This window comes from Notamacropus eugenii, chromosome 3 (genome assembly GCF_028372415.1).
Source record: "Notamacropus eugenii isolate mMacEug1 chromosome 3, mMacEug1.pri_v2, whole genome shotgun sequence".
Classification (NCBI taxonomy): Eukaryota; Metazoa; Chordata; class Mammalia; order Diprotodontia; family Macropodidae; genus Notamacropus; species Notamacropus eugenii.
The window spans coordinates 31,948,335-32,236,692 of NC_092874.1; the positions used below are offsets into that span (position 1 = coordinate 31,948,335).

General features: G+C 37.2%; 1 protein-coding gene and 1 pseudogene across 1 annotated transcript; both read left to right on the top strand.

The window, feature by feature from the left end:
- The first annotated feature begins 12,860 nt into the window (after positions 1-12,860).
- On the top strand, positions 12,861-222,147 carry LOC140531797 (uncharacterized). The gene is made up of 3 exons (XM_072650512.1): positions 12,861-12,917; positions 13,233-13,590; positions 221,816-222,147. The coding sequence occupies exons 1-3, from the start codon at positions 12,861-12,863 to the stop codon at positions 222,070-222,072; spliced, it is 672 nt and encodes a 223-aa protein (XP_072506613.1). The 3' UTR covers positions 222,073-222,147.
- Positions 158,900-179,165, top strand: LOC140497859 (leucine-rich repeat-containing G-protein coupled receptor 4-like; annotated as a pseudogene).
- Positions 222,148-288,358: the final 66,211 nt, after the last annotated feature.

Below are 288,358 nucleotides of genomic sequence, written 5' to 3' on the forward strand. Positions count from 1 at the left end.
CTTGGCTCTGTTCTTACTGCCTGTGTGATCTTGAATAAATCATCTCAGTGCCCTCACCTATAAAGTGGGAGGTCTAGACTTTGTTGTTATTGAATCCTTTTCAGTTGTGCCTGACTCTTCATGACCCCATTCAGAGTTTTCTTGGAAAAAATATTGGAGTGGTTTGTTATTTCCTTCTTCAGCTCATTTTACAGGTAAGGAAACTGAGATAAACAGTGTTCAGTGACTTGCCCAGGGTCACACAGTAAGTTTCTGAGGTCAGATTTGAGTCAGGAAGATGAGTGTTCCTGACTCTAGGCTTAGCATCTATCCACCAAGCCACTCAACTGCCGAAGTAGCTGTATTGGCTGGGACATCTGGACTAGATGCCTTCTGATTTTCCTTCTAGAGAAAGATCTCTGCTCCCACAACACCTTTACTTCTTGAAATAATGTTGGTTCTATATCCCCTTCTGGCACAGATTCTCTTTTCATCTCAGCTCATTGCCCTCTGCCACTCTCATCCTCAGATACAGGAAGGAATTACTCAGGGCTACTTGGGTTGGTATATTCTCTGGAAGCTGCACTATATGCTTTCATTGAGCACAAAAGGGACAGATCTGCAAGGAAGGTAGGTCTCACCTCTTTCACTGTTGAGAGAGGTAAAAAGTGTATGTGTATGGAGTGGGAGTAGTATTGGTGTTTCATATATTACTATTTATATAAGTGGATAGATACGCTTATGTGAAACTTTAAAGGTAAAATTTCTGAAGGGTTGGCTGATGGTAGAAAGATGCAAAGGGCAATTCCTCACATCCATGTGGAAAGAGAAACACATACAGCATATGTTTCCCATTTACTCCCACAGCTGGTTTAAGCTCTACAGGCTTCCTGAGTGCTCTTTAGAGAGCAGACCATTTTTTCTTCAAAGAAAGTCAAGAAACGGGTTCAATCAATGACCTTATAGAACTCATCAGCTCTCAGTAGTTCATTCCGTAGAGCTGACCCCAAGTTCAGGTCTCAGTCTTCCCGACTACTCCTCTTCCCAACTATGCCTCCACCCACTCAATCTAGTCTTTTGTCTCCTCCCTGGATCATTGGAGTAACTTTCTCATTGGTCTCCCATCAGCCTCTTCCCTCTCCACCTCATCAATGTCAAGCCGATATTCCAAAATCACTCATATGATGATGTCATGCAAGCACCTTTAAGAGTTCTCTATTTTAAAATGAAATATGAATTCTTCTTTAATTTAAAAATCCTTCACAATCTGGGTCCATCCCATTATTCTTATTAATCCATGTGATTTTTCTTCAGATACATAACAACAAAATAGCCCCTCATTAACCTAGAGTTCACTTGTCCACAAATACACACTTTCACTGGGAGAATAAACACTCATAGGGATCATACCTGAGACATATACACATGTAGAACACGTAACAAGAGTACCTTCTGGAATAGCATAAAGACAAGGAGATATGTCATCAGACCATCCACCTACATGGCTAACTCCTCCAAATGCTATAGAGCTAAGTGAGTGTAAACGTCAAACTGTGCTATGCACTGTTCCTGGTGCATGACACTTCATTTCCCACCTCTAGATCTTTGCTCGGGCATTACCCCTGCCCCATAACCATAATACACTCTCTCCTCAATAGATAACCCCGTTTATATACTCTGACTTCCTTCAGGACTCAACTCAAGTGTCACATCTTAAACAAGGTCTTTGTCAACTCCTCAAAGGTAAGTGCTTTCCCTTCCCCTAAACTATATCTACTTCTGTATGAGGAATGTGTCTTGGAAGTATTTGACACAGTTTTGTACTGTGGATAGAACCCAGAGAAGACAGTCTCAATTTAGTTGTCTAGGAATTCACTTGATTTGGGGAGCTGATGGGTGGATGGGGCAGCTTGGTGTAGTGATTAGAGCAGTGAACTCAGCATCAAGAAGACATTGGTTCAAATCCCTCTTCAGATAATTACTAGCTGGGTGATCCCAGGTAAGTCACTCAAGTCCTCTTAGTTTTCTCATTTATAAAATGGCAATAATAATAATACCTCCAATGTGAGATTATTATGAGAATCAAATTAGGTAACACGTGTAAGGCACAAGTAAGACAAAGAATTCTTTGAATGTGATTTTTTTTATTACACTGTTCATACTCTGCATTTCCTTACCTGCCCGTATTTTATCTGCATCATAGAATTAAGTTTCTTAAGAGCAAAGTCTGTTGTGTTCTTGTTAATTCTATCTCCAGCAGCCAGCATGAGGCAAGTCACATAGTAGGCCTGCAATATATACTTGATTAATCTAATTGAATTTGATTATATGTAGTTTTTCACAGCATTAGTGCCTAGCACAATGACCTAACCACATGTTGTGTTCAAATGGTGACCACCGAGGTGTGTTATAGAAGAATAGACTTCTTTCCCTTTTGCAATCGGAGAATACACATTCCTCAGAGGAGAGGGGACAAATAAGTAGATTACATCAACTTTGCCACCAATCTTTGGAGAAGGTCATTTCAATATTCGGGGCTCAGTTGGTTGATCTCTTTTGCTTTTTTAAGTGTGTTGGACTAAATGATCTTTAAGGTCCTGAAGTGCACTGACCATTCTATGATGCAGAGATATTTAATTTGTAGATGCTACGTAGGGTGGACACTCCCCCAAATTTTAAATCTCTGTGCTCTGCTTTTGCCTAAACTTCCTATACTCCCTATTCAATATATAATGAAATACATTTAAGGCTTTACTGTGCATATGCACATAAAATAGCGATCAATTCATTTCAATAGGATAATATAGTTATTTACCAAATATTCTCTGTACTCCCTTGACAAGCTTTTCATGCTTTCTGGGGGAGCTTGTACCCAAGCTTGTGATCTCTAGCACAAGAAGTGTAGCTAAGGTGGAGATTCATGGTGCTTTGGAATGTGATGACTAGTGTGACTGAAGGGTTGGATTCATGGCCTACCGACCTTTGCAGTGTTTTTATAATAAATGGTCTCTTCTGTTCTTGCAGTCTCCATTCACAGATTAACCTTTGCATTATAAATGATAACTCAATGTTGTATTCAATAAGAAACTCCTTATTTCTGATTGCTGTACATCAAAATGACTGGTCTGCTCTGGTTTTTCCCCGGCTGTTGTCTAGAATATTATCATAGATGTGTATCATGGAAATACTTCATTTATTAGTTTGGGGCTGTGGACGTAGAACACAGGAAAAACACCATCTGCACTTAGTAGACTAGGAATTAAATACATTTGTTGTGCTTGTTAAACTTAAATTGAAGAATTAGGCTTAAGACCATATTATCAATATAGACAAAATTATGGTTCAGGCATTGTAGGGCTGCTAAAAGCTAAATGAAAAGAGAAGTTTCTATGCATGGGAAAGGTTAACTAAGCACCCAGTCTCCCAACAGATTCTAGATATGGCTGAAAGAAATGAAGAGGAGAGGCTTACTAACCATAGTGATGGATGTCAGAGTATTAGAGAGTTCTGAAATTAGCCAGAAGACAAAAGACTATATAGATTAGAGAAGAGACATGTGGAGGAGAGTAGCAAAGAGCTAACAAGTAGGGAACAAGTCAAATAGGCAGAATATATAAAGTCATCTGAAGATATTACACTTGCGCAGCATTGCATGCCGGAATATTGATTATCAATATGTGCTTCCTGTTCACTAGTCCCCTGTCACAATGGTGACGCTGGTCAAACTATTGTCTGCTTTTATGCCCCATATGTGACCCCTAGGCATGTTTACTCTTCACACTGAACATAATGTATATCCAGGAAAGAATGAATTCCGGGTTAATGAGAGGATATTGTATAGTTATCTTTATAAGTATTAAATTCCATTGACTTTTTTTTGCTTTCATTTACATGTATTTTATTTTTGACTAATAAAAGTGGACATATCATGGGGCTTATAAAGTGTGATTGGGAGAGAGCATGCTGACCCACAAATTACCTAGAAGAACTTCTTAGGCAGGGATTACCTTTTGCCTCTTTGTATCCCCAGTGCTTGGCATACTGCCTGACACATAGTAGACACTTAGTAAACGTTTATTGACATTGATACTTCTGGAGGGCCCGGTGATGCGGGGAGCCCAAGCTGTTATATAAAATTACAATTTCAATTATTAAAAGGTAACAGTGAAGTCTTATGGAAATAACGAACAAGGCTATTCCATTTCACATTTTTCTTTCAAAAATAATTATAATCCTTCAATGTTTTAAAAATTATATTTACATGCTTTTAAATTACTAAATAACATTGCACACATGCACACAAATATGCGTACATATATATATGTACATACTTTACATACTCATATTTTGGAGACATATAAATCATTTTGAATTGATGCTCTTAAGTATAAGAATAAACTTCCCCATTCAAAATCTGGATATTTTTTCATTTAAGTAATGTACATTAATTTGCAGCAGATATTAATCCCTTATTGTATACAAAGTGCTATCAGGCACTGGGGAAGAAAAAAAGATATAAGCCCATCCTACCCTCACCCCCAGGAATGGGCAAGTTTACTATCTGGTTGAACATTATTGAAGTAGCCCCCAATTTTTTCCCTAAACAGCAAAAAGTGTCATTTGTTCAAGGATAATAGTAGCTCATGTTTTTTATAGCAGATTTCCTTTTAATAATAGCTGAAATTTATACCATGCTTTATACAGTGTTCTAAAGTGTTAGTATAGTTTTAAGCTATTAAAGCTATAAATCTTTTTTCACTTGATCCTCAGATAATCTTGTGAGCTAGTTGATATTGCTGCTCTCATTTTGTAAATGTGGAAAACTAAGGCTGAGGGACGTTAAGGTAAGTGACTGGTCCACAGTCACACAACTGGAAAGTGGTCTTACCAATTTCAGCACTATATCCACTCAACCAATTTAGCCTTCTTGTTTGTAAATCTCTGGTATACTTTCCATTACACCATATTTCCTTTCTTATAAATTCAGAGAGTACCAGCTAATGATACTGGAGAATAAAACTGGTTGCCGCTCTTGCTTAGCATTCAGGAGGCATTGTATCTATTCCATTTGTAGACACATAGATCCAAACAGAACGTAATATCATTGATCAAGAGCTGGAACAGACTTTAAATGCTTACCCATCCAACCACCTAATTTGCAGTTGAGAAAACTGAATCCCAGGGGCTTAAGAGACTTGTCCAAGGTCATGCAAAATCAGAATAAGTATCAGAGGTGAAATATGAACTCTCTTCCTATTATGCCACTCAGTGTTCTTTCCACTGTACCACACAGCTCCTTCTGTAGCTCCTTCTGAGCATCTCAGGTAGGAACTTTTGCATGAAGCCTTCCTGATCCCTGCAACTGCTAATGCCTTCCAGGCAGTCAGCCCATCAATACTTGTTAACACTTACTATCTGCCATGCGGTGTATGAGGCTCCTCCCTCTCATAGTCTCTTTCATTGAACCACTTTGTACACATGACCAGTTTGGATGTGACGTGTGTGTATTTATTAACTCCACATTCACACTGCATGTCGTTTTTCTCTTTTTAAATTTTTATTTATTTTTTTGTTTATGAAATAAAACAAGCATTTCCATTACTTAGTATGTAAAAAAAGATGATTGGACATTAAATTGCAAATCTATTATATACAACTTGCTATCCCTTTTAAATATATAAAAGAAAAAGAAATTTATATGATAATCTTAAATATATAATAAGATTATCATATAAATTTCTTTTTTCTTCCCTCCCCCACCCTAGAGATAGCTACCATTAGACACAAATATGTATATGTATATATACATATGTGTATGTGCATATATGTGTATAGAAATATGTATGTGTATGTATATAAATGTGTCTGTCTATATGTAAAATCATTCTATACATATTTCTATTTATTAGTTCTTTTTCTGATTGCAGATAACATCTTCCTTCATATGTCCTTTGTAGTTAATTTGGGTATTTATAATAGTCCAAATGACATATTCACTCAAGGTTGTTCTTAAAACAATATTGCTGTTATCATATACAGTGGTCTCTTGGCTCTGTTCATTTCTGGATGTACCTAAATACACAGATTTCTCTCTCTGTCTCTGTCTCTGTCTCTGTCTCTGTCTCTGTCTCTGTCTCTCTCTCTCTCTCTCTCTCTTTCTCTCTCTCTGTCTCTCTCTCTCTGTCTCTGTCTCTCTCTCTGTCTCTCTCTCACTTTCTCTCTCTCTGTCTCTCTCTCTCTCTGTCTGTCTCTGTCTCTGTCTCTGTCTCTCTCCTTCTCTCCTGTATGTATTTTTATAAGAACTCGTTTTCTCCCCCATAAGAAAGGGAGCTCATTGTGGGAAGGTACTGTTTCAGTCTCTTAATTCATAGCCCCAGTGTCTAGCATAGTATAGCCATAGCACCTAGTAGGTAATGGGCACTTAATGAATACTTTTTAATTCATTGATGAAATACTCTGCCTCCTCTCTCTCATTTCTGGGGATTCTGCCTCTACTATGTTCTCTATCCTTGCTATTAATTCTGAAGACCTTTTCCCTCCTTGTGCAATTGAGAAAAGTACATCCAGCAGCTTCCAGCTGGGGTAGATAACTTCAAGTTGTTTTCTGCTTTCTTCATGAGATCCCACTGTGAAAATCTCTAGTATAAAAAATGTCTCAGTTCTGCAGCAAGCAATTTGATCCCAAGGATTAAAAACAGATTACTTGATTTTTCCCCCTTTCCTCTTTTTTTTTTTAATTTTGAGGATTGGCACATGCCAACTTGTCGTTACTTCTTGGTAATTATCATGCATGTATTGAAATATGTGTAGGAGGAAACATAAGGGATGGCTTATGTTTCTTTAAAAATCTGGCAAGATAAAGATTGATAAATTCTTTTTTTTTAATTTAAGATATTAAATCTAAAAATAAAAGATTTTCCTTTCCATCAAAAGGTGATTAAATACCAAGTGTCGATACTATGATGAACATTTGTTGAAAAGGATTAGGTGAGGATGAAAATTTTCCCCTGCATTCTTTCACAAACGTCAGGTCTTTGATCCAATGATCAGGGAGTGAAACTTACCACCCCAGAGCAGCATGCCAAAAGAGTGACATTGAGGTGTCATCAAAATAATTCATTTGAACATCATTGCATTTTGGGATTCTAGAATAATGGGCTTGGCAAAATCTGTGATATTGAAAACATTGCTGAGCATAACTTAATTAGTTTGGGGGTGAATGGGGCTGTAGCAGGGCCCTAACATCCAGAGGACATACTTCCTCTCCATGGTACTTTACTGGAGCCATCATGTTACCCTAGTATCATGAATGTAAAATGACTTTTCTCTTCTTTTGTCTAGTTTTTTATTTCAGTTTTCCCCAACAGCTCCTTCCTCTTTACCAAGGTCCACCTTCCTCGATAGCTGTGACTATAACATGATGAGCTTTTCACCTTCTTCTTTTATCTGAACTATTGAATCTGCCCAATATACAGGAATTTCCAGTTTGCACCCTGCTAAAGAGACAATGACGTGAATGAGTTACTGTATACAGGTTCTATTGTGCCACAACTGAGAAAAATCTATGTAGAAAGACTTTCATTCGTTACAACTCCAGAGGTGTGGACTAGTGACATTTAATCAAGGATAAGGTTGGCAAGAAGGGAAGTGGTAGATTAAGTTGAAAACACTGTGCTTGGAAACAAGCAAGTATATAGGTGGGAAATTGATGAGAGTGGCTCACTGAGAAAGTAAGAAGGAAACATTTTGATTTATGGAATCACATGTAGACTATGAGAGTTAGCAGGGAATTCAGTGAATTTTAATTACCCTCCCTTGTCACTTTCAGACACCTAGACAATGCAGTGAACCTTGCCAGGTGGCTAGCTAAATTCTCTGCTTGAACACTTCCAGTGGTAGGAAGCTTACTACTTTTCAATGCATTCTTTTCTAATCATGAGAACTTTCTTCTTCATGTTGAACTGAAAACTTCCTTACCATAATTTACAACTAAGACATCAAATAAGTCTGATTATTCTCCCAAGTGAAAGTCCTCTGAATATTTAAGACAGTTTCCATATTGCCCCTAAGTCTTTTTTTCGTCCAGGTGACACTTTCCTAATTACTGAGAGGATGTTACCATCCTCTGTTTATAAAGCAATTTCAATTTATGTGACAACATTCTTTACTTACATCCTTTACCAAAGCAACAACAAAAAATTCATTCCCTTTGATTTAAAAGTGATCCTTCATTATCCATTAAAGGGGCAATAGCTAAATTCTTTTAGTCCAGAGGTTCTAAAACCTGTTGTTTTTTGTTTTTTTTTTTGTTTTTTTTGCATCCTGGCTTCCTTTTACCATTTGGTGAAACCTATGGACTATTAAGAAAATAAAAGATTTCAAATATTGGAAGTGAAATGCATCACATTGCAAAAGGAAAAATACATATTGAAATGTATTTATTAATACATTTAAAGAACAAGTTAAGGACAGGTTAAGTAACTCTCTCCTACTACGTATCACCCTAGTGATGTATTTTTGTAATCTCTTTGTTAATATTTTATTTAAAATTTTTTTGCGTCTATATTCATCAGGGAAATTGGCCAATCTTTTTTTTATTCTGTATTTGGACTCTTCCTAGTTTGTATAGCACCATATTTGTGTTGTGAAAGGAATTTGGTAAGACTCCCTCTTTGTTTATTTTTCCAAATACTTTATATAGTATTGGGATTAATTGTTCTTTAAATGTTTGGTAGAATTCAGTTGTGAATCTGATCCTAAGGATTTTTTTTAATGAAGTTCATTGATGGTTTGTTCAATTTCTTTTTCCAAGATTAAGTTATTTAAATATTTTATTTCTTCTGTTAATCTGGGTAATTTATATATTTTTTTTACAGATATACATCCATTTCACTTAGATTGTCAAATTTATTGGTGTATAATTAGGCAAAATAGTTCCTAACAATTGTCTTAATTTCCTCTTCATTGGAAGTGAATTCACCCCTTTCATTTTTGACGCTAGTAAAATTTGGTTTCTTTTTTTTTTGTTAAATCAAATTAATCAATGATTTATCTATTTTATTGTTTTTTGCATAAAACCAGCTTCCAGTTTTGTTTGTTAATTTAATGGCTTTCTTACTTTCAATTTTATTAATCTCTCCTTTGATTTTCAGGATTTCCAATTTTGGTGTTTAACTGGAGGTTTCATTTGTTATTTAGTTTTTTTTTTAGTTTCATGCCCAATTCATTAATCTGCCTTTTCTTCTATTTTACTGATGCAAGCAATCACTTTCAAAAGATTTAAAGAATTGACAGGCTGCATGACCTAGGATTATCTAGTGTACCAGGAGGCAGAAATTCTTAACTGTGCCATTGCCTTTCTGATTATAAGTAAGGTGCTTTGATGATCTGCCTAGATCAATATATGCATGCATGCATGTAAAATTTGCCACTGGATTCACAGTGCAAGAAAAAATCATAATCAAAAGTAACATGTAGGTGCCAGTTTGCAAGTGGTATAATAGTGCTTCAAATTGAAGAAAGCACAAATTAGTCTAGATTCTTGGAAATTTTTTTCTAAACACAGATAACTATCATTGATTAACTCCCGATATCTCTTGGATCCATTTCCTCTTTTGTCTTTCCATTGAAGCCATTGCTTTTTATTACCACCCACCTGAACTACAGTTATAGTTTTTAAAAAAGTTAAAGAGAGTTGATCTAACATTGAAAGGGACATCAGGGTCCATATATTCCAATGGTCTCATTTGATATGTGAAGAAACTGAGATCCAGGTATGTTAAGTGACTTGTCTGATGTCAACCATGTAGTAAGTTTGAGAGGCAGGATTTGAACTCAGATCCTATGATTCCAGAGCTTGTATTCACTATAATACCATGGCGAATATAGAACGCTATACCATATGCTGTATAGATGTATAATATTTATACTATGTAAATAATGTAAAAAAAGGTTTAACAAGTGTTAAATATAAGGGCAGCTAGGTGGTGCAGTGGGTAAAGTATGGGACCTAAAGTCAGAAACGTTCATCTTCCTGAATTCCAATCTGAACTCAGAGACTTACTAGTATGTGATTCTGGTGAGTCCCTTAACCCTGTTTACCTCAGTTTCCTCACCTATAAAATAAGCTGCCTGATGATCTGCCTAGATCAATATATGCATTCATGCATGTAAAACCACTCCATTGTCTTTGCCAAGAAAATCCCAAATAGGGTCACGGAAAATTAAACATAACTAAAATGGCTGAATGCAAATGTAAAGAAGTTTTCAGACTTTTTTTTTATTGGTTCTTAGGAGAGCTTAACGATGGCATGCTCCTATACCTGAGTAAATGACCTCATTATTTAATGTTGCAAAATTTTAATGGGGAAAATACAGTAACTGGCTGATGTGGAGGGAGTTTTTTTATTGTTAAAAGGTATCAAGTTTGATTTGTGGTCCAGTTTTTCATCTAGAAGCAAAATGGCAGCCAATATTATTTTCAAAGTGGGCCTAACTCTTATAATATTTCATGGGCTTCAATGCTATCAAAAGGAGAGAGAAAAATGTCTCAGTCTGCTATCTTAAAACAAAATAGATACACCCCCTAGAATACATTAGGAATTCATATTAGTTTATTGACATCCTCAATCAAGCTCTTTCTTGTATGAAGTCTTCTGAAGAAAGATATCCAGGTAAAACAGCTATGGGCTTATGCTTAGTTATAATATTCGGGTTTTTTTTTAATATTACAGTTGGAATAAAATTGCATAGGATTTTTTTAAACTAGGTATCTATTTCTTTTGGAGTTCAAGCTTTTCATGGATCATGCCCTTCACATTCCCTTTGCATTTCAAAACCCTGAAAGATTGCATGAAGCAGAAAGAATGGGAACTAAGAAACCCCTAACTACAGAAAAAGATGATTTGTGTGTCTATCTATCTGTTTGTTTAATTAATAGAAGCTTTAAGGCAGGGATCCTAAGGGATGAGGGTAAATAATGGATGGGTCTCAAAGAAAGGTAGAAGGATTCTTGTGTTTGCCATGGGGAAAGCCCATCAGTTCTGCTTACAGAGGCTTATTAGAGGAGACTGCAGAATATTTTGTAACTTGAAAGGAGTAGGATGGTTGTAGTTGCTGTTGCTTTGAGCAGCTGATCTAAGGAAGGGTTGGAAGGGTTTGCCTTTGAGATTGCAGTAGAATGTTGTCTTTGAAGACTCTGCCTTCATTCAATATAACTAATTTCTGTGAAGTAAACATCACATCTCTCTGACCTACCTTAGAGCAGGATTTGGACTGTCAGCTTCTCTACTAGCCTTTGTTAGGAGAAGGTATTCCAGTTCCTTATCTCATTTTTCATCCCTACCCTAATTTCTGGAATTTTCTACTGGGTGGCAAAGGTCTCTTCTCTATTTTAATAGGTAGATTAATGGCAGAGGTTTAAGATCACCTCTTAAGAAGACAGAGGAAGAGGTCATATCAGAAATATGGCAAAATTTGCCTGTGGTCTAACAGGTATTAATTGATAGCAATAACTAGATACAATCTATTCACATATTTCTTCATAAATGTTAGCGTCTTTCCATAAGATTATGTCAGGCAGTCAGTTAAAAAATATTAAGTACTTACAATGTGTTAGGCATTGTGCTAAGCCCTGGGGATAAAAAAAGGCAAGTCATTTCTTACCTTAAAGAAAATTAGATTCTAATGGGTAAGACAACCTGCAAACACCCTAAGATTACAGAACTCACACTGGAAGAGACTTCAAAAGCTATGTCATCCAACCCACTCATTTTTATAGCTGAAGAAATCAAAGCTGAGGAAAAATTAGAGATTGGCTGAGGAAATTAGAGATTGGCCTGATGTAACACAGCTTGCAAGCATGTAAGGTGGCATTTGAGCCCTGGTACTCTGGGGCCAGAGACCCAACATCTTTCCACTGCTTAGCCTCATTTTTTTCTTGACAAGGTTCTTCCAGGTAGCTAGTTCTATGTGTGAGTATTTCCATTTTATCGTTCATTAAAATGATGCCCAGAGTGGAGACATAGTTTTACTGAGGGTCTTCTCCCTAGACTGGGACAGTTTTGTCTAAAACTCTAGTCATTACTGCTGGTCTACTATTTCCAGGTTTTGCTGGTTGACATTCAGGTGGAGGCAGGAGGTGAATGGCATAGGGAAGCAAAACGATCTTGGTGGACTAGAAAAGCATAAAGGTAGATATATCTGTGTATTTCTTGTATGCTCCATGATGCCAGGGTCCCTTGTCTTAGCTAAACCCTCTATTTGCCTCAGTGTCTAACACAGTGTTCTGCAAACAGTGGGGGCTTAAATGTTGGGTGAATGAAGAGTTCTAATAGGATCATAAATTTTGAGGTGGAAGAGCTCTTGGAGGCCATTTATTCCCACCCTTCTTGATTTTATAAATGAGTAAACTGAGTCCGAGAAAGTTTTTAGTAATTTGATCAAGGTCATGAAGGTGCCAGAGGTGGGGTGTCTACAGATAGTTGTCTGACTTGAAAAGCAATGCTCATTTCATCATGCCAAGCTTCCTCCTCTGGTTCTATTATGTTCACTTGACCTTGGGCAAGTAGTTTTACCTCACTGAACCTCGGTTTCCATATCTGAAAAATGAAGGGGTAGGAGTGGGTGGGCAAGTTTGACTGAATGTTACAAAAAGTCCTTTTAGGCTTTGGGGCCCAGGGATGCTCTTCCCGAGTTTCAAGGTCTCTGGGCTAAGTTTTCGAAGGATAACAGAATACGGGTGTCTTAAGAAGGTGAGCATTGTGTGAGTGTGTGTGTGTGTGTGTGAGTGTGTGTGTGTGTGTGTGTGTGTGTGTGTGTGTTTGTCTTATGATGGCGTCCAAAGTCTACAGAAAAGGTACAACTAAATCAAAAGTAGGAAGATGAGGCACCGGAGGCAGTACACACTGGTGAGTGGTGTGAGGGCACGGGGCTCATCGGTAATACTTAGTCTTCTGACTGCTGGCACACATCATTTCTGCCCTTCCCCCACCTCACTTCCACCCCTGAGTCACTCCGTCTAAGGCGATTTCTTCGTGGGCTCTCTGCTTTTCATTTCTACCTTCCCCGTGCAGACTCCACTCCTTCTTCTGTTCCAGTGGCACTAAAGAGAGAGGTGCCAAGGGCAGGGATGCCCTGAATGCCACCTGGTCCCAGCCCCTGACTGGGGGCCAGCGGAGCTGAGCGCGGGAGGGAGCGCACCGCCCCTCCAGACCCGGGTCCGGGCAGGGAGGCAGCCCTAGGCTGAGTGACAGAAGCGCGGCTGCCGGCCGGAGAGGAGGCGGGACCGCCTGCTGGACCACCCTGCCCGAGAGCAGCCAGGGAGAGAGGGAGCGAGCCCGAGAAGGAAGGAGAGGGACCCAGGGAGAGAGCAGGCAAGCGAGCGGGCGCCTGCCCCACCGATCCCTTCCACTGCTGCCGCCGCCTCTGCCACCCCAGCTTGTGAGCCAGCCAGAGGGCGGGCGTGTGCTTGTGCCCCTGCACTGGGTAGCCGCCGCTCCCTCATGGCGGGGCCAGGGGGCAGGGGAGCAGCATCTCGGAGGATGAAGGGCTCGCTGGGCGGCAGGCGGGACAAGCTGCACGGGGCCCCCAAGCAGCCCCAGCCCCGGCACGGTAAGCTGAGGGTCGGGAAGGGTGGGGGAGTCTCGGAGTGGTGGACTGAGCGTGCCTCGGACCCCTTGCATGCTTTCTGGTATCACAGTAGTGGAGGGGGCGTGCAGGGCGCTAGTCTGTTGGAGTCCGCTCTTGTGCCGGGCACCACCCGGCGCTGCTGCCCCAAGAGGAAGAGAGGAGGACTAGAGCCTGGCGGGTGGCTCGAGTGGGCGCCCGAGAGGGCATGGGCGAAGCTGAAGCGGTGGCCCTGGCAGCTCCGCGAGGGCCAGCAGCGGAAGGTCGGATGCCCTCCCAGTTGGAGCGCTTTGCCAGGGCAGCAGCCTCAGTTGCAGTCCAGCTTTGACCAAATCACAGCCCCGTGCCCCTTGTCTCCCTTTGGAGCCCGAGAGCCCCATGAAGTTGCACTGAGTGCAGAACAATCCATTGACTCTCTCTCCCTCTCTCCCTCTCCTTCTCCCTCTCCTTCTCCCTCCCTTCCTCTCTCTCTCTCTCTCTCTCTCTCTCTCTCTCTCTCTCTCTCTCTCTCTCTCTCTCTCTCTCTCTCTCTCTCTCTCTCTCTCTCTCTCTCTCTCTCTTTCTCTCTCTCTCTCTCTCTCTGTCTTTCCCTCCTCTCTCCTTCTCTCTGTTTGTCTGTCTCTCCCTCCCTTTCTCCCCCCTCTCTCCCCCACTCCCTCTCTCTTCTCTCATCTCCACCTCCTCTCATGAAAAAAAAAAAAAGTCACTCGTTCTTCCTAGCTCTTTGGCATTTGGGGTAGAGGCAGCTAAAGGACCAGCAGGTGACTATTTGGGTCCAGTTAGGAATCAAACGGCAGCTTTCTCTCCACATGATTCTTAATTACTTTCAGCTAAACCCACCAGGTTGCGCTGCTGGCTTTATGACACCTTGTTTCTCAAGGAGTGATTTGAAAGTGGATTCTAACTGGCATTAGAGTCTCAAATATTTCCCCTTCTCTCCATAAGGAAATACAGCTTCACTTTTACCTTTAGGACAGACATCCAGCCCCATCAGTCTCACATGTGTGTCCTTGGAGCCAGAGCTTGGAAATGATTGCGTGTGTCTGGGTTAATGTTTCAGATTTCATTTGGTTAATTTTCTGGTTGTCTGGGATTTTGAACCTCTGATTCTAAGCAGCAAGCTTGATTTGGGATAGTTCATGTTCTCTTCATGAAGAGAAACCTTCAGGTGGAGTAATCAATTAATCCCTTATTGACCTCTGTATACTGCCCCCCTCCCCTCCAGTTCCTTTCCTAGGACATTATTCTGGGGGTATATTGAGTTCTGCTGAGGGCAACCTTGTTCACTTAGCTGTGTGATGCTGAGTCAACTGCCCATCTATCAAATTGCTACACATTTCTCTTTGTGTCTTCCCTTCCAATCCCAAGGGCAGATTTATCTCCCTTGAGTTTTCATGCCATCTTTTGTCCTGTGTTGTGTAGTTCAGTTGTTCTAACTCTGGTAACCTTAACTTGAATGTAAGATACCTTATGGAGCTGGGATTTCCTCAGCACAGGAAATTCAAATTCAAGCAAATCCCAAACCCTTTGTGTCTTGGTGCATAATTTCTAGAGTAGTGGTGGTTCTTAATCTTTTCTGTGGTGTGATACCCTTTGGCAGTTAGGTGAAACCTATAGAACCCTTCTCAGAATGTTCATAAATTCATAAAATAAAGCATATAGTATTACAAAAGAAATTAATTATAATGAGATAAAGATATAATTGTTTTCTCTCATTCAATTTCATGACCCTCCTAAAAAATCTGTCCACTGAATTCCTTGGGTGTCTGTGAACTCCAGGTTAAAAACTCCTGTTCTAGAGACTCATTGGAGGAAAGGGGAAAATTGCCCAGGAGTCTACAACTGGCACTAGCCAGAAACTTCATTTGAACTCCATCAGTCAATAAGCATTTAGTAAGTGCTAGGCCCAGTGCTAAATACAGAGACTACAAAGAAAGGCAAAAATAGTCCCTACCATAACCGAATGCAAGAGACATGAAATATATGTGTACAAACAAGCTATATATGGAATAAAGTGAATAATCAATGGAAAGAAGGCACTAGAATTAAAGGAGCTAGGGAAGAACTTCCTGTAGAAGATGGAATTTTAGCTGGAGCTTGAAAGAAACCAGGAAATTAGGAGGCAGAGATGAGAAGGGAGAGGATTTCAGAACAACCCAGGTCTCTAGACTCCTTCAAGCCCGATAAGCGAGGCTGCATATAGCAGATATAGACTGTTTAAAATGGTACAGAGATTGTTTGGTTCAAGGTGTGGTTTAAAAACTACCCTGAACACTCCATTCAACAAATATTAATTAATCACCTACTATGTGCTGGGCACTGTCCTAGGTGCTGGAGAAACAAAGAAAAGAAATTCAATCATTGTCCTCAAGGAGCTTACTCTGAGAGTTTGATTTGGAGAGATGAGTATGAAGCTTGATTTGCTGTATATTATTGGGTATTTCTTTTTCAATCCAATATTTGGAATATATATGAATTTGTGGTATGGGTACTCCCTACAGGAGCTAAAGGTTTGTTGACTGACTGTTGCAATAAATATTGCAACCCCTTCACATTTTAATATATAGATTTGATGATCTGTTGAGGCTGAAGAAATCATTTGGTGACTTAATCTTCTGGTAATGATGGTCTTTGAATTTATGTAGACTGGTATTCTAGCTTAATCAGGCATCCCAGAATATGACCAGCTGACACAACTTTTAAGAACTACTAGCACCAGCAGTCATAGTAAATTCACAGCCTTCCAAGGTTGGTATAAGGAGCACACTACTGTGGGAATCTATCTATAGGGATTTCTTAATATTGAAAATGGTAGTAATTTTGGGAATCATCAAGATTGAATGAACAAAAATGTATGAGGCAATTTTAAAAAATTTATATTGTTCTGAATTTAGATTTCACTAGTGAAGAAATTCCCTCTATTGGTGCAGATCATCATCTGTTCTAAGTCATAGTTCTGTGGCACATTGAAAAGTTAAAGGCCTGGCCCCACAGTCAGCATGTGTCAACAGTAGGATTTTAAACTGTCATCCTGACTCAAAGATCTGCTCTTTCTATCTATTGCTCTGCGCTGGACCTCAAGAGCAAGCCATTAGAATATGCTCTAAGCACATTGTATTAGAAGGGGGAGACATGGATTTTAGTCCAGGCCTAGGCACTCACTAGCTGGTGGACTTGGAGTAACCACCTGAGCCTCAGTTTCTTTATGTGTAAGATGCAACTAAAACATTCTACCTCACAACCCCTTCTTAGTTTATCTGACCTTCTTTCAATATCATCTCAAATCCTGTCTTCTGCAGGAGGCCTTTCCCAGGTTTCTCAGCTGCTAGTGCCTTCTCCTCAGAGATTCCTTCCTATCTGCACATGTCTTGTATAGGTCTAGTATATTTACATGTTGTCTGCCCCATTAGAAAATGAGCTTTTTGAAAGCAGGAGCTATTTTTTGCCTTTCTTCCTATCCCTAGAATTTAGCACAGTACCTAGCACAGAGGTAACATATAGCAGATGATTTTTGATTGATTGATTATTTGACTGCTATCTTACATATTTCTCTTGAGGTTCAAACAAGATAATCTCTGTGCTACTAGGGATAGAGACTACTAATTATCTGCTTATTGTTCAGTCTTCCAGCTATATATGATGGCATGTACTTGTAGACTTTATGTCTACGAGTGGTTGTTCAGTTGGTTTTTCAGTCGGATCCAACTCTTCATGACCCCTTTTTGGGGTTTCCTTGGCAAAGATACTATAATGGTTTGCCATTATCTTCTCTGGCTCATTTTACAGCTGAGGAAACTAAGGCAAAGTGGATGAAAGGGAATTGACCAGGGTCACACAATAGTAAGTTTCTGAGACCAGATTTGAACTTAGGAAGAGGAGTCTTCTTGACTCCAAGCCAACACTTCATCCAGTGTGCAACATCGCTGCCTCCATACATCTCCTTAAAGTATAACAATTGTCACTAATGCTCAGGTCATATTATTTCACTGTGTGGTATTTTTCATGATGTACAACTTAGGATCTAAAAGTTGGTGCAACAGATTTGCATGCTGTTGTGGCCCTAACAGTCTGTGTGGATTTTGCCCACTTCAGCCAGGTTATAATTAATGCTCATTGCTTAGCGGGATTCAGGATTTCCATTAAGAGCTACTCTTAGTTTGGTTTCTTGCTTCCTTTTTTTTTATTTTCCACAGTATTTTCAAAACAATTACTCCCCCTGCTGTGATTTGCTATTTACAAGGTGAGTCCAAAGTTCAGTAATGAAGAATGTATGCTGTGCAAGGAGGAATAATGTTTGTTTTACAGTGACATCTCTGGCACGATGATTCAAGTCTAGTAGGAGGCTGTTTTCTACCTAAAATTTCATTAAGTTGCTGTACTTCTTAGCATATATATGCGTGCACACACACACCTATATACATACTAAGAACTTCCAACTACATACAAATATATATATATATATATGTATACATGGGGGCCATCTTTAGTCGTCTTGATCTACATCTTGCCACTGGACCCGGAAGGCTCTGGAGAAGAAAGTGAGACTGGTAACCTTACATAGCCCTGCCTCACTTAAATCCAATTTACTTGCTTATCATGGTATAGCATTTCTGATGTCATGGTCCTCTTTGAGAATGAAGGACAGGCAACATGTATACATACATATATACACAAACATATTATATTGCATGTAAGTAACTAAAAGTGGTACCTATGCTTATTGTGATCCCCAGTTTCCCAGTTATTGAGTAAAACTTCGGATTTTTGAGATGTTACATTTCTACAAGTTATAAATGTTACTAGTCTAAACATGGCTTAGATTTTTCTACATTAAGCATAAGAAAGGCAGCTAGAATATATTTTTCCTATCACTATATACAATCAAAATTATGATTGTTTTGGAAATAATAGCATTCTGATATTGTATGTGTCTGTCTATAAGTGGTATTTTCAAATGAAATTTGGGGAAGTCTGCTGGGAAAATAATGCTGTTCATATCACAGATGGCGGGGGAGGGAATATGGGGAGAAGCTTTTAGAAAAGGGACCTCATTGAGAAGTTAGATATTTTATCACTTGTCCTTTTATTTTCATAAGCAGCTCATTAGGGCCTTGACACACAACTGTATCTTAAAAATACCAATAGACTGAGAATTAATGTCTTTTGTTTTTTTTCCCTTTGGTGTGAGGGAGCAGGGGGCTCATTCTATTTCCTGTTTGAATTTACTCATTTAAAATCGAACATAATCTTCATCTCCTTACTTGGGATGGCTGAATTATTTTCCTTAAACATTTTTTCCCACTGGCAAAGATCCATTCCTAAACACATGGGCACTTATTAATGACCCACAACATCGTAATAGCAACCTGCCTAGAAGGTTTTGTTCTCAAAGTACATAATATGGTTGGAATAGCACTCTGTTTTGTAACAATGTAATGTGCTTGGCTGGCACACTCCATTTTATATCTATGCTGATGAATTACTCTCTCAATAGTCTGTTGGCTTCATGAGAAAAGGGACATTCTCTTATATCTTGCATGATACTTTACACATAATAGATAGCATTTTCATTTTCATATTCCTATAACCCAGCATAGTGACTAGCCCTTAGTAGGAACTTAATAAATGCTAGTTATTTGATTTAGTAACTTGAAACTGGTCAGACCACAAACTGCTGGTGATTAAGTTTTAAACACGGTTTACTGTCTCTAGGAAGACACAAATAGTCTCCTTTTCTTAATGGAACATCACCTGTTTTGCCTATTGCCTTACATGGGTTTAAATTTCAAATTAGATGAAATAGAATTACATAGGTGAAGCTCCATCTCATTTGGTCCTGCTTGATGGAATAAGAAAATTGAATCTTTGAAAGAGAATTTCAAATCTTGTCTATATCTTGGCCCATCTAAACATTGCAGTTTCAAATGAACTAGTATTGGGTAAGCATCTGTAATTTAAAATAACTCAAGAGCTTGGAAATCAAGATGGATGATTGTACTGAATTTTCCAACAAGAGCTCTCAGAATAAGGGTTTGAATAAATAAAAATTCATGGAAAAATCAAGCAAGCAGTTGTATATCCACTTCAGAAACTTTGAAAAGCAAATGTAGAATTCACAGGAAGAATGGATTGCTTTATTTTTATGGTCCATATTTATACTTTGGAGAACAAGTGTGGAGAATAATCTAAATTATCAAAATTACAATACCACCAAAAATTTACTTTTAAGGAGAAAATTGTCCTGTGTTATCATCAAAAAAATACAGGTCAAACCTTCTCATTGTTTGTTTTTCATATATATGTATATACATATTCACACATATACATGCTATATATGTACATACATACACACATATATACACGTATATATATCACATATCTACTTTTTTCACTTGTGGTACCTTTAAGGCAGATGACTGAACAAATTATATAACGTCTTTGGCTCATCATTTCCACATTTGTAAGATGAGGTGGCTAGGTATCATTTGCCTCTGGAAAAAAACTTCTTTTAGCTCTAGATGTGTGACCCATCAATTCTAAGCCTGACTGTGTTTATACATGTATCTCCCTATGTATGTCTATGTACATAATATGTGCTCTATGTATAGGACTGTGGAATCCAATCTGCATATTTTATAGATGTATCAATGTGCAAACTGAGATCTAGGATGGAAAAGTGAATTGCCCAAGAATAGGTAGGCAGTAAGTGCCAGAAGTGCCAGGAATTCAGAAACAGTGCTTTTCCTAGATAAGGATTAGAGCAACAGACTAGAGGTCATCTAGTCCACCATTCTCATTTTACACTTAAGGAAACTGAGACACATTGAGGTTTAAGTGTCCTCCTCAAGGTCATAGAGGTAGCATCAGAAGCAGGATTTGAACCAAGGTCTTCTTGACTTTAAGCTTTATGGCTCTGATATTTACACTTTGCTTGAACTGAAGATGATATTCATAATTTTGCAACTAGAAGGAAATTTAGCCATCATCTCATCCAACCTATTAATCTCATAGAGAGGAGCTGAGGCTCAGAGAGAAGAAGTGAGTTGCCAGTAGCAGAGGCTGAGAATAGAAGGAATGTTTTAATTTTGATTTTAAGCTGGGTGATTTTTTCCATTGTTCCATATTTGGAAATTATACAGTAAGAAATACTACATTAAAGCATGAAAAAAAGATAAGCAAGTGCTGGGAAACATCTCAGTTAACTGACAAGCTCAAGGAATGGGGTTTTTCAATTAAATGGCATTCCTGTTTAATGGGAGCTTTGAAATGTTTTTTTTTTTATTTCCAACCCTTGCTATTGAAAATCTTTCTGAAACTCTATTTGGGCCTTAATAACACAGTGAACACAATTGAACCTTTCCTTGATAATTGAGGGCCTCACCATTTCTCAAGGCCATTATCTTGGCTTTCAGTGCCCAGTAGAGAAGTAGATACTTAGAAGTTGGAGGCTGAATATATACTGTGTCCAAGATATCCTCGGGGACTTCCTAACAGAATGATTAATAGAAGATTGCTTTTTTGTCTTTAGCATCTTTTGGGACAGGAGAAATATCCGGGATGGGAAAGAACTCTGTTTAGATTTCTGGTTGCTTGGGGTTCTCATACTATGAAAGATACCTTGGCATATCATTTGGAAAATGCATTTTTAAAATATGGCTTTGGGGTTTCTCTGGTCTTGTCAGCTTGTTCTTTTGCTTGGTCAATATGTTGAGTTTGTAAATTCTTTATAAACCTACTGAGGTGACTTTCTAATTTTTTAAGAATTGTAAAGTAAGGCTGATGTTCAGTTTGTCCTCATCTATCCCTCCATAAATGCATATCAATGTTCCATCATAAATGGTGCTCCTGGGGAAATGGAAAGTGTTTTCAAAAGTTGACGAAAGATTTTTCCCCCTCTTAAAATTTCCTTTTCAGTTCCAAGCTAAGAACATGGTAAGGCAGTGGGGACCAATGGAGAGGGGACTGGGTTTGTACTCGAGAAGTGGGGTTTAAATGTCACTTCAGATGCTAGACAAGTCACCCAATCTTTCTGGACCTCAGTTTCTTCATCTGTATATTGAATGAACTGGACCTAATGACCTCTAACGTCTCTTCTACCTCTACTTTGATGATTCTATACATTCAGAAGGAACAGCAAGGGGGAGCCATTATGAAGACTTAAAAGGTGACCTTAGGAAAGATTCAGAACTCTAGTTGGAATGCTTTAGTCTGAAAAAGAAAAAGTAAAGCACAAAACTTGGATACAAATGTGCAGATATATTAAGATTTTGATCAGTAAAATCATTTGTGCATTAAATTGATTGATGGGGACAATTTATCTCTATTCAGAAGTAAAATAATGAAAACCAGCTTAATTTCTCAATACTTATTTTTCCAACCATGAGGTGTAAAATACGAGGTACAATGGTGTAGAGTATGAAAGAAAAAAAGAAGATGATGCTGATATGAGAGCACTGAGGATCTTGTTCCATTTTATGATCAACCTGTTGTGCCTTCATCACCATAGAGAGCTCCCTATGAGGAGGTGTCTTTTACCAGCATATATCTGTATCTGCTCTGCAATTTACAGACTTAAGAGAATTTCTTGGGGGCCCTGACAGGTTGAGTGATTTCCAGAATCACAGAACTTATATGTGCCAGAGGAAGAGTTCAGATGTTATCCTTTAGTTCTTTCTACACTTCTCATCTTCTTTCCAATCACCCCTCTTTGTTGAAGAGGGGAGATCTTGAGGATATATTTAATAAAACTGAAATTTGAAAATGACTTAGAAATATATTGCCTGGTAACCTAGTTATATGTGCCTGGTATGGTAGAAAGATAAATTGGCTAGTTTATAGGCTAGGGTTCTAATGTTAGCCCCACCTGTGATAACCTGGCAAATCCTTTAGCTTTGTAGAAATGCACTCTTCTCATTGGCAAGATGGAATCAAGGTCAGGGTTCTAAAGTTGTAAGGGACCTCAGCAGCCACTTAGTTCAAACTCCTTACTTTAGAGAGGAGGAAACTGAGGGCCAGGGAAATTAAGTGATTCATTGTTGGGGTCAGAGGATCATGTATTTAGAGGTGAAAGGGACCTCAGAGGTCAACTAGGTTATGGTTTTAATTTTAGATGTGTGGAAACTGTGGCCCAGGGAGATTAAGTGACTTGTCTAACATCTCATCATTAGAAAGCATCAGAAGAAGATTGGAAATCAACCCTTCTGACTCTAATGCAAGCCTCTTTTTAGTGTATCTCCCTTCCTTACTCAAGGAAGATCTATGAGAATGTGTAGATGATGAAGTTTTGGGCTGAGAGTCAGGGAGACTTGAGTTTAAAATTTACTTCATATGTTTACCAAGTGTATAGTCTCAGTCAAATCACCTAACCCATGTAAGCCTTACTTTCCTTATCTGAAAAATGATAATATTAGGAGCATCTGTCTCATAGCAGTTTTTGTTAAATGAGATAATATATGCAAATGCAAACCTTAAAACAATATAAGAATGCCATCCATAATGGTGATGATAATGGTACATTAACCAACCCACAAGAATTTATGAAGTGTCTACGTTGAGCCAGGTGCTGTGGGAGGCCTTCTATGTGAAAGCACTTCAAAAACTATAAAGCATTCTCCAAAGGCAACACCTTCATTATAGTTTAGCAAATATGTAGTATTTTTTTTAATCCTAATGTGTAGGTGGTCTTTCTAAATATTATTTTTTCTCTTACAAATAAATTCCATTGCTAGTTTTTGTTTTTACAATGCCTAAATTCTCTCTATATCCCCAATTAATTGCTATAGCTTGATATGATACCTGAGGAAAATTCTCATGGCTGCCACGTTATGAATTCTTTCCAGGTTTAGCATCCTAGATTGCCATGGGGTTCCTCATGTTTTCATCTAGATTAGATGAGGTCTGTCCTGTAAAATGTGATCCCCCTAAATTTTATTGCAGCATATTATGTTCTGAATTATGGGAAAACACTTGCTTTTTCTAGACAGTATGAGTTTCCAGTCTTTGTATTTCATTTGTTGTCTCAGCCATTGGCTTTCTGTTTTATCTTGCCATATTAGAACAGTGAATCATCTTGTCTGTTAACTATGCTGGAAAGTCTGTGTTTTTTGTTGACTGTCTTTCTTCCCATCCCTGTGATAATTGGAAACCTGGCAGCTTAACTACTTTCCCAAATATGTTTGAGATGGGTCTTTGACAAGCATTGTTTGAGCAGTAATGGGCCTACTTTATTTCTCCTCCCTCCTTGAAAATCAAATGGGATGTTTTCATGTCGTCTTTTATACCTTAGAATCAAAAAAGTTTTATTTTAGGATGATCATAGCAAGCAACTTTGGGAGAAAGGCTACAGCCAAACAATAGCAGAAAACTCTTAATTTACAGGCTATTAAAATAGAAATATGGTAGAAAACTGGTAGAGTGATTAACCTGATTCTCTAAAGCTCATGAGATTCACACTGATTCAGTTTTACTTCATGAACTACTTCACAGAAAAAGAAGAGACAAGGTATCAGAAGAAAGCTTCCTTTTGTTTAGAACAGTTAGCAGCATGGTTTGAGCAGAGGGACACACAGTGAGCCAACATATGCCAACACAACCTGCTTTACGACTTCCCTACTGGGAACAGACCACGGAATGACATCAGGTGTTCCCTTTAAAAAGAATTTTCAAGACTGTCTTCCATTGCTAAGTCACTGCGATAATAATAATAAAAAAAAGCATTGAATCTTGGCAGTCATCCCATATTGAGATGTCAATAAAAAGAGCACGCCAAAATATGATTATGATAAATTACTAGGAATTAGACTTTTAACACTTTTATAGGATACATTTTTGGTGCTGTGGGGAAATGGATCCTCTAAGAGACTGTGAGGCAACACCTTGAGTGATGTTTTTGGACTCGGAATTGTCACGTTGTTGTATCAAATAATGTAAAAGACTGCTTTCCTTTCATGTGTTTATATACAAATTCAAAAAGAAATAAATTTAAAAATTTCTGGAAATCAGAGATATGCAGGATGTATTGGCACACTTTCTTGGGATAATGACAAAGGTAGTTGGTTCTGACAGAATAAGTTTACTAGGGAAATCTCTTAATGGAAAAATCTGTTCTACAAATTATGTGGCATAAGCCAATGAGCCAGAGTGTATTTAGTTCCTGAAAAAAATCATAAGTTGTGAAAATCAGCTGAAAAGATTTTCAAAGATGCGTTACATCCTTGTCCACAAGGTGTAACTTTATGATCAGGTCATCTGTAATTAAGTACTTTACATAATGTCTGGTAACAGGTTAACCTTGTTTTACATAGGAGCTGTATGGATTATGAATCTTGATCTAGTAAATTATATTTTCCCTCTGGCTTCTACTATATTGGTAGAGAAATATTATCCCAGATAATTTTGTCCTTTGGACTTAGTTTTAAAAATTACTCTTCAGAATTCTAATACTCATTTCAGTGACAGTTGTTTTTTTCTTCATAAAGGTGAAAGAAGCATTGGCCCTAATGTTGAAAAGACATGGGTTCAAGTCCTACCTCAAAATCTCAGTTAATTTCTCAATAATTTCAGCGTTATCATCTATAAAGCAAGGAGCTTGTGCCAGCTGTCCTCTGAGTTCTCTGTCTATGATTCTAAGTCCTCTAATTTCTCTGGCTCCAGTTTCTTAATCTGTAAAATGAGCTGGTTGGATTATATGGCTTTAAAAGTGCTTTGAAAATGTACATCTGTGAACCTAAATCAGTCTTTCTGGGCTTCATCTGTTGATCTAGAAGGTTTCTGAGATCTCTTAAAATTCTCTCTCTGTATATAATCCCAAATCACCTAATTTCCTTATGCCCCCATTTTCTCATCTGTAAAATAAGAGAACCAGACAGAATACATGGTCTCTGAGGTCCTTTCAAGCTTTGCCTCTATGATTGTGAGTCCCCTCTATTGCCTCGGTTTCCTCATTTATAAAATTAGAGGTTGTATTATATGGCTTTTGAGGTCCTGAATAGTTTGGGCTATATGGTCTAATGAAACCATAATCATATAACTCTTTCAAGAAGCTAGTCAGTAGCTAAACAATCCACATGGTCTTTCACATTTATTTATATGGGTCACAGTTAATTTCCATTTCACTAAAATTTATCATTAACTTTGTAATATTTTATTATTTAGAATTTCCATCTGGCTCTTCTACCACCAGAGCAGGCAGCATGATATATTGTATATAATTGTTGTAGTTCAGTCATTTTTCAGTGGTGTCCAACTCTTTTTGACCCTATTTGGGGTTTTCTTGGCAAAGACACTAGAGTGATTTTGTCATTTTTTCCCCCAGTTCATTTTATAGATGAGAAAACTGAGGCAATCAGGGGTGAGTGGCTTGCCTGGAGTCACAAGGCTAGTAACTATCTGCACTGGATTTGAACTCATGTCTTTCTGATTCTAGGTCTAGCTCTCTATGCACTGCTCCACTGAGCTGCCCTGTACTGCACAGAAAGCTTGCCTGAAAATCAGGAACGAACTCTCGGTTCAAATCTGATTCTGTTACACACTGTCTGTTTAATCCCTCAGTGAGTCACTTAACCTCTTAGTGTCTTAGGCAACTCTAATAGCTAGCATTTATATAGAACTTAGTTTATAAAGTGCTTTACAGAAATTATTTTATTTTATCTTCATAACAACTTTGGCAGGTTATCTTCTAGATGAGGAAGTTGAGTCAGATGGAGTTTAAATAACTTTCTTAGGGTCACACATTGGATTTGACCTCAGTTCTTTCTGAATGAAGGTCCTGCTCTCTGTCCAAGGTACCATCTAGCTGCCTAATAGTATAAGTTGTAAGAAGATAGCTGTGTGTATTAATAAAGGTAGTTTCTTCACTCAAGAATTCTCTTAGTGCCCCTTAGAGCCTTCCAGGGATCCCTGGGTACCTTCTAAACCCTTTGAGGAGCTCAACAAGATCAAAACTATTTTCATAATAATACAAAGATGTTTTAATTTCTAATATAGTAAGTATTGGTAGATGTGACCTACATAAACAAAAGCTCTCTGATGAGACTTCTAAAATTTTTAAGAGTGTAAAGGGATTCTGAAAACAAAGAGATTGAGAATCACTGCTCTGCATCAGTGAAATATCAGTCCATTCTCTATCTCCTATACCCACTTCGAATTCAAAATCCTTAGAAAGAGAATAATTATCTTTAATTAGTTTACATAATTATTATTTTAAGCAGTTTAATTCAAAACTTTTTTTCCTGTTCTAGAGATTTCCCCCTATTTATGTCTCTCTTTTTCACAGACTAGAAATGTTATTGTTCAAGTAAGGGAGGGACAGAGGTGAAAATCAGCTTTATTGGGATTGTAATTCTTCAATAATTATTGAATATGTACAGAGAACGTAATGTTGAATTTGACTTCCTCTAACCACTACTGATGGGACCTAGCAGTCAAAAGAAAGGGAACACTTGTCTTTGAGTTCCTAATTGTTGGGTGGGTGGGGAGTCAAATTAAGTTTATCCCTTGATTAAGAAGGAGATACTAAGATCATAGACTTAGAACTGGAAAATGGCTTTGAGGTCATTTAATCTCACCCATTATACAGACAAGGAAACTGAGGTGTAGAGTGGTAAAATGGCTTGTCCAAGTCACTCATCTAACAAGTAACAGAGGCACAGTTCAAAATGAGGTCCTCTAATTCCAAAACTGGAGTTTTTGTTCACTACAACTTTTTGCTTCTAAGATTTATGGAAAATTATCATGTATAATGGTTAATAATAATAATACTAATAAAACTTTGGAATATTTACAAAACCCTTAAAATATCATTTAATTTGTCCCTTACAACAACTCTGAGAAGATATTATTATTATTTTAGGGTAGCTATGTGGCGCAGTGGGTAGAGTGCTGGGGTTAGAATCAGGAAGATTCATCTTCCTTAGTTCAGATCTAGCTTTAGACATTTACTAGCTGTGTGACCTTGGGCAAGTCACTTCACCCTGTTTACCTCAGTTTCCTCATCTGTAAAATTATCTGGAGAAGGAAATGACAAACCACTCCAGTATCTTTGCCAAGAAAACCCCAAATGAGGTCATGAAGAGTTGTACACAACTGAAAAATGACTGAAGAGAGGAAACTAAGGTAAACAATGACTGGTCCAGGGCTTCACAGCTAGTAAATATTTGAGGTCAGATTTGAACTCAGAATGTCCTGACTCTCCATTTAGCAGTCTCTTCATTATATTACCTGTCTGCCTCAAGAATATGTAATTTGTCTGGTTTGTCTTTGTGACCTTATTGCCTAGTATAGTACATTGCATATAGTATGGATTTGATGAATGTTTATTATCTTGAATTGCTTATATGACGGAATAACCCTAGATTTGGTTTTTAAGTGCCCTGGATTTCAATTTCTAGCTCTCATATTTGCTCTTACCTTTAATTAATTAATTACCTTAAACCATTCCCATTTTTGTGTGCCTCAATTTCCCTATCTGTGCAATAAGAGTGTTAGATATGATAATTTGTAAGGTCCCTTCCAGATCTCCCATTGTGATTGTAATTCACAATCAGCAGAATTTCTCTTGGGGATTTTTAGAAGTTCCTCTTTTATTTTCAGGCCACCTTACTTAATATGAACACAAGCACTCTCCAGCCATTCACATATCTTCATTACCATGGATTAAATTTGTTTGCTTTGAAATCTACTTCGCTTGGAGGTCTTTTCATAATTACAGTTCCCCATGCTATTCAACACTTAGATCCTGGTGGTTAATCACAGGTTTAGATTCTGGACAAGGAGTATATAAGCAGCATTCTTTTTACTCACTGTCAAAAAGAGGGTAACTGATTGCATTGATTAGGAACTGAACCAAGAATGGAAATAAGAGGTTTTGGAGTCTCATGTAATTGAACAATGGGATATGAGATTCCTATAGAAGTTGTATAATATTGGGGCAATTAATTAAACTTTAAAAGAGTTTCCCTAATGGAGGAAGTCTCACTTTTCTGTATCATGGACTCCTTGGTCAGCCCAGTACAATCTACGGAACCCTTCTCAAAATGATGGTTTTAAATGCCTAAAATAAAATGCAGAGGACTAAAAAGATAGCCAATCACATTCAAATAAGGATGTTCACAGACCCCTTGTGGACCCAAATTTAAGAATAACTTTTCTAATGCCCTAAATCACTATTAATTAGAGAAATACAAGTTAAAACAACTCTGAGGTGCCACCTCACACCTATCAGATTGGCCAATATGAGAGAAGAGAAGAAAATGACAAATATTGGAGGGGATGGGGGATAATTGGGACACTGATGCACTGTTGGTGGAACTGTGGACCAATCTTAATTCTGAAGAGCAATTTAGAACTGTTCCCAAAGGGCTATAAACTGCCCTTTGACCCAACTATACCACTAATAGGTCTGTATCCCAAAGAGATTTTATAAAAAGGAACAGGACCTGTACGTACAAAAATATTTATGGCAGTTCTTTTTGTGGTGGCAAAGAATTAGAAATTGGGGGGAATGCCCATCAGTTAGGGAATCACTGAACAAGTTGTGGTATATGATTATGATGGAATATTATTGTGCTATAAGAAATGACAAGAAGGGTTCTTTCAGAAAACCCTAGACTTACATGAACTGATGCAAAGTGAATTGAGAAGTAGGAGAACATTATACACAATAACAGCAATATTGTAAAATGATCAGCTGTGAATGACTTAGCTATTCTCAGCAATACAATGATCCAAGACAATTCTGAAGGACTTAGGATGGAAGATAACTGTTCATCTCCAGAGAAGGAACTGGTGGAGTCTGAATGCAGATCGAAAATACTTTTTTATTACTTTCTTTTGCTTTTTTTCATTTTTGGTCTGTGTTTTCTTTCACAACATGGCTAATTTGGAAATATATTTTGCATGACTGCATGTGTATGATCCAGATGAAATTGCTTGCCTTCTCAATGAGAAGGAGGGAGGGAAAGGATTTAGAACTCAATTTAAAAAAATGAATAGTAAAATCATTGTATGTAATTGAAAAAATATTTTAAAAGAATTATTTTGTTGGCTCCAATTTACAATTTCTTTTTTAAGTTATTTGTTTCTCAGATTGAAGCCTTTATCAGAGAAAGTTGCTTCACCCACCCTCTTTTTATCTTTTTTGTAACTTTCCTTCTAATATTGGCTGTATTGGTGTGTGTTTGTGTGTGTATGTGTGTGTGTTTGCAAAAAAACTTTTTTTTAATTTAATGTAGTAAAAATATGTGTTTTACATCCTGTAATCTACCTCTTTATCTCTGGTCATAAATTCTTCCCTCATCTCTAGATCTGACAAATATATATTCCATGCCCCCCTAGTTTACTTATGACATCACCTCTTATATCTATACATTTTGACCTTAACTTTATAGAACGTATGAAATATTGGTCTATTTTCTATCAAACTGCTTTCCAGTTTTCCAAGAAATGTTTGTCAAATAGTGATTTATTTTCCCCAAAGCTTAGATCTCTTTGTTTATTAAACATTAGATTACTATGGTCATTTATTACTGTGTATTGTGTATCTAATCTAGTTAACTGATATACTATTTCTAAGGCAATACCAGATTCCTTCACTTTTTTCATTAATCTCCTTGATATTCTTGATCTTTTGCTCTTCCAGATGTATTTTATTATTTTTTCTAGCTCCCTAAAATATTTCTGGTACTTTGGTATGCCACTTAGCAAATATATTAGCATATGTAGAATTGTTATTTTTATTATATTGGCTTGTCCTACCCATGAACAATTAATATTTCTCCAATTGTTTAGATCTGATTTTATTTGTGTGAAAAGTATCTTGTAATTGTGTTTATACTGTTCCTGGGTTTGTCTTGACAGGTAGATTGCCACGTATTTTATATTGTCTGTAGTTATTTTAAATGGAATTTCTCTTTCACCTCTTTTTGCTGGATTTGTTGGTAATATAGAAATGCTGATGATTTATGGGGGTTTACTTCATATCCTACAGCTTCGCCAAAGTGGTTGATTGCTTCAACTAGTTTTTTAGTTGATTTCCTAGTGTTCTCTAATTATACCATCATATCATCTGCAAAGGGTGATAGTTTTGTGTCTTCATTGCCTATTTTTATTCCTTTAGTTTCTTTTTCTTTCTTTCTTTCTTCTTTTCTTTCTTTCTTTCTTTCTTTCCTTCCTTCCTTCCTTCCTTCCTTCCTTCCTTCCTTCCTTCCTTCCTTCCTTCCTTCCTTCCTTCCTTCCTTCCTTCTTTCTTTCTTCCTTCCTTCCTTCCTTCCTTCCTTCCTTCCTTCCTTCCTTCCTTCCTTCCTTCTTCCTTCCTTCCTTCCTTCCTTCCTTCCTTCCTTCCTTCCTTCCTTCCTTCCTTCCTTCCTTCCTTCCTTCCTTCCTTCCTTCCTTCCTTTCTTTCTTTCTTTCTTTCTTTCTTTCTTTCTTTCTTTCTTTCTTTCTTTCTTTCTTCCTTCCTTCCTTCCTTCCTTCCTTCCTTCCTTCCTTCCTTCCTTCCTTTCTTTTTCTTTCTTTCTTTAACTTTTAATATTCATTTTCATAAAATTTTGGGTTCCAAATTTTCTCTCCTTTTGTCCCCTCCCCCCACCCCAAAACACCGAGAATTCTAATTGCCCCTATCACCAATCTGCTCTCTCTTCTATCATCCCTCTCTGCCCTTGTCTCCATCTTCTCTTTTGTCCTGTAGGGCCAAATAGCTTTCTATACCCCTTTACCTGTATTTCTTATTTCCTAGTGGCAAGAACAGTACTCGACAGTTGTTCCTAAAACTTTGAGTTCCAACTTCTTTTCCTCCCTCCCTCCCCACCCCTTCCCTTTGGAAGGCAAGCAATTCAATATAGGCCATATCTGTGTAGTTTTGCAAATGACTTCCATAATAGTTGTGTTGTATAAGACTAACTATATTTCCCTCCATCTTATCCTGTCCCCCATTACTTCTATTCTCTCTTTTGATCCTGTCCCTCCCCATGAGTATCGACCTCAAATTGCTCCCTCCTCCCCATGCCCTCCCTTCCATCATCCCCTCCACCCTGCTTATCCCCTTATCCCCCACTTTCCTGTATTGTGAGATAGGTTTTCATACCAAAATGAGTGTGCATTTTATTCCTTCCTTTAGTGGAATGTGATGAGAGTAAACTTCATGTTCTTCTCTCACCTCCCCTCTTTTTCCCTCCACTAATAAGTCTTTTGCTTGCCTCTTTTATGAGAGATAATTTGCCCCATTCCATTTCTGCCTTTCTCCTCCCAATATATTTCTCTCTCACTGCTTGATTTCATTTTTTTAAGATATGATCCCATCCTCTTCAATTCACTCTGTGCACTCTGTCTCTATGTGTGTGTGCATGTGCGTGTGCATGTGCGTGTGTGTGTGTGTGTGTGTGTGTGTGTGTGTGTAATCCCACCCAGTACCCAGATACTGAATAGTTTCAAGAGTTACAAATATTTTCTTTCCATGTAGGAATGTAAACAGTTCAACTTTAGTAAGTCCCTTATGACTTCTCTTTGCTGTTTACCTTTTCATGCTTCTCTTCATTCTTATGTTTGAAAGTCAAATTTTCTTTTCAGCTCTGGTCTTTTCATCAAGAATGCTTGAAAGTCCTCTATTTCATTGAAAGACCAATTTTTCCCCTGAAGTATTATACTCAATTTTGCTGGGTAGGTGATTCTTGGTTTTAGTCCTAGTTGCTTTGACTTCTGGAATATCCTATTCCATGCCCTTCGATCCCTTAATGTAGAAGCTGCTAGATCTTGTGTTATCCTGATTGTATTTCCACAATACTTGAATTGTTTCTTTCTAGTTGCTTGAAATATTTTCTCCTTGACCTGGGAACTCTGGAATTTGGCCACAATGTTCCTAGGAGTTTCTCTTTTTGGATCTTTTTCAGGCGGTGATCTGTGGATTCCTTGAATACTTATTTTGCCCTCTGGTTCTAGAATCTCAGGGCAGTTTTCCTTGATAATTTCATGAAAGATGATGTCTAGGCTCTTTTTTTGATTATGGCTTTGAGGTAGACCCATAATTTTTAAATTGTCTCTCCTGTATCTGTTTTCCAGGTCAGTTGTTTTTCCAATGCGATATTTCACATTATCTTCCGTTTTTTCATTCTTTTGGTTTCGTTTTGTGATTTCTTGGTTTCTCATAAAGTCATTGGCCTCCATCTGTTCCATTCTAATTTTGAAAGAACTCTTTTCTTAAGTGAGCTTTTGAACCTCCTTTTCCATTTGGCTCATTCTGCTTTTGAAAGCATTCTTCTCCTCATTGGCTTTTTGAACCTCTTTTGCCAATTAAGTTGGCCTATTTTTCAAGGTGTTATTTTCTTCAGCATTTTTTTGGGTCTCCTTTAGCAGGGTGGTTACTTGTTTTTCATGCTTTACTTGTATGTCTCTCATTTCTCTTCCCAGTTTTTCCTCCATCTCTCTAACTTGATTTTCAAAATCCTTTTTGAGCTCTTCCATGGCCTGAGCCCATTGGGTGGGCTGGGATACAGAAGCCTTGACTGCTATGTCTTTCTCTGATGGTAAGCATTGTTCTTCCCCATCAGAAAGGAAGGGAAGAAATACCTGTTCACCAAGAAAGTAACCTTCTGTAGTCTAATTTTTTTTCCCTTTTCTGGACATTTTCCAAGCCAGTGACTTGACTTCTGAATATTCTCTTCACACCCACTTTGCCTCCAGATGCACCCAGCCAGTGCTTGGGGTCTGAGATTCAAATGCTGCTTCCCAGCCTCAGGGCTTGGGGCAGGGGTGGGGCTGCTATTCAGTGTGAGATTAAGTTCAGCTGCTCAGGTGGCGGCAGGGCTGCCTCACAGGGGCTCAGTTCCCTCAGGGGGTTTATGCAGAGACCTTCAGCAATGGATCCGGGGTGCTGCCTGCTTGAGGAGCCCTGGTCTGCTCCCATCTCTGCTGCTGCCTCCCGAGGGTGCCTGAGTTATGGGGGCACCCCTCTCCCCTCTCCGCAAGCCGAGAAGACCCTCTCACCAATATTTGGGGCCCATGGGTGGAGGGACCTGCGCAGCTGCTGGAGATTCTGTCCCTGAAGCCTGCTCGGATCTGCTCCTCTTGGTGCCACGTGGCCAAGGCAGGGCTGGGCTTGGTTCCAGGTCTGCAGCATGATGGACCTTTTGTGAGAGGTTTTCAGGGCTCTCTGGAACAGAAATCTCATCTGCTCCATTGTTCTGTGGCTTCTGCTGGTTCCAGAATTTGTTGGGAGTTCTTTTTTACAGATATTTTATGGGCTGTGGCTTCAGAGCTAGCGTATGTGTGTCTTTCTACTCCGCCATCTTGGCTCTGCCCCCAGTTTCTTTTTCTTGTCATTGATTTAGTTAGCACTTCTAGTGAAATGTTGAATAATAGCAGTAATAATGGATGTTGTTGTTTTACCACACATCTTACAGGGAAGCTATCTATCTTATTGTCTTTACACAAAATGTGGTTTTAGATAGATAGTCCTTATCATTTTAAGGAAAGCTCCATTTATTCCTATGCTCTTTAGTGTTTTTAATAGGAATGAGTGTTGTATTTTGTCAAAAGCTTTTTCCTGCATGCATTGAGGTAATCATATGATTTTTGTTATTGATATGGTCAATTATGCTGGTAGTTTTCCTGAATACTGAAACAGGACTGCGTTCCTGGCATAAATCTCACCTGGATACAGCATATTATTTGTGATATGTTTCTGTAATTCCTTTGCTGGTGTTTTTTGCTTTAATTGCATCAGTATTTACTAGGGAAATTGTTCTATAGTTTTCCTTCTCTGTTTTTACTCTTCCTGGTTTAAATTTTAGAACCATATTTATGCCATAAAAGGAATTTGTAGGGCCTCTTTCTTTGAGTATTTTTCTAAACAGTTTATATAGTGTTGGAATGAATTCTTCTTTAAATCTTTTGGTAGAATTCACTTGTGAATGCATGTGTTAACTGGTATTTTTCCCTTAGGAATTTCATTTATTGTTTATTCAGTTTTTTCCTAAGGCAGAGTTATTTAAGTATTCCCTGTCCTGTTCTGTTAATCTGAGCAATTTATATTTTTTGTAACTATTAATCCATTTCATTCAGATTGCCAGATTCATTGGCATAAAATCAGGCAAAATAGCATGTAGTAATTGTCTTAATTTTCTCTTCCTTGGTGATGAATTCATCTTTTCACTTTTGATACTGGTAATTTGTTTTTTTCTTTTAAAAGAAAACAAATTAGCCAACCATTTATCTATTTTATTGTTTCCTCCAAGAAAAATCAGCCTTTAGTTTGATTTATTAGTTCAGTGGTTTTCTTACTTTCAGTTTTATTAATTGTTCTTTGATTTTCAGGGTATCCTTTCCACTTTGGTATTTAATTGTGGATTTAATTTTTTCTAATTTTTTTAAAGTACCATGCCAAATTAACTGAGCTGCTCTTTATTTTATTGATGTAAGTATTTAGAGATATAAATTTTCTCCTAAGTACTGCTTTGTGTGCATCCCATAAATTTGGGTGTGTTGTCTCATTGTTGTCATTCTCTTTAATGAAATTATTTGTTATTTCTGGGATTTGCTGTTTGACCCACTCTTTCTTTAGGAGTAAATTATTTAGTTTCCAAAAAAATTTAATCTGTGTTCATGACCCGTTGTTGAATATAATTTTCATTGCATCATGATCTGAAAATGATGCATTCAATATTTCTTCTTTTCTGCATTTAGTTGTGAGGTTTCAATTCCCTAATAATGATCAGTTTTCTCTCTCTGTGTGTGTGTGCATGTTTGTGTGTATGTGAGTGTGTGTATACATGTATGTATGTATATATGTGTGTAGATGCCATGGATAGCTGAGAAAAAGCTTCTTTCTATTCCCATTCAGTTTTCTCCAGAGATCTATCAGATCTAAGTTTTCTAAAATTATTTTCATTTTCTAACTTCTTTTTTTGTTTATTTTATTGTTTCATTTATCTAGTTTGGAGAGGTGAAAGTTGAAATCTTTCACTAGTATAGATTTCCTGTCTATTTCCTCCTATAGCTCATTTAATATTTCCTTTAAGAATTTAGATGCTATGACATTTCTCTCTCTCTCTCTCTCTCTCTCTCTCTCTCTCTCTCTCTCTCTCTCTCTCTCTCTCTCCCTTTTTTTTCTTTCCCTGTGCACCCTGAATCCCATACATTGCACAACAATAGGTCCCTGCCCAAACTCCACTAATGGTTCTTTTCAGAACCTTCTTGGCCTCAGAGTGATTATCAATAGTAATTGTCGCTCTTTCTCTCCCAACTTGATTTACTTATTTTTTTATTTTGCTCATTAAACCCATTGCATCCTGGGCCTTCTCCAGTCATCCTGATGCTGGATCCAGATGGCTCAGGAGGGGTAAGTGAGGCTGGTGACATTGCACAGCTCTTACTCACTCAAATCAAAGTCAAGTGCAAGTCATGTCATCATTTCTCTGATGTCATGGTCTTCTTGGAAAATGAAGAACAAACACAGACAGACATTTCCCCCCTGTTTATCCTCCTCTCTCCTTTTATCTCATCCCTCCCCAAAAGTCTGTTTTGCTTCTGACCACTACCTTTCTCAATTCACTTGCATTCAGCCTCCTTCCTCTTCTCTTATCCTTTTCCCTTCCTTCTTCCCTGTAGGTTAAGATATATTTCTATACTTAACTGAATAAGTATGCTATACTCTTTTTAAACAATCTTATTTAAAATTTTATTTTTTCCCAATTACATGTAAGAACATTTTTTAACATTCTTTTTTCTTCAAATTTTTAGTTCCAAATTCTCTGCTATACTCTCTCTAAGTCAATTCCAAATGAGAGTAAAATTTAATCATTCTCCACCCTCTACCTTCCACTCCACTGTAAAAACTTTTCCTTTTGCCTCTTTTTCATGAGATAATTTACCCTATTCTTCCTCTGCCTTTCCCCTTGTTCCCGTATGTCCATGTTTCTTATCCCTTAACTTTATTTTTTTAAATAACCTATCATAGTCCATTTACACCCCTGCTCTCTATGTGTATTTCTTCTAACTACCCAAATGATGGTAAATTTCTTCAGAGTAATAATTATCATCTTCCCATGTAAGAATGTAAATAGTTTATTCTTATGGATTCCCTTATGATTTCTCTTTCATATTTACTCATCTATGCTTCTCTTGAGCCTTAGCTTTCAAAGTCAAGTTTTATGTTCAGCTCTTGTTTCTTCAGGAGGAATGTTTGAAAATTCTCTATTTATTAAATGTCCAGTCTCCATTCCCCATTCCTAAAAGATTATACTTCATTTTTCTGGGTAAGTTTTTCTTAGTTGTGATCCTAATTCTTTTGCCTTTTGCAATATCACATTCTTAGCCCTCCATGCCCTTTATGTGGAAGCAATTAAGCTTTGTGTATTCCTGACTTTGACTGTGTAGTATTTGAATTGTTTCTTTTTGGCTTCTTGATACTTCTTCCTTGACTTGGGAGCTCAGGAATCTGGCTGCAATATTCCTGGGAGTTTTCATTTTGTAATCTCAGGAAGTGATTCATGGATTTTTAAAATTTTTATCTCAACTTCTGGTTCTAGGATGTCAGGAAAATTTTCCTTGATAATTTCTTGAACTGTGATGTCTAGGTTTTCTTTTTTAAAATCATATCTTACATGTAGTCCATTTTTTTCTTTAACACATCTATTTTACAGGTCAGTTGTTTTTCCAATGAAACATTTCATATTTTCTTCTATTTTTTCATTCTTTTGATTTTATTTCATTGTTTCTAAGTATCTTATGAAGTCAATAACTTCCACTAACCTAATTGTAATTTTTTATATATAACAGCTGAGGCATTTTTCTTTGAGCCAATTCTGATAAGATTAAGTAAGGATCAAGCATTCCCCTCCATCCCCATCCCCATTTTCCCCTCCACTGTAAAAGTTCTTCCTTTGGGGCCTCTTCTACATGAAGTAATTTCTCCCATTCTGCCCCTCTCTTTCCACTTCTCTCAGTCTCTTTTCTTTTCTCACTGCTTAATTTTATTTTTTTAGAAATCATTCCATCATAGTCAATTTGTTCCCATGCCCTCTGTCTATGTATGCCCTCCCTAACTTACCTAATAATGATAAAGTTCTTAGGAGTAACACATATTGTTTTATCGAATTCCTTATGATTTCTTTTTCCTGTTTACCTTTTTATCTTCTCTTCAGTCTTATGTTTGAATGTTAAATTTTCTATTCAACTCTGACACTTTAATCAGAAATTCTTGAAAGTCCTTTATCTCATTAAGTGTTCATCCCCTCTCCCCAACTAGGATTATATTCACTTTTGCTGGATAGGTTACTCTTCGTGATAATTGTAGCTCCCTTGCTTTTTGAAATATCACATCCTTAGCCCTATAATCATGTAATGTAAAAAGACACTAGATATTGTGTGATTTGGCTGTGGCTCCATGATATTTGAATTGTTTCTTTCTGACTGCTTGCAATATTTTTATTCTTGACCTGTGAGCTCTGTAATTTGGTTGCAACATTCCTTAGAGTTTTTATTTTGTGATCTCATTCAGGAGGTGATTGAAGAATTCTTTGGATTTCTATTTTACTCTCTGGTTCTAGGATATCAGGGCAGTTTTCTTTGACAATTTCTTGAAATATGATGTTGAGGTTCATTTTTTTTTTGCCTGTTCAAGTAGTCTAGTAATTCATACATTCTTTCTCTTCACTCTGTTTTCCATGTAAATTGTGTTTTCAGTGAGGTATTTCACATTTTCTTGTATTTTTTCATCCTTTTGATTTTGTTTTATTATTTCTTGATACTTCAAGGAGTAATTAATTACCTTTTACTTGCCAAGTTCTAATTTTTATGGAAGGATTTTCTTCTGTGAGCCATTGTACTTCTTTTTCAATTTGTTTAATTCCACATTTTAATGAGTTCTTCTGTTCAGTGTATTTTTCCCCCTATTTTACCAATTGGCCAATTCTTTTCAAGGTGCCATTTTCTTCAGTATTATTTTGTGCCTCTTTGGTCAAGCTGTTGATTCTCTTTCCATAATGTTCCTATATCACTGTTATTTCTTTTCTTAGTTTTTCCTCTATTTCTTTTATTTACTTTTAAAACATCTTTTGAGTTCTTCTAGGAAATTCTTTTTGGGTTTGTATGCAATTCACATTTTCTTTGACGCTTTGTATGTAGCTCTTTTGACTTCATTGTCTTTTTCTGCATTTGTGTTTCGATCCTCCCTGTCACCATACTAATTTTCTATGGTCAAGTTTTTTTTTGTTTTCTCATTTTCTCAGTCTTTTTCTTGACTTTCAATGGAGTATTGAGACTAATCTGCATCATAGGCATTAAGACAATTGGAAGTTAGAATCTGCTGCCTAAAGATATAACAGTTGATCTTGAATATTTACTTGAATGGTTCACAGTTGATAGGAATGGCATTTGGAAATGTCCTATTGTACAGAGTCATAGATTAGGACCTTAGAATCATTAAGTCTAGCCCCTTCATTTTATAGAAGAAGAAACTGAGTCCTAGAAATGTTGAGGGATTGAACAAGGATGAATACCGGTAATAAGTGTTAAAGGCAGTATTTGAGTTCAGGTCTTCCAGAGTCAAAGCTTAGTATTTGATTGACTATGCCAAACTGAGCTGGACTCTGTGTGTGTGTGTGTGTGTGTGTGTGTGTGTGTGCATGTGTGTATACACGCATGCATATACATGCATATGTAGTGGCTTATGAGTGATGGGTTTAAGAGTCAGGAAAAGCATGAGTTCTAATCTCTATCCTGATACTTATTAGCTATGTGACTTTGGGCAAGAAGCATTACTTCTCTGATTCCCAGGCTCTTTTCTGTAAAAAGGGGGCTGTTTTCAGGAATGCACTTGATAAACTTTAAGTGGTTGTGGCCTTGTGGACTGGTACCAAGATAAGGACAAGTCAACCAATAATAAAATAGGTATTTGTTAGTTACCAGAGTTGCAGGCTAGTTCACTTTGCAACTTCTTAAACTGATGCATGATAGAAATGTTCTTGTTTGCTTTGAGTTTGTGTTATAATGATACACTGCCCTGCTTTTTGGCTGTGAAAAGCTTCATTGTGTCAGAGTCAGAAAAAGGTACCATATAATTATGTGTGTGTGTGAGCTTCTTGATGATGCAAATACACTTCTTTTATTCTGATGTGTATTTCGGTTACTTTAAATATAATTAATATGTCCAACATAATTGTAGAGAACAAACTACAACTCAGAGTCTCATGTCTTATCATCTCTGTATCACGGCTGTTTCCTGTATAGAAACTTTTGCTCACTTAATAAAGAATTGCTTGATTTTTTATGGCACTTATATTTGGGATTTTATACCACGTATATTTTCTTTTGACATAATTAAATGAAGACCTGCTTTATTTTCTGCTCAATGATAACTAAATGAGAGCTTTGTTGTTCAGTCATTTCTCTGTGACCCCCATTTTGGGGTTTTCTTGACCAAAATACTAGAATGGTGTAATGGTAATTTAACTGGAAAATGTTTCCTATTCATTAATAGGCCCATTAAGTCACATGGACCCTGTGTTGGGAGGAGTTTACTTAAAGGTGGAGCAAAACAAGGAAGAAGTGAGTGAGTGCCGGGTCAGAGGGGAGAGGATGCAAGCAGGTGCATGTTACAAGGATCAGGCTCATGAGTGTTTGCTTGTAACAAGACTGACTGAGAAGGGGAGGCTTGGGAATGACTTTCCTTCCTGCAGTAATCATGTTCATTAACTTCTTGGTCACCATGATGGATTTTGCTTTCTCATTCTGGGATTTGGCTTTCTGGTGTCTAAATAAATATTTTTCTTCTGCCTTCTGCATACAGAGTCTTTTATATTTTGTGATTGAGAACTATGCTGGAATATTCATAGTCATCACCAGTGCTGTGAAAATTGCCTTGGCAATACAAATGGTTTGCCATTTCCTTCTCCAGATCATTTTACAGATGAGGAAACTGAGGCAAATGACTTGCCCAGGGTCACAAAAACTGGCAAGTGTCTGAGGCTGGATTTTTACTCAGGACTTTCTGATTCCAGGATCAGTACTCTATGCATTGTGAAGCCACCTAGTCACCCAAAATGAAAACTTTGAATTCTCTATATTCATTGGGTACCACTATTGGGTAACAATTTCATATTTAGTTTATATTCCCATTCCCTTTCTTGATCTTCAAGTGACTCAAGAGGTAAGACTTTAAAGATTCAAATCTCTTGCCTTTTGCTTGTGGATGACAGGGTAGTGAAGTAGAAAGAAATTTAGATTCAGAATCAGAGGACCTGTGTTTCCCTCTTGGTTCCACCATTTATCAAAAATGCAGGCAAGTTCACTTCATCTCTCTAGTTTCCCTTTTCTGAAAAAGATCAGCTTGCTAACCTCTAAGGTTCTTCTTAGCTACAGATTTATGAGCCTACAATTCTGACACTACAGTATTTGAAGCATTATCTTAACTAAGAGAATTCTATTGTTCTATAGAATTCTATAGTTCTTCATAACATTTCGTATTTATATAATGCTTTATGGACGGCAAAGTGTTTTCACATATCATTTCATCTGAGCCTCAGAAGAATCCTATATATGTGTGCAACTTCCAGTATTATTCCTGATTTACAGAAGAGAAAACCTAGCCTCAGAGAAGTTATGAATTTTCCAGGGTCATATTGCTGTGGGTTATCAGAAGTACATTCAAACTCAAGTCTTCCTGACTCTAGGTCTAGCATTCTATTGCCTGTGCCACTGGGAGTCTTCATGATGACAACAGCAGGAATTGATCTGATAGAAGGAATGGCATTGGGTAGTTGATCATGTTGGAACTAGTTTTTAATCTCTTCTGAGGCTCACTGTCCTGTTTTTTTAAGGCCTGCCATGAGTCTCAATTGAAATGACATGCGTAAGGTTCTTTGAGATCTCAAAGAGTTAAGCAAATATAAGTAATTAAAGCTCTCACTGATATGAGGACTATTATCCTGAGGAAATGGGACAACTGAGCTTATTCTTTTCCTCGGCCACAGTTATCTCACTTTATCTCTATCCCTCCTGATTTTTTTTCTGCTGAAATCCTTCTTATTTTTCAAGCCCAACTCAAGTGTCATTTTCTCCATGAAGATTGCCTTAATCCCTTCACACACTCTTCTAATAGAAAGCAATGACATTTTTCTAGGTAGCCCAGTCAGGCACAAAGACTGTTGAATTTGGAATCAAAATCTGAGTATAAAAAGGGATCTGTTACTGCTACTTACTACTTTGTGACCTTTGGGCAATCACTTCATTACTTGGGCCATAAGTTCTTCACGTGAGGAAGAGGTGAAGATAGACTTGATGACATCTAAGGTCCTTTCTGCCTCTTTGTCTATGACCCTATAGGACCCTTATAGCCCTAGAGCTATAATTCTATCATGTTATGATCATGGGTTCTCAGGTTTAGAGTTGGAAGGGACCTTAGAGACCATTGAGCACAGTTTTCTCTTTAAAGTAGGAAAACTGAGGCTAAGAGATGTCAGATGACTTGTTCAGGATACCTTTACCACTTCATTAGTTTTTTTAATTTATTTATTTTTGGTTTTCAACATTCATTTCCACAAGATTCTAAGTTCTAAATTTTCTCATCATCTCTCCCCTCTCTCCACCCCAAGACACTGTGCATTCGGATTACCCCTTCCCCCAATCTGCCCTCCCTTCTATCACACCCCTCCCTTCCCTTATCCCCATCTTCTCTCTTTTCTTGTAGGGCAAGATAGATTTCTATATCCCATTACTTGTATTTCTTATTTCCCAGTTGCAAGCAAAAGCAATTCTCAACATTCATTTCTAAAACTTTGAGCTCCAACTTCTCTCCCTTCCTCCCTCCCCACCCATCCCTACTGAGAAGGCAAGTAATTCAATATAGGCTATACATGAGTAAAGACTCCCATAATACTCATGTTGTGAAAGACTAATTATATTTCCCTCCATCCTCTCCTGCCCCACATTTATTCTATTCTCTTTTGACCTTGTCCCTCCCCAAAAGTGTTTACTTCCAATTACTCCCTCCTCCCATTTGTCCTCCCTTCTATCATCCTCCCATATACCCCACTTATCCCCTTCTTACTTACTTTCCTGTAGTGTAAGATAGATTTTCATACCAAATTGAGTGTGCATGTTATTCCCTCCATTTCTCCCTCTCTCATCCCTTAATTTTATTTTTTTAGATATCATCCCTTCCTATTCAACTCACCCTGTGCCCTCAGTGTATACATATATGTATTTATATATAATCCCTCCAACTACCAACTACTGAGAAAAGTTTCAAGAGTTACCAATATTATCTTTCGATGTGGGAATGTAAGCAGTTCAACTTTAGTAGGTTCCTTATGATTTTTTTTCCTGTTTTCATACTTCTTTTTCATCCTTTTTTTTCCTTTTCATACTTTTTCATACTTCTCTTGATTCTTGTGTTTGAAAGTCAAATTTTCTATTCAGCTCTGGACTTTTCATCAAGAATGCTTGAAAGTCCTCTATTTCATTGAGTGACCATTTTTTCCCCTGAAGTATTATACTCAGTTTTGCTGAGTAGGTGATTCTTGGTTTTAATCCTAGTTCCTTTGACTTCTGAAATATCATATTCCAAGCCCTTTGATCCCGTAATGTAGAAGCTGCTAGATCTTGTGTTATCCTGATTGTATTTACACAGTATTCAAATTGTTTCTTTCTGGATGCTTGCAATATTTTCTCCTTGACCTGGGAACTCTGGAATTTGGCTGCAATATTCCTAGGAGTTTTTCTTTTTGGATCCCTTTCAGGAGGTGTTCAATGGATTCTTTCCATATTTATTTTATGCTCTGCTTCTAGAGTATCAGGGCAGTTCTCTTGGATAGTTTCATGGAAGATGATGTCTAGGCTCTTTTTTTGATCATGGCTTTCAGGTAGTCCCATAATTTTTAAATTGTCTCTCCTGGATCTATTTTCCAGGTCAGTTGTTTTTCCAGTATGATATTTCACATTGTCTTCTATTTTTTCATTCTTTTGGTTTTATTTTATAATTTCTTGGTTTCTCATAAAGCCATTAGCTTCTAATTGCTCCATTCTAATTTTTAAAGAAGTATTTTCTTCAGTGAGTTTTTGACCCTCCTTTTCCATTTGGCTCATTTTTCTTTTTAAAGCATTCTTCTCCTCATTGGCTTTTTTGGACCTCTTTTGCCATTTGGGTTAGTCTATTTTTTAAAGTGTTATTTTCTTCAGCATTTTTTTGGTTCTCCTTTAAGGAGCTGCTGACTTGCTTTTCATGATTTTCTTGCATCATTCTCATTTCTCTCCCCAACTTTTCCTCCACCTCTCTTACTTGAATTTCAAAAGTTTTTTTGAGTTCTTCCATGGCCTGCGACCATTGCATATTTTTTTGGAGGTTTTGAATGTAGAAGCTTTGACTTTTATGTCTTTCTCTGATGGTATGTATTGCTTCTCCTCATCCAAAATAATGGAAGAAAATACCTGTTCACCAAGAAAGTAACCTTATAGTATTATTTTCTCCCCTTTTTTGGGCATTTTCCCAACCTGTTACTTGACTTTTGAATCCTTTGTCAAGTGGAGGGTATACTTTAGGGACCTGTAACTTCTTAGTTCCTCTAAGGTGGCACAATCAAGAGAAAGGTGTTTACTCCTCTTCTGACCTGAGCTCTTGTCTAGGAGCAACTACAAGCACTCTTCTGCCTAGCATCTATGAGTAGAATTCCCTCTCCAGAACCTCCACCAACTCTACCACACCATAGCTCTTCCTCACCCTAGGACTGCCACTCAGGGCTGAGGTGCAGATCAGTGGCTCAATTCCCCCAGGGTCTTTAGGTATAGGGCTCCAAAAATGGTTGCTGTGCTGCGGTGGCTTCTACCACCCTGGGGCCAGGCCAGACTGCACTCCTCTCTCACCCAGGTGGGAGAGCTTTCTCACTGACCTTTGAAGCTGCCTTTGATGTTTGTGAGTTGAGAAATCTGGGAACCACAGCTGCTACCTGTGATTCCACACCCTGAAGCCTGCTCCAAGGCTATGCTCCATGGGCTGTACTCTTCTTGGTCCCCAGTGCTACAGACCTTTCCTCTTGGCCTTCCAGGCTGCCTTGGGCTGGAAATCTCTTTCACTCTGTCATTTTGTGGCTTCTGCCACTCTAGAATTTGTTGGAAGTCATCTTTTACAGGTATTTTATGGGTTATGGGTGGAGGGGAGAGTTAGAGCAGATCTGTCTTTCTACTCCTCCATCTTGGCTTCTTACCACTTCATTTGTAATTCCCTGATACTTGCATATATCTTTTTTATTAGAATTATTCATATGCATCATTTCTCACTATTATTCTATAAAGTTCATGGTACCCTTATTTAAATTTTCACAAAACAGTTGAAAGAAACTTTTGGAGCCATCTTATCCAACTCATACCTGAATAAGAATGCCATGTTTAACATTGCTTATCTCCAGTTAGGGAAATAGCTTTCATGACAAAGAAGTACATTTTGTTTTCCTTCCTGTGAAAGCCATAGTTGCCCTTTTGTCCCTTCTACTCACTACCTGTTGTTTTGCTGACTTGGGTTGAGTAGAATAAGTCAAATCCTCTTTCTCCATAACAATGATCATATAGCATCTTTCTCCAACCCTTCAGATTAAACACATCTTCACATCTTTTATGTCACATGGTATGATATTGAGGCCCTTCCATCAACATTCTTGCCTTGCTCTGGACCCTACTTTCAGCTCAACAATATTGTTCCTACTGAACCAAGTACCCAGTGTATCATCTGATCAGGATAGAATACAGAAGGACTAGAATATCCTATCTCTGTACAGGATGATCATCTTAATATAGCCTTAGATTGCCTTACCATTTTGTGGTGCCACACCACAGTATTGCTTTATATCAACCCTACAGTCTGTGAAAATCCTCTTTTCTTTTTCAGTGTGTTCTCTCACACATAGGTTTATTGTTCTCTACCATCTTTTTCTTAGAAAATTTGAGTTTTTGACTCTGAGCATATGACTTTGGGTTAGATTTGACCCAATACTCCAGTCCGATATTGTCTAACTCGAATAAATGTGGGGGCCACTAACCAGTATTATAAGGATCCCTGTGAGTCACATAGTGACTTAGAAAAACACATTAGTATTGCCCATGTTCTATTCCATGTTTATTCATTTTGTCACATATTTCCCAGTTACATTTTAATCTGGTTCTGTCTGCACTAGGGAATGTTGGGTGTTTGGTACCCCTGCTCTTGATCTTCAAGATATTTGGGATCGTGGTGCTGTCATTTGTCCAATTAGACATCTCTGATAGCCATTTTCATAAATGTGCCATCAATAATTTGTCATTGATAAAAATCACTCTGATACTTCACTGGAGACCACCTTCTAAGTTGGTCTTGAACCATTAATGATTATTCCTTAGGCTTGCTTCTTTAGTTATTTCTTTATCCTATTAACTTTAGTATCATTTAGTCTAGATCTCGATAACTTTTTCACAAGAATAGCATGACAGTGTCTGTCAAATGCAGTGTTAAAACTTTCTCTCTTTCCAGACACCCAACACAATGGCCTTCAGAGTAGGCACTTAGTAAATATATAATGCATTAAATCTAATTGTCATCAACACTTTCCTTTTTCTTTTCCATTATATCATGATTATCCATGTGGGAGCTCCTAATGCATTCACTTTATGGAATGAAAACACATATGCCTTTGATAACAGTGCTCTGTTACAGCAGAATTTGAACATGGGATTATATTGTTTTACTTAACAGCCACTCTCTTCTTCCTTATTTAAAATCTCACCACCTGAACAGCAGGGGTTGGGCATGGTTTTTATCTCTCTTTTAAATCCTCATCCAGGGAGACTTTATAGCAGTTGGATAGAGTGCTGGACAGATCCGGGTCCAAATCATAAGCTTTCTAGTAGTGTGACTCTGGACCAGTCACTCATTCCTTCCTGAATCTTAGACAGTGTTCTAAAAATTTTCTGTGAATTTATTGGCATCTTGTGATCTATCCAGACAAAATTAAAGATCTTAGATGTATCAATGGCTTTATAAAATGAATATTTATGGATGCTATCTATTTAAGGACTCCATAAAAAGTTATTCCAAAAGTTAAAACTTCATATAAAGTTAGTCTTTTCACTTAGAAATATGTAATAAAATAGAAAAACAACAAAAAAGGAAAAAAAGAAACAAATGACATTTAGATGTTTTGTTTAATTGAAGTTGGAAAGTACCTTTAAAATGGTGCATTTTAGCTATTTTAAATCCTTACCCTATAATATCTAGTTATCCATTTGATATCTTCAGAATAAATTTGGAGAAAAGATAAAAATGAAATGGAAATACAGTAAATTAGAATGTAATTTTCAGGGGAAAAAGGAGATATATTCCTTTAATATTCAGTTTCACAAACCTCAAGTGAGGGTCTGCTCTATGAAAGGGGAGAAAAAGTGGAGTGTAATAGATAGGAGGTTGACTTTAGAGTCTAGAAGACATGGGTTCAAGTCCCTTCTATGATATATACTAGTTGCATGACCCTGGACAAGTCACTTAAACTTTCTTTGCTTCCTACAACTCTCCAAGGCCAGAAACTACAAAAGATTGGTAATTTACACTGGTGGAAGGAATTTCCACATTAGGAGAAATCAAAGCCTGGGCTCTCTCTCCCCTCAATATATTTATAGAGGTGTGAACACAAATATGAGTATAAATATAGATGATACAGATATAGGTAGAGATATGGATATAGCTATAGCTATTGAGACATCTACATAGGTATAGATATATATGTTTAGATATAAGGAATATATATATACAGATATACATGTAGATACACACACATAAACACATATGTGCATTTATGTATATATACTTCTACATGCATTACACATACACACATATACATATATATATGCACATGTGTTCATAGTTGTGTGGTTTGTCCGTCATTCTTGAAGAGGACCGTGACATCAGGGAGATGATGACATGACTTACAACTGACTTTGATTTAAGTGAGGGAGGGCTGTGCAAGGTCACCAGCCTCACTTTCTACTCCAGAGTCATCTGGGTCCAGTGGGCAGATATCCATCAGGACAACTGGAGATCACCCAGGATGCAGTGGGAGATTTGGTCCTTTTAAGCTAAGGTTTTATCAAGGACTCTCTTTGAGTGAGGCAATGTATACACAGATACAGGAAACTATGTAGTAGTCTTGATCTTGTCATCTAAATAATTCTGTCCAGATTTTTTGCTGATGGACTCGGTGTTCAGCTCTCAAAAGTCTTCATCTCTTCTTATTGTAGGGGTAACTCTCAGTCCAATTTTAATCCCAGGGACCTTTTGCTCTTTGAATTATAAGATCAATTATAGGATTGAATTGGGTGGGAGAGAGGATAGAAGACAGCTGGAGAAAAGAGATCCTGATTGCCAACATACTCTATTTGTTAAAACTCTGTGTTGGTAGTGAGGCCTAGTGAATAAAGAGATCTAGCTTCTGAGTTATGAAGATCATGGATAAAGTTCCACCATTCACATGTTAGTTGTGTGACCCTGGGAAACACAATTAATTTCCATATGTCCAAGACAATTCTTTGAAATTATGGATTGTAGACCAGTTCTTGATTTGTATTCTTAGGATGAATTTTCTTACACCAATGAAAGTATCCAAAATTCATGTGAGAAGCAGTAAGAAAATTAAAAAAAAAGACAAGAGGTGACTGGGAAGATGAAATAGATGGGAAAGTTCCTTTGGAATCAAGCAGAGCCCGCTTTCTCTTTTTCAAATATAATTCTAACACAACTGAAATTCATGTTGCTCAGTAGACTAAATGTTGAGAATTGGGAGTCCAGAAAGGGATATGTTGACAGTGGTAGGTCTATATTGTTAACAAAAAAATGACAATCTTATGTCAGGAGGAAAAGCTGTAATACAGAGACAAAGAAAGCCTAAAACAGATCTCACTTGGGTCTATTTAATTTATCAGTAGATAGAGTGCTGATATTTGGAGTCAGCCACATCTGAGCCCAAATTCAGCCTCAAGTGCTGACTAGATGCATGACCTCAGCAAAGTCATTTAACCTCTTGGGAAAAAAGAGTCTCCCTTCCCTCATCTATTAAATGGATTGTATTGTGAGAATGCTGGGAAAGAATGTCTGTAAAGGTCTTTCCAAAATTTAAATCCTGATTTAAATGTCAGCTAATAGGATTGTTATTGTTATTATCTCAAGAACCTCAGGGGCATCACTATATTACAGTGCAATGATGAATGTTTCTAAGAAAACATAACCTGTTCATTAGGTTCTATTTGTGAAGAGAGAGGTACACCTGGGAAATATTTCCATGAACAATGACTAAAATCCATTTTTGGCACTTAAAGGAGTCACTTGAATTCTCCTAGATTATTCACTTATTCACTCTCTGATGGTTCTGGACAAATGTAGACTGAGCATGTGTTATTCTGTTTGGAATAGCTTAAAGGGTAACCTTTTTGTTGTTTAAAAATCAGAAGCATGTGATTATAATAATGTTATTATGAACATTAATAACAATAATAGCTAACACTTACATAGTGCTTATTAAGTGTCAGGTACTGTTCCAAGCACTTTACAAATATTATCTCACTTGATCCTCATGATAATCTAGTATTATTGTTGAATCATTTTAGTCATGTTGGACTGTTCATGATCCCACTTGGGTTTTCTTGGCAAAGATACTGACGTAGTTTGCAAATTTTCTTATCCAGCTCATTAAGTTGAGTTGCCCAAGGTCACACAGCTAGTAAGTGTTTGAAGTCACATTTGAACTCAGGTCCTCCTGACTCCAGGGCAGGATATTCCATCCACTGCACCAATTAGCTTTCCCAATAATCTTGCAGGTGAGGAAACTGAGGCAAAATGACTTGCCCAGTGTCACATAGCTAGTAAATGTCAGAGGCTGGATTTGAACTCAGGTCTTCCAGATTCCAGGTTGGGCACTCTATCCATTGCACCACTTAGCCAGCTCTAATGAAAAAGTTGTTCTTCATCATAAGCAAACAAAGTTTATAAACCCAACATGCCTCCCCTGCAAAAAAAGAGCTGTTTTCCATGATTTACAGCCACTTAAATGGGCATATAACTTTCTTTTTCTTTCTTCAAATCTTAAAGATTTGTATGAAAAAGATTTCTCAGTCCCAACAAACTGCTTGTTTACTATTAGTAAAGCCGAGTTTTTAATCAGACATATCCTGCTTCATTGATTCTGCAAAAATGTCATTTTTATGAAATATTATGAGACATTTGGGAACGTAGGATTATAGATTTAGGAAGAGACTTTAGAGTTCATCTTCTCCAACCCACTCATTTTACTTATGAGGAAAAAGAGGTCCATCCATATTAAATGATATGTGTAGGGTCACATAGGTAGTTAGAGGCAGAAATAATATTTCAACTCCATTTCTCAGGTTCTTCACAACTAGATCATGGTTTTTTGTTATTATGCCTAATGTTACATGATTAATATTAATAATTTTATTAATAACAGCATTAATAATATTAACATAATTAATTTGTTAAACAATGCTGGTTATGTTATATGAGATGATTTTATACCTGTATAAGGAAGGACCATCATATTATATTTGTCCAATTAAAGTATATGAAAAATTCCTTGTAATTAATTAGAAAGATACATGTGAAAGGACCTATAAAATAAATTCTATTACTTACAAACAGACTGTTCTAATGTCTGTACCAGAACCCCTGGACTATAACTTTTCCAAACGGGGAGGAACTTTAAAGTGCATCTAATCTAGTTCCCTCATTATGCTGCACAGAAGCTGAGACCCCAAGATGTAATGACTTGCCCTAAGTTACAGAGTTTCTAAAAAGAAAGTAAACTCTTTGTTAAAAAAAATCCACAAAAAACCCCACAACCATCAGTCAACTAACAGATATTTATAGATTCTCTTTAATAACAGGGATCCCATCATTTCCATCCCTTGTTAATCTACATCAGTATTCAGTATCCCTTGCAGTCAGTAGAGTTCTTAATAACTGATCTATATATCTTAATATACTTTAAATCTGTTGTCTTTGTTGTGTCCTCAGGGGAGATGGAGGATAATTCACAGAAGCTTATTTTGTAGTCCTTCTAGTAAGCTGGCTATTGCTGCAAAGGACTATGGGTAGGGTAAATATTACTATCCTGAAAGACTATGGGCAAGTACTTACTCACTGGAAACCTTGCTGCCTTCAGGGAGAATAATGTAACTGCTTGGCCAACTTGTTGAAATCAATTATCCTTTCATATTTTACCACTTTCTCAGAATATCCCCAAACCCCTTACATGCCTACTGAGCCTTGCTGACTCTCTCAGCTGTGTATATCCTCATCAATTTCCAACCTTTGTAATATTCTCCCAGGTAACTTTGAACTATTCTCATATCCCCTTCATATTCTCAAAAGATTCAAAGTTGTTCAGTTGCACTCAGCTGAACAGTTCACTATGGTTCCCCCTGCACCAACCACTCCCATCAGCCTCTCTGTGCTCTGTCTCATCATTTGAAGGTTGCAAGTTATAAGAAACTGTTATCCATGAAAGAAAATGGAGGTTATTAGTCAATACTTCAGTACTTTACAGAATACAAAGTGAAGAAACTTGAAAATCATAAAATACCACAGAAAGGTAACCTCTTTGCCTCTCTGCAAGGGCTTGGCACACAGCAAGCACCTAGTGACCTCTTATTGAAATTTGCATTTACTTTTCTATGGAAAGTAAGCTTCTTGTTGCAGGGAAGGTTTTGCCTTTGTCTCTACAGTCCCAGCACCTGGTGCAGCACCTTGTATGTATCAGATGTCCAGTAATTACTTGCTCAGTTGAACTGAATTTTCATTTGAAAATTGAAGTCCAAGCAGCACCCCACCCCATTGGGTAACGGAAGTATTTTGGTCTTGATTTGGCACCAGAAATTTGGGAGGAAAGTTCATGTTAAAATAAACTATGAAAATCACCAGGAGGGAATCTTGAACCACTTTTCTGAATCATTTCTGTTGTTTGTTGGAAGAAAAAAAGATTGGGGATTGTAAAAGAGATACCACAAAGGGAAGAATTTTTCAAAGACCTCGCTCAGAGTAGCAGAGACCATTTCAAATAATATTAGTTAATATATTAAGGTAATTCTTTAAAGGCAGTTCTTAGAAGTATATTAGAAATAACTTCTTTGGAGTGACAAACCCAGAATTCCTGGGGCTTCCAAGAACCACAGATTCAAAGACATTTTAAATGCCTATGTTTACCAGAGCTGCTGATAGCCAAAATCTGTAGTACTGGAATGAATGCAACGAAAGTATGAATCAGTTTCTCAGATCATAATTTAGGGTGTTTATAACAAGGTCAGTCAGTCAATTAGTATTTATTAAGTGCCTCCAATTTTCCAGGCATTATGCTAAGGCCTGAGAATATAAAGAAAATCGAAAGAAAGTTTTGTTGTCAAGGAACTCCTAGTCTAATAGGGAAGACAATGTGTAAATGACTACGTACAAACAAGATATTTACAGGATAACTTGGGGATAGTCTCAAGGGGAAGGCATTAAGATAAGGACAGGAAAAAGCTTCTTCTAGAAGGTGAGACTTTAGCGGAAATGTGAAAGAATCCAGGGAAGCCAGGAGGCAGAGATGAAGAGAGAGAACATTCCAGGCATGGGGGACAACCTGCGAATAATACATAGAGGAACAGCAAGGAGGTCAATGTCTCTGGATCAGGGAATAGATAGAGGTGAGTGAGATATAAGAGGCAAGTAGATAGGGCAAGGGATAAAACACTGGACCTATAGTCAGGAAGACCTGGGTTCAAATCTAGCCTCAGACACTAGCTATGTGACATTGGGGAAGTTATTTCACCCTGTTTGCCTCAGTTTCCTCAACTGTAAAATAAGTGGGAGAAAGAAATGGCCAACCACTCCAATATCTTTGCCAAGAAAACCCCAAATGGGGTCACAAAGACGCAGACATGATTGAAATGACTGAGCAGTAATAAGACAAGAAAACTGCGAGGGGGTGAAGGCCCAGGGTATGCTTCAAGGTTTGCATTCTTCGTTAGACTCTTTAGAACCTTCATTTTAAGGAAAGACCCAGCCCAGTCCAGTTCATTCCTTCATTCCTCCCTAGGCCCCTTCCTCAGCTTCCACATTTGTCTCTCCTTTGTGCCTTTCCCCTCCCCACTTGCAGCTTCCTTTGGTGTGTGGTCTTCCCCCTTTTAGCATGGAAGCTTCTTGAGAGAGGGGCTATTTTTCTTTCTGCTTTAATTTGTATTCCTAGTACTTATTGACTACAAGACTAATTAAAACACTTTATGTTATTCAGTTGTTTCAGTCATATTTATGACCCCATTTGCAGTTTTCTTGGCAAAGATACTGGAGTGGCTTGCCATTTCCTTTTCCAGCTCATTTTACAGATGAAGAAACTGAGGCAGACAGAGTGAAGTGATTTATGTAGATTCACAGTTAGTATCTGAGGCCAGATTTGAACTGAGGAAGAGAAGTCTTAAAACTCTTCTCCAGCTTATCTTGTCCTTTATATTTTATGCTTGAGGAAACTGAGATTGATTTACCCAAGGTCCCATAGTGAAAACAGACGAAGGCAGAAATTAAACCCAGGTGAACCGACTACTGATCTTGGACTATTTCTGCTGTACCACACTGCTTCTTCATTACATTGTTCTAGGATAAGTTGAGACAAGGGCCTTCTGTACTAAAATCACATATTCTTTTGTACTGCTGCTCCAAATGGAATGTTCTTTCATAATTAATTGTGTGTGCAACTTATAAAGTTAAATTTTCAAAATGCTCCAACGGTCCAAAGGATCTCTGATCACATCGGTTGGGATGTTTTCTCCTTCTTTGCTCTATCTCTGCATCATAGTTCCTCCTTGCTTCTTATATTTTGCCAACAAAGAGACTGAATTATTTAAGAAAGTGTTTTTTATTTCTGAGTCTCCTGGAGCAATGGCTTCCAAAATTGTTTGATCATGCATCCCTATCAGTTTAAAAAAGTAAGCATCCACCCTCAATTTGTATATGTTTACTTCTTTAAAAATGATATACACATGCTCATTGGTAATAATATCTACTTAACAAAACTGCCAAAAAATAATTTAAATAAGATGAGATATAGATGAAGTAATATTTATTCTAGAAGACAACAGACAGAAGGTCTCACTGGTGTGGGTAATTTCCAGTGAAGAATAGTGGGCAAGGGTCTCAGATCATCCATGAGTTCACATCTGACACAATCCTTGCAGTGTTCTTCCTGCCTCCAGGCCCCTCACTGATCCTCAGAAGATTTACCCACCATGCAGGAAGCCTTTTTTTAGATATCTTTGTATTCTGCAGGTATCAGTACAACATTCAGTCTGTTCATCTATCACACTTTCGTCTTGTTCCATGATGCTATGTTGTAACCTGGAAATGACTCTGGTGTGTTGGTGGGCACTATTGTCTATCAACCTGGCTAAGTGTGCACAAGGTCATCCATCCTCTGCTCAAAAATTCTTTGGCTTGGGCAAATGACAAAATATGAGAGATTATTTTTAATATTCAAAAGATTTATAATTCCATTATTATGTTTATTTGATAACTACTATATGTGCCCCCTAAAACACGTAACTTAGTAAATAATTTCATGGGTTATTATGTTGAAAACAAAATCAAACAAAAATACTTCATCATCTGGTAGCCAAATATTTGATGATGAATATTCTTAGATTTAGCTAGGTTGCTCCTCAGATTATAATGCATTTCTGGTCCAATATTCAAAACCTTTTCTGCTGGGTAGGAGATACTAGAGCAGGAGTTCTTAAGCATGTACGTGTATGTGTGTGTGTGTGTGTGTGTGTGTGTGTTTGTGTGTGTGTGATAGGGATTCCTTTGAAAACTGAGTAAATAGAATTTAGATTTTAAAATTCATTTTGAATTTAAATATAAAATGAAAATAAAAAGAGTATTTCCGTACACAGCAGAACCTATTCAATATGAAACCATGCATTCTCATTTCACACTATTTACTTAAAAAACCCAAACTATGTAATAAACACTACACACTGTTTTCAAATCTACCCAGCTTTTCTGTGACTCTGTCTATTTTCTTTTGTTCTCAGCTGTTCACTTTTTGTTTTCATTTTTCTCTCTTCCTTTCCACTCCATTCTAGAGGAGACTACAATTAAATATGTATATATATGGTTGTACACATATAGACACACAGACACAACACACTTATATGTAAAACCATACTATACATACTTCTGCTTATAAACAATTTCTTTCAGAGTGCTTTCTCTCTCTCTCTCTCTCTCTCTCTCTCTCTCTCTCTCTCTCTCTCTCTCTATATATATATATATATGTATATATAAATTTATTTGTTTTCAGTTTTCTACAATTGCTTCCATAAATATTAGATTATCCCCCCTCTCTTCCTCCCCGAGATAGTGTGCAATCTTATATGGGTTCTACACATACATTCTTAATAAATATGTTTTCACCTTTGTCATGTTGCATGGGAGAATTAAAATCAATGGGAGAAATCATGAAAAAAGACAAACCAAACAAAACATGACACAAGAGAAAATAGTCTGCTTCATTCTGTGATCCAATTCCATAGTTCTTTTTCTGAATGTGGAAGATGTTAGATTAAGAGTCCATTGGGAACTTTTTAGGTCCTTGCCTTGCAGTGAAGGACTAAATCTACCAGATAAATTCCTTGCACGCTGTGGTTGTTGCTGTGTACAATGTTCTCCTGGTTCTGCTCCTTTCACTCAGCATTAGTTCATGTAAGTCCTTCCAGGCTTCTCTGAAGTCTTCCTGTTCATCATTTCTCATAGCACAGTAGTATTCCATTACATTCATATCCACAACTTGTTCAGCCATTCAGCCAATTCATGCCCAATTGATGGGCATCCCCTTGATTTCCTGTTTTTGGCCACCACAAAGAGATATATGAATATATATGAATATATATGTATATATATGTGTGTATATATATATATATATATACACACATATATATGTGTGTGTGTATGTATATATATATATATATATATATATATATATGTATATGTATTTGTTCATTTGAGACCTTTTCCCATTTTTATGATCTCTTGGGGAGTCTTACAAGTGATATTGCTGGGTCAAAGGGTATGCACATTTTTGTACCCCTTTGGGCATAGTTCCAAATTGCTCTCCAGAATGGTTGGATCAGCTCACAGCTCCACCAACAATGAGTTAGTGTTCTAACTCTCCCACATCTTCTTCGACATTTATCATCTTCCTGTTTTGTCATGTTAGCCAATCTGATAGGTGTGATGTGATACCTCAGAGTTGTTTTGATTTGTATCTTTCTAATCAATGGTGATTTAGAGCATTTTTTCATATGACTATAGATAGGTTTAGTTTCTTCCTCTGAAAACTGTGTTTTCATATCTTTTAGCCATTTATCAATTGGGGAATGACTTATATTCTTGTACATTTGAATCAGTTCTCTATATTTTAAAAATGAGACCTTTATCACAGACACTAGTTGCAAAAATTCTTTCCCAGTTTTCTGCTTCCCTCTTAATTTTGGTTGCACTGGGTTTGTTTGTACAAAATCTTTTCAATTTAATGTAATCAAAATTATCCAGTTTGCACTTCATAATGTTCTCTGTCTCTTGTTTGGTTAAAAGTTTTTCCGTTCTCCATAAATCTGACAAATACCCTATTATATAGTATCAGTCTTTATACCTAGATCATGTATCCATTTGGACTTTACTCTTGTATATGGTGTCAGCCATTGATCTATACCTAGTTTCCACCACATTGTTATCCAGTTTTCCCAGCAATTTTTGTCAAACAGTGAGTTCTTATTCCAGGAGCTGGGGTCCTTGAGTTTATAAAGTAGTAAATTTCTATATTCATTAACTACTGTGTCTTGAGTGCCTAACCTATTCCACTGGTTTACTCCTCTATTTATTAGCCAATACCAAGTGATTTTGATGACTATTGCTTTATAATACAATTTGAGATCTGATAGGGCTAGGGCACCTTCCCTAACATTTCTTTTCATTAGTTCCCTTGATATTCTGGACGTTTTGTTCTTCTAGATGAATTTTGATATTATTTTTTCTAGCTCTAGAAAATAACTCTCTGGTAGTTTGATTGGTATGGCACTGAGTAAGTAAATTAATTTAGGTAGAATTGTCATTTTTATTATATTGGCTCAGCCTACCCATGAGCAACTGATGTTTTTCCACTTACTTAGATCTGACTTTATTTATGTGAAAAGTGTTTTGTAATTGTGTTCATATAGACCCTGGATTTGTTTTGACAGGTAGACTCCCAGATATTTTATAGTGTCTTATAGTAATACTGTAGCTTTAAATGGGATTTCTCTTTCTATCTGTTGCTGTTGGTCTTTGTTAGTAATATATAGAAATGCAGGTGATTTATCTGTAACTTTGCCAAAGTTGTTTATTACTTCAAATAGTTTTTTACTTGATTCTCTGGAATTCTCTAAGTATATCACTATATCATCTGCAAAGGCAGAGTGCTTTCTAGCTTAGTGAATTCTTATCCCCTAAATTAAGTCTTTACATTTGTCAAACACAAAATTACTATACTCCTTTACTACTGTGTATTGCATATATGCTCTGTTCCATTGATCTACCTTTATATTTCTTAGCCAGTACCAGATAGTTTTGATATTTATTTCCTCATAATATAGTTTGAAGTCTGGTATAGACTTCTAAGAATAATTTTTATTGAAAACATTGAAATGCTAAATATCAGTTAGAGTATAATGAAAATGAAGATGTAATTTATTTTCCCATCCATATTCATGGATCTCATAAAAAATCTATCCTTGAACTCCTTGGGAAGGGTGTCTGTGGGCCCCATGTTAAGAATACCTGTTAGAGAGCTTGCATTTTCCAGGACTGGGTAACCAAGGCAATCTTTTTAATAATAAAGAGGTGGTCAGAGCAGCATTTGGGTGCAAGAAAACCTAATTTAATTAATTACAAAATAATTAGTAGTTGTTCCTGGTGATTATTCTTTTCTGTGTGGAGTCAGTCTAATATATAATAATTATCAGAAAATTAAAATATTCCGGGATGTTTTCTATCAATTCTGCTCAGGCCCAGTGGACAAATGATCAACCTTTCTAGTTGGCAAGCTGAGCAGGTAAGTGACCAGAATGGAGCCTTGCCATATTAATTCTTAGTAGTTTTGTCTAGTTAGAAGTTCTATTCTCAGAGTCGTTTGCTCTCTTCCTCTCCTCTACCAAAACCTCTCTCGATAACATGAGATCTATATTGTAGACTATAATTTAATTAAAGAACTTATTTCCAATATGAATCTGTTTATAAACCTTATAAAAGATGATTCATACTTTCAGTGATTTTTGGTTAATGATATTGGTTTATTTGACAATATATCTTTTTTTTTTTAAATGGATCACCTTCTTTGGGAGGTACTTGTTGGTCCTGATGATATGGCTTTTGCTGGTCATTGTTTGTCTTACCACTTATCCAATTAAAAATAACTTGTCATTGTTCAAAGATCCCTTTGTTATCTTTGAGATAGGCAAAATCCTTTCAACTAGAGAAGACAGGGAATCACTCATACATGCTTCCTGGGGAGAAAGGTGTCTAGTTCTTTGGTACCTACCAGCATGTATGGTATGCCATGATGCTGTTCCCCCATTTGGCAAAATATGGCAAACTCCATTCCAGAAAAGGAAGAATTGATGGAAGAGGGAAACAACTGAGTTTCATAATGACTGAGAATGTCAACTACTCACAAGGCATTATTTTTAAGACCATTGTACCTAAAAATTCATGTATATGTATGTTTGTATATGTCTGTATGTGTATATGTATATATATATATATGTATATATACACTTATGTGTGTGTGTGTATGTATTAACAAGCATTTCTTTTCCTCCCACCTCCCCACTTGGAATGGGAGTGGGTAGGAGAGAATTCTTATATTGGCCAAATATAAAAATGTGTGTCTCCTTCTGGCTATTTAGGATATTACCTTTTTGTCAGGAAATATGTAGCATTGGACCTTCTAACACTGTTTCTGTTTACAATTCAAATTTATAAGAGTGTACATCATTCCCAATTGTTAACAGATGAAGGATTTGAATAACCACTTCTCAAGAGAAGAAAAACAAGAAATTTGTAGCCATAAGGAAAGTGATCCAGTCACTAATAATTAGAAAAACAATACAAATTAAGCAACTCTGAGGTTCTACCTCATACCTATCAATTTGGCAAAGTTCACCAGAAGGAAAATGAAAACTATAGAAGGACTTGGGAAAATAGGTACATTCCATTATTTTAGAAAAAATCTATTAACCCACACATACTCAAGAAATGCCTCCATATCCTAATATCTCATCAGAAGTGTAATGCCACGTTATCTGCTCTGAAATGCTAACAAGTTGAAATTAATTAATTGATTATCTTATATCATAGTGGCAGTCTGTTTCTGTCTATCTCTAACCCATTTCCCTCTTTCATCAATTCCTCCTTTCCTGGAATGGAGTTTGCCACATTTTGTCAAACGGGAGGGAACAACATTTTTACCTTGCCCAGGTTCACACATATAGTAACTGTCTCAGGTCAGATTTGAATTTAAGAAGCTGAATCTTCCCCGACTTTAGACCCAGTACCTATCAACTATGCCATCTAGGTTCTAAAATATAATTTTTGCTTCTCCTGCTAGAGTCTCTCTTTTCCTTCAAAGTCCAATTTAGATGCCACCTGATAACATGAAACCTTTCCTCATCACTTGTATTATTATTATTTACTTCTCCCTTAAAATCAGTTAGATGCTATGTTGTCTGCTCATCTGGGTACATACTGTATGCTTCCATTATATTGGAAGATCTTTGAAGGTAGAAACTTATATTTTGGTTTCCTTAACATTTACCATAGTGACTATCATAGATATCTGTTGATTTGAATTAAAACATTTATAAGTTTTTAATAGGGTTCTAACTTTCTCTTCGGGTATGTTTCTCGTTTTAGGGACTAAAGCTAAACAGGAGGAAACATTTCAAATACAGTTAGTTCAAATCATCATCAGTATAGTTGTTTTTGAAAGTTTAACATTCTTATTAGAGAAGGAAATGGCAAACCACTGCAGTATCTTTGCCAAGAAAAACCCAAATGGGGTCATGAAGAGTTGGACATGACTGAAACAACTGAACATTCTTATACACTCAAGATGCCTTGCAAGATTTTGCATTTCCTAGACCTTGGTAGCATCAAGAGTTCCCTAAATTATTTATGATGTGGGAATAACTGGCCCAGGGCTTAAAGAAACTGGAACATCTTGAGCTGAAAATGAGACATCCATGGAAGATGTTTCTCTAAAACACAAACACTATTTGGTGTTGGGAAGAACTCATAAAGCATCTTGGGAAGATGGAGCTTAAAACATGTGGTGGATGCCTGAGGAGCAGCATCTCATTTGCTCAAAAGCCATGATGACATTGGCCTTGAGAAAAGGATGGAGGCAGCATTGTGCAAGAGAAGAATGAGTAGCTTTGCCAAGAAATCCCCTAATACGGTCACAAAGAGTTCGGGTGGACACTGCCCATGATGCAATGGTAGACCTTGGACTTTTAGGCTAAGGCCTTTTCAGATACTCATTTTAAGTGACATAATGCCCATTTAGTGAATAGGCCTCTTTAAAAAAATAGTCAGGGGGATGGCCCCTTTATTAGAAAAGAAAAATAGATAAGTTACATTGGGAGGGGCAGAAGCCTCAGGGTTGTTTTGAAGAGTGAAATTGTTAGATTGATATTCACTCTAATCCAGGAAGGTCCAAAACAGCCATTGAGTGGAGCTGGGGCAGGCACCCATTGTTGTTCGATCCATGGGCTTCAGGGTACACTGGGTCTAAGGTTTTAGGGAAAGGAAGGAAGGAAGGAAGGAAGGAAGGAAGAAATCTAGCTAATGCACCCAAGTTAACTGAAAAGCTTCTGATCATCAAAATTTGTCTTCTTTTGGAGAGGAGAAGGAAAGGGAGAGGGCTAGGTTGAGGTGAGGATGAACTGAGTTACCCAGCTACCTGGGTCCCCATTCAGGCGGCTTGGTGTACTCACAGGTTGTGCTCATCCTTCATCTTTGAAGAGGGAAGTGACATCAGGGAAATGACGACATGACTTGCACTTGACTTTATTTTGCGTGAGGGAGGGCTGCGCAGGTCACCAGCCTCACTTCTCCTCCAGAGCCATCTGAATCCGGTGACCAGATATTCATCAGGATGATGGGAGGTGGCCCAGGATGCAATGGGAGACCTTGGCCTTTTAGGCTAAGGCCTTTTCACAAATAAACACAGTGGAAATGACTGAACGGCAACAACCAGAGCTGCAAATAGCTTTGGGGTGTGTAGGCAGTGGTGATAGTGGATAACCAAAAAGCAGCAGATTTGGATGTGTGTTTTAGCCTGGGAAATTTCTTTTTTAGCTTATGCATAAAGACATGATAACACTCACATTGCCATTATTTCTCAGCAGGGGAAAGAGAATCCTTTGGATTAATCAAGGAAATATACTACGTGCAAAATAGCTGTCTGAGACCTTGAGCATTAATTCTTGCCTACTCTCTGGTACTGGAACAATTTCAATATGTTGAGCATTTGAAAGATGCATTGTTAATTTTGATTTCCTTTAATTATTCTGAAAGTTTAGGGCTGATTTTCGAAATTTTCTGGCTAATTAAATTTTATTTTGTTTTTACTGAAGCATTTTCTTCCTTCTCCCTCAGATAGTAAAGTGTCAGTTGAAGAAACCATCTATATATTCAGGGAACAAAAATTTGCAAGTAATTGTATTATGCTCTAGCGTTCATTTGCGTGGTTCCCAAACACCCTTAGTTTGGGCAAGCACTTCTTTCAAGGGTCCATTCATTGATTGTTACCTATTTGTCATTCTCCTCAACTTGGTGGGTCTTGTTAAATTATATGTTCCTTTTCACTGATTATCTTAAATTTAGATGTTACAGATGAGGTACCCAATAATATATTCATAAAAGAATCTAGAAAAGCATATCCTTTATATTTGGACCAATTTCTATTTGGGTGCCATCTAGTAGAATGGGTGGTCTATTGTATTTTTTCTTACAAGAATTCTTGCTAAACAGATGAAACTGATAGAGCCTTTCTCAGAATAATACTTTTAAATAGATAAAATAAAACAATGTAATTATAAAGGAAACCAGTTGTATTTAAGTTTATAAAGTTAAAGTTATATGTATATATAATTATAAAAAAAATAGAAAATTTGTGGATCCCAGATCAAAAGAACCCCTGCTTTGAACAGACACTCCTTAAACTCAGAGACCAAATTTGTTTTTCTTTGCATACTGCCTGGAACATAGTAGGTGCTTAATAAATGCTTATTGTTTGGCTTTCTTTAGCAAATATGTGACATCAAGGATTATAAATTTAGAATTGAAAAGAACATTGGAGGCCAGTTGAGTAACTGAAGCATAAATATTAAGGAACTTGCCTTGGTTCACGCAGGCAACATAAGGCAAGATTTGAATACAGGTCATCCTGACTCCAAGGCTAGTACCCTATCATCTCCATCATGCTGCTTTTTAATCTCTATTATTGTTAATGTTTGTTAGAGATCCATGATTTCCTTGTCATGGATACTTTCTTTAATAACATCTTTAGATGGAAGCATCTCTGTAACTTAGTTCAATGGAGGTTGAGAGCTGCTGTGGTCAAAATTATCATCACCTAGTGGATCCTAAGAGATGGACATCTCTGAAATTAGAAGACCGTTCAAAATACGACCAATGTGCAGTCTTCCACAAGGTCTATACTTGAAGTCCTTTTGAGTAGGGAGGAGAAACTGCCAAAGGTTTTGCTCTCCCTGCCATAGCCTTGGAGATCCCAAGGTACACCTTCCATGATTTTATAGGAGGGTAAAAGGTATTACATTGAACTGGTCTTGCATTTGTAGTATGGTTTAAAGACACTACATAGAACAGTGGAGGGAAGACTCCTTTTGGAGGATGACTGTAACTCCTCAATGATCCAGGCAATTCTCTAAGACAGATAAAGACCAGAGCTATGGAGTAGAAATATCCACCAAAGGGTGGGCCAACAGAGACAGCAACAACGATAATGAGTAATTTAAAAATTCTTTGCTTACGTGAAATAGCACCAAGTCTCCATTTCTTCACCTGTTACACATTTTCAAATATTTTCTTTTTTCTGTTCTCTCATGCTCAACCGCTCAGTGGACTGGTAAGAATGAAAGAACTAGTGTGACGACTACTTAGTTTCATTTGAAAACTTGTGCTCCTATTGTCATTTAAATTGCTAGTACTTGTAGACCCAGTGTCTGGAGCAGAGGTTGCAACATAGAAGGTACTTAAAAGCAGAATTTTGCCCTTCACAGTCTTTTTGTTTGGCTGTTTGTTTTTTGTGACTTATTCTTAGGTTTTCAAATGAGGACAATCTCACTGTCCTCATTCGGATGGTGGTTGTGTCATTAAAAGCAGCAAGGTGGCTCAGTAGATAGAGCTCTGCGTCTGGACCATCAGGAAGGAAGGCCTGAGTTCAAATATGACCTCAGATACTTACTAGGTGTATGACCCTGGGAAATTCACTTAACTTCTTTTGCTTTAATCCACTGGAGAAGGAAATGTCAAACTACTCTTAATATCTTTGCCAAGAAAACTCCATGGATAGTCTGGTCCATGGGGTTAATGAAGAGTTGGAAGTGACTGAACAACGAAGCAGCCTGTATCAATAAACAAGTAAAAGTTTAGCAGAAAAAAAATTACATTTTTAATGTAAGAAGTGAGAACTATGCTATTAGGGAGAGAAGCAATCTTTTTTCATTTGTTACCATTGGCAATCCCTGCCTCCCACCCTTACCCAGCTCTGTCATTTGGAGAGGATTATAAGGTTTGCTTCTAGAAATCACAGCTGAAAATTCAGTGGGCTCTGCCAAAAATAAAGGAAATATTTTTGGGAAATTGTGGAAATGGGACAATAACACCTGAAATTAACTTGATCTCTGCTGGAGATGCGAGGCTATGGGTGGGTGCTGCAGGGAGTCTGGTGCATGCTCTGTCTGCTTTTGGATGTTTGTGGGTCTACTGAGAGAACATCAAATTGGTACTGATTGGTCACTCATCATGAATTTAAAGTGAAAATAAATATCAGTGACCTTTTTTTCTTCGCTTTTTTTCTTTCATGCATTCCAGAGAAGATTGGAAATGGAATTGGCTGCGCTTCTGGGTTGATTCCAGATCACCCAGTCCTTTCAGAAAGGAAAAAAAAGTTCCTAATATGCATTGTTCTGTGGAATCATATTTTCTTTGACACAGTGTAAAGGTCTGTGGCTGGCTGAGATAAGTGCAGACAAAGGACTTCCTTTTATCCCAGGCCACGGGCTGCACGGGAGGTAAAGACAAGACACGCACAGAAAAGAAAGCGCCAGTAAAGGGGCAGGGAGGGGAATGCAGGTGATTCTTCTCTTTCTTTGAGATCTGGCTCCATTTTAAGGCTAAATTTGGAATGACAAAGGGTCCTTCAACCTACATTAATGCTTGGAACTGGGGTTTAGAGCAGGCCTTTCTACTGTGAGGAATTCCTGACCTTCGACACAGTTATGAACTCATTCAAGTTGGGGTTGATGTGCACTGTCATAGTGATGCCAGACTGGAACTAACTCACTCTCCTTCTCATCCCCTTCTTTCCCCTCCCCTCCACTCTGCCTCTTTCTCCCCTTTTTCTCTCCTCCCTTCTTCTCCCACTCCTTCTCTCTCTCTCTCTTTTTCTTCTTCCTTCTCTTCCTCCTTGCCTCCACCTTCTCTCTCTGCTTATCTGTCTCTCATCTATTCTCTCTTCTCTCATTCTCTCTCTCCTTGTCTCTTCTTCTCTTTCTTTTCTCTCATCTCCATCTCTATCTTTCTCTTCTTTCCTCCCTCCACCTCTAATTCATTATATGGGTTTAAGTACATCTGCAAACTCAGAAAGAAGATGGAGAATCTAGAAATTAAACAAAACATAAGCAAAAATATTTATTAGATACAAGACATATTAAAGATTGATCTATACCTAGATATCTATTTGGGAGATGACTACTTAATGTCCATATAAGCTAGCTCCTTGTAGGATCAAGTACTCTGCTGAGGAGCCAATTCCTTCTAGGCTGGCTCAAGCAGGTCACCCAGTTATTTTGCTGACTCCTTCTCTGACTCAGCTGCTGCTGCTTCCAATACTGGTTGCAGAGAGGTCTCTGATGTCCCTAATCACTTTTCAAAGCTCACAAGGTTGTAACGTAGCAGGTTCCATCTTCTGATAACTCATTCATATGAGAAAAAAATAATAAATGTGAAAGAGAGAAAAGAGACTTCATGAGCACATGACCATGTTGGAGCGAAGGCAATCACTGTCCCTTCCATCTCTGGGTGGCCACAGTGATCCTTGACTCATCCACCAATAGAAGGAAAAGGGAAAGTTGTGTGTGCATGTGCGTGTGCATGTGCATGCGCACATGTGCGTGTATGTGTGTGAGCACATGTGTGTATGTATGTGCACATGTGTATGTGGTGCACATGTGTTTATGTGTAAGCACATGTGTGTGTGTGTGTGTGTGTGTATTCAGTTCTGGTCTGGCTTTGGGCCTCTTGTCTCAAGAGCTAAATCAAGACAAGAAGCGGTTATTAAGCAGTGACTATGTACCAGAAACTGTGCTAAGCCCTGGAGATACAAACAAGAAAATGGCAACAGCCAGCCAGAAACTTTGCTACAACACAACATAACGTCCTAGCCACTCTTAAGCGGAAGCCAGCTCCTCAGAAGTTCAGCTGTTGGATTGGAACTGGACAAGGTGTTTCCCATTCTCCCTTTTCCTTTTGCGACTCCCTCATCTCTAATCTATCCTGGCTGTTTGACCAATCATATGGGCTGCATGAAATGGTATCAATAAATTCTGTTCCTTTGGATGAAATGGAAGAATGCAAGGCTTTATCGTCTGCACTGACACCACGCTCTCCAGATCTCCAGCGCTGCCACCTGGTCTACTGGTAAACCTTTAGGGTCCCCAGGCTGTGTTAGCCATCCAAGGGCTTCCAAGGCTTTACATCCTTTGTGAAATGGAGTCTCATTTTATGTATGGTCTCCTCCAGTTGGACTGTTGACTCCTTGAGAGCAGGGATTATTTTTTTCATCAAATCTCCAAAGATTAACACAATACCTGGTGGGCAGGAAACATTTGGGCCTTAGTTTTCTCATCTCTAAATTGAAGTGGTTGGATTAGGTAGCCTTAAAGATACTTAGAAGAGGCAGCTAGATGGCCTAGAGGATAAAGTGTTAGCCTGAAATCAGGGACATCTGAGTTCAAATACAGCCTCAGACATTTACTATGTGACTGAGCAAATTACTTAACTCTGTTTGCCTCAGTTTTCTCTTCTGTAAAATGAACTGGAGAAGGAAATGGCAAACCACTCTAGCATCTCTGCCAAGAAAACCCCATGGAGAATATGGTTCATGGGGTCATGAGCAATCAGACACCATTAAAAGAACAACAGTAGCAGCCAAATAAAGTACTGGGCTCAGAATCAGGTGATCCAAGTACACATTCCATCTCTGACACACATACACACCAATTGTTTGACCCATGACAAGTCATGAAATGAACCAGAATTTAAGAATACCTTGAATGACCAAATAGATTTTTGTATCAATTGATACACTTGGGCCTTCTGGTCTCAGTTTCCTCCTTTGTAAAATAAGAAATTGGGTTAGTTGATCTCTAAGGTCCCTTCTGTCTCTAAAGTGATTATGACCCATGACATAGACACCTTGTTTGTTATAGCAACAGAGAGAAATTATCATATGGATGAAATCACACATCCTTCCTACATCCATGAAATTTCAAAATAGGTTCCCTAGTTTCAGTTTAGAAACATAAATGCAGGACAGAATGTGAGATAGGAGAATATTTCTATATCCAATTATGTGTTGCGGTCAACTATGAGTTTCTTTTAGATTATTTAAGAAAATGAACATACTTCTTTGGCATGTTCTGTTGACTGTTGTGGGTTATCTCTGACTAGTAAGTTAAAAAGATGTTTTGGGAACTGTGCAAAGTATTACGTGATCTATTGCATTAGTGGGATTTTCTTATTAGTAAATGGAATATTTTATAACTGATTTAAAGGAAGGGGTAATTAAAAAAAAGTCTGGCAACAAACACTATGAATCCCGATGTCATTTTAGCTGCTCCAGGCTCTTCAATAAATTTTTGGTAGGTGAAATGGTTCTTCTTCTTCTCTTTTTTATTTTTTTTTTTGACTTGTGTTTGTTTCTTGATTTAGCATGCTGTGGTTTGGCACTTAGATCAGAGAGGATTAAAGGAACACAGATGGCCCTCTCCACAGGTGAATAAGCAAGTTGTAGATTGTCTTGCTAGCATATTAAACATGTTTGACTGATCATGATCCAGAACAGAATGTTACAATGATGAGGATGAGTACTCTGAGAAATAACAGGGGCCATGTTTGCTTGTTTGTTTAAAGTGGAAATGGGGCAAAGGTAGAGACTTGGAGAAAGAGGGAACAGCTTTCCTTGGAAATTGGGATATACATAAAATATTTTGTAGAATTTTTAACCCAAATAAAATTTGTCTTTATATCATAACTTTGATATTAACTTTATGTCCAAATTGCAGTTTAATAGGAAAATCAATCATTCAAAGAACCACCAGTAAAATGACAGCTTCTCAAGCCATGGACTATGTCATATTTCAGGCCTAATGCATACCACAGTCTCTCCTCTGACACTACCTATGAGAATCTGGATAAGTCACAAGACCTCAGTTTCCTCATCTGTAAAATGCTAGAGGAGATTGTCTCTGAGGATCCTTCTGGCTCTAGATCTGTGACCTTGCACGTAGGAAGCAGTGGAGAAAGAAATGTTTGAATTGAATATGAAACTCTGTTCCCATGAAATTGCCTTGAGGTCATCAACACTGTAGACTCAGCCAAGAGTTTGTCCTCACAGAGCAACTAGTGATTTATTTACTCATGTTGAGTAAAAGATGAAAGTCTAGGAACTCAAGTCAAACCAGATTTTGTTTCTACTGAAACTCTTTCCACAGTCCAACACTGATTGTGTTTCTATTTAGTACCAGGCACTGTGGGATACACTGGGGAAACAAACAAAACCCCAAACATTCCCTGCTCCCCAAGACCTCACAGTCCAACAGAGGAGATAGCATGTAATTATGTAGACAGGATAAATCTGAGATAATCTCTCTGAGGGATGGCATTAAGATGAAGTAGGATGAGGAAAGTCTTCTTTATAAGGTAGAAATTTAGCTAAGATTTGAAGAGAGCTTGGGAAGCTAAGAGAGGAAAGGAGGGCCAATATTCCATGCCTGGGAAATAGTCAGTGAAAATGCTTGGGAGATGATGCGTTTTATTTGGGAAATAGCAAGGAAACCAATGTTACTAGATTTAAGAGTATATGGGATGGGGGACAAGTTATGAAGAGATTTAAATGCCAGAGGATTTCACACTTGATCCTGTAAATGAGAGTGAGTCACTGGACTTTATTGAGTCGGGGGAGTAGATGATGTGAGAGTTCTAGGAAGACAACTTTGACAACTGAGGTAAAGTTAAACTGGAGTAGGAATAGACTTGTGGCAGGAAGAACACTCAGCATGATATGAAGTGATGAGGGCCTTGGACCAGCATGATGTCAATGTCAAAGGAGAGAAAGGGCAGATGCATGATATATTAAAAGGTAAAACTGACTATCCCTTGCAACAAATTGGATAGGGAGGGTGTAAGAGAATGAGAGGTTGAAGATGGTACGTAGGTAGGGAGCCTGGGAAAATGGTGCTATTCTCAACAGTAATAAGGAATTTGGGAAGGGGGGAGGTTTTGGGGAGAAAGACAATAGTTCAGTTTTGGACATGTTAAGTTTAAGATGTCTTTGAGACATTTACTTGAAAATTTAAAAAAATCTACTAGGCTATCTTCACCTGGAGATGTGAGACTGGAGATCAGAAAGTGGTTAGGACTGGATGAGTAAATCTGAGAATCATTTACTTAAAACCTGTAGTTAAATGTCTGGGAGCTGATGAGATTACTAAATGAAATGGTCCAGAGCGAGGCATAAACAGGGTCCAGAACAGTCTTGGGAGGTACTGACTGATGGTTAGAAATTAATTTATTCTTTTTAATTTATTCTAGTATACATACACATGCGCACACACACACACACACACACACACACACACACACACATACATATCTAAGTATAAGGTCAGGAGCAGGCCAGTCCGGGTCATGATTTATTTAGTGAATCTATTTCTCAATGACTACCTACTATACTACTGAGTGTTTGCAGTCTGTGTCAGTGGTGGAAATATCCAAACAGATCAAATCATGAGTTCTCAGATCGTTGAAATAATATTGACTTGAATCAATAATCAGCAAAATAGAATGAGAAGGAAGAGTTTGGAAGGAGAACCAGGAGAGAGAAATATCATGAAAACCTAGAGAGAGAAGAGTAGCAAAGACACAAGGTGATCCAATGTCCAATGGTGCAGAAAAGTCAAAAGAGATGTTGGAGAAAAGACCTTTTGACTGGATATTGTGGAAGAGTGTTAACTCCCTGAAATTTGTATGTATAAAGCAACAAAGAAACAAAGACTGCTTAATTGTATATTAGAATTACAATTCTATACTAGAATTAATTGTATATTAGAATTAGATATATAGTCAGACACTTATATACAAGATTATGTTTACAGTATAACTACATATGCAAGAAATAAATGTATGAACATATACATATGTGTTTGTATATATACACATTTCAATGCTTCAGCCATTCATAATTTCGTCTCAGTACTCAACTCCGTTGACACAGATTATATAAACTCTCAGTAGCTTAGTAAGTGGTCCTGGAGAGTTTCTGTGCCTGAAAAAGTCATTACCCTGGCCACTTCAGTGGTGACCTCTTTGAACTTAAATAGCCTAGTCCTCATATGAAAAGCATGTAGCTCATCATGGAATTCACACTTGTAGCCTTTCCAGATTGGTAGGGAAGGCAAACCACCACTTGATTTTCCTAAGCATAACATTTGAGGACTAAAGATCCTCTCTAGACTGCCAAGGGACATCAGATCATGCCTTTAGAATATACAGACAGAAATACGTCATTTGGTAAAATCTGTGTTTGTATATAGCTACAGAGATAGAGGGAGAGAACTAAACGAACAGTTTCACTGGCATCAGGAATTCCCCATGACTGAGCACACAGATGCTCTGAAACTCATGGTCTTGGTGAATTATGTATGGTTTTGAGGCTTGTCCAGCATCAAACTGCCAGTATGTAATGGAGGAGGAACATGAATCCAGTTAATTTATTCTAGTATACACACACATGCACACACACACTCTATGCACCAAGGCACCACATATAGGTATACATATACACACATACATCTACACATGCACACAGACATACACACACACACACACACACACACACATATCTAAGTTTAAGGTCAGGAGCAGGCCAGTCAGGGTCATGATTTATTTAGTGGCTCTAATTCTCAATGACTACCTACTGTACTATTGGGTGTTTGCAATCTGTGTCAGTGGTGGACGTATTCAAACAGATCAAATCATGAGTTCTCAGATTGTTGAAATAAATATTGAAAAGATGTGCATTTGCTATATGTAATAGTTCACATTTATGCAGCATTCTTTAGTTTACAAAGTGTTTTCTGCATCGCAAATATTCTGTTATGATAGGTATGCAAATTAATAGTATCCTAATTTTATCCATGTGGATATTCTGGCTCAGAGGCATTCGTTTGCTGACCATAAAATCATGACCTACAAAAGTAATTGAAATTCCGACAGTGCTTATTCCTTCCTTCCTTCCTTCCTTCCTTCCTTCCTTCCTTCCTTCCTTCCTTCCTTCCTTCCTTCCTTCCTTCCTTCCTTCTCTCCTTCCTTCCTTCTTTCTTTCTTTTTCTTTTGTTTTCTCTTTCCCTTCCTAGTTCAAGTCATTAATTCCTAAATTGATTCCCAGCTGAAAAATAGAATCAAAATCTGACTTAGGGTAAGTGTAGCAAAAGGAAATCAATTTTCAAATATTTCTCATGTGTGCTTTAGCTGCTTAAAACCTTTTAAATGTTTTGTGGCAACAAACATCCTTCATTTGCAGAGGAGTTCATTATGATTTGAACCAAGAGCACTCCCAAAGTGATGAAAACTGGAGGTAGAATGGGTGAAGAAGATTGTTTTTGCAAAACAGATGGATCTATTTCTGAGTCATTTGGAAGAGGAAACATTTAGATACCATATTCTTTATTAGGCAGTTGTGTGGTGCAGTGGATAGGACACCAGACCTGGAGACAGGAAAACCTGATTTCAAATCTGACTTCAGATACTTACTGGTTGTGTGTCCCTGGGCAAGTCATTTAACCTGTTTGCCTCAATTTCTTCATCTGTAAAGTGGAAATAATAACAGGACTGCTATGCCCCCCCAACCCCCATGCCAAGATTGTTGTGAGGATGAAATGAGAAATATTTATAAAACACGTAGCACAGGATCTGGCACATAGCAAGCACTATGTAAAACTATATAAATTATTCTTCTAAGAGTTCTGGGACATTTTGAGTGAAAAATCTAGCTCAGTGTGATCTGTGATAATCCAGCCATTGTTGGTAGATTCTATGAATGATAGAAGGGCAGCTACATGTTGTGGTAGATAGAGCACCAGACCTGGAGTCAGGGAGAACTGAGTTCAAATCTAGCCCCAGACACTTACTAGCTATGTGACCCTGGACAAGTCACTCAACTTTGTTTGCTTCAGTTTCCTCATCTGTAAAATGAGCTGGAGAAGGAAATGGAAAACCACTCCAGAATTTTTTGTCAAGAAAACCCCAGATGAAGTCATGAAGAGTTGGACACACCTGAAAAATAAATGAACCACAAGATCTTTTTTCCCTTCACTTATTTCAACCTCCCTTTGTTCTAAGCTAGAAATTCATATTAAAAGAATGTACGTTGTCTACATTATTTACTGTAGAGATTTGTAGCAAAAGAGAGATGAAAAAATACTCAGAAATGGTAAAGAGTAAGCATTAGAGGAGCATCAACTGGTGAATATAGACCTAGCAGACTTGACAGAAACCAGTCGTTCATACAGTTAAAAAAAGGAAAATATATAGAATTTCTATTTGGTCAATACATCTGACCTTTTTCCATTCCATGTCTTATTTCCCTTACTAAGGGTATTAATTGATTCTTCAAGGAGCAGGAACTTCATTAGTGTGATGACCCCCTCCTCTGAAACCCAACCCAGTTCCTCTCCAATTTAGTAGCTGGTCTGAGAGTTTCTGTGGTTTAAAATTTTACTTCTCTGGAACGAGGTTAGTGGTGAGTCTTTCCAAACTTTGCTAGGCCAGTCTTCAGGCAACAGATGCACAGTTTAGCCCTGTACTCAAAGTCTTTCCCTCTTGAGAAGTAGCTAAAATCTCCCCTCTCCCATACCCCCAACTTCCTGGGCACCCAACTGTGGGTTATTGGCTACAGGAATGGTTGTCCAACTGCCAGGAACAGTAGTGGCCACAATAAAGTAGTTTAGTGGAAGGAAGTCATTCTAAGAGACAAAGAGAGAGACGGAGATAGAGAAACTGAGAGACACAGAATGAGAAACTCTCACTTGGCATGTATTTTCCTCTGGTATAGCCTTTGAGGATTCAGGTTAACCTTTGGCCTTGATGAGATAAGAAAAGATGACATTTATTAATGTCATCTAAAGTGAAAAAAATAATTAAAATGAGTACAACTCAAGAGGCATATATAATATGCATATATGGACACATACAGACATATATCTGCACATATATATAAACATGTAAATATGTGTACACATATTCTCTTGTAGTAATTTTTAAAATTCTTTTTTCACTTTTTTTTCTTTTTAATGGCTTCTGGATAAAATAAAAATTTCTTAGTCTGGTTTTTAAAGCCTCTACAATCTGGTTGCCACTTACTTATCCAAATCTGTCTAATAAAATATTTTTAATGTGTTGTTGTTTTTCAGTCATTCCATCATGTCTAACTCTTTGTGATTTCATGGACCAGAATTTTAGTAGTTAGCATTTTATGTGCCATCTTATTTGATCTTGATAGCAACCATTGGAGGAGGTGGTTATTATTATCTGAATTTTACATGTGAAGAAACTGAGTCTATGAATTTTTAGGTGACTTACCCAGGGTCACACAAATAATTCTTGGAGGCAGAATTTGAACTCATTTCTTCCAGATTCCAAGGCTAGCACTCCATTCACTATACTTCATGACTTTCATGTATTATTTTCCATTGTGAACTCTCTTTCAGCCAGATTGTACTCTTATCTCTTCTCTGCACAAGATATTCTACTCTATGTCTCTATGCCTTGCCTCTCCTATGATTGTGATGTCTTCCATTCTTATCTATACCGTAGAGAATCCTCACCTTCCTTCACAGCTCAACCAAGGGGCTATCTTTTATCTTCAGTTTCCCCAGATTCCCCCAGGAGCCAGTGCCCTCTTTTTCTTGAAATCATCTTGTTACGAATCTCTGGATATGTCATGTTAACTCGGTAAACACTGTGTGAGTTTCTGGAAAAGCTATTCAGCTTTTGTATCTACAGTATTTAACAGTGCCTGCCCCAGAATAAATGTCTAACACCTGTCTCAGCTCTAAACAAGTTCCTTAGCCTTATTGAACCTGCTTCCTCATGCATCAAACAGTAGAGTTAAACTTTATAGCCTTTGGAAGCCATACCAGTCAAGGTCTATGATCTTATGGGCAGATACATTGAAAAGGGCCCAGCTGCTGGGGCTCCAAACCATCACCCCTTCCTCTGCTTGTGGATGATAAAGTTGCCCTCTCATTTGGCTTATTAGTCATTGGATTGTGATCCTCATCTTCCCCCGTTGTAACCTATGCCAGCTTGTCTCAGAGTTGGCATGGATAAATGTGAGTGACTAGCCATTAGTACAGAGATTTCTTCTTCCATAGTACATTCACATGATTAATATAAATACTTAATATGAAAAGAAAATGAAGGCTGGCAATATTATCATTTTTGAAGGTCTGCTGGCCAATTTCTGTTTTGGCTGCTGCTTGGTTCCCATTGGACCAATCCTAATTTTCTTTAGGATCTGTGCATGCAAGAGAGTACACATTTTCAAGGTTGGACCAAAGGATAAAAATGAATTCCAAGGACTTTTGCCTTCCATGCCTATATACTTAGTATAATTGTCGAACTCAATGGGCATTTTGCCTGGTTCAGGATGTCAAGATGTGGTTCTAATAAATTTGGTATTCTAATAAAATTTGGAACTATTCATTCATGTGATGAGCACTGTACGTAAAAAAATCTGATGGAAAATTTTAAGCTTTATTTCAGACCTTTGATTACTCTCCAAATGTTGTAATGGCCCATAAAATATCCCCAGAATGACCCAAAAAGTTACTAAATTTATAATTCTAAATGACTTTCCAATCTGTAGCAGCAGGCAGTCGAACATGCTTGCAGGATTCTTTATTTGAATCATGTAATTATGGGTAAAGAAAAAGTCCTATATGTGCCTATTCAAGATACATAAAATCTCCACCCTCTTTGAATAAGTTCTTATTCTTTGCTGTGGGGAAAAAAATAATGTAGCAGTCTTTGTTCTGTGTGTTTTAAGGATGTCACTCATTAACATTAATGCTGTAATAAACAATTTAAGTCTCAGCTGGTATTTCCATTAACCACCCCTACTCTGCATTTTAGCCTGTAATAACTCAACCATGTTAAATCACATCATGGCCAACTCCAACGCAAAAGGGCTTAATTTTTAGAAGCATTATAATGAATTTGCTTTTTGGAACAGAAAAGAGACAGAGCATTTTTTAATATTTTCTGGTGATGGGGAGTGGTCCTGTTTACTTTTGGATTTTGCAAATTTTATAGCTGCTTACACAATTTGTGGAAGTAGCATTGTGTTGGAAATTCTTACCAGTGATATGTGGGTCAGGAATAGGGTCTCAGGACTAGACTTGTGATTTAATTGATCTGGGGGAGACCCCAAAGAGGAAGCTCCCGGTGTACATGCAGGTGTGGGACTTCTCTGAAATTTAGGTTCTCAGAGAGTTACTTGAAGGATTGAGAGGTTAAATGATTTGCCCAGGGTCACATAAGCAGTATGTGTTGGGAAAGGACTTGAACCCAGGGCTTCCAGATTTCTCGGACAGAAATACATCCACTATGCCATGCTACCTCTTTGGGATTTATGAAAGGACTGAAATATACAATTTTCTCTGTGAAAGGAATGGTTTGTCTTTATTAAGAGGTACATGGAGCATAGAGCCATTCTGAGTGTGTGGGTGGCAGGGATAGGGTGGGGGTTGAAACAAGTAAGGTACAAAGGAATCCAGGGGTATAGATGAATAATTTTATTCCATAAATTTGCTTCTGATATGGCCAAGACTTCTTTCTCTTTTTTCTTTCTTTCCCTCTTCCTTTCTCCTTCCTCCTTTCCCTCTCTCTTTTTCTTTCTTTTCTTCCTTCCTTCCCCTCCTCTATTCCTTCCCTTCCTCTCTCTCTCTACCTCCTTCCCCTTCCCTCTCCCTCTCTCTGTCTCCCTCTCCTCCTCTCACTCTCCCCCTGTCCCTTTCCCCACCCTTGCTCTCTTCCTATGACAAATAAAAAGGAAAAAAATTAAAAGCCATTGCTTTCTGGAAATCTGATACTGCATAGGTTACATTCTCTATTACGTAGCTGACAGTTTTCTGAGTCCTACAATAGTGGGAGGGGGAAGAATAAGCATTTGTGTAGTACCTACTATGTGCTTGGCACTGTGCTAAATGCTTTACAATTACTGTATCATTTGATCTTCATGACAACTCAGGGAGGGAAGTATTATTATCTGTATTTTGTAGATAAGGAAACAGCTAAACAGAAGTAAGTGGTTTTCTCAGGGTCACACAGCTAGTAAAGTCTAAGGCTAGATTTGAAGTCAGGTCTTCCTGACACGAGGTCCAGCACTAGAGTCACTGCCAACTTATTTGCCTTTGTATCAGTGCCTCTTTTCCTCATTAGCAAGGCAATTTAAATTCTCTGTTTTCTGTTTTCTAACTATGCCAAGTTAAATGTATCATTATGGTATCCAGACCCCTCCTGCTTTATTTGACGAGGACAAATGCTGGTCTAGTAAAGTAGAAAGAAATTTCTGCAGGTCAATGATCCAATCCTTTGATTTATAAATCAAATTGACAACTGATTGGTATCCCTACCAGGGACCCATTAACTTTGCTTAGAGAATGGGCTAAGGGAGAGACATTACTTTATACAAGGACAAGTTGTTTGGATGACTTTATGTAAGTTTCATTTCTGTCCAACTGTGAGAAAGGAAATTATTTTCTCGAATAGTCCTTGACCCTATTGCTATGAAATCATTTGGATAGAGAAACTTTTCAAAAGTGTGAAATAGAACAGTGACTATCCAGCGAATTTCCAAATGTTGAATATAATCTTCTTGTTGTACTTCCTTTAATAATGTTTGTAGACAGGAAAGTTGGATCCTTGACTTTTGGTTATTTCCAACCCATTTGAAGACCTTAAATGGTTTGGTCTTGAGATGGATCAACCTCTGGAGGAACGTTAATATTAATGATGTATATAATACTTTAAAGTTTGTAAAACAACCTTTAGAAATGCCGTTTTATCCTTCCAACAACCTTAGGAGATAATTATTCCCCTTTTACAGATTAAGAAACTAATTCTGAGAGGTTGTGACTTACTTAGGATCTAGTCCTTCAGCTGACATCAGTATCATTGAATTTGAAAGAACCCTAACATGATTAATCAGGGAAGGAAATCATTCCCTGAAGAATTCCATGAGTCTGAACGTAGACTGAACTCATTCTCTTTTAGCAATTTCACAAGCTCCAAATTCTTCACATAATGAGGCTTTGCAAATGAAGTTTCTGCATTATTAAGTGCATACTGCTAGAGGATGAGAAAGACTTTAGAATTGTACCTCCTCATTTTCCTTGGTTCTATTTTGACCATGAGTTTTAACCACACAAGTAGATTTATGGATATCTGTTTTTGGAGAATTGTTATGTGTATTTGATCATTCATGAATGAAAGATGGAGAGGAAGAGAAAAAGACAGACATTCAGAGAGACAAATTGAGAAAGAAAGAGATCACTCCTGAAAGTTCATGAAGATGGATGGGGCTTGGTGGGGCACTGGAGGAAAACAGAATAGAGGTAGAGTAATTGTCTTATTTGAAGGAGGTAATTTTGAGTAGAGAATCAAACTTATCACAATCACCAGATAGAACAGTCACATGTTTGTGTTTGCACCTCGGTCTAGATGGAGATGAAGATATGACATTGAAGAGATAATATAGACTTTAGGATACCAACGCCATAGCATAGTAGAATGCATAATACATTTGAAGTTAGAGGTCTTGAGTTAAAATTTTGATTCTACTACTGTGAACTCATCAGTAATCACTTTACTTCCCAGCCACAACAAGATGATCTCCAAGCACTAAGTTGGTCAGATATTTGGAGAGAGTATGTGGTCAGAAGTGGATTGGATGAGATGATCTTCCTACTCTAACTTTCTATAATTATAATGTGGTAATTAATGTTGGGCCTTGATCACTTTTTTCCAGGCTTCATTCAGTTTTGGACTGTATGTCATTGTGTCGCTCAGTAAAGAAAAGAATTGACAGAGATGGTTTAAGAACACCTGGACCCATTTTTGTTTGACTTCATTATAGAGATCAATGGTTATTATTTGGTTAACTAGTGAAATTAGCACCATGTTATTTTCCATATTCCATTAGAATTACTATTCTTGGATAAATTAGGAAACTAACAAGGAAGGCATATGTTGACTAATATTACAGGATTAAAATAGATCTGGGCATGTAAATTGGAAGTAACTTAGTTCAACTTCCTATACCTAAATATCTGAGTGTTGAATTTAAAATGAGGATAGCAAATATGGTCATTGACTCACTAAATCACAGAATATCAAAGCTGAAATGAGCTTCAAAGGCCATCTAATCAAACCCATACCTGAGTAAGGATAATTATTGTATACAAGTGATCATCTAGCATTTCCTTGAATACTTCTAATGTAGAGTAGCCAAGTCTGTCATGAGGCATCTTTACCCTCTTGGATTACTCTACTTATTGAGAAATTCTTTCCTTATATCTCACCGAGACTTTCCTATGTTCAATTTCTCTATATTGTTCTCAGATCTGCTCTTTAGGTCCCGCTGGGATAAGTGTAATCCCTCTTCTATATAACAGTTCTTCAAATACTTAAAGGTAAATGTCATATTCTCCCTGAGTCTTCCCCAAGCTCAATATCCCTAGTTCCTTCAATCAATTCTTATTTGGCGTGGTCACTGGAGACAAAACCATTCTGACGCTCCTTTAGATGCTCTCTAGCTTATCAAAGCTCTTGGTAAAATGTGTTGTCTAAAGGGCTTCAGTTGTGTGAAACTGTGTCTTCCTTATTCTTCGAAGTTGTACCATGGTGTATTCAATTACATTTGATTTCTTCCTACTTCTGGAATATACTATTGGCATATTGAGACTGTGGTGTGCTAAACCCCCAGGATTATTCCTCTTTTTAAGCAAATTACTATTCAACCTTGACTGTTATCTTAGACTTAGACAATTGATTTTTATTAATCCTAGTATACAGATTATATTTGTGCTAATTAAATTTCATCATGTCCGATTTGTCCCAATGTTCCAACCTTCCAAGATCTTTTTTAGAGCCTGGCACTGTTATCCAAATGTGATCTATTTCTTTTATCTATTCCTCCCAGCTTTGTGTCAAAAGTGGATTATACTGTTTTAGTCACCAGACCACCATGATGTAATGGTTGAATTGACCATGCTTTCTTTGTCAGATTGTTTCCTCTAGCATTTCCTGGGAACACTATCTTTGTTTGCTTTTTGGCTCATGTAAATTCTATTTTTAGTTAGAGCTATTTGAAAATATCAGTGGTCTGTGATAAATATTCTGCAGGAAATGTGGGAAGCCCTGAGTTTTATAGGTCACTCTGTGTTTTTGTTTGAAGGACAGTTGCATAGTCCTACGTTTTTATTGTTATTGATTTCAGTGATGTACATTGATGATGACATCAGGGTGCACTAAGTAAAACAAAAAGAAACTTGTTGGATATTGATTGAGGAAATTGTTTGAAAGCAAGGTAAATAAAGTTATTAAAACAATTGAAATCTTTATTAACAAATTTGACTATCAAGGTAAATGTAGAGGGTTTTTTTAATGTGCTTATTTTTAATATGTATCATGGAATCCCAAGTTTTCTACATGGTTTGATTAACAAAATCAGTGTCTGAGAAATGTGTTCTTAAAAATGACTCTATCCCAATCAATAGGGCACTATTTTGGTCATCGTTGGCAGTACCCCTATTCCACCCATACTTAATCAGCTAAGTAGAATCTATTAGTCATTCTGTATAGCCTTCATCTGAAGCAGATAAACTTTTAGACTTTATGATTTTCATATTGGAAACATTTAATGGAGGCCAGAAAGCTTTTCATGAGTGATTAGATGCCACCAACACCTACCTGTATGATAGCACATCATGAGCACATGCCCCTTTGCTCTTTGTGGTGATGCTTGACTATTAGCCAGAAACATCCTCCCCACTTACTCCATCCTCCCCCTCAAATCCCTCATTACTAGCTACTTATCTTGTGATATGCACAATAATTACTTCTGAGACTACATGACTCTAAATTTCTTCTGACCCTAACTCTCATAATATTGATAATGCTTGCTTGATTCTTGACTCAATTTACCCTGTGGTTTTGCATTCTCCCACCAACATTGCTGAGCGCAGCTCATCCATGCTTTTTTATGCTGAGTGAGTCTCATCCATATCTATCTATAAATCCTTCACTGTGATTTCAACCCAAATGCTTTCATATTTTCCTCTACATAAATAGGGATATATGGCATATAAGCTTCTTGAGCTTGTTTATTGTTTCATTCATTGTATTTTAAGTTTAGCATATAGCAGAGGAATTGGCATAGTCAGTGATGATATGATTGACTGGATATCAGTGGAGAATGTAGGCTGGCAACTTGTTATGGAGAATTCATACCATATTATTTTTTTATTATACCTCATCCTACTTCTTCTAAACAATTCTTTATTGATAATTTGTTGCAGCCTCCTTATCCCTGCTATATGGCTTCTTAATGCCTATTGGATCATGCAGGGGTCAAGCTGCTCTTAGTTTCTTTGTTTATCTACATTTTCTTTCTACTTCTTAATGAAACACATGAGGTACTATGATGTTAGAGTGCAGAGGTGGTGCTTCCACTGATAGATAAAATAGTTTGTTGGGAAAATGTTATCAGAAATGTTATATTTCTGATCTCCTTCCACTATTCTTCAGTTTTCTTGAGATGACACATTCATTTGAGTCTCCAGCCAAACTCCATCAGTCATATTTTTTTCTCTACTTATTTCTCATTGTTTTATGAGATACTTTTCATATTTTTACTTCTTCCTCTGTATTTATAATTGAATTATATATGTATATACGTATGTATATAGATATGTATGTATTGTGTGTATGCACACATATGTGTACACACACATACACACACACTTATGAGAGTCTAAGCATGTCTTTGCTTTGTACTGCCTGGAATGCCCTCCCTGGTCACTTGTACCTCATAATTTTTTTCTTTAAATATCCAGCTCAAACAATAGTTGTAATTTTAAGTTATACATTCTTAACCTGGGAATAGTGAATTTAATTGTTTTTTGATCATTGAAATTCAATGTAATTGGTTTCCATAGTAATTCTATTTATTTTATTCATTTAAAAGCGTCCCAAGAAAGGGCTTTATTAGACTGCCCAAGGGGAGCATGACATAAAAAGGCGAATTCCTGTTCTAGGAAAAGCTTTTCTTGATTCCCCAAATGCTAGTGTCTTACCTCCAAAACTACTTTGTATTCAACAATTTTGCATTTATTTTAAAAATTCGTTCTCTTTGTATTTGTTCTGCATATAAATAGAGATTGTTTCATTCTTTGTGCGTGTATCTCCCTTCACTAGTGGGACGCCTGAAACATTATCAGTGCTTAATAAATACTTGTTAATTGATTGGTTGTCATATTTCTGATACTATATATCCACACTCTCATTTAATCCAGAGTATTATAAAGAGTCTTGGGATCTGGAGTCATAGGATTTGGGATCAAATCCTTGCTTTTCTCATTACTACCTGTGTCACCAATGAAAGTCAACTTCAGTGGGACCTCGTTTCCTTATCTGTAAAATGAAGGTATTGGACAGGATGATATCTTAAATCTATGATTCTGCCTGCTTTAAATCCATGATCCTACAAGATAATGTCCACAGGTGTTATTCTTTTTTTTAACAGGTGAGGTAACTGATGATACTCATAATGACTTGACCTTTCCCCTCTTTATGAAATAGTAACTATGGTAACATAAAGTATATTTCCTTAAAATTTTAATTGGGAAAAATAACAAGTGAATTGAGAATGAACTGTCTTAAAATATGATATGCTGTTTGATGGACAGTTCAAGAGATACTCCATCAAATGATGGAAAGATGTTGCCTACATATTATACATGGAAAACAGATTGCGTTTGTAATTTGAAGGAAGGGAGAAGGAAGACTGTATTCTATTTGAACGATTGTCCAGTGCTTTCATCGATCACCCAACTCCTTCTTAAAATGAAAACCCATTTTTTGTACCCAAACCCTTTCTTCTAATTCCTCATGATTATCTTGGAATATCATGGTCTTTGAGGAGTCAAAGGAGCAATGGAGAGTTACATAATGGGTATGATTCAACTGCAGCAAATTATAAAAGATGAATTGTACTCATGAACTCACATAAAACTCACCATCAAAGATATAGAAGACAAGCAAAGAATTATAAATGGATTGCTCTTTTATTATATTGTTAAGTACATAAAGTAGAAAGTTTCTAGCATGTAGGTGGGACTTTGCTTGAAGAATTTATGGAAGGACATGGGCAAAGCAATCACAAAAGTGTTTGCTCATTTTTTCTGTTTCTCTACATGCCTCTCACTTATTCTGTTCATTTTCATCAGCGTAGTGTGACTTTTCATCCTGATGGCTTTTTGTTACTTACTTTAGAACTCAGGAATATGAGGAAAAGGTAGACGGAAAGTGTCTTGTGAAGTAACTGATGCTCTTAAATACAAATTCAACATTCATAAATTGCCTGAAAGAAAAGTAATTGCATAGTATGCTTCTACAGATCACTGAAATACAGCTTCTGTACTTGCATGATAGAATTAAGTTGTTAATGTGAAACAGAAAAACAGAAGGGGGATTTTAAAACAAAAGTTATGCCAAACCTCTCTATTGATCTTACTTTTTTTTTAGTATTTGTTATCTGACAAACAAGACAGTGGTATTTCTTGTTTCTTTCTATATATTTCCATCTTATTGCCATATGATGAGGTACCTTTCCCCCTACTTCTCACTTTCTCACCCTTTATGGATTGTGTTGCTATGGTTGAATATTTTCAGTCTTGGTTAATTTTCTGTGACCCCATTTGGAGTTTTCTTGGCAGGGATAGTGGAGTGATTTGCCATTTTCTTCTTCAGCTCATTTTGAGATGAGAAAACCAAGGTAAACAGAGTTAAGTGACTTGCCCAGGGTCACATACCTAGTAACTGTCTGAAGCAAGATTGAATTAAGGAAGTCTTCCTGATGTCAGGCCCAGGGCTCTATCCACTGCACCACCTATAAGCCCCTTTATGGATTAGTGAAACATTTTTTTCCTTTTTTATTGAATACAATCTGCTTGGTTTTACCTTTTCCTTGTACCACTACTTCTCATACATATATTTGGAAAGGGAAAAAGGAACCTAGATGATAAATGAGTCAGCAGGTAATTTACAAACTTCAATTAAGTTGGTCATTTTTACCTTTCTATACACAGATACAGAAATTGTAACAAATTAGAGAACCGCTAGTAGTCTATTTCGGTTCCGCCCCTTTCTTCACTCCAGGGATGGTGCTAATGAACTGAGAAGCAGAGGTCATTGTAAATATTCCCTAGTTTCATGATGGTGCCATTTGGTGTGATTTAGTGCCATAGAAATACTTTGTCATGCTACTTAACCTTAGAATCATCTAAGCATCTGAGAAAGAGAGGAATGATTCCGTATTTTTGTGTCCTTAACCTTTATTTCTCAGACAAAAGAGAGCAGGGATCTATACCTTCATATGTGTGTATATACATATATTTGTCTATGTATCCATATGTATATTTGTATACACACATCCAGGACCCAATTAGACTCTTGTTAAATTATAGTTTTTTGAATAGTTGAAGTCTAGAGGAGCAAAGATATCTTAGAGATCATTTTGGCTCATTCTCCTTTTACTTATGAAGAAACCTAGGTCCAATGAAAGTTGCGTTCTGGCATGGTAGGAGTGGGAGTGGTGTGCCATGCTGTTGGTTCTACTTTATTATAAGGTATTTTCTAATTACAATGAAGTTCCTTATTCTTTACTTAACTGACCCACCATGGAGGGAAATATAAAATGCTTCCTCTCGCCTCCTTCTCTACCCATTTTACTGACTTTTGAATTTTGCTTGTCACTCTATGGAAGATGAAGTTCTTACTTTGAGGAAAAAAGAGCTAGAAAAAAAAGGATCCTATTCAAATGAAACACTTGTGGAAATCATGCTTCCAAATAGTATTCTCATATTGATTTGGATTCTTTGTTTTTTTAAAAAACAATTTTTTTGTGAGAGATGTCGGTGCTTCTGATTATCCCTTCAATATTTCAAGTATCTGTAATTCCATGCTTGGGGCATTCTCTTCACTGGTGCAGATTACAACTTCATTCAAATTAGCAAATTGTTTTCAAGAGTTTTGTGATAAAGAAAGTCTTACTTCTTCATGAAATTTGCAAATTGAGTGTGCCTTGTCTGAGACAAGAGACTTATCTTCTGCCACAAAGTTCCTGCTTGCGATATTTCCAGCACAATGGAGCAAGGTCACCTTATAATCTTGATGAAGTATTGGTAAAGACTCCTGGAGAAAGACTAAAATGCTAAGATTTTTAAATTGGTACTGGGGTTATGGGGATAGATGGGAGGAGGGCAACATTTTAAATTCAATGGCTATATAGGTAAGCCTTGTTTACTTTAAAATAATTAATCACTTAACAGTCAAAAAGCATTTATTGAGCACCAACTGTGTTCTAGGCATTGGCCTTTACAAAGCCTCTCTGAGAAAAGTATCTTCTCACATATTTTGGTTACATTTGTTATGGACATAAAAGTTTGGAAAGCGCAGTCATAACCAAAATTCAGGTATGAATGTATTTCTGCTGGGCGCTATTTATTTTCTCCTTTTTTCTTTCCCTTTGGCCTCTTAGGGCCTCCTTATCCTTGGTAATGTTTGAATTAGGCAACAAACTGATAAGTACAAATTAGGTGATCTTTATGTTCATCTTTGTGTTATACTTTCTAAAACTGAGACATTTAAAAAGCTGCACTGCAGAGTTTCTCCTGTAACCTTCATTTGTCATTTCTGAAAGGTACAGTCATATGTCAGAAAATGAAAATATTGGTTTTTTCTACTGCTATTATAAAAATAAATGCTCATGCTTAACTATCAGCTTTGGGTTATAAAGTATTTTACACATGTTATCTTAATAACAAATTTAGCCCTGGAGCACTTGGGTTTGAAACATATTGATGGATTTACATAATGAGAGATAATGTGTTATGGAAAGGATGCTAGATTTATAGTTGGAGTACTTGGGTTCAAAACCTAGTTCTTCACCTACTGCCTATATGACCTTGGACAAATCTCTTAATTTATAGTTGGAGTACTCTAAATCTGTGCTTCTATGACCCTGTAAATATAGCTTCTGGAACATGGAATGAACCAAGAATAAAGGGAAAGTGAAGCAATTTGGGGCCAGACCTGAGAAAATCAATCTGATAATACAAATGTTAGGTGCTATTTCCAAATCCAATTTCATTTTTGACATTGAAATTAATTGCTGCTTCCCTGACTCTTTGCCCCTTTCCACTCCATGCAATGAGTGGCCTTTGGCTGACCAGTGGGAAGCAAGAGGTTTATGAGTAAATGGAAGTGATGGGTTACAACATTGAAGAGCAAGGTGATGCTGACCCTACAAGAACCTGGAGCAGGACAGGTGTCCTGGATAAAGCCGAATGAGAGGAAGGATATTATTCTACCTCACATTTCAGGTAACTGTAGATAATTGGTTATTAATTGATAACTTAAGCAATATTGCCATGGTTACCTGGGCAAATAGTTAGTCATTAAACATTTATTAAGCACCTATAACATTTTAAGCACTATGATTACAAAGAAAGGCAAAAATACAGTCCTGGTCCTCAAGGAGCATATCATCTAATGGAAAAGACAAAATGCAAAAAATTATGTGGAGGCAAGCAACATATCGGCTAAATCAGACATAATAGACAAAGGACTGGTGCTTCAATTCAGGGAGGTTGGAAAGGCTTCCTGGAGGAATTGTTTGTGTAGAAACAGGTTCCTGACAGAAGACAAGGCCCATGACTAGTAGTTGAAGGAAGGAGGAGGGCTTGGATGCATGAGAGAGATCTCAGAGGAGCTCAGGACATACATGAGGCTACTTTTACTGAGGAGTGCACCACTCTGAATATTCCATTTCTTTTCCTGACACATCTCATACTAGCAAAAATCCACATTTTGAGCTGTCTTTTGTAATCTTATGCTTCAGGTCCCTCTCCTATATGAAGGATCAATGTCTAGTTCAAGGAAGAGATGCTCTAGGAATGTCAATGTTCAATGCCTTACAGGGAATGGTTGCAAATGTTCCTGATAAACGTAGACTCAGGCACAAAACATGAATAGTCATATTTATAATTTAATGTAAAAGGAAATCCCTGTTCCTGAGAATAGGATCCTCACAGAAGATCATAAAAAAATAGCAATACTATTCAGGGAATTACATTTCCCATAGAAACTTGTATAATTTCCCAAGAGGGAGATAATTCCTCCATTTGGAGGAAAGACCTAGACCAGAAATGCTTTACTCTCCAGACTTTGCTACTATGCTCTCTGTCTTTTCCCTCTGTCTCTGTCAGGCTCTTCTCCTATTGAGGATTTCTCCATTGAACTTCCCTTTTAAGGAAGGGCCCAGATCAGCTGCCTTCCATGCTCCATGTTTCCCACCATGCCTCCAGCAGTAGATTCCTCCTCACTGCCACTTTTCAGCTGCCTTTTGGATTGTCTTCCTCTGTTAGGGTCTAAATTCCTTGAGGACTTTAGTTGTCTTTTTTGTGTAGCATGGTGCCTGGCACACAGTAAATGCTTTCTTGTTTCTCTTGCCTCCCAGTTCTCCAAAGGTATTTTTCACAACTAAAGGCAGCTAGGTGGATTAGTCCTGCAGAGCACTAGGCATACAGTCAGGAAGACATCTTCCAGAGTTCAAATCCTGCCCCAGACACTTTCTAGCTGAGTGACTATAATGGCAAGGAAAGTAGGATCTTTGCTGTTTTTGTTTCAGTATAATCAAGAAGTATAATCCCTCTATTCCAATGTAACTGGGGTGAATCTTTTCCACCCCTTGTTGGGTCTGGGAAGATTTGTAAGAAGGTCCACACCTTTTGTTAATGAGGCACTGCTTCTCAAGGGATGTGATGCCCTCTGGCTATTAAAAGTGCATAAAGACTCTGAGAGTGAGATTTTACTTTGGTGCTTCGTTTTTGTAAGAGGGTTTGTTGACTGGATGAGGACTCTGGGAAGCCACTAAGGATCCCCAGGGCTTTGAGGACTCAGATGTCGTGCTTCCTTCTCTGGTAACTGTGGTCAGATAGTTGGGGTGCAACTGTCTATTGAATTCAGTCAGAGGAAGCCATGTCTGTTGATCTTTAATTTCTATTTTCTTTGAAGGTTGGGGTGCTGACTCCCCTGAGTTAGGTAAATGATATATGTGCTTGGTTAAAGGATTGATACATGTGCTTGATTAAAGCTATTGTTAACCCCTCTAAAGTTGCCTTTCTATTTATGAATACAGATCTAAGAACCTGTGTTAGCAGGGCCCCCTGTTTATGTTGGGATGCTTACTGTTAACAGTGACCCTGGACAAGTCACTTCACTCTATTGCCCTCAGTTTCCTCATCCGTAAAATGAATTAGAGATGGAAATGGCACAGCATTTGAGTATCTTTGACAAGATAACCCCATACAAGGTCATGAACAGTTGGACACCACTGAAAAAGGACTGAACATAGTTCCCTATGGCTTCTATTCCCAATATTAGTGTGCCTCTCCAGTGATAAGTTCATTGCTAGCTCCCACTCATGGTTTTCTTCATTTTGGGTGGTTTCCTTCAGGCTCCAGCAGATGGCGCTTGTCACCTTCCTAGGTTACCACCTCTGGGAAAACCTTCCATTGTGTTTACTGTTCAAAACTATGTCCCCATCATCTCCAGAGGTTCTTGTACATGTTGCTCCCCCACAAGTCCCAGCCTCACTTACCAGAGGACCCTCAGGGCTATAGGAAAGCTCTCCCTATCGCTAAAATAGCAAGTCTTTGTTTTCAACTCAGGCTCTTGATAACTCATTATTGTTTAGTTTAACCCATAGTGCTCCAATAATTTAATCAATGGCAAACAGTTAAGCAATGAAACATAGATACCATCCAGGCACTGCAGCAATGAAATGATTCATCACTTCCTTTGCAGAGCCCAGTATCAAGTGCTAGGGGAACCACAGAGCTTAGACTACTCCTGCCCTCATAGATCTTAGGATCTAGTCCAGGGGAAAGCTACAACAAAAGCAAGCCCTTCCATTGACCTTGCTCCTTAAATTATGCAGAATTGGGCTTCTTTCTCATGCTGCAAGGGAGTGCATTCAGAATAATTTATTACCGAACATGGAACAGCTGCCTAAGGGGCAGGATGACTTCTACCTCCACATTTAGGGATATATTTGAAAGCGCATTGCCTGCCAAAATTGACTTTTGTAATTGATTGATCTATCTATCTGCCTTTCCATAAGCTTGACTTACAATTTTTGAAACTGTTCTTTCCCTGTATTTATCTGGAAAAAATAGAGAATAGTGGTAAAAAAAAAAAAAGTGCCTCTTCCTATCCTTGACAACTTGATAGCAACTCCATGCTAAGTTTTATAGACAATCCTTTATAGATTTTGAGGTTGCTTGTTTTTTGGTTTTTTTGGAAGGGTGGGGCTTGTGTGCTTGTTTTTTTTCTCACACTATGAATTTTGGATGATTTTTTCCACCAACACCTTCAGGGATTCCCACAGGAGGAAATAAAATGGTGCTAAAATGCGGACTACATCCAGTTGCCTCTAGATGTGGTGTATGAGCATCTGCTGTTAATTTAAATGTCCAGCGTGTAGCACACTTTCTGCTACATAGGAGGCATTGAATAAACGCTTCTTGATTGACTGATCAAGCATTTTCTGTTGATAGACAAATGCTAAGTCTTGTGATATAAAGAATGGACCCAGTTAGACTTGGGAGTCGGAAAAAAATGGATTTAAATTCTGCTTCAGTTGTTTGGTAGCAATGTAACCCTGGACAAGCTGCTCTAATGCTTGAAGTCTTACTTTCTTCTTCTGTAAAACAGGGAAAATAATCAATAAGCATTTATTAAACACTTACTATATCCAAGGTTTTTTGGTAAAAAAAAAAAACAACAAAAACCCTTGTCTCACAGGGCTTTTTTTTCCCGTCTTTATTTTTCTACCACATCTGTGATTTCATCAGAATAGGGTGAAGCCAATGAGGGGCTAACTTTACCAATGCTGGTTGATCCCTTCTCTGCAACTTATAGTCTTACAGCATTGCCTGGGGCACTGAGAGGTTAAGTGACTCTAACAGGATCTCCCAAATGGTATGTGGCAAGTTGGAATTGAACCTAGGACTTGCTACCTCTAAAAGCAGCTTCTATCCTTCAACCATACTGCCCCTCCACAAGATCATTGGGATTCCTGAATGACATAATGGATCCAAAGTTTAAAGGCTGCATATGGGTATAATAATAATGGTAGTATTAGTATTAATGTTACTATATTATCATATGTCATAATTATATATAATATATATTGGTAGTATATATACTGTATATACACATATATAGTAGTGATAGTAGTAGTAGCAATAGTAGTAGTAGTAGTAGTAATAGTAGTAGTGATAGTAATAGTAGTAAAGGAATAAAAAGAATATAAGTCCTTATTACACGCTAAGAACAGTGCTAAAAAAATGGGTTTACTATCAAGCCAAAGACAGTCCTTGCCCTCAAGAAGCTTATATCCATATAGGGAAATACCATACAAAGTGACAATGGAGGGGCACTTCAATTTATAACATACTGGGGTTGTGACAGGTTTGTAGCTGAACAGACTGACGACCCCAAGTTATTTCAATCCTAGTTCATGTGTTATCAGAAAAAGCCAGGGGAGGGACAGCATGGAAAAGAGAGAATTGAGTCAAATAAAGTATGACTAGGGTTTTTACTGAAATCGTGGTTTAGAGAGGCAGTCACCATTCAGGCTGTGGGGCCACCTGAGAGAGTGATATCTTTAGGAACTGATCAAGAATTTATACCGTTATTTTCAGCGTGAAGCTAATTCAGTTCCATCAAACTGTCATTTCACTTTAGGGAGTAATAGGTTTGTTAGCTCTGGTAGAAGAGGAACTCTTTGTATTCATTTTCAAGTCATGAAAAGCTTCATTCTCTACCATGATATTAATGTCAAATAGATAGAGTTGGATCTTAAAAGGCAGCTCCCCTTGTGCACTTCTCTACAAGGCCCTGGATCAAAGGAACCCCCTCCCTGTTTAATCCCAGAAATGCTAAGGGGAGAAGACCGTACCTCCTCTTCTGCATGCTGTATTAGTGGAAGGATTTCAACATGAATAATTGAAGTTTTAAGTCCATAGGACAGAGATAAGTAAATAATTACAGGGAAAATCATTTTATTTAAAATAGCAGCAACTGTAGAGAAGAACTGAAGATTATTCTGACACTCATTTAAAAAAAGAACGTTAAAAAGGTAAATCTTGCCAGCCCTTTCTGTGCCTAGGTCTGATATGTGAAAAGGTGAATAGGTTGAAGATTAGCACAGTGGCCCTTTTTTCCTTTATTGGGTTTTCCTATTTCAGTTCCATTAGTAGACTGTCTTGGCGCCCCTTGAGTGCCCTGTGGTTGTCCAGTTACTTCCTGCTGGCAGCATATTCATGAGTACGGAAAATGGAAAAATTCACTTGATCAACTTTTATATTGTTGCAGAAATGATGCAGAAATCAACCAATTTGTAGTTAGATATTTCCCCTAAATTATTAGAGACTTAGATGATACTATTTAACATTTTTTCCCCAATACCCTGAGCATCATGTTGGAAGAGATCAAGGCTATTTCATCCAAATCATGCCTGATCACTCTATCTCCCCAGAAATAGAAAATCCAGCTTTTCTTTGAAGAACTTTTGTGAAGGAGAGCTCACTACCTCACAAGACATTCATCCCATTCTACTTATCTATGCTTGCTAAGAAATTTACATCTTTCTTTTTTCTTTCTTTCTTTCTTTCTCTCTTTTTCTCTCTCTCTTTCTCCCTCTCTTTCTTTCTTTCTTTTTTCTTCCTTCCTTCCTTCCTTCCTTCCTTCCTTCCTTCCTTCCTTCCTTCCTTCCTTCCTTCCTTTCTTTATTTTTTCTTTCTCTGTTGGTGAAATAGCTGAAATCTGCCTCAATCCCTTCTACCCATAGCTTTCAATTTTGCCCTCTCTGATTAAACAACATATTAAGAGAACATTAAACATTTAACAACATATTAAGTGCTTCCAGGAATCAAGTAGATATTATTATGCTCTGTCCTGATCAGTCCAAATCTGAATTTTTTTTTCTGAGTGTTATATTTTGGGCAGGACATTAGCAAACTAGAAAGCACAGAGGAATATGACCCGTGTGGTGAAGGGCTTAACATCTATTACATATAAAATCTGATAAAGGAAGCAATGTTTAGCCTGAAGAAAAGAAGACTCATGGAACACCCAATCATGCACTTCAGGTATTTGCAGAGCTGTTCTGAGGAAAAGGGATCAGACTTGTTCTGTTTGGCTTAAAAAAACAGTAGGTATAATGGGAGGAAGGTGCAGAGGAAAACTGAGATTTTGTATAAAGTTAAATTTTCTTGCAACTAAAGCTATTGAAAAGGAGAATAGGGCATCTCAAGAGGCAGCAGGTGCCCCCTCCTTTTGGGTCTTTAACAAAGAGTCAAGAGGTCAACATTGCTCAGACCCAACGCACTCTGGAAACACCATTGGGAGATGCCTCTACTCATCCAACTTAATGTTTATCTTCAATAGGAATACATCTTCAGAAACACAGCAAGAATCTTATTTAACATGCAGATGATCAGAGTACTAGCTCATGCCCCATCAAAGAAAGGTGATTGCCCATTTCAGTTAAGATGTGTTTATCAGGTCTAGGGAGATTTCTGCTTTCTCCAGGTGGTTGAATACTCTACAAACATTTGGAAACCTCCAAACACTTGAAGACATTTGTCATGTCCTGAGTCCTCTCCACACTAAGTGGCCCCAGTTCCTTCAACTGATCCTTGTGTTGCATGAGAGTTTACATATGATCATATTTAATGTAGATTATGGACACAATTCCTGTCTACCTCCTTTCTCTCTACTTTCTCCTAGATCTAGTTGACTTTAACCAATTTGCCATCACCAATGAAGATATGGATATTTGTGTGTGTGTATGTATATGTATACACACACATATACACACACACATAATTTTAGCACTTTCTTATACCCCTATACCCACTTACTGCATTCTTCCATTTTGTACTCTAAGTGAAAATGATGTGCACCATTTTTTGTGACTTTCTTTGCCCCTGTAAAGGCCCTAAAGCGCAGAGGGCTCTGATTTGCAAGAGTGTAGGTCACCAATGCAGTTCCATTTATCATGCAAAACAATTCCATTTTCAAAGTTCCTGAAAGTGATGGGATAGATGTTTTGTTTTATTTTCTCCCCCTCTCCTTAAACATCTTACTAAGCAAGCAGGATGGAATACCACATTAACATTATGGGATCCTTGTCAAGGGAAGATAATTTGATCTTTCCCTCCTTCAGTTATAAAATGCATTTTGAAATGATGAGTAATTACATAAGATGAGGGAGAAAATGCATCTGGAGTAAATTATTTTTCAATTTAATAATTGCTCCAGCCATTTTGGCACCTAAAGCTCAGTTTTCTCAGTGCTTAAAGAAGAAAAAGAAATTTTAGACTGTGGAAGTTAAAGTAATCTTGTGACATCACCAAAGAGCTCTTTAGAAAATCGTTGCTTCTGGACTTGGAAGCTTTAGTTTTGGCCTTGAGTTAAATGATAGTATTAGAGAAGGAGGCCGTCAGAGATAAGGATGCTTTTTTGACTTGTTGAAGACCTTAGCTTGAAAAGGTCAAGGTCCCCCAATACATCAGGCCACTGGACCCAGATGGCTTCAGAGGAGAAAGTAAGGCCAGTGCCTTGCACAACCCTTCCTCACTTAAGTCAATTCACTTGCATGTCATAGCATCACCTCCCACATGTCATGGTCCTTTTTGAGAATGAAGGACATGCAGCACCAGCAGGAACCCCCATAAAATAAGACCAAGTGGAAAAGTAATACTAGAATAATGGTGGTGTTGGAAGACTAGCACATAGTAGGTCAGTTGATTGTCTAACCTACCTCCCAAAATTCTTTCTTTTCAAAAAAAGAATGTTTTTATTTTTCTCAATTATGTATAAAATATTTTAACATTCTTTTTTTTAAAATTTACTTACTTATTTAACTTTTAACATTCATTTCCACAAAATTTTGGGTTCCAAATTTTCTCCCCTTTTGTCCCCTCCCCCCACCCCAAAACACCGAGCATTCTAATTGCCCCTATCACCAATCTGCTCTCTCTTCTATCATCCCTCTCTGCCCTTGTCTCCATCTTCTCTTTTGTCTTGTAGGGCCAAATAACTTTCTATACCCCTTTACCTGTATTTCTTATTTCCTAGTGGCAAGAACAATACTCGACAGTGGTTCCTAAAACTTTGAGTTCCAACTTCTTTTCCTCCCTCCCTCCCCACCCCTTCCCTTTGGAAGGCAAGCAATTCAATATAGGCCATATCTGTGTAGTTTTGCAAATGACTTCCATAATGCTCATGTTGTATAAGACTAACTATATTTCCCTCCATCCTATCCTGTCCCCCATTACTTCTATTCTCTCTTTTGATCCTGTCCCTCCCCATGTTGTTGACCTCAAATTGCTCCCTCCTCCCCATGCCCTCCCTTCCATCATAATCCCCACCCTGTTTATCCCCTTCTTCCCCACTTTCCTGTATTGTAAGATAGGTTTTCATACCAAAATGAGTGTGCATTTTATTCTTTCCTTTAGTGGAATGTGATGAGAGTAAACTTCATGTTCTTCTCTCACCTCCCCTCTTTTTCCCTCCACTAATAAGTCTTTTGCTTGCCTCTTTTATGAGAGATAATTTGCCCCATTCCATTTCTCCCTTTCTTCTCCCAATATATTTCTCTCTCACTGCTTGATTTCATTTTTTTAAGATATGATCCCATCCTCTTCAATTCACTCTGTGCACTCTGTCTCTATGTGTGTGTGCATGTGCGTGTGCGTGTGTGTGTGTGTGTGTGTGTGTGTGTGTGTGTGTGTAATCCCACCCAGTACCCAGATACTGAATAGTTTCAAGAGTGACAAATATTGTCTTTCCATATAGGAATGTAAACAGTTCAACTTTGGTAAGTCCCTTATGACTTCTCTTTGCAGTTTACCTTTTCATGCTTCTCTTCATTCTTGTGTTTGAAAGTCAAATTTTCTTTTCAGCTCTGGTCTTTTCATCAAGAATGCTTGAAAGTCCTCTATTTCATTGAAAGACCAATTTTTCCCCTGAAGTATTATACTCAGTTTTGCTGTGTAGGTGATTCTTGGTTTTAGTCCTAGTTCCTTTAAGTTCTGGAATATCCTATTCCATGCCCTTCAATCCCAATGTAGAAGCTGCTAGATCTTGCGTTATCCTGATTGTATTTTCACAGTACTTGAATTGTTTCTTTCTAGCTGCTTGCAATATTTTCTCCTTGACCTGGGAACTCTGGAATTTGGCCACAATGTTCCTAGGAGTTTCTCTTTTTGGATCTCTTTCAGGTGGTGATCTGTGGATTCCTTGAATACTTATTTTGCCCTCTGGTTCTAGAATCTCAGGGCAGTTTTCCTTGATAATTTCATGAAAGATGATGGCTAGGCTCTTTTTTTGATCATGGCTTTCAGGTAGTCCCATAATTTTTAAATTGTCTCTCCTGGATCTATTTTCCAGGTCAGTTGTTTTTCCAATGAGCTATTTCACATTATCTTCCATTTTTTCATTCTTTTGGTTTTGTTTTGTGATTTCTTGGTTTCTCATAAAGTCATTGGCCTCCATCTGTTCCATTCTAATTTTGAAAGAACTCTTTTCTTCAGTGAGCTTTTGAACCTCATTTTCCATTTGGCTAATTCTGCTTTTGAAAGCGTTCTTCTCCTCATTGGCTTTTTGAACCTCTTTTGCCAATTGAGTTAGCTTATTTTTCAAGGTGTTATTTTCTTCAGCATTTTTTTGGGTCTCCTTTAGCAGGGTGGTTACTTGTTTTTCATGCTTTACTTGCATGTCTCTCATTTCTCTTCCCAGTTTTTCCTCTACCTCTCTAACTTGATTTTCAAAGTCCTTTTTGAGCTCTTCCATGGCCTGAGCCCATTGAGTGTGCTGGGGTACAGAAGCCTTGACTTCTGTGTCTTTCCCTGATGGTAAGCATTGTTCTTCCTCATCAGAAAGGAAGGGAAGAAATACCTGTTCACCAAGAAAGTAACCTTCTATAGTCTTTTTCCCCCCCCCCTTTTCTGGACATTTTCCCAGCCAGTGACTTGACTTCTGAATATTCTCTTCACACCCACTTTGCCTCCAGATCCACCCAGCCAGTGCTTGGGGTCTGAGATTCAAATGCTGCTTCCCAGCCTCAGGGCTTTGGGCGGGGACAGGGCTGCTATTCAGTGTGAGATTAAGTTCAGCTGCTCAGGTGGGGGCAGGGCCACTTCACAGGACTCAGTTCCCTCAAGGGGTTTATGCTGAAACCTTCAATAATGGATCTGAGCTCCTGCCTGCTTGGGGAGCCCTGGTCTGCTCCCAATTGACGGACAGCTCCTGAACTTTGAATTCTTTGACACTACAAAAAGAGCTGCTATAAATATTTTGTTACATATAGAACCTGTTCCTTTTTTTATTTTTTAATCTCTTTGGGATGCTGTCCCAGTAGTGGTTTTGCTGGGTCAAAGGATATATACAGTTTTATAACCTTTTGGACATAGTTCCAAATTGTTTTCTGCAGTAGTTGGATCAGTTCACAACTCCACTAAGAATGTATTAGTGTCTCTATTTTTCAACATCCCCTCCTATATTTGTCATATTCCTTCTTGGTCATATTAGTAAACCTCAAAGTTGTGAGATGGTACCTCAGAGTTGTTTTAATTTGCATTTCTCTAATCAGTAGAAATTTAAGATTTTTTTTTTTAAATTTGACTATAGATAGCTTTGGTTTCTTCTTCTGACAACTGCCAGTTCAACAATTTATCAGTTCGGAAATGACTTGTATTCATATAAATTTGACTCAGTTCTTTCTATGCTTGAAAAATGAGGTCTTTATCAGGGAAACTTGCTGTAATCTCCCTAGTTTCCTCTTCCCTTCTAATCTCGGCTGCATTGGTTTTGTTTGTGCAAAAAACGTTTAATGCAATAAAAGTTATCCATTGTACATCACATAATGCTTTCCATTTCTTGTTTAGTCATAAATTTTTCCCTTATCTGTAGGTGTGACAGGTAAGTTAGTTCATGTACCCTAGTTGGCTTGTGATATCATCCCTTATGTCTAAATCATGTACCCATTTCGAACTTATCCTGGTATAGGGTTTGAGATGTTTGTCTATACCTGGTTTCTGCCAAATTGCTTTCCAATTTTCCTGACGATTTTTGTCAAATAGTAATTTCCTGTCCCCAAAGCTTGGATCATTGTGTTTATCAAACACTAGATTACTATGGTCATTTACCATTGTGTATTGTGTACTTATTCTATTCCCTTGATCTACTACTCTATTTAGTAGTTATTACCATATTGTTTTGATTATTACTACTTTGTAATATAGTTTGAGATCTGGTACTGCTAAACTACTTTTTAAAATTTTTTTTAAATTGACTCCCATTGAAAATCTTTTGTTTGCTTGATTTGTTTTTCCAGATGAATTTTGTTATTTTTTCTACCTCTGTAAAACAAATTTTGGTACTTTGATTGCCATGCCACTGAATAAATAATTTAATTTATGTAGAATTGTCATTTTTATTATATTGGTTCAGTCTACCACAGCAATATTTCTTTAATTGTTTAGATATGTCTTTATTTGTATAAAAAATATTTTATAGTGATATCTATATAATTCTTGGGCTTGTCTTGGCAGGTAGACTTCCAAGTATTTTGTATTGTCTGTGATTATTTTAAATATAATCTCTCATTCTATCGCTTCCTGCTGGACTTTGTTGGTAATATACAGAAATGCTAACAATTTATGTGTTTTATTTTATATTGTACAACAAGCATTCATTAAAAACTTACAATATGCCAGGCATTCTGTTAGATGTTTGAAACACAAAGACAAAAATAAACAGTTCCTGCCCTGGAGGAACTTATATTTTATCCATATAAACAACATGCATAAACATATCTAAGTATGTACAGAATATTTTTTATAGAATCTTTTATTTCAATGGTATAGAGAACTTTCTTTATCAATACAGTGTTACTTTCTTGTGAACTTAAGAGTCCTCGAGAGTAGCCTGGGACACTGATAGAGTAAGTATCTTGCCCAGAGTCACAAACCAGTTATATGTTAGATGTGGGATTTGAACTTTAGTCTTCTGATTCCAAGCACTGCTCTCTAACCATTACTCCAAACTGTCTATCAAACACATATACATGAAATAAAAATGAATTAATTTTGGGAGGGAGGGCACTAGGAGCTGGGGTTGGGCATCAGGAAAGTTAACAATATATTTTAAAAGCAAGAAGTAAGGAGAGGGTGCCTTATAAGAAGAAGTGAATGGCATGAAGTTATTGAAGACTTCTCAGTGCTTAATAAAAGGCTTTTAGTAGATGGTTAGGCCTAAGTTTCAGTTTTCCAGAAATCATGTGACTTTTGGTAATATGAAACTTAAACAACCCCCCTTGGGTTGCCACATCAACATAATGACTATTGGTTATTCCACTGCTACTTTGTCCCCCATTCACAGGGTAGACTGTTGTGTTTAGTTTGTGAGTCTGCCTTGCAGTCAATGGGATTAAAGGCCAGCAGCAGGGTGGGATCTACATTAGGGCTCTATAATCTCTATTTTTGCCTTCTGTTATTGCCTCCCTCTCCTGATTGCTTATCAGAAAGGAGATGTCCTTTCTCATGAGATTGTAATAAAATCTTTCTGCTTTGCTTCTACCTTGAGAAGTCTCTGATTTTTATTTGAGTCAGTGGTCTCTGACCCAACTCAATAAGGTATAACCAATGCATGATGAGAATGGTAGGTGACCATTGAATATTTCTTTTCAACTTGAAAACTATTATCTGGTTTTAAAGGGTGATGTCCAGGAGTATAAGTATTATAGTGAGGTTCCCTAGCTAGGTAAGAACATCATGAAGATAACGGAAAGTATTTGAGAAGGGAGAGATGGGTAAGAGTGGAAGGGCACTTAAGACAAACTCTACCTCATTTACCATGTATATTATCAGCCTTGTTTCTGTTTCTTAAAACACTTATGCTTGACAAACCTTCTACCATTTATTTCCCATCCATGTCCAGCCCTGTATTGTCATATGGGGATCAGACTATGGTACTGACAAGGTGGCTTCAAAAGAGGTGTCATACTATTTAGCCATAGTTCCAAATTTTAGATAGATAAATAGATTCTTTAAGTACTTACTATGTTGTAGGCACTAAGGAAAGTACTGGAAATACAAGCAAGCCAGATAGTACCTGCCCTCAAGAAGTTTACATTCTAACAGGGGAGACAACACATGAATGGAAGCTAGAAAAAGGAGTGGGGGAAAGGTACTTGCATCAGGATATGGTAGTAAAGACCCAAGAATGAAAGGTGGCTGCCCCAGGTCTCACCTCCAAATGGTGGGTCATGGTGGTTTGGTTTGGAGATGGCTGCAAAATGAAGTAGAGGGGAAGACAGGGTAAGATAAGGCAAAAGTTTGGCTATCAGAGCCCAGGGAAGTTCTCAGTCAAGAGTCTGAGTTTCGTGAGAGGAGGATGTGAGGATCAAGGCTGGAGTGAGTGGAGGTGGCCATGAAGTGTTTGGTGTAAAGCAGTCATGTTTCAGCCTCTCATGTTTCATACCTCCAATATAAGGTAATGGAGCCCATTCATTAATCAAGATTAATTGGTCAGTATAGCTCTTTCTTCTGATTTACCTTCCTGGACAAGACTCTACAGAAGAAGAATCATAAGATCAAAGATTTTAAGCACAAAGGGACATTATAGTGCCATGATGGAGAAAATGAGGATAGCTTAAGATTGAGAGATGGCTCACATTCCAACTTTGTCACTAAGGAGTAGCATAAGCTGAGCAAAGTACTTTTTCTCACTCCCCCATCCCCTTGCCTCACTGTACTGATTTTGTGTTTGACATAGAATCATCATGCTACCTTTTAAAATCCAACTGCTTGGTGCACAATGGTTCCTGCACAGCACCCCCAACCCCCCATAAAATGTACATAGTCAACATGAAATAATGGATACAAGTGCTGATTGACACTCAGGAATATCTGGATTCAGATCTGGTTTCTGAAACTTACCAGCCTTGTGACTGTGGGTATTACCTAGCCAGGGGTGGGGCACCTGCAGCCTCAAGTCTTCTAGGTTCTTGAGTGATATCTTTTGACTGACTCCAAGTTTTATAGAAAAAATCTTTTTATTAAGGGCATTTGTTCTGTGAAGTTTGGATTCAGTGAAACGGCTGCACTTGAGGACTTAGAGGGCCCCTTGAGGCTGTAGGTTCCCCACCCCTGACTCTCTTTGATCTTTCCCTTCTTCATCTGTTAAATGGGCATGATAATAAAAATACCTTTAATACAGTCTTTCCTGACTGTGAAACCAAAATGAAAGAATGTATGTAAAACTAATTCACAAGCTTCAAGGTGCTATCTGAATTCCTGTTAGTATCACCATCTTAGGGAGGGTTTTATGCAGTGGTACAGAATGATGATTAAATATGCCTCTGAGACACTAGGGGAAGTCATTTGTTACTTGTCCTTCGCTTAACTTCTTACTGCATAGCTTCTGATAATGCATAGTTATGGGTTGTGCTGTGGGCTGGTTCTGTTGCCTAGTGACTTTATTCCTGAGTATTTGGAAGGGGGTATTAACATTCTCTTTCTCTGTCTCTTTCTAAATAACTCAGAAAACCATTCCAGCTGCTCACTTTACTCTCCATATCCTCAATGGGGAAAATAAGGTCCTTTGAGTGTTCTGAATTTTCAGGAGAGAAAGGTACATGTAATGATTAATATTAATAATATCAAGAAGTAATAATTATGAGAATAGTAGTAAAATAATAGTAAAAGCAGTAGTCCCCAAATCCTTGAAATAATCATGCTTTATAAAAAGCATAGATGAAGGTAGTGGATGGGGAAATCAAGAGGTAGGGCTAAAGTGGTCACTTAAAAAAAACCAAATTTTAAGGGAGATCATTTTAAGCTTGCATTTGCAGAGTCAGGAGAGCTTTATCAGTTGATGACAAGGTATAATGTTAATTAGATCTTCGCGACCCATTAATAGACCTCAAGTATCTTTTGTTAATTTCTATTGAGACACTGGGTCAGAGGGTCCTGCCCTACAGCTCTGAAAAGTGTATAAATACGCTGAGGTGAGGTTTTACTTTGGGGCTTCGTTTTTGGAAGGTTTATATGCCAGATGAAATTCTGGGCAGTCACTAAGGTGCCCCCTGGCTTTGAAAACCCAGATGTTGGTGCTTCTCTCTCTGGTAACTATGTATGTATGGTCAGACAGTTGGATCTGTCTGTTGATCTGTGATGTATGTATTGCTTATGGTCAGACGGTTGGAAGCCTTGTCTGTTGATTATTATTTCTTTGTATTTTCTCTGAAGTTCAGGTGCTGAGTTTTCCTCCTGAACTAAGTGAGTGATATGTATATATATACACACATATATATATATACACATACACACACACATATACACGTACACATGTACATATATATGTGTATATGTATATATATGTGTGTGTGTGTGTGTGTGTGTGTGCTTGATTAAAGTGATTGTTGATCCCTCTAAAGTTGCCTTTCCTTTTAGAAAAGGGAATCAAAGAACCTGTCCAGTAGGACCTCTTGTGTATGTCAGGGTCCTTCTGATACACGTGGCTGAAGTGGTATTCACTCTAGGACCTCTACAATCAAACATAAACTTCTCTGCTTGGCTTTAGAAAAGATCCTCACCCTACCTTTCTAGGTCTAGCAGACCTAGGCCTACATAGCTCTTTTTTACACAGTGGCCAAACCACACTTCTTTCTCTTCCTCATACTTGCCACTTCTTTTTTTTTTTTTTTTTTGCCTTTGAATAGGTTTTGCTGTGCGCCCTCCTGACATCTAGCTTTTAGACCCTCTGGTCTCTTTAAAGATCAGCTTAAATTCCTCCTTCTAAGTGAAGCCTTTCCTGTAACCCTTGGCTTCTAGGCCCCATTGCCCATCCCAGTGATGATATATTTACTCTGTATATACTTCAATCAATAAGTATTTATTAGGTGCTTACTAGGTACCTTACTAAGCAGTAGGAATAGAAAAAAAGCCAAGCACATTTGTTTCTGTCATCAAAGAACTTATATTTTAATGGCGGAGAAAACATGCAAATAGTGAAGCACATGCTAATATACATATATGTATTCAAATAGAGCAGATTCAAGATGGCATCAGAGGGAAAGGCAATCTTCCAGTATAGAAATTGGGAAAGGCCTCTTGAAAAAGATAAGATTTGAACTGAATCTCGGGAGAAGCCAGGGAACTTAAGAGGTAGATGTGAAGGCAAGGTTGAAATGACAAGATTTGGCAACAGATTGGGTATGTGGGGCTTTGAGAATGATGCCTCAATTTTTATGACCTTGTAGACACATGTTGGTAGCTAAGGGGTGCAGTGGATAGAATGCCGGGACCAGAGTCAGGAAGATGAGTCGTCCTGAGTTCAAATCCAGTCTCAAACACTGATTGTGTTACCCTGAGCAAGTCGCTTAATCCTTTTTGCTTCACTTTTCTCATTGTAAAAACAAATTGGAGAAGGAAATGGCAAACCACTTCAGTACGTTTGCCAAGAAAACCCCAAATGGGGTCATGAAGAGTCAGACATCAATGAAAACCAACAACAGAAATGTTGTGTTACAGAATTATTATTTTCTTTTAGTCTTTGAGTCTGTTCTTGTCTTTTAGCTCACTTCCGTCCTCTCTCAGATTGTTTCTAGCGTCTTTCAGGCCATTCCCCAACTTTTGACAGTTGGGGCCTTGCCAGGTGTTCCTATATTCTCTGTACCCTGAAGGGCAAAGAGGAAACCATGAATTATTTGCTGAGTCTGCTCCTGCAGCTGGTAGCAGTTCCTGAGCTACTCAGAGCTGTATAGCTTTTCCTTTCAGTGGGATGTCATCTGCTTCCTTGACGATGGTCCCTCCAGCAGCATCTCTGTGGATTGATATTGCTTTGGTGAGCATCTTAAGACTTAAACAATGACTTTTATAATCAGGACAAATCCAAAGGTACCATTAAGGTATCAAAAGGTATCATGTGCAAGATGCCATAATAAGAGAATCAACTTAGAAAATTGGGACAAACTTAGAGCCCAGGAGTTGTGAAAATTAACTAATTAATTAATTAATATGTTTTCCTGTGACTTTGCAGATACAAACCCCAAGGAAATATAGTACAACTTAAAATAGCATCACAAAATTAGGACTGGAAGAGTGTTTAAGTGACATGGGATCATAGATTTAAAATTGGGAGAGACCTCAGAAACCATTTAGTCTAACCTTCTAATTTTACAGATGAAGAAACTGAGGCTTCACAAAGTTAATTCACTTAGATTTAAAACTGGAGGGGCTGTTAAAGGCTGTCTGGTATAATCCCTTCATTTGACAGCTGAGGAAACTGAACACCATTGAGATTAACTGACTTGCCCAAGTTCAAACATTATCAGAGTCAGATTCTGAACTCAGATTCTTTGACTCCAAGCCCAGAATTCATTTCATTGAACCACTCTGCCTCTTGAGATGTTGTCTAAATTTGGTACTGGAAAACAAAATAATTATCTCCTTGGGAACTCTCTTAATGGAAACAGGTGTTATTTTTAAAACAGCAATTATCCACAATTTTTATGGATTTTCTAGAAAGTTCTGTACACACATACATACACACACACACATCTCATATTCTCCTTGTGATGAAGTTAATAAAAATATTGTTTTCATCAAGTATCCAAAGATAACAAAGATAGCAAGATATGAGCATGTTGCTCAAGATGAACATTAAAAAAAAAAAATATGAACCAGAACACTGTGAACATAACTGAACTCAACTTTACCTGCCATTGTCCTTTGTGGAAGATGATAAAATAGAAATGCTCTGAAAAAAGACTTGATGAGATCCTTCAAATTATGTCACTATGTTTATCCATACTTAGAGATATCAACTTGCATGTTCCAAGCAGAGGACTGGAAAATTATGTTGGAAAATGTGGTTATTAGGCTCAAGTGATGAAAGAAGCAGAAGATCTGTAGTTTCCTTGGAGGCTTTTCTGCCGACATATTAGGAATGCTTTCTTCAAGACAGAGTCAAGAGGGGCTGAATGATAGAACAGCTGGTGGCCATCTGAGACAGCATGCTTCCTCTTAGCATGAGATCAGCTGTATTGTATGGGGTCATGGCCAAACTGTTGCTCATTCCTGTTCATGAGAATCTATAGACTCGTAAATTTGTATTTTCTAAGAGTCTTAGGAGTTGTGTGTTACATCCTAAATCATGATTGTACTAGAAGGCTTATATACTAGCTTACATAGACAACTCTCAAATCATCGTTCTGTCAGAGCATAGATCTTTTTTCTTTTCATTTTGACCCATGAATCAATATTTGTTGATTGATTGATTTGTGTGATTCAGTTATTTCAGTTGTGCCTGACCCTTCGTGACATCATCTAAGGTTTTCTTGGCAAAGACGCCGTAGTGGTTTGCTGTTTCCTTTTCTACATCATTTTACAGTTGAGGAAACTGGGGCAAACAACATTAAATGACTTGCCCAGGATCACTCAGGGAGTAAGTATCTGAGGCTAGATTTCAACCCAGGTCTTCCTGACTCCAGGCCCAGTGCTCTATCCATTCACCACCTATTGGCCTCAGGTTGATTAATAGATCAAAATAAATATCAAATAAAGAGAAAGGGGCAGAGACTGTCTTTGCTTTTTATATTTGCACCCTGGCATTTAGGGTATAGTATAGTATAGTATAACATAATAGAGTATAACATAATAAGTGCTTAATGAATGTTTTCTTTCATTCATTCGTTAATCCATTCATCCATCCATATCACAGAGAAAGGAAAATTTCAGAAGACTTAAAAATGGTGTATTTATTTAAAATTGTAGAAAAGATATTATCATTTAGTCCATCAAAACTTTTAATGTGCCAACTCTGCCATCTTCCTTTGTGCTGTACTTCATGAATCAGCTCATGTCTTACCTTCTGCAGAGACCTTTTCCACACTCCCCACAGCAAACCTAGGAGGGGCAGCTAGGTGGCGCAGTGGATAGAGCAGGAGTCAGGAGGACTTGAGTTCAAATCTCACCTCATTCACTTGACACTCACTAGCTGTGTGACCCCAACTGCCTCATCCTGGATCATCTCCAGTCATCTTGATGAATATCTGGTCAGTGGATTCAGATGGCTCTGGAGGAGAAGTGAGGCTGGTGACCTGCACAGCCCTCCCTCACTACTACTACTTACAGGTCTTGGAGTGAGAAACACTTGGTTTTAAATCCCACTCCTGATATTTGTTGTCTCTGTCATTTAACCCTCCAAGTCTTAATTGTTCATTGCAGAAATGAAGACGGTAATACCAGGAGTAACTTAAAAAAAAGATTTCTGTGAGGCTAGAATGAGGCTAAAAGGCACTTTGGAACTCTTCAAACACTTTTTATTACTTAAAGTTATCTATATGTGTTATGTATTATGATGATATTCAATAATCACTGATATTCAGAATATTAACTCTGAAGAATTATAGGCCAATGATGATCAAAAGAACAGATTCAGTTATCTTTAGTATACTCTGCCTTGGCAGAGAAGTGTTATTATATGTTTTAGAAAGATCTTCCCTAGCACATGAGCTAAGATCCTATCCCACTGGCTTACGGTGGCATAGAGGTGACCCGGAGTTCTTGAAGCCTATGTCACTAGAATGCAGTCTCTGGGAGGGGTGGCCCAGCTGGAATTGGAAGATCTTTAAACAAGGGGCCTGTGACAGATTGGATGACTATAGTCCAAAGGCCAGCAGAACCAAGGTCAGAGAAGCTCATTAGGGGGTTGAATACAGAATAATGAATTTTTCAGCTGTAATAACTCTTAAAAAAGATTTCATTGATACTTTTAATTTTTACACCAGTAATTTCTCTCATCTTTTTCCCTGCTGAAAGAAAAACAGTTAAAGCCAACCAAAAAAGGGATCAAGCTTTTCTCTATAATCTCTCACTTCTGTGAGGATGAGGGATTTTCTATTTTCTCTTTATCATCTGATCTTGGGGACCAATATTGGGCATTGCATTTAATCTGAGTTCAGCTATGTTATGTTCTTTACAGCCTACAAATCTACATTATTGTCATCATCGTTGTTTATCTTATTCTTTGGTTTCTGCTTTCTTTGTGCTGCTTTAGGACATGCAGGTCTTTTAATATTTCTCTGAACTCTTTAGTTTTTATCACTTCTTATGGTACAATCTTTGAAGATTCAGTTGCTTCTCCTCCTCTATGCACTCCAACTAAGGCAAACTTTAGTCATAAGACTTTCATCTTACTGATGACTCCCTCCCTGGGACCAATATTTCTGGCCATGATTCACATCCTTTTCACCTAGACTCTATGTAGACTCCATCTTTTACTCATTGCAGCACTTGCCCTGAGTGGACACCCTTTCCTCCCTTCACTTTTCCAACCCTTTTATCTATTGTCTTTCCCTCAATGGTCTAAGCTCCCTTGGCGTAAGTATTGTCTCAATTAGCTGTATTTGATTCCCAGCTCTTGTCCCAGTGTGTGGCATATAGTAAACATTCTATAAAATGCTCTGGCTATCTGTCTGTCTGTCTGTCTGTCTGTCTGTCTATCTATCTATCCATCCATCTTTTTTCTTTCTTTTTCTCTTTCATTCTTTCCTTTCTTCCTTCCTTCCTTCCTTCCTCCCTCCTTCCCTCCTTCCCTCCCTCCCTCCCTCCCTTCCTTCCTTCCTTCCTTCCTTCCTTCCTTCCTTCCTTCCTTCCTTCCTTCCTTCCTTCCTTCCTTCCTTCCTTCCTTCCTTTCTTCTCCTCTATATTGTGAGTTCATTGCATTCATAGTTCACCATTTGTCCAGCTATTTCCCAATCAATGAGCAGGCACTTTATTACTTTTTTTTGCTATGAAAACAGCACACAACTGCAATTTTTTTTTTTTTACTGAAGTAGAGGAGTTGCAATCTGCCTTGGTGGAGGGAACATTCACATTATTGACTTCATAACAGTTCTTTGCTTGAAGCAAATATTCAAAAAATGCTTTTTCAGTTATTCATTCACTGTTTATTCACATCACTAATCATGTAAGTTTTACCAAAAAGAAACCCAGAAAAATCAAACTAAAATCGCCAAAATATATCAGTCTTTGAACCTTCCATTTAATCAAGGTTTTATTGTCAGGACCACAAATCCAACACAACTGCTATCTGTTACTTTACAGTTATTTTGAAAACCTTAGTTTGGGGAAAAGTATTTATTGACTTAGCTTCAAGAAAAATAAAATTCTATCTTAAATCTATTCAGATTTCTTTCCACATTCTGAGTCCTGTTGATTTCTTCACATTTGCATAGCAGCTGAGTTTGTATCAATTCATTGGGGAAGTGTTGAGACATGATAGTTGGTCAAGAGCCAAGGCTGTAGGTCAGAAACTCCTGAATTTTTTGTCCAAATTCTGCTATTTACTTATTGTGAGGCTTGGCTTGTAATGTTTATATCCACTCTTTTTTTCAATAACTAATTGAAAATATTAATATTAAGTGAATTCTCAGGAATATTGTATTACTTGGAAAAAAACAAGTTTTATTACAAATCAAGATGGTATTCTGAAAAGAAGAAAAAATTCTTTATATAGTTAAAATAGTATCTCCATGTTTTACTCATCTTCCCCTAAAAAGCCCAACTAAACCAAACAACTCAAGAAAACTTGATATTTTACCAATCTTTTTTAATAGTCAATCTCCACTAAAATTCAGTAAGGCCAAAAGATACCTGCCCAACTCTAAGATGAAAATAGAAAGATAGTATTGAACTTGGAAAGAGAGAAAAATGGTTGAAAGTTGTAAGCAAAGGGGCTTCTAAAATGTCTTTCTGAGCAGTATCTCAAGTATCATATAATTGTTGACTTGTATAAAGCTGATCCCAATAAACTCTTCTTTTGGCAAATATGGAGGAAAACAAATGGGTCCAAACTTCATGGATTCGGTCAAAGGACAACAAATGAGGACCTAGAGGGCCATATGTGACCTCAAGGCCACAGGTTCCCCACCCCTGAACTAGAAGAACAAGTAAACACAGAAACCAATAAAAGGACGAAAAGCTCTTATGTTGCCAAGGTTACCCAAGACACAAGCCTAAATTTTATTTTGTTCAGAAAAATAGACTCTATCAATAAAGACATTTGTCTTTAAAACACCCAGAACATGCCTTTATTTTCTTCTTTGACATTTTAAAATCAAGATTGTTGTTGGGTTTTTTTTTTATGTTTCTCTTCATTGAATTCCTTCCACAAGAAAAAGTGATTCATAGGACAAGTGTTCTGAAGTGGTGAAATATTTTTCTTTGGGTAATGTGGTTTATGCTTGTTCTCCTTTCTTTTTCCTGTCCAAAAATGAAAAGCTTTTTCAATGATAGAATTGTATTCAGAATTAGAATCAGCCACAAGAACTAATGGTATTTGAGGCACCAGTGTTACTTGCGGTCTGCCATAGGCTTTAGTATTGATAGATGTGGTTCGGGTGGCTTAGGACATTTGAAAATGTCTATAATTGAAAATGCATAAGCTTCTTGCTTAAGAGATGGTTTTCTGTAGTAGTGATGGTATTGATGTAAGCTTTACTTGAGAAGTTTTTGAGTTCTTGCTCTTGTCTACTGATATCTCTTAGGATTTTTGCTTGTAAGTCTATGTAAGTCAGTTTTGTAAAAGTATAATCATTATCAGCCATGAAATAGCACTTGAAGTAAATCCAATAAGGTCTTGGGATAGGGCTGAGGATTGGCCCATCTGGAAGAAGTTGAAGCAGACACACATGCCGACAAGTTATAAGGTTCTGAGTGTCAACATAGCACGGTATAAAGCTGATCCCCACACAGCTGGGAAGTATTGCAGATGCTGGGTATGGTAAACTAGACAACCTCTGCTTCCTGAGAGTCCTACTTCAGACACTGGATTAGCAATGTGACCCAGGAAAAGTCACTTAACTTCTCTGTGCCTTAGTCTGCTCATCTGTAAAGTGGGGACAATAATACTAGAACCCCCCGCCCCCACCTCCCAGGGTTGTTATGAGTATCAAATGAATGAGCTGCCATATATAAAGTACTTTGCAAACTTTAGAAAACTATGGAAATATTAATTATTTTATTTATAATTATTGTTGTAATCATTACTGAATCACGAAGGAATTAAGGTCTGTATTAGCTAAGGAAGTACCTATACTAACAAAATCACATGTCATCAAAGAATCAAAGTTTAATTCAAAAGAAGAAATTTTAGAAGATGTCAGAATCTTCCAAATCTATCCAATGAAAGTCTGGGTGGATTATGTATAGCTCTAACAGATGCATCTGCAAATAATAAGCAAGGAAGAGAATGAGTGCAAATATGAGATCTGACTGTTCCAACAAATCTGAAAGCTAGAATAGACTGTAAAGCGAGAGGAAAAATTCCAGAAACTAGTCCTAGAGATGCTCCAGGCAAAAATTCAAAGGCATAGTATTCCAGTGCTTTGGAAATGAAAACTAGAAAGGACATGTTGCATCATCTCCCAAATAGTATAGACAGGGGCCTGCCATTTACTCTTGGTCTGTGTCCCGCCCCCCCCCCACTCCCTCCATCTATGTGACCTGAGAGTACTAGGAAATCCAAGAGCACCAAATTTTCCCATTAGAATTGTTCCTATTTATTGTTCCTAAAAAAACAGTATGGAGTAGTGTGACTGTATTAGTAGCTTTTGACTTGGTCAAAAAATATTATTCTTATTTAAAGGAAGTAGGGAAAAGGTTGGTACAGAATTAATTTAGTTGTCTTCTTTTTTTGAGGGGGTAATGGGGTAGGAAAATGTGCCAAAGCTAGTCAAGGAGGGTCCAACTCCATACCCAGTTATAAACGAGTGATACTATCCCATTTGACTTTCCTCCCCAAAGATGAATGACATGGAATGTACGTGATGACATAGTTTAAAATCTTTGGTGAAACGTACTGAGAGTCATCTGTACTACATTTTTCAGTTTTATTTCATCTTGCTCCTCTTCATGCATTTTCCATTCCAACTAGTCTACTAGTTCTTCCCCTGGTACGGACAGTGAATCTTCCAAATCCTTGACTTAAAAAAAGCTCTTCCGCATGTCTGGTGTATATTCTCTCTTCACCTCTGGCTTGTGGAATCCCCAGGTCACCACTTACATACTGCCTTTGTGTTATCTCCTGCATTATTATTCTTTCCCTTTCAAAATTACTTTCTTTTTGTATGTGACTTATCTTTTCTTATTGGTGTACATGTATCTCCCATGCTGGTAGAATGTTACTTTATTTCATTACTATTTTTTATATCTCTAGCACCTACAGGGTCTTACACATAATAGGAACCTACTAGAGGTTGAATTCTATTGTTCAACATAAAGCATGATAAAACCTTACATTTGCCAAGAACTAATGCATTTCCAAAGTGCTTTCACATTCTTGAATACTCTGTCTGATTTTATCTTCTTGATAGCTAGGTGAAGTAGACAGAACAAGAATAATTATCCCCATTCCATAGATGAGAAAACTGATGCTCAGAGAGGCTCATTGACTTGCAGAATAACGTAGCAAGTGACAGTATGGTAAAACCCAGGTATGCTAGCAAGTCTACTTTGAATCATGTTCTCTGCTCAATTAGTGTGATAAATTGTGTCTTCAATGCCTATTAACTGGAAACATAAATAATTGGAATGAAAAATACCAGATTAGAGTTTACAGTGATCATTGAATGAACACATTATAGGAGGATGAGCATTTTTAGTTCAGCTTTAAAATACCAAAGACTGTGTCCTGGCACTTCTGATAAGTTCCCAGAAGCCATAGAAATTCTTGTCAGAACTGAGTTGAATTCATTCATGATAACATATAGTTTTAGTTTTTGCACTGCTACCTCTAAATCCTTCCAGCAGTTTGGAATAATTCCCATTGACTGTAATGACTTGGAATTACAAGGGCAGAGCTAATCCAGGGAAAACAGCCCCTCTTCCGGAACTCTGGCATGGCAATATCCTGACACTACCAGATGTTTTATGTAACGGTTTTTGTTGCTGTTGCTGCTGCAGATTTTCTGTTAAAGAGAACCTTGTGAGCTAGCTTTCACTAATCCCCAAATATGTCACTACTGAAACAAATTTTATCCCCTAAGACTAAAATCCAACTATTTAAGTTTTTTTTAGTAGAAATCATATTAGCACCATTCTTAGGTGTCATTATATCATTTGACTTCCTAAGTAGTGAGTGAACAGTCTTGAAAAATATCTGACTTAGTTAAATACAGTGTAAACCTCCAAAGAGTCATTGTATCACATAATTGCTTTGATCAAAGTAGAAGAAAAACAAGTTTGCTTCCAACCAGGAAAGTCCCCAACTCATTTGTGCCAACCAACTTTAATGGCATCCTTTTTTCACACAGGTGCTTGGCATCTGAGACTAGTTAGTTATTCTCAGTGTAACTCTTTGATTAGTTTCTTTTTTTTTCTTTTTTGCTTCAGGGAAAGAGCTAATCGGATCTCTGATTTGCTAATCACTTTTCAATTTGATTAGTGACATACTAGTCACTTAAGAAAATGGAATACCATGTCTCTCTAGCAGAAAAGACAATCTCCCAGACAGTTTAATCATCTGTCATTACCATCTGTTATCACTAGCCATGTATTATATATCCTTAAGTCATTAGAGGAGGGTGATAGGGAGGTGAGAAGAGACTATCCGAAAGTCAGGCACATTTGTCTAAATCAGGGTGAGCATGTGTTCATGGGAACCTTTGAAACAGGAACCTGAAAGGATAAGTATGTTGGCTGGAAATGCTTTTGAGACCTCACTGTGTATGTTCTGCCCACTTATAGTAAGATCGTTAAGGTCTATGGTTCATTTGTTCTCTGCAAGTGGACCATATTCTTTCACTCTCAGAGGCAATTCAGGTGTGATTCATCTTTTAAATTGTGTGAATCAGGATTATGGACCCATAAGCCATATCTGTGGGTCAGAGGATTAAGAGGAAGTATTCAGAGGAGAGGCTAGGAATACATACAACTCCAGGCATGTAATGTGTGAAGCTTGAACTCTCATGAGTGAAGGTTCAAGGCCTAACTTGAGACACACAGGAGAAAAAAAAAAACAACAAGGAAAGGTCACAAGGAGGAAGATCCTGAAATCTGGGGTGTACAGCCCCTTAGGCTATGGCAAAAAAAGAAAGGAGGGGTCATTGATAGTTGTTAATAGCCTCGAATTTGGGGTACCCAACATGACCAGTTCTCTATCATTCCTCCTAGCTGATAAGAGATAGTAGAATGCATCTCCTCCCCACCAGGGAACTGGGTTGTAGAACTGAATCTCAGCATTTTCAAAAAAAAAAAGTAGGAAGCTTCTTACTCAGCTTTATCTAATTGGTTTTTCATTTTATGTGTCAGAGACTAGGAAATGCTAAGGATTATGGTTCTTGTTGAGTATCAGACTGATGTGGAAGTTTCCAGAAAAATGACCAGAAGAGGTGATATTTCTAGAGCAGAAAGGTGCTAGGCAAAAGTGAATTCAGAGGGACCCTCAAATCATGGAATACACCAAGTTATTGTCCAAGTGTGACACAGCTGATGGACAATCAATCCCTTTCTTACAGTGCCTGGCATCTTGACTTTGGGGATCTGTCTTCTACTGTATTGTGCTGTTGACCTGGGCTCAGCTGGACCTAAACTTCAGACTATTTTCCAGCTATCAGATTTTAGTAGCTCATCATTCTGATATTTCAAAGCTGTCACCAATGCTCCTTCACCTAAAACTAAAAAAGAAAAAACCAAAAGAGGCAAAGAATGGGCCACATGCTGGGCCCAAGTTTGGAGTGAGGGAAGGGGATTGGACCTGTTGCCTATCCAGAGGTTTATAGAGTCTGTCTGTCTGTATGTCACTCTCTCTCTTTCTGTCTCACTCTCCCTGCCTCTCCCTCTATCTGTCTGTCTGTCTCTTACTCAAATAGAGCTAGTTAAGAGGAAGAAAGAGATGAGCTTTGCCTGGTTAGCATCTTTTGAATGAATCCTAGCTCTAGCTCTGCCTCCAATAAAGAGGCCATCTCTTCACCGCATGGTTAGTCATTAGGAACCAGTTATAGAATGTCTGTGCATGTTCCAAAGTCTATGTGGGGATTATATCTGCTTTACTGTTATATGCTCATAAGGGTTGGGTTTAACTGCCCAGCCTCAGTCTTCCCTGATGAATAGACTTATCTTGTATATACTAAGATGTGTACATATTCTCTCCCCCTGTAGAACATAAGATCCTTGATTATAGGGAGTATTTCATTTTTATCTTTTTGTTCTCCATAACTAGCACAGCACCTGGGACACAGTAGATTATCAATAGATGTTTATTAATAAATTGATTAAATAATTTTAAAATTTTAACTTGGAAGATAATAATAACAAAAATAGTGACTAGTATTCACATAACAACTTAAGACTTGCAAAAAAATAGATTTTTTTCCCTCACAAAAGCCCTAGAAAGGAGATGCTATTATTATTCCTGTTTTAGGGATGAGGAAATAAATGTAGACAGTGAATTGCCCAAGGTCATACATGTCATAGTACATGTCTGAGACCAAATTACACGTCCAGCACTCTAAATACTCTACCTCCTACTTGCCTAGATGTAGAAGGAAGTCATGGTGGGCCTTGATTTTTGAAAGACTATGCTTTCTTTTTTCAATTTTAAGGTTGACTACAGGGAATTATTACTTACTACTGTACATTTCTTGGATCTCTTGTTATGCCATTTTCACCATTTCATTTTTCTTCAATTTCACAAAAGAGAACATGATTGTTATTGTTGAATAGAAGCATTTCATTTCAGTTTCCAATAGTTTAGAAGTTAGAAAAAGAAAGAGTAAAGAAAATGTAGTCTTGGTGGTGATTGTATTATTGGCCAACCATGGTGAGCGCTATTCATACTTGCATGATATTAGGACTGTGAAACATTAAAGATCATTAAAGATTTATACAAAGTAGAATCATCCATGTTTCCACAGGGAACCATTAAGCATTATAATATTCTTCAAATACTTTTATTTAACTTATAGTCTTAATCATCATTTCCAGGCCAGTGGTTTTCCTTGAATCATTAGTTTGTCCTCCAGGTAGACTATGAGTTCCTTTCATTTTATTCATGGTTATATTATAATGGAAATTTTCTCCCTTTCTCCAAAGTAGAGTTAGTTAAAATGTTCTGACTCTCCTTTTGGCACCAAGAAAGATGCCAACAATGATTCCTCCTGGAGTGAGGGACCCTTCCTCTATTCTGTCTTAGGAGGATATGGAAGCAAGAATCTTTCCAGAGGATCCTTGAGCTGGTAGTAGACATCGCAGGAAAGGGGAGCTTATTATTGATACTTCTTGAGTTTAAAAAGATTATATATTTCTTTTTAATTTAACTTTTAACATTTATTTTCACAAAGTTTTGGGTTACAAATTTTCTCCCCTTTTATCCCCTCCCCCCCCAAACCCAAGCATTCTAATTGCCCCTGTGACCAATCTGCTCTCTCTTCTGTCCTCCCTCTCTGCCCTTGTCTCCGTCTTCTCTTTTGTCCTGTAGGGCCAGATAGCTTTCTTTACCCCTTAACCTGTATTTCTTATTTCCTAGTGGTAAGAACATTACAGTTGATCCTAACACTTTGAGTTCCAACTTCTTTAGCTCCCACCCTCTCCACCCCTTCCCTTTGGAGGACAAGCAATTCAATATAGGCCAAATCTGTGTAGTTTTGCAAATGATTTCCATACTAGTTGTGTTGTATAGGACTAACTATATTTCCCTCCATCCTATCCTGTCCCCCATTACTTCTATTCTCTTATGATCTTTTCCCTCCCCATGAGTGTCGACCTCGGATTGCATTCTCCTCCCCATGCCCTCCCCTCCATCCTCCCCCCCACCCTGCTTGTGCCCTTGTCCCCCACTCTCCTGTATTGTGAGATAGGTTTTCCTATCAAAATGAGTGTGCATTTTGTTCTTTCCTTTAGTGGAATGTGATGAGAGTAGAGCTCATGATTTTCTCTCGCCTCCCCTCTTTATCCCTCCACTAATAAGTCTTTTGCTTGCCTCTTTTATGAGAGATAATTTGCCCCATTCAATTTCTCCCTTTCTCCTCCCAATATTTCTCTCTCACTGCTTCATTTCATTTTTTTTTTTGAGATATGATCCCATCCTCTTCAATTCACTCTGTGCACTCTGTCTCTATGTATGTGTGCGTGTGTGCATGTGTGTGTGTATTCCCACCCAGTACCCAGATACTGAAATGTTTCAAGTGTTACAAATATTGTCTTTCCATGTAGGAATGTAAACAGTTCAACTTTAGCAAGTCCCTTATGACTTCTCTTTGCTGTTCACCTTTTCATGGTTCTCTTCATTCTTGTGTTTGAAAGTCAAATTTTCTTTTCAGCTCTGGTCTTTTCATTAAGAAAATTTGAAAATCCTCCATTTCATTGAAAGACCATTTTTTCTCCTGAAGTATTATACTCAGTTTTGCTGGGTAGGTGATTCTTGGTTTTAGTCCTAGTTCCTTTAAGTTCTGGAATATCCTATTCCATGCCCTTCAATCCCTTAATGTAGAGGGTGCTAGATCTTGTGTTATCCTGATTGTATTTCCACAATACTTGAATTGTTTCTTTCTAGCTGCTTGCAATATTTTCTCTTTCACCTGGGAATTCTGGAATTTGGCCACAATGTTCCTAGGAGTTTCTCTTTTTGGATCTCTTTCATGCGGTGTTCTGCGGATTCCTTGAATATTTATTTTGCCCTCTGGTTCTAGAATCTCAGGGCAGTTTTCCTTGATAATTTCATGGAAGATGATGTCTAGGCTCTTCTTTTGATCATGGTTTTCAGGTACTCCCAGAATTTTTACATTGTCTCTCCTGAATCTATTTTCCAGGTCAGTTGTTTTTCCAATAAGATATTTCACATTATCTTCCATTTTTCCAATCTTCTAGCTATGTTCTGTGATATCTGTCTTTCTCATAAAGTCCTTGGCGTCCATCTGTGCCATTCTAGTTTTGAAAGAACTATTTTCTTCAGTGAGCTTTTGAATCTCCTTTTCCATTTGGCTAATTCTGCTTTTGAAAGCATTCTTCTCCTCATTGGCTTTTTGAACCTCTTTTGTCAATTGAGTTAGGCTAGTTTTCAAGGTGTTAATTTCTTCAACATTTTTTTGGTTCTCCTTTAGCAGGGAGCTGATCTGCTTTTCATGCTTCTCTTTCATCCCTCTCATTTCTCTTCCCAGTTTTTCCTCCACCTCTCTAACTTGATTTTCAAAATTCTTTTTGAGCTCTTCCATCGCCTGAGCCCATAGGGTGGGCTGGGACACAGAATCCTTGATTTCTGTGTCTTTGTCTGATGGTAAGCATTGTTCTTCCTCATCAGAAAGGAAGGGAGGAAATGTCTGTTCTCCAAGAAAGTAACCATCAATAGTTTTATTTCTTTTCCCTTTTCTGGGCATTCTCCCCAGCCAGTGACTTGACCTCTGAATGTTCTCCTCACACCCACCTCGCCTCCTGGTCCTCCCAGCCAGCGTTTGGGGACTGGGATTCAAATGCTGCTTCCCGCCTTAGGGCCTTTGGCGGGGGCAGGGCTGCTATTCAGTGTGAGAATTAAATTCAGATGGTCAGGTCGGGGCAGGGCCGCCTCTCAGGCTCAGTTCCCTCAGGGGGTTTATGTACAGACCTTCCACAATGGATCCAGGCTCCTGCCCGCTTGGGGAGCCCCTGTCTGCAGCCGCCTCTCAGCTTCTATCTCCCGGGGGGGGGGCCGAGCCATGGGGGCACCCCACTCCCCTCTCGACCCGCCAAAGAGACTGTCTCACCGACCCCGTCACCTGTGGGTGGAGGGGCTTGTGCCACTGCTGGAGATCCTGTCTCTGAAGCCTGCTCGGATCTGTACCTCTCGGAGCCGCAGCTGCCGCAAGTCTGGGCTGGGCTCCGCGTCTGCAGCGCAACGGACCTTTTGCGAGAGGTTTGCAGGTCCCTCTGTGGGTGGAGGGACCCGCATGGCCGCTGGAGATCCCGTCCCCGTAGCCCGCTCAGATCTTTTCCTCACGGTGTCGCGGCCGCTGCAGGGCTGCACTCAGCTCCCAGTCCCGGCGCCCAGTCCGCAGCGCGAAGGACCCCCCGCGAGAGGTTTGCAGGTCTCTCCGGAACTGAAATCTCCCTCGCTCCAATATTCCGTGGCCTCTGGGTGCAGAATTCACCGTGAGTTGGTCCCCTCTAGCCGTTCTGTGGGTTGTGGGTTCGGAGCTATGTGTATGTGCATTTTTCTACTCTGCCATCTTGGCTCCGCCCCCTCCTAAAAAGATTATATTAATGAAAAACTCAGGAGTACACATAACATATTCCATGTTGCTTCTTTTTTCTAGTAATAGCCACCTATCTACCCTGAGCCCTAGCCAGTTTCTCAGTAGTTATTGGCAAATGGGACCACTTGAAAGGTAGGTGGGGGAATAAATAGAGTGACAAGCCCAAAGTCAGAAAGACTTATCTTCCTGAGTTCAAACCCAGCCTCAGACACTTACTAGCTATGTCACTCTATGGAAGTCACTTAACCCTGTTTTTCTCAGTTTTCTTATGTGTAAAATGACTCAGAGAAGGAAATGGCAAACCACTTCATTATCTTTGCCAAGAAAACCCTAAACAGGATCACAAAGAGTTGGGCATGACTAAAAAATGACTGAACAGCAATGACCACTTGGCAACATGCAAGAAATTGTCTGACAATGCTTTTCCTATCATTTTCTTTCTTTTTCCTTAGGCACATCCAGCATACATTTAATGATAGTGGTCATAGATCTTAAACAGGAAAGGAGATTAAGTGATTTGCCCCATACAGTTAAAATTAAAGGAAGGATTTGAATCATCAGACTTCAGAGTGACTGCCATTTCCACTGAACCACCCGGAATCTCACTTTATTTTATTCACGAATTAAATCTGGATCTGAATTTAGGAAGGCAGCCAGACAAGAAGCATTGTCTAAGTGGTTACTGTGGACCAGTCACCATACTGAAGGCAAAAGGGGGCTGAAAAGTGGGGCAGGGAGATGAGCAGCATGGTGGAGAGAAGCCATAGCACAAGAAGACCTCATGCCATGCGGGAAATTTCAAGGGGAAAGGCAGCTGAGGCACAGTAGGAGGAGGCCAGAGAACCAGGAGCATCAATTAAGAGGGAAATGAAGCATGTTCAGCCTGGGCCAAGATACTATGCCCCCTCCCCCGAAAGAACTCACTAGTGGGAGAAAGGGATTGACTTGAAGGAGGGATGTGCCAAGATGAGAAAGCTCCAGGCAGTGAGGGAAGATCCACAGTAAGAAGGCAGATGATTCCAAATCCTGAAATAAAAAAAAATGAAACAAAACAGAATCCTGAACATCTGATTTTAAATCGTGCTGCTGATATTAGCTGTTTAACATTGGGTAACTAACCTGATTTCTCTGAGCCTCAGGCAATTTTCAAAAATGATACTTTTCATATGGGCTGTTATCTGCCTCAGTGGGAAAAATATCCCATAGGATGTGTCAAGTAGCTGAGAGATCAGAGTGGGGAAGTAACCACCATTTATAGTGTTATTTCTTTGGAATAATGTGTTCTGAGGTCCAAGTTGCATAGTGTAAACTAGTTTCCAAACCAATTTCAGAGATATAAGGTATATACATATATATTTGTCTTATCCTGGGTGGGGGGAATGACGGGGGGGGGCTGCTTTCTGGAAGAAGTAAAGGAGAAAGGTATTATACTAGAGAAATTGTAGGTTTAGTCTTCCTCCTCCTTTGCTCTGCTCCAGGCCAAGAATTTTTTTTTTAAATTAATTAATTAATTAATTTTTTATTATTATTTTTATGGTTTACGATCGCTGCCATATAATTAAGATTTTTATCCCCCCCACACCTACCCCCCACTACCCCCCTCCCCGCCACGACCACGTACAATTCTGTATCAGGCCAAGTATTTTTCTAGGGCTTTGAGATTTCACATGCTTGGACTAAGTCTAATAGTAAGAGTGATGCTTTTTTCTCCTTGGAAATATGCTTCTGTTTTCAACACCTTTATAACAGATGCATTAACGATCATAAATCCCCTCCTCCCCCCAACCCCCTACCCATCCCTTATATGAGTGAGAGAAGATTAGGGTCAATGATGTCTAAACCACTCTGTTATCTCGACTTTTTCTAGGAAAGACTAGATTGTGCACTATATGTACCTTAATTTGCTTTCTTATATTTTTTCTCCTTCCTTTCCCTACCCCCTTCACCTTTACAATACTTTCGACTCTTATTTTATTTGTATGTAAAATGATTTTGTTTTAAATTTGTATTAAGAGATCTTTTTCCTTATAGAAAAATATCCAATTATTTTGTATTTAAACTTTTTATTTTCCTCTTAGAAACTACTCACACAGCCCACAAAAGCTCCTCCCATGAATACTCTTGATGCTTTGGTGGGATATTAACATGAAGTGAAACGCTAACTGGCCATTAGTTTGTAAACCTAATTTGTGAAATGGTATGGGAGATTCAGATTATCTATGTCTTCTTGTGGTCCTGGGATAAGGCTATTAAGAATGACTCCCTGAATTAGCATTTATACAACACTTAACATTTTATGAAGAACTTTAAAAAGATTATTTCCTTTAATTCTCACAACAGTTATGTAAGATATGTATGATATCCATTTTACAGATGAGGAAACTGAGGCTGTGAGAGGTTAAGTGACTGTCCCAGAATCACCCAGCCAGGCAAGAGGCAAGACTTAAACCCAGGATTGTGTAGTAAATGGTGAGATTTTGGTGATAGAAAACTACTGTCCACAGAACAGTGAAAAGAATATTAAAATTAAAGTTGAAACTTCTCAATTCAAATGTGTGGCTTTGGGAAAATTATACCATGAGTCATATAATTCAAACAGAAATACCAATAATTGTATGACCTACCCCATAGGCTTGCTGTGGTAGAAAAATGTGATTTTTTTCAAACTTCAAAATGCTATGTAATTGTGATTTATTATTGATCTCCATATGGACAGCGATTGGGTTTTATTCATATGATTTATATGGGAACTGGATCTTTGCAACCCCTAGTGTGCCTTTTATGCAAGAGAGAATAAACAAATGTTTGTTAAATTGAATTTAATTTTAAGAATGGAAGGAAACTTGAGGGTTCATTGAAAACCTCCCATGTCTCCTAAGACTGCCTTCAAATGAAATTTTAAAATGCATTTATCATTTGCATGGTATTAAAATTAAAAACAAGGATCTCCCCCACATCCTTTCCTCCAAAATAATTTGAGTTCACTAATTTCAGGGCTAGCAGTTGGACAGCACCTGAATGATGGGACTTTCCAGAATGCAAGTTGGACTGGGGTCATACCCTATCCGTGAACCTAATACCTTGATTGATTTTAATATGAGAAAACCTCAGGCTGAGCAATGAGGCTAAGCAATGCTTGGATTTGCCTTACACTAATGCCTCTTTAGAAATAAATCTAGAGAAAGAGACCAAGAGTTTGCTTGGGGATGAATTTCTGTGTTTTATAAACCGAGATTACTCTTGTATTTCAATGAAAAGACTACTGGATTTGGAGTAAGAGATTCAGATTCTGTCTTTGCCACCCTTGTGACTTTGGTCAAGTCACTTGATCCCTTTAGGTCTCAGTTTACTCATTTGTAAAATGAAGGAGTTGAACAAGACACATTTTTATGTCTCTAAATCAATGATCCTAGCATTCATTATATCACAAAGTCAAGAATGAATGAAGGATGGGAGTAGCTAAGCAAAATTTTTGTTTTGAACTAATCCTGATTATTGAAACCTAGGATTTTAGTGACCTGGAAGAACCTTCTGAATCATTTAGTCTAGCCTCCTTATGGGACACCTGAGGAAATGAGCTAGAGGTTGAATGACATGTCCAAAGTCACCCAGGCGGCAGAAGTGGTTCTTCTGATGTCAAATCCAACTTGTATCAATGGCACCATTCCTTGAACCATGTCTGTAGAGGACATAGTAAGATCAGAACCTTATTTCCTGCTTTTTCCTTATAGGTTAGGTACCTGTAACCAAGAGCACACTGGGATTCTTGGGAATTCAGAATTGGTAGTACTATTCAATGATCAAGGCAGAGGAACTTCTGTATTGAGTACAACAGTGGGAAGAACAGTTAGATTCTTCCATTGTTGATGTAATTAGTTCTCCCCCTCATCCCCTCAAAAAATGTGCTTTGCCTTTTAGTGAGATAAAGAAAAGTATAACTTTGTAACACCTGTGTGTGTGTGATACACACACACACACACACAGAATGAAAGTGAGAATGGGAAACAGAGACTCATCTATCCATTAGGTAAGGAGCCATTATGTCCACCAAAGTCCAGAAAGAAGATGAACATCTAGTAATTCTTTCCACTGTTTTATTCACCAGAAAGTTGGAATTGTCTTCTGTTCTATTGCCCACAAAGAATTAAATGGAACTATAAAATAACAAAGATTCTCAGCAGACCTGAGTCTTTAAAAACCTGCCTGTTATTCTGGGTGATGTCACATGGTTTTAGTCTTATCCTAGACCTTCTCAACTCTGCTGTTTAAAGGATTGGAGACCAACTTGTACCTTCTGTATTTCATGCCTTTAAGGTTAGTTATAAAGGTCAGTGGAAAAATCCTTTTTTAAGGGCTAAGTTGATGTTGAATCAAAGGATCCTCATTGTTCCCAACAGAGTGTCTTCTCTCCACATAGTTAGCATGCCTAGATTATTCTAAGCCGATATTGTTTTGGTTGGACCCAAAATGAAGGGAGCAAAGATTTACGCTTCTCTCTGTCCCCTGACCTCTACCATTAAAAATAGCTTAATTTGTCATCATTAATAAACCTGTACCATCATGGGCTTATGCATATTTTTCACTATTTCTTAATAGGAATCCTTCTCTTCAGTGAGGTGTTGTTCACACATGACAGACTTATTTTCTACCTCTGGATCTTTCCTTATGTTGTTGCTCATATCTGTAACTCTGTGGCTTATTGTTCTACCAAGGCCCAGGTCAAGTTTCTCCTCTTAAGTTTTCATGAAGACTCCAGCAGATGTCTGCCTTCCCCAGTTTTGAACTTACTCTAGCTCCTTCTGAGCTGAACAGCCTAGAACAGGGTGCCATATTGCTGACACTGTTCTCTTGTAACAGTAATTTATCATCTTAGAGACTTCCATGAGGTGTGGAGAGTTTAGTTGATTTGATACATGGTCCCACAGCAAGTAAGCATCAAAGGCAAAATTCGAACCCAGATCTTCCTTTCTCCAAGGGAAATCCTTGGTCTATTACACTCCATTGTCTCAAAGTAAGTGTGAGCATTATTTCATTTTATAGATGAGAAAACTAAGTCCCAGAGAGGTTAAAAGATTTGCCTAACCTGGAAGGGTAGGTTTAAATGCAAACCCAAAACTTCTTATCCCCTATGTACATCAATCTTCCCATTCTGTGACCCCTTATATATCTAAAAACATGGTCCCTGATGAGAAAGGAGACAGCATAAAATCTGAGTTGTCCAACTTAGTTTAAGCTAATATTCGCTGTGAAAGGTCATAGAAATAACCTATTACACCATGAAACATTTATTTTGTACTAAGCTATTTAAATCTAACCCAACTGTTCTCTTGGCTGGAGCTTTGGGAGCCCGTTCTGTCCAATCTTCCCTGTTCTCCTCCTACGCTGATTCTTACCTCTTCCTTTTCTTTTTTTCTTTTCTTTTTTTTTTTTTTTGTGTGTGATACATCTCAATTTACCCAATAAACAAATCATTGGGCCACACCTCATAAATCTCTAGCTTGACTTTCCAAAACTTTCAGCCATAATGTTTTAATAAACTGGATATGGTCTTCATAATTAAACTTCATGGAAGAACATAATGAAGCTTACTTTACTGCAGTAATGTCATTCTCAAAATAACCTCTGTGAGATGTAGCCCATAAATAATTCTGCTCCTTCCTTCTCAAGAACAAGGTAGACTTAGACACCGGCTGAGGAGCCTGTGGTAATGGCATTCGGAGCAGAGAAGCGTCACATTGCTGGCGATCCGAGGCATAGCAATGGCTTCTGTCACTTTTTAATGCTGCTAAATGGCCCGCAGCGAAACAATACATTTTTGTTAGCAATTATTTAGCACAACTTGAAACGGCAAAATAAATTTACATAATAATTTGTGTCTTCTAGAACACGCTTACCATGTAATTGGAAGAAAAACAGGGGGGAAAAAGAAAGAAAAGAACTCAAGAAAGACGGAATATTTCCATTATTTCAACCATTAGCCACAGTTTGGAAATAAAAATGAAACATAAATGAGTTGCTGCTTTAAGCAAGTATGAACTCAATATTTAACCATGGTCCATCATAAAAGGCTTTTGCCTTTTATTTTATTTTATATCGACTTAATGTATGGAGAGGAATGCATTCCACCTGCCACCCTCATGCATCAGATATGAAGGGCTTGAAAAATTTTTAAATAATTTAGTAGATGAAATGAAGTCCACATAGAGTATTTGACTATAAGCACATTATCTTAACCTAGCAGCACATTTAGGAAATCGATTAATCATTTTCATAAAATCTTTATAGATCATGGGTTAAATTAAAGAAATGGCTCTGAGAACAAATCATAGTGCATTTTAATGAAGGGAATTAGAAATATACATGGAAACGTGTATATCATATATATGTAATATTATATATGTATGTTCGTGAATATGTACTTGTTTACACACATAGATTATATAATAGATATACAGATGTATGCATATGTAAGCATGTGTATATACATGTGCATATTGTATACACATATAATGTACATATATGCAGACTATATGTGTACATATATCTATGTGATCTATCTATGTCTTTCTATCATTCTCTTTATCTCTATTTATTGCAGTGGATAGAGCACCAAGCCTGAATAATTCAGGGAGATCTGAGTTCAGGTTCAGCCTCAAGTACTTCCTAGCAGTGTGACCCTGAGCAAGTCACTCTATCTCTGTTTGCCTCAGTTTCCTCATCAGCAAAATGAAGATAATAGCACCTACCTCCCAGGGTTGTTGTAAGGATCAGATGAGATAATAATTGAAAAGTACTTGTCACAGTGCATGGCACATAGTAAGCTCTATTATACATACATATGTGTATACATACATTTATACATATACATGTATGTAGGAGACTTGAATCGCATGTGTAGGAGGGGTTATGGACAGTATATTCTCCACCTGTAAAAGGCTTTAAAATTGAAGACAATCACACATATAGTCCAGGTGGAGTTGATGGGCTGCATGATACATTTTACAAGATAAAAACTATACCAAATTGACTTGTCAGGCTGTTACTTGTATTATTACCTTATTCTAAGCCTAATTTCTAAGGCAATCATAGGATATATTCTGATATTTGTCATAAACGAAAATAAATATGTGCTTTCTCCCAGTTAATACATTTTCTGAGCGCCTACCTCAGTCTGTCAAATAAACTGAAGAAATCTCTTTTCTTATAAGTTTTTGCATCTCTTTGTGTTTCCCTCCATCTCCATCTCTCTATCTCTGTTTCCATCTCTTTCGCAATAGCACCCCTCCATAGTCTTATATAAACACATATAGTATTGTCTATAGAACTTATTAATAGTATAAGAAATTATGCAAATATATGCTTAAGTAATTTGCCTGATGTTGTTGTGTTTGTCCTTCATTCTGGAAGAGGACCATGACATCAAGACGATGACATGACTTACAGTTGACTTTGATTTGAGTGAGGGAGGGCTATGCGAGGTCAGCAACCTCATGTTCTTCTCCTGAGTCATCTGGGTCCATGACATTACAGCATTAAGAAACATCACAGCCTAAGTCAACTCAGATCATCAGCTGTAGCTACTGATGTCTTCATTTCTGAAAATTGAGTCCCACCATTGAGCTTTCTCCAGAGACTAGTCAAAGTCTCTTAAGAATTCTCTTTAGGTTATTTTTTCCCACAGCACTAGAGTTAAACTCACTTCAGACAGTTTTTTCTCAAAGATAGCAAGTAGGCTTCTTCAGTCTCCTGTGAAAGAAGTTCTCTTAATCTAAGGGTGGGGAACCTGCAAGCTTGAGGCCACATGTGGCCCTTCTAGGTCCTCAAGTATGGCCTTTTGACTGAGTCCAAGTTTTACAGAACAAATCCTTTTAGTAAGGAAATTTGTTCTGTGAAGAAACTAAGACCTGGTCCTCTCTCCTTATGTCACATGCAGTCTCTCTCTCCACCCATAATGGTTATTAGTCTTCTGAATGACAGTTCAACTGCTTTCTCCCTAAAATACTATTCCCTCTTATTTGTATTCCTATAATAAGAGTATTCATAATCTCTGTGAGGTCTGTTCAAGTTATCGTTATCCCTCCCTTGCCCCTCTCTCTCCCTCTCTCTTTCTCCCTGTGTGTGTGTGCATGTGCGTGTGCGTGCGTTTGTGTGTGTGTGTGTATGGGGGTGAAGTGATTTTCGGATGTTGGCTAAATCTGCATGTGAAGGGACCAGCAATGTAGCTAAGCAGCTACCAGAAACCTTCTAACTTTTGCTTGGTATTGTCTCTCTCTTCTCCTCTACCTACCCAACCATCTGCTTATGGTTTAAAACTGGTGAACCCCAAACACTGGAGATGTTTAGTCATGGCTGGGTCATTAACTTGCTTATTTATAGTCTAGCCCTAACAGATCAAAATAAAAAGTTAAGATGAAAGCTCATGACCTATAAACAATGCTGACCATAAAATTGGGTAAGGTATTTGACTGAGGGGCTCTAGTCTTGCACTGTGAATAAGAGTGAAAAGGAAAACAAACCTCACCTTTGGGGCATCATCTGACTGGAATGTCTTTGGTTTTTGTCTAATCCTTAGCACACGAAGCTGAACATTTTCTGCTTGGAAATTGAGAATCCTGAGTATATGGATTACAGGTTCCTCTGCTTGGAGACTTGAGATTCAGCAAGCATTTATCAAGTGCTTAGTATTTGCCAGGCATTACTCTAAGCATGGGGGATAGAAATAGAAGCCGAACAAAAGACAAGTCCTACATTCAAAGAACTTACATTCTAATGGGGGGAGACAACACAGAAGAAGGGAGTGGAAAAGTAGGAGATGGGGAAGTGGAGAAGAAGTCCAGTGTTTGGAGAAAGACCAAGTAGAAGAGGAAGGGAGAGAACATGACTTTCCTGGGCACTTTGCTTAAAATAGGGGCACCAGGAAGATTTGGGCAATGAGAGAAAGATGATGCACAGACAAGGTGATCTCCCAGGGTGAAAAGGCAGCTTGATCCTGGCAGACAAAGAAGTCCATAGATTCCGGAACGGAATCCAGGGAAAAATGAGGATAGCCATTAACAGTTGGTAGAGGCCCAATGTGGCCCAATTAAAGTAGGAAAGGACAGACTTCCAATGGTGCATCTTGGACAAAACTGCCTTGATTTTTCCCCCATTCTCCTCCCACTACAATCCTTTGGGTTTGTCATGGGGAAACAATCCACTACAAAGTGATTAAAATCTCAAAATTTTGTGTCTTGGTGTCTGTTGCTGAGAGATCCAGAAACCACTCTAGCTGCCAGCAATTCAGTTGCCCTGAGGCCTGCTCCACCCCAAATGCACTGGACTGCCTTGCTCCTCTCAGTCTGTTGCAACAGGCCTATCCTGCTGACCTAGTGAGTTGCCTTGGGTTGGAAATTTGTTTCCCTCCCTCTTTTTATGGATTCTGCCCTTCTAGAATTTGTTTAGAGTCATTTTTTAATGGTATTTGGAGGGTTTGGGAGGAGAGCTCAGGGGAATCTTTGCTTACTCCACCATCTTGGCTCCGTCCCTCCAAAATGTTGTGTCATATAATGCAAATAAAGTGAAGGGGTCTTTTTCATCTTCTGAAGTAGTGAAGCAGTTCTTTTTAAGCTCTCAACTTCTACCTCCACCCCACCTAAAGCAGAGGTTCTCACCTCCTTCATTTTTTATTAAATTGTCTTCTTTCCTGTGTACTTATGCTCTGACAAATTCAAGTATGCAAATACACAAGAAAGAAAAAGAGGATTACATTGAAAACAAAACTGTGAAATGTTGTGCTCAATCTGTTTTTGACAAGTAAGATATTATATATATATGTACATATAAACAGACACACATACATATCTACATCTATATGTATCTACTTTTCTCACGTGATAGCAAAAAAAAACTTCTATTTTTCTAGTCTTCATTCTAAACTTTTTTCTTTCTTTTGTACATTTTAAAATGTTTTGCCAATGTTCTTTTTTAATATTTATTATTGCCCCAGTAGATGTTATAAGAAATATTTATAATATTGCTAAAGAAATCAGAACATTGGTCATTTCTGGGGAATACATCCTTCATACGGCATGTCATGTGTTACTTCAATGTCAAGAGGTGAGTGATATGTTTCCTCATCAGTCTTTTGCATTGCTGTCATTTGCTACTCAGATCAGAGTTCCTTTGTCATCCACAGTTACTTTTCTTCACATTTTCTTTCTCATTATAAAATGTTCCCCTGGTCCCTTTCATTTTATTTTACATCGGTTCGTATAAGCCTTCCTATACTTGCTTCTCTGAATATATCATTTCTCATGATATAATAATAGGTATGGGGAAACTGTAACCAAAGGTAGTTTTGTTGATTCATTCGGTCTTACTTTGACAAATTCTAAGGGTTTTTATGAGGCTAATCTTTATTTTGTAAGTGTATTTGATCACTCATCTTTGTTGGTTATAACATAAAGAAAGGCTTCTAGGTGCTGAGCAATGCACAGATTCTATTTTCCAATGTCATTCTGAAGAATCAGAGAGGAATGCAGTGTCCAGGAGTATACAAGGAGAGTCTGTTATGTGTAGCTTGTATGCATACAAAATATATAATGTATATATGAGATAATTTGCATATATGACTGTTATATATAATCGTATTATATATAGTGTGTTTTTATATATTGCATTACATAATTGAATTATATATTTATGTATGTAAAATTGTATTTTAACATACATGTATGTGTAGAATAATTTAACCTATATATGCACATGTAACACATACATTTATGTATAACATATATGCTACATATACATATATGTATATGTGTATATATGTATGTGTATATATGTCTGTATGTGTATATGTGTGTATATGTATATACATGTGTGTATACGAACATACATGCGTATATATGTACATATATATGTGTGTGTATATATGTGTGTATACACACACACACACACACACACACATATATATGCATCTAGGTGGTTCAACTCCAATTGCCTCATCCTGGGTTATCTCCAGCCATCCTGATGAATATCTGGTCACTGGACTCAGATATAACTCTGGAGGAGAAGTGAGGCTGGTGACCTGCACAGCCCTCCCTCACTCAAAACAAAGTCAAGTGCAAGTTGTCATTCTTTCTCTGATGGCATGGTCTTCTTTGGCAATGAAGGATGAACACATATATATGTGATGAGAATTTTTTTAGAGAAAAATGACCCCCTCACAACTCACCTATGTGATTGCCCTCCCATATTCTAATAAGAATATAAATTCCTTGTGGGCAGGGGCTACGTCACTTATCTCATTATCTATACTACTTTGCTGTATCGTTGGTGCTTAACGCAGTATCTAACCTATACTAGGTGTTTCATAAATTATTGGATTATTTGATATGACTCCTAATACTTTCCCTGTGTTTTGTATCAGTGTTTCCAATATTCTTTATTAAAGAGTGTGGAAGCTTCTGTATTTGATAGCACCATGGCTTAACAAAAGTGGCACAGACAAGTCCCCAAAACAGGGCTCAGAAGGACTCATTCCAAGGCAGAGACCACCTGTGCCCAAACTGTCCATGTCGTACAGGATTGCTTTTTCTTTATGTAATTAATGCTCTCAGCTCTCTGACAGTTCTGAGATTTTTGTGTCCTTTTATTTGCTTCCTGTCGTATGTAGTTGATTCTCATGAGACTGATGATTTTTGGAGACATCTGCTTCAGTCCCCTCTGCAGGGGGCTTTTGCTTTCTGGGCATTCCTTTATCAATATTTTATTATTGCTTAATAACAACAGCTCACGTTGCCATAGTGTCCTAAAGGAATGTTGACAAATACTTTGCACACGCTTTTTTCATTGAGTCTCACAAAAGTCCTTTGTGGTAGATATGGCATGCCTTCTTCATAATCCATCTAAAATGTCTATTATTATTAACAATATTATTTCATTCTGATATTCTGATATGATTCTTTTATATTTAATTTCTTGGACTATTGTTAAATGGATACAATAGCTACTTTTGGGGGATGATTGAATAGTATTAGCCTTGGGATGTAACGTTATCATCTCTAAGTTCATTGAAAACATTTCCCAGATAGCTCTGGCAACAGGATGTTCTTTGTCCCATTCCCACGTGGTTTTGATATTGTCTAATATGCTTCTCTGTGTTAAAATGTTTCTGTACATGTAGGAGATTTTGAGTATTTGATACAGTTATGTATTTATTGGTTTAATCTATTTTATACTTTTATAACATTTTATAAATTTACAATTTAATTTAATAGCCTCTACTTCATTTCCAGTGATGTTTATAACATAACTTTCTTTTTTAATTTAATATTTTATTTTTCCCCATTACATGTAAAAAACAAACTCCTGTTAATTCATTTAAAAAAATTGAGTTCCAAATTCTTTCTCTCTTGTCTTTCCTTTCCATGCTCATTGAGAAAGAAAATGATTTGATATAGGTTATAGATGTGTGGCCAGGGAAAAGACATTTCCATGTTAGTCATATCGTAAAAAAAACAAAAATAAAGAGAGTAAAGAAAAAGTATCTTTTGATCTGCATTCAGACTCCATCAGTTCTTTCTCTGGAAAAGGATAGCATTTTTTTCATCATAAATCCATGAGAATTATCATGGATCATTGTATTCCTGAGAATAGCTAAGTTACTCACAGTTGATCTTTATACAGTATTGCTGTTACTGTACACATTGTTCTCCTGGTTTTGCTCATTTCACTTTGCATCAGTTCATGTAAATCTTTCCAGCTTTTTCTGACAGTGTCATATTCGTCATTTCTTATGGAGCCATAGTATTCCATCACAATCATACACGATGTGTTCATCCATTCTCTAATTGATGTGACCACCTCCAGTGATATTTACACATGAAAATTAGTTACTTTGTAATTACACCTTTGGGTTATTTTATTGAGGAAACAAACTAATGATACATATATACATATAGTAATTATAAAAATAATTTGTTGTTTTCAAAATTGGGTGGATTTGTCCCAAAGTTATATAGGAAGGAAGATGAGGAAATTCTAAGAATATTTTAGATATTCGATAAAACTGTATTTTTGGCAAAAGATCTACCACACCATGAGATAAGTGAAGGTTAGTTCACCATGTCCATCTACTGCTCACTTTATTTACACTCCATTTCCCTCCATCTAGTATTTAATATTTGTTATATGGAGAAAAGATTATTTCTGAATTACCACAGATGGTAATTATCGTTGGTGGTTGTAATAAATTTAATGAATCCCAGTGAGAGAAGAGCAGAATGACAGAATTTACATGTAGAAAGGATGTTAGAGGTAATCTAATTCAATCCTCTTATTTTATAGATGAGGAAACAGGCCCAGAGATGTTAAAGAACTTGCCAATGAGAAGTTATGCGGTCCCTCCCCCTCATTTTATTGATGATGACAATGCCCAAAGAGATTAAATTACTTGGGTCAGGGTCATAGCTAGAGAGTATCTGATTTTTTTCCTCCAGTCATTTCAGTCCAACTCTTTGTGTCCCCATTTTGGTGTTTTCTTGGCAAAGATTTTGAAATGGCTTGCTATTTCTTTCTCTAGCTGATTTTCTAGTTGAGAAAACTGAGGCAAACAGGATCAAGTGACTTGCCCAGGGTCACACAGCTTGTAAGGTCTGAGATCAGATTGGAACTCAGGGAGATGAGTCTTTCTGACTCAAACCTGCCACACTATGCACTGCAGCCCCACCTAGATGCCCTTTGCACCACTGGGAATCCATATTCAGTTTTAGCTTTTGGCTTCTACCCCTTGTTTTCCAGGTATTTGGTTTAGAACTGAGTAGCAGGAAAGAAAACTTAGAGAAGAAATCATATAGTATGATTCCCATGCAGACATATTTACTTGTAAGCAATGGACGTAGAATAAAGTAGAATAAACTTTTCTTGAATTGGTCTTTCCTGAGTGACACATTCTGCTGTTTGCTCAGACACATCTTCACCTTGTCAGCTCTGAGGCCAAAGATCCTCAGGCAGTCACAGATCAAATACTTGACTGGAATGTTCTTTTCTTTTTGTTTTTAACCTATTCTGACATTAAGCTTTTCAGCGGATATTTATGTAACAGTGTTACACATAGTAGGTGCCTAGCGCACAGTAGGTGCTTAATAAATGTTTATTGATTGGCTGACTAAATGTTGGTTGAGTTGACTTGAATTGAACTAAAGTTATTTAATGATTCTTCACTATTTTAGGGCAGATTTGAAGCTATAAAGGTACTTTGCAATCATCTAGCCCCAGTTTTTCTCTTTTCTTTTTCTTTTTTTCAGACTGAGACCTCATTGTTGTTCAGTGGTTTCACTCTTCATGAGTGGGGTCACCATTTGGGATTTTCTTGAAGATACTGGAGTAGTTTGCTATTTCTTTCACCAAGTCATTTTACAGAGGAGAAAACTGAGGCAAGCAGGGTTAAGTGACTTGTCCAGGGTCACAAAGCTAATAAGTATCTGAGGCCAGATTTAAACTAAGGATACCTGATTCCAGGTCTGGGGCTCTAACCACTATACCACCTAGCTATCTGGGAGACCAAGGTCTAGAGAGTTGAAATATCAGGCCCGAAGGTACACAGCTAGTAAATCCCGGAACTGGGATTTGTGTTCAGGTTCTTTGATTTTAAATTGAACAGTCTTTTCATTGTACCCAGTTGATTCACTTTTGAGATTAAGTATCAAGAAAACGTAGTAAGGCAAAAAACCTGAAGGAGTTAAATTATTTTTTCCCATCAAAATTAATATATGATAAGTATAAAACTATATAAAAAACTGCATAAAATAAGTTACTGATGTGGTAGCACAAGCAATTCACATGAGTTATTTTAAGTAACCTTTTGCAATATATTAATTCTCTCATATTCTTCTTTCAGAGTTGTCTGTCATTGTGAGCCTGTTAAAACTCAAAGACTTTTATCAGCAAAACCACTTGTTAATTTTTATTTACAATGGTCATTTATTCCTCTCTATAGAGTAAAAATTTATCTTTAATGTTGTCTCTACTAATTGTTTCATGTTTTAGAATGATTCTATGATAAATAGATTTTGTGTTAATTTAAAGGTTTTTATTACAATGTGTCAGTATTATGAAAAAATGTTTATAAAAGAGTTGTTTGGACAATCTTTTTTGCAATGATTTAAAATACAGCTAAATTAAAATCCTTTAAAAAGATAATCATTTGTGTACACACACACACACACACACACACACACACACACACATATTTAAGAGCAGCTAGATGGCTCCATAAAGCACCCAGCCTGGAGTCAGGAAGACTCATCTCCCTGAGTTCAAATCTGGCCTCAGACACTTACTACCTATATCATCCTGGGCAAGTCACTTAAATCTGTTTGCCTCAGTTTCTTCATCTGTAAAAATGAGCTGGAGAAGGAAATAGTTAACTAACTATTCCAGCATCTTTGCCAAGAAAGCCCCAAATAGGGTTGTGAAAAGTCAGACAGTTGAAAAATGACTGAACCTATGCTGTATTTGGCCATATACAGCAAAAACTAAAATGTAATGTTTGGACTATAAATTACTCCCATATCCATCATGAATGACAAAAGTCATTACTTACCAAATACCTACTTTGTGTCAAGCATTGTGCTAGGCTACTTGAGATATAGAGACAGAAGTAAAGCAATGCCTGCCCTCAAGGAACTTATTATATGTGAAATAAATTAATATTATGACTCCTTTCCAAGGGAGTTAACTGCCCATTATTGACTATCTCACTGGAAGTCACACATATTAGTATAAAACAAGGGAAACTATGCACATTGCATTATAACTTTTACATTGCATCCTAAATTTCTCAGTGATGGGTATGATTGGTTTCAATAAGATTTTCATGTATGAGGAAATGAGAATCATTATAATATTACATGGATGGATTAAAAGTTAATTATTTGGGTACATCATTTATTTTTTTTAAAATAAATTAAATCTAGCATCAAGTCAATGGTTTTACCATCCAGTAATGTAATACAGTAGCTGTTCCTCTCCCCATATATGGGTATTTAATTCATCTGTGTCAATAGAATGTAAGCTTCCTTGGGGTAAAAGCTATTTCTCTTTTGTCTTCTCATCCCTGATACCTGAACCATAGTAGTTTCTTAATAAGTATTTAGTGAATGGAGGAATACATGAATGAATGGACAAATATGTTTGTTTCTGTGGCTTGAATATGCCCTACTTCATTTTTATTTTTGTTTTAGATTTTTTTCCCTTTCAGGGAAAGAACTGTGACATTTTTTTCCTCAAATAAGTGTTTCTAGGTTTTAATTATATGACTGGAGGTGTACCTCCAGTTTAATCTTAAAAATATTTTTAAACTTTTGGCCTAAAAATGAATATTTCATCATGAGATCATAAGAGATACATTGTAATAGACTGCTAGGAAAAAATACTTCCAACTCTTAAATGCCAGGATTGACTATTAAGCCAAAAGATCTGTATGAACTTTTAAAACCCAGGTTTCTTTTAACAGAAAGTTCTGACCCTAGGTAATTGACGACATTCAGTTCAGCAAAAAGTTTAAGTGCAAAATGATATTGAAAGAACATGGACCATAAGGGCACACAAAACTCCTAAGTTTTCCAATGGGAAGATCTGTGGGATAAAACAAACAAACCAAAAAACAAAATAAAAACTATTATCATATTCATTGTCTTATGAAAAGTTTTGTTAGAAATCTGAACTGATGGATCAATTACTTGATGGACTTTATTTTTTCCTGGAGAAAAAAATTTTTTCAGTACTGTGTTATCTTTAGGCAGAGGAGGGGGAATGGGAGAAGAAAATGATGTTAAGAAAGGTAGTGGTGGACAGCCCAGGCAGTTGGGTAGGGCTTGGAGTCAGGAATGCCCAGATTCAACCCCTCCCTCAGACACTGGTTGTGTTATTCTGGGTAAGTCATTTAACCTCTTGGAATTTAAGTTGCCTCATCTGTAAAGTGAAGGAGGTTTGTTGAACTCCATGGCCTCTAAGATCCCATTCCAGCCCTAATTTATGATTCTGTGACTTTGGGGGGTTATATGGGATTTTGACTGAAGATTCTAATTTTTGAAACATACAATATTTATTTTTTTATGGGTTTACATCGCTAAATTCTACAGAACTTTCTAACTTTCTCCAGAGTCGATACAGAAAAACATCATATGCATTTCAATATTTAACATTTGAAATACTTTTTTTTGCTTATATGCAGTTTATTCATCAACTGAAATCTCAGCTCAGTAGGATTCCAGCTCATGCTTAAAATACTGTACTAGGAAAGCAGTGTTTTACAATCTATTGAGATGACTCCTCTTGCATCTAATTTCATTAGGTTGACCTGCTCAGTGGTATACAAAGTTCATTTTTATTGACAGCAAATAAAGTTTGAGTTGATATTTGAAGAATAGATGTGTCCTTGGTGTTCTTCATATGTTTTTTCTTTTAGCTTCATGACTCACACTGACTCCAAATATTCCCTAGGGGCATTGTCTTTTTGATTCAAAAATCGTTTGTCAAACCCCTACTGTGTGTGAGGCACTGTGCAAGAAGGGGAACATAAATTCAGTTAGGGACAATTCACATGCCCAAGGCAAAAAGTGCAGAATAGAGGGGCCTGGACAATAGACATTACTATTTGGTAGAGAAGACACTACATTGCATCTGAATACTTAGCTTTTAATCCTAATTTTTCCCCAATCTCTTTGTGTGGCCTGGGTGTTATTTAAAATTTTGGGAAGAGACAAGGGATGAACATGTGTGTCATAGGAATGCATTTTATTATTGTAATCACAGAAGTGCAACCTATTATATCTAGTCTATTCATTAAGCTTCTGCTGTAGGGGAGGTATATACTGAGCCAGATTCCAAAGATCAATGTGCAGAAGAGAAATGGCTTGTGCCCCGAGAGAACTTACATTCTACTGGGAAAGGAAGAGGAAAAGTCTGCATTAAAGTCATACTACAGTCTTTATTTAGAATAACCTGAAAGTTGAAGGAACCACCGATTCTTGGAGAATTGAAATATACTTCCCTCATGCAGAGAGTAACCACAGGAACTCAAAATCTTGTGGAAATGAATGTTGAAAACTAAAAATAAATAAATTAATAAAGAAAAAAAGAAAGTAATCACATATTCACTTATACAAAAGAATACTTCTTTCCATTTATATTACTTTTTCTCCCCTTCCTTCTTCCAACTATGTCATGCCCTAATGGTGGTTTTGAAGGTTATTCTTTCTCATTGGATTTCAGAATTATAGTATTTTTCATGTATATTCACAAAGCCATATAATGGCTGCAATGTCATTTGAATACATTTGTTGTTTGTGGAAATATTTTGCTTTCGCTGCAGATGGAAATGGACTCCTGGTTATATTTAGACCTATTCCGTAAATTACGAGATGCTGAAATCACTCAGAAAGAAAAGGGAATGCATTGAAGTGAGCATTAAGGAAGCAGCATGACTAGAATGAATTCTTCTAAATAAGGTAGTGCTATAAAAGTGACTTGAAGGTTGATTTAGGAACAGTTATTTCCTATTTTGATACTTCTATGGATCTGTGCTCTTGTCCAAATACAACAACCCAGTTTCACCTCTTTATTTGGTTCGTGGAATATTGCATCTTCCTCATAGAATGTAAACTCCTTGAAGGCAGAACATTCTTTTTTCATTTTTATCTTTATATCTCTAGTGCTTAGCCAAATCCTTTGTACATGGTAGATATCTAAAAAATGTTTGTTGAATTGAAATCAATTGTTGGATTAGCCTTTTAAAAATATCACAAAGTTTTTGACAATTTTAAGTTCTCCCTCTAGAGGATCTTGGGGCCACCTAAGTTTTTTATCTTTTTACCAATGATGTTCATGTCAGTATTTTGACACTCATGAATAGAATAAATGACAGAAGTGGTATACTGTCACTTGTGATAAGAAAAACATTTGTTCCCTATCAATATTATCTTGATTTGTCTTCCTTTTCTCATCCTTGAACCTTTTAGCTTCTTTGTAGAAGAATAAAAAAAAAGTCTTTATGGCTAAGATTATTATAGATATAAAAATAGAAAAAAGCAAACCAAGGCATTTTTTTTTCCAATAAAGAAATAAGCCCTGTAGCAAAGATATGTAACGACATGCAGAAGAGTTGAATAGGTTAGAAAAGCTGGCTAAATTATGATTTATATTGTTGGAGTAAATACCTGTGTTAATGAGATCAGGCCCAATGGACTATTAAAATAGAAAACATATTTTCCTTCAAACAGATAGTGATGATTCTAGCACCTGAAACAGTTTGGACTAGAAAACCATTAAACCCAATTCAGGCTATTAAACCAGATCTAATCTCAATGTTCTCCGATCCATCTGTCACCATTCTCATGTTAATGTTAGTCTTTCATGGAGGAGGCAGTGCCCATACCAAAAACATCCTGGATTTAATGAAGCATGAATTGTCCTGCTTTAATGTGGAAGGACTTGTTCCATTCTGAATTACAAGTCCCTGGGGAAGGCACCATCCATAGCCATTTATGAAAGGACTTCTTGAACTTTTCAGGATTGCCATGGTTGACTTCACTGCAAATACCTTGATCACTATAACTAAAGAAGCAGCTGATGAGAACCTCATGGTTAGTTTGGGAAAAAAATGGGAAAGAAATGAAATTGGGAGGGTAATTCAGACCAGTACATATAACTTAAATGACTGAGTATTTGGGGGATAACTTGGCTAAGCTTAAAAAAGGCACAGGGATAATTCAAATGGAAGGGAAACATAATTCAGAAGTTAAATATCAATTGCTAGGAGTTCCTTTTCCTAATTATTGGGAGTTCCTAAATTTTACTTTGAGCTAGTTTCTAAAATTTTAATCAGAAGGATGAAGCAAAGAAAAAAAAAGCAGAGATTTTTTTTTTAAGTCGCTTGAATCAGTACATTGAAATTCAGAGGCAGACTAATTCAAGTTGGCTTGTGTGCAGAGGTCCTGATTAAAGTTAAAAGGTGGTCACACATATTCAAATTCGTATTATCAGAAGTTATAATTATGTGAAATATGATAAGTTGTTTCAGTCCAATGGAAATATTCAGTGCAAATATGAGGAACACCTCCGTGTCAGGGGATTCATTTTTCTTGCCAATTGGGACCTAACCTTATTGAACAATCCCAGCCTGTGGGCTATGGATCCCTGTGGTGGGGAGAAAGGAATTATTCCAAAGGCTTCATGAATCTATATGCAAATATATAAGTAATCAAGCATACTATCTTTAGGCTGAGTAAATAATATCTCATTGGTATGTAAATTACTGTTTTCAAATGGATATTAAAACTGTGATGGTAAATAAAATATAAATTCATTCAAAAATATTAGTAAACATAGCTTCTTGTCCACAAATTTTTATTCTGTTTCCTATTGTGGCATGGAGGTGAACCTAAGTTCTCAGTGAATATGTCAAAAGAATACAAGCTCTAGCAAATTTTGTCAAGATGGAAAGTCTGATCCTGGCAATAGATGATGACTGCTTTCTAGGGACCAGCTTCATTAACCACAGTGGGGGTTTTTTAGATTACAAGCTCCTTGAGGGTAAGTCTTTTGCCCCTTTTTGTATTCCCATTGTGTAGCACAGTGCCTGGCCCATAGCAGATGCTTAATAAATGTTTATAAATTGATTCATCATCAGCTTGTCATAGTATCTGAACATAGCAGGGGCTTAATAAATACTTGTTGACTAACTGATTCAAAGAAGACTGCTCCAGCATCTTGGTTGTACCAACTGAGAATCACCCCATCATACACAACTCAGCCCCAACCTTTCATTCAAACTACCTTAGTAATGATGAGTTTTAAGAACACTAATAATTTTTCATATATATATATATGTACACACACATGCACAAATATATATGTACATCTACATACATTTACATATGTGTGTGTATAGTAAAAAGTTTGACCTTAATGTGTCTTGTAGTTAATCTTTAATATTTTCCTTAAATTTCTTCTGAATCTTTTATATAGAATTTTCCGAGTTCTAGTTTTTTCATTATATAGAATTTTATTAAATAGAATTTTCCAATGAGTTATGGTCTTTTTATTACAAATACCTGGAATCTTTCAGTTCATCAAATGACATTTTTTTCCTTCAGTATTATACTTAATTTTGGTGGGGAAGTTATACTTGGACACAACACCAGTTCTTTTGCTCCTTGAAATATAATGTTGCAAGACCTATGGTCTCTTGGAATGGAAGCTTCTAGGTCGTGTGGAATCCTGTCTGTATTTTTCTAGTATTTATTTTCTTTTTCTTGTTGCTTGCAATATTTTCTCCTTAACCTGGGAATTTTGAAACTCAGCCATGACATTTCTCTAAATTTTCCTCCTGGGATCTCTTTCAGATGGTTAATAGTCATTTTTTTTCTATTTCTATTTTGCTCTCTTGTTCTAGAACTTTAGGGCAATTTACCTTAATGATTTCTTGCAATATTGTATCCAGATTATTTTTCTTGATCATAACTTTCAGGAAGTCTAACAATTCTTATATTGTCTCTCCTTGATCTGTTCTTCAAATTAATTATTTTTCTAATTAGATATTTCAGATTATCTTCTTCTTTTTTTTTCTAGTTTTACTATTTCTTGGTGTCTTACCATGTCATTTGATTCCTCTTGCCCAATTCTAGTTTTCAACCAGTTATTTTCTTCCTTAAGACTTTGTACCTCTTTTTTCAATTGGTTAACTTTCTTCTCATAATTTTCTTGGTTTTCCCCTCCCCCCCAATTTTTCCTTGATCTCATTTATTTGATTTTTGAATTCCTTTTTAATTCTTCCAAGAAATCTTTTTGGTAATGTGATCATTTGAAGTTACTCCTTGGAGTAGAAGTAGACTTTTAAAAAATCTTCCTCTGAATATGAACCTGGATCTTCTTTTACACCAAAGTGGCTATCTGTGGTCAGATTTTTTTCCTTTGCTTACTCATTTTTATTTTATTTTATTTTTAGAAGCTCATTATTAATCCTGTTTTAATCCTGAGTTATAGGTAATGTTGCCCTAGGCTTCAGATCCTCCTGTTATTTTCTGAATTCTGTCTGTCAGTTCAATCCCAGGGTCTCCTTTCCTCTATTAAAAAGCAGCCAGAGCCCCCAGCCATGCTGTTTTGAAAATGTTCTTGCTTCTTGAGGTACTGCAATGACTAGGTGTGTTCTTGCTCCTCCTATCCCACAGCCACAGCCCAGGATGATATCTGGTCAGCACTGCTAGTCCTGGCTTTTGGGAACAGCAGGATGTCCTTCAATCCTTCCCCTCAGCCTTCTACTGTTCCTTAGATAGCAGTTCTCCAGGCAGAATTTCTTGAGGCAACGAAGTGAAGGTTGGTGAGGAGCATGAGTGAGGTGAAATTTCTTGAGGCTTAGTCTTTGTTTCCCAGGAGCTGCTCCAGAGCCTATTGGTTGTTGATTCAGTAGAGGTGGCCTGGTGGTATTTACACTCTTTGAGGTCTTCTCAGGATGTCATAGGAGGACAACTGCCTTACCCCTTGTATTTTTGCTGTTCTATGCTCATTTCATGGTGATTTTCTGTTTGTTTGTGTAGGACATCTAGAGAGCCTGGAGATTTCTGACTTACTCCACCATCTTCCCAGAATAGATCCCCAATCTGCTCAATTTATGAGAAGACAAAGTTGAGAATTACACTGATAGGGCCAATATAAGTAGGCTATCATCCATCAATAATCCTTTACTAAGCACCTACATGTCAGTCCTTATTCTCCCCCAGGCAATAGTACTCTTTCTTGCCATTACTCCCTAACGTAAGGTTAGGATTAATTTCCCTTTTCTTTCCATCCCTAGAACTCCCACAGTCTATCTCAGCTCAGTGCCTTTTTACTGTCTATTCATCATGTTTGGAATGTTCTCCCTCCTCCTTCCACCTACTGAGTTCTCTGGTTTCTTTCAAGACTCAACTGACATCCCAAATTGGGTGGATGACCTCAGCATCTTCCCTCTGAGATTACCTTCTATTTACTCTATTTAGTCATTCACACACACACACACACGCACACGTTTACACACAAACACATATATAATTGATGACATCTTGTCTTGCCCATTAGGATGTGAGCTCCTATATTTTTCCCTTATATCCCCAGCCTAGCACATACTAAGTATTTAATAAAAGCTTGCTAACTGACACTGTGGTGCTTAATAAATTCCTTTCCATCACATTGTAGGTATTGGGCTAGATGTTGGAGATATATAAATAAAAATGAGTTGCCCCCTGTCCTCACGGAGCTTACATTTTTGCTAATAGTCCATCAACAAACATTTATTGAGTGTTTGCTATGTGCCAGACCTTGTGTTAAGTGCTGAAGATTCAAAGAAAGGCAAAAAATAGTATCTGCCTCGAGCTTGTAGTCTAGTGGGGGATGTAACATGTAAGCAACTGTATGTGAACAAACTATAGGATAAATTGGAAATAATCAATAATGGGAAGACATTAGAACTAAGAGGGATTGGGAAAGGTTTCCTGTAGAAGGTAGAACTTGAAGGAAGTTAGGGAAGTCAAGGAGCAGAGGTGAAGAAGGAGAACATTCCAGGAATGGGAGACTGCCAGACAACATATCCAGAATTGGGAAACGGAGTATGTTTTTTGAGAAACAGTAAGGAGGCCAGCATCACTTGGTCAAAGGACATGTGGAGGGGTAAGGGTAAGGTTCAAGAAAAGTGAGTGGGGGTTTTGTTACTGTTCTTTCTTTTCTCAAAGAGGACCAGTGACATCAGGGAATTGATGTCTTGACTTGCAAGTGAATTGAATTGAAGTGACAGAGCACGGTACAGTCATCAGCTTCACTGTCTCCTCCAGATTCGTCAAAGTCTACTGCCAAGAGAGAGGTCAGGAAGACTGGTGATGGCTCCAGATGCAGTGGGAGACCTTGACGTTTTTAAGCTAAGGTCTTTCCCAGGTGTCTGTTTGTCTGAGGCAACACTCATTTAGTAACTTAAGGCTAGGTAAGAATTAAGGCAAAAGATGATCTAGTTTGCTGTCACGGAAGAATCATCTGGGAGGGGAAGACCCTCAGAGTTTCTGGCCAGAATGGGAACAGTAGCTATTTAAACTCACTGTGAACCATCAAAACCCAAACAATGAGCATGTGGGGCTTGGGCTGGGACTTCTTATTCACGAAGGACTTCCATCACCAAAAGGATTTATATTTGGTCTTAGAAGTGCCACTGGAGTTTATTGAGTGAGGGACTGACAGCTACCACTCTGTGTTGTGCATTGTGCAATAAATGTTCACTTGAATAAGAGAATTAATCAACCGGGGCATTTATGACATCATGTATTTCCTAATACTAATGCTAATTATTGGATACCAATAGCACAACCACCATTTTGTAGGGTTAAATGAAATATTTGGATGTTTAAAACCCCATCCTCACACTCAAAAAGATCTGGAATCATATACATATTTTTTAATTGCTGTCCCCTCTCCCCCCTTTATTCTCTTATTTCTTATTAGCTTCTCCAACAATTTCTATTAGTCTCCAATTCTCGTATTTCATTCAATACAGCACACATTTCTTTGCAAATCACCAGGCCAGGCAATGAGACTTCAGGACAAGATTCCCCAAATTTCTCAAAGCTTGCCTTAAGTGAAGACAGAAATACTTTAAAAATTACTGCCTAGCCTCCAGGAGAATTGCAAATAGAGAAGAGAGGGATGGGGACTCGGCATTTCAGTTGATATTTTGGTATTTACAGAATGTACCCAGCATTTCTCATTTCACCTTCTGACAGGACATATTATATATCATGAGAAAGCAGTCTGAGAGGGGAAAGGGTGCTGAATTCTCTTAAAGAACCTGTGAAAACATCAAAGATTTCCACTAGGGATAATAGGAAAGGATAAATTAGGAACTGGTGTGAAGGAACATTTTTTTTTTTGCACAAATGCCTTAAATTATCAGGTTCTGAAGGCTTATTAAGTGTGAACTTAATAATGAGTTTCTTTTGAACAAAGCTATCAAAGCCTTAATTTTTCTTTTTTCTTTCTTTTTTTGTTTAGTAAGAGGAACCACAATATTATATAATATGCTATGATATAAGATGATTAATACAATATATTACAATGCAATGCAACAAACAGCTGGTTTTCATTTGTGAGAATAACATCCCCTGAAACGCTTCATTATTTGAATTCACACTGCATATTTCAATTTGGCTAGAACCAATGATCATATTTTATATAGTTGTAACTTCAAATAGTGCAAATTTGAATATACGACACCACTTAAGGGGATTCATTATTAACACTAATTTGGACTTGGTTGTAATATAATATGATAGGTTATAAAATATATATAGCATAATGACATAATATAACAAACATAATGTGATAGCAGATATATTATTGTAAAATCCCAGTTACTACTGAAATCTCTAATGGGCTTAATACTGTTGACAGTTGCTGCCACTTAATTTAAACCTATGGAAAATATGCTTTGAATTGTACTTAAGTCAAAGTGGAATGAGTTCCTAGCTTCTTCTCCCTCACTTACTGTGTTTGTTCTGGAAAGTTCTATGTGCCCCTATTAAAGGCTGACAGTAATATTTGGGGTTCCGGTGTAGAGTATCCTGAGATCTACTTTTCCAATCAAAATGTTATCAACAAGATTTTGTAGGGTTTGCAAATCTGAGTGGACTGTGTGATGTCTTGATGTTTTGTTTGGTTTTGTTTTGATGAGAGAACACTCTGATCCTGAAACCTCAGAGCCACCAAGAGATTCCCCCACTTTGCCCATAAGCACCCCTGGCCCTCTGCCATAGATACACTGCCTGCTTTGTACTTTTCTCTCCACCATTGCTTTATTTATGCAATGTTCTTTAAATAGATGGAATTTGGCTCCTTATGCCTACCTATTGTTTAATAGATGGAGAATGCAGAGGATTTTAGGTAATGTTCCTGACAGATTAACTGAAGCAGAGTCCTTCCTGGGCTATGGCAGTAGGAAAAATGCCCTAGGCCTGCCTTCTTTAACACTTTGGGGAGGGGGAAATTGGTACCAATAGGGCTCACTGTGGGGCAACAATTTCAAAGATAAGACCCTAATACCTTAAAATGCAGCACATTGAAAAGAGGCATTATTTCATAGAGTATTCATTTTATTTGTGTGTGTGTGTGTGTGCCTGCGCGTTTCTTAAACAAAGAGGCAGTGTACTATAATGGACAGATCACCTAACTATATGGGTTTTAGTTTCTCCCTTTGTAAAATGAAGCATTCTCTCCCATGGGTGTGCTCTTTAGTGGATTTGCTTCTGGCACTGAATCAAGATTTCCCTGTTTCTTTCATTCTGTTTCAATCCCTCCCTTGGTCACCTTCATCATTCTCTTGAAGGCTCTCTCTTTCCCAGAAGAGCACAGAAATTATTTTCCTTTCTTTGTTCACCATTAACTTGAGAATATATGTTTTCCCTTTATCTTCTTTCCTCCCTTCCTCTCTTTCATCTGTCTTTCCAGTCAGTGGTTTAGTGTTCTTCCAGAAAGACAACACAAAGCAAACATTGATTTATGTGTAGGCAGGAAGTTGGTCAGTCAGTGCTAAGCCATCCCTAGTGATCTTGAAAGATGACAGACTAAGAAAGGTACTTCAAGACTAGAAAGAGAGAGAGGGAAAGAGAGAGAGAGAAAGAGAGAGAGAGACACACACAGACAGACAGATAGAGACAGAGAGAGAGACAGAGAGAGAGAAGGGGAGAGGGAGAAAGAAGGGGGGAATGGGAAAGAGTAGGGGAGAGAGAGAAGGGGAGAGAAAGAAGGGGAAATGGAGAGAAAAAATTAAGGGCAGAAAATGGAGTCTGCAAGCTATAGGTGAGCTTGACTTTGACTCTTTTCAAAATTGTAGAACAGATAATTAAAGAAATGGTTAGCAAACTTCCATAACAGGCAGCAGTGATTAGAAAGAGCAAAAATCTTCATCAAGAACAAATCTTTCTTGAGGACCCTCATTTCTTTTCTTTTTTCTTTTTAAATTTTTGTCAAGGTTATGTGGCAACAGAGAGAAGGAGTCCCTGAATTTACCCTTTCTTGACATGAATAATTCCCATGTGTTGTTTTCCTTTACCCCATTTCTTAAGCAAAGACCATCAAAAGATAGAGATCTCCATATTATAAACTCCTTAGGCCACCAACAGAATGGCAAATTAAAAGTCCTTATTTCCTTGAAATAAGGCAAACTGATCCCAAGACTAATGACTTATTAATTAGGAACCAATCATGATTATATACTTTCTGTGTATTATAATAGCCTAAAAGAAATGGATCAAAATGAGGTACTCAAGTCTCGTATGTAGACTTCCCTTCCTCTGTGAACCAATGGATGCTACTCATTGACTATGAGTCAAATAAAACCCTTTAACAACATGTTAAAACATAAATAATGGTTTTCTTTACATGGCAGAGACTTGAGTGGCAAAGTAAAAGAATGCTACAGGTATAGCTTGCTTAGACTTTAGCAAGCCATTTGCCAATATTTCATGATGTTCTGAGAATGGAATGGAAAGGTACAGACTACATGGTTGTACTGTTTAGGACATTCTGAATTGATTCAGTGGCTGGGCACAAAAAATTAGTCATTAGTAGTTTCTTGGAAACTTGGATGGAGGTCTCCATTGGATCGTCTCAGGAATTTGTACTTAACCCCATGCCTTTAAATATTTTTTATCAGTGCCTTGAATTAAGAAATACATAGATGCCATGCTTTAATATTTGCAGATGGCAGAATTGGGAAAGATAGATATCACATTCTAATGACTTGGTCAGGATTCCAACAAATTCTAGAATATTGAGTCAGATCTGTTCAGACAGAATGTAATAGGGATAAATGTCAAGATTTCAATTTGGGTTGCAAAATCAATGTCATGAGTAACAATGGAGGAAGTCTGATTAAAGAAAAGTATGTATGACAAAAGGTTTGAGAGCTCTGGTAGGCTGCCAGCTCCATGTGACCCAGAATGAAAAATGGCAGCCAATAAAGTTGTGATCTTCGACTGCATTTGATGATTCGCAGTTTCTAGGACCAGAGAAGTGATACACTACTTTACTTTGCACTGGTATCGCCACATCTGAAGTATTGTCTTCACTTTTGGACTCCACATTTCAGAAATTACATTGCTAATCTGGAGAGGATGCAGAGCAAGGTGACTATGAGTGTAAATTACCTGATGATGACATATGAAGGAAGACATATGAAGCTAAAAGAACTGGGGACGTTTAATCTCGGAAAAGTAAAGGCTTTGGGGTATGATGCCTGTCTTTAAGTTGGTAACTCTTATTGAAAAGGAGTAGATTCCTTTTGCTTTGGCCCAGAGGACAGAGCTAGAAGCAATGGGTAGAGGTTCTAAGAAGGTAGATGAATGCACGTGAGGGAATAACTTCCTAACGTCTGAAATTGCGCAGAAGTGGAGAGCACTACCTCAGTGGATGATCATTTTCCTGTTACTGTACATCTTCAGTCAGGGAATTTCACAATTTGATAGGCACATTGGAGAGGGAATTTGTCAGGTATGGTTTGGCTTGCATGTTTCTGAGACCCAAATGAAATTTGAAATTCTGTAATTACTAATCATATGTCCCATGATGGCATGGGTTAGTTGAAATCTGTACCAATGAAGACAGCCCCATTGGTTGACAACTTGGATCTATTTAAGTCCAGATTTTTGCTTTCTCTACCACTCTTGAGCCTTGCTTCTTATCAAAATATTATGAAAAGTACTTTATATGAATTTTTCTGCAATATTCTTGTAAAAAAGAATGTCATACATAGTTATCCTTAGACTGGCTGCCTATATGATGGAGAAGCTTGCTTTTAAAAATTGGGAAAAAAGGTTATAGTAAGTATGCCCCAATTCTGTTCTTTGTGGAAAAGATTCAATTAAAAATAACAGTGGAAACTATGTAGTTGTAGCTTTAGGCTTTTGGAAAATTTGAAAAATCAGCAAAGATTTAACATTGTCATTTGTAAAGCATTTAATATTTTTAAAGGAACTTGTCAGGAGTCTTTGCTGATGTAGATGCTGAGTTATTTATTGATTTAGATGTAGCATATCAGTCTACATCCATAGTAATTTCCATTTCAGTAAATTAGGTTATATCATCTCTTCCCAAAAGACTGACTTGTTCTAAGAAGAGTTAGTTTTTATTCTTCTTTCATCAACTTTATCTTTTTCTTAAATCTCTCATTGTTAGAAATTCTCTTTGATTTAAACAGGAAATTTAACAAAAGTCAATAATGCCATAACCATGTTACCTGATTGGGTTAAGGGGAAACTATTTGGATTCCATTTCAATGTTCCTTATTCTGGATCTGTGGTCTCATTGATGAACCATGTGAAACTGAATGAGAATAACTATTAATTCTTGGTTCCATTTTTGCACAAATTTTATCTGACTTCTTTTTCTGTTAGTTTGTGTGGTTGGTATGTCACCTGAATGTCATTGGTTAGCATTGACTCAATCTCTTATATATCCAATTTGCAAGACTGATAAGCAATCTGGTGGATTGGAACTGAGATAAACCTAGTATTTGGATGTACAATATCTGCCACAGTGAGGAGTTCAAGTTCCTCGCTTAGAGCTGAGGAAACTGAAGCCAAGAGGTATTGTTACTTTTCAAGGATAACACAGGAAGTTCCATAGGCAAAACCTGAACCCAGGTCCGCCAATTTCAAATCCAAAGGCTTTTTTCTTTGTGCACACAAAAAACTTGACTCAAGCTAGGAGTCAAGGAATGTAAGAGAAACAGACTCATCAAGGTTGATAACTTTGGTCATTATTTTGAAGACTTAAATTCTTAATAATTTGGTAAATTGATTACTCTCACAAATATGGTTACCATCTTTGTAAGTCGCAACTTACCCATGTCTTATCTTACTTTTTTTTGTCCTTATGGTTTTAAAAACTCTTTATAGAGTATCTACCCCCAAATGATAGAGGGCTCAACATTTTCTGGGTGAAGAGTAATACATGGGTAGTCTTTAAGGCACTGGATGACCCAGAAGGAGCACGGAGTATGGGTGGCCATTCTGCTACCTATTGCTATTATAGTCCACTGATTTCCGGTCCTTATAAAGCTCAAAAAGGAGGAGCAGCAGACGTAGATACTTAAAAAAGCAACTTTTCATCAACTTTCCTGCCAACTTGGCATTTCCCATTTCTACTTAACTCCCCCTCTCTTGAGAAGGAACCCAGAACCCATGGCTTAGTTGGATCCTTGGTACCTATTGCCCTTTACCAGCAGTCCTGTCACCAGGTGTTCATGGCCTCTTATACTACTTGGATAAATAAGGAAATACCACAATCTTTCTAGTAAGATGGAGATCACCAGACCTCAATGTTTTCCCTGCCACTACACCCTCTAGACCTCCAGGCATTGATTTTTTACCTGTATATGTACTCCAATGACCCCTGAACCCTGGTATCTATACTGCCACTCTACCCTAAATATCACTGGAACTTTCCATCTACCTGAATCCTTTTATGTGTGATCTCCTTCAATTAGAATGGGAGTTCCTTGAGAGCTTTTGAATGTGTACCCAACAGTTAAAAATGTTTTATAATTCATTCATTCATTCATTTCATTTGCCTCCCTCACTGATGCTATGGGACCACTTCATCTCTTTTACTGATCATTTATCTCCTGGATATCTTTTATAGTATTTATTGTGCCCCAAATATGTCAGAATATATAGGAGCATATTCACAGCCAGTTTTTATCTCTTCATGCTCATTGAGTAATCAGGAAAGATTCTCTCATGACTATGGTGGTGTATAATACTTTATAGCCAAAAGTATGAATGTATGAAAAATATTAATGTTAAGAATATAAAATTTACTAATAATTTGAGAAATGCAAATGAAATGTTTTGCTGTTCTATTTCATTGCCATCAGATGTGAAAAGATGACAGAAGAAGAAAATGATAAATGTTGGAGAAACTATAGGGAAAGAGGTACACTGCTTCACTGTTGGTGGAACCATGAATTGGTTCAGTCATTCTGGAAATCAATATTGAACTAGGTCCAAAAAAATTATACACACATACCTCTTTTAAATGAACTTTACTACTAATAGGCTTATACTCTAAAAAAGATCAAAGACAGTGGAAAAAGGACCTATATGTATAAATAAATATATTTATAGCAGCTCTTTTTTTAGTAGCTCCAAACCGGAAACTAAAAGAAGTATCCTCCTTCAGAGGCATAACTAAACCACTTATAAGACACGAGTGTAATAAACTGTTATTGTACTATAAGAAATGACAAAATGGACAGTTTTATATGAAAGAGATAAGAACTCTATGAAATTATGCAGAGTGAAGTGAGGAAAGCTAGGAAAACACTTTACAAAATGACAAAATTATTATTTTTTTTATTTTGTAATGTTTAACAATCACTGCCATACAATTGTGATTTTATCCCCCCCACTCCCCCCCTCCCTCCCCACGACTGCATACAATTCTGTATAGATTCTACATATACTTTCCTATTGAGTATATTTTCACTATAGTCATGCTATGTAGTCAGACTAAGATAAATGAAAGAAATCATATAACAAATCAGATCATGATACACAAACACATACACATACACAAACATGATCTGCTACAATATGTGAGTGACTTCCATATTTCTCTCTCTGAGTGTGGCAGGCATTTTGCCTTGAGATCCTCCATTGGGATTTTTTTTTGGTAAGAAGTTCTTGTGTTATTACAAAAATCTAAGTCTACCAGAAAAAACTCTCACACACTGTGGTCGTTGCTGTGCATAAAGTTCTCCTAGTTCTGCTCCTTTCACTCAGCATCAGGTCATATAAGTCCTTCCAGGCCTCTCTGAAGTCTTCTTGTTCATCATTTCTTATGGCACAATAGTACTCCATTACATTCATATACCACAATTTATTCAGCCATTCCCCAATTGATGGACATCCCCTTGACTTCCAGTTTTTGGCAACTACATAGAGTGCTGCTATAAATATTTTTGTACATGTGGGACCCTTTCCCATTTTTATGATCTCTTGGGGATATAGTCCTAGTAGCGATATTGCTGGGTCAAAGGGTATGCACATTTTTGTAGCCCTTTGGGCATAGTTCCAAATTGCTCTCCAGAATGGTTGGATGCGCTCACAGCTCCACCAACAATGAATTAGTGTTCCAACTTTGCCACATCCTCTCCAGCATTTATCATTTTCTTGTTCTGTCATGTTTGCCAATCTTATAGGTGTGATGTGGTACCTCAGAGTTGTTTTGATTTGCATCTCTCTAACCAATAGTGATTTAGAGCATTTTTTCATATGATTATAGATAGCCTTAACCTCTTCCTCTGAAAATTGCCTGTTCATATCCTTTGACCATTTATCAATTGGGGAATGACTTGTATGATTATACATTTGGATCAGTTCTCTATATATTTTAGAAATGAGGCCTTTATCCCTGAGCTTAGCTGTAAAAATTCTTTCCCAATTTACTACATCCCTCCGGATTTTGGTTGCATTGGGTTTGGTTGTGCAAAAACTTCTCAATTTAATGTAATCAAAGTTATCCATTTTGCATTTCATAATGCATTCTATCTCTCCTTTAGTAAAGAATTCTTCCCTTCTCCATAGATCTGATAAATACACTATTCCTTGCTTCTCCAGTTTATTCATGGTATCAATCTTTATACCTAAATCATGTACCCATTTGGACTTTATTCTTGTGTACGGTGTCAGGTATGGGTCTATGCTTAATTTCCGCCACACTGTTATCCAGTTTTCCCAGCAATTTTTGTCAAACAATGAGTTCTTATCCCAGAAGCTGGGGTCCTTGGGTTTATCAAACAGAAGGTTGCTATATTCCTTGCCTACTGCATCTTGAGTGCCAAGTCTATTCCACTTGTCTACCTCTCTGTTTCTTAGCCAATACCAAGTGGTTTTGATAATTGCTGCTTTATAGTACAGTTTGAGGTCTGATAGCGCTAGGCCACCTTCCCAAGCATTTCTTTTCATTAGTCCCTTTGATATTCTGGACCTTTTGTTTTTCCAAATGAATTTTGATATTATTTTGTCCAGCTCTAGAAAGTAATTGTCTGATAGTTTAATTGGTATGGCACTAAATAAGTATATTAATTTGGGTAGAATTGTCATTTTTATTATATTAGCACGGCCTATCCATGAGCAACTAATGTTTTTCCACTTACTTAAATCTGACTTTATTTGTGCAAAAAGTGTCTTGTAATTGTGTTCATATAATCCCTGGGTTTGTTTTGGCAGGTAGACTCCTAAGTATTTTATACTGTCTACCCTAACTTTAAATGGGATTTCTCTTTCTATCTCTTGCTGTTGGACTTTGTTGCTAATATATAGGAATGCAGAAGATTTGTGTGGGTTTATTTTGTACCCTGCAACTTTGCCAAAGTTGTTTATTAATTCTAGTAATTTTTTACTTGAATCTCTGGGATTCTCTAGGTAAATCATCATATCATCTGCAAAGAGTGATAACTTAGTTTCTTCTTTGGCTATTTTAATTCCTTGGATATCTTTATCTTGTCTAATTGCTACAGCTAACATTTCTAGTACCATATTAAATAATAGTGGTGATAATGGACAACCTTGTTTCACCCCTGATCTTATTGGGAATGCATCTAGCTTATCCCCATTGCATATAATGCTTGCTGAAGGTTTTAGACAGATTCTGCTTATTATTTTATGGAAAGTTCCCTTTATTCCTACATTCTCCAATGTTTTTAGTAGGAATGGATGTTGTATTTTGTCAAAAGCTTTTTCTGCATCTATTGAGATAATCATGTGGTTTTTGTTAGCTTTGTTGTTGATGTGATCGATAATGCTAATAGTTTTCCTAATATTGAACCAGCCCTGTAGTCCTGGTATGAATCCTACCTGATCATAATGTATTAATCTTGTGATAAGATGCTGTATTCGTTTTGCTAGAATCTTATTTAAAATTTTTGCATCTATATTCATTAGGGAAATTGGTCTATAATTTTCTTTCTCTGTTTTGTCTCTTCCTGGTTTGGGTATCAAAACCATATTTGTATCATAGAAAGAATTTGGGAGGACTCCTTCTTCCCCAATTTTCAAGAATAGTGTATGTAGTATTGGAATTAACTGTTCTTTAAATGTTTGATAGAATTCACTTGTGAATCCATCTGGCCCTGGAGATGTTTTCCTAGGGAGTTCATTGATGGCTTGTTCAATTTCTTTTTCTGAGATGGGGTTGTTTAAGTATTCAACTTCCTCTTCTGTTAATCTGGGCAATTTGTATTTTTTAAAATATTCATCCATCTCGCTTAGATTGTCGAATTTGTGGGCATAAAGTTGGGCAAAGTAGTTTCTAATTATTGTTTTAATTTCCTCCTCATTGGAGGTGAGTTCACCCCTTTCATTTTTAATATTAGTAATTTGGTTTTCTTCTTTCTTTTTTTTAATCAGATTGACCAAAGGTTTATCAATTTTATTAGTTTTTTCATAAAACCAACTATTGGTTTTATTTATTAATTCAATAGTTTTCTTAATTTCAATTTTATTAATCTCTCCTTTGGTTTTCAGTATTTCTAATTTGGTATTTACTTGGGGATTTTCAGTTTGTTCTTTTTCTAGCTTTTTCAACTGCAAGCCTAAGTCATTGATCTCCTCTTTCTCTATTTTATTTATGTAGGCATTCAGAGATATAAAACTTCCTCTAATAACTGCTTTTGCAGTATCCCATAAGTTTTGGTATGTTGTCTCACTATTGTCATTCTCTCGAATGAAATTGTTGATTGTTTCTATGATTTCTTCTTTAACCCAACCCTTCTTTAGAATTAGATTATTTAGTTTCCAATTGATTTTTGGTTTCTCTTTCCATGGCCTTTTATTACATGTAATTTTTAATGCATTATGATCTGAAAAGGATGCATTGATTATCTCTACCTTTCTGCACTGGATTGTGAGATTTTTATGTCCTAGTACATGGTCAATTTTTGTAAATGTTCCATGTACCGCTGAGAAAAAAGTATATTCCTTTCTATTCCCATTTAATTTTCTCCAAAGATCTATCATATCTACCTTATCCAGAGTTTTATTTACCTCCTTAACCTCCTTCTTGTTTATTTTGAGGTTGGATTTATCGAGTTCAGAGAGGGGGAGGTTGAGGTCCCCCACTAGTATAGTTTTGCTATCAATTTCTTCCTTCAACTCCCCCAACCTCTCCTCTAAGAATCTGGATGCTATACCACTTGGAGCATACATGTTTAGTAATGATATTGCTTCATTGTCTATGGTGCCTTTTAGCAGGATATAGTTTCCATCCCTATCTCTTTTGATTAGATCTATTTCTGCTTTTGCTTTGTCTGAGATTAGGATTGCTACTCCTGCCTTTCTTACATGAGCTGAAGCACAATATATTCTGCTCCATCCTTTGACCTTTATCCTATGTGTATCCCCCCATTTCAAATGTGTTTCTTGTAAGCAGCATATTGTTGGATTATGGCTTTTAATCCATTCTGCTATCCGTCTCCGTTTTATGGGAGAGTTCATTCCATTCACATTCACAGTTATGATTACAATCTGTGTATTTCCCTCCAACCTCTTTCCCACCATTTGTGCTTTTAGCTCTCCCATCTCCCTTCCCCTCCTCAATAGTATTCACTTTTCTCCCCCTCCTCCTGCAGCCTTCCCCTCCTTCTTTTGACCCCCCTCCCTTTTAGTCCCCTTTACTCTTATTGCTTCTTTCCTCCCTTTTAGCCACCCTCCCCTTTCTTCCCCCTTCCCCTCCTACTACCTATAGAGCTAGTTAGGATTATCTGCTTAAGATTATTGTTCCCTCCTTTGAACAAATCAGATGAGAGTACCTCTCAAACAATGCTCATCTCCTCCCCTCCTTCCCTCTACTATAGTTTTGTACTTCTTCCTGTGATATAATTTGCCATTTTCTGCTTTCCCCTTTCCACACCTCCTATTACATTCCCTTCTCATACATAAATCATATTTTTGACATGACATCATTTACTTTATGCCTGTTCCCTCTACATATATCCCTTTTATCATAATAGCTGCACAGTTCTCAAGATTAACAGGTATCATCTTCCCTTATAGGGAGGTAAACAGTTTGCCCTAATTGAGTAGCAAGTTTTTGTTTTTGTTTTTTCCCCTCTGTTTACCTTTTTATGATTCTCTGGAGACCTGCATTTGAAGATCAAATTGTCTATTGAGTTCTGGTGTTTTGGTCAGGAAGCTCTGGAAATCCCTTATTTCGTTGAATGACTTTCTCCTTGCCTGAAATGTTATTCTGAACTTTGCTGGGTAGTTGATCCTTGGTTGAAGTCCCAACTCCTTTGCCTTACGGAATATTGGGTTCCAATTCTTTCGATCTTTTAATGTAGAAGCTGCAAGGTCCTGTGTGATCCTGACTGTGTGTCCTTGATATTTGAATTGTTTCTTTCTGGCTGCTTGTAGTATTTTCTCCTTCACTTGATAGCTCTGGAATTTGGCAACTATATTTCTTGGGGTTTTGAGTTTGGGATCCCTTTCCGGTGGGGAACGGTGGATTCTTTCGATGACTATTTTGCCCTCTGAGTCTAGTACTTCTGGACAGTTTTCCTTGATGATTTCCTGGAAGATATTGTCCAGACTCTTTTCTTCATCATGGGTTTCTGGCAGGCCAATAATTCTTAGATTTTCTCTCCTGGATCTATTTTCCAGGTCAGTTGTTTTTCCAATTAAATATTTTACATTTTCTTCTATCTTTTCATTCTTTAGATTTTGTTTGACTGATTCTTGTTGCCTCATTGAGTCATTAGTTTCTACTTGCCCAATTCTAATCTTCATCGTAGTGTTTTCTTCAGTTAGCTTTTCCATCTCCTTTTCCATCTGACCAATTTTTCCCTTTAAGGAGCTATTTTCTCCATTTAATTTTTGTACTTCTTTTTCCATTCGACCAATTTTCCCAGTTAGGTTTTGGGTTTCCTTTTCCAGTTGATTAGCTCTTCCTTTTAGGGAATTATTCTCTCCAGTTAATTTTTGAACTTCCTTTTCCATTTCTTCAATTTTCTTTTTCAGGGTGATGTTCTCATCAGTGAATTCTTTTTTTATAATTTTAAAATCATTGGCCAGTTTTTCTTTTATATCCTTCTTCAGACGTTCCAGGTAATCTAGTTGTGCTTGCGAGAAATTCATAGTCCCATCTGAGGTTTCAGATGGAAGTACAGTCTCAGCTCTAACCTCTTTGGTGTTTGTGTTTTGGTCCTTATCCCCATAGAAAGATTCTATGGTTTTTTCACTTTTTGTCTGCTTTTTCCGATTCATGATGTTGGCTGAGTGTTGTAGCTTTTGGTTCTTTCGGTCACAAGGTACAGATCTTTAAGTTGAGCTGATGTGTGTCTAGGCTAAAAGCAGGCTTTTGTTTTTTGTTTCCCTGATCAACCCTGGGGTTAGCTTGTTAGGTATGTGGGAGGAGTGGTCTGTCCTCAGGATATCTCCTCAGCTGACTTGAGGCAAAGGCAAGGTCAGGGGATGATGATCCCAACTTCCCTATTGTCTTCCCTTTTCCCCTGGAGGGCTGGGGCACGCCTAGAAGCTAACGCGTGTTCCCGCCCCTCCTTGGGCTCGTCTCCCGGCTCTGAGGCTTGCCTGGGTCTCAGTGCGAATTTTCTCTGCCCTGGGTCGTCTGTCCCTCCAGCCATCTCCGCTACCGTAGGAAAAATCCCCCTTTGCCACTTTTCCAGCCTCTGGTGTTATGAGACCACCCGCCCCCTTCTGCTGTTCCCACTGATCCAGGATTAATCTGGGGAAGAATTTTATGGTTCCCTCACGGTCATCAGGGGGGAGGAGAGAGCACTTACTGATCACTCTGCCATCCCAGTTCCTGGAAGTTCAAGTAGTGACCCACCGAAGTCCGTCTTCAGGCTGAAGATTTCAAGGGCTGCTGCGCTGATGTCTGGCACTCAGCGGCTCTCACCGGCTCGGCCTGGCTTATCTCCTGCTCCGCTGGTCTCGCCCGCTACTCTCGGGCTCCTCTGGTCCCCTCCGCCCTGCCGCTCCGACCCGCGCTGTGCTGTGCGCCGGGGTCTTACCCCCGCGGAACAGATCCCTCCCGTGGACCCTCTGGTCCAGCCTGGGCTCCAAATCCGTCAAAGTCCGTCACCCACTGGATTCTACACCTCCAAAGTCTGGTCAGACTCTCCCCCCGGAGATATCCAGAGGAGTTTTTCCAGGAGCTTAGGTGAGTCGTTGCTTTCACTCCGCCATCTTGGCTCCGCCCCCAAAATGACAAAATTATTGAGAAAAAAATCAAAGAACTTCAGAACTCAGATCAGTGCACTGGCAAATCATGAGTTCAGAAAGAATCAGGAAGAAACATGCTACTCATGCCTTGCCAGAGACCTTGATGAATTTAAATTGCAGGTACATTTTTCTGACAAGGCTAATATAGATAGTTATTTTGCTGGATTCTGCAGGTTTGTAATGATTATTTTCTTTTGTTGTGACCATTTATTTTTCAATGGGGGAACAGCTGGAGGCATAGATTATAAATGCAGACAAAGAGTGAGGCAGAGAAGAAATGGATAGAGGAAAAGAGGGAGGGAAGTGACAGGGAAAGGAAGAAGGAAGGAAGGAAAGAAGGAATGAAGTGAAGAAGGAAGGAAGAAAATTTTGTGTTATTTAGCACAGAACCATTGAAAGCATTCCATAATTCCCCAAATGCAATCAAGACAACTCTTTTATCTCCATTCTTTACTGGACCCAGCACTTATCCCAGCAGACTAACTCAATAGATTATCCATCCTGCTATTGTGGAAAATGTACATTTTTCATCCATTTATTTTTTTACCTGTAGCTCATTAGGACTTACCTCTTTTGAGTGACTGGGGAAAGCATCACAGCCAATCTGTTGTATTTAAGGGAATGTTGCACTGAGTCTTTAAAATGAAAACAATTTATGGGGCAATATTTTGGAATTGCATGGTAGATTATTTTATGAGTTAATTTTATAAATTTGTTATCAGTGTATACACACACACACATATAATATACATATATATCAGTACATATCTATCTATCATCTATCTATCTATCTAACTGGAATGTTTTATTGGTAGATATGTGGATTAGTCCTTAGGTACATAAAGAAGAGAAATGAAATCTCTGTTTGCAAATATTATTTTTTCAAACGTAGACATCTCAGCCAAAATAGGATTAATATTGAGACACTTTTAGGAAACTCGTAGTATAGCTCCCACATCAATGGCAACTGATCGCCTTGATTGTATCATGCATTTCTTAGGATGCATTTTTGTGTTAATATCAGGATTTCCTGTGACTTTTTCAGAGTTTCCAATATGCATCAGGATCTCTATAGTTTTAAGTAAGATATTTACCATGTGATATGCATTTGCTATAGGGCAACATTCCATTTCATTTCCACTCCTACATTCTTTTGGCTAAATCTTATTATAGAACTGTCCTGTCTTTCATTGACAAATGGAAACTATTTTGTTTCACTCAAGCTGAACTATTTAACCAAACACCTACTCTGTTCTGAGCACAGAAACCCAGAATGTATTAGATGGAAGGAATCTGGGAGATCAGCCAATCCCACCTTATCTCAAAAAAAAATCTCCTTGATAACATTGATGACAAGTAACCCTCCAGCATTCCATAAAAGCATTCCATTGAGAAGGGGCCCACTCCTTCCCATGGCAGTATATTTCATTACTGGACATCTCTAACACAGAGCATAGAGCATTGGACCTACAGTCAGGAAAAACTGAGTTCAAATTTGACCTTTTATACTAACAAGCCGCATGACCCTGGACAAGTCACATAACCTTTCCCATCCTTAGTTTCTTTATTGGTGAAAGAAAAGATAATAGTAACACCTACTCCCCATAGGATAAAATGTGATATTTGTAAATCACTTTAGAACTTAAAAACAACATAAACATTATTGCTGTTAACTGTTGTTATCCTCTGCTTCTCTAACCCTTGCTCTTTGTCATTCCCTTTAGTATCAAGAAGGAAAATCCTTCTGTCACTGACAAAGCTTAAAATACTTAAAGGCAACTGTCATAACCTTAAGTCTTCTCTTATTTAGGTTAACATAACTAGCTGCTTCACCTGAACATCCTATCTCATGTCAAGATTCTTTACCATACTGGGAACCATCTCAATGGAAGTCTAGCAGCTTGGCACCATTCTTCCAAAATAATGGTACCCACAATTGAGTTTCATGTTCTACCTGCCATTTGACTAGGACAAGTTATAAAATGCTACCCTCCAATGAAAAGATCCTAGAGAAACAGCTGGAAGAGACCTCAGTGGTCTACTCCTTTTTACATATTATGAGACTGAGGCTCAGAGATGTTAAGTAAATTTCCCAAGGTCACATAGCTCATAAAAGAAGACAAGGGATTCAAAAGCAAGCCCTCTCCTTTCAGAACAAACATTCATTCCATTCTACCCTAATGTTTTATGCTTCCCTCATTATAGACACTAGACCTCTCCCAACACAGCCAATGGTACCACTTGCTTTTTTGGTTTTTGTGTCAGACTATTGAGCCATACTGAGCTCAACTTTGGTTAAACCTCCAAGAATATTTGTATAAAAATTATTTTTACATTTTTTTCCATCCAGTGTTTATCAAGTAGATTTAAAAAACCCGAATATAGAATTTTATATTTACCCATATTAAATGCCACTTTATTCTCTGAGTCATTATACTGTTAACAACTTTTTTCAGACATGACTCCTTTATCCTTTTATTGATTCATTCATTCAAATAAAAGACTACAGGGTGCAGTAGATAGATTGCAAGACTTGGAGTCAGGAAGAACCAAGGTAGGAATCTCAGATCGTTAGTAGTTACAAGATCATAGAGAATTTAATTAGTCTAATCTCAATTTTCTCAACTTTAAAATGAAGGTGTTAGCTCTGATACTCTCAAAGGTTACTTCCAGCTGGAAATTTATGATCTGATGCCCAATTTATTAAGTGCTTGCCATGTGAAAGGCTGGCATCTGGATGACGTAGTGACTAGAGTACAGGGCTTGGGGTCAGGAATTCTCATCTTCCTGAGTTCAAATCTGGCTTCAGACACTTACTAGCTGTGAGACTCTGGACAAGTCACTTAGCCCTGTTTACTTCACTTTCCTCATCTGTAAAATGAGTTAGAGAGGGAAATTGTAAGCCACTCCAAGACCTTTGTCAAGAAAACCCCAAATGGGGTCATGAAGAGTCAGACACAACTGAACATCTGCAAGGCACTTTTGTCTTTAAAAAATGACAATGATGCTACTTATTCCTTCAACTAATTCATTGATTAAATTATTGATCTCCATAGAGCCACATATAGATATTTGGAATAATCAATCAGCAGAGTTTTTCCCTCCAACTTGGCTTTGGGTTAGTAATGGTGACAGTTTGGTTTCAGTCATTTCCTAGCTGTACTATCATTTAACCTATATCTCAACATTGGGTCCAGAAGGATATCATGGTCTCTGTTAAATGTTTCAATAAAATCTAGGTATGATTGCCCCCTCAAAAAGAGGATGTTAATTTTCTGTGACATATTTCTTATCTACCTTCTTTTCCATTAAGCTATACATTTTTAGTAGCTATTGTTTCCCTTTTAAAATGCTCTTCAAACATACCTTTAACAAGTTTTATAATTTCTGAAACAATTCTTATGGGACTATGCTACTTTTTTGTATTAATCATTATCTCCTTTCCTTGCTTCCCCTCCAATAACATCTTTTGTTATTAATTAGTCAATGAGCTCCTTAGGTGGCCACACCAACAATTTCATTGTTGAAAGTCTCTCATCTATTCTTGGCCAAGATCTACTGCAGATTATTAAGCTCTTATATCCTACTTCTCTTTCTGTAGAACTGTTTGAAAAATGCTCTCCCCAATTTTAGAATGCCCATTTAGACTATGTCTGAATTTCTTCTACTCTATCCTAATTTCTGAGAGAGTCAGCACCCTGACCCCAGAAGTCCTGTCAATCCTACTGCAGCAATGAGTTCCTTCTTCTTAGTCAGAAGCAGGTCTGGAATAACAGCTCCTCTTTGGAGTTCCTTTGCCTTTTGGACGATGAAGTTATCATTTAGTTGTCAAAGAGTGGAGAGGTTAGAGAGAGAGAGCAAGAGGGAGAGAAAGGGAGAGAGAGAGATAGGCAGACACAGAGAGACAGAAAGACTAAGAGAGAGACACAAGGGAAGAAACAGAAATCAGATCTCAGAAACTGGTGAGACGGTATAGTGTGATGAAAATGGCAGTGGACCTCTATGCAGAAGACCTGGTATTGAAGCCTAAACTTGTTACTACCTATTGGCCTTCCACAAGTTGTTCCATTTTTCTTAGCCCAAGTTTCCTCATCTATAAAAACAGGGTTTTAGATGAGTAATTCCCATCGTCCCTTCCAGCTCTGAATCTATGATTCTATATCCATAAAGTTGAAGTTCCGACTATTGCTGACTATTAATACAGTATGTTGTGCTGCCACTGCTGCCCAATCATTTCAGTCATGTCCAGCTCTTTGTGACCCAATTTGGGGTTTATTGGCAAAGATACTGGAGTGGTTTGCTATTTCCTTCTCCAGCCCATTTTCCATATGAAGAAACTGAGGCAAACAGCATCAGGTGATTTGCCCAGGGTCACACAGCAAGCAAGTACCTAAGGCCAGATTTGAACTCAGGAAGATGAATCTTCCTGACTCCAGGCCTGGCACTCTCTCCATTGTGGGGAAAAGCTAAGGAGGGAAACAAAGCAAGCAAATAAATAAAAATCCACCAGGGTGTTTGTACATGCAGAAAATCCATTCAGTTCTGTTCAACCATTCAATTATTTTATACTCATCACACTGATCTGCATTTTATAAAGTAATTGGGCATCTTACAGATATACCTACAGTATTTACCCTTCAGGAACTTAAAGGTAAATGACAGGAGAAAGAAGAAGTCGGCAATATGGAAGATAAGGCTCAACCTGGACAGTGAGTGTCAAATTCAAAATGTTGAACACATGGTACACCCTGAGGACCAACCTGTTAAGCCAGTTTTTGAATGGGTCTACTGCATACTTTGGCAGAAGAGAATGGAAAAGGCTTGGCCATAGCTGAGGTGATTGCAGCATGGAGGATGGTGGTTTGGTGACAAGGAAAAATCAAGTCTAGGAAATGAGGCAAATTAATTAGGAAGAAACCCCTCGATTGTCTGAGTCTCAGAGCTCATGACTGGAGGTTGTCTTTTTCATCTTCACAGTGGAAAGACAATTCTCTGATCTGCTTCTCTTTCTTTGAGCTTGGATAATGAAAATGGTAGTTGTCTTTTTATTTGAGTGAGTTAGTGAACCCCTGAGGCAATGAGACTCCTGTTTATGTTGTCTGCAGGTTTCTTTCAGTTGAATTTAAAATTCACTTGTAGAATGTGAGGTAAGAAGCAAACCTGTTTTGAATATACCATTAGGATTCTCATAGGATGCAGCTTGGCCTAGTGAATACAATGCTTGCTCCTTGTTAATTAGTACTCTGTTCAAGCCCAACCCTTTGCCACTTGGTAGCTGTGTGACCTTGTCTGACCCTCTCTATGACCAGGTATGGTGGTTTGTGCCTGTAATCTCTGTTCCAAGGAGAAGTTGAACTGATTCAGTGCTTGAGTCTGGGAGTTCTGAGCTAGAGCTAAAGTCAGTTGGGTATCTGTACTGGTTCTAGCTCCCATATGATGAGCCCCTGGGAGGGAGAGGGGCACTAGTCTAAAGAAGGGCAAAACAGCCCAGGTTAGAATAGAGGAATTCAAAGCTTCCATGCCAATTAACAATAGGGTCATGAACGTTGCAATTCAAGCCTGAGGAACGTAGGGAGAACCAATCTAAATTTAAAAATATGAATAAAAGGCCTTGATATGTACATCTGAATTCCCTAGGACGTGGTCTACCTGCTCCCCTTCCCAAATACCAAAAATAATAATCAAAAGAGATGGTTTATCATTTACCTGCAGTCATAAAAGGACTTCCCAGGCTAGAAATTTCTCATCTTAACAAAACCACAGTTATTCTGTGTATTCTGGTATAATTATCTTGTATGATAATTAGTAATTACTGCTTTAGACTAGACCTGATATTTCATGGGCATAGTCAATTTCTGGTAAAGAACATCTTTACAATCCTAGATTGCTTAGAACAATGGGAGGACAGAAACACTTGCCCTGGGTGACAGGGCTATCAGGTGTCTGAGGCAGGGCAAGATCCAAAACATTTCTTAATTTGAGACACACTGAGATTTAGGCTGATTCTCATAAAAAAATAAAGGACATTCTTGGACAAATGGGCAATATGGTGCAAGAGAAACAGCTGCAGTGAGAGTTGGGGTCCCCTCTCTACTCAACATGGCCTGCAGCATCATTAACCAAGGGTCCTTGAGAATAATGCACAGAGACCGCTCTCACCCTTATCTCTGTCACCAGGGAGTATAAGACAAGAAAACATGACCAAAGCAAACACATTCAAATTAATAGAATAATTTTAAATAGATGTTGAAGGACTAATTCTGGCTAGTAACTGTGCTGGTAGATTGGAGACAGGGTGAAATTAATTGAGGAAAGTTTCCTGGAGGAAGAATTGGAATAAGATTTAAATGAAAAGGAAAGAGGCTGAGTTCTTCTAAAATAAGTCAGAAATGATACTTAGAGGTAGGCAAGAAAGACACAGTTCCATAGAACAGAAAGTGCAGTCTGAATTAGAACAAGAAATGGAGGAGTATGAGTTGTAAAAGGAAGGAAGAGAGGAAGGCAATGTCTTTATATAGCACCTACTATGTGCTACATGCTATGCTGAATGCTTTGTAAACATGATCTCATTCTGTCTTTACAACAGCCCTAAGAGGCAGGTGCCAGAATTGTCCTCATTTTAGAGATAAGGACACTCTCATGAAAAGAGGTTAAGCCATTTGGTTAGGGCCACACAGCTCAGACTGGATTGAAACACAGGTCTTCCTAATTCTAGGCTCAGAGCTCTATTTGCTGCACCACCTACCTGTTTCCAATTAGACTTCTAGCAATTAGGTTAGATTTCCAGCAATTAAAATGATTTTATTGATAGAAAGTATTAAAGGATGTGGTCAGAAATGCATATTTCCTAAATAGAATGAGGAAATAATACACCCTTCAAATCCATTCTTTCTCACTGTTCTTGTCAATGTTCTCTGCTATCTACCCCATCCTCTCTATTTTGAAATTAAACCATCATCATAGAAGCTCCCTTTCTCACAGAAGTTTAAGTCTAAGATGGTCACTGTAAGATTCAAAGTTTTTTCATCCTGACTCTGTAAAATGTTACCTGTTTGCGATGCCAGCAAGATCTTGGCATTCCCCTCTTCCAGAACTCTGACATTTTTGCCAGATACATCACGTGAATACCTTGTCTGATTTTCCAGGTGAGGTAGACAATCTGTGTAAGGACCAAGAATGCAGAGAGGTGGATGGAAATTGAAAAGCAGTGTCTTGGGTAATAAAGAGTGGGGAACTATAGAATGGCTCTTCATTTTTCACAGAAGAGCTATGTGATCAGATGCGTATGCAAGCAACTTTACTTTGGCAGAGGTATTGATAGATTGGAGTCAAGTCAAGCTAACAAGTATTAATTAAGCATTGATTAATTAATGATGCTATGTTCTAGGCACTGTGGTGAGTGTTGGGAAATCAAAGAAAGCCAAAAATAGTCCCTGCCTTAAGACAGTCTCAGTCTTAACTCCAGGCCTATCAGTAGAAGGTAAGACTTCCTTCAAGGAACTCTCCTTCAGAGAAGCAAGAAATGGAAGTCTTGGAATGAAAGGGAAGATCATTTAAAGTTACTACCTTTCCCAAATAATTTGCTATGTGCTGGGGTACAAATAATAATGACAATAAAAGGAAGTAGTTCTTGCTCTCAAAAATCTTATATTCTAATTAGAGGGAGGAGGCAACCCACATACTACCAATCAGATGCAGGGTAGAAAGCAAGGCATAGAGACCTTTAGGATGCTTCATGAGGGTGGATGGCCCTGCCCAGAGGTCTGGAGAGCAAAGTTGCAGGGCAGATGGCAGGTCCGGTGGCCTCCATCTTATCAGAAAAAATGGAGTCTATATTTTCTTTGAAGTATTAGCTGGGGAAAAAATCTGGACATTATTATTATAGTTCAAGCAAACCATAAGTAAATTCTGAACTGTAGTAGCAACAAGTGAAATAGAGATGTTATTGCTGAGATAGAAATATCTGAACTTGACAACTCTTAAAACTTGCTATCAGAATAGATTCATTCTTCCATTTATGAAAAAGAACTATTTTGTTTTGGAAATGTCAGCCATGAAGAAAAGCTCAAGTTGAAAAGCATGTCCTTATGACCTCTCCACAGGGTAATGAGGGCAGTGTGAGCTTCTCTCTTTTGCCTTGTGCCCACTCTTCCTGTGGTTCCTATCAAGGGGGGCAGGTCTACTTCCTGGCCTTGTCAACTCCACTGAGATTCCTCGGGAGTGTGGCTACCTCCTTATAAGAAGTCCAGATTGAGCCATGACACTTTAATCTAAACAACTACCAGGGATTTTCCTCCAGGTAATTGAGACTGATTAGTACTTGATTAGGCTTGTTCTCCATGTCAGTTTCAATCATGGCTCTGACCTATTTGTGGCAGATGATGGGAAGTTTATCATACTGACTGATAGGGAAGGGTAGCAGAAGGTTGTCTCTGTGCATGCACACACACACACACACACACACACACACACACGCACACACACACACACACACACACACACACACACAAAATGCAGTTTGCTGACCCGTTTCAATCTTCATGGTTTTCACAAAATCCTTTCCAGTGGATGGGGAGTACTTTTGCCTGCCATCTATTTTAGACAGCATTAAATCTGAAATAAGTTTTCTTTTTAGAAACTAAAGTGCATGTCAGTACTTTTTTTTTAAAGCACTGTTTTAGAAGAATGCAATAAAGACAAGTACTTTTCCATTTCTTTTTTTCTTTGTACACTTAGATGTTTGCAAAGTCATAGTGCTGTACCATACTGTATTGATTATAAATAGTTCAGAACTCATATAACTCCTACTGGGTTCTGATAAATTTCCAAGGCCAAAACAGTTCTGATAAATTTCCAAGGCCAAAATGGTTCTGATAAATTTCCAAGGCCCAAACCAGCAGACATCTTCACTTGGGACAGCAATGATCACAACTATAATGGCCTGGAGACACTTGGGTGATATGTCAGAAGTCTTGGTCCCAGATTCAACGCAGAAGAATTTCCCTTCTATCTTTTTATTGTGAACACGTTGCTGCATCAGAAATGACCTGTAAGTTAGGTGGGTGTTCTTGCATTCATAAAAAGGAAAAAAGTCAGTGCAGAAATCGATTTCTATTACTTGTTCCACTATACTATTATTGACTTTCCAAGAGTGACTCGGTATCCAACCAGGATGATTGAGAATAATGTACTGTGATGAGTGACAAATCTTACGGCTGCCCTAGTTAAGGTACCCTCTAGAACAGGGCTTCTTAGCCTTTTTTTTTCATGTGTTGTGATCTCCTTGGGCAGCCAGTCTGATCAAGTTTATGGACCCCTACTGAAAATAATGTTTTTAAGTCCATAAGATAAAATACACAGACAATTACATTGAAATACAGATATCAAAGGTGGCACAGTGGATAGAATGCTGGGCCTGCAGTCAGAAAAATGAATATTCCTGAGTTCAAATCTGACCTCAGACATTTACAAGCTGGTCATCTTGTTTGCCTCTGGGTCCTTATCTATAAAAATGAGCTGGAGAAGGAAATGGCAAACCACTCCAGTATTTTTGCCAAGAAAGCCCCAAATGGGGTCACTAAGAGTCAGATGTGACTGAAATGACTAAACAAAAAACAGTTTTCAAATATGAAAAGCAACAAGTTTCTAGACCCCAGGATAAGAACCCATTGTCTAGATAGTAAGGTGTCTTTCTTCAACCCTTAAAGGTATCCCTCTGGGGACCCTAAGATCCTGGATTTGGAGCTGAAAGGGACCTTACAAAGAAGGAAGAGAGGTGAAGGAACAGGTCTAGGATCACATGACAGTAAATGTCTGAGGCAGGATTTGAATCCAGGTCTTCCTAATTCTAATTCTACCTCTTTTTCCGAGATATCACACTAACTTAAGGATTTTCTTCTACTTCTTGAAGAATGAAGAACACAGTGATAAAAAAAACACTAGGCTATTTAGGGGGGCACTTTGGACACAAGTTTTATTGCACTTTTCCAAAGAACCCTGTATTTGAAATTTAAGTGTGCACTGAGATGTGCATCCAATATGTACTGAGTTGTATAGTAAATGCTCTTACATATGTATTCTGTTTTTATGTTAGCAAAGCATTGCTACAGCAAAAATCCCTGACGTTGTATTAGTATCTGTATCCACTGAACCTTATAGATGCTTTATCTCCCCATTATAGTGTAAGCTCCTCAAGGGCAGGAGCTATTTCTCGTCTTTCATCTTTGTATACCCAGTAGCTAAGAGAACGAATGCACTGATGATAAAAGATTTATGATAAATGTTTACTGAGCAGAACTGAGTTTCTTGCCTGAAGGGGTATTCCTATGGCTATAAAAATCTTTTCCTATCATTTTAGAATATGCTAGTGTTGCTCTTGTTCTGGGAACAGTAATAAATCAGTACTAATGTTACTGTTGGAAGGAGTGAGGTTATTGAATGCCTCATGGTACACTCACCACCTTGTGTCTTCCCAGACTAAAACTCTTTTCCATGGCCACCACTCCTCTACATGTGCTGTTTTCCTTTATTGGAATGTCAGCTTCTAGAGCTAACAGATTAACTCTTTTTTGTTCCCAGTGCTCGTCCTAGTAACTTGTGGGCAACTAAAAATGCTTGTTCATTGATTGATTGATTGATTGACAAAATGAAATAACTTAAAGAGAAAACAAAACAGAAATGGGGAATGATGTTTAACATGAATTCCAGTGGGCGATGTCACCTTGAATTGCCCTTTTTTATGGTAGAGCCCTCTTGTGGGGGTCTATCAATGTAGCCGTTGTTAATACATTGTCAATATTATCATTCTGTTTATGATTTATATGGTTATATCTATTTAAGGGTATTATTAAGTTATTTATGTTTTATTAGCATGAGATATAGTAAATAATGAGTCTGAGAACAAGAGGGGATTCTAGAGGACATTTAGGTGAGAGTTACAACTTCAACCTATGAATGGGAAAGTTGAGCTGAAAGGTCAAACTTTGGGGTGCGCAGGTGTGTTCAAGTGAAAAGTAAAACATGATTTTTATGTTGGTGAAAAATCATGATTATTCAATAAGTTTTATGTTTATATAATCATAATTTCCATCATCATATGTCAAATGAAATTGTTGTCAATTGGATGGAAGGGAAAAAGAATGGATACTTTTTGGAAATATCCAAATAGTATCATAGCTTGCAGATAATTTATCTCATAAAATTACAGCTATTATCCAGAAATTATGTAGCCATGTATATTTTGGTGCTGAGATGCTCTGGGAGAAGCAGAGAGCTTGCATGGGGCAGATGCGACTGTTTAAAGTTGTTAATGCCCCTTTTCTCTCCTCTACTCCAGACTATAAGGGAAGGAAGATGTTCACCTGCCAATGGATACTAGAAAAACATTGTTGTTAGGAAGCTGATCCCTGTGTGTTTTCAGGGGAGTGGGGAGCTGTTATGAGATGGCAGTGAGAACGAGAGCAAGGAGGATGAGTAAATAATGCAATGACTTGAAAACTAAGTAGGTAATATTTGTGTGTGCAGCTTTGTGTGTTGTTCAGGTAGGGATTCTTTCAGTTTTTAAATGAGAACTGTTTAAATGTAGATGTCCAGGAGTTTTGGCTTGCTTAGGGTGACCTTTGATGTGTGGGAGTGGGATGGAGAGCTTAGATTTCAACCTAGGATTTCTTTGAGGTTCTCTCTCTCTTTTCACTATGCAACACTCTTTCTCAGAAGGAAGCCATCCTAAATAGACCTAAATGTAAATCATGTCCTCAGGGGCCATCTGGGAAATTATAACAATTTCCTCTCCCTTCATGAATATATTGGCCACCTCATAAAATCCTCATTTCCTTAAAAAATTGCTTAGCTGCCATCTCCTATGGGAGGCTTTTCCTGACCAACCAGATGCTGGTTCCTTCCTCATTCAATTAGCCTTATTTTTACTCTTTGCATATACATATGTGTGTGTGTATTTATATGTGCTTTATATGGTAAGTTTATGGAAAGTATATGAATGTATAATAAGTTTATAAAATATCCTTATTTTGTATGTGGTGTTATCTACCCCACAAGAATAGTTTGTAAGCTTCTTAAAGGCAAGAAGTGCTTTGTTTACCTCTCCATTACCAATTATGAGTTCATAGTAGAACTTCAACATATGTCAGCTGAGTTTTATTTAATTTGTACTTATAAATTCATTTCAGGAGGGAATGAATACATTTTTATGCATTAATTGATGCAGCAAAGTTCTCTACAGCTTTGGCTATAGTTATGTTTGTTTCCTAGTACATATAGTAAATATTGAAACCCTTCTCTCTTTGGCCATTTCATGAATATCCATATAAATCATATTTACTTATATAGATGCAAGGCTTTGTGTGTCCCCCACCCATATCATAAGGAAGATGGAAGGACCACAAACATCTAGGTATTTGAATTCTATCCTGTTGATTGTTTTTCTAAGATAGTGTGAATTATTTAAATAAGTCAATTTAAGGGTCATGTGGGTTATCATATAATGATCTGCCCCTAAGTGTGGCTGACTCAAATTCCAATGAATGAACCTTTTCTATAAAAACAAAGCAGCACCCCGAAGGTATAATAATTATTAATTACAATGCAAAACTTGGCAATATGCAATTTGGAGAAAGATTTGAAGGAATACAAACACCTGGGTACAATTTGTTGCATTTTTCATGGAAGCATAAGTGTTAATAATCACTTATCTATCTCTAAGCTTTAGGTAACAATTCACTTTCAATCAGCCTTGTGTTTTAGGTGGCCTGCTTATGCTCCTGGGAGCTTTAGCTAACAATGATCACCTATTTGTCATCAAATGGCTCTATCTATCTATCTATCTATCTATCTATCTATATCTATCTACCCATCATAGACTAATCAAGTCAAGCCAATGCACATTTCTAAAATGTTTATAGTGTGCCAGGCACTCCGTCAAGTGCAGAAATGTAAATACAAGCAAAAAGACAGTTTTTTCCCTCAAAAAAACTGTTATGAATTGGGAAGATAAATGAAAGGAAACTAAAAATGGAGGAGAAGAGGGGAGGGAAATGATGAAGGTAAAAAAATTATGGAGAGTCAAGAGTACAGCCTAGAGAGAAATGAGGATATGATTTGCTGAGGTATCCTCGTAAAAGTGGAAGTTCTGGGAAGACCTAGTCAATCAAAGGGAGAGGCCACAAAGATGGAGGATATTTTCTATGTAAATTATCCTAGGGAGAAGAGTGAACTCTCAGGGTAAAAGGATTTCTTTGAGATAGCAGAGAAAGTAGGGAATTAGGAGTGCAGCCTAGCCAAGAATGAAGTCTAATTCAGAGCTTTTAATTGCCATGGATTTTCTCAAAGTTAGAACCCATTACTCACTGAGAACACTCATCTCTTTTGCATCTTTATACATGAAGAAGAAATTAGTTTTGATGTGGTTTGGTAAAACTGTGCAGACTGACATAGTTGTCATTGTTCAGTTGTGTCCAAGACTCCATATTTTCTTGGAAAAGATATTGAAGAGGTTTTCAATTTCCTTCTCTAGCTCATTTTACAGATGAGGAAATTGAGGCATGCAGAATTAAGTGACTTGCCCAGGTCACATAGGTAAGAAATGACTGAGGTCAGATTTGAACTCAGGAAGATGAGTTTCCTTGACTTCAGTACCTGTACTCACTCCACTGTGCCATCTAGCTGCCCGTTGACCTTATAGTCATACAGTATATGCAGAAGAATCAGATTACTGTAAAAGAGGGAATATTCGAATTTTGACCTAACTGGGACCTTTCAAAGTCATCTATGTTAGCCTCATCATTTTTGGTCCCCTTCCATCAGCTCTCCTCCCCTTTCTAGGTGCTAACAGATTAATTATCTCTACCCATTTTTAAATGAATCTGACCTGGAAAAAACTGATTTCCAATCTCACCTTTGATACATACTGACTCTGCAATGTTGGCCAAGTCCTTTAACTTTTAAGTACTCTAGGCAAGTACATTGCAAAGAAGATGATGAACTAGGAGAGAGAGATTCATCCCCTGGGATTCTCTTATACCAGTGAAATCACAGGACTAGTTTCTATTGTTATTTCTGTCCTAATTGACAACACTAACAGATTTCGGATTTACTTCCACACCTGCTGAGCTCTTCTTCCAAAACATTTATTTTAAAGACAATTTTAAACAGAACACAGTGGTTTGGGGGAAAAGTATTACATGATTCCTTAATAGCTTCATAGAGTAATCTCTGCCTCTAGCTCAGTGCTGTTGCTGTTTGACATTGAGGCCTGATTTCACAAATCAGAGAAAATCCTTGTGGTCTCAGTTTTGACTTTTCCTTTCCTCTACAGCTACCTGCACTATCACTGTCTATTTTCTTTGTGGCGTAAACAATTGGATAAATGGATTTTACAAATGTAGTTTCCCTACCTATGAAACCTGATTATCACCAGAGAGAATCTAAAGTCATCCAGTATATACTTGCTAGGATTTCAAGTGATGGAATTCATTTACAAGGTATCTAAAGTGAGGGCAATGGCTTATCCCTCAAGAAGCCAATGTAAAGGTAGAAAAAGGTTTATAATATAACTTTTTTCCCCCAGAGCCAATTAGGGACTTGTATTCAGCACAACTATTTCAGTTCCTTAACCATCCCCCCATGCCCCTTCCTATCTCTGCCCTTTTGGGATTCCATTGGGTCTCTCAGGATAATTGTAACTTATCCTGACCTAGACATTCACATCAGTTGCAAAATTCCCTGTGTTCAACCCCTAAGCACCTTGGCAACCTCCCATTCTCCTCCACCGTGTCCCCTTCCTCAAGCACTTCTTGCTTATATCTGGCATACGTTACATGTAAGATCTTTGTTCAGGAATAGTGACCGTGTCAGTAACCCCTTTCTCTTATGCACTTTTTAGAGTTTTATTTATTTGATTGTATTGTTTTACTTTGATGGGAGTGAGTAGCACTGGAAAAAAACAGACAAGAGTAGGCTATGATTCAATTATCTTTCCCCCTTCTAACATAGCCCTCCTGCAAGCTTCTCTGGTTTTGTTTTGTACACAACCATCTGTCCAGGCACCAAGGTATTCAGCCATAGCATGGTATATTATCCCTTACTTTTATCCAATCACTAATCTAGTCATTAATTCATAATATCTCTTAGATGTGACCATATCTTTCTACATACAGAACCACCACTGACTCCTGGCACTCATCATCTCTAATCTAGATTATTGCAATAATTTCCTAATTGGACTTGCTTTTTCAAGTCTCTCCCTGATCACATCAATCCCCACTCAAAATAATGCTTCTAAGTGTAAAGCTGACTAGGTCAACCCCTTCACTCAACAAACTCCGGTGGCTCCCTATTACTTGAAGGATCAAATTTTGTTTCATTTTTACCTTATCCATTTTAAAATGTCAATTTTTACATGTTATAAAATGTTCATACCAGTACAGTGATGATAATAACACAAAACAATATTGATTTACTGATTTGAAGTTTGCAAAGCATTTTATACATGTCATGTCATTTAGTGCTCATGATAATTCTGCTACGTTCAAATCTGGCATATATTACTTACATGAATTCGGGGATATATTAATTTATTATTTTTCAAGTATCTACTATAGTAGTCAGGATCTGGTATATTAAATAAATATAGTTAGGTAGAAAACTTATGCTCAGATTAAAATTAGCAAGGGAATATTGCTAATGGGATCTGAAGTGCCCCAGTGAACTATGTAAAAGTCAGAAAATATGTTTCCATTTTAGGGTTTAAATAAATTGAGCTAAGGCAATATAAGTGCTTTGGGGATTTCATATTTCAAATGAATTGAGATTAGAATTTTCTCCAAATGATCAACCCAGTGACAAGATTATATTCCCAAAGAGTAGGTTTTTTTCCCTTTTATCAGTCTCCATTTTTCAAAACAGGCTATGTAGAATTGAAATTGAGAAACATATCTGGCAAGTAATATTACCTTTATGCAGAATGAGAAAGATGGAAATACCAAAAAGAAAAGGAAGAATTTATGATACTAAAGGGCATGATTGTACAGAGAGGATATTTCAAAGGCAAGCACGAGAAAAAAAAAAGATGTGGTGAGAGCCATCATAGGCACATTTTCCAGTACATTGGAAAAGATCAGACAGGAAAATCTTTGCTTAATTCATATTTTTTCTGTTTCTTTATATACATTTTCCCACTTTTCTTTCTTTTAAAAAAATCTGCATATTTTGGTCTTTCAATTAAAAATCAAGATATCCTTTGTAATTTAGAAAAATGGAGATGTTGTGGGCACATCCATTTCAGTAGTACTTGATTGGAATTATGTCATCAATTTATACACTTTGAACCACAAAACTCTGGACAGAAAAGATAGTCACAGAGAGTCAGAATTCATTAACATACATAACTAAATAGTAGAGGTAAATGTGAAAGCTGTAATGAACTATTCCAGTCTCTTGGATTTCAAGAATTGTTGCTCAAGTGTTTGTATGGTTAAGTAAAGTCTGTGCACTGTTCAGACTGGATGGGATCTCCAAGGTCACTTAGTCCAATGCTATCACTTTCTACATAATTTTACTGAGGCTCAGAATCTTTAAGGGACTTAGACAAGGTGACAGAGTTAGACAGGTCATCTCCAATTCAGAATTCTCTCCTTTAAATTTTTGATTCAGTCTGAGGATGTTAATTGGAAAAGTTCCCCTGGACCTTGCTTACTTGCAATGTAGACCTGAGTTCTAGTCCTGTTTCTTACCCATGCTGATTTGGTTAACCTAGAAAAGTCAGGTGACCTCTCAGGGCTGGAGCAGATCTTTAAGAGTAAAAGATGTAATAGAAAAATTTTGTGCTAAATTGGTTAGAGAAACCCTCAGAGGTCCCTAAACTGGTAAAAAAAAAAAATCATGGGTCAGATGAGGGGGGGAAGAAAGAGAAAGAGAGAGAGAGAGAGAGACAGAGAGAGAGAGACAGAGAGAGAGAGACAGAGAGACAGAGAGAGAGACAGAGAGAGAGACAGAGAGACAGAGGCAGAAAGAGATGGGGGTAGGGGGAGGGAGAGGGAAAAACAGAGACAAACGGAGACAAGGATACAGAGACAGTGAGAGACAGAGACAGAGACAATGTGAAACAGACAAAGAGAGAGACACAGACACATGGAGAGAGAGAATGTGAAACAGAGGAAAGAAAAAGAGAGAAAAAGGTAGAGAAAGCCTCTCTATTTCTTAGAGAGTTTTTAGTATTTAGTCGGGGCTAGCAGAAAAAGCTTTGATCTAGGCCAAGGGTCTGTACTTGTACAGCCCAAAACTAAGAGTGATTTTCTTATATTTGAAAGATATAAAACCCATTCTCAGCTCTTGACTACATAAGAACTGGAGGGAGAGGGGGATGGATTTGGCCCCAGGTCATAGTTTGTTGACCCCTGTTCTAGGCAGTCAAGAGAAATAAGTGTGGGTTATAGGGTAGTAGATTGCCAAGTCCTTTCCAATACCAATGATCATATTGGAGTGATTACTGTTCCCTGGGCTTCAGAGCAGATAACCAGATGCCTATAGGACAGCTGCATGGGATGAAAGACTGATTTTCCTTAAGCAGAGATCTGATTATGTTAACCCACTGCTTAAAATCCTTCTTTGGTTTCCTTTTTCCACCTGGGGAAATATTAGATTCCCTATTCTGGCAGTCAAAGCCCTCTGTATGAAAGCAGGTTAGTGACCTAGCTTTTCACACTTTTTATTACAGCCAAACATTTATCTGTTTTATAACTGAACTTACACATCATTGTTCTTGCATATATGACCTGCCTCCATGTTTTTGTTCAAGGTATTTTCCATTTCCCTTTACTGAGATCGTACTGATACCTCAGTAGGCTATTTAATCCAAATGTTAACTCTTCATGAGTATTCTCCCAACCCAAAATGCTAATGGTCCTTCTCCCTTCAGTCTTTATAAAATACTTGGCTTTGACTGCTCATGTGCTTACTAGATTTTTTTTCCCAAAACAGTGTATGGAGAGTAGGCTTTTGTAGAGTGAGCAGATTGTTAGAAAGATTACTGAGGAATAGCCAATCCCCAGTTGATGCTGGTAAGCATGAATTCATAGAAGACCATGGCAGCCCACTTTCCAGAATTTCTCCATCCCCTCTTGGTCACTCTGAAAGTAAACAGAAAAAGTAGATGAGTCAGGGATTAAAAACTACATTTAGACATTTATCTGGCTGATCAATATTCAAGAGTTCAAAAGAATCTAGATTAATAGAGAGACCAGCTTTGAAATGAAACTTAGTAATTAAACATTTATTAAATACCTGCTATACATCAGGCACTATACTAAGTGCTGGAGTTATAAATAGGGTTGAAAAACAATCCCTGCTCTGGAGGAGCTTACAATGGAATTAAAGAGACAGCAAGCAAATGTATATGTACAAATATGCTCAAACGAAATATTTAAATACTCAAGAGCAAAGGCACTAGAATGCATAGGGGTTGGGAAGGGCTTCCTGTAAAAGGTAGGATTTTAGTTTGAACTTGAACGAAACCAGGGAAGTCAAGAGGTGCAGATGGGGAGGCAGAGCATTCCTGGGGTGGGGGATAGCCAGAGAAAACCCCTAGACAAGAGATAGATAGATAGAGAGAGAGAGAGAGAGAGAGAGAGAGAGAGAGAGAGAGAGAGAGAGAGAGAGAGAGAGAGAGAGAGACAGAGACAGAGACAGAGACAGAGAGAGACAGACAGAGAGAGAGACAGAGACAGAGAGACAGAGACAGAGACAGAGAAAGACAGACAGAGAGAGAGACAGAGACAGAGAGAGAGACAGAGACAGAGACAGAGAGAGACAGAGAGAGAGACAGAGACAGAGAGACAGAGACAGAGAGACAGAGAGAGACAGAGAGACAGAGAGAGAATCTGTCTTGCTGCAGGAATAGCAAGGAGGCCAGCATCACTAGATTGAAGAGTGTGTAATGGGGAATAAGACTGGAAAAGTATAAGGGGGCTATGTTATGAAGGACCAGATAGAACATTTGTATTTGTTTCTGGAGGTAATAGGGAGCCACTAGAGTTAACTGAGTGGGGGCGTGGCGATGGTAACATGATTGGATCTGTATTTTTAGGAAAATCCTTTGGGTGGCTGAATGGAGGATGAATCAGAATGAGGAAAGATTTGAGACAGGCATACACAACGCCAAGCAGTTGTAATAGTGCAGGTATGATGAGGGCCTGCACCATGGGGTAGCCGTGCCAGAGGAGAGAATGGCGCTTATTAGAGAGATGCTGCTGAGGTGAAATTGGCAGGCCTTGGCTACAGCTTGAATATGGGAGGTGAGTGAGATTGAGGAACTGAGAATATCTAGGTTGTGAGCAGGCATGGTAAGTGAATTTGGAATTGAGTGGACATAATGAGAATTGCTTGAAAGAAGTGTGAATATTAAGCCTAGAGAAAACTCAGAGGGTGCATGATGCCTATCTTTAAGTATATAGGGATTTATATGGCAAATAAATATTTAATATGTTGAACATTCAAAATATTCAATAAATATATGCCTGTCATGTAGAAGAGACACTGGATTTGGACTAGTGGTCTCTAGCAGGCAGAACTGGGAGCAATGGACAGGCAATGGAAAGGGATAAATTTAGAGTTGACATCAAGGGAAAAAAACTAAACTAAATAATCGAGATGTCCAAAAGAGGAATGAACTACCTAGAAATGTAGTGGGTCCCTTCTCATTGGGTATCTTCAAGCACAGGCTGGATAATGACCTAATGGGTATATTTGTGTGGTGCGTATGTGAGAGTATGCAAGTTGGGTTACATGGTTGCCAGTTGCCTACTAATTCTAAAATTCTGGGCAACATCTATGAAATAGGTGATTGTGCCGTACTCAACAGAAGAAACTTTGTTGGAGAGGAGAAACCAGAAGGCCAATCATCTGGATGGTTGGCATAATAAATAATAATAACACTGTTATTGTAGGTGAGATTTGTACAGCACTTTAAGGTTTGCCTTTTACTCCTTTGTTGAGATTCACTCCATCCCCACTTTTTATTTCTTGTTCACATCAACAGTACTATTACTATTAGAAAAGACGTGGTATAGTATTTCCTTTGATTTTCACAAAAATACTCTGAAGTAGGGACTATTATTACCCTAATTTGATAGATAAGGAAACTCAGCTGACAGAGGTGAAGTAGACTAGGCCAGGTCCACATACCTAATAAGTGTCTGAGGCAGGATTTGAACTCAGGTCTTCATGATGCAAAGTCCAATGGTCTACCCACTGTGCTACCTAGTTGCCTCGAGAGTTTCTGCACTAGGAATTCTTTGTTCCTGTAAAAGCAAAGGTCCAATCCCATTTTTTTCTAACTCAGCGACTTCATTCACTTCCATGGATTAAATTATCATCTTCATGTGGTAATTCTGTGTATCTAGCCCTAGTTTTCTGAACTCCTAATGCTCATCCCTAACTGCCTATTGGACAATTCAAAGTTTAAAAATCCTATGGAATTTTTAAACACCAAATGTCCAAAACAGACCTCATTATCTTTACTGCCAAAAATGACCATTCTTCCAAGGATACTGCCATCTTCCCCAATACCCAGATTCACAATCTTGCTGTCAACCTTGGTTCCCCTTTCTCCCTCACTCCATATATTATAATTAATAAGTAATTACTGTTGGCAGAGAGAGTTCCCACACTAGTAACCTCTAGGTTTACAAAATCATCCATTATTACATGTTAGTATCTATAAACACATGTAGCATATATATACATATATATATCAGTGTATATAGTATGATTTCATTCATCATCTTTGAATTTTCAGGACCCAGGAGAGCATCTGGCCTAAAGCAGGAACTTAATAGATATATTTTAATTGAGTGCTTGATTATCCATATTCTTTTTTTAATTGAATTTGTTGTCCTGGAAGAAAATGGAAACATTTCCCACTTTAATCCCAGGTTTTGTTTTGTTTGTTTGTCACCTCCTGAAGTAAGGGCAGCGAGACAGATAAAAAACACAGAGAAGAAGCAATAGCAGGAATATTGCTTTCAAGATAATGATTTGAAAATCCTTAATTGTTGAGATCACTCATCCCAAATAGACTAACAATTGTGGTACCTCTCTTATCTATGGATGGGAACACTAGAACATCATATTTGGAGAATCTATCCAGGTTTTCTTTCAGGATGATAACTATGAAGCTTTGATATTTTTCTAAGCTCAAATCCATGTTCATAATCTGTAGTTTTCATATGGATACATATTACAGAACTATAGAAAAATGCACTGGGAAGACGCCAGAGATCCTGAGCCCCACCTCTGACACTTTTTACCTGCGTGACATTGGGCAAATCACTCCACCTTGAGACTCATTTTTCTCTTTTGTAAAGAAAAGAGAGAGAAATATATTTTTACTATCTAACTCACAGGATTGTTTTGAGGAAAGCATTATGTAAATTACATATTATGAATGATCATTGTTACCATTTGTTTTTGACTGAGTTTGTGATTGAATTGGTAAACTCTCAGTGAAGGAAACCCTCTACCAATGGGGACCGGCCAAGTAACTTGCTCAGGATCACACAGCTGGTATGTATCACCTGCAAGATCTATCCACAAGGTGTTTCTTACTCCAAGGCCATTTCTCTAATCCAACATAAGCCAGCCATGTCTCTCTCTCTCTCTCTCTCTCTCTCTCTCTCTCTCTCTCTCTCTCTCTCTCTCTCTCTCTCTCTCTCTCTCTCTCTCTCTCTCCCCTTCTCTGTCTGTCTCTCTCTGTCTGTTTCTCTGTCTGTCTGTCTCTCTCTGTCTCTGTCTCTCTGTTGGTCTCTCCCTTTCTGTTTCTTGCTAGATAGAGATGGGTAAAATATGTTCAGGATATTCCAAAAGTCGTATTGAAGTTTTAAGGTACTAAAGACTCTAACATACATACATACACACACTTTAATATTATTGAGAGGTCAGTGATGTGAGAACTCCTCTCCCACATCACACTTCATCCCTTACCCTGTGTGATCCTTCCTTTACCTACCATTTCACTTTGCCTTTTATTAGTGAACAATAAAAGATTAAATTCTTAGTTGAATAGAAGAGTATCAGGGATAAACTACATGTTTTGTTTGTTTTTTTAAATGGGTTTCTAGAAATTCCGTTTGCCTTGTGAAAATGCAAAATCCTTATATTGATATTGGCCATTACAATAATAAGATGAGCAAACTCTCACCATAATTTGTGTATAAAGAATACAAAAAGCACCAGAGATTTTTAGCTTAGTCTGAAAAATCAGCGTCCCAGCAGGGCGACCCTTTTGCTACCTGGGGTCCTAAGCCAGGAAGAGGGCATCTGCATGGGAGTACCAGCAGCAGCAGTGGTGGGAGGGAGAGACTGGGGGTGCTGTCTCATTGCTGTTGGCTGGCCCAGGGTCTGAAACCCTGCCCAGCCCAGTGCAGTCTCCATGCAGCCATTAAGAGGAGCAGAGGGAAGCAGACTTGCTCTAATCAGGCATGCTAACAGACAGGCAAAGGAGGAGTGCTGTCTCTTGGAGTGGTTGTGATGACCTTGCAGAGGTGAGAGAAGAGAAGGCAGTGGAGGCTGAGGCACAGAGGCTCAGGAAGTAAAGGAGGGAGCAGCCATGCCTTGCTGGGGATTGTTCCAAGCCTTGGGTAGTTCCACTGGGCCTAATCCTGCTTCCCCTTCCACCCCTGGCCAACTCTCTGCTGTGGCAACCAGAGCTGAGGACTACAGAGAAGGGACTGATATTTGGGACCAAGGGATTGAGCACCTTTACCTACTCCTTAGACAACAGTATGAATAATATCGCCTGATTATCAGACCATGTCTTTTTTCTAGAAAAACTCCATTTTATTGGCCTTTCCTTCATTCATCCAAACACTTTCCCTGAGTTGAAAGAGTTCAAACACTCCAGAGGGATCAGGTGGAAGCAATTCCTGGTGAGGCTATTCGAGAACTGAGCCCTCTACAGTTTTTGTGCTTAGACACCAATACTATTTCCTCTGTTACTGAGGAGGGCTTTGAGTTGCTTCTTTAGTGATGACATCTATGGCTTAATGACAACAATCTGAGGGAGTTCCCTGTCCAGCCACTTAGCAACCTTGCCACTCTCCAAGCTTTGACTTAGGCTCGCAACAATATCGCAAGCAACCATCACTTTGCCTTCACTAACCTTTCAAAGTTTCTGGTTCTATAACTTCAGAACAATAAGATTATGATCTTGAGCCAACGCTGTTTTAATGATTAGATAATTTAGAATCTTTGGACTTGAATTATAATAATTTGGTAGAATTTCCTCAAGATATTGAAGCATTGCCAAGCCTGAAGAAGCTAGAATTTCATAATTGTATTTCTGTAGTTCCTAATGGATCATTTGTAGGAAATTCATTCTTAAAAATTATACAACTAAGGAACAGCCCTTTTTCTTTTGTGGGGAACCTTTCAGAGTCTCTTAGAGCTACATTTTTTAGTTGTTCATGATGCAACCATGGTACAAATATTTACTAACCTGACCAGAACCATCAATTTGAGAGAGTTTAATCCTGATAGGCACAAAGATAAACAGTATATCCAGGAACTTGTGCCATAGCTGAAAGAAGCTTAGTACCTTGAACTTGTCTTAAACAATATATAAGAACTTTCAGGTTCCCAGTGGTGGCAGAACTTTGGAGGTCATTTTGTTGCAACACAATCAAGTCTATCAAATCCACAAAGATACCTTTCAAGGATTGATTTTCCTACAGAGCCTTACTCTGAACAGAAACCTGATCTGAGATGTCCAGCATTTCTTAAACTTGGGTCAGTCACTAAGCTATATATCAGTTTCAATCAACTAGCATCATTTCTAACCGAAGGACCTAATAGGTAAAACCAGCTAAACTTGCAGGCAACTTTGAGCTGAGAGTATTATTATCAATAAAGGACTTGGTGAATCTTCGGTGTTTATCTGTGCCATATGTTTACCAGTACTATGCATTTTAGGGTTGGGATTCATTAATAATCTTAAACACAGACAATGCCAGCCTTCATGACTTTAGAATGTCATCCAACCCCCAAAACACTGATGCAGTGGATAACACTGCACTAAAAAGAATAATAGAGCCAAGGGTGCTCCCTCAGTGGATCCTAATGGAAATAGCCCAGAACTCTGGACTCAAGAATTTTGGGACTAGCCATGCTTCACTTAAATCCTCAGCGATTATCCTGGGAAGTGACTTCTATGGAGACACAGCCTGGCAATTACTCCTGCATGTACTACAACTATAGCTACTGAAGAAAATTCTTTCCCTCCAAGTCCTTGGCACTGTCAAATAGTTCAACAGTGGAAAGTGATAGGGTCTCTCAATCGGAAATGACATCAAAGAAGAGGCATTAGCATCCACTTTGCCACTACACCCTAAAGCCTATTAGATCTTGCCATCTGACTTGTAGTTGCCACCTTCCCTGTGTGTTGTATCCCACAAAAGAACAGGAGCTTATCGAGAATAAGGGTTTAAAGTTTTTTTTTCCTATTTCTATCCCTAGCACTTAACCCAGTTCTTTGCACAGAGTAAAATTTTAATAAATGTTTTATCTTTTCTTTAAGTCTCTCTAGAAATGTGATTTAAACAACTTGGAAATGAAAGAATGACACGAGAAAAATGTTACTGACTTATTTCATGATGATCTGGGTTGATAACAGATAAATTCTGAAAAGACAAGCAGCATTGATGTCTTTACAAAAGGCAAAGGAGGATGTTCTGAGAGAAAAAGAAAATATTAAACTCAAATAAAAAGGGGTGAACTTTTAAAAGCTTGAAAATTAAATTGGTGACAAATGTTTGAAATTATGTATACTTAGCCCCTTGGAAAACTTTCAGAGCAGGATAAAGTTAAAGGGTCAAGGGTTGAAAGGAATATTAAAGATTGTCTTATTTCACCCCCTTCAGTTTACAGATGAGGAAACTGAGATTTGGGGAACTGATTTGCTCAAATGGACACAAAGAAGGAGTAACAGATTTAGGATTTGAAACCATGTGATAAGATCATAGATCTAAAGATAGAAGGAATCTTAGAGCTTGTCTGCTCCAACCCTCTGCCAACCATTTTACCTATGATGAATCTGGGTTGCTTGGAGGTGGAATGATTTCCCAAGGTCACACAAGTAGTAAGCGGTAGGGATGACACTGGGATCCAAGTCCATAGATCTTCCAACGCTATATCTGTGGCTTTCACAGTTGCTCTGACTCCAAACTCATTGACCTAGCCAGTACAAGCTTTTTCAGGCCCACGTTTGTTGTAATCTTGTGAGTAATTTTCTAAACCTATTACTTTTTTTTCAAGACTAGTAGAGTCTTAAAGTTTACACTGAACACATTTAATAAAGTTGCTATCTTCCTCCTTCCTTCTCCTTTCTCTGAACCTCATTTGGAAGGTAACTAAATCTATATGCACATAACTAAATATCTTTCATGTAGAGGGGCTTTATGAACTTTGGGCCTAAGAATCCATCCTTCTGCAGCCAACTTGGTGAATGAGCCCACCCCATTCCTGAACTTAGCTAAGATGGGTCCAAAGGACATATAGTCCATTACCTGTCCCTTACTAAAATTCTAGCTTTATCAAAGCTACCATAGCTTGTCATCTTTAATAAGATTTTCTTTGTCATTGACCCATTCTCAGGTGATTTTCATTTAGAAAGTGAATCCCATCATGAATCCATACTAAATTCTTGGAGATTATTAATTTCCCTATTGAAAATGAGATAGAGTCCAGTGAATTCAAATTGGTATTTGTACCATCCTCCTCTTTCACATAGCAGAGTGTTAAAGTGTATAGGGCAGAGGTAGCAAACAAATGGAAATGGAGACTACTAATCTATGGGATCACTCTAAGGATCCCTGAAGGCCACATATTGACTTATTGTGGTTTCTGAGCTTTATTGTTTTCAAACCAGATTTTTTTTGTTAACTATTTTCCATTACAACTTTAATCTGGACTGGGGAATACTGGAGAGTTTTGGGGTCCTCATGGTTGGCAGCTGTTTAACACCTCTGACTTAAGACATTAAACAAGGCCCTAAGGTATAAGGGAATGTGAGACATGGTCTCCATGCTTGAGGGTGATCCACAAGGGGAATTGTGTTTTTTATGGGGAGTGGGACAGTGCTTATACACCCTTACATAATTTATATATGCATACATACTTCAATTAATATTAATAAAATGAAAATTACCATTAATGCATATGTTCTTTATAGAAATTTTTCCATTTGGGCTTCATAGTAACCCTTTGAAAAAAGTCTACAGGTGGTATATCTTCATTTTACAGATAAGGGAACTGAGGCTCAGAATGCTTATATTACTTGTTCAAAGTTACAGAGCTGGAGTCAGAAGCAGATTTTGAACCCCAGTTTCGTTGACTATGTTTTTTTTTAAATCAGAGATCTAGATTTGGAAGAAATCTCAGAGGGCATCTAATCCAACCCTTTTCATTTTATAGATGAGGAAATGGGCCCAGATAGGTGAATTGATTTGCCAATGGCCACTCAAGTAATAAGCATCAAATATGAGATTTGAACTCCATCTAATAACTTCCTTGCCCTTCAAGACCATGCTGCATGTCTTATAAGTAGTAAAAATCAGTAACAATGGCCAATAAAAATAAAAAGCATTATTCTGCTTGGTACCAAATGAATAGTCCAGATAAATACTCTACCTCTTTTTCGTGGCAACATTTATGAAATCAATAGGGTCTAGAAGTGGGAATATTGGGCCTGGGCTTAGAAAGGAACTGGATTTGAATTTTACTTCTGCATTTCCTGGTTTCATGACCTTCAGCAAGATACTTAGGTTTCTTGGTTGTCAATTTCCTCATCCGTAAAATGAGGATAATAATACTTCTAATATTTTGCAAGGATATTATAAGGAAAACACCTCACAAAAATGTTTAGCGTTACATCAGAATGATGTGGTAATGACAAAAATAGGGTAGCTAGGTGGTACAGTGGATGGAATACCAGGTCTGGAGTCAGGAAGACTCACCTTCCTGAGTTCAAATCCAGCCTCTGATACTACTGTGTGAGTCATTTAACTGTTTGCCTTAGTTTTCTCATCTGTAAAATGAACTGGAAAAGGAAATGGCAAACCACTCCAGTATCCCTGCCAAGAAAATCTCAAATGGGGTCGTGAAGAGTGAGACACACTGAAATGAATCAGCGACAATGGCAGAAATGTGTGTGTGTGTGTGTGTGTGTGTGTGTGCGTGTGTGTGTATAATATAATTACAGAATTCTTTATATAAAATCTATACTTCATTTATTAAATAGAGCATATTAGCTGAGAGTAGAATATTTCCTTTTGACTTGAATTTTTAGAAGGCATTTTTTTAATACAGATAATGTTATTAAGTTGTTAAAATAGGCTAATCATGGTGTAGTGATCAAAAATATCAGATCACTGATCTTGAGATAGCAGTCTCAGGCTATTACTTATTTTTTATCTTGTAAAATGAATTTGACCAATAGGATCTGTGAAATGTTAAATAACTCTTTGCTACTCAGTCCTGGTGGTCCTAAGTGTACTCCATCTTGTATATGCCTACCTATGGACATAAATGTCCATCCTTCCTGTCCTCTTACAACGTGAACTCCTTAATGGCTTTGCCTCTTTTTCCCTTTTTCTTTGTATCCTCAGGACATAGCATAGTACCTTATACATAATGAGATTTCAGTAAATGTTTGTTGCTTGATTGTTTTTCATGTGAAATACGTCAGCGGTAAAGGGTTTCAGTGGACTTGGTTACTATTCACCTCTCCTTTGCCATTTGAATGGTGATTTACCTAGATTCTTCCAAAGCACTAAATTTGTTTTATATCAATCCAGTACGTATGTTGTTGTATTTGATATTATCATATAGCCTCTTCATAGAGCATCCTGTGGGACACTAACAAACACACCTGTTTAAAGTCCAAGCTGAGGTCCCTGCTGATGGTAAAGTGACCCAGATGGTTATCTTCACAGAAGACACAGCGCTAATTGTACTTTGACTCTTCAAAGGCTGCTGTGTTCTATGACTCACAGTTATATAGTATCATGGGGTCATATTGTTGAAAGGATAGACTTTTATGTCAGGGAAAAAATTCCTTGAAACATGTCAGCAATACAACTATTTGAAGGAAATAAGTTTCAGACACTGAATTTAAAATAAGAGGAGCTGGACTCAAATTCAGCCTCTACTGTTTACTTCCTGAGTGAACTTGGGTAAGTCACTTGGATAAGACTGTGAATCTCAGTTTCCTCATCTCTAAAATGAAAGCATTATATGAGATGACCCCTGAGGCCTCATCCCACTATAAATCTATGGTCCTAGGATCCTCTGTTCAGTAATTTCTCTAATTATCTATAGTGAGAGAAACATAAACCGTACTCATGAAAGATGTTTGCCACTGGCAAAGAGATTGCCTAATGGATAGTACAAATCAGAATTCCCGCTAGATAGCAACATTCTTCAGATGTTTGTTCATGGATGACATCCTACTTATGATACCATACCCCAGAATATTCAGAGTCCTAAATGACCCACAAAAATTTTGTAGAAAGAATTATAAACAACTCAGACAAATAGGAATTTAAAACTCAGTTATTCAAAAGAATTCAGCTTACCTGTTTATTAAGGAGAAACCAAATGAACAAAGAACACTTGTTCTAGGCAAGTGTTCTTAATCTTTCTTTTTTTGTCATGGTAGTAAAGTCTAAGGACTAAGAATTATGTATTTAAATGTATAAAATATATGGGATTCTAAAGGAAGGCAATATGTTTTTTTAAAAAGTTCATTGACCCCAGAGAAAGAAAACCTGATCTAGACAATGATTTGGGTGGACAAACCATTGAACTGATCCATTAATTTGCTGAGATCAAGCAACGTTCGTTGGGAATCTCCTGGACGAGGGGCTGGATCTAGAATTAGACAAAGACAGGATAGCAGGCTGGCTTTCCTTTGAGAAAGTGTGAAGTGTTTTGGACCACCCACAGCGTCTTTCTAATGTGGATTACTCACGACTTAGTTCAGGAGAGGCGTTTTTAAACCATCAGACAAGCTTTTTTGCACAGACTACATTTTTCCAATTTGCTAATTGTCAGTTATGTCAATTGCACCACATTATAACGTCTAGAATTATCAAATTTGAAAAGAGTAAATGAGTTATCCTTTTATTAACACAAACAAAAAACATTCAAGTAGAAGTCTATTTTCTCATCAAATTCTAAAGTAATTAGGATTCAAGTGAAAATTATTCACCTCAAAGTGAGTCAGAGAAACATTTTTAAGAAAACTTTTTTTTTTTTGGTGAATCTTCAAGAGAAAACAGCAAAACACAGAGGAAACATTTTTCCCCCATAGGAGTTTCATCAAGCAGAGAAGCTTCTGCATGGATAAGCCACATTTACCTGGCATTATGCTTTCTTTGTATTCATAGTCAGAACTTAAAACATTTATTAAATTGAACTGAACTGTCAAGGAGTGAAATATGTCATAGAGTTGAAGCTTATCCCTGTAAGCACTAAAACTTAAAAAAAAATTAAAAAAATGTGGATTACTTTTGGTGTAAGTCTTTCTAAAATGCAGTGCATACTTCCCTGCCTTCTGATAAGGAGTATAACACAATTATTTTTTCGTGATTATTCAGTCATTCTGATGTTAGTTACTTTGTATTTTCTTCTGCTGATACCTTAACTTTTAGATTTATCATGATCATACCCAAAGACATGGAATTTGCTGTCCCATTACTGTTTTTCTATTTCTGTAACTTGGGGAGCTAAGGCCAACTTGACTTGTGTTAACTTAATTTTTTTTTGCATCAAATTTCAAGGTTCTTAGAGCTATAATCCTGGGTAGATATCAACCCCAGTCTGACATATTCCTAGGAACTACTGCTAAAGTTCCTCTAGCTTTTTCATCAAATTTATCCTGAGCAGAGTTTGCCAAGTTGTCCTTACACCATTGACTGCTGCTTTAGCCCATTAAATGTCTCTTAAGCAATAGGCATAGAGAAACTAGGGTCTTCTTGGTTTTAACTAGTCAGAGCTAGAACTGGGAGAGCTAAATAACTGGGTGTTTCCAGACTATGTCAACTCAAATGGAAGAAAGCTTTTATTAACCATTAGAGACCAATCTGTACACTTTCACAGGATACTGTTTTTTTTCCCTTCTGGTTCATAATAAGAGCTTAATAAATGCTTGTTTGACTGACTGACTCCAGTGTAGCCCAAAGGTAAGAAGTGTATATGTCATATGATTTGCTAAACTTCCAAATATTTTGGATGTGCTGTTTAATTTATTGGGTGAAATGCAACTAGTTCCTCATCTTCAGAAGTCATCTTGCTGAGAGGTATCTGTCTTGTGCTGGTCTCCTCTATATACTTGTGTATTTTGGCTGTTTCCCTAGGAACTGGAATGAAAATAGGTGAACAGTGAAACTCTGCAGATGGCAGAGCCGATCTTTGTCAGTGAGTTCATGGCAGATAATTTAAACACACTGAGACACACACAGAGAAAGAAACAGAGAGAGAGAGAGAGAGAGAGAGAGAGAGAGAGAGAGAGAGAGAGAGAGAGAAAGGGGGAAGAGAGAGAAGGCTGACCTCCTCAATCACAAATCTCAGAAATGAAAAGTTTCTCAGACACAATCTGGTCCAACTCACAAATATTCTTCATCTTCTACCATTAAGGAAGAAAACCTTCTCTGATGCAGTCATCTATCCTTTTACACAAAGTCTTCTCTTTTTCAGGGTAAAATGATTCTCATAGGGAGTGATCTCAAGGTCACATCCTGGTTATTCTGTGATGTTCTTCAACTTATTAATATATTTCTTTAAGTGCACTGTCCTCAACAGTCAATGCTCTACTCCAGATATGATTGTAATAAGATGGAATACAGGGGACCTAACATTCCAATCCAACAGGCACTGATTAATCATCTACTATGTTTTATGAACCAACAATTTTCTAGTTCCAGACTTTATATATCTTTTAATATGGACTAAGATTAGGCTGTTTTGTTTGTTACTGTTTTGGTTGTCAATTCTCATTGTTGACTCATATTGAGTTGGGTGCCAACACCTCCAAATCTTTCTCTGTTTCTTTTTCCTTTCTTTTTCTCCTTTTTTTCTTTCATTTTTCATTCTCTCTCCTTCTTACTTTTATTCCTTCTTTTCACTATTTTCTATTGCCCTAATATTTTATCTTTCTATCTCTCTTTGTCTCCATCTCTATCTCTCAGCCTTTTCCTTTTTCTTTATTCCTCTTTTCCCACACTGCCCTGAACCTTTTCTACAAGGCAGCCACTTATGAGACTTGAAAGTGCACTCCAATTTCCCAGCTGCCACTCAGCCTGATTTCCTCATTTTCAACCTTAAGACCACTTCTAATGGACTAATTCAATAGACTTTCAATCTAACTGCACCTCATAATATAGAACAAAATTTTTTTTTCCATTTTGTTTTTCTAGTGTGGATGGTTAGGCCAATCTCATTCAAATGGCTATGAATTTCATTGAAGAGACTTTGTATTTGTCTCCTATATAAATTACGTACAATATGTAATTGAGGAAAAGTATAAGGAAGGATAAGTCTTTAAGGTGGATATATGAAAGGCATTGGGGGAGGATCCAGTTTGTATCAGGAGTTGGAATTCAAGTGTGGAAAATGAAGAATATTTAAGCAGGACTGTGAGATTTCTTGTCTAGAGAATATATATATATATATGTATACACATGAGATTAGCTTTGTTATGTAGTCACGTGTTGCCACCTGTAGCCAAAAATGAAACAAAACAAAACAAAAAGCACAGAACAACAGAAAAGCTTTCTTGTTTCCAAAACACAAATTGTCTTTTGACTTAAGCCTTCTCATTTCCATTTTACACTAAATGATGCCTTTACGATTATTCACCAAAAAAGATTAATCTACTAATCAAATAGACTGAGAGTGATTTTTAGGTATGCTGGCTTAATGGTGTACCATGAAATGTATTATCTTTTTAAAAATATATATATAGTTTATTTATTTTACATTTCTCAACATTCACTTACACAAGAATTTGAACTCAAAATTTCCTCCCCATCTCTCCCCATCCTCCACACCAGAACAGCATGCACCCCATGTACCCCTTCCTCTAGTCTGTCCTCCTTTCTATTACCTCCCCCTTCTTCCATCCCCTTTCCCCTCTATTTTCCTGAAGGGCAAAATAGATTTCTATACTCCATTGTCTGTACATCTTAATTTCCAGTTGCATACTAAAACAATTTTTAACATTCATTCTTAAAGCTTTGAGTTCTATATTCTCTCCCTCCACCCCACCCCCACCCCCATTGAGAAAACAAACAATTCAATATAGGTCATACATGTGTAACGATGCAAAGCACTTCTATAATAGTTATGTTGTAAAAGACTAACCACATTTCCCTCTGTCCTATCCTGCCCTCCATTTATTCTATTCTCTCCCTTGACCTGCCCTCCCACAATAGTGTTTGCTTCTGATTATCCTTTTCCCTATTTTGCTATGCCTTCTATTATCTTCCCTCTCCTACCCCCTTCCTCCTTGTCATCCTGGAGGGTAAAATAGATTTCCATATCCACTTGAGTCTGTCTTATTCTTCCTTAACCCAAATTCCATGAGAGTAAGGCTCACTTATTTCCTTTCATCTCCCCCCTCTTCCCCTCCATTCTCAAAGCTCTTTCCTCCCTCTTTCACGTGAGATGATTTGCAATATTCTACCTCTCCCTTTCTTTTACGCCTAGTACATTCCATTCAACAGTAAATTTTATTTTTTTGGCATTCTCCCTTCATATTCAGCTTACCCTGTGACCTCTATCTATGCATACACATACACAAACACACACATATATACATACATATACCCATATACATACACATACCTACATACATATAATATACACATACATACATATCCATGCATACCTACATGTATACATACATATACAAGCATACATATACACATTTATATACATATATACACACATACACACATATACTAATGTACACACATACATACACATGTATATATATATATATATATATACATATATATATGTATATACATATATATATATATATTCCCTCTAGCTACCCTAATACTGAAAAAGCTCTCATGAGTTACAAATAACATCGTTCCATGTAGGAATGTAAACAATTCAACCTTAATGAGTTCCTTCAGGCTTCTCTTTCCTGTTTACCTTTTCATGTTTCTCTTGATTTTTTGTATTTGAAAGTCAAATTTTCTATTTAGCTCTGATCTTTTGAACAAGAATGCTTGGAAGTCCCCTATTTCATTGAAATTCCATCTTCCCCCTGAAGTATTATATTCAGTTTTGCTGGGTAAGTGATTCATGGTTTTAATCCTATCTCCTTTGACTTCTGGAATATCATATTCCAAGCCTTTTGATCCCTTAGTATAGAAGCTGCTAAATCCTGTGTTATCCTGATTGTATTTCCATAATATTTGAATTGTTTCTTTCTGGTTGCTTGTGATATTTTCTCCTTGACTTTGAAACTCTAGAATTTGGCTACAATATTCCTAAGAGTTTTCCTTTGGGGATCTCTTTTAGGAGGTGATCAGTGAATTTTTCCATGTCTTTTTTACCCCCTGGGTCTTGAGTATCAGTGCAATTTTCCTTGATAATTTCTTGGAAGATGATGTCTAGGCTCTTTTTTTATCATGGCTTTCAGCTAGTCCCATGATTTTTAAATGACTTCTCCTGGATCTTTTTTCTAGGTAAGTTATTTTTCCAATGAGATATTTCTCATTGTCTTCTATTTTTTTCATTCTTTTCATTTTGTTTTATAATTTCTTGATTTCTCCTTAAGTCAATAGCTTCCATCTGTTCCTTGCTAGTTTTTAAAGAACTATTTTCTTCACATTCAGGTCCTCATTGACTTTTTGGGCCTCTTTTGTCTTTTGGGTTAGTCTATTTTTAAAGGTGTTATTTTCTTCAGCATTTCTTTGGATGTCTTTTAGCTTTTCATGACTTTTCTTGCATTGCTCTCATTTCTCTTCCCAATTTTTCCTCCACCTCTCTTACTTGATTTCCAAAATCCTCTTTGAGCTCTTCCATGGCCTGAAGCCATTGCACACTTTTTTTTGTAGGTTTTGGATATAGAAATCTTGACTTTGATGTCTTCGTTTGAAGGTATGCTTTGCTCTTCCTCATCTGAAATGATGGAAGAAAATACCTTTTCATCAAGAAGGTAACCTTCTATAGTCTTATTTTCCCCTGTTTTGGGGCCTTTTCCAGCCAGCCACTTGCCCGTTGAGTCCTTTGTCAAGTGGAGGGTATACTACCCTAGACTTCAGAGGTTTTATGCAGCTGTTCTCTGAGATATCTCTAGGTACCTATAAGTTCTCAGTTCCTCCAAGGTGGTACAATCAAGGAAGAGGAATTTACTCCTCTCGTGGCCTGTGTTCTGGTCTGTGAGCAACCATATACACTCTTTTCTGCCCTGGAACTGTGTGTAGGATTCCCTCTCCCCAGCCACCACCAGCTCCATCAAGTCAGTGCTTCTCCTCACCCCAGGACCCCCACATAGGACTGAGATTCAGATCAACTGCTAGATTCCCCCAGCATCTTTAGGCCAAGGAATCCAGAAGTGGAGCTGCTGCTGCAGGGATTGCCGCTGCCCTGGGGCTTGGGACTGGGGTTAGACTGTGCTCCCCTCTCACCCAAGTGAAAAAGCTTTCTTACTGACCTTTGAAGCTGTCTTTGGTATTTTTGGGTTGAGAAATCTGGGAACTGCTGCTGCTACCTGTGATTCCATGCCCTGAAACCTGCTCTAGTCAGTGCCCCATAGCCCAGACTGGGCTGTCCTCTCCTCTGAGCCTGGTGGGATAGACCCTTCCTGTTGGTCTTTCAGGCTGTCTTGGGCTGGAAATCTATTTCACTCTGTCATTTTGTGGCTTCTGCTGCTCTAGAATTTTAGAGTCATTTTTTACAGGTATTTTATGGGTTATGGGTGGAGAGCTAGAGCAAGTCCATCCTTCTACTCTGCCATCTTCATGAAATGTATTTTCAGAAAGGAGTTGTGACTTTTTATTTTCTAAAGAAATGCTTTCTAATTTGATCAAATGATCATAGGTCTACAAGTTGAAGGGGGGGGTGTTCTTCAGAAGCCAACTTAACACAACCCTTTTATCTCACATATGAGGAAACTGAGACCTAAGGAGGTTAAATGATTTCACATCAACCAGTCAGTAAAGTTAAGTTGTAGCCTGTAAAACAAAGCCCTTTGAGTTCAGAGTTCAGGTCCCTGGGGACTCTTAAAATGTGGCAGGGTCCTACAACAGAAAGAATGTTAGACTTGGAATCAAGTGCTGGTTAAGCAAACACTTCTTCATCACTTCTGACTTAATCAAGATGATGTTCTCCCCCTCTTTAGTCAGAACAATTAATTTGGATATACATCATTAGCCAGTAACTTCTAATTAAGAATTACATATTGTTTTTGTCCCCTAAGAAAAACAGCAACAATTGAAGACACGAACTCTTTTATTTCAATTCGTTCTATAGACCTGTATGTTTTCATTACCTTTGCAATTACATATATACCAGGATTTAAGCTTTACCTATTCCTAGGAATGCCATTACTTTGCCTTCAAAAGTTTCCTTCCCAAATTATCTTTGTTGGGCTTTTTCGATTCATTTGAATTAGTTTATTTGAAATGAAAGCCTATTACATCTGATTCATCTTGATGACAAGGAAGGGATATTGTGAATGAATGCACAGGTAAGTCAAAGAGACAGGGAATAAATAAATGAACAAACAAACAAACCAAAAACATTTATTAAGCAGCATGTGTCAAGCACTGTGCTAAGTTGTGGGTGTACAAATATAGTGAAACAGGATCTATGTTCATGAAGCTCCGTCTCTAACTAGAGAAACCGTTAATTGAAGTAGGGTTTAATTCACCTGTAAAAGTTAGTTCCTTATTCTTTCTTCCCAGGCAATTCTGTACTGACCAATTAGAGATGTATTTCTCTTTCATTGTGTGTATGCATGTGTGTGTTTGTGCATGTACATGCATGTTCATATTCACCCACCACCACCAAAACATGGACATGATGTGGGCATTTGTTGATTTCAATTCCAATCTGTCTCAATAGAAATGGAAATGCTCTGCTGTTTTTAGGGGTGATGAAGTAGAGTAAAGGAGGTGGAGAGAAGGCTGGGAGGTAATAAGAAGGTAAAACGTACATATTAATATTATTTCATTGTTTGTCATTTACCTCCTTTTAATTATTTGTCAGATCTAAAGGAGTTATGAAAAATGCTCCATCTCCATGCATCTAGTAGGTCACATTTCTAAAATATTTAATAGGTCCTAAAGCATTTCCCTCCTCTTTTTCATAACAGCGTGGTAAAGAAGCTAGCGTAAGTATTGCTTTTATCTATTTTTATCTGTCTGTCTATCTATCTATCTATCTATCTATCTATCTATCTATCTATCTATCTATATCTGTTTTATATATGAAGAGACAAGTCTCAAGAGAACTGAAGTTATGGAAGTGAACCCCAGGTCTTCATACTTCCAGTTGGGTGTGGGTGTTTCCCCTAAAACATGCTATTGTTCTCAACAGGAAAGAGAGATGGAGCAATGTGATGGATGCAGAAATTTTGTAGTTGGAAGTTCCAAAGGCTGCCAAGAAATAGTACTGCTGCGTGCCTCTGCCATTAAGACTTTCCAAACTGTTGAGTACTTGAGTTAGCATGGAGTGGAAAGATTTTTCCCTAAGTAGAAGCAAGAGACCTACTTTCAAGCTAGCTTGATATTGGCTAACTTGTGGTGTAATAATGGATATTTTAGGAGAGCTTTGAAGAAAGCTAGGGATTCTAATATACAGAAGTGAGCTGGGAGTGCATTCCAGGTAGGAGAAATAGTTTGTGCAAAGACCTGGACGTGTGAGATAGAATACGTATATGAGCATTATCGGAACTACTTTGGCTGGATTGTAGAATGTGTAAAGGAGAAAAGTGTGTAAGAGACTTGGAAGTGCAGGTTGGGGCCAGAATGTAAATGACAGAGGAATTTGCATTTTGTCCTAGATAAAATATATCATTGAAAACCACTGGAGTTTATTGAGTTAAGGAGTGATATGGTTAGAAATGTGCTTGAGGATTATCAAGGGTGGAAAATAGATTAGAGAGAGAAGACTCTTATTTTATTGTTTATGCCCCAATTGTTGCTACTTAAGGGGGCTTCCTGCTCACATTTGCTTTGGTGCATATTTGTATTTTTTTCTTTAATTTTTTTAGTTAATTAATTTAGTTTTAGTTTTCAACATTCATGTCCACAAGATTTTGAGTTCCAAATTTTCTTGGTACCTCTTCCCTCTGCTCACCCCAAGACAGCATGCATTCTGATTGCCATTTTCCGCAATCTGCTCTCCCTGCTATCTTTCCCCTCCCTTCTCTTACCCCTATCCCCTGTATTTTTTTGTAGGGAAAGATAGATTTCTATACTCTATTGACTGTTTGAGTTATTTCCCAGTTTCATGTAAAAACAATTTTTAGCATTTGTTTTTAAAACTTTGAGTTCCACCTTCTCTCCCTTCCTATACCTCATTGAGAAGGCAAGCCATTTGATATAGGTTATACCTGTGTAGTCATGCAAAACACTTCCATAACAGTCATCTTGTGAAAGTCTATATTTCCCTCCTCCTATCCTGCCCTCCATTTATTCTATTCTCTCTTTTGACTCTATCCCTCCAAAAAATACCCCCTCCTCCTATTTGCCCTCCCTTCTATCATCCCCCCCATCCCTGGTTTATCCCCTTCCCCTCTACTTTCCTATAGTGTAAGATAGATTTTCATACCAAATTGAATGTGTGTCATTCCCTCCTTAAGCCAAATCTGATGAGAGAGGTTTATTCTTTCCCACTCTCCTCTCCTCCATTGAAAAAGCTTTTTCTTGCCTCTTTTCTGTGAGAGATAATTTACCCCATGAGGCAGCTAGGTGGTGCAGTGGATTGAGCACCAGTGCAGCAGTCAGGAAGACCTGAGTTCAAATCTCACCTCAGATACTTGACACTCACTAGCTGTGTGACCTTGGGCAAGTCACTTAACCCCAATTGCCTCATCCTTGGTCATCTCCAATCATCCTGTTAATATAGGGTCACTGTATTCAAATGGCTCTGGAGGAGAAGTGAGGTTGGTGGCCTGCATAGCCCTCCCTCACTCAAAACAAAGTGCAAGTCATGTAATCATTTCTCTGATGGCATGGTCTTCTTCGGCAATAAACGATGAACACACAATTTACCCCATTCTATTTCTCCCTTCCTCCTCCCAATATGTTACTTTCTCACCCCTTAATTTTATATTTTTATATATCATTCTTTCATATTCAACTCACCCTGTGCCCTCTGTCTATATATGTATAAGTATGTATGTATAAATATATATATATTTATGCACACACAGATATAGATGATAGATAGATAGATAGATAGATAGATAGATAGATAGATAGATAGATACCCTTCAACTGCCCCAATACTGAAAGTCTTAAGATTTACAAATATTGTCTTTCCATGTAGGAATATAAACAGTTCATCTTTTAGTAAGTGCCTTGTGATTTCTCTTTTCTGTTTACCTTTCTATGCTTCTCTTGATTCTTGGGTTTGAAAGTCAAATTTTCTATTTAACTCTGCCCTTTGCATCAAGAATGCTTGAAAGTCCTCTATTTCATTGAATGAATAATTTTCCCAATCTTTCCCCTGAAGTATTATACTCACTTTTGCTGCGTAGGTGATGCTTGGTTTTAATCTTAGCTTCTTTGACCTCTGGAATATCATATTCCAAGCCCTTCAATCCCTCAGTGTAGAAGCTGCTACATCTTGTGTTATCCTGATTATATTTCCACTATGCTTGAATTGTTTCTGTCTGGCTGCTTGTAATATTTTCTCCTTTACCTGGGAGCTCTGGAATTTGGCTACAATATTTCTACGAGTTTTCTTTTGGGGATCTCTTTCAGGAGGTGATCAATGGATTCTTTCAATATCTATTTTACCCTCTGATTCTAGAATATCAGGGCAAATTTCCTTGATAATTTCTTGATAGATGAAGTCTAGGTTCTTTTTTTGATCATGATTTTTAGGTAGTCCAATAATTTTTAAATTGTCTCTCCTGGATCTGTTTTCCTGTCAGTTGTTCTTTCAGTGAGATATTTCACATTGTCTGCTACTTGTTTATTCCTTTAGTTTTGTTTTATAATTTCTTGATTTTTCATGAAGTCATTAGCTTCCATCTGCTCCATTCTAATCTTTAAGGAATTATTTTCTTTAGTGAGTTTTGGGCCTCCTTTTCCATATGGCCAATTCTGCTTTTTCAATGCAGTCGTCTCCTCGTCAGCTTTTTGGATCTCTTTTGCCATTTGGGTTAGTTTATTTTTAAGATGTTATTTTCTTCAGCATTTTTGGGGTCCCCTTTAGCAAGCAGTTGATTCATTTTTCATGATTTTCAGCACCACTGTCATTTCTCTTCCCATTTTTTCCTCTACTTGTCTTATTTGATTTTCAAAATCCTTTTTTAAAGCTTTTCCAGGATATTGGAGACTTTGGATAGAGGAGCTTTGACCTTGTTGTCTTCTTGTGTTTGCATATTTTGGTTTTCCTCATCACCAAAGATAAATTTTATAGTCTGATTCTTTTTCTGGTGTTTGCTCATTTCTCCAGTCATTTACTTGACTTTTGAGCTCTTTGTCAAGATAGTTCTCAGCTTCTATTGGGTGTCAAGGATATACTGTCAACTGCTCAATCCCCCCACAATCTGTGGGCCTAGAACTCCAGAAACAGAAGCTGCCACTACCACTGCTATGGCTATGCCTGCCACAGGCCCCTTCACACCCTCTCCTCTCCTCCCCCTCCCCCCAAGCTGGGGCCAGACCACTCTCCACTCTCACACAGATTCCATAGGTTTTTTTTCCACCGACCTTCCAATTTATCCTTGGTGTTTTGGGGTTTTGAAGTCTGGGAACCACCACAGGTACCAGAGATTGAGTCCCCTCTGAGGCCTGCTCAGGTCCTGTCTGTACTGATGCAGCCTACACTAGACTTTGCTCTGCACCCATCACCTTGCAATACATGCTTCCAGTTGATCTTCCAGGCTGTCTTGGGTTGGAGATTTTCTTCACTTCATCATTCTCTGGCTTCTGGAGCTCCAGAATTTGTTTAGAGTCATTTTTTACAGGTATTTAGTTGAGTTTGGGGGGAGAGCTGTAACAAGTCCATGCTTTTACTCCACCATTTTGGTTCCTATGGGGAGACTCTTAAGGCAAGGCAAGGAGAGCTAATAAGAGGTTAGTGCATGAATCCAGGTGAGATGAAAGAACCAAAGTTCATAGCATGTGTCAGTCAGGCTGTGCTGGTACTGTACTGATTGTTGGAAATGAAAAGAAAGGTAAAACAAACAAGACAGTCTCTGCCCTTAAGAAAAATTCATCTTAATAAAAAAGAGAAAGAGCAAAACTGCTTAAATATATAGGCTTTATGTAGAATAGGTGAAGAGAAAATGAAAGAGGAGGGTATTAATAAAGTATATGTCCTTTTATTCCTTCTGAGTCTTAAAATGACTTGGAGGGCTCTAATACTGTCCTAGAAAACTTATGTTTTCTGAAGAATGTAAGGTTATACATATTAAAGAATTAGGTCCTTACCAGTAAGTCATCTAATAGAAGGTCATCTTTCAAATTAATCTGTATATTAATTTAGACCTTCTTTAGCATTTAGAATACTGGTGTGCCAACTTCCCATCATAACTCACTGCCTCCCTAAATCACATTCTTGCAGAATTAAGGTTTTCATTGAAGTTTTTTCTTAACTTTGTTCTGTGTAGTAGTAGTAGTAGTAGTAGTAGTAGTAGTAGTAGTAGTAGTAGTAGTAGTAGTAGTAGTAGTAGTAGTAGTACCCTCCCTTAGTAGAAGAGAATCAGATACATACATTCATATTTCTATGTCTTATGTATCCATAGAGATATAGGATATATCCATGAGCTGGAATCAAACTATTATTCAGCTGTTCATATAGAATATGGAACTACATTTTTTTAAAATGAAGTCTGATATTTAAGTCCCAGAATAACTAGAATAATTATGTATCTTCTCTCAAATTGACCTAAATGCCATGGGTTGCTTCATAATTGATACAGGTTCTTTTGGATCATTTGGTTAATAAAATAAGGCAACTAGTATGAAATGGTCATTTCATAAAATTAAAAGATGAGGAGCAGAGAGAGAGGGGGAGAGAGGAGAGAGAGAGACAGAGCAAGAAAGAGACTCACAGAGAGAGAGAGAGAGAGAGAGAGAGAGAGAGAGAGAGAGAGAGAGAGAGAGAGAGAGAGAGAGAGAGAGAAAGAGACAGAAAGTGATTATCACATATGTGACGTTGTGCAAAACGTTGGAGGTACACTTACAATCAATAAAATAGTACCTATACTCAAAATCTTATGGTGGAAGATAACACATCCAGGAACAAGTGGCTGGTACATAGTAGCATTGCTTGGATTGGTTAGAAAAGTTATGTGGAGGATTGGACCTTGCAAAGATAAAGCTGGACCATCAAAGACCAAGGACCCCGGAACAGTGTCTCTGGACAATAGTATTAGGGAAAATGCAGCAAAAGAGAATGTTTCAAACTGAAGAAATGTCATGTTACAAATAATTCTTTTCTTATTTGCCAGAATACTTTGGTTCTAGGAGGAAAATGTATTCCTCCAAACATAATACTAACTGAGAGAGCAAAGTGGACCTTTTGTTTTATCATTAATAATGAAATGACATGCCCACACATTTCCAAAGATGAATTATGTAAGCAATTTGTTGGGATCTGCTAATTGAATTAATTTCCATTGTGTTTTTAAGTCTTTCTAATTAGCTGATAATATAAGGTATATTTTCAGAGTTTATTTAATTTATACGTGGGAGATTAACAATGAATGGGAACATTCATGGCATGAATATACTGGATTTTCTTTTCTACAATGAGGTAGTTTATGCTTTTGAAAGGTAGGGGCATTATTTCCTTTGGAACTCTCACCTCTACCAGACCAAGATATAAGGTGAGACTTTCCACAAAGACTTTATTGGAAGTGGTTGGAGAGTATGTGGACTTGGGATTTCTCAGTATTTGAAAATCCTATGGCAGAAATTCCCTCCACTGACATAGAACTAGAACTCTCTGTTGCTCACAGTCTTGCAAACAATTGCCTGAAGTTGTCATGAGGACAAATTACCTGCCTATGTTGCCACCAATTCTATGTGTTGGGGTAGGATTTGACCTTAGGTCTTCTTAGCTCCAAGTCAGGCCCTCTATCTGTTGCTTCTCAAGCACAGAATGTACTGAATAGATATCATTTATTGACTAAGTTTGAGAAAGTGATTCTTGTGGCTTGAATCCTCACTTTCCCTATTGTTTTCAGTTCCAGATGTTATTACCTCATATGACCATAGAATAGATAGCTAGGGGGTACATGAAGAGTCAGACACGAGTGAAATGATCGAGTAAAAGCAACACAAGAGATAAATGGCTAACCTAGGAGTCCAAAAGACCTGGGTTCAAATTCTGCCATAGATTTCTCATTGTGTAACGATAAACAAGTTATTTAACTTGCCTCATCTTCTGTTGCCTTATCTGTAAAATGAGGACTGTGAACTTCATGGCCTCTTGGGTATCTCCTAAGTCTAAACCTATGATCCTACGAAGTAAAGAATTAGAAGCTTGTAAAGCCAACTGGTTCTTCCTCTTCAATCTTCAATGGATAATACACAAGTGTTTGCAAGTTTCACATCTGTTTCTATAAAATGGGGATTATCTTATTATTATTCTGCAGATGTAACAATGAATTTACCATGCCTCATAACTTCCATGCTCTTACACAGTTAACAAGGTTAGTAGGGCAACTGGAATCCTAGTATCTCTTTCAAAAGAAATGGAAAAAATCAATCTTTTTTTTGTTGTTGTTATCTTATTCTATGGGCTATCAGGCGAGTCCATTATTGTTCTGGAATGGTCAAATATTGCGTGAAAGAGAAGCCTAAAGAAAATATCAATGATATCTACTGGAATGTTAGGCACAGGGTCAGGATTGCATTTTAACTTCCCCCAGGGAATCATCTTTTCTGCTCTTAAAATTCTCCAGGAGAGGAGAGGCTGTAAATTCCTTTCATATCCCTTTTCTAGTCCAAAATAAATTATTTTCAAGATAGCATCTTTTTTCTTTAAATTTTCCTCTTTCTTAATATTTTATTTTCTCCAATTACTTGTAAAAATTTTAATATTTACTTTTTAAAAATTTTGAGTTCCAAATTACATCTTCCTTCCCCTCCCTGAGACAGTAAGCGGGCTCATATAAGTTATACATGTGCAATCATGATGCTAGGCAATAAAAAATAATGAATCAAGCCCTGATTCTTAATGTTTGCTGATTTCTGAGGGGCATATGCTCATACAGAAAATTTAACAATGAGCTGATTTTTATGAGCTCTCATCAGCACACTGGATCCATATTCAAAGCCCTTCTGGGTTTGGTTAAGCTTGCTATTGTTGGCCTTTGTTGGAATGTCCTTCAAGAACCCAGGATTATGACATGGATTACCAAAATTAGGCTCATCAGGTTGTAGGTTAATGGAATTAAATTTTGGAAGAATCTTCATTTAGTCTAACACTCTCATTTTACAGATGAGGAAACTGATCTTGAGAGAGGTGAAGTGATTTAGGTCGGATCATACACACATGTGGATAGATAAACATATACATTTATGAAGATAGATATTTTTAGGTGAGTTTTTACTATTTTTGATCTTGAAACAGATTCTAGATACAAAAATCTTCTCTTGAACACTAGTCAATTAGTAAACTAGTCCTTTCTCAAGGGAGGGAAGACCATGTTACATGTCTTCATGTATTTGAAGGGAAGATTCATTCTAATACCAGGTGACAAACTTTTTAGAAACCATGAGTGGAAATTACACAAAGGCATTTTGTCCTTAAGTAATGATCAACTTCCTAATAATCATAGCTGTCCCAAAGTGGTCTGGTATTGCTTTGGAAGAGAGTTTGAATTTCCTTTCACTACATGTTTTAAAGCAGACCGAGGAAAACTGCTTAGTAGTGATTTCATAGAGAAGACTGTTCTTCATGTATGGATTAAACCTCAGGTTTCCCAAGATGACCTCAGGGGCTTCTACTTTCTCCACAATTCTGTAATTTGAATACCATGTTCTACTTTCAGTTGTAGTTTTTTGGGTTCTCTTCTCCTTCTCCACTAGATCTCCCTAAGAGTCTGTATCTCATTTCTCTTAACATTTCCTACATCGTCTAGAGTCTAGTGGTATTCCTTACTTAAGATCGATACTATTTGTGCAATTGAAGGGACTACCTCTTTCAGGAAATTTCTCCCAGGTTTGTTGTTCTACATGAATTGTCTGTCTCTCTCTCTTTCTGTTTCTCCCTCTCCCTCTCTTTGCATTTCATTTTACCTTTTAATTAACTAGTGTTTATTTTCTCTCCTTCCCAACCTTCCCAATTAAAAAAAAAAAAAAGGAAAACCACATTGTGACAAATATATATATTCAAACAAAACAAGTTTGCATATTGGTCATATATAAAATATATATGCCTCATCCTGTATGTTGAATCTCTCACATTTCTGTCAGGAGGTGGTTAGCTTCCTTAATTATCAGTCCTAAGGATCCATGATTATTCAAAAATTTTAATTTTACAAAATTTGCCATCTTTGAAGTGTTGCTATTTATATATTGATCTCCTGATTTTATTTAGTTCACTCTACATAAGCTTCTAAAAGATTTTCCAAATTTCTTTGACTTTATCCATTTCATAATTCTAATAGCGCAGTAGTGTGTCATGGCATCGGTATACATTAATTCTCCAATCTACCCTGCTTCCTACCTTTTATTCATGCATATTTTGGTTGACTAATACATGATTATTCTTTTTCATCAGTAGAGGATGCGCAATACCCTCCTTGATTTAGAATTTACTGTTCAATGAAATTATTCTTCTTGGACAGTAAACTCTAGGAGAAGGCAAAGTTCTTTACTGTGAATCCCATGTTACTGAACCAGGGCCATAGGAAATTTACAATTTAGGTGACTGTCTTGTTTTTTCTGGGAAACTGATGAAATTCACCCTTTAAAAGAAAATGAGTTCTTTGGGTCTATGTTGGATGAGACAATAAAATACTTGAGTTGCTGTTGATCAGGTTTACAAACTCCTTAGCTAAATGGTACATGATATTTACTGGATTAAAGTTATTTTTGTGCCAGACTCTAGTAATTAGCACTTTTAGGATCCTTAATCATTGACCTTCATGCATCTTTCAATAATCTTAAATGGTATAAGGGCAGTGAAGAATTCTTACAGAAAAATAAATATTAATGAAAGACAAGTATTTCTGAGATCAGCAGGTTGGTTATTTTTTAAAGAAACTAATGATAGGAGATAAAATTGATTTTCTTAAAGGGACTTGGGTTTTCTGTGATTCAAGCTAGACTTCTTTACTCATGATTTTAAAGGAACACAAAGAATTTTAAAGAATAAATTAGGAGAGACTTTTTAAGGTAGTAGAATGGGAAGGGACTTTTGGGTGTTGTCTAATGCATTTATATCACTTTGCCAATGAGGAAATTGAAGGCTATAAAGCGTAAATGACTTGCCTAAAGTCACACTGTAAGTAATAGAGAGAGGAGAATTTGAATCCTTGAAAATTTTCTGGCTCTCAGCCCAGTACCATTCTCTTCACTAAACAACAATGGGTATCCTAGATCTATCTGGACAAATTGACATGACATCACTATAAATTAGCATGACATGGATGTATTTAGAGCTAGACTTTTATTTTTCAATAACAAAGAAAAATCTTATTTCATCATTTCCCACAATTTTACATAAATATAGGTATAGACATAAATAATATCCAGATAAGTATATTTATAGAAGAAAGATAGCATAACATAATGGATATTTTGCCAAAGGGACCCACTATATATATATGTATATATATACATTTATACACATATGTACACATATGCATGTATGCATACATATATATACACACATTTCTGGATTCATGGGCCTTTATAATTCATTTAATACTTCAGGATGCTAAGTAACATGTTAGGTCTATAAGTTGCAGTGAAAGTGTTGACCATCATTTCTCATCTGGTATTCTCTATATCGATGAGATCACTGTTCTAGTCCCTACTATTCCACTATAAACATAGATGATATAGAAATGTACACATACATATAAAAGATGGAAATGTTCTCACTATAAATATAGATAATATAGTAGTGATGTTAAAGTAATATAAAAAAAGAAAGTAGATATTGTTCAATTTCCAGTATACATATTCTATCCCTTACTGTATCCTACATGTGATCTGATTCTCCAGGGTGACCAAAAGTGCTGACCTGTGAATTCACAGAACATTTTGTTTAATAACACCCTAAATTCTTTTACATTCATTATTCTGCACCATAGTTCCCTATAGCATTGGTGTCTCATCTTCCTACTGTGAAATCCATGGAGATTAAGCTTCATATCTTTTTTATCGAATGATATGTAATGTAGTTCACAAACTTTGAAACAGAGAATGTTCCCATTGGCATTTGTAGAGGAAATTTCCTCATTTAGAGTTCCCTAAGCTGACGCAATCACAATCTCATTCAAATAAAACAGTCAATCAATGAACATTTATTGTCTATCATAAGCCAGGTGCTGTGCTTAGTTCTGCAAATAAAAAGAAAAAGGTCGCCATTCTCAAAGAGCTCATAGTTCAGAAAAGAAGACAAAATTAAATCAGATATGTACTTGCATGCAAAATAAATTGGAGGTAAACAACAGAGGAAAGGCACCAGAATTAAGGAGAACTGGAAAAAAAAAAACCCTTCTTGTACAAAGTAAGACTTTAGCTGGGGCTTGAAGGAAGGTAAGGAAACACAAAAAATCTGCGCAAATTTTTCCCTTATATAAAGTGAACTTCCAGTTATCAACATCGATTAAAAAAGAGAGAGATGAATAAGTGAAGTAAAACCAACCTCCACAAGGAACCTATTTATTAGACTTTGGAATTGCAGATATCATCACCATGGGCATGGGGTAGAGTAAACTAATATGGATTTGCAATATCTTAACACAGCGGGCCACACCATATTAAGGCTGGGATTTCAGCTGTAACACCAACTTTCTAATCGTGTAGATTTGCTTTTCAACTCTGATTGTATTTGAATATTATTAATATATTTGCCCACAAGTAATTGTTTTTGAAATCACCCCTCAGCAGCAACTTGATAGCTCGAACTGGGCTAGCAACACTTCCCCTCAATGCTTTTTTTGAGTGCTTCATTACCCCCACTGGGCTATTTATTGTTGGAATGAGTGGAGATGAGATCATTTTCCAAACAATGCAAACACATCGGGACAAAAATCAGTTAGAATTACTGAAGACTAGCAGATGGTTGATGTGGGTTAGCACCAGTTCTGTGAGCAGGGCACGCTCAGTAAGAAAATTTCATGTCGTTAGTAAGACAGAGATTGTTTTTAATGAAGGCTGAAGCACTTCCAGGCTGGGGCATAATATCCGTGCTGCACGATGTAGAATTAGCGTTTAACTCCTGTGACTATTAATCGATGATTTTGTGATGTGCCCAGATCTCTCTGATCTACTTTAATTTTGTTTATCCTCCATCACCTAGGGAGAGATGTACACAATATGTCTTAAAATGTTTTTTTTTTCAGCATGTGATGATGAGGAGGGTGATAAAACCTTTTATTAGCACAACTCCTTTCCTCTGGGAAACTCTAATCACTGAATCTAAGTGCTTTGTTTTAAACATGTGAAGCTCTATCCCTTCCAATGTCACCCTTAAATGCTAATAAATAACTTCTCTAAAACACCTTCAGTGGTCAATCTTCAGTGTGCTATATGTTCTACACTTTTCTCTGGGCTGGTTTAAAACTATTGACAGTAACTGCTAATGTTACCCTTGTAAATGAAGAGTCCCACAAGAGTCTAATGCCAGTTAGTCACTCAGTCAACTAGCATTCATTAAGCTCCTACTATGTGTCAGGGATTTCAGTTCTTATCCTAGGGAGTGGACCTCCATGACTTATACTTGGGTACACAGTAGATACATGCTACAAGTAAGGTTCATATCCCAGCCTTCTCTCCTCCTAACACCAGCCCTCTTTCTTTACCTCTCTACCTATGGTAAAGATGGGAGGGTGATTTGGATAACCTTTCATGGACCTTCTTAATCCTATACATTTATGTAGGAAGGTAGCTTGACTTCATGGATGGTACACTGATTTGGGTGTCATAAAGATTGCCAGCTTAGTAGATGTGTAATTCTTGATAAGGAATTTAACCTCTTTCAGCTTCAGTTTCCTTATCTGTAAAATGGATAATTAATAACACCTACCTCATCAGATTGTTATGAAGATCAGATGAGATAACATGTAAAATGCTTTATAAACCTTAAAAAACTATGTCAGTGCTAGCTACAATAACATTAATGAGCATGTTCATGATATGTAATGTTACATGTTAACAATTATCATCATTATTAATCTCACTTTAAGTACCAGCATGATTTGGCTCACATTTATCTTTTCAGCCTTATTTCACATTACTTGCCTTTACACGTTGCATTCCAGTCACGTTTAGTTATTGTCTATTCCTTAGTCTAACTATATATTTTCTTTACCTTTTGTATGGGTTTTCTCCAGTGCCTTGTACATGATACATCTACGTTTTCATCTCTTTAAATCCTGTTCTCCTTTCCAGACACTCCTTGGATGTCAACTGAACATTGAGAGTTTATCAGACTCCTGTCAACTTGAAATAAATTTGTCCTTTCTCCAATTTCTCATGACAATTTGTCCAGGCCTCTTCCTTACAATAATACTTTTACATTTGTGTCATAATTATTTTGTGTATTTGCATCCTCATCTCAGATGTTTAAACTCTAAACACTGTGATGGAAAGTGCTTCTCTTTTTTCTCTTCACTTTCCCAGTAAAATACAATACATATCGTGCATTATAAGCACTTAATAAATCTCTTTTGAGGATATGAGAGTAAAACTATAACCATTTTGCTTCATAGACTTTTCCCTAGTGAACTTCTTTCAAGGCCTGATTTATCTATAGATGCAAATAGCTTATGAACTGAAAACATCTGAACCTATTTATTTTCATAAGATAGTTGAGTAAAGCCAAAAGACAATTCATCACTCCCTGGCCATAGACCAAAGGAGTCAATTGACAATCGGAATTTTTGAGAAGATGGGGATGAATTGTGATAATCTAAAAAATATCCTTCCCTATTAAGATGGGGAGGGTAAGACTGTTGTACCACCTTGGCAATTCATCATATATGATTTGAGCATCTACCAACTGATAAAATCCATTTGTTTTGGATGTCCCCTTGAAAGAATCTTAACTTCCACTATCAGAGTTTACTTCCAGATCTCTGACAGAGGAGTGCTGATTATAGTTCCCAGTTAGCTCAAGGAGTGAACTGTCAGTTACTTAGGATTTATAGTCCATTGGTTCTAGAATGCCATCTATGATGGAGACAGTCAATTTGATCACTGCAAATTGGTAGATCATACCAAAACATGATATTATTGGTGAAAAAAATACTGAGGTGTCTTCAAGACCAGAAATTTGCATGAACCCTTTTTTTGTTCTCATATAATTGTCTCTTTGATGCATTAGCCATCAAGAGATCTTCAATTGGGAAAGGTCTTCCTTATTCCTTACTCCTGAATGAAAGAGGGATCTGTCAAATTCATGTAAAAATATTCTGTCAGCAAATTTGAAAGTAGGGACTTTTTAAATTCCCATTAGTACCTGACTTGTAGTAGGTGCTTAGTAAATGTTTGCTGTTGAATTATAAGTGGTTGTAGAGATGATGGTTGGTTTTTTTTAAAACTAAAGAATTAAAGATATATACTGTGTCTTTAACAGAGTGGTCCCTCAGTAGTAATACTTGGTTGACTTGGAAAGCAAACCAAATAATAGCCCCATTCTTCTATAGAAACATAAGAAACAGGATACTAAAAAATAATAACATCATTTAGGAAGTCATGGGATTAGAAATTATACAGCATCAATTTTGGCAAGGTATTATTTACAAATAATTTTATAATAGTGCATTGTAGAAACAGTCATGGATACAACAAGGGTCCATTGTGATTTCAATGAAAACTGTTTGGTAATATTCCCTGGAAGTTTGTCAAGAATATTATGATCATTTTGTTTTCCTTTTTAATGACATAGACATATGACAATGACATTAAAATAGAGATAATCTTATTTGGAAATATTGATGCATCTTCAATCTCATCAACATGAAATTTGTAGATTTTATTTGGAAAGACAGAGAACAAAGATTTTTTCTTGGTTTTAGCTCAAGTTATGACTGCTGTTTGAACTCAGCTAGCAGAACTCTTTTAATACTTCGCCTGTCCAACTAATGACTATCTAGGGAAACTCTCTGATCGATAGTAACAGCCCAGAGACATATGTGACTCTCAAAGTTGCATATATCAGGGTAGTCTGGATAAAAAGGGTTGTCTTCATTGGCTTATTGATGCCACAGTCCGTCTGAATCAGGCCAACGATGCCAGCAGTTTTCCATGCTTCTTTTGAAAATCTTTACCCTGCTGTTAGATATGTAAATTTTTCTTCTTCAATTTAACACATTATGTTCCTCTTTGTGCTGGTGTTCTAATGATTTAAATGCAGATCTTCCATGTGCCATGGTAGTTCTTCCAACAGTTCAGTCTATTTACAAGTACCCATTTTGTGCAATTCTAGTTCATGTCCTTTCATAAATTTCCCACGTGGTCTACCCAATGTACTTTAGGCTTTTTAGTCTATTTACATAGCATAGATATCAACAGAATGTGTAGCTTTTTTATCAATGACCCTAACTATTGCTATAAATCTTGGGTTTCTTTTATTTTTCTTGGAGATCAGATGACTTCCTTTACCACACTTCTTTATAATTATTTGTAAGGTACCAAAACTCCTTTCATGCAGTATCCACTTCTCCATTGCCCTTTGGATGATCCAGAGCTTGAGCTCCCCAGACATTGAAGTATCACATGACTCATAGACATATACAATCATTAGAATATCATTGTTAAAAAAAGATGGGCTTTTTGTTTCAGGGAGACATGTAGTGTCACTCATAGAATTGTGTGATTTCTTTCAGGAATCTCACACTGCCCTGGCTCTCCCACTTATCTCAACCTTCCTATATCTCTCTCCCTGGTTCCATACTGTTTCCTTCTAAATTCAAAATCTGGCAGAGGGGCTCTGTCTGAGCCTCTCTTTTCCTTCACATTATTTCTTTGATTTTAAGAAAAACAAGCAGTACAGAACAGGGACCTTCAGTCTTATGTACAATCCCCTTTTCCTATGTATATGGAAATTCTTTTTGTGTATTCTATTTGTTGAGTTAAATATCATTTTTTAAGCCTTTTCACTCCCATGGCTTCAACTATCCCTTCTATGCATTTGACTCCCAAATGTATATCACTAGTTTTGTCTCTACTACCTGAACTTCAGAATGGCATTTCTATCACCCATCAATCAATGCCCCAACAATCCTTCAGACTTTATATCTTTAAGATTGACCTCATCATCATTTTAGCTAAACATGCTCTATTTATCTCTGCAGTGCCACCATTCATTCAGTTTATCACGTTTATGATCTTGGGGTTATCTTTGTATCTTTCCTTTCCTTCACTTCTCATAGAAAATCAATTGTCAAATACCTTAGTAGTATTTTATTTTCCCCAATTATATGTAGAAACAATTTTTGACATTCATTTTTCCAAGATTTTGAGTTCCAAATTTTTCTACCTCCCTCCCTACCCTTCTTTCTTCCTAAAATGGTAAGCAATTTGGTATAGGTTATATATGTGCAATCATGTAAAACATTTCCATGTTAGTCACAGTTGTGAAAGAAGAAACAGGACAAAGGAAAAATAAACATAAAAAAGCAAATAAAAAAAGTATACTTCAGTCTGCATCAGGTCTTCTTTAACTCTTTGTTCCACATTCTAGCAACTGAACCAACCTGCTATTCTCATGTGGTAGAGCTGTCTTGGGAACCCAGATTCTTTGAATCCCAGTCAGAACTTCTCTTCACCACTCCATGTTTCTCTGCACTCAGAATGCAAGATTAGACTTGGCTTCCTATTCAAGCAAAATTGCCAAAGGTTGCATCAATTCTAAGAATCACAATGATTTGGAAATTTGTTGTTTATAAAAGTGTTTTTAATGGCATCCTAATTTTATAAATGCATGAGAAGATCAGACAGTCTTAGTCTTAGCTTTTGATTTTTTTGAGGACAAAGTTTCTCAACTTACTTGCTTTGCTTTTGTACAAAAGATAAGACTCTTTATTGCATCAGGCTATTACTTCGATAAAAGTTTGTTTTACTTATAAGCATCATTGAACCAGACTCGAGTTTAAAACCAAGGAGAATGAGGCCAAACTTGTCTGCTGTGCTATTTCAATCAGCTTAAATTCTCAGTTGATGTGTTAACACTCTAATAAAGCAAGCTGGCATCCTAAATCTCAGTCCCCCGGGAATAAGAATTTCATGTTTTCCCAACAATGCTACTCACCCATTCCAACCCTAGTATCATGTGCCAAATAAATTTTTTTTATGGAAAAACTATTTGCATAATTATCAGTAGGTTTTTGAGGAGATGCGGGAGATCTAGGATTTGAAAGAGACACTGTACTTAGTAAGGAAACTCTCTTTGCTGACACAGCTTGGCATTGACTCCACATTCCCTAGCATTAGAGAGATACTACTTTTTGTTTTTGATTTCTTCTGTTTTCAAAGGCTCCTTTCAGTTCTGAAATACTATTTTCAGACGGATAAAGCAATGGTTGTGTAAGCAGAACAACTTGGGTTCTGAACCTACCTGGGAAATTTATCAGGTGCGTGACCATGGACAAGATCCTTAACTTTTCTGAATCTCTGAAATTCTCTAAGACATTTATATTTAGTCAGTCCTAGACAACTTGTGGAGGGAACCTTATTGTCTTCTCTGTGACTAGTTCTGGTCCCATTTAAAGAAGTTTTTAATTTCTTCCCTGTTCCAAAGTGACTGTTATCCCATAATGGATGATACAGTTTCTATGAGATCATTAGATAATAAAAAGAATTATTAAATAAGTACAAAGGATGAACTGAAGATCAACCATTTCCTATCTGGCAACAATCACATCCTTTCTCCTCCCATCTTTCAAGCAATAAAATGCTTCTTTACTCACCAGTCCGATTGGAGAGAAAACTATCGGTAGTGGACAATATGATCTTACCTGTAGATATTCCTTTACTTACAAGTTATGTGAGGTAGAAGATTGGGACAGTACCAATAAAATTGTGTTTAAAAATTTTTCATTTATTTTAAAAACTGTTTGTAAGTGTACATCTGTTCATTCATTTCAGTCATGTTTGACTCTTCATGATCCCATTTGGAGTTTCCTTTTTACAAGTGAGAATTTAAGGCAAAAAGGATTAAATGACTTGCCCAAATATGCACACTTGTCTACATACACACACACACACACACACACACACTATATATATATACACATGCATAAACATATACTCATGTACACATATTGTGATTTGTGTTGTTATATTACAATGAGACATGTATCACATCATATATCATGCTACATGATTTCACATCATTTCATGTCATGTGAAATCTAATTTTGTTGTATTATATTATATTTATTATATAAAATGTTCAGAAAAGAAAATTTGAATTAAGCTACTGGAAGTGTGCCAATGAAGGGGAAGAAATCTATGACATCAAAGTGGTTATAACAATATCTTATATTTTTATGTCCTATTTTTTTCTATAAAGAGCGTATTATAGTTTTCACTCCGTGGGTATGCATGTATACACATTTGTTTTGGCAGGTTAACTTCCATATATTATGTATGTTTTGTAATTATTTTAATTGAATTTTTCATAGCATTTCTTACTTTAAAATTTTAAATGATTTATGGTATATGGAATTACACATCCAGGCACCCACTTAAACATACTTTATAATCATTTATAACAAATAAAATACCTTCATATACACACTAAATAGAGACTTCTATAGTTTTAGTATTTTTTTGAGCATTATGGAAACAGAAAAATGTTTTGGGAAAATAAGCCTTTTCTTAAAGAACTAGGCCATTTTTAAAACCTTTAAAATACCTGATTTGTTATCTGTTTTCAAGTAAAATATGACAAGTTAGTTTTCAAGTAAAATATATCAAGTTACTGTCCATATCTAAGAATACACTCATGATTCTGTATGTCTAGGTACTCACTGCTGGACCAGGAAGCACACACCACATGCTCATCATTGGTCTTTTGAAACCATGATTGTTTGACTGCCTTAGTCAAAGTTCTCAGGCCTTTCAGAGTTCTTTAATCTCACATTACTCTGGTCCTCTCATGACCTCTTCTCTTGGTTTTACTCACTTTTCTGTGCATTAATTTATTCAAGCATTTCTATACTTCTGTCACTTTAGTGCTTATGGTACAATCACATTCCATTGCATTCATATACTAAAATTTCTTTGGTCCTTTTAATGGACACCTTTCTCTCCCCCCCCCCCCCTTTCTCTATCATAACAAAGTAGTTCCAGAAATATTCTTGGACATGGAGCCAATTTCCCTCTGTCCTTGATCTGTCCTAATACCTAATACTAAGAGTAACCATAGTGGTCAGGGTCCTGGCAGAAGTAGTGGTCATGGTTGCATGGTCAAAGTATGTGTACCATGTGATGGTTTGGGGTTATTTCAAATTGTATTCTAGGATATCTGAACCTAATCATAGCTTTACCAACAGGGAATTCATCATGTGCAAGTGCTCCTTCAGTCCCTCCAGTGTTTGCCATTTTCCTCTTTCTTCCTCTCTTCCAATCTGGTGGGTCATTTTGTTCCACAACTCTCTTATTAATAGTGTCTTGGAGCACTGTTTCATCTGGGTGTTGAAGTTTTGCAATTATTCACTTGAAAACAATCTTTTCCAATCCTTTGACCAGTTCCATATTTCAGAATGACATTTTTTCTTTTCTTTTTCTTTTTTTATAATTTTATATAATTTATTTATTTTCAGTTCTCAACATTCAGTTCCACAAGAATTTGAATTTAAAATTTTTCCCCATCTCTCCCCAACCCCTACTCCAGGGCAGCATGCACACCCCATCCACCCCTTCCTCCAGTCTGTCCTCTCTTCTATTTGCCACCTTCTTCCAATCCCCTTCCCTTTAATTTTCCTGCAGGGCAAAATATGTTTCTATACTTCATTGCCTGTGTATCTTAATTTCTATTTGCATGCTAACACATTTTTTAACATTCATTATTAAAGCTTTGAGTTTCGTATTCTCTCCCTTCCTCACTCCTCACCCACCCTCATTGAGAAAACAAGCAATTCAATATATGTCATACATGTGTAACAATGCAAAGCACTTCCATAATATTTGTGTTGTAAAAAACTAACCACATTTCCCTTTATCCTATCCTGCCCTCCATTTATTCCATTCTCTCTCTTGACCTGTCCTCCCACAATAGTGTTTGCTTCTGATTATCCCTTTCCCCAATTTGCTGTCTCTTCTATTATCTGCCCTCCCCTATCCCCTTCCCCCTTGCCTTCTAGCAGGGTAAAATAGATTTCCATATCCAATTGAGTGTGTTTTATTCCCTCTTCAAACAAAATCCCATGAGAGTAAAGCTCATTTGTTTCCTTTCATCTCCCCCCTCTTCCCTTTCATTGTAGAAGCTCTTTCTTCACTCTTTTATGTGAGATGATTTGCTACATTCTACCTCTCCCTTTCCATTACTCCTGGTACATTCCATTTAAGAGTAAACTTTAATTTGTTTTATGCATTCTCCCTTCAGATTCAACTCAGCCTATACCCTCGGTCTGTGTATACACACAAACACACACACACACACACACACACACACACACACATGAATACATGTATTCCCTCTAACTACCCTAAAACTGAAAAAGGCCTCATGAGTTATAAATAGCCTCTTTCCATGTAGGAATGTAAACTCTTCAACTTTAATGAGTTCCTTAAGGCTTCTCTTTCCTGTTTACCTTTTCATATTTCTCTTGATTCCTTGTGTTTGAAAGTGAAATTTTCTATTCAGCACTGCTCTTTTCAACAAGAATGCTTGGAAGTCCTCTATTTCATTGAAATTCCATTTTTTTTCCCCTGAAGTATTATACTCAGTTTTTCTGAGTAGGTGATTCTTGGTTTTAATCCTATCTCCTTTGACCTCTGGAATATAACATTCCAAGTCTTTCAATTCCTTAGTGTAGAAGCTGCTAAATCCTGTGTTATCCTGTTTGTATTTCTACAATATTTAAATGGTTTCCTTCTGGCTACTTGTAATATTTTCTCCTTGACTTGGGAACTCTGGAATTTGGCTGCCATATACCTATGAGTTTTTCTTTTGGGATCTCTTTCAGGAGGTGATTGGTGAATTCTTTCTATTTCTATGTTAACCTCTGGTTTTAGACTATTAGGGCAGTTTTCCTTGATAATTTCTTGGAAGGTGATGTGTAGGTTCTTTTTTTGATCAAGATTTTCAGGTAGACCAATAATTTTTAAGTCATCTATCCTGGATTAATTTTCCAGGTCAGTTGTTTTTCCAATGAGATATTTCACATTGTCTTCTATTTTTTCATTCTTTTGGTTTTGTTTTATAATTTCTTGGTTTCTCATAAAATCATTAGTTTCTATCTGCTCCATTCTAATTTTTAAAGAACTATTTTCTTCAGTGAGCTTTTGAACCTCCTTTTCCATGTGGCCATTTCTGGTTTTTAAAGTATTCTTCTCCTCATTGGCTTTTTGGAACTCTTTTGCCATTTGGGTTAGTCTATTTTTAAAGGTGTTATTTTCTTCAGCATTTTTTTGGACTCTTTTAGCAAGCTGTTGACTAGCTTTTCATGATTTTCTTACATTACTCTTATTTCTCTTCTGAATTTTTCCTCTACCTCTCTTACTTGATTTTCAAAATCCTTTTTGAGCTCTTCTATGGCCTGAGACCCTTGCATATTTTTTTGGAGATTTTGAACCTAGAAACCTTGACTTTGATATCTTCCTGTAATGGTATGATTTGCTCTTCCTCATCAGAAAGGATGGAAGAAAATACCTTTTCACCAAGAAAGTAATCTTCTATAGTCTTATTTTTTCCCTTTTTTGGACATTTTTTACTAGCTACTTGACTTTTGAGTCCTTTCTCAAGTGGAAGATATGCTACCCCAGGCTTCAGAGGTTTTAGAGTTATTCTCTGAGATATCTCTGGGGACCTGTAAGTTCTCAGTTCCTCCAAGGTAGCACAATCAAGGGAGAGGAGTTTACTCCTCTCATGGCCTGCACTCTGGTCTGTGAGCAAACACAAGCACTTTTTTCTCTCCTGGAGCTGCAAGTACGATTCTCTCTCCACTGCCACCACCAGCTCCTCTTCACCCCATAACTGCCACTTAGGACTGAAACCCAGATCTGCAGTTCAGTTCCTCCAGGGTCTTTAGGCTAAATCAAAAGTGGATGTTGCTGCCTCAGTGGCAGCTGCTGCCCTGGGGCAGGAGCTGGGGCTGTCTTCACTCCCTTCTCACCCAGCTGAAAGAACTTTCTTACTGACCTCTGAAGCTATCTTTGGTGTTTGTGGGTTGAGAAATCTGGGAACTGCAGCTGCCATCTGTGATTCTGCACCCCAGACTGCTCCAGTCCTGTCTGTGCCATGTGGTCCATGCTGAGCTGTGCTCTGCTCCAAGCCAGGTACAATAGACCCTTCCTGTTGGCCATCCAGGCTGTTTTCAGCTAGAAATCTGTTTCAGTCCTTCATTTTGTGGCTTCTGCTCTTCTAGAACTTGTTGAGTCATTTTTTTGTAGGTATTTTATGGGTTACAGAGGGAGACCTTTTACAGGTCCATCCTTCTATTCTGCCCTCTTGGCTCCAGTCCCAACATTTTTTTTTCTTATCAATTGTATCAATTCCATACAGACCTTGGGTTTTAGAATTTTATTAGGGAAATATGCCACAAAGATTTTTCTACATTCTTTAATTCCAATTTTAATTGCATCTAATTTGCTTATACAGAAGATTGTAAATTTTGCCTAACAAAATTATTTATTTTCTCTTTTCTGACCCCTTTTATCTCTAGTTCCTACTGTAGTAGGGAACAGTAAATGTTTCATAGTTGTATTCTTATGATTTCTAGGGTATATTTTAATACATTGTTTCCCAGATAAATTAGATAAAATATGTCTAAAGTCCTCATTCTGTGCCAAAGAATGTGCTTTGTGCAGAAAATACAAATGCAACCAAAAAGAGTCCCTGCCCTCAAAGAACTCACCTTCTAATGAAGGACAACAATATATAAAAAATCAGGGGGAGGATGATGGGACAAGATGAAAAAAGAAATGTGGGTGATTATTGCCTGGCTGAACTGAGTTAGAAGAAAGAGCACAGCTGTGCCAGGATCCTCCCTCAAATATAGGATCAGGGAGAAACTCACTAGTGGGAGGAAAAGGCCACAGGAGGGATGAGATGGTTACTTGGGAGGAAAAGGAAGAATATAGTCAGGGAATCTTGAGCTGAACCTGGTTGCATTTTCATGAACAGATTTTCTTTTGTCTATTTGTTCCTGCTGGGTTTTGTTAGAAATCTATTTTTTAAGGCTGTTAATTTTGTGCATTTGATTTATGTCTTGATACTTACTATAGTTATTGTTTCAGCTAATTTTATTTGAATCTCTAGGCTTCTCTAAGTAAAACATCATTTGTTGTTGCTATTGCTGTTGGGCATGGCCAACTCTTTGTGACCCCATAGACTGACTTCTTTTGGGTTTACTTGGCAAAGATACTGGAGTGGTTTGACTTTTCCTCCTCCAGTTTTATGCAAGAGGAGTTTGAGTGACTTGTCCAGCATCACCTAGCTGGTACGTGTCTGAAGTCAGATTAGAACTCAGGTCTTTCTGACTCCAAACCCAGTACTCTATCCACTGAGCCACCTAGCTGCCCAAGTCATCATATCATCTGCAAATAATGACACCTTTATTTCTTGCCGTCTTTGAATAATATACGAACTTCTTTATCTTGTCTTTTTGCTGGGAGTACATTTATGGCTTGTTCCCATTCTCTTCGTGAAATTGGGTTGCTCAGTTTCTCTATTTCTTATTATATTAATGTGGATATTGGTCCCCAAACTCCCCCCACTCCAGAAATCAAGGTTCGTTTTCTTAATCCCCATATCCTTCAGCTGATGTATGTCTCTGTGTCAGGAAATACTTGCGTATCTGAAAGATGCAAATTGAGGATCACTCAGCACAAAGTGGCAAATGGGAACAGGTTACAAAACCTTACAAACAATAAATTAGGGAGAGTATTATGAAGGATACCAAGTAGCTAGGTGGCACAGTGAGTAGAGCACTGAGCTTGGAATCAAGAATACTCATCTTCATGAATTCAAATCTGGCCTTAGACACTTGCTAGCTATGTGACTCTGGGCAAGTGACTTGACCCTGTTTGCCTTGGTTTCTTCATCTATAAAATGAGCTGGAGAAGGTAATGGCAAACTACTTCCATATCTTTCCATGAAAATCCCAACTGGGAACATTAAGATTTAGACATGACTGAAATAACACTACAGCGTTATGAAGGATAATATCGATGAAATGTATTGTCAAAAGAGATGGGCTGATAATATGACAAGGGAAGGATAACCCCTGGGTAAATATCAAAAGAGAGTGCCTCAGTATTTGGAATAATCACCTGTCAGGGAATTTATGAGAGGATATGAATGAGGTTCATAAGAAGTAGACAGGTATGGATGAGTGGGGTTGTAATCTATACCAGTTAAAGAAAATCATCCACATCGAAGAGATTGTAGACCTCCACTGGAGTAAACAGCTACAAATTTGTTGTACTTATAAGTTACATAATTTAGATCAAAATTAGATGCAGTGTTTTTGCAAAGTTAACAATTATTAAGTATTTAGATTTGTTCTTTTAGTTAAACAATAAACTCAAAGGAAAATGAAATGTCACTTCCTGGATTATGTCCTAAACTCTCTCCATACCATGACAAAACTCAGGTATTCTGACATAGTCAAAACCCCAAACATCATTTTTCATCTTGTGGTAGGTAACAGAATTTTAAGTGAAGGGTTTAGGTGAAAGTCATCAGCCTCTGTAGACATTCTTTGGCCAGTACAAATTGAAAAAGTGACAAGTCATTAAATCTGACGTTTTCTTCTAATACTTCAGAGAACCAGAAAGAATACTTAAGTGACTACAGACTACATCTTTAGTCCCCTCTAGTTTGCCAGGCTCTTCAGTTTCCTGATGATTATGCTATACTAACTTGGTACCGTGGCGCAGTGGATAGAGTACCCTGAATGTAGTCAAGAAGACTCATCATTGTGAGTTCAAATCTGGCCTCAGACACGCATTGCTGTATTACCCTGGGCAAGTCACTTAACCCTGTTTGCCTTAGTTCCTCAATGGTAAAAGTGAGCTGGAGAAGGAAATGGCAAACCACTCCATTATCTTTGTCAAGAAAACTCCAAATGGGATCGTGAAGTCAGACATGACTGAAATGACTCAACAGAAATTAATTTATTTAATTTATACAAATATCTTTATAATTTATTTTCAGAGGTTTGTTTTGCATGCAAAGCTCTCATGAAACACCCCAGATTTTCCTTTTGCTAATGGCCTCAAATCCTCCAAAGCCCAGAGCTGTTTGGTGTGCCACTTAAGAAAAAGAGCATCCTCAGAGACAGAGTTGAAAGACAAATCCAAGAAAATAACTCAGTTATCTGTGTCTTTCTTTCACTGGGAGAGTTACGCTAATCGAGATTGATCAGGATTGAGAGTGGTAAATTAGAATCCATGAACAATTTTATCCACTGAATTTAGGTTTGCAATAAAACAAAGATGTATTCTTTAGACCTTGAAATCTTAGGCAGAAGATGAGATTTGACAGGGGGAAAAAAGCCAAAGCCTTCATTATGCTAAGACTTCCTGTGTGTCTGAAATGATGAAAACATAGTTTCTGCAAGTAGAACATATTTTTTCATATATGTGTGTGTACATACACATCCATACACATATTATGTATGTGTATATATACACATGTGTATATATATGTACACACATATATAGGGTATATGTGTATGTGTGTGTGCATGTGTATATATGTATACACACATAACATTCTCTTCGGATTACATTGGGTTCAGTGTAGACATCTGAAAAGTTCTAGACTTTCGAGGTTCATGTGGTATAGTGGATAGAAAAGGACTTGGGTTTACAAAGAACTGCTTTCAGATATTGCCTCTTATTTTAGCTGGGTAAACTAAGGCTTGGTGTATCTGTGCCTTTGTTTCCCCATCCACAAAATAAAGGGGTTGGATAATGTGACTTCTAAAGCTCACATCTCCACACCTGTGATTGCATTATCCTAGAGTGGTTAAACTCAAATACAAAGAGACACACCTGGATTTGAGATTTAGTAACGTAATTGCCTACTCGTTTGGTGTTATTATATACATACGTGTGTGTATGTGTGTGTGTATACTTTCAGTAATACTGATATTGTAGTAGGCATGGTGAAAGGTGCTAGGAATACAAAAATAAAAATAAAAAAAATAAATCAGTACTCCAAACAAACAAGTGCATGAGACCACGAATATAGAACTGGAAGGAGTAACAGAGGTTATTTAGTACAACCCTCTAATTTTTACAGGTTAGGAAACTGAAACTAGAGAAAATAGGCAACTTCACAGGTCACATAGGTAGTAAGTGTTAGAGATAGAATTTAAAACCTGATCCTTGGAGGCAGCATTTATTCAGCTGCAAGATTATGGTCTCTGCCTTGATATAAGTTAATGATATGAAATATTGAAAGGTATAAAAGGTATTTTATGGAGATTATCAATCAATATATCTATCAATAAGCATATATTAAGCACCTACTATATGCAAGGCATTATGCTAAGTAGTAAGAATATAAAAACATAAATGGAATAGTCCTTGCCCTAGAAGTTTACATTCTATATAAAGTTATAAAAATTAGTGTGTATATATACACATATATGTGATGTTGATGTTCCGACACGTGTATATATACATATATGTGTGGTGTGTATATATATATATATCTATACATGTGCATGCGAATATATCAGTATATATGGATATAAGCTTAGTATTATATGTACTTAGATATACATGCTTATACATAGATGTAATGGATATATATGCACATGTAAAGTACATATACACATATGTGTGTATGTAGTGGGTAGAGACACTAATATCAGAGGCAAACTAGTTCAATCGTTTCCCAAACAGCCATCTGAGATCCTGTCTCTAAATTTATTTTGCACATTTTACAGACAAGGAAATATATCTATAGAAGTTAATTTCCTTTCTCAAGATCACCATGTCATGGCAGAGCAGGACATTATTCTCAGATCTCCTGACTCTTAGGCAAGAGCTCTTTCTTCTACACAACAAAGCTGTCCCAATAGCCAGAACCATGAGGCCAACAGCATGCATGTGCAATATACACTATTATCCACCACACCTTCTACGACTGTATGTCATTTCTAAAAAATGTTGCTATGTCTTCATATAGAAACCAGTAGGGCAATTTTGAATGAGAGCAAATTTAGTGCCTGATGTCCCAATGTGTTAAAAAAAAAAATCTTGGCATTGGAAAAAAATGCAATAATCTTGATTTATAGCTTTTGTATAATCTAGTCATTCTATTGCTAGAACTTGTTATTTTTATGAGTGATGTATTGCTTATTAAAATGTCTTTAGTGTCATATTTCTAAATTAACATTTATATAAGTTATGGAATACTACTGCTGCTAATCAAGACAGCATAAAAACACAGAATGGTAGATTTTAGACTGTCAGATTCTGTTTATTTCCGTAATTTTTTTTCTTTTATGCTTTTTCATGTCTATAAGTTCATGAACTTTATATTTATATATGTGACTGAGTTGGAGTACACACACACACACACACACACACACGCACGCACGCACACGCACACACACGCACGCACCTATCTGGTTACCTATGAGATTATAGTAATTCTTAGGTATTAAGGAAGCTATCAAATACAAGAGTTTGAATTTTAAATTCATACTGCACTCTAGTGGGGAATGGATTCAGTGCAAACATTTGTCCTCTAGTGATGTTTTCTATGTTATCAAGTCTTTATGACACATTGTGGTTTTCTCCTTTTTCCACAAGTATGAAACAATGTTATACATTCCTGTGCTTGCTTCCTGGAAGATATTACAGTTAAATGTATTCATTTTCCATTTTTTTAATTCAATAAAACTCAACACCTTGCTAATATTATGAGGATAGGAAAATTTCTATTTTTCTATGTCCCATGAACTATGTTCTAGATAAATAATACCGTAATACTTTTGTATCTGTGATCTCACTGGTACAGGCATTTATGTCTTCCAAGTGGGTCATTCCTGCCTTCCAAGCTTTTCCTCTTCTTACCATTATGTTATCATAATCCCTACACAAGAGGGATGTACATTCAGAATCTTCACCTTCATCTCTGGACAGTTCATGAATGCAGATGGAGGATGTAGGCTCTCCAGCAATTATCCCTTTCTCTTACTATTAGCTAGGCATCTTCCTGTTTTCTTTGGTCATATTCTATGCTGAAAATACCCTTTAGGTTATTGCTGCTGAGCAGCTATTTTTAGGCAATGCGTTACCCCCCATTATTGCCCATAAGATGTCTCTCCAGTGACATCCTTTGGGCAACTCACAAATTTAACTTGGCACAGCTTGTGGATTCCTATGCCCCTTAGCTATGTAGAATCACCAGAAGTATATTTGATTAAACAAAATGGATTTTCGGTGACAAATATGGGGTCATTGAGAACACTATGCAATTTTTCTGAGAGGCAATATCAGTCAGTCAGTGTGATGTATAAAAAGTTCAAGAGACAATATCTGAGTAATTGGTCATTTTATCAATAATACTAGCATTTTAATAAAAAGAGCTCAGTGGCACTCTTGAATGCCAAAGACCCTCTTGGTGGCAGGCTCATGGTTTGTATGCCCTTAGAAAAGAGAGTGTTCTAGTGGGTGACAATCAACGCTGATTGGTTAACAATTAATGAGATAATGCCTATTAGAATGAGAAGTGGGCTAATGAGGGACTGAGAGAGTGACATCATGTCACTCTGGGACAAAATCTCTACACCCAGACTACCCTCAGCTTTGGGCAATCTAGTTAAAGATCTTAGCCTCACCCAAACCTGAGTAGAATACAATGAGCTTTCCAGACCCTTTCAAAAGCTTGGGAGGCAGGAATGACCTACTTGGAAGACATAAATGCCTGTATCCATGAGAAAACAGATACAAAAGTATTACATTATTATTTATCTAGAACATAGTTCATGGGACAAAGGATTAGATTAAATTCCTTGTAGGGTTGGGTGGGATCTGACCAAGATTGAGGAGAGTTAATCCAATCTCATTATCAGTAATATCCTTCAAGAGACTGAACTTTTAAATAAGGACTATAGAAAAAACAGAACTCTGGATTTGTTATTAATATTAATGATTATTAATAATTATTTCTCAGTCAGTCATTATTTAGGTGCTTACTATGTGCTAGGATACATGCTAAATAAAGAGTATATAAAGAAGGACAAAACATAATTCTTCCTTTCAAGAAGCTCACATCATATTGGGAAGACAATATGTAATCATATACAGAATGCCAGTGGAAGGTTATCTCAGAAGGATAGGTCTAACAGTGAGGGGAGCAAGGGTGGAATGGAAAGCCCTCCTGAAAAAGTTGGAATTTGAACTGAATTTTCAAAAAATATAGGGGAGCCGGAGGAAGAGGCAAGGAAGGAGAATGTTCTAAACAAGAAGAGAAACATCTAATGAAAAGACATGGGCTATGATGGGTGCAAAATAGCAAGAAGACTAGTGTCGCTGCGTCCTAGTGTGCTTGGTGGGCAACCAAGTATATGAATACTTGGAAGGTAGGATGGAGTCATATTGTAATGGGGTTTAAAAGTCAGTGAGAGGGTTTACATTTGATCTTGGAAGTAGCAGGGAGCCACTGGAATTATTGAGTAGTAAAGTGACATGTTGAGATCTGTTCTTCAGAAATACAATTTTGGAATATTATGGGAAAATGGAGTGAATTATGAGCAAACTTGAGGGAGGAAGTACTTACTATAGAATAAGCTTTTGGTTTGCAAGGATGATATCCCAAGAAAGGCAAAAACACATACACAAAAATAGCCCCTGTCCTCATGGGGCTTAATACAAAGAAGGCAACCTTGGAGGTGAAGGCTCAAATGAATGGCCAACATTTCTCCCCTTATTCATTTTTTTGTCCATCTTGCATAGAATCAAAGATTTAGAGAAGGGATTTCAGTGCCATCTGACCTAATCCTTTCATTATACGCATGGAAACTATGAAGCCCAGAGATATTAAGTAGGGTGAAACATAAGTCAGAGATAGTATTTGGACTTTAGTCCCTTGACTCTAAAATGAATATTCTTTTGATGTGAGCATACTTGTCTAAGTTCCATGTACTGATTGGATGGGGTTCCTGAAGCTTTGCTCCAAGGTGCAGAATGTAGGGAACATTGATCAGTCGTGGAATCTTTCAACAGTGGAGAAGCAACAGTGCCTGGATAAAAAAAATAGCTCCTAGATAGGAGCCATTACTGAGGTCATCTTCTCTCCTCCATCTCACCACCCCATCTTTAGTAAGTTGTCAGCGTGCTGTGTTGTTGTTGTTTTTCCTAGCTGTCATTTGCAATAGCACATACAGAACAATCTGTAGGTCCAACTTTGAACTGACTCAATGTGTCCAATCAGTCCAATGTCTTCTACAGACAGGAGCACCTGGAAACCTTCACCATATAAAGGGAAACCCCTTTATTGGCATTCTGCTTTGGACATCCCCAATGATTGTAGCAGATGTGTTTGATGAGAACAAGCCTTTCTTGATTATGCCTTGTTCAATATAAATCATCAGGAGATAGCAGTGCAAAATTATTACTATCATTACATTTTTAAAGCATCTTGTACATTTAAATTTTACTAGATCTTAATTGTGTTAGAAAAAACTGCATAGGAAAATTTTATCTATGAAAGAAGAAAATAAAATACACTTTCATGATTAATTGACTTTTCCTCATATTCATATTTAAGAAAATCCTCCTGAATTTTTTGATGCATGTTATGAGTGACAACTTAAATATAAGAAGTGCTATAAAATGACATGATGGTAGATATAGAGCATTAGGGAAGGAAGTCAATCTGGTCATGGTGTAAAAATGAAAGACAGTAGAGGGATGCTTACTCTGGGATCCCTAATGTATACACACACACACACACACACACACACAGACACACACACACAGAGACACACACACAAGAGTGAGTATAATCTCTGTGCTTTCTCCCATCTTTATGCTTTGAAGTGCCATATCTATCTCCTATTTCCACACACTTGGAGCTGTAATGGTCAAGTCCAAGTGTAGAGGCTCTGCTTTTTTTGATGTCAGAAAAGTTTGTTATTAACATCTTTACAACTCTTTTTCATCTTTTGTCTATTTATGATCCCCTTTCCAGCTTCATCTTTAAAGCCCCCAAAGATATATACTTATATATCTGATGTATTTACTCAGTTGGGCATCTAACCAAGCCTTCTGTAAACTGGCTCTCCATTCTTCCATTGCATCTCCTTTTGATGAGGCAATTCTACTCATCAATCACCAGTATCCATCTCCATAAGATTTTACAAAAGAGTCTATATTCTAAATGTATGTTGCCCTTTGCTGAAATTTTATTTCTCTTTGCAAGTCAAAACTTACTGACTAAGGCATTTTCAAGTTCTTTTGGTCTCTACATTTTTTATATTATTTTAAAACTTGTACAAAGTTATAATAATCAGTATCTATGTCATTTCTTCTATTTAGCTCTCATTTTCGCAGGGATAATTTGTTTGGATAAAGTGCTTCCACTACATACCAATCTATGCATAATTTCTTCTTGAAAATATTTTAGAGATACAAAAAGTAATAATTTGTGTCAATAGTTTATATCATATTCTTTGTATGTTTTATAAAATCACATACATACATAACACATGTATGTATATACACATATAATACAAAGCACATACAACCTGACCTTATTGCAAAACACCCTAAAAGCTGGAGAGACCTCATGTTCAAGGTTGTGCTTGAGCTTAGGCTTGAAGGAAATAAGGAATTTCAAGAAATTAACCAGTACAGAGTCACAGGGATGTGAGAGGTGGCATCATATATGAAAGAACAACAAAAAAGACCATTATCAAAACAAAAGATCATTATAGCCTGACCCAGAGCATGTGTGTTAGAAGACATTGATTCCTGGACTCACACTGTAATCATTTTTTCTGTTCTCCAGATATCCCGTGTGTACCTGATGGGGAAAGTGAGACTGAGCTAGTACCTGATGACACTGAAGAAAAGAAAGAAAGGGAAAAGAAACACACCAACTTCACTTTGTGCAATGTTTGTAATATTCAGCTGAATTCAGCTGCACAAGCACAAATCCACTACAATGGCAAATCACATCAGAAGAGATTAAAGCAACTTAGCAACGGAAATATTAAAACTGATAATGGTAAGCTTGCTCAAACACGCATTTTCAGTTTTACATGATGCCGTAAATTACTTTTGTATCTTCAGGTTAAGGGATTTAACAAATCAGCATTATTGCTGATTGTTTTTGGTGGTAGTGGTGTTTTTTTTTTTCTTTAACTGTGAAGATAAAACATTTTTATTTCTCTTATTTTAGAGAGACTTAATAAGCACTGTATGATTAAGATTCATTAAAACATGTCATATTTTAGTTACCATTTTTCTAATTAAGATTGTTTGTGACCCAATAGGAAACTGACTAGAGAAAAGGGGAAAAAATCTACCCCATTTCTGTCTTGTACTGTGTTTGGTCCTTTTGCATTTAATATACCTCATGCAATAGACATTCTGTAGCATGATAAAAAACTAGTTTAAATTTGAGGTGGAAAAATATGACTACTTAACTGGCAGTGATACCAAGTGTGTAACTCGGATGAATCTACTGGAGTTTTGTTTGTCCCAGGATACTGAAGATACGAAAAATTGAATTTCAAGGGTGTAGACAGAACTCAAAGCCATTTTGGATGTTGAGAAATAGCTGCATTTATCACTGAGATGGTGCGAATAAAACTTTGAAAGAAGAATTGGCCAATGGCTATCTACTTTGAGCTACTCTACCACCTAGCCTGCACATTCTTCCCACCTCCCTCAGGTGAGGGCAGATTTGCTATGGATTGATTTGGAGAAATTTCTCTGAGTATAAGCAGTCATAAACTTGGCTCAGAGTCTCACTAACTATTGTTACATACATGTGTTCTCTTCATTTTTAAAAACTGGGTTGAAAACGAGTGGTATGGGATGTAAGGTAACACCATCACTCTTTGCTGTCCCGAGGATGTTATTATGTGGCTACAATCAGGGGAGATCGCAAATGACAATGACATTGGGTTTCCAAATGAAAATTCAGAAATCTAGTTAGTCATCTGGTTGTTGTCTTTCTAAGTGTTTGGTTTGGAGGGACATTTATTAGTTTGTTTTAATTGTATTTTATGAGCCAGTTATCCAGGCATATATAATGCTTTAGCCTCTATTCTGATTTATGATGTTATATGAACTCAGCCACGATGTTTTTGTTATTTTAGCAAGTGATGAGTTGGGAAAGAAAGCAAAGTCCACTTTTTTTTCAAGCAACTCATTTTAATTTCACATTATGATGTCTTTAAGGTTTAATATTCTTGGTTTGAGGTAGCCAGTGGCTTAATAAGACCAGGTGTTTCATGTTCCTGTAAGTGTGTTTATGATGAGTGTAGTGGATATAAAAGTTTTAATAAAATGAGTCTTTGACAGTTCAAAACCTACTATCAGTGGGGTATACTAGTGGGAGTATAAACATTGCAATCACTCTGAATGAGATTATTGTTTAACTTTGAGAAGGACATTTTGTAATTGGTCTTCAAATTAGGCAGAGTTCTGAAATACCGGCATGTTAGCAGCTAACTAGTAGTAGCATTGAACTTTGTATTTCATACCCTTTATCATGGTGCCTGGGATCTCAAAGGCATGATTTTATCTATCTTCAGCATATCATCTTAAAAACCTTAATGAAGTCCTTCAATTTGTATATGTTTTCATCCTAGGAAAGGTTTTCTATTTTCTTCCATTTTTCTTTTTCCATTTTTAGACGATCCTTTAGAGAATTTCTCTTTTAATGAGAAAATAATTATATTTTATTCTGTTAAAAATCAGCCATGGCAAAAGTTTAGTAATAAAGATTTTCCTTAAGGTTTTCTTATGTTCTGCTTCTCGAGGTCATGTCTGAGCATTATAGTTGTGCATGCAGGATGGCATACCCAGGACCCTTATCCATGTTTTATGCATAAGCTTCCTAAGAAAACATATAATGGACACTACACTATTTCCTATTACTGATTCATCAGAAATGTCTTCAATAATGAGACACTGGAACATACTAAACGATTGCAAAGAATATTTTATAATTTCAATGGCATATAGCCCAAGGCAGACTCTACCAGACTTTAAAGAACTGGAACTGATATGATGAAGCAATGCAAATAAAATGTAATTTCTGCCCTTCTGAGCAATTTGAAAAATAAGGGTTTTTTCCACTTCAATTTATTAAACAAAACAAACTTTAGAAAATCACAATGAAAATATGCCCCTAGGGCCAGTTAATTAGGAAATTATTCTTCCCTCAGGTAAAAACATAATACTTCTTAATTCTAAGTGGGATTCACACCTGAATTTTCAGGAAAGGGTTATATAGTAATATATGCTAATGGCCAACCCCAGTTAGGGTTAAATAAGGAGTATTTGTCTATATATGTAATGTATGCTTTGTATGTATAACTGAGACAAACAGTAGTATTTATTTGCTTAAAGAATTTGTTTTTTTCCCTTTTCTTAATGCCAATGATTTCCATTCCAGTCGTGGAAGTGTAGTTATTCATGTCTTGAGACCCAGTAATTTGTTAAATACTTATTCTTTACTGTCATTAGAAATATACCACAAATTGGAGTTGTGGGTTGTGTTGTCTTCCCACATTTTAACATTACTTATGACATCTTAAAATGTGGATGTTTCCTTTAAATCTCTACTTTCCATGGCACTAACTCCTAAAAGTTAGCACTAAAATGAAATGTTCTCCTTCTCTGCAATAGTTATAGAGACTATCTGTATTCAAGATAAAAACATTTATTAATTGGCTATAGCATCCAAGACACGTGTGCTGGATATAGAGGTTACAAACAAAAGTCTAATGCAGACCCTGTCCTTAAGCAGCTTAGAGTCTAATAAGAATGTAAGAGAATCTTATCAGGGCAAAGGAAAGGTCCAAACAAAGTCTGATTGAAAAAAGAAAAGAAGAGAACTCTTTTTGCATAGGTGAGGGATTATGGACCTGAAACAATGGCTATCCTATCAGGACTGTTTTTATTTTTCTACTTTATTTGTGTTGCTAATTGTAAGGAAAGTTTCCTAGACAATGACCAAGCTAAATTGGGAAGTGAAGATGATGGAAAAAGAAAAGCTATCCATAACAATGTCAAATAAAATTTCAGGAGAGAGTGATCACTCTCATTTGGGGAAATCATAATCTCTAATAGAGTCCTTCCTAAATGCCTCAGGATTCTGTGATTCATCAGTGTGAGTTACTCTCTCTGCTGATGCTGAAAAGATGTGGGTCTGGCTAAAGGGAGGATAGCTGTGTCCAGGTATTTGAGGGAGATGTTATGGGGAGGAGAGCTTACAGTTATCATGTTTGTCATGTAACAGCTTAACCAGGAACAATGGGTAAAAGTTGTGAAGAGACTAATTTAGGCTTGATATAATGGGTGAGGGGGGGGGGGGGGGATGAGAACCATCCTAACAATTAGAACTCTCCAAAAATGGAACAAACTGTCTCGTGATGAGTTCCCATCCTTTGAAAATCTTCAAGCAAAGGCAGATCTTTATATGGATTTCTTTCACATATTGATTGGACTAGACAGCAGAATTAAGTCCTTTCCAGTTTTTCAATTCCATGGTTCTGCAAAAACTCCTCAGTGCCTTAATAAACGCCAGTATCTTGGTCAAGAAAACAAAGAGTTGTATGTGGTTGAAAAAACTCAGCAATGACAGCAAATTATTCCTATATCTGGCTTAAAAACAGAGGAATTGAACATCAGAGTTTATGACTTTCACATACATAGCATATTCATATCACTTAGGTATTTATGCAGAAACTTGATAAATAGTTATATGATGATGTTACTTACTTAGAGGCTGTTACATGGTACAGTAGACAGAGTACCAGACCTGGAATCAGGAAGAAATGAATTAAAACCATATCTTTAGACACTGTGTGACATTGGGAAAGTCACTTTACCTGTCTGCCTCAGTTTCCTCATTTGTAATATAGAGGTAATGACAGCACATCCCTCCCAGGACTGTTGTGCAGATAAAAATGAGATAATTTGGAAAGTGCTTTGCCAACCTTAAAGGACTATATAAATGCTCCTTGTTATCATCATTATCCTATCCTTATTATTGAAATGTTTGAAATATACTGCTTCACTAGAAAATTGAAGTATCTCCAAAGTGATCATTAATTAAGCACTTAATCAGTAACCATTTATTAAACACCTACTATGTACCAGATACTCTGATAGGTGCTGGAAGTGCAAACAATAAAAAATGAAATCATCCCTGAGGCTGGGAGACATTTGGAGCTGGGAGCATCAGTCAGAAGCCCATTAAACATGATTTACAAAATGAGGAAAGTAAGACTAGAGCTGGTACATTGACGCTTATTTTGGACACTTTAACGAAAGGTAACAATCCAAATCCAGAAATAAATGGAAGCAAGGGATCAATACATTCAGTGGCATAAAGGATCTCCAGGTTGCAAAAGTACATTTTTTTAATACCAATATTATCTTCATAATGTTATATGACTGTAAATCATGGGATACAATAATCTTAATGGAAGGGGAAAAAGGTAGGGACACACGATATAGCTAACATGTATATGGTGTTTTAAAGTTTCTGAAACACTGGACAATTCATATGTATATGCACATATATAAACTGTACATATATATGTATATAAACTTTGATCTTCATAATAACCCTATGAGGTAGGTATCATTAACCCCATTTTACAGATGAAATTTAGGCTGAAGGTGAGTTATCCCAAATCATATCACCAGTGACTTTCTACAGCAGGATTTGATACCACATCCAGCAAGCTAATAACCAGGCTACCTAAAATCACAGATGCTGTGGTAAACATCTTAGGTTAGCTTTTGAATGTACAGTTTTGTCCATTTGACTCTGCTCTGTATTAGGGATCCTGGACTGATAAATAAGTCAACATGTCCCTCTCATTTTCACTTGAGTTCAAGAATCCTTATCTCTGTAAGTTCCTTATTCTATAAAAATTCTTACAATTATAATAAGTTCTCTGCATCAGCTATCTGATATTTCTTAGTTTGTCCTCCTTTAAACACACATTTGGCTCTGTTGGAAGATATTTCTCATTAATGTAATTAACTCTTTATCTTTCAAAAGGCTAGTAAGTATAATATAATATTGGTGGCATCTGAATGTATTTTCTTTCTGATTTTTTTTCCTTTCTGTTCCTACTGCACCCAAATGTCTAATTCACATATTTCCCAACTTTGCAGAATATATTTGAGGTAAAAAGAAAGTGAAAAATAGATCTAGCCCAAGTTATCAATGGTGGAAAAATATGAACCAGAAATTAGATATTCTAACTTTAGAGTCCAATTCTTTATCCATAGAGTTCACAGATCCATGGAATGAGGGCAAGCACATATTTCTTCCAAACACTATTCTTAATTCAGGAGTGACGTAGTTTAGGGCAATATATTTGGACTATGGTATCAAAAAGCTACTTCATCTTGTAGGTTCTCAATACAGATTAATTTATGATAATAATACTTTAAACATTTATTTACACTACCAGTCAAGGGTCACATCTTTCATAAATGATTTGTGAGGGTTCTTCAGTGTTTATTATCATCATTATTGATGCCACAAATTTTTTTTAAATTTTTACCAAAAAAGCGTTCTTCCAACCACTTGATTCCTGGAGAGGTAAGGGAAAGGCATTTCTTTGAAGATATTTTTTTCTTTAATTCAAACCATAATTTAAAAATTCACAACATTTCTGTAAAGACCTTGCCATCATTTTGTAAGTAAGCATGTTACTGGTCTCTGATTGTTTTTAACCATATGTTGATTCCATAGATAAAAACAGAAACATTTTGATAAATTTGGCGATTTTAGAGAAACATGAAAAGACTAACCGATTCAAAATGAAATACACAGAACCAGGAGAACCAAATAAACAATGCCTGAATTTAAACAAAAAGAAAAATAAACAAACAACAATAAAACCCCAGCAACACTAAAAGCCCCCAAGTGGCACAGTGGAGAGAGAGCTGGAGTCAGGATGTCCTGAGTTCAAATCAGGCATCAGATGTTTACTGTGTGACCCTGCGCAAGTCCATTAACTTCTACCAACTTCAATTTCCTCATCTATAACATGAAGATAATAGTGCCTACCTCCCAGACTCAATGTAAGGATAAAATGAGATTATATGTGTGTGTGTATGTGTGTGTGTGTGTGTGTGTGTGTGTGTGTGTGTGTGTGTTGTAATCATTGGGCCCATTGCTTTTCTGTTTCTGCCTCCTTCACTTTTTATCACTTCACATAAATCTTCATTGGCTTCTTGAAATTCTTCATATTCCTTATATTCAGGGTCTTATTCCATTACACTTATTATCTCAATTTTTTTAACCATCCACTAATTGATGGACATTTATTGCTTCCTGTTCCTTGCCACTGCAAAAACGCAGTATAAATATTTTAGTGTATTTGAGACTTTTCTGCCTTTGACTTCATTGGGGAATTAAATCCTTTTATTATTACAATTGAGATGGTAGACTTATGTACTAAGTAGGACTTTCAGTGAGCTTCTATTTTCTGTAACACATTGATTTAGACCCTTCCAAGTGGGAAAGTTGGAAAATGCCTTAGCCTCTTGCAATGGAACTGAATTTTTTTGTAATGAGATGTATTGCTGTAACAACCTGACCTAGTAGCTTGGGAAAGATGGTTGAGAATGCTTCAATTCTCCATTGCTTCTCAGCATAATGGGGATGCTGTCCATATAAAGTATCATGATTCAGGAGTTAACAAAGTTTGACAGGGGAATAATGGTATCCCTGGGAAGACTCATTTCTCTCTTGCTTAGTCTCATATTAATGCTTTTGGAGTTAGCTTACTACTTTCCCTTTGAAATAAAGTGTGGGCTAAGACCAGGAGTAAGACACCCTGTTTCTAAGGTAAAAAAAGGCAGGAAATATGTGGGGCCTTAGTAGAGGAGAAATGTGTGTGGATTAATATGTTGTCTTGGGACAGCTAGGTGGCACAGTATATAAAGTACCCGGTCTGGGGCCAGGGTTCAAATCTGGTCTCAGCCACTTACTAGCTATGTAACCATGTGCAAGTCACTTAACCCTGTTTGTCTCATGTTCTCCATTCATGAAATTAAGCTGAAGAACACAATGGCAAGACAATATAGAGTCTTTGCCAAGAAAGTCCTAAATGAGGTCACAAAGAGTTGGACACAACTGAAAACAACTAAATATGTTGTTTACAATAATGTGGGAGTCTATGTGTCACATTTGGAGAGAAAGAGAGAAAAAAGAATTATGAAGTAATTTTATCTATATCCTTCTCTTCAACTCTTTCATTTTCTGGTCTAAATAATTTTGGGATATTTTTATAACTATTGACTATATCTTTTATGGGTTATGTATTGCCAAAACCTTCTTTCTTGATCTTAAAGTGATAAAAATCCTGAACATGGGTTTGAATCTTCCTGGTTTTTTTTCCTGTTTAGTCATATTACCTTGGAGAAGTCACTCAACCTTGCTAGGCATATTTCCTCATTTATTAAATAGTATCATTTGACTCACTGATCTCTAAAACGTCTTCCAGCTCTAATTCTACACTCCTACGGGATTACAGTCTTTAGCTAAAGTCTAGAAACCTAGGAAATGACAAGTATGATTCTTGAAATTCCAGAGTGCATTTTCTTCAAGTCCATGGTCACTGAATTTTCTCCTCTAAGAGGCAGCATGAGGTAGAGATAGATTTGTGTTACCTGTTATCTACTCTCTATTTTATGTTCTATTTATATACACATTGTCTCCCCCATTACAAGGTAAGCTTCTTGAGGGCAGGAGCTGCCCTCAAGCAGGAGCTGTTTTCGCCTTTTTCTTTGTATACTCAGTGTTTCACAGAGCACTTGACCTACAGTAAGTGATCAATAAATGCTTTACAGTTGGTTTGTTTATTGATTTGGTTTCTTGCCTGCGGGGAACTCCCCCTTCTTCATAGGATCTGATATTTTAGAATTAGAGGGCACCTTAGCAATTCTGTGATCCAACCCTATCGTCTGGCAGAAGAAGACACAGAGTACCAATGACTTGCCCCATTTTATACAGATTGTTGGCAAAGCCAGAATTTGGATCCGAGTTCTCAGTTCAAAGCAACAATGTTCATTTCCAAATGCCATGCTGCTTTTAAGAAACAAGGAAAAGGAAAAGTATTTATTCATGTATTTTGTGTTTCATGCTGAAATAATGCCCTACACCATCGAATCTTCTCTTGTTAAAAAAAGGGAAAAATCAGTTTAGCAAAGTTAAAAGATTGTTCACATCTCAGAGATAACATCAACGATGATAATATCTAGCATTTAGTATTTTAAGGTTTACCTAGCACTTTTACAAAGATTAGCTGATTTCATTCTCATGACAATTGTAAGAAGGATGGAATGAAGGAAAGAAGGGATGGAGGGAGGAAGGAAGAAAAGGAGAAGGGAGGGAAGGAGGCAAAGAAAGAAGAAGGGAGGGAGGGAAAGAAGGAAGTAAGGAAAGCAGGAAATAGGGAAAGAAGAAAGGAAAGAAAGAAGGAAGGAGAGATGGATGGATGGATGGAAGGAAGAAAAGAAGGATTTATTAAGTACTTACTCTGTGCCAGATATTGTACCAAGCACTTTACAAATATTATCTCATTTAATTCTAAGCATAACCCCAGGAGGAAGGTGCTATTATTTTCCATATTTTACATTTGAGGAAATTGAGGCAGACAGAGTTAAGCAATTTGATAAACACAGCAAATGTCTGAGGGACTATTTGAATTCAGATCTGGTCAGAAAGCCCCACCTAACCAGCTTTTTAAGAGCACTTTAAAATTTCCCAGACACTTACATACATTCTCTTACTTGATTCTCACAACAGCCCTGTAGGGCAAGTGCTGTCATTATCCCCCTTTTACAGAGAAGAAAACTGAAGTTCAGAGAGGTTGCATCTTGCCCAGCATCCCATTCTAGCAAGTGCTTGAGACAGAATTCTAACTCAGGTCATCCTTACTCCAAGTTCAACACTACCCACTGAGCAGCGTAGCTGCCTTTTCGTGCTTTCTGTCTTGCTAGGTGACTTCTGGGAAATCACTTCAGTTTCATCATATTTAAATTGAATAAAGTACTGTATTCTGTACCCACCCCTCTCCTATCAGGATGAAATGACCTAATATGCGCTAGTGTTTTGTAAGGTATAAAGGTCTCTGTACCTAGTCACACCTTCCTATCCTTGGAGAATTTTTGAAAGTGGTAGTGGTGTTTTTGCCTTATTTGAAAGACAAGTAAAGTCAATGACTGTCCATATATCTCCCAGTCACATAATCAACCAACTCCCATGGTTTTTTCAAGAGATTTAAAATTTCAATGCTTACTTATCTTCAAAGAAAAGCCTTTCCACCTTTGGAATCTACGATCAGCAGATGTTCCTACACATGTGAGGAGAGTGAAGTAGAAAGTTGATTCAATTTTCTAGGTCATTTACACTTAAAAAAAAGACTTGAATCTCATTCATCTAGATATTTCATTTCTAAGTAGGGACTGGGGAATGAATTCCCCAGATAACGCATTTTTTAAAAATTACTGTTTGATTTTCTTAGCCTCAAGTTATCTGCTGTGATGGGACGATATCGTTCAGTCCTATCTATTCCATATGAGCCATACCAAGGGGCCTAAGGAGACAGCCAGGATGGGGTATGGGTAGTAGCTGACAGTTAGATTTTGCTTTTATATGCTAATTACTTTCTATACATCGCATAAATTGACAGTATAACAATCCTATGATAGAGGTGCTGTTATTATTACAGATAAGGAAACTGAGGCTGAAAGGAGTTGAGACTTTCACAGAGAGACATATCTGCTAAGTATCTGAGACAGGATTTGAGCTTAGGTCTTTCAGTATTCTATCCACTACACTAGTATAGCAGAAAGCATTTCACACCCAAAGGTCGGGAGATACCTGGATTTGAATCTCGTTTTTAACAGTTGCTATCAGTATAATTGTGAGCAAGTCAATTAACTTCACATAACTCATCTATAAAATGTGGATAATGGTTGCTGTCAGGATCAAACACAAGTTCAGATATATATATATGTACACACATTTATACTATGTATGTATATATGTACACACATATATACATGTATATACATATGAATACATGTATATGTATGTATACACATATATAATGCCTGTCTGTGTGTAGACACATATATATGTGTGTACAAATATATATATTTATATATGAGATAGAGGGTACATAGTGTACAAAGCACATATAGCATCTGGGGAAGAATTCTAACTCAGATCTTTTTGACCGAGTCTAACACTCTACCTACCATCTACCTAGCTGCCTTTTTATACTGTTTTTTTCTTTCTAGGTGACTTTTGGGAAATAATATCAATGTTCTTTGCCTTGGTTTTATCACATTTAAATTGAATGTATCAATATATTATGCATATATGTATGTATATGTGTATGTATGTATGTGGTATGTGTGTATATATATGCTCATTCAAATACATACATGTATATTTGTAAATTTTAAATTGATAAATAAATGTCACCTATCATCACCTACCTCAAACAAAGAGCCTAGATGTGGAAGGGATGACTAGATCAGTTCTAAAAGTTGGTCTAACAATGACCGTAGTCTGGATCACTGACACAGGCCCAGGAATGTGCTGGTGAGTATTTAACAAGTAGAACTTCTAAATAATGTGCTCCAAATAGAGTTTTATGTATAATTTGCTTACCAAACATATTCTCTACCACCTTCCTAAGTCCAGACAATAAAGAAAACAATAAATCAGGTCCTGATCTATATTGTTTGCCAGCATGAGATGTCCAGCACCTCACTCCCCCAGTCCCAAATCTCTTATCTCTCTATTTTCTGGTTTGTCACTCGCATTTTCCCTCTCCCTTCCATTTAGCCTATGGATTTCTGCTATGAGGTAGTTGGAAGGACATTATATATGGAGGCCCCTGCTGTTTGTGGAAATGGAGAGGCATTACCAAACATAGCACCAATTAGTAAGCAGGGCTCCCCAAACAATCTCCATCCAAGTTCGTTTGTCCCTTCCCCAAACCTTACAGATTTCCGTAGGGCTCCTGCGTTGGCAGCTACGAGCTGGTGAGAGGCAATGGCCTATAGATGGCAGAATCTCTCCAGCTCTGAAGAGTATGGGGCTGCTTTCTCCACTGTATTTATTAAGATTGCACAGAAATGTGTCTAGAAATAGTTTCCAGGGAAATCAACACAAATCATGTTTCTCTTATATTGTATCCAACACTGAGGATGTTGCAGATTATTTGAATTTAATGTTTTTGCTTGCCCTTCTTTCTGAAAAAGCAACAAAACAAACTAACTCATAGACACATTCAGTCCTTTATGTGAAAGTTCAACATATTCTGATGAAAAAAAAAATTGCATTTCTTCTTTGGTGATTGTTGTCGCCTGCACCAATTTTCTCTTTCATATGAAGTTCAATAGAGGCAGGTAACGCATCCATATGACTTTGTACGTAGGTTACTACAGCCAAGACTTTATGATGAAAGCATAGATTGCTGGCAACGAGTGTGTTCTTGTGTTTCTTCCTTCTCTTGTACTTATAAAGAGTTGCTGAATTTTAATTATTTAATATCTTGAAGTAATCACAGCCCTTTATTTCAACAACAACAAAAAAGCTATACAAACATCAAGAATGATGTTTTATTACTATGCATTAAAAAACCTCCAGATATCTGATTTCAAAGTGTGGGGAACTCCCGGTGTAGTAACTTCCTCCACCTAATCCAGATGGCTATCTGTTCCTTATACCCTAAAAGGGTCATCTAGGTCACTAGCAATTTCATTGGCTCCCCCAGGTCATGTAGCTTATTCAGGTCTTCCTAACTGCAAGGTCAGAACTCTTTACTGTCCTGTGCTTTATTCAAAAATACAGAACTGTGATTCCTTCACCTGTGACCCCTGGAAAACATCCTGCCACTAGGTGGAGCCAAATGTTGGAGGGGGATTTTAGACAGCTACAAGGTTACTTGGTGCCACTTGTGAAGTAAGATGTCAAGGATGACTGAACTTGTAATAATAAGAGTTAATAGCCTGCAAAGTCTCCCTATCATGAATGAATCAAGCTACTTCCCTGGCAAATGGGAACATTTTGTTCAATTTTTGGTATTTCGAGGCAGATACCTAATAGGCATATGACTGTTTTATTAATGAGCAGACATTTTTTATAGGGTTTTGAGGTTTGCAAAGCACTTCATAACTATTCCTTTTATCCCCATAAGAATCTTGGGGAGCAGATACTATTATTATCCCCATGTTATGGATGAGGCTAATAAAAGTTAAGTGACTTACCCAGCCTCATATAGCTAGTCAGTATCTGCCTAGAAGAACTTTTTGACTCTAAGTCCAGTGCTCTAAACGCTGAACTACCTCCTTGCTGCTACTCATTAACATAGCTTTTCTACCATACTCATGCTCACATTAAAATCAGGGGCAGTAATTCAGCAGGACAGACCATCAATTCAATTTACCAACTAACTAGTGGAATTAGACTAAACACTGCCCAATGGGGAGCTTATACTTGAGGACCTTCAACCCTCATAGGACAGCTAGGTGGTCCAGTAGGTGAATGAAATTAACATTAGGCTGAGCCATGTTGATGTCTGTTGCAATATATCTCTGTGTCCTTAATGCCTAGCAAAATGCCTGGCAAATAATAGGTGCTCAGTGAATGCTCCTTGCTTGATTCACTCATTGTAGTATAGGACAGCTCCCAGGTAAGCTTTAAAATGAGGTAGAATCATTACCTGACTATGATGATAGCATTCCAATCTTCAGGTTTCGAATTGTTGACATAATTTTATTCCCTCCAATAAAGGAGTTCTGGGTTATATGTGGCAGCTGTTAGTGGAGGAATACCACATGTGACTGCCACTCCTCAGCTGTACAGTCTTGTCTGTCTTTATTTAGATGTCATTTTAATACTCCCAAGAAACAGAGCTTTTGGAAGCGAGTCATAAGTTCCTAAAGTTTTATGGTCATTCCAGTTTGATTACATAACATTAGAAGGAGACATACACCGCTGCTGGGGCTAACTAAGTGGCGTGACTGATGCATTAGATGTGCTATATATAACCACCAGAATTGAGAACTGACTTTGGGAAGCCTACCGGACGAGGCCATGCTCTTGTTTTGCTTACCAGAACCTGCCTCATTCAATTTTAAGCAGAAACTTTCAAAAGGCCAAATCTTCCCATGTAAACAAGGGTCTTGGTAGGCAGACTCACAAACTAGAATATGAAAATGTCCCTAAGCAGGACAAGAATCTTAGCAATATTTCAATCTTGCTTTCACCCTACCAATACTATTGTACCCCAGGGATTCTCCAACAATCAGCTGGTTTGTTGTGGTTTTGGTTTTGTGTGTCCATTAATCGGAAGAAAGTACTGAGTGTGTAGTTGTAATGTTTAGATCTTTAGGCAACCTTCAAATTTTGTTTCACTTTCTGCCACTAACGTATCTTAATTATCAGTGTAGTCAAACATTTGTCCATACAGCATTATCTGGTTTCTAATCCACTGTTCAACAATAATTTCCAAAGTTACTGGTGACTTCTTAACTGCCAAATCCAGTGGTTCTCCTCATTTCCTAAACTTTTTTATCTTGGGGAAAGCATTTGTCACTGCAGAGCACATTTCCCACTTGAATAACCTCTCCTCTCTTGGTTTCATGACACTGCTTTCATGATTTTCTTCCTACCTGTCAGATTGCTCTTTCTTGGGGTCCTTTTCTGAATCATAATAATCCTAATGTTTAACTGTGCCTCTATTTCAAACTCTCTCCTGCATTTTCTCTTCTTTTTCTTTTCTGTCTTTCTTTTACTAACCTCATCAGCTTGTGGGAGCTTAATTATTACCCCCATGGAGATGGTATAGGTAAATAGACAGACACAGAAATAGGGAGGTAGAGATGAAGATGGAGAAAGAGGTAGAGATAATATAGATACAGGTCTCCAGGCATAGGCTTTCTCCTTACTGTGCTATATCTTCACCTGCCTATGGGATATATATATATATATATATATATATATATATATATATATATATATGTATATATATATATATATATATATATATATATATTCACACACACACACATATATGATTTCCCATAGACACTTTAAACACACATACATATACATATATATAGAATACGTATATATGTGTGTATATGTGTGTGTGCATGTGTGTGTGTAAAATTTCCCATAGACTCTTTAAACATAATGCATCCAAAACAGACCTCATTGTCTTTCCCTTAAAACCTATTTCTCTTTTGACTTTTCTTATTTCTGTAAAGGGTAACAGGTAGGTGTGCTACATAAAATCATCCCAATTTCTTTTTTCTCCCTCAAATTACATATCCAATCATTTGCCTAAGCTTTTGATACAATCTCTACAACTTCTCTTCCATACAACCCTTTTCCTTCAGTGACATGGATGACACTTTAGTTCAGACCCTCATTCTTTTCACCTTAGTTAAGGGTAATAGTTATTACAATGGCTTCCTACTTTTTCACTCTGTTGTCCTTCCATTTTCTGCACAGCAGCCAAAATGCTATTCCTCAAGAAGAAGTTTGGTGGACATGTCATTCTGCCTGTTAAATGCCAATGGCTCCCTTTTGAATCAAATACCAGTTCCTTTGTTGGGCGTTTAAAGCCCTTTACAACTTGGCTGTGACCAACCATTGCAGTTTTATTGAATATTACTTCCCTACACACACATTCTAGGCCTCCATATCCTATGTCTCTGATTTCACCCAGGTTGTCCCCCAAGGCTAGGATATGCTCTTTTCTTGTCTCTGCCTCTTAGGATACTAGGTCCTCACAAAACTCAGCTCAACTGCTGTGCTTACGTTGTCTTTACTGACCCCTACTTGACATCCCACCCTCTGCTAGCACTGTCCTTTTTTTCCTTCTTCCCTCCTTACTTCTTTTCTTCCCTCTCACCTTCCTTCCTTCCTTCCTTCCTTCCTTCCTTCCTTCCTTCCTTCCTTCCTTCCTTCCTTCCTTCCTTCCTTCCTTCCTTCCTTTCCTGTCATGGTATCTCAATGGAAGGCATCTGATAAGTGCTATTTGATTGATTGGATAAAGGGTGAGGAAATTTAGCATCTAGTCCTGGCTCTGACATTAATTGTGTACCTTCAAGGAAATCAACAAATCCATTAATATCTTTGTGGTTCAATTTTGTCATCTGTAAAGTGAGAGAAATTAGGATTAGATGATGTTTAAGGTCCCTCCTAACATTACCATTCTGCTATTCTATAAGGGAAAAAAATCTCGTGATATCTTGACTATGGATTTTTGTGCTTACTAATTATGAATCATTTCAGTCCAACACCTACCCCCCTTTTTTTTCAACTGATTGAGTTTACAAGGTAGTTTCTCATACTGAGTTTATAGTTACAAGTTAACACCTATACTAGAAAAAAAAATTTTAAGTGTTACATTGAACTACAGGTTTTGAAGAAAGATTACAATGATTTTATCATACAAACAGGCCAAGAAAGATCTATCAGATATTAAAAACTAATTCTCTAGTCTAGATGCAAATTTGGTAGAAATTTCCCTTTTCAAATATAATCATATATATATATATATTACTTTTGAATTCTTTAAAATGTTCCTTTATTTAAAAATGAAAAAGAAAAAAATTCGTGTACAGAAAAATGGAAAAAAAGGTTATCAAAGTCCGCGCTTTGGAATATTTTTAGATTTGTTCCAATATATTGATTAAAAAAATAAACTGAGAAAATTATATTTCAGTTTGCATTCAGAGTTTATCAGTTATCTCTTTGGAAGTGATAGCATTTTTCATCAAGGGTCCTCTGGAATTGCTTTAGATAATTATATTTATCAGAACAATGAATTCTTTCATAATTGGCTATTATTACCATATTGCTGTTACTATATACAATGATCTCATATCTTTGTTCACTTCACTCTGCATCAGTTCTTATAAGTCTTCATAGGTTTTTTTTGCAGTCATCCAGTTTATCATTTCTTATAAAACAATAGTATTCCATCGCAGTCATATTCCATCAGTATATGACTTTTTCAGTCATATACCAGTTGATGGACATCCCCTTAATTTCCATTTTTTTTGCCACAACAAAAAGAGCAGGTATAACTATTTCTTGTACATATAGGTGTTTTTCTTCAATCTCTTTGGGATATAGATTTAGTAATGATCTTGACAGATCAAAGCATACATGCAGTTTTATAGCTCTTTGGGTATAGTTCAACATTGTTTTCTACAATAGTTGGAGCAGTTTATGACTCCACCAGTGAGGCATTAATGTACCTAATTTGCCACATTCCTTCCAGAATTTGTCATTTTCTTTTTTCTACTGCGTTAGACAATCTGATAGTTGTGAGGGAGTACCTCAGAGTTGTTTTAATTTACCTTTCTCTAATGGATAGTGCTTTAGAACATTTTCTTTCAAATGACTAAATAAATTTGATTTCTCCTTCTGAAATTTGCCATTCACATCCTTTGGGTACTATTTGAGAAATGACTCTTGTTTTTAAAAATTTGACTGAGTTTCTTATATAATTGAGAATTGAGGACTGTATTAGAAAAATGCATATATATAATATGTATATATATGAATACACATATACACACATTTGTATGTATATGTATCTATATGTGTATATATGCATACACGTATGGATAATACATATGTATACATGCACATATCTACCTACACACAGACACACAAATATATTCATTATCTATGGTATCTTTTTAGCAAGATTTAATTTGTCTGATGATCTCTTTGAAATACGTTTATTTTTTATTGTTGCTTTGCATGAGATCATGATTCCTAACGTTTTCCTTTTTCACTTCAGCTGAGGCATGATAAATTCTGATCCAGTCCCTTATTTTAACTCTGTGCGTCTTTTTGTTTCAAATGTGTTTTTTATAAACAACATATTCTTGGATTTTTCCATTTCATGGGTGAGTTCATATCATTCACAGTTATGATTACTGATTCCATATTTCCCTCTATCTTATTTTCTTCAGTTTCTCCTTCTCTCTCTCTCCTTTTACTTTGACCCTCCTAAAAAGTCTGCTTTTCTTCTGTCTACTGCCTCCCTTAATCTTCCCTCCCTTTTATCACCTCACCCCTTTTTTTATCTCCTTCTCCTACTTCTCTATTATGTAAGATAGATTTCTATACTCAATTGACAGTGTATGTATATGTGTAGGTAGATAGATAATTTCTTCTTTGAACTATTCTAATGAGGTTCAAATATTGCCCTCAACCTCTCCCATTTTCCCCTCCACAGTAGAAATTCTTACTTGAATGCCTCTTATATGTAAGATAATTTTTTGTATTCTTCCTCTCTCTCTTCATTCTTTTTCTAGTATAATCCTCTTTCTCACCCCTTCATTTTTTGACATCATCTCAACACAATTGACCCACCCTCATGCCTTCTGTCCATGTAATCTCCTTTTAACTGTCCTAATAGGGATAAAGTTAGGAGTTACAAGTATCATCTTCCAATATAGGGATATAAACAGTTTAATTTGATTGAATCTCTTATGATTTGTCTCTCATGTTTAGCTTTTGATTCTTCTCTTGAGTCTTGTATATGAATGTCAGTTTTTCTGTTCAACTCTAGAGTTTGTTTTTATCAGAAATGTTTGAAAGCCCTCTGTTTCATCAAATGTCCATTTGTTTTCACCTAAGGATTTTTTTTTTTGCTGGGTTGGTCATTCTTGTAAATCTAGCTCTCCTGACTTCCAGAATATCATATTCCAAGTCCTCTGCTCTTTTTTTAATGTAAAAGTTGCTAAATTTTATCTGATTGATGGTAGCTCCATAATATTTGAATAATTTCTTTCTGCCTGCTTGCAATATTTTCTCCCTCACCTAGGAGCTCTGAAGTTTGACTATAATATTTTTGAGAGTTTTCATTTTGGGATCTCTTTCAGGAGGCAATCAGTGAATTCTTTCAGTTTCTACTTTACCCTCTGTTTCCAAGATATTGGAGAAGTTTTCCTTAATAATTTCTTGCAATATAATATCCAGGCTATTTTTTATTATAGCTTTTAGATAGTCCAATAATTTTAAAATTATCTCTCTTTGATCTATTTTTATTCAAAGTTGTTTTTTTTAAATGAGACATTTAACTTTTTCTTCTTTTTTCATTATTTTGAATTTTTAAAAATTTGTTTCTTTATATTCGATTGAGTCATCAGCTTCTACTTGCCTGATTCTAATTTTTAAGGAATGATTATCTTCAGGGAGTTTTTCAACAACTCCCCCTCCAAAATTTGGTCTATTATGCTTTTTAAGAATTACTTTTCTTTAGTAAATTGTTCTGCCTCTTTTATCATTTAGATTATTCTGTTTTTAAGATGCTGTTTTCTTCAGTGTGTTTCTTCCCCTTTTGCCAAACTGTTAATTCTCTTTTCACAATTTCTTGCCTGTCTCATTTTTTTTGTCAATTTTTCCTTTACCACTCCTATTTTTTCTTTGACTCTTCCAGGAATTTTTATTGGACTTGTGTTCAATTTGCATTTTTCTGAGGTTTTGCTAGTAGATATTTCCATGTTGTTGTCTTCTTCTGAGTTAGTTTCTTGGTCTTCCCTGTTGTCATAGTACTTTTCATGGTCAGTTTTTTGTTGTTGTTGTTGTTTTCTCATTTTCACAGCCTAATTCTCATCTTTGAACTTGATTTTGAAGTTGAGTTCTGCTCACCTAGGGAATGGGAAGGCACTATTCCATGTTTCACCTTTTTGATGCTTCTGTTTTCTGAGCTAGTTCTAAGTGTATGCAATGTTTTGGTGCTTCTAAGTTGATTCTGGGAAAGATGTGATCATTATTCTCTTGGTTTGTCTCTTATTTTTATCCAGGAAGATCACTTTGTGATCAACCATAAGCACTCCTCTCCACCCTGGAATTTTGACCCAGAACTGTGTATAGGCATTAGAGTTGCTGGACAGTACCAGTTCTTGTATTGTGCCAGCATAGGATCCCTGTAATCTCATTCTGACTAGTTGTCTGACCCCTTTACCATCTCTGGACTGAAAACTCCAGAATTTGCTATTACTGTCATTACCTCCAACAATGATGTGTTGCTGCCCTATGTGTTCTGAGTTAGCCTCCCTGCCCATATCCTATATTGATTGATTCTGATGGTTTCTTTCTTTTCTTCCTCTTTTTATTAAAAAAAATAGAGATGAATCTCTGGAAGATGGGGGATCCAAGAGGAAACTTAGATCATATAAAACAAATCATAAATACAATTTCTTTTTAATAAGAAAACCTCTTGGTTGAGTCTTATTAGTTTTATGTATTTCCCATTACCTAAATCAATCATCTGAGTCTGAGATCTCTTTGCTCTGAGTTTTGGTGAGATCGGAGGCTGTTTTCAATGAAACTGGTCAACAAGAATGAAAAGTGATTTAGCTGTAGTTGAGTACAACTAAAATAAAGCATCGCTGGCATTTCCTAACAAGACATGTAGTTCCTTCTAACTTTAAATTTTTACCACATTTGGAAGAGTCTATTTCTTTGAACTTCTGTGTTTGTTTTCTGTTATGTCTATCTTTATTTTTTTTAAAGTCCATTGCACATCTCAGGGGTTTCATGCCATGTCATTGAAAATATCAGACACCCAGACTGCATGGCATTCCATATTGATTATTTTATCACCAAAGTGCACTGGTTTTGAACAGAGCATTTTCTGCTGTTCACTTAATCTCTTCTGTCAGAGCCATCTTAGATATTGTCAAGAGTTCAGGCTTTTGGGATGTGAAAATGCAAAATGTCAGAAATAATAAGTTCTGATGGCAATTTTGAAGAACATGTTTTATGTACTGTTGGTGAATTGCATTTAACTTAATTCAGCTATAATTCACTAATTGCCATTATTATTGTCTTGCATTTGACACAACAGAGTGAAAGGAGAGAATTAATTTAGCAGAATCAATGACATTTTAAAACTTAGGTTAAATGTGTAATATTTAATTAATAAAGAGAAAACATAGTTTTCTCTGGGTGTATTTACTATTTTTTTGATACCTGTATGATAATTTGTCTGTCATCACTTAATCATTTTTACTCAATTTGCCTTTATTTTTATTTACAAATTCTCTTTCTCCATTACCTTCTTCTCTTCTACCCAACGAGAAGGTAAGAAAAATAAAAAATATATTAAAAACATGCATAAGCTTGCATATCTAAATTCTATATTAGCTTTCCAAGGGTTGGTGGATACCAAGAAAAAAATGCTCACTCTATCTATCTATCTATCTATCTATCTATCTATCTATCTATCTATCTATCTATCTATCTATCATTTATCTATCTATCTATCATCTATCTATCTATCTATCTACCTATCATCTATCTATCTATCATCTATCTATCTATCTATCTATCTATCTATCTATCTATCTATCTATCTATCTATCTATCTATCTATCTATCTATCTATCTTATCTATCTATCTATCTATCTATCTATCTATCTATCTATCTATCTATCTATCTATCTATCTATCTATCTATCTAATCTATCCATCCATCTATCTATACTTTAGTCTAAATGCTGAGTCCATTAGTTCTCTATCTTGATGTTTCATCATGAGCGCTTTGGAACTATGGTTAGTCATTTTTATAGTCAGAGTTCTGAGTCTTTCAGAGTTGGTTATCTTTACAAATTGTTGTTACTGTTTAAACTGTTCTGCTTCTGCTCAATTCATTTTGCACCAATTCATCCACATCCTTCCAGTTTACTCCGAAGCAATCTCCTTCATACTTTCTTACTGAACAATAACATTCTATAATTTTCACATAATTTGTTCATCCCTTCTCTAAATGATAGAAATCTCAGTTTCCAATTCTTTGCTATCACAAAAAGAATATTTTTGGACATCTATCATCACTTACTCTTGATTTACGACTGGAACTTCTTTTGTATTTATATTCTGAGGTATGTCCTTTACTTCATTTTCAAATCTTGACTGAAAAGAAGCTTCAGACTTATAATATTCCCTATGTATGCTTCCATTGTCCCCTGGGTCCTCTTCAATTTTTATTATATTGTTACTATTTTGTCCCATCATTCAGAGTATTTAAACATCCTTAAGAAAATACCCCAATAGTTAAAAGCGTGTGTGATTTATATCAATTCATAAATACAAATTTACATCAGTACAATCCTCTTCAAAGAAAAATATGAACTAGCTATACCTATCTCTCCTGGGCAACTCTCATCCAACATTTTTCCTGAAATAACCACAGTTTAGTTCACCCAGAGTGCTTAAATGAGTAGATATCAATAGAGCATATGGACTGACTTGAAGGGATACCAATAGAGTATGTGGGCTGACTTGGGAGCATATTAATATTTTTAAAAACATCTTTTGTGGAAAAGGAGTGCTGCATAATGTCCCTAGTTTCCTCCTCCTTTGCAGTTCTGGGCCCAGAATTTTCTATAGGTATAGTTCAGAGCAGTTGGATTGACCCAGTAGGCTATTCTTCTGACTATCTCCCATAGCATGGGCAGCATACCCTTTTCATTTACTTTATTTTTCATTCGTGGAGAATTAGACTAATTGATTTCAGGAAAATTCCCAACTTTTTAAAAAAAGTACCATTCTTTTAACTCTTGAAGTTTATTAAATTTTAGCAGTCACATATAATCTTTGTGATTTATTCATTTCTTACAGTAAATATGCCTAAATAGAAATGCAGTTTATCCAGGAATGTTTTATCAATATAAGGAACAAAAATTAAATATTTTTTGCTAAAGACCATTAACTTGGGTTTTGGTTATGCCATTCCCCAAACTGCATGATTAAGTAGAAATGCTTTGAGGATAATCATATAGTGGTAATTCTGAGTTTTTTTCTAATCTCCTTAGCCAAGATATATCCTATAGCCAGGTATATCCTATATTCTCATCCCTAAAAAAATGATCAAATTATAAGTTAAATACACAAATTATTTTAATTCTTCTTATTGTGAACATGTCAATGTACATCTTTAGCTATAATAGCTATATTGATATGTTATATGTGTGAAAGTCTCTGTATATGTATATGTGTATAAATTTATACAGTATGAATATATATGTGGTATATATGTATATATGTGATATATAATATACTCACATATATTATATGTATAGATACACATATACACACACATTGAAATTACAAGAATTTGCAGTCTCTTTTATCCTTCAATACCATGGTCACTCATAGCACTGTTATGTTACACTTAAATTTTTGTGGATAGGTTTAATATCAAAATCTGTTTTTAGATTATTTTGCCTTCTTGTCATTGCCTAATCATTTGAAACATTTAGTTAATATTTCCTCCATGACATCTTTCACAGCTGGCCCTTTCTTTCCATTCACATTGCCACCCTCATGGTTCATTCCCTCATGTAGCCTCTCACTTGGACTCCCTGCTTTCAGTCTCTACCCTCTCCAATTTCTTCTCCACAAAGTTACCAAGAGAATCTTCTCAAAGCGCTCTTTTGATTATGTCACTTCTTTGCTTAAGAACTGTCTTATTCTCTATTGCTTTTCTGATAAACTGTCATCCCCTCATCTTTAAATTTCAAGCCCTCTACAACATAGCTTACTATCTTCCAAATGTACTTATCATTACTGTCTTCATAGTTTTTTTCCAAAATTGTTCTACTTTTCTCTGATCTTAGAATCCTGTCTTTTGCCTCCTTGATTTTGTACAGTCTGTGTAACATGCTTGGAATACACTCTCTCTTTGCCATTATTTCTTAGAATCTTTAGTTTCCTGCAAGGCTTGTCCCATATGCAGTCTCCTATAGAAGGTCCTTCTTGATCCCCATAATGGCTGCTGTCAGGTGGTGTAGAGCACAGAACTTGAGAAATGAAATCAGGAGGATTGAGTTCAAATTCTGCTTTGGATATTTACTAGCTGAAAGTAATCTCTTTAAGCCTCAATTTCCTCATTTGTAAAATGGGTATAATAAGTAGTTCACAGGGTTATTGTGAGGATCAAATGATTTTTTTTAAGGATATAGATTTCGTTGTGTTGTTCTGAATTTTTGGTCCCAGGGTTTAGCACAGTGTCTTTCAAAGCATACATATGAAAAAATGTTGGATTTGACAGGAAGAGATCAATTAAATGGTTGTTTATCAGTAACTCAATTCAACAATTTTAAGTTACAGAATTGCCTTTATAATGGTAATAACCACATTAATATAATATTTTAGAGACTGCAAAGTGCTTTCTTCAGAATCACCCTGTGAGAGAGATAGAGCAAGTATTTTACCAGTGGGGACACAGACAGCCTTTGAGAAGATGAGGTCTGACTTTTGTCAAACATTTTTTAAAAATCTAGAGAGCAAAATTTGTGCCCAGGTGTCATAATTTTGGTGTGTGTGTGTGTGTGTGTGTGTGTGTGTGTGTGTGTGTGTGAGACAGAGAGAGAGAGAGAGAGATAAAGAGAGAGAGAGAGAGATAAAGAGAGAGCAAGAGATAGAAAGACAGAGAGAAAGAGAGAGAGAAAAGAAGGTAATTATTATATAAATTAATGATTTATTTGTATTTTTTTAGATTTAGCTTATAGAAAGATTCTCCTACACAAGTTACCTTTTCCATAGTAATCTCTCAGTATTTGTTTCACTACAATTACCACAATATCTTTTAACTTGAAATCAAAACAGAAGCTTTTGTGTTCACATTGAATACATTGATTTTTTTCTTTCCATTCCCACCGTTCTTATTGTTTTATGCTGTATAGATAAAATGTAACTTGAAGATGTTCTCCTGAATCATGCTACAGTATCTATCAAAATTCACAAGCGTACTGTTCAGTGAAGGAAAACAGAGAAGGAAGGGAAAGAAACAATGACTGAAACCACATCGCTTATTCAGGAAGAACCCTAACTTAAAAGTACCATCATTCCATTCCACAAAGTGCTCATTAATGACTGGATTTTCTAGATACCAATTAGAAGTGGGAACAGGTAAGCACATATAATTTTGCTGGCAAATGGAAAGTAATCTTGTATATGTCAAGCAATATAGATTTGATAATGAGACATCATCAATAGGAACTTTGAAGTAGAATGTGAGCCCCTTCCTTATAATAAATTTCTATGTTACTTCCTTGTAGCTCTCGCTTGCCCTTTTCCAACCCCCTTGTTTTTCTATTGGGCTTCACTTAAAAATATTAACTTGTGCAAGAGTTCGAGAGGACAGAATTTCTGTTCCTTGGCAGAAATGTTCTTGTCTCCCTCTCCCTGATCATGCAGTGCATTACTGCTCCTTCATCTCTACCTGATCATGTTCTATGAAATTTCATCTCTGGGTCCATGTCTTCCTGTCTTTCTGAATGTCATTTCACCCCAGGACTTCAGATTTCCCTTTGCCTGCAGCAGGATGCTATCGATGGGATATACCATACTCTTTTAGAGGTAAAAGTCTTTTTAATCACAAAATTTCTGCAGATTATGCCCATTGTAATGTTTTCATCTCCTAGTGTAGAATATCTGTCTCTGTCTATGTCAGTGTTCTTTATTAGGATCCTGTAGATCAAGATTTTTTCCTTTCTTTACCCATTTCAGGCTCTCCTGTTAACATATAACCCATTCTCCAATGGACACTCTTCTTTCTTAGAGAACACAGGAGTTATTTCCCTTCAATTTTTTGCTACTGCTTTGATTATTGTACATTATGCTTTCCTTTCTACCTCCTTCCTCTTCTCTCCCCTTCTATGTGCCTTACCACCCTGTAGATTAGTTTCCAAAGCAAATAAACAAAATATTGATTTCACCTGTACACCAGGTTTTGAGGGATTTAGTCTGTGATGCTTAGTTATACCTGTTTTCTCACTATCTCTTCTTTCATTTGAAAATGAAATATATTTGAAAATATTATGCATTCATCCTCATCTCCTGTACTTTTAGAAAGAAATAACTTAACTATCCTCCTGTTATACTCTGTTAAGTCAAAAACTACAGATCATGTTATGCCTAGTTTAAAGACAAAGAAACTGAGGTTCAGAGAGTGTGACTTGTCAAAATTAATTGGTTAGTCAAGCAAGAAATATATGAATTAGCCACCACATCCTAGGCCCTGTGCTAGGCATTAATGAAGCAAAAACATAAGCTGTCTCCGTTCTCAAGGAGCTTTTATTCTAAAAAGAGGAATAAAACTATGGTTATAAGTTTGATAAAATGCATGTAAAATAGATACACAGTAATCTTCAGGCTGAATGCACTTGATAGCTGGAGCCATCAAGAAATGCCCAAGGTAGAAGATATCCCTTGAGCTGAGTCTTGGAGGAAACCAATTATTCCAGAAGCAGAGGGTGAATACTTCAGGTATTCTGGAGAGCTAAGCACAGCAGCACAGGACTGAGAGATGGAGTAGATACGAGAGAAACAGGCAGTGCCAGTATGGGCGGACCATATGGCTTGTGAATGAGAAATCAAAAGATGTCTCTGGCGAGTTATTATGCATCCTAAGCAAAGTCCAAAGAAAGCCATCACTTGAGACTGTCCCATGCTGTTATAGCAGGTTGCCTATAGAAAGCCCAAGCACTTGAGACAATTTGAAGAGGAAGACGTTGCTTTTATCTGTAGGGATTTGGGGAAGCTCCATAGAGGAGGCCGTGATTGAGAGCATTCCAGGCATTTCCATTGAAGTTTCGAAGACATGCAGCAGCAGGTGATATTTCTTTTTTTCTTATGCCCTGATGTTATTTTTGTTTTTATTTGAAGTTATTTTCTACATTAACTTCCTACTTCCATAAATCACCAGTTTGCTGTCAGGAAAATGACCTGAAAACTGGAAAAAAAGTAGCTATTTATTAAGAAAAGCAGCTGGAATTGGAATGACATCTTACAAAATTAGTAGGCACATCCATCTTGACTTTTTTCATTGTCAGACTTTTGGAAAGAAGAAAGATCTCCTGTTGGAACATAATCATTGTATCCCAAATAGAGTAGATTCTTGTTTCTTTTATCCTACTGAACATTTAGTTTCATTATCCTTTTTTAGATATTTAGGAAGTAGAGATTAAAACCTTGGAGTCAGTGGTGAACTTGAAAATATGGCTGTTGATCTGCCTATGATCTAAGCATGAGCTAGACATATTCTAGATTATAGTGATCCTTTCCAAGAGCTATACCTTGTCATCAGGGAATGGCCAATCCCAGCACCACCTACTCCTACTCCTAACCCTTTGGGCATGCTGTTTTCTATTTTACCACTGTGCATTGTGCTAACTTAGGGCCATTGTACTAACTCACTACTTTGCCATACCCATGGTGGTGCTCCCCTCCACTGGTGCAGGAAATTAAAAATTGACTGTCAATTCATGGACACCTCCAAGTCTCCAGCTCGCCTGCTGGCCTACCAAAGTAGCAAACAGAGCTCCTGCAGTGGTTTCCTCCAAGCCTGTGAATGTGATAAGGATCCAAGGGAAATTCACTTGTGTCATTGCAAGACAGATGGTTTGCAAGAGTGACTTCTGGTTGTCTACTTCCTGAAACAAAATCATGAAACATAAATAATAGAGATCCAATAATAATAACAAGAACAGCATTATTTATATAGTGCTCACTATATGCCAGGCACTGCTAAGTGGTGTACAAGTATTATCTCATTTGATCCCTTCAATGACACTGGGACCTAGGTGTTATTATTTTCCTCATTTTATTGATGAAGGAACTCAGGTACACAGAGGTTCAGTGACTTGAAGAGGGTCACACAGCTAGTAAACTTCTGAGGATAGCTTTGAATTCAGGTCTTCCTAAATTCAGGAGGGCATGGAGGGGGAGAGAGAGAGAGAAGAAAAAGGAGATGGAAGGAAGGAAGGAAGGAAGGAAGGAAGGAAGGAAGGAAGGAAGGAAGGAAGGAAGGAAGGAAGGAAGGAAGGAAGGAAAGAAGAAAGGAAAGAAAGTGGAGGAGAGAGGAGAGAGAAGTATAAGTTCATAAATATCCCTTTGGCATTCCTTTGACTTCTCAAACAAGCAAACATATGCTTTGTTACTCTCTCTTGCCTTTCAGGAATCAATGATTTATCTATTTGTGCACACACTGTATGTGACACAAGAATCTTAATTTACTTGTCCTCAGTTTTGAGTTCACTTTGGGAAACAGAGACAACCATCTCTGTGTCTTTAAATGAAGAAGCTCAATGCCCTTTGCATTCTTGGCATCCATAGAGGTTACAATAAATCTCTTAATCTCTTTGAACATTTATCCTGCTCCAGACTGTTCACAGGCACTTATCCATGTGTCCTTCATGTCCAATTTGTATTTCAATCCAATGATTATTTGAGCTTCAGGCTATTTGATTTTATTTAGTCTTAGTACACTGCACCCTAAGACACATAAGCACACACACACACACACAAACGCGTGACCAAATCTGGCCATTTTTGAGGTTCATTCCAGATATGGCCAAAAATTAAGGCTGTCTATGGAAAACAACAGCACAGGGAGATTTTGATTATTTTGCTGTAGATGTATTTTAACCTTTGCATTTTTTAGAAGTGGAAAAAAATGAAAAAGAAAGGATTTCATGTATTTAAATCATGTCATCTATCAGGTTTTGTTTCTTTATATATTATTTGCTGTAAAAATGAAAAAGGAAAAGTCCCAAGTGGCATGTGTTGGAAAGTCTTTCCTTCTCAAAAAATCAACATTTTCCATCTGAGGTTTTTCAGCTTCCTGTAGTAGTAAGTAGAAAGCATTTTAATCTTAAGCACAGAAAGAGATGCTTTGAGAGCATAACATACTCTAAAATCCCAGAAACTCTTTAATTTAAGAATCTCCCTTTTTCTGTCTGTCATAGAAAGAACAGTGGAATTTTATTTTGGTATTCGTTTCCATGAAATTACCCCTCCCCACTTGTTTTTTGCCTTCAGGGAGATGAATTAAGGGCACATTCTACTAGCACAGGAAATTTAAATAAGTGAAAAGAATCATAGAATTTTGAAGCTGAAATGGACAGTAATAATTACCAGTATCTGCAGCATTATCTGATGCCCCTGGGAGGATCAGAGAGGTGAAGCCACTTTCCCAAGGCCTCTAATCATTTTTTTCTCCATATAGTTTTACAGTGCTGAATTAAATATTACATGAGACAATGTTAAATTGAAATTTTTCAACATTGGGGTGCAGGAGGGGAAAAGTGAAATATTTTTATCCAAAGGACAGGGTTTCAAGTCACAGCTATGTTTTTACTCTCATCATAGGACGGAGTGACTGATTTTACCTCTTGTGATCTCAGGCTACTCATCTATGAAATGGGGGATTGACCTTGATGACCTCTAAAGTCCTTTTAAACTCTGAACCTATGGGAGCAATTTCTATTGACCTTATACAATATGATATCTTTGTCACCTCTTGTTTGGAGGACGGGAGTGCTGTCCTGAGTTGCAAGAAAAATCTGACCTGAAGAGTATCCTTTCCTCTTTGTTCCCCATCAGCATTCTGTATCCCAGCCACACTGCCCAACATACAGAATCACAAGAGCACAGGGTCATCTACCTGGAGATGGAAGGAATCTCATACTCCTGCCAGCCCATACCCCTCATTTCTTAGACTGAGACCCAGGTAGGCTAAATGAATTATTCAAGAGGACACAGGTAGTTTGCCTCAGAAAGAGGATTTGAACTCAGGTTTCTTGATTCCCCAGTCAGTCCTTGTGCTGTTTCAACTCATTCTATGAGCTCCAGTTTCCTCTGCTTCTTCCATGCCTTGGCAAAGTTTATCTGCAATACCTGAAACACATTTTCTTTTCCCTTCTGTCCCTTAGCATCTTGAGCTACCTTCAAAGCTTAGATCATGTGCTACCTGCAAAAGAAATCTGTGCTGACTTAGCTGTGCTCTGTCTCTCCTGCAACGGTTTGAAGCAGGGTGTCCCAAACTAAGCTTGCTGAGAGCAAGGAGTGCTTTACATTTTTGTCCTTCCATATGCAGTGCTAAACACAATGCCTTATATATCACAGGCCCTTACTGAAGGTTGGATTTGATGAATTTAATTGACTCTATAATGTTCAGTTTAGTAAAACTAGATTAAATGTTAATCCAAATGCCATCATGCTGTCAAATGTCTTGAGTGATTCATTGTTGTTGTTGGGTAGCTGGAATGGATGGAGTGATGGCCCTAGCATCTGAAAGACCTGACTTCAAATGCAGCCTCAGATACTTATTAACTGTGCGAGCCTGAGCAAGTCATTTAACCCTGTTTACCTCAGTTTTCTCAATTGTAAAATGAGCTGGAGCAGGAAATGGCAAACCACTCTAGTATCTTTGTCAAGAAGACCCCCAAATGGTATTGTGAAGACTCAGACACAACTTAAAAATGACCAGACAACAATTAATAACAACAAACTTCCAGGTGAGGATGTACCAATGCAGACTAATACTTTCTCAACAGCTTGTATTCTTAAGAGCCTGCTTAGACCATTGAGAATCAAGTGGCTTGTCCAGGATCAATGAGCCAGTACATGTCAAGGGCAGGACTTGAATTCTAAAGTAAAGCCATGGTGCTTTACTGAGTCCATAGCCATTATTGTTTTGTTCCCTACCCTTTTCTCCTACTAAATCTCAAGGAAGGAGACAGATGACTGCTTTGTGATCCTTCCTGTAGGTTTTGCAAAGCAGGAATATTTTATCTTTTTTTCATGCTGAATGACATGAATTTCAACAGAAACCTTTCTGTGGGTCCCTTCAACACTTGTTTATTTGCTTGACTATTGATTGTACAAAAGGCCTGAAATTTGATTAGTGGAGAGGGACGGGGTTGGAGAGAATGGGACAGACAGTCCTGATGTGGAAATGAGTGTCATTTACCAATACAGATCAGAACCAGGCCAGAACTAATTAGATCAGTCCTTTATGGCTGCTTGAAAAACATTGAAAAACATGGGGGATTTTCTTAGAGTGTCAAAAGCACCTCTAGAATGAGGGTTTGCTGAGCCCTTTTCAGGTCCATTCATCCATCTTTGGTCTCTACCTACTCCCCAACTCTCACCAGTGGCTCCAACAAGCCATATCACATATAGTGGCTACACCCTGATAAAACCATCTCAGCAGAAAGGCTAAACCTGGATGTCGTTAGTCCTTCATGCTCAAAGATGATCAGCTATGACATCAGGGAGGTGATTCCATGATAAGTAAATGAATTGATTTAAGAGAGGGAAGATTGGGCCAAGTCAGCAGCCTCACTTTCTTCTCCAGAGTCATCTGGGTGCAATGACAAAATATAGATCAAGATGACTAGAGATGGCCTTGGATGAGCTAAAACTGGTTGAGGACAATTTAACAGGTCTCAATTCCATTGGTGAGTTAAGGGGGTGTCTACCCCAAGCATGCAAAGATTTTTCCTAGTGAATTATTTATTCCAGTGTCCATGAAGGTGACTAAAACAAGTGCTGTGGAGCTCTTAGAGCTTGTTAAACATCAAAGATGCCAGGGTCATCCACTAGTACATCCTGGCTATCAATGACCATCTTGACTTCCGTCTTGCCATTGGATTTTGATGACTCTAGAAGAGAGAGCGAAGCTGATGACTTTGTGCAACTATCTCTGTCTTACATCCAATTCATGGGCAAGTCAAGACATCCCCATGACATCATAGGCCCTCTTCAAAAATAAAGGAGGAATAAAAACACCAAATGATAACCAAGTTTTCATTTCTTTTCACCAAGATGTCTTTCAACTACACCATCTTGCCTTTGTATATAATATATATTTTGGTTATTCTTTTATTTATGCTCAAAAATTTTTTATTTTTCTTGTGCAATGCTGTGGGTCGGGTCTCTTGACTTTTAGGAGAAAGCAATGAAACTGAAGCACTTAGACTCGGACTTGATGCACCAAGCTTTTTCATCCATCTTAACTAAATGAAGTCTCTTTGGCCAGATATAATCAAATAGGATGACAATAAATATGAAGATAAAGGAGAATCCCAGAATAGCTAGATTACCATGAATTAGCTTTTTATTGATCTAGGGTAGCTAACTGGTACACTCTATAGTACACTGGGCCTGGAGTCAGGAAGACTTGGTTCAAATCTGACCTGAGATGCTTCCTAGCTGTGTGATCCAGGGAAAGTCAGTTATCCGCGTTTGCCTCAATTTCCTCATCTGCAAAATGAGCTGGAGAAGAAAAGGGCAAACCCCTTCACTATCTTTGACAAGAAAACCCTAAATTGGGTCACAAACAATTAGAAATGACCTAAATGACTGAATAGCAAAAATTGGTCTGCTTAACTTTGAACAAAGAAGTTGAATTTATTGACATGGTTCAAGAAAGATAATGACATTATGAAAGAGTAGGTGCTAATAAGGGTTATGGTAGGATTTGGACCCAGATCTTTAGGACTCTAAGTACAGAACTATCCATACTGTATCATAATGACTTTGTAGTCTCTATTTCAGGGTAGTACAATAGAAGGAATGCTGAATTTGAAATCAGAGGGCTTAGGTTCAAATCTCAATTCTGACAATTACTACCTATAATGCCTTGGGGGAAAAACACTGATTTTCCTGTATCTTAGTTTCTTCATATATAAAATGAGAAAACTAGACTAACTCCTGAGATCACTGCTAACTCTTGACTCTGATTACAAGCCCCCATATCTGACTCTCAATTGAAAATTATGAGGTTCACTCATGAATGATGAGTCATGTGTATTTCTAACTTCTGTACCAACTTTTTGAGAATGGCAACCAATGCCCATTCACATTTTGATTTTCAGAAAAAGGATAGCTTGAGTTGAACCATAAATTATGAGGAAATGTAATTGTTACAGATTGATTTTATAGCACTCTCCAGAAGTTATTCTATATACCTCAATTTCTTTTACACTTTTCAAAACTAATAATAGTAAGACAAATAAAAAACGCTTGCGTCAAAAATAAGATTATTGTTACATCCCTAGAGAATATATTTTCCTCCAGAGAGAATCTACAAAATGTAGATAGTATAAAAAGACAAATTTGACACTACACACACACACACACACACACACACACACATACACGCACCTTTTCTAACTCCTTCAACACAATAGAAAACCACTATAGCTGATATCACCTTTTACCTCCACTCCCAGCTCCTTGTTTTTCATTAATGCTAAATTTCCTGTGCCAGTTCACTTGGAATGCTATTTAGATGCCATAACAAGAATAGTTTCCCTGCACTTTCCTTCCTCACTTAACAAATTACATTTTTAAATACTTTAATCAATACCTTTTCCATTTGCATCACGTTTAGAAGCAATTTGAAAGTTTAATCAAGGACTTCACCCATTGTGGATGATGACGCATGCTGAATTATATCCAGGTGATCTACACTGTGAATGAATTCACAAGGGAGGCATAATGATAGAAAATCAGGGGGTTCCAGGTTTTTGCTCAGTTTAGTGAGGAGGTTTGCAAATGGAAATATCGATCTATTTACCTTTATGCCTTGCTGCTAAACCATTCAATTATGTTGAGATCAACAAGGCAGAGAGTCTCCCAAGATCAGGGGCAAGAGGAAAGCTGAATCCCACTGTGTTCAGACTTGGATTTTAAGCACTGATGACTCTTAATAGTTCAGATTGCTGTTAAGCAAAAAAAAGGGGGAAAGAATGGAATAGAATGAGAAAGGAAAAGAAAAGAAAAGAAATACTCTCTATGCACAAGGGAGAAAGGGAAAATGATATAACCAGTGTTTATTTTGAGCATGGAAAGAAAATTGAAAGTGCTACACATTGTTTTAACGCAAGAATTCTTAACACTGGTGCCGTGAACAATCTGTCTCCCCCTCCACTCCCCCTCTCTCCCTCTGTTTCCCCCTTCCCTCTATCCCTCTGTCTCTGTTTCTCTCTCTGTCTCTTGCTCCATCTCTCTGTCTCTCTATACACACACCTACATATATCCATCTTCTATCTATCTATCTATCTATCTATCTATCTATCTATCTATCTATCTATCTATCTATCTATCTATCCATCCATCCATCTATCTAGTCTATCTATCCATTCTTTGATATCTGTATTTCAATATAATAGCTTACCTTGCCATCCTATTTTATGCATCTACAAAGTCTTATTTTGAAAATATCTGTAGCCTTCACTAGATTGCCAAAAGAGTCTGCACTAGAAAATAGGTTAAGAACCCCTCTTGAAAATACATCTGCATTTTTACATGTTGTCTACAAGAGAGCATTTCATTCATATCCTCTACTTGATCTTTTTAAACAGATCTCTTTCTTTTAGTGCCTAAATTTCAGTGACTTTAATGTTTTGGACTCTTTGCTCTATCTATATATGCATCTCTGTATCTATCTATCTATCTATCTAAGTGTCAATCTTGTGTGTGTGTATGTGTGTATGTGTGTGTATGTGTGTGTGTGCGTGTCTGTATTGTTGTCGCTGACTCATTCAGTCATTCAGTCGCATCTGACTCCTCATAACTCCATAGACCATAGCATGTCATGCCCTTCTGTCCTCCACTATTTCTCAAAGTTTCCATGACACCGTCTATCCATCGCACCCTTTTCTGTCTCCTCCTTTTGCTTTCAATCTTTCCTATCATCAAGGGTCTTTTCCAATGAGTCCCTTCTTTTCATTATGAGCCAAAGTTTTTAAGCTTCACCTTCAGAATTTGGCACATGATTGAATAACGTGAATTAATTTCTTTAAGTATTGACTGATTTGATCTCCTTTTTGTCAAAGTCTTCTCCAACACCACAATTCAAAAGCATCAAATCTGAAGTGCTCCGCTTTCCTTATAGTTCAATTGTCATAGCCATACATTGCCATGGGAAAAACCATGATTTTGATAGAACTTTGACAGAACTTTGTCAGCTAATGACATCTTCTTCTTCTTCTCCTCCTTCTCCTCTTCCTTCTCTTTCTCTTTCTTCTCCTTCTTCTTATTCTCCTTCTTCCTCTTCTACTTCTATATTTGCTTCTTCTTCTTCTCCTTCTTCTCTCTCTTTCTCCTCCTTCTTCTCCTTCTTCTTCTACTTCTTTTTTTGCTTCTTTTTCCTCTTTCTGTTCTCCTCCTCTTTTTACTATGCTGTCCAGATTTACCATAGCTTGTCTCCTAGGAGCAACTGTCCTTTAATTTCCTGGCTACTGTCACTATCTGTTGTGATCTTTGAGCCCCAAGAATATAACATATGACTAATTCCATTTCTTCTCCCTCTATTTTCCAAGAAGTGGTGGGCCAAGCTGTGAACATCTTAGGTTTTTTGATGTCAACTTTTGATGTTAAAAGTCAGTTTTTACACTCTCCTCTTTCACCCTCATCAAGAGGGCAAAAAGTAATTCTTTACTTTCTGTCATCAGAGTGGTATCATCTGTGTATTTGAGGTTGTTGATATTTCTCCTGGCAACCTTAATTCCAGCTTTTGATTTGTCCAGCCCGAAATTTCTCGTAATGTGCCCTGCATATAAATTAAATAAACAAGGTGACAAATAAAGCCTTGTTATATTCCTTTTCCCATCATAAACCAATCAGTTGTTCCACATTTGGTTCTAAATGCTGCTTTTTGACTTGCACACAGGTTTCTCAGGAAACAAGTAAGATAATATGCTACTCCCATCTTTTTAAAGACTTGCCACATTGTGTCATCCACATAGTTAAAACTTTGGTGTAGTCAATGAAGCAGAAGTAGATTTTTCTTTCTGGAACTCTCTTCCTTTTAACTATCAGGAAATTCAGACCACAGGAGGTTTGATATCTTGGATGCCATGCAAATCCTGGATCCAAACCTAACTCCCTTAACTTCAAGTTTAGTGCTCCTTCTGCTCCATAGGTTTGGTTTCCCTTCTATTTAGAAATCAGGTTCATGTCCTTCCTATCAAGCAATTTTGACCTATAACAGGCTTTATTACCATCTTGCCTCTAGTGCTGCTAGGTACTGTTTTGGTTTCTCTTGCCTCAGTTTAATAGATATGATAGTGTTAACTTGTCCTTATAATCTCTGTTGAGCATCTAATTAGGTATTCAACATGCATGAAGCTGTCAGCAATACCAGACTGATATTAGAGATGTTTCTAGTGGCTGATTGACAGGTGGTGTTCCTGGTATTTCTGCAATTAGCAGGGTCTTTCCCAGCTCTTTTGGAATTAAATTGGAAGACTGTAATGCTGGTCCAAGTGGAGTACTTTGTTATGTTACACATCAGGTCATGTATATCCAAGTCTTTGGAGGTTAAGTAGAAAACTAAAAGGCAGCATCAGTAACAGATGGTGTTCTTGTAGGGCAGAAATTATGAAAAGGAAAGAGAGTACGTTGAAGTCTGTCTCAGACTGATAGTGATATAAAACATACAACTCATTCTAAAGAAAAAAATCAAGATAAATTAGCACCAAATTAAGTTGGAATAGTCTGAAAAGTCTAGTCATATGAGGTTGTTTCCAAGGCCATGGTTTGCTTTCCTGGATCTTCTACTGACTGATGATACATTTTTTGTAGGATATAGTTGACTTAATCTTCATTTCCAGAAAAAAAAATTTGGGTTCATTAAAATAACTTTGTAATTTCCCTAAGGATAATCTATTTCTCCAGGTCACTATACTCTTTCCTCTTAGCTCTAGGTACAAGTGACTATCCATTGCAATGCCTGTCCAAGATACATGGCATGTGCATATGTATATGTACATATTACATATATATGTATACACAAGGTTATGCATGGAAATATAATGTTTGAATAACATATAATTTAAGTCATATATGACTCCACTGGAAATGGTTGTATACACACAAATTTCCCAAAAGTCAAACACTTGTATGTAGACACACACATATATGTATGCATACGTGTGTGTATATATGTAATGTATATATCTATCTATCTATATTTATGTACGTGTTTGGTCACAATCATACATACATATATACATGGAGAAGCACAAGATCAATAGGTTACCCATCCAATTACATGATACATTCTGCACAGTGACTCAGATAGCATTTATTTTTTTTGTAATCTTTCACGTGATGTGTGCTGGTAAGTAATGGAATGTTACAATTGCCAAAACTACTGAAGTTGAGAATTGCTTAGAGGTCAATGGAGAGGAAGATGGTAGACATGAGCAAGCTGTAACACATTGTCAAATTGTGCATAAAGTATATAAAGGATTCAGTAAAAATTATTATGAAAACTGAAGATAAGCTGTTCATATAGTGAGAGCTTGGGGTCACCAGTGGAAAGTCCATATGTTCTATTATTGTCCTTGAGATTTCAGGAGAACTTGAATAAGGCCTTTAACTAGCATATGGAGTAGACCACTATGGGGAAATTACAGAAAGACATAGACAATAGTCCTGCAGGATGGACAACCATGGCTGAGTCATTATCTATGTGGTTGGTAAGAATAACTGATATTGATAGAACTTTACAGTTAGGAAAGGTCTTGATGTACATGAACTCATTTGAACCTCATAACAAGCCTTTGAGTTAGGGGCTTCTGATCATATTATCTTCATTTTTAGGTGGGAAACATTCAGTAATGGTGAAATTAAGTTAATTGTTGAAGACCACATAAATAATAAGGATGACATATATGATTCAGTTCTTTAATCCAAGCACAATTCTATATCCACTATACTATAGGGTCTCTATTCATTAGTCTAGTGGCAAATCCATTTATTTATTTATGTATACTTTGGCTTCCACTACCAACCTTTTTTTCCCCCACCCTCTCTACAAGGAACCCAAGTGGAATGCAGAATGACTGCAGCATCAGCATTTGAACTAGTGACATTATTCCTTCTCCTAGGAGTATGATAATGAATTTTGAACTATTTATATTTTAGAAATGACATAAAGGACAATTTCCTTCTATAACTTATCTCTCAAAAATTTACTTGTTATGTAGTTCTGCTTTCATGTTAATAGATTTCTGTAAATATTCCAGTGACAACTTAGTAAAGTTTCTTTACTAGATGCCTAATGATAAGGAATGAGAGTAGTGAGTTGGCCTAACAATCAGAAAGAACTGACTTAAAGCCCCGTCTCTGATAAGTACTGGAGGGATGATGGAGGTATAAGAAAGTCATTAAGAAAGTCATTTTCATTATAATAGCTTCCTGTTACCCAGAAGAAAAAATATCAGCTCCTCTATTTGTTATCTAAAGTCCTTTACACCCTGACCCAGACCTATGTTTCCAGCTTTCATTATTCATTGCTCATTTTTATACATTCTATAATCTAATCAACAGGGTAGCAAGGTGGTACAGTAGATAAATCAAGAAGACTTATCTATATGAGTTCAAATCCAGTTTCAGACTCTGTGACCCTGGCTAAGTCACCTAAGTCTGTTTCCTCAGTTCCTTATCTGTAATATGAGCTGGAAAAGGAAATGACAGATCGCTCCAGTATCTTTGCAGAGAAAACCTCACAGAGGGGTTATGAAGGGTCAGACATGACTGAAATGACAAGAAAAATAGGATTATCAAACTAGACTTTGAACTGCTCCCTACTATACTTCCCACCTCCATGTCCTTGCCTTGGCTATTCCCTGTGCCAGAGGTATTCTCCCTCTTCACCTCTGCTTTATAAAATGCCTACTTTTCTTGAAGATATCACCCTCTTTTTACCACCTTTTTTTCTAAACACTCAAACTTTTCATACCTCCCCATGCCTCAATCATCTTTTCCCTATTTTCTCTATACCTATATATGTGAATATTATATTCCTACCTCAAATATAATCTGCTTGAGAACAGGGACTCTTACACCTTTATTTGTGCCCAGCATCTGGCACTGGATCTTGAAGAATTAATCACTTTACCCCTCTCTAGCTCAGCCAGCTCTCTGAGGTTATAAGTTTGAAAGAAAATGATGATTTCTATAAGTTGCTAGAGGGAGTTTCTTTTTTTTATTAAATTATGTTATTTCTTTTCAGTGTTCTACAATCACTTCCATGTATCTTGCATGTTTTCCCCTCCCTCCTTTTCCTTACACTCTCCCTTCCCACTCCTTCCCTGAGACAGCACATAATTTTATATAGGTTCTACACATACATTCCTATTAAATACATTTTCACCTTAGTCATGTTGCATAGAAGAATTAAAATGAATGGGAGAAATCATAAAGCAAACAAAAAGACAATACAAAAAAAAAATGGTCTGCTTCATTCTGTCATCAAATTCCATTGTTCTTTCTCTGGATGTGGAAGACATTTTGCCTCAAGAGTTCATTGGGAATTTTTTAAGTCCTTGAATTGCAATGAAGTACTAAGTCTACCAGAAAAATTCCTCGCACACTGTGATTGTTGCTGTGTACAAAGTTCTCCTGATTCTGCTCCTTTTGTTCAGCCTCAGTTCATATAAGTCTTTCCAGGCCTCTCTGAAGTCTTCCTGTTCATCATTTCTTGTAGCCCAAAAGTATTCCATTACATTCATATATCACAATTTATCCAGTCATTCCCCAATTGATGGGGGTCCCCTTGATTTCCAGTTTTTGGCCATCACAAAAAGAGCTGCTATAAATATCTTTGTACATGTGGGACCCTTTCCAATTTTTATGATCTCTTTGGGATACAGTCCTAGAAGCAGTATTGCTGGGTCAAAGAGTATGCACATTTTTGTAGTCCTTTGAGCATAGATCCAAACTGCTCTCCAGAATGGTTGGATCAGCTCACAGCTCCACCAACAATGAATTAGTGTTCCAACTCTCCCACATCCTCTCCAACATTTATCATCTTCCTATTTTGTCATGCTAGCCAATCTGATAGGTGTGATGTGGTACCTCAGAGTTGTTTTGATTTGCATCTCTCTAATCAATAGTGATTTACAGCATTTTTTATGTGATGATAGATAGCTATAATTTCTCTGAAAACTGCCTGTTCACATCCTTTGACCATTTGATGTAATCAAAATTATCCATTTTACACTTCATAATATTTTCTATCTCTTGTTTAATCAAAAATTTCTCCATTCTCTGTAAATCTGATAAATACACTATTCCTTGCTGCATTACTTTGTTTATAATATCAATCTTTATACCTAGATCATGTAACCATTTGGACTTTATTCTTGTGTATGGTGTCAGGCATTGGTCTATGCCCAGTTTCTGCCACACTGTTATCCAGTTTTCCCAGCAATTTTTGTCAAACAGTGAATTCTTATCCCAGAAGCTAGAGTCCTTGGGTTTTTCAAACAGCAGACTGCTATATTCACTGACTACTGTGTCTTGAGTACCTAACCTATTCCACTGGTCTACTCCTCTGTTTCTTAGCCAGTATCAAGTGGTTTTTATAATTACTGCTTTATAATACAATTTGAGATCTGGTAGTAGAGGGAATTTCTTAACTGAAAGTTCTCTATACCAGTGAAATCATGGGGCCAGTCCAAATCATTTATGTTTATGTATATTTATATGTGTGTGCATGTATGCACATATATCTGCATCTGTGTCAATGTGTGTATATATGAAGAAACTCTAAGTAAGATCATTTATATTTACATAAAACATCAGAAAAAATGTCTTTAATATTTAGTTGTGCTGTGGAATATTCTGCAGAATATAACAGCTTTCTGAGAAATTAAATTATCAGGGGATTTTGCTGAGGGAATGCCTTCAAGATGATAACAATGATGATGATGACAACGATGATGACAGTGGCAACTAGCATTTATATTAGTGCCAAACGCTGTGCTAACTGCTTTACAAATATTATTTCATTTGATCCTCACAGCAATCCTGGGAGGTAGTTGCTATCATTATGCCCATTTTACAATTGAGGAAATTTTGATAAATGGTGATTAGGCAACTTGCCCAAGGTCACACAGTGAATATGTGTCTGGAACTAGATGTGAATTTAGATTTTCCTGACTCCAGATCCAGTGCTCTACTCATTGCACTTCTTAGCTACTGCTAAGAAAGAAAATCCTCTCCCCCCGCAACACAAAATTTGTTAAAGTGCACTAGTATTTGACCAGAATTATCTAATTATCATATATCAAAATGCCACAAGGGCAAAGTAGTTCAACTTAGCTGGGTATGGTTATGTTGACTGTGATCTCAGATTCTCAGACTTTTACTGCTCTAGGAAAGCAGTGTGTTTCATGAAACATACTCTCATAATTTATTATGATTACAGAGGGTGATGTCTCTGGTACTGTATAATGGAAAAATTCATAAACTGTATAGAAAAATCAATATGGAATCATATTTTTTATAGTTGCATCACCTTTTTCTGCAGCTTCCTTCAGTCAAAGTGCATTTTGCTGACCGCTGTAAAGTAAGATGTATTCATTCTTCCCATTAAATGGCTAATTTCCATCATGAGAAAACTGCAGTGCATGGTTCAGAAATTCAGAAATTGTTCACTAGATGGGCACTCTTGTAGAAATTTAACTATATCAATTCAGAAAGTTATCTTAAAATAATTTACCCTTTAGTTCGATATTGTATCTTTTTATGTGAAACCCCAGATAAGTTCTTTATTACTGGCTTCTCATGTTGGTCATCATGGGGTCTTTACACATGTAATATGCAGCAGGACCAATAAACTTTCATGGTAATATGGAAAATCAAAGCTGTATTTAATGAAGTCAGACAATGATTGGGCTCAAGTCTAGAGTAGGGGATTTGGCATAACAAAAGAATAATAGATTTGGAGTCAGAAAGATCTGGAATTAAATTCTGCTTCTCATTTATGACAATATTATATATTGTGTTATGTTGGTCAAATCATTCAACATTTCTTACACTCTGTTTCCTCTTCTGTAAAATGAAGACAACAGTAGTGTCAACCTTTTAGGGTTGTTTGGAGGAGGATGGCAAATGTTATCAATCAATCAATATGTGTTAAGTACCCACTACATGCCAGGCACTGAGCTTAGATTTACTTAGCATATGTAAAAAAATTTTGCATACCTTATTTTTTTCTAGTCGTTTTTCAGTTGTGTCTGCCTGCTTGTGACCCCATTTGGGACTTTCTTGGCAAAGATATTGGGGTGCCTTGCCATTTCCTTCTCCAGCTCATTTTACAAATGAAGAAACTGAGACAAACAGTGACTTGCCCAGGGTCACACAGTAAATGTCTGAGACCAAATTTGAGTTCAGGAAGATTAGTCTTTCTGACTCTAGGCTTAGCACTCTATCCACTGTACTACCTGAAGTGCCTTAAAATGCCATACAAATATAAGCTTTCATCCTCTTCCTCCTCCTCCTCCTCATCAGGTAGGTTGATCATTCAATCAACAAATTTTCAATGTATCTATTATGTGGCAGGTAGCTCTAAACCTTAGTTTCCTCATCTGTGAAATAGAAGTAGCATTAGCTTCCACCTGATAGGTTTGTTCTGAGGGTCAGTTAAGGCAATATACAGAGAGCCTTGAAAACCTTAAGATGTCATTAAAATAATACTACCGATAACAATAATAATATCTAGCATTTGTATAGTACCTGCTTTGTGCCAGACACAGCGCTAAGAACTTTACAATTATTATCTCATTTGATCCTCATGGAAGCCTTGGGAAGTAGAAATATTATTATTATTCTCATTTTATAGGTGAGGAAACTGAGGCAAACAGCAGTTAAGTTACCTGCCCAAGATCATACAGTTAGTAAGTGAGGCAGGAATTGAACTCATATTTTCCTGATTCCAGCACTCAATTTGAGTTACTACTGTCATTATTATAATATGTAGTGCTTTGTAATTTTAGAGTATTAGGTAGAGATAAAGGAAGGAAAGAAGGAAGGAAGAAAGGAAGGAAGGAAGGAAGGAAGGAAGGAAGGAAGGAAGGAAGGAAGGAAGGAAGGAAGGAAGGAAGGAAGGAAGACATTCAGGTAGATAGGTAGGTAGCAGGCAGTACAATACTGAGGAGAGATAGCCTCAAATCCAAGAATAACTGGTTTAAGATCAACTTCTGACACACACTTTCTATGCCTCTCTGATTGTCACTTCAGCACCTTCCATTTGGTATAATACTTGGTACTTTGATCAATGTTGGGTCTTTGTGTTAAAAACACAGATGCCCCCTTGTCTTTCTTTGTCTTTGCTGGGATGTCCTTCCTGGAATATCTGTAGAAATGTTTCAGATTATTTACTTTTTCACACCAGTATTTTCAGTTGCATTTATCCAGGTAACAGGTTAGAGTAGCACCTACCCATCTGATACTTTGAAGATGAGATAAAACAATTGTTCCAACTTGATTTGTCTTTATTCATATGCTTCACAACCTAATCCTTAACTGACTTCACAATTATCATACTATTAATACTACTGATAATCATCCAAGGGATGGGAAAGGATGATTTCTTTAAAGAAGGTAAGATTGACCTTTGTTCCCTACTTCCTGAGTGACCCAGGGCAAGTTAATTAACATCTTAGGGACTTAGTTTCCTTGTCTGTAAAATGAGAGAACTGGGCTATAACTGAAGATAAAGGAACATTCTATTTCTGAATTACAAGCCTAAGAATTCTGACTATGCACCAGTTTGACCTTTGGCAAGTACTTCAAGTTCTCTGGGCAACATGTTCTTCATTTATAAACTGAGGAGTTTCTGGAGTTCCTTCTAGCTCTTGGTGTAAAATCCTAAATTGATACAAAGGTGAAAAAAATAGCATAGCTCTGTTTTCCAGGAAATTACAACTGAGTGACTGAGTAACCTTAGGCAACTCACTTCCCTTCCTGGTACATTGATTTCCTCATCTGTGAAACACAGGAGCTGGTGTAGATGGCTCCTAGATTCCCTTCCAGCCTCTAGGTCTATGATTTTATGATCTCAACTGTGCTACTTACCCTTGGAAGATCAAATCAGTTAATATTTGTAAAGCTGATGAACACATAGTTTACACTGTATAAATGCTTGTTCCTTTTCCTTCCCCTTACTTTCTTTTTCCTTCCATTGTCCTCTCTTGCTTTACCATATGTTGCTTCACCTTGTCATGCCTTCCCCTCCCTTCTTGTCCTTTCCCTCATGAAATGCAGGGTAAGTCATCTAAAGTTTCTGAATTTCCATTTCCTCAATCTGTAAAATGAAGGAGTTAGATTCACTGAACCCAGAGATTCCTTCTAGCTTGAAATTTATGCTTCTATGGGTTTTGTAGTTGGGATGATTACGGCTCAATGTCCAAGTTTTTTATGTGGGTGCAGGGATGTGGGCACCAAGGAACCAAATTCTGACTCTTTGAAGCTGAGTGAAATTTTCATGGAAAGAGACATCTTCCTCAAATGTGAAACCAAAGGAACTCCCAACTTTAACAGCTTCTGTCAACTGTGAGACTTGGGGCATCATTGCTAACATCCTTTCTTGTAATCCCAAAATAATGTACATTTTTAAACTCAAATACTGATCCACTTTGCAGGCTCTCTGTCCACCTCTTGAGATTTTGTTCTGATGATTATCCAAGTCACCCAAGTGTTTTGTATGCAGTTTCTGACTAAAGCAGCAGAGAGAATTTTCCATTACATTAGGAAACTGAAAACCAGATTATGTTTTGGGCTTTGCTGCAAAAGCTAATTAATCAAGCATATTTTTCATTATGGTTCAATGGATGCTTATGTGATTTCATCCAGGCAAAGACTTCTTATCTCCCTGACTTAATACGGGAAACACATAAGCTGTTTTTTTTTAAAAAAATAATCTTTTGAGAATAGAAGCCAACTCTTGCATTATTATAAAAGGAGGGAGTAGTGTAGTGTAATGGAAAGAATTTTGAACTTGGAGTCAAGAGAGAATTGGATTTGAATCCTGCCTGTAATACTTACTTACGGTGACTATGAGGAAATTATTTCCATTTCTCAGAACTGCAGTTTCTTCATCTGTGAAATGGGAATGATCATCGACATATTTCATATTGAATAGGCTTGTTGGGAGGGTTGAATGAGATAATGTATTCAAAGCATTGTGGAAACCTTGAGTTATTAGGTAAATATCAGCTACTATTATAGCAAATCATTCTGGGACCTCCTGGGTTTGAAGAAATAGTTGTATGAACTTGGGAGGAATTCACACACACACACATCATACAGGGAATTTGAAAGAGCTTCTTATTCCACAGATATATGCCTTTACTGTTAATTAAATCTGCTTGTTGTAGGGTCAATGTCTAGAGAACAAAAATAAAGGAGGCAGATAGAGCATAGACAATTTTTGCCAGTCCTATAAAGTTACCACTACCACCTAGGTCAGGAGTGGGGAGCCTGTGGCCTTCAGGCTACATGTGGCCTTCTAGTTCCTTAATCCAAATTTTACAGAACAGTCAAAAACAATGTCAAAACAATCAGCCAAAACCAGAACAATGTTCTGTAAAATTTGGATTCAGTCAAAATGCCACACATAAGGACCTAGAAAGCCACATGTTCCTTAAGACCACAGGTTCTCCACCCCTGAAGTAGGTGGCTGCTTATTCTGCAACCAAAATTACAGAGAGATTCTTTATTTGGCTTGTCCATCATCTGAGTTGTCAATGACCTGGTCTCATTAACTTGGACATGGTATTTGAGAACTCTCCTTTGTTTCCACCAGAAGAGAGGCATTGTAGTACAATGGAAAATATGTTTGGATTTCTCATTATCCTTAAGGTCATGGGAACAGATTTGAGTACCGCTCAGTTTAGTATTTGCGTGACTATGGTCAAGTTGCCTAACTTCTCTGCTTCTCCATTTTCTTATCCATAAAATGAAGATGTTAGACTAGATAGCATTTGAAGTCCTTTCCATCCATAGTTCTATTATCTTGGAAAGGTGACCAAGGAGACCTAGGTGACCACTCGAATGGTCTAATGATTAAGCAAGAGGTGAGAAGTCTCTTTGATATGCACATAGATGCATACTATCTATCTGTCTATCAATCTATCTATCTGAATGGTGTGTATGTATGTATATATATAGAGAGAGAGAGAGAGAGAAATTACATGTGTTTATGCATATTTATATAAACTTAAGTATGAATACATAAATATACAATGTACACATATAGATAGTATAAATGAATATAATATATAGATACAGATATATATAATATGTGTTATAACATATACATATATGTACATATGATGACATTCTCTGTCATTTGGGTATCATGCTGTAAAATATCATCTGTATATATCAGGCCCTATTTTAACTATAATCTCAAAATAAAGATCAGAACTTATAAGCTTTTTAAGGACTAATGTTGTTTCTTCCTAATATTACTTTAATATCTACAACTGTGCTTGTCAATAAATGACTCAGAATTATTTACATAATCGAAATAAGAAAAGATCATTATGGTCACCATTCCTCCTTTTTATGCCTTTTAAAAATGTATCAGTTGTACATAAATTTGTATATAAATTTGCATTCATCATCGTTACTTGTCTCAAATGGCAGGAGGTAGAAGACAGATTAATATGAAATGTCTGAATCCAAAGGATTTGAAAAGTGTTAATATATCCCCAGTGTTTCTTGTGGCTATACTATGATTATCTTAATTGCTCCAATCTATATAAAATCAGAAATTGTTTTGCAAATAATGTAAGCTGGAGGGAGAGCTTTTGCCTCAGTAGATGGAGCTTCTGGGAAGGTGAACCACTGTGGTATGAGCCAAACCCTCATCTTGGGAAGTTCTAGAAGCCACTAATTAAGGAGCATGTGTATAAATGCTTTGTCTCATCTTTCCTTCAGTTCCTAAAGTAAGTCAATCAAGATTGGTTGCAAGATAAAGAAATGGAAGAAACAAATAAGTCATTTCACCTTCATTGATGGGGGCAGCACCTCTCTGCCTATATAATTATAGAGCTACCAGATTCAGATTATCAGATTCATACTGGAAAGATTTAGAGAACCTGAGTATAAATCCTGTCTTTAGTGTTTATCACCAGTATGGCCTTTGATAAATCACTTAACATATCTGGACCTCAGTTCCCTCATCTGTAACATGAAATAGATAAGATGACATCAGAAGTCCCTTCCAACTCTAGACCTATGATACTATGAACACACACTACTGTGCACCTACTGGCACTGTAATGTTCAAATAGAATAATATGGGTGCCTTCCTGAATGCTTGGAGAGCAATTTTTATGTGTTTGAAGAGTACGGATCCAATCTGTATCATTTCTAACAGTATATAACTACAACTCAGCAATGAATACATTAACAAACAAATTCTCATTGAACTTCAAAGAAAATCACTTAGTTTCCTTCCTTTGGAAATCTCCCAATAATATCACTCTAAATCACAGAGTAAGGGCATCTAGTTGGTGAAGTGGATAGTGTGCCAGATTTGGAGTCAGGAACACCTGAACTCAACTCTGGCCTCAGACGCTTGCTATTTGTGTGACCTTGGGCAAATAACCCTGTTTGCCTCAGTTTCCTTATCTGTAAAATGATCTAGAGAAAGAAATGGCAAACCACTCTAAAACCTTTGCCAAAAAAACCCCAAATGGAGTCAAAAACAGTCAGACATGACTGAAATGACTGACTAAGAGCAGATCATAGACTTAAGGTTTTCAAAGCACCAAAATTCTTTCCTGTGATACATATTAAAAAACATCTTGTGAGTTTTGTCCTTTGGATATGATTATCAGCATGGCCATGTTAGATCTGAAACAAACCCAGGACTGTGAAGATCATGTATTTAGTGAATGATTGATCCAGGAATTTAATCATGTTTATTTCCAATGAGTATGCAAGACAAGATGGAATCCCAGCCTAATAAGCCAGGCTATCCCCTAAATCTGCCATCAACCATCAATTGGACAATAATGACTAGAAAAAAAAGAACAACAGACAAAAAAAAGACCAGTGACTGCATGAGTCACATTGAAGTCTGCTACACAGGAGTAAAGAAACTTGCACAGAATAATTGTAAAAGACAAAAGTAGGAAGAAGAAGAGTCATACTGCATCCAGGAAACCCTGAGTCACCATGTACCTTGCTTAATAGTTTGTGAATCATCTCAATGGGGGGAACTCACTTTCTAGTTTTTGCTTTGTAGAATTTTCAAATCCACTCTCCCTGTGGATGACTTTCTCTGTATCCCAAGTATTTAGCTCAGTGCCTGCAACTTAGTAAGTGCTTAACAAATGCTTGCTGATTGAAGACCATCTACTGTTACAGGCAGTTTCAGTCTACATAGGGAGCATCTGCAGAGCCACAGATGAAAGTGCAAATATTGGACTTCCTATCAGTGAACAGCATCCACTATCCTTTAATCTCCTGTTTCCTATCAGCCAGGCAAAGCAATGGGGTTTTGGGGGACAGTGTTATTAAGAGAAGAACTCCAAAGGACAAAATAGGAACTTTAGACCTGAGCATAGCTTTAGTGTTATGTCTTCTTCTCAATTAACAATCTAAAAGCTATTTCCTCCTCCTTCTCCCTTCATTGTGCGCTGTAAAGAAAGAGACAATACAGTTCAATGGAAAGAGCACTCACTCTACCAGTCACTTCATGTACCTCAGTTTCCTTATGTTGAAAGATAGTCAGATGGCAGAGTCTACAGTGTTTGATTTTTAAGGAAGATCTGACTTTGAGTTCTGTCTCAGATGCTTACTAGCTGTGTAACCTTGGGCAAATCATACAAATTCTCTGGGCCTCAGTTCCTGCATCTGTAAAATAGGGATACTGATGCCACCTACCTTTAGGGATGATGTGAGCATCAAATGAGGTAATTTAAGGTGTTTTGCAGATATGAAAGTAATATATAAATGCTACTTATTATGCTGCCAACTAACTAGTGTGTGTTCATCCTTCGTTGTTGAAGAAGACCATGCCATCAGGGAAATGATGACATGACTTGCACTTCACTTTGTTTTGAGTGAGGGAGGGTTGTGAATAGCCTCAATTCTCCTCCAGAGCCATCTAAATCCAGTGACCAGATATTCATCGGGATGACTGGAGATGACCCAGGATGAGGCAATTGGGCTTAAGTGACTTGTCCAAGGTCACAGAGCTAGTGAGTGTTAAGTGTCCGAGATGAGATTTGAACTCAGGTCCTCCTGATTCCTGCACTGGTGCTCTATCCACTGCACCACCTAGCTGCCCCTGCCAACTAACTATTTGAAAAATGAAAGGTCTGGATGAAATGGCCTCATGGGATTATAAAGTTAGAGCCAGGAGAGGATTTTGAGTTCATGGGGCCCAAACCTTTACAATTTACTGATGATTAAATTGAGTCACAGAGATGTTAAAGGACCTGCCAAGTTTCACAGAGCTTGTAAATACACACACACACACACACACACACACACACACACACACACACACACACACTGATCTCAGAAATATTGCTCTCCATTTTCCCTTACTGCCTCCTCTAAGGTACCTTCTGACTCTAGGGTCCATGATTTTGTGTGTCTACTCAGGTGTTCCAAAATACTTTACTGATTGCCCCTATGATAAAATAAATCATTGCTTCAGGAAAATCCTTCAACATTTACTTTCTGCTCTAACACTACTGGGAAGTTAAAATGAAGTAAAGGAACATTTCATTAAAATTATTGAGGTGCTTATCAAGTCTTTTAAAAGTTATGGGTAGAAGGATGGGGTCAGGCAAGGGGCCCAAGGTTAATTTCTAAAAAAAAAAATAAATCGCAAAGATTTTGTTAATGTTTGGCATCTGACTACTTTTAAAACACACTTTTCTAAGCTTCACACCACCTTCCTCTTTTTTTAGTTCTTAAAACATCAGCTGTTCGAAAGGAATTGAATCTTTCTTTTATTTTGGTATGTTTTAGTTGCATATTGTATAAAATAATATTTTGTTTGTTCCAAAAAAGTCTTATAAGAAATTGATCTAATATTGTGACAGGAGGAATCTGCATTTGTATAGCACCAAGAACAATTTATTCTTCAAGAGATGCTTAGCACTTTCAAAATCTTTGTTCATAGATAATATCAAGAGGCTATGCTTTGATCACCAATTCATCTAAGAATTTAAAGCCTAATAGGATCCTTAGTATGACTAAGCTTGTCGTACCCAGTGACATCACTTAATTTCCACAATCTCTGGTTATGTCAGTAAATGATCTACTACAAATATTTTGCAAAGATATAGAATGGCCTAAAAGGAGATAGGATCCATCCTACTTTGGATAAGCCGTTAATGATAATAAGGAATATTCATAACATGCTTTAAGTCTACCACAGTCCATAACATAAGCAAGGTGTTATTGATACCTGCATTTTACAGAAGTGGAAACTGAGATTTTGAAAATTTAAGTGATTCATTCATGATCATACCACTTGTTAATTTCAAAGCTTAGAATTACACTCACAAACTCTGCCATGGTTTCTAGAACATTATACTGCCACATGCAGTTCAAATAGCTTCAGATGCTTTCTAGTTGTGTTACTATGGATAAATCACAACCTCTGTTTGCTTCAGTTTTCTCATCTGTAAAATGAGGATAATGGGATTGTGAGGATCAAATAAGATAATAATTTTAAATTGCTTAACATAGTTCTTGGAATATAGTGTTATATAAGTGCTAGCTATTATTATCTTCTTTTTCTGCAAATAATCACAAGTCAACCAGAAATATGTAATGGAAGGGGGGAGGAGAATGGGGAGAGCTAGAAATGTAGGAAGTGATATTAGATAGCCCTTTGAATAGGATAAGCTTTCATCATCTTCAGGCATTTCAATTAATTTTCTAATTTATGAGTTAGTTATTTTATTTTTTTAATTTAAATTAATTAATTTATTTTTAGTTTTCCACATTCCTTTCCACAAGATTTTGAGTTCCAAATTTTCTCCCCATGTCTCCCCTCCCCCACCTCATAAAACCTTACATTCTGATTACCCCTTCCCTCAATATGCCCTCCCTTCTATCACACCCCTCCCTTCCCTTATCCCCATCTTCTGTCTTTTCTTGTAGGGCAAAATGAATTTCTATACCCCATTACCTGTACTTCTTATTTCCCAGTTGTATGCAAAAACATTCCCCAACATTCGTTCCTAATACTTTGAATTCCAACTTCTCTCCCTACCTCCATCTCCACCCATGCCCACTGAGAAGGTAAGCAATTCAATATAGGCTATATGTGTGTGTGTAGTTTTGCAAAAGATTTCCATTATGTTTCCATTTCCAGTAATGTTGTGTAAGACTAACTATATTTCCCTCCATCCTATCCTGCTCCCCATTTATTCTATTCTGTCTTTTGACCTTGTCCCTCCCCATAAGTGTTTACTTCTAATTACTCCCTTCTCCCATTTGCCTTCCTTTCTCTCATCCCCCTCACCCTACTTTTTCCCTTCTCCCCTACTTTCCTGTAGTGTAAGATGGATTTTCATACCAAATTGAGTGTGCATGTTATTCCTTCGTTGAGCCAAATGTGATGAGAGTAAGCTTCACTTTTTCCCTCTCACCTCCCTGCTTTTCCTCTCCATTGAAAAAGCATTTTCTTGCTTCTTTTATGAGAAATAATTTGCCCTATTCCATCTCTCCCTTTCTCATCCCAATATATTCCTCTCTCACCCCTTAATTTCATTTTTTAGATATCATCCCTTCCTATTAAACTCACCCTGTGCCCTCTGTACATATATGTGTGTGTGTGTGTGTGTGTGTGTGTGTGTGTGTGTGTGTGTGTGTAATTCTTCCAACTACCTAAATACTGAGAAAAGTTTCAAGACTTACAAATATTAGCTTTCCATGTAGGAATGTAAACAGTTCAAATTTAGTCCCTTATGATTTTTCTTCCCTGTTTACCTTTTCATGCTTCTCTTGATTCTTATGTTTGAAAGTCAGATTTTCTATTCAGCTCTGGTCTTTTCATCAAGAATGTTAGAATCAAGAAAGTCTTCAATTTCATTGAATGATCATTTTTTCCCCTGAAGTATTATACTCAATTTTGCTGGGTAGGTGATTCTTGGTTTCAATCCTAGTTCCTTTGATTTCTGGAATATCATATTCCAAGCCCTTCGATTCCTTAATGTAGAAGTTGCTAGATGTTGTGCTATCCTGATTGTATTCCACAATACTTGAATTGTTTCTTTCTGGCTGCTTGCAATATTTTCTTCTTGATCTGGGAACTCTGGAACTTGGCTACAATATTCCTAGGAGTTTTTCTTTTCAGATCTCTTTCAGGAGGTGATCAATGGATTCTTTCAATATTTATTTTACCTCCTGATTCTAGAATATCAGGGCAGTTTTCCTTGATAATTTCGTAAAAGAGGGTCATGGCTTTCAAGTAGTCCCATTATTTTTAAATTGCCTCTCCTGGAACTATTTTCCAGGCCAGTTCTTTTTCCAATGAGATATTTCACATTGTCTTCTATTTTTTCATTCTTCTGGTTTTATTTTGTAATTTCTTGATTTCTCATAAAGTCTTTAGCTTCCATCTGCTCCATTCTAATTTTTAAAGAACTATCTTCTTTAGTGACCTTTTGAACCTCCTTTTCCATGTGGCTAATTCTGGTTTTTAAAGCATTCTTCTCCTTATTGGCTTTTTGGAGCTCTTTTGCCATTTTTGTTATTCTATTTTTAGAGGTTTTATTTTCTTCTGCATTTTTGGGGGTCTCCTTTAGCAAGTTGTGGACTTGCTTTTCATGATTTTCTTGCATTGCTCTCATTTCTCTTCCCAATTTTTCCTCCACCTCTGTTATTTAATTTTCAAAATCCTTTTTGAGCTCTTCCATGGCCTGAGATCATTGCATATTTATTTTGGAGGTTTTGGATGCAGAAACCTTGACTTTGATGTCTTCCTCTGATGTTATGCATTGTTCTTCCTCATCTGAAAGGATGGAGGAAAATACCTGTTCCCCAAGAAAGTAACCTTTTTTAGTCTTATTTTTTCCCTTTTTTGCACATTTTCCCAACGAGTTACTTGACTTTTGAATCCTTTGTCAAAAGGAGGTTATACTCTAGGGAGTTGTAAGTTCTCAGTTCCTCCAAGGTGGCACAATCAAGGGAGAAGAGTTTACTCCTTCCCTGGCCTGCACTCTGGTCTGGGAGCTACCAAAGCTTTTCTGCCCATGATCTGCAACTATAATTCCCTCTCCAGAGCCTCTACCAGCTCCACCAGCTGGTGCTCCTCCTCACCCCAGGGTCACCACTCAGGGCTGAGATCAGATCAGTTTTTCAATTCCCCCAGAGTCTTTAGGTTGAAGGCTCCAAAAATGGATGCTGCTGCTGCCGCCACCTGGGGCCGAGGCTAGGGGAGAACCCTACTCCCTTCTCACCTAGATGAGCTTTCTCACTGCATTTGTGAGTTGAGGAATCTGGGAACCACAGTTTCTGCTGGTGGTGCCCTGAGGCCTGCTCTGGTCCTGTCCCTGCCACACTGTGTGGTCAAGGCTGAGCTGTGCTCCATGAGCTGGGCTGTGTTCTGCTCCAAGCCCAGTGCGATAGGCTGTCTTGGGCTGGAAATCTCTTTCACTCTATTGTTTTGTGGCTTCTCCTGCTCTAGAATTTCAGTTAGTTATTTTAGACAGGAGTAAATTTGCCTCTAAGCCAGTAACACCTAGCTTTAAGAATGGCCCCTGTGGTGTACTACTGGCTGTGTGACTCTGGGCAGGATACTTAACCTCTCAGTGTCCCAGGAATTCTCCACAACTAGAAGTTGTTGATAGAGAAGGTGTCCACTTGGATCTGTAAAAGGAATCTCTATTCCCAGTAGTTACCTAAACTAATAGAATCATGGATCATACCCCTTTTCCTAAATAAGAGGTGCTTTAGCCTTTATTAATAAGTGTGATAATCATAGTACCATAGGTTTAGAGCTGAGATGTACCTCAGAGTTTGTTTATTCATTATCCTCACTTTTAATAAGTGAGGAAAGTAAGAACCAGAGAATTGAAATGTCTCCTCCAAGGTATCAATAAGTAGCTGAGCTGGGATTCTATATGAAGTTCCGTGATTCCAAATTGTGGACTCTTTCCACTGTACCATATTTCATCAAGAAAGGCATAGTTACATGGTAGTGCATCTAAAAAAAGAAAGATGTGAAAGTTTTAGAGATTGAAACCTCTGTATGAATAAACAGGATGATCCAGCAGCCATGAAAGGTAATGATGTCATAATTGATATTAGAAAAGTTGTAGGCTTAGAAATAAGGAAACTATTGTCTGCTATACTTAGCATTGATCTGAACATATATGGAATGTTGTAATAAGTAGCATTATCTTGAGAGGGATGTTGATAAGGTAGAGGTGAGAGGAGAGAAAAGCAAAAGAATGGTAAAGAACCTTAATGAGAAGGGCCTGGAGAAAAAGAAGTGGGAGAGGACATGTTGGTTTTCTTCAGCTTTTTGAAGACTCACCTTATTGAAAGAGACTTTTCAGTTTGCACTGAAGGGAAAGAATTAAGAGACATGGGTAGAAGTTGGAAAGACATTAGGCAAAAAAAATCAACAATTAGAGCTATCAAAGAGTATAATGAGATGACCCATTAGTAGTTAGTGGGTCCTCTTCATTAGGATTCTTCAAACAAAGAGTGGTTGTGTTGTCTACTCATTGAATGTGCCTTAAAGCAGGGGTTTTCAACCTGAGGTCCATGAACTTTAAAAATAAATTATTTTGATTCTGTATTACATTACAATCAGTTTCCTTTGGGATCCAGTGTTTTTTATTTTCAGCATTTTAAAACACTATTCTGAGAAGGGGCCATAGGCTTCACTCAACTGTTAAGGGAGTCTATGACACACAAAAAAGAAAAAAAAAAGGTAAGAACCTCTTATTTAGAAGAAATTATTTTTCAGGCATGAGTTGGAATAAGTAACCAATAAGGTCTCTTTCATCTGTGAAGTTCTGTGCCTAATCTATTTTTTAATTCCAAATTCAAGGATTCTAGGCAACATAGTTCCTAATGTAATATATGATTCATATATAGGATGGAGTTACTTATTGGCTGTAACATTTCTACATTTTCAAGAGCTTCCGTTTGGAGACATTTCCCTTCATGATCTGTTCTTGTAAAATCAGTGTCTTCCTGATCCTTTTTTATGCCACTGGTTGAATGGGTTATGGAGATATTAAAAAGAAACCTGAAATTCTGACAAGTGGGGGAACAACAAATACATGGAGGAAACAGACTTTTCAAGAGGCGTTCTCTCTACCTCACTGGGAGGGTATGTGTGTAAAAGATTGAGTGCAACATTTGCAGTCAGTAGAAAAGAAGAAATAAATGTGATAGAAAAAGAAAAAAGAGAGAGATGAGGCATCATAATTCTCCCTGCAGAACGAAGCCATCATTCTTTTTGTAAAGCAGAGCAGTGACAAGAATCAGCCAAGTAGATTATGGTGAACAAGCCAGAAGTCATCAACCTTTTAAAAAACATTCTTTGAAGGAATGAAGCACACTGGGTGATCTTTGGTGCCTGCAAAAGGACCTGGGGGCAGTGCTATGCTTAAAGAAAATCAACATTTAATCATTAGTTAATCAACAAACATTTATCGTATCTGTTGTGTGCCAGGGCACCATACGAGATACTGAGGAAAGTAGGACAAAAGTGAGATAAGTCGTGCTATCAAGGAGCTTACACCCTAAAGGACTAGAAAAGATGTACCCATAGACGCCTCCAAAGGAAACACAGTGTGATGAGGAGGGACTGTAACTGGAAGATGGGGGAAGGCATCATGCAGGAGGTGGCTGTGGTCATGTGACAGTAACTGGCATCAGCAGCTTCCCATGAAGAGGTGGAGCAAAGACACAGTTGTTTGTGATGCTAAGGAAGGACTCAGCTGTGGAATCTGGAGGAGTGGAGGACAGGTTCCCTAGTCCATGCTTGAGTGTGTTCTCTGAGGAAAGAGGTGTCCTTTTTCTTTGCTAATCTCTCTCCTGGAGCTCTTAATTGGATCCTTTTCGTGGAGTATATTATTCTCTTTCTTTATTTCCTCTCCCTTGACCCCCTCTTTGCCCTCTCCCTCTTCCTTTTTCCCTTTTCTACCCCCTTGCCCTCTCTTTCTCTATCTGTGTTCCTCCATCCCTCTCTGTCTTTCTTTTGTCTGTGTCTCTTTACCTATCTCTTTCTCTCATGTTTGTCTCTCATTCTCTCTCTGTCTTTCTCTGTCACTCTCTTTGTCTCTGGATCTTCCTCTCTCCTTTGACTCTGTGTCTCTGTCTTTCTGTTTCTGTACCTCTGTGTGTTTCTCTTTGTCTGGATCACTCTGTGTTTTTCTCTGTGTTTCTCTATCTCTCTCTCTGTCTCCATCCTCTTCCTGTCTCTCTGTGTGTCTCTGTCTCTCTCTGTGTCTCTGTCTCTATCTCTCTGTCTCTGTTTCTGTCTCTGTCTCTCTTTCACACACACACACACACACACACACACACACACACATACCTCACACTGTACACACCCACACCCTGCCCTGGGTTCAAGTCCTGTAGTCCTGCCTCACACACATGCTAGTTGAATGTCCTTCTAGATGGCGAGCAGGTGCAGACCTCTGTGCTGCACATTCCCTCCACCCTCTCCAGGAATACATCCACTTTCACTGCCTCTGCTTCTCAGAAACCTAATTTCCTTCAACACTGAGCTCAACAGAACCAGGGCAACATTGTGCACAATAATAGCAAGGATCACCAGTGAAAGAATTAGCTGCTCTGTTCCAGCCAGTGATCTAAGAATATTGGAAAGGACCCATGATAAAAACTGCTATCCACCACCTGAGAGAGAACGGATGAGCTCTGAATGATGATTGAAGCATACTGTTTTTTAAAACTTTTATAGTTGTCTTTTTGCATATATATTTTCTTTTACAACATGGCTAATATGGAAATATGTTTTGTGTCACTTCACATGTAATCAATTACCTTCCTAAGGGATAGTGGATGGATGGGAGAGAGGGAGAGAATTTGGAACTTGATTTTTTTTAAGAAATCAATGTTTAAAATTTTACATGAAGTTGGGAACTGTTTAATGAAATAAATAAAATATACTAAAAATTTAAAAAAAGGACTCTCAAATGAAGCTCTCCCTGATTCCCTGTAGGGGATGTTGTTACTGGTATCTCCCTTCCCAAGCTTAGATTCTGTTCCCTTTTATATAATGTGTATCTTTATATATGCACGTTGTCTCCTCCTTGGAATGTAAACCCTTCATTTTGAGCTTCAGGCACATAGCAGATGCTAAATGAATTCTTGTTGATGGATTGGATGACTTATTGATTGCTAGAGGAAGTATTCCCACCAGGAGATCTTGTATGATCTTAGGCAAGTCATTTCTTCTCATCTCAAACTGATCTGTAAAATGTATAAGTTGGATCAGACAATCTTTAAGGCTCACTCCAAGTTCAGGATCCATGATCTTAATGCTGTGTTTCAAACCTAGTTAACTTTCACCAACCATTTCTTCACCTTGTTATAAGGACTGAAGATTCATTTCAGGGACAGCTGCTTGATATACTGCTGAATGCAGTATAAAAAGACTTGGCTTCATAATCTGGCTGTACAGCCCAAGTAGACATATGCCTTTAGCAAAATATCTCTCCTCTCTGTAACTCAGTCTGTTTAATTATAAAGGTGAAGAGTTGGATGATAAGATTCCTAAAGTTCCTTCTACATGTAGCCTTTTCTCATTCTATTAAAAATAAGGTTTTTTTTTCTTAATTCTCATTCAGAAAGTGGGGATCACTCCTGTGGCACTTTGCTATCTCCCTTCAACCAACCAGATAGAATTCTAGGTCTATTAAGATGGATCTCTAAGTCTTAATCCCATAGGCACCAATTAGAAATAAAATACAAACTGCTATTGACTTCAGACATATAAAATTAAGGAAAACTGAATTATGGAAGTGGAAAATCAATGGAGTCCTGTATCTCTAAGGAGAACTTTAGTATCTGAAATTGTTGCTCATCCTTTGTTCTCAAAGAGAACCATGATATTGGGAAGGTAATGTCATGATTTGCAAGAGAATTGCATTTAAGTGAGGCAGGGCTGTGCAAAGTCACCAACCTCACTTTCTTCTCCAGAACCATCTGGGTCCAAGGGAAGGATATAGATCAGGACAACTAGAGATGGCCCCAGATGCAGTGGGAGAACTTGACTTTTTAAAGCTAAGGTCTTTCCCAAGTATCAGCTTGTCTGGGGAAATATCCATGCAGTGAATAAGGTTAGGTAACATATGAGGCAAAGAATGGCCTCTTTTATCTAGTAAAAAAAAAAAGCAGTTGAGGAGAAGAAGACCCTCAGACTTTTTGGTCAAAACAGAAACAATTGCTATTTACACTCAGAGTCATCAGAGCCCAAATAATGACCAAATGGAGGCTTAGGCTGCTATCTATTGTTGACCGATCAATGAGAACCAGAGTGATTTGGGTTTAAGACATGCCCCTGAAAAAGGAATCTAGACTATTAATCCCAAGATAATCTTATTAGGTTTCAGCAATCAAAATTAATATTCCTTTGGGCAGAGAACACACTGGTAAAGGTATGATTCCTTATGTGGACAAAGGGAGAGGAGGGAGGGAGAAAAGGAGAGAAGAAGGTTGGAATTAGTCTTAAATTGCTTTCATGTCAATCATCCAGAGAATTCTTTAATGCATAGATTATATGCTCATGTTAACATTTGTGTATAATCACTGCAGAATATGGGCATATTATATGAGGGGGTTTATGGAATGTTCAAGCAGGACTAGCACCTCTGGTGTGAAGACTTGCTAAGCACTTTTCTGGGTTGTTTATATACCTTGGGTGTTAACTTGTTGTCCAACTCTTACCTGTGGCTCTGAGAAGTTGTCTCATACTTAACAGACTCACCCAAGTTAATCATCTTGGCAGACAGACTAAACAGGGTAACTGACAGGCCTCAAATCCATCAGTGGGTTAGGATGCCCATGCCAAGCATGTGAAGACTTCCTCTGACAAAATGTGCAGATGATAACAGTTTGTTTCAATGGTCATGAAGATGCCTGAGGCAATGGAGTGCTTAGAGTTTGGCCAAATATCAAAACACCAAGGTCATCTACTCCATCCGGAGTCATAACCAGACTTGACTTTGTCTTACCACTGGACTCTGATATTTCTAGAAAAGAGAGTGAAATTGACTCAAAAAAATAAGAACAAAGAATAATAAAAAACATCCAATGACTCCTAGAGGTAGAAATGAAGATATAAATGATTCCAGGCATGGAGAATGGCCGGTGCAAAGGGATGGAAAGGGGAAATGAAGAGTCCTGTGAAAAAATCAGCAGGAAAGCCATAGGATGCATGAGAGGGATAAAACTACCTAGGCACAATTTTAGGCACTAGGTTAGACATTTAAACCAAAACCAAAACTTTTCAGCTGGAACAAAAGCCCTTTCCCAGAAGTTCAGAGAGTAGCCCTAGAGTTTTGGGAAAAGGTAAGGCAGGACCTGGGGGAGGAGCATCAGAGGGTTGTGGTCTAGGGATAGTTACACTAAGCAGAGGGATCTTGGAAAACCATGAGGTAGGTCATAGGGACAGTGGTAATCCTGGGGGGAAAACAAAATTGGTTCCCGCAGAGAGTATTTTCCATTTGTCTCAAGATAAGTATTACTCTGCTTGGCACTGTGTTCCCAGTAAGGTCTTGAGAAGCTTGAAATATACTTAAATACTCAGGACTTGTGGCCTTCAAGCTCAATAATATGCAGCATCTTCTAGCTGAGTACCAACAGGGGCATTTTAGTGGCTCAGTGGATAGAGTACTGGGCATGGAATCAAGAAGACCTGAGCTCAAATCCAGCCTGAGGCACTTATTAGCTTTGTGGTCTGAGTCAAGTCATTTAACCTCTGCCTAAATGCTCTGGAGAAGAAAGCGGCAAATCACTCTAGTATCATGAACCCAGTGGACAATATTATCACGCTATGATCCTCAGGGTCATGAAGAGTTGGACACAACTGCATAACCGAACCAATTGCCAATATGTAAATAAGACTTTGACTGCTGGTCCCCTATCTCAGATTCCTTTAATTTCAAAGAATCTCTCTCAAATGCAGGATGAAAAGTTACCCAGGAAACAAGCTTTTTTTAGTCCAAGAAATTGGCCTCTTTCCATCTAAAAATAGCAGTTGTGTTTTCAGCATGAGTTTGGAGCATATGTGTCAGCTACCTTGATGAGTGTGTCAATAATCTATGCATTAATGAGTCCCCTGGGTGTCATTGACATGAAAGCATAATAACTTTGGAGCTATTGTGGCTGCCTGTGTCAATAACACATAAATTTATATGATAAAATAGAATGACTCTATAGGAACTATTAGTGCTAAAGAGGTAGACAAGATACATTTTACAAGTTCCTTAGAGTTTAAAAGATAAACTATAATGGTAAAAGAATCATTATGAGAAAGGTCCCCAAATGTAGGGCAGAATTATAAATACAGATAAGTACAGACAGTCTGTCAGGCAGGTAAATAGACATTAACTCTATCCCTAATGCCAATGAGATCAGTTCAGGTTCCATTCAGAAGCTTTTAAATGAATTTTAAATTTTGATTCTAACATCTTTTGAATGTCCAGACAGTATAGTTTACTGGCTTACATGCCTATGTATCAAAGAAAGCATTCTTTCATGTGTATAGTGGCTTTTCAAAAAAATTTGAGATCCTGCATGATAAACATTGATAACATCAGAAATCATCTCAAAGAAAATGCCATTTGTTTAATCATAAAACCTGAAGGCACAGTAAGTCCCTAAAGAGGTCATAGCACAAATAAAGATTAACTGTATTTGGTTCAAGTCATAAAGACTATGAAATAAATGAACATTGAAAGTGGTGGAATCTCAAATTTCAAAAGAACCTTAAATGCCATCGGTCTAACTCCCAACCTGAAGAAGAATCTCTTTTACATTTACCCAGAGAAGTGGGCATCTAGCCTTTGTTAGGGAGTTCGCTACTTTTGGGACACTCTATTCTAAATGGATAAATGCAATCACTGGAAATTTTTTCTTATATTAAATACCCAACACTGCTCATTTGGAACTTCAACTCACTCCTCCTGGGAACAAATGACCATCCCTCTTCTACGTGGCAGCCCTTCAGATATTCAAAGTCAGATATCTTCCATCTCCCTAACATACAAATAGACACAGACACAGACACAGACATACAGATACCCAGACAGACAGACACTCATTTCTTTAGACTAAACGTCCTAGTTCATTAGACTATTGTTCACTTAACCCTTTATCTTGCTTTGTGTTGCTACAGTCACACATTTCCAGCTGTAACTTAGATATCTTAAATTGTATGTCACATAGACACCTCCAACTCAACACATCCACAATGTAGTTCATTTTTCTTCCCCCCAGAATTACCCCTTCCTACTTTCTGGTCTTCCTTTTTATGTCAAAGTGAACATCATCCTTCCAGTAACTCTGTCTTTCAAGATTCATGTCATCCTTGACTTTTCCCTTTTATTCATTCTACATATCCAATTCATCTCCAAATCTTAAAGTTTCTGCCTTCATAATATTTTTCCTGTATGTTGACTGCTTTCCACTCAAACAGCACCCTGCTAGTAAGGTCCACATTACCTCTTGCATGGACCACTGCCAATAAATATCCTTCTAAATGATCTTCTGGACTCAAATCCACTTCCATCACCAACTCTAATCCTTTTCCCACTGAAGTGCTAAGGTGATTGTTTTCTATACCACCTTTCTATCCAATCAGCTCCACTGGATCCTTATTTTTTTTTTCCACGATCAAGTATAAAATCCTCTTTTTTGGCATTTACAATTTCTAGTAACTATTTTAAACAACATGTTCAGAACTGAACTTATTAACTTTTCCCCAAACCCTCCCCACCTCCTACCTTCCTTGTTGCTGACAAGGGCACAATTGTCCTTCCAGTCTCCTACGCTCACAACCTAGGTGTTATCTTGGACTCCTCACTATCTCTCACCTCCCCGTATCCAATCTGTTGCCACAGCCCATTGATTTCACCTTTGCAGCATCTCTTGAATTCCCCCTTCTCCCCTCTGACACTGTCAAACCCTGGGTACAGTACTTCCTTGTATCATGCCTGGACTATTGCAATAGCCTGTTGATTAGTCTGGCTGTCACAAGTCACTCCCTCCAGCCAATCCTCTATTTTCCTAAAGGGTTAATCTGACCATGTCAACAAACATCAGTGATTCCCTGTCACATCCTGGATCAAAATGAAATCCTCTGTTTGTCATTCAACCTCCTTCACAACCCAGCTTCCCCACCCCCCACCGTTACCTTTCTGGCCTTGCTAAATCTTTATACCCTTCCTCTGCTTATTCTAGAATTTAATGAACCTGGCCTCCTCACTCTTTCTAGAACAAGTCAGCCTATCTCTCCACTCTGAACATTTTCACTGGTTCCACCCCCCTCCATCTCTCCTGCCCATGCCTGTGATATTCTCCCTTCTTTTCTCTACCTTTTGGATTCTCTGACTTTCTTCATGTTGCAGCTAAAATCCTACTCTCCACAGGAACCCTTTCCTCAATCCTTCTTAATTCTAGTGCCTTTCTACTACTACTGATTTCCAGTTTATCTTAGAAATTGTTTGCATGTTGTCTCTTCCATTGGACTGTAAGCTCCTCAAAGGCAGGGACTGTCTTTTGCCTTTATAACTGGGCTGTTAGCACCTGGCAGATGGTAGAACCTTAATAAATGCTTATTGACTATCTGACTAAATCCATATTCTGAATCCTCTCAATCTTCACAAGATTGTTAGACCTTCCATGAACTGTGATCCAGTTGCACTGGCCTACTTACAGGTCCTTGAAGATGATAGGCTTGGAACCAATCTTTCTATGTTCAAATCCAACTTCAGACAGTCACTAGCTGTTTGATCTTGGGCAAGTCACTTAACTCTGTCTGCCTCTATTAATCATTTGCAAAATGGTCTGGAGAAGGACATGGCAAACCATTCCAGTATCTTTGCCCAAGAAAACCCCAAATGCAGTCATGAAGAGTCAGACATGACTGAAAGACAATTGAACAAGAAGAGATGGAAATAAGCAGTTTTCCAAAGAAGAGATGAAACATGACCAAAAGAACAGTGTCTGAAAAGAGGCAAAGAAGCTGAGGTAAGAGAGGAGGTGGTGTCCTAGGCACAGAGGACACCCAGTACAAGAGCACGGAGATGCAACTTGTGTTGTTCAAACCTTTAGGTCATATTTTATTTACTCTGCAGATATCTTATATATCTGCCTGTTTATTTATATCAGAATATGAACTCCTTGAAAACAGAGATTCTTTTTTTGCTTTTTCTTTGTGTCCCAGTTGATTATCACACTGATCTGTACATAGTAGGCACTTAATAACAGATGCAGATCACATCTCACCTTTTGCAGGAGCCCTTTCCTTGTCCCCACTGTTGGGAATGCCTCCCTTTTCATTTTACCTTCATATTTACTCTGCAGAGATTTTATATATCTACCTATTTATCTTTATCAGAATATGAACTCCTTGAAAACAAGGATTCTTTTTTGCCTTTCTTAACTGTTTGATGAATGCACATTTTTCTGGCCCTCTTATAAGTATATTACAGTTTATTGATGCTATTGTTAAAAGTGACAGAAAAAAAATTTTAGATGTAGTATGAGAAAATTGACATTGGGATTATTACCTACCTGACCTGCACTATAGTTAAAAGGTTAATTTCTTTTCCTAGTGTTAGTAAATATCAGATCAGTCAGTCAATAAGCATTTATTAAGCACCTACTATGTACTGGGCATGTGCCTAGCACCTGATGTACAAAAAGAAGAAAATGACAGTCCCTGGTCTCAAGGAATTCACAGTCTAATGGAGAAGAGAAGAAACAAATACGTATAAACAAGTTATATACAGAATAAATAAGAAATTATTAACAGAAGGAAAGAAATAAAATTAAGAGGGGTTAGGAAAGACTTCAGGACATGAAGGTAAGATGTTTTTATTCCAAGTTCAGGGTTCTTACTAGGTCTTTCACCAATAAAAACATCTATTAATTTGGAATCATAGTAATTCCAAGCAACGAGTCTAATATTTTTTACTTTATTTTTCAATTAATATGTGCATACACATATATACACATACATACATATATATGTATATATGTGTATTATATATATATATACACATATGTGTATATCTCATTGTGTGTCTTAAACCTAGCTATCAAGTAAAGAACATAACTTGTCATCAATCCTTTAGAATCATGGTTGGTCAGTGTGTTGAATAGAACTTTAAAATGTATTAAAATTGTTTGTCTCCACAGATAAAATCTTTATATATTTATAAGCACTTAAATGTCTATGAGAAGAGTAAAGGTCATTTGTTTTACTGGTGCCATTTTATGGGAATAGATAATTAACATTAACTGAATTGACATTCATTTCTATATGCCTTATTCCACTTTTTAAACACAAGCACAGTAGATGTTTTCTGATTAAGTATATCACCAATTACTTTCACAGGGGGACAAGTGCAAAGATAATGTTTCACAGATTAATGCCGTCATCTTCATGGCTGAGTACCTTGAAAGGAAAAAAAAAGCTTGCCATAAATATAAATGGCTATACATCAGATGATTTTCTATTGAAGTTAACAACATGTTAATGACATGATTTGTTTAGTAGATTAGCAGAGGCAGTTTCTCAATATTACCTTTTATGCTTGGGATTTATTCTTGAACTTGTAATGACAACATGCTCTCAATTATGCAAGCCATACATTTATTGTTTCAAAGCCAATTTCTGTAGCCTAGACATAAATAATAATAAAATATTCAAGCTAAGCATTTTTCTTTTCTGCAGTGAGTTTTCATTTTTATTAACTGTCTAAAGTTGACTTAGGAGATGATTAATGCCATTATATATTCACTATGTCTAGAAAGTGTGAATATGGCTAGCCTCCTGATTATTCATATTTCCTAGGATAGTACTGATTCAGAAAGTGAAAATGTAATTTTGACAAGACTTTGCAAAAAGGATATATTTTTTCATATGTATCCCAAGTTTTGGTGAGAAAAAATGATTACCCAAGAAGCATTTATTAAGAACTTATTAGGAGTCAAATACTGTTAAACACTGGGGACACAAATACAAACAAAAGGAAAGTCCCTGCCCTCAAGGAACTTATGCTTTAACAGGGAAAGATAACACAGAAAAAGGAACTGACAAACAGGGAGGGAAGAAATTACCACAGGGGATAGTGGCAAAGTCCAGAGAATGAAGGTCACCTGGTCTGCATCTTTTCTCAAAATTGAAATTCCAGAAGGAGCTTACCAACGGGAGAAGGGGCTAGGAGTGGTGGGAGGAAATACCAAGTGACATATGGTGATGAATTCCAGGGAGTGAAGGATAGTTGATTCGAATTCAAAGGAAGGCTAAAGCATAGTTTTACAAAGTTTTGAAAAAGAAAAATTCTTTTTCATATCATGTGTAAGAGTTTTGTTGGGACAGTATGGTCTCTCTCTCTCTCTCTCTCTCTCTCTCTCTCTCTCTCTCTCTTTAAATACATATACATATACATATATATATATATATATATATATATATAGTCTCTCTCTGCATATAAGTATATATAAAATAATCCTTTCATTTCCTTTTTGAGGCATCTAGGTGGCACAATGGATTGCATGACAGGACATAGTCAGGAGGCAGAGGTGAGGAGGAAGGGAATTCTGGACATGGGAGCCAACCAATGAAAATTCATTATAGTCAGGAAAACCTTAGTTCAAAATTAGCCTCAGACTCTTAACTAGCTGTGTGATCATAGGTAAGTCATTTAACCTCTGTCAACGTTTCCTGTTGGTAAAATGGGGATTATAATAGCGCTTACCTTATCTTAATAAGAAGTTACTTTTTCAATAGTGTTCAGAATCTGGCATGCCATACTAATTTGGTAGAAAGGAGTATGAAGTAACCAATAACTGACTACTGTTGTCTGTCATCTGAAAACCAGCCAAAGTTTAGAGATAATTATTATCAAATTGGTCAAAAGATGGTAGCTTTTAATGACACTATAGTTCTTTGTATATAATAATTACTAAATATTTTTTCAATGATTTCATTCACTCAACAAATCTTAAAGACCATCTTTTAAATTATGGATGAGTGTAGTAAGATGCAGTTAAAGGAATATCCACACTAATAAAATCACAGTTCCATTACTGAAATAATTCAGACAAATTCAAGTTCAGAGGTCATCTCCTGAGTCCCAACAGTAGCATATGTGCTATAGCAGATGATGGTTTGGTTAATGAAACCAGGAATATGGGATTTGTACTAAGCTTTTAGATAGATAATCATAAAACATCATAAACTCCTTTTGAAAATATCCTTGGGGATCAAATGGTCCACTGCTGCATGTCGCATTTGTTACCCACAGGATGCTAAGAGTCAAACCTCAGGGGGTATCAGAATCATGGAATATCAGAGCAGAAAGTCATTTCAAAGTTAACTGGTCCAACTCCCAAAGTGAATGGAAATCCTCTGTACCATCATTTCAGTAAGTTACCCAACCCACATCCTATTGCACTTTAGTATAGCACTAATATGGAGAAGTATTTATTTATGTGAAGCTTAAATTTGCCTCTCCTATCTACTTTTGCTCTCTAGAAAAAAAAGTCCAATTGCTCCTTCCAACGGAAACCTTTCAAAAATCAGAAGACAGTCATCATATCCTCCACCAACCACTTGAGCCTTCTCCAGTGACATTTCCTCAAATGATTTTTATATGCCACAATTTTGTATTGCAGTCAACAGGCCTTTTCCAAATTGATCAACATCCCTTTCATTTCCAATTTTTGGCTACCACAAAAAAACTGCTCTAAATATTTTTTGTATAAATTTTATTTAATTTTTTTCTTTATGTCTTTGGGATATAGAGCTAGCATTGGCATTGCTGGATTAAAGAGTATGAATAGTTTTATAGCCTTTTGAAAGAGTTCCAAATTATTCTCCAGAGTGGTTGAATCAATTCACAAGTCCACCAACAGTGCATTAGTGTTCCAGTTTTCCCACATGCCTTCCAACATCCAACATGTTCCCTTTTTTTTGGTTACATTAGCCACTCTGATATGTGTGAGGTGGTACCTCAGAGTTATTTTAATTTGCATTTCTCCGATCAGTAGTGATTTAGAGAATTTTTATATGACTATTGATAGCTTTAGTTTCTTTGTCTGAAAACTATTAATATCTTTTAAGCATTTATCTATTCTGGAATGACTTCTATTTTTTATAAATTTGACTCAGTTCTCTATATATCTGAGAAATGATGCCTTTATCAGATATACTTGTTGCAAAAGGTCTCCCCCCTCCAGTTTTCTGCTTTTCTTATAATTTTGGTTTTATGGGTTCTGCTTGTGCAAAAACTTTTAACATTCTATATAATTAAAATTATCTATTTTGTATTTTGCAATGTTTTCTATAGCTTTTTGGTCCTATATTCTTCCCTTATCTGTAAATCTTACAGATAATCTATTCCATGCTTTCTTAATTTCCTTGTGATATCAACCTTTATGTGTAAATTATGTACCCATTTTGGCCTTATCTTGATATACGTTGT

Coding starts and splice junctions, on each gene's coding strand:
- LOC140531797 (XM_072650512.1), top strand. CDS start 12,861: ATGAGGCACCGGAGGCAGTACACACTGGTGAGTGGTGTGAGGGCACGG. Junction 12,918..13,232: donor TGAGGGCACGGGGCTCATCG/GTAATACTTAGT, acceptor GCTGAGTGACAG/AAGCGCGGCTGCCGGCCGGA. Junction 13,591..221,815: donor GCAGCCCCAGCCCCGGCACG/GTAAGCTGAGGG, acceptor TCTGTTCTCCAG/ATATCCCGTGTGTACCTGAT.